This window comes from Lagenorhynchus albirostris, chromosome 10 (genome assembly GCF_949774975.1).
Source record: "Lagenorhynchus albirostris chromosome 10, mLagAlb1.1, whole genome shotgun sequence".
Classification (NCBI taxonomy): domain Eukaryota; kingdom Metazoa; phylum Chordata; class Mammalia; order Artiodactyla; family Delphinidae; genus Lagenorhynchus; species Lagenorhynchus albirostris.
In genome coordinates, this window is record NC_083104.1 from 70854704 (window position 1) to 71092871 (window position 238168).

The following is a 238168-nucleotide window of genomic DNA, read 5'->3' on the forward strand; positions in this document are numbered from 1 at the left end:
GTGACTGGACCCCCATTTCTGGAGCCTACTCTCTGAGTCAGCCCTCTTGTACCTCCACAGCCCCTGGCTCAGGGTGAGGCTTCCGGCCAGGTCTCCAGAAGCCCCTGTCCAGTACCATCTGCAGAGAGAAGAAGAATCTCCCAGGCAGCGGGGGTCCTCTCGCCTGGTAAGAGAGACGCTGACCACGGGCTCTAGACTCAGGCTCCGTTTGAAAAAGCCATCCATGCCTGTGGTAACCCCACTGCAGAGATGGAAGAGGAGGCCAGGCCCTTTATCCCATCAAAGTGGATGCTTTCAAAGGTGGTGTCCGGCTCCGTCTGGCTTAGGCCAAACCCCTGGTTGGTGATGGCCAAGCCCTGGATCTGCCCCGCCACAGGAGGAGAATGCCCCTGGGGGTGGCCCTCAGGAGGCCAGGGCCCTGCAGCTTCCCTCAGCAGGAAGGAGGCTCTACCCCCAGGACTCGGTGAGAATGCGAGTCCTGTGTGGCACAGAAGCGGTGGCCTCGGCGAGGAGTGTGTCCATGGAGGGCTCACAGAGCCGGAAGTGTGTGTACTTGAGCGTCAGGAACAGGCATGGAGGTCAGGACCCCGCTCCTTCCCTCTCTCTGCACTTCCACAGCACCCCATCTGGTCCCTGCAGTGACCTGAACCCCACCTTTTGGCTCCAACAGCTCCCTGTGGGCCTGACTTGGACTCTTATGCATGACTGCCCAATTTTCTTGACTCTTTAAGTATATCCCCCCCGGACTGGGGCTCCCCGAGGGCGGGGCCGCGTCTCCCCTCAGACGGGGGCTCCCTGAGGGAAGGGGTTATATCTCGCCCTCTGGGGCGGGCGGGGGCCCCATGGGGGCTGGGACAGGGTCTGTACTGAGTTGTTGGGGGGCGTGGAGACTGGCGAGCCTTCCGGGGAAAGTCTGCAAGGTGGCCCTTGGAGCCAGCGAGCTGGGTGGGGCCCGGGAACCCCTTGCTGGGTGATGCCCTTGTATAAGGAGGCCCTGAGGGCCCCAAGTGTCCTCGTTTGGGATGCCTGAGAGAGGGCAAGGGGCCACCAGGCCTCGCTACGTGTCGCAGGTCATCACCGAGCATCCCCTGTGCAGACCCGCTCAGCAAAGTGCCGTTCAAACCGAGGGTCTCATCCCATTAGCTGATGGTGAAGTCAATCTGGTAGATCCTGAAGAGGGCTCTTTTTTATTTTTATTTTTTTAATAAATTTATTTATTTTAGTTATTTATTTTTGGCTGTGTTGGGTCTTCGTTGCTGCATGCAGGCTTCCTCTAGTTGCGGCGAGCGGAGGCTACTCTTCGTAGCGGTGTGCAGGCTTCTCATTGCGGTGGCTTCTCTTGTTGTGGAGCATGGGCTCTAGGTGCGAGGGCTTCAGTAGTTGTGTCACGTGGGCTCAGTAGTTGTGGCTCGAGGGCTCTAGGGCGCAGGCTCAGTAGTTGTGGTGCACGGGCTTAGTTGCTCCGTGGCATGTGGGATCTTCCTGGACCAGGGCTCGAACCTGTGTCCCCTGCATTGGCAGGTGGATACTTAACCACTGCGCCACCAGGGAAGCCCAAGGGCTCTGTTTTAAATGCCACTGACTGGAATAGAATAAATCAGAGTGCCATTCAGACAACATGGCTACGCAGTGCTTGTGTGTGTGTGTGTCTGTGTGTGTGTGTCTGTATCTGTCTGTGTGTGTGTGTCTGTGTGTATGCATGTGTGTCCTGGCTCATGATGCAAGATGCTGAAAGGATCCCACGCTCACACTGTATGGGATGTACACATACAAACACACATACATATGCAGGGACGCACTTGCCCGTCTCCCTGCTCACATCCAGGCCGGGGCTGCGCACGAGCTCCGGCTCCCCCAGAGGCAGCTGTGTGTGTCTCCGCGTGTGCCCAGACACACCTTCCTCTAAGCTGGGCAACAAGGAAACTCTCCCATGATCCTCCTCCACCCTGTCCCTTGTCCTCCCCTTCCTTTCCCCCCTTCCCCCTCTTCCTCCACGTGGTCCTCCCTTCTCCTCTTTTTCCCTCCTCCTTCTTGCCTCCCTCCTTCTCCCTGCCCTCCTCCCTGCTTCCCCTCCCAACTGGCCATGTCCCTTCTAAGCCCTTGCTGAGAGGTAAGCCCAGGACCTCCTCTCAGTGCAGCATCTGGACCAGGGAAAGCCCCCTCCGTGCGACTGCATCTCCTAAGGCGGAAATGAGGACAAGGGGTCTGGCTTTAGCGTAAGACAGTCAACCTCAGGCCAGACTTGACTACCCTGTTCATGGGGTCACCCCATGGATCTGCACCGCCTCCCTCAATTTCTCCCCCAGAGAGAGTGGCTCACTTGACAGGAGGGGCTGGAAACTTCCAGAGACTCCCTGCTGTTCTTGACCAGTCTCCCCTTTAAGTCCCCAGACCTGTCCAAAGGGGCCAGCAACCCATGCTCCTGTGCCCCATGTCCTCCTGAGATCTTGCGGGGGCGAGGTGAGGGCAGCAGGGTGCTAGGCAGTCCATGGGGAGAGGTTATTTGGATGGAGCTGGCCTTGGCTACAGACCAGGTCCCCGTGGGTGGGGAGTGCTGGGGTTTGGGGATTGGGTAGCAGGAAGGGGAGTCCTGTGTCCCAGATTGAGGCATATCAAAGGCCAGAGAATCTAATCAGCAGGGCCTGGATAAGGAGCAGGAACTGAGTCTGTTCCAAAAGTCCCAAACCAAACACTGATAATGGATCCAGGAAGCGCCGTCACCTCTCCCATCCCACGGCCCCTAAGTGGGCCTCAGACAGACACGGTTATGGTCCCAGGACTGTGGAGCCAGAGCTGGCTCCAGCCCAGATCCCAGCCCATCTAGTTTGGGTTTTGGAGAGGTGGGCCCATGAGTGGCAGCGTGGAGCCTGCCTGGCCTTTCCCTCTGCTCAGGGCTCCTTGTGTGGGACACCTGGGGCAAGGAGGGGGCCAGGAATTCAGGACAGGGAGCTGGGGACAGGCAACCTCGGGCAGGTACCGGCAGCCACCCCAACTCTCCCCCACATCCTGGCATCTGGAGGGCTTGGCTCCGCATGGCCGCTGTACAGGGAAAGCCAAAACCTCAGGGGCTCCTCACGCACCCAGCAGGGATGGAGAAGAGGAAGGATCCGGAGGCCTGGACACTCCCCAAAGCCACCCCTATTGCATTCCTGGCTGAACATCCCCTTTTCCAGGTTCTGAGCGTGTTTGGAAGGGGTCTGGCTGACCGTGGCCCAGCTTCCTGCCAAGTCCAGGCATACTCCCCACACCCGGCCCAGATTGTAGGAAGCTGCGACCATGATCCAGAGACTCCAGGAGGATTTCTGAGGGTCTCACCTTTGTCCCTTTGTAGGATAAGGTGTCACCGCTGCTCAGTACTGGCCCCGGCCTCTAGTGGCTTGTCCTCCGGGCTCTGTCTGCCTACGTGGGCCACCCCCTGTGTGCTGAGATCCCCCAGGCCTGCTCTGGACAGTAGAGCCCCCGCCCACCTGCATCGTTGCAGCCTCACCTCCCGAAGTCCTGGGGGCGGGATGGGAGCTCAGCATCCAGCTCTCCCCTGGTCGCAGGTCTGGCAGAGAAAAGACACAGAATCAGAGGTGCGGGAGCAGCAAGGTGGGCCTCTGCAAGGCCTGGCCTGACCCCGGGGGCACGCACAGTGCAGCCCTCAGCTCTGAGTCATGGTGTCTGAGGACCCAACTTCTTAGCCTCTGGCCCCAGTGATGGGTCACTGTATCAAGGGGCGTTCTCGCAGGCCTCCCACTGAAATCTGTCCCTCCTCCCCCCCACATTCCTTTTCCATTCGGTAAAAGGCATCCCTCCCTGTAGGGCCTGGATAAGGAGCAGGTCCCAAACCCCAGAGACCTCGTTTCCCACACCTCGCCCCCTATCATTTCCCTTGTCCCATTGGGTCTACCTCAAAATATATCCCAAATCTGTCCTCTTCTCTGCTTTCCCACTGCCACCAATGGGCTCCCAGCCACTGTCATTTCTCCCCTAGATTACGGCAGTAGCCTCCTTTCAGGTCTCCCCACTTCGGCCCTTTCTACACGCCTCCCCTCCCCCCACCTCCACACCGCAGCCAGAGCCATCCTATTAGACCTCAAGTCAGTCTCTGCTCCCAACCCTCCAATAGCTAATCCAGTCGCCTCCCCTGGCCCATAGAACCCTGCGTGTCCTAGATCCGCCCCCTGATCCTTCCCCCTCCATCACCCCTCTCCAGGTGCACAGGCTTCCTTGGACCCTGTCACTTTTCCTGAGCCCCACAGGGCCTTCGTACTTGCTGTTCCCTTTGTCTGGATCTTCCTTCCCTTAGCTGTTCACTCAGCCTTCTTCAGGCCTCTGCCCCACTGTCACCTCCCCAGCGAGGTCTTCTCTGACATGTGGCCCATTCCTTCCACTCAATCACATTGTCCCTTCTGCAGTTTCTTCAAAGTTATGTCTTTGTTAATCGTCTCACCCTTAGTAGAATGTAAGTTCATGAGGGCAGGGCCTTATTTGTCCTTATGGCTGCCGTGTCCCCACCCACCTCCATGCCTGGCATATAACAGGCACTCAATAACTATCTGTTGAGTGAGTGGACAGGTGAATGCCCACACCTGGTCTGGTCGGAGCCCCACAGCTGCCCCCTCCAATCACATGTGGACACACGGCCTGCTGTTCCAAAGCCCGTCAAGTGCAGTCACCTCCGCCTCCTCCTTCCCTCACCATCTAGCTCCCGCCCCAGCCGCTCCTCTCCTCCCAGCCCCACGCCTCCAGCTTAATTGCTGGGGCCCACACTTCCAATTCCTTCCCCAAATCCTCCCCACCCTTCATGGTCCCCTTTTGGCCAGCTTCCCCACATCACTGGCTGTTGCTATGACAACCATAGCAGAGCAAAACTTGGGCTCTGTGTCAAGCGCCCACTGAGCGCTTTACGTGTATTTTCTTATCTACCACACAACAACATTGGGAGATAGGTGTTATTAGTTTCCCTTAATAAATGAGGAAGCAGGTTCAGAGAGGTTGAGTGATCTGTCTGAGGTCACACAGATTTCAAATGGCAGAGGCATGTGGTCTGTAATCCTGTCTTGTGTGAGCCTCGCTTCTCCAACTAGACAGTGAGATCTGGGGAGGTGGGGCTTCGTCAGGACTCAGCGCCCATGACCCAGATTTTGAAACTTGGACCCGCTATGTCTAACGATGGCTTAGGAAATCAAGGTCACTATACTTGCATGACCATGCATGGGGTACCCCACCCCAACCCTGATATAGCAATACATTGATAGATTCCCCAGGCCTTTTCATCCCAAGAGGAAAGGAGCTCAAAAGGAAAGATCTTGGCCAGCACCAGCCCATCTGGGCCAGAGAGGCAAGGTGCCTCAAAGAACACCTGGAAACTTCCCCACCCCCACTCAGCCCGATGCCCGCTACCCCTCCTTCCATGGCCACTCCCATCTCCCCGCAAGCCCTCCTCAGACACAGCTGCCCTACTCTCCCCAGCCCAGGCAGCACACAGTCAAGATTAGAGGTTTCATGGCTTTTACATTCCTCTTCCCCAGAGCCAGAGTCCCCAGTCCCCCATCTCCTCACCCCCAAGTTTTGTCCCAGCCACACTCTTTCTGGGATCTTCTCACCCAGAGGGGAGCCGTGCCAGGCTAAAGGAGGGGCAGGTGGAGGGAGGTGACGGGCCCCCCAAGGGGCCAGGCCTCCCCAGCTAAAAGAGCTGACCAGAAGGAGAAAAGACAGCTGAGGAAAGACCCCCGTTAATTAGCAGGCACCAGGTGGGGTTAAGGTGCTTCCTCCCCGCCCCACGCACTGCTCATTAGCTCGGTCATTATATTAATACTCCCTTAAGAATGAGCATAATGACAGAGCACAGCTGGAGCACGAGTGATACTCCCACTCGCCTGACTTCCCCAGCCCCAGTCCACAGGCAGCCACAGGGTCCCTGAGGCAGGAATGTCCATCCCCAGAGAGGCCAAGAGAGGGGTCCACATGGTGAGCAAGGTAAGTGGTAGAAAGGCTCCCTACCAACCATTAGCAGGCAGAGTGAAGCTTCCAGAAGACCTAGGCTGAGAACCCCACATGGCGCAGCGAGTCCTTGTGACCCACCAACCACAGAGAACTCCCTCCCAGCCCCATTTCTGTCTTCCTGTCACTTCCAGGTTCACCGCGAGGGCTGGTGCCTCTAGATTCCAGGACAGACCCAGACGAACAACAAGAAATGTCAGCTGAATGGATGGAGGGTTCAGACATTGATTTAACAAACCAAGAACTCCAACATCAGGTAGCCGCTGGGGGGCGAAGAATGCTGCAGATGTTTATGTGGAAAGTCCTAGTGGCATGCCAGCTCTAAGGTCCCAAGAGCAAGAAGGACCAGTGAAGTGAGTGCTATCTCAGGCAGAAGCATAACGTCTAGAGCGCAGGTCATGCTGGGAAGACATTCTCTTATTTGATCCTCACAATTTCTTTTTTATTTTTGGCCGCAACGTGTGGCTTGTGGGATCTTAGTTCCCTGACCGGGGATTGAACCCACGGCCTTGGCCGTGAAAGCATGGAGTCCCAACCACTGGACCGCCAGGGAATTCCCTGATCCTCACAATTTCAAGACGGAGGAACTGTTATTGCTCCTGTGTCACAGATGAAGAAACTGAAGCATGAAGAGGTCAAGTTGTTAGCAAGCGGTAATGCTAAGTTTCAAAGTTCAGCTCCCTTAGCAGAGAGACAGCGGTGTGTGGGTCCATGAGCAGAATTAGGACCCACTGAGGGAAAGTTTTAGGGGCATCCTAAGACCCAAGTGGAGGGAGTACTTGTGAGGTTGTGAGCTCCCTGTCTGGGGAGTGTGTGAGCAGAAACCTGATCAGCATCTCCAGGAATCCTGTTGAAGGGATCCCCGTATGGGTCCCAGCTTAGCTGACCTACAAGATTCCATCCTGGCCTCTGTGATTCCGTAGACACAGAGCCCTGAGGGGGCCACACAGGCCCTCTCACCCCTGCCTCAGCCTCCCATGGCCTTTCTGGGGTCTCGGGGGGTCCCTCATTATAAACCCTCCTCCACCTGTATGACTCCCCTTGAAAGTATTGTCAGAGAACCCGCCAGAGCTCAGGGCCTCTCGTGGGGCTGAGATGCCTGGAGGAGAAGGCAGCGGGAGCGGGCGAGGTCAGGCCCCCTCCGGCACACCCACCTACAAAGTGGGAGCCATTCCAAGGCATCGAAAGGGTCCGTGGGTGGGCACTGGGCAAGGCCCTGGCTTGGCATTCAAAGAGATTCCTGAGTGGGAACACTGGGGAATGTGGCCCTTGCTGACACCTGGCCCACTTCTGTCCAGGGCAGCACCCAACACGCTCGCTCTCCCCACAGCCCACCTGAGGGAACTAAGCCCCTTGAGGCCAGGCTGGGAGAAGTGCCTGGGAAAGCCACGACTGGCAGGCAGCCCCAGCTCAAGCCACTAATTCACTCCACCTCGTGACCTGCTTCCTCCTCTGCACTGTGGTGATAACAATCCAGCCCAGCGAGCAGAAAGAGATAAATGGTCCGTGAGGCCCCGTGGAAAGCCACCATGTTTATCCCCTTGTAAACTGCTATTATTACCCAGGGGTGGGCTCCGGGAGGGCCCCTCCTGGGCTGACCTGAAATGTCACTCCTGGACAGGATGCTGGCTCCTGTCCTTTCCTGAGGGCCGCCCAGGGGCTGGGTAGGGCCTGATTCTAACTAAGAGAACTGAGCAGTCAGCAAACATTCACCATGTTGGTGGGGATCATTGGACGATGATGGTGATGGAAACAGATTCTGTCCGCACACCACGCCCTGATGTTGGCAGGGCAGGCTCAGACACAGGAGGCTCGGTCGCCCTCCTGGGCATCACTCCCACCCGCCCCTTCCCGCCAGGAAAGCCGTCCGCTCATACCCTACCCGCTCCACCAGAGGAAAATTCCTAGAGTAGACCTTGTGGGTCAGAGGCAGTGACCTGGGGAGGGGACGGGGAAGGTTGGCGGCCACACTGGGCTGGAAGCCAATTCCTGGAACGTGTCCTGGACCCCCACCCAATGCCCCACAAATATGCAGGCTGAAGCGATTACAGCTTGCTCTGGGGGAACCGCCAGGCTCTGACCAAGACCTGGCAACCCCTGAGAGTGCGGCGGAACTGCTCTTCCTTGAGCTGTTCAGCGAAGGAGCAGCAATGAGCCTGAGGTCAGCCTCAGGGGCTGAAGAGTTGTGATGACCAGTGGTTTTTTCCGGGGGAGCAGCTGGGTTAAGACAGCTTGCCCACGTCGGTCTGCTTTCTAAAGTGGTACCACGTTCATCATCTCATTGGCTACTTCTCACAACTAGCTCCGTGTTTTCTAGGGGCAAAAGCCGAGGCCTATTTGGGGTGACCAAATGCTCAAGAGAGCAGAGATAATAGCCAAGTCAGCAGCAGAACCCGGCCTCTTGACTCAAGCCAAGCTCCTGACTCCCCCATGACAGGGTCCACAAATAAGGAGGGTCCAGAGCACACCCATGAGTCACTAGCCTAGCCAGGGGCCCTCGGCCTGGTCCTGGCACGACCATGCCTGCCCCCCATCTTGGTCATCCTGTTTGGAGAGTCCATTGCTCCTGACCGTGGAGGCCAAAAGGAGGAGCAGGGGTAGCGTGGGAGGATGTGGAGAAGGCAGAATTGAGCTGCCTGTCTGGGTGAGCTGCAGAGAGGGGACAGTACTGCCCTACCGCAGTGTGGGGAAAAGTGCATGAATCCAGCCTGCCGCAGGTGATTCCTCTGGTCCAGAGATCAAAAGCATGTAAAGGAGAGAAGGGTTTGGTGCCAGCTGTACCCTGGGACCCTACTGGGTCCAGGTGAAGGGCCTCTCACATCCTCTGTAGCCAGCCCTCTTCGCCCATTTCCTGAACAGAGTGACACCCAAGGTCGGGGGGGTCTGGAAGCCGGTTGGTCTAATCCCTGCCCAGGGGAAAGGGTGTTCCCAGAATTGAGGCCAGGCAGTGGTAAGACAGCAGGAGGAGAAGGGAATTGGGTGGGGTGGGGTGGGGTGGGGTGGGTGGGCCCCACCCTGGCCTGTTTCCTTGGTGTGGAGGACAGGTCTGCTCGCTCCACAGGGCAGGGACTGGGGTACAAAAGGTGACCAGAGATAAGAGTCCTACTCCTCACCAGGGCCCTGAGTGCCTCATCGCAGACACTGGATTTCCGGGAGATTAACCGTTCAGGGGTTTGAGACCTGGGGGTCTTGAGGCAGGGAGGCTGGTGGGAGGAGGGAGAGAAAAGAGGCAGCCTCCGGACAGGGAAGGGGAGCTTCCACAACCACAGCCCTGGGTGGGTGGTGTGTGCAGCCCCGTACAGACCCCGGGCTCCCAGGCAGGCGTTCAGATGTGGTGGCTCTGTCAGGGGACCACCCCTGCAGTAGGTCAGAGGGGCCCCAAAGAGGCCATTCCCGGGGAGTACTTCTCTGGGAAAGGCCCACTTTGTAAGTCAGATTATTCACTTACATATTACACTGTTTTTCCCCTTTTGTTTTTTGCTCTTCCTGGGCTTTTATTAAAGCCCTGTTTAAAGGTTCTAATCTTGACCTTGCCATGTTGACGGTGCCGAAAGAGGATCCAGGGCCCACCTTTGGACCAAGGTGGTACAGGAGAGCAGTTAAGTACCCAATGGGACCCACCTGGGGGCAGAAGGGAGACTCAGTGAGGGATTCCAGAGGTGAATCTGGTGTAGGCCCCCCCCACCCAATTTCCCCCACACATTGCCAACCTCAGAGAGTCAGGGTTTTATCTCATCAGGGTAGCCTTCCTTACAGCTCCCCTTTCTGCCTCTAGGACTCTAGCTGTCCTGTCACTTTACTTTGACAGAGCAGCTACCCCTGGCAACTTTCAGTCTGGGCCACAGCTTCTCAGAGGAGAAAAAGAAATGGTCATGACTTGTCACAAAAACCACAGTCACCCCAAATTTCCCAGAGTGAAACCCCTACCTCTGTTAGGCCTCCCCGACTCCCACCCCAGCACCATGCCAGGAAAGATTCCCTAAGAATTCGACATCATCCACCAAGTCAGAATTTAAAAATAATTATATTAATAATAAATATGTTAAATTACATTTAAAACAATAAATAGAAAAATAAACTGATAAATAAAATCAACAGGTACAAAATGTTTCCAAATTTCAACCAAAAAAACACACAGACGACAGACGAGACAGATGACATAACGAGAGGGTGCGAAATGCAATCACGGGGCCCTTCACAGTTTACGTCGCGGCTCCCTCCTCACCTGGTCACCCTCTACTGTCCCCCGACTCGGAGAGGAGACCGGGAGACTCAGTGGCTGATACCTTTGGGGACTCCGGCCAGTGCAGGCCCTTCTGCGAAGCAACCCCAACCCCGGGCGTGCGGGTTCGGAGCACAGGAGCGGGAGGCGGAGGCTGCCAGGCGGGTGGAGGGACGTCCCTACAGAGGCAGGTCGGTGCTGTTGTGCCGGGTTTTCCTGGCTGTGCCGTCGTCGCGGGGCAGAGCCCTCTGCAGGTTGGACATGGCCACGGTCTTTTTGAGGTCAATCACAGCATAGGAGTCTGAGCTGCGGGCAGGGTGCGTGGTGGGCACAGGGGCTCGGGGGGCTGAGGGGTTCTGGGACCCCTTGGGGCGGTCTCCACCCCAGCCCTTCAGCTCCACCTGGATGTAGTTGAGCTGCCTGGGGGGCTCGGGGCCCGGCCGGCGGAAATCAAAGTTGAAGACCCTCGGGGAGCCTCGGTGGCGGCTCAGCGGCACAGGAAAGCTGCCGTGGCTGCGGAGGGCAGCCCGGGTGCTGGTGGGCTTCTGCAGTGGGGTCTCGTCCTCCTCGCCTTCAGGGAAGCCGTTGGAGGAGGGTGTGAGCCCGTCCCTCGAGTCCCCGTCATCCCCGGCCTCCTCCCCCAGCTGCTGGGCCTGGCTCTCCCACACGGGGGGCAGGGAGGGCAGGTTCTCGTAGTGCAGCAGCGCGGCCCGGCGCTGGGCGAGGCCATTCCAGCCCGGCTCCTCCGGGCTCAGTCTCCAGCCTGCCCCCAGCCGCAGCCCCCCACTGACGTTCTCGTAGGTGCACTTGGGCCGGGCTGGGCACTCGGAAGGGCCCTCGTTGTTATTGTCGTGGTGGAGCGGGTGATGCAGGCTGGGGCAGAGGCCTTGGCACTTGGTCATGTGCCGCCGGGCCGGGGTGGGGCCCAACACGAACTTCACTTGGCCCGGCTGCAGGAACACCTGCGGGTCCCGCTGTTCGGGGCCCCGGGCCTGCGGGGCAAGGGGCGCCCGGCCCTCAGGCAGGGGCTGCAGGCAGTGCCGGCTCCTGCGGCGCTCATCTTCACTGGCTGGCGTGTTGACGTAGGTGTGGGACTGGGGGGAAGGAGTCCAAGGGCAGGAGGGTCCGAGGGCAGAGAGGAAGGAGAGAACAGGGGACAGGGTGAGAGAAGAGAAGCACAGGGAGAAGGAGCTGCAGTTTCCTCCTCTTCCTTGTCCTCCTAGCCTTCCAGGGAAGCTGCCTCCCTTTCTTGGGACAGGAAGGGACTCTATCAACTTTCTTCCCTCTCGCGATCCTCACTGGGAGGAGATGCCATATTTCCCGACCCCCAGCCCCACCCAGACCCACAGGAAGACGCCGGGCAGCCACGTGCTCACCTGCTCATCGGGAGCAATGAGGGCATGGGTGGCCTCCTCCCCAAACGAGGGGTGTTGCAGGCTGCTTGTCGAGGGGCGCCGGGGCACTGAGAATCGCAGACCCTCTCCCGGGCAGCCAGGGAAGCCATTGGAGAAGCTGGAGACGGTGTAGCCTAGAGCTGGGCACACAGGAGACAAGGGGGTCCTTAAACCACCTGGCAACTACCTGCAACCGTGTGTGTGGCATCCTGGGACTCCTCCAAGTGGAGGGGAGACACTCCCAAGGCCCCCAGGGGGTCAGCCCCGCTGAACTGGCAGTCCCCCATTATCTTCACCTTGTATCTGTTCTCCAAACCCTGCCCTTTCCCTCACAGCTCCGCCTGAACCCCACTTCCCCATCACAGCCTTATCTGAAACACTTAAGGCACAGCTTGTCGTCACTGGACCGACCCTTCACCTCATTCCAGCTCTGCCACTGAGCTCCAGGGAAGCCCCTCGAAATCAAGGACCGTGTTCCTATTTCTTCTGTCCCCCACGGGCCAGCCGATGGAGTGCCAGACACGGAGCAGGTGCTCAGTGTGATTCAGTGAATGAACAAGCAGAAATTGTGGGAACCTCTCCAGACAGCCGTGGGCAGAGGTGCCTGCATAAGCCGTCAGGAAAGGTATATGCGTATGATCCAGTAGCCAGAAGGAAGGAAGCAAAACAGCTCCAGACTGCCGTTTCCATGGAAACCCAATGTCCTCCTGTCTGTTCCCCGACCATCCATCAATACAAGGCCCTGGACTCCCCAGCCTCCGCTTGAGTCACCTGACTGGCCCAGGCCAGGACTTATCCATCCCTAGGAGTCGTCGGATGATGGATGGCGGTCCTGGAAGCCTGGCTCACCCAGCCATCCCCTCGCCTGCCTGCCTGACTCATGCCTACAAGACTGGTGCTTCCTGGGGCTATGCTCGTGCGTGCATGTGCGTGTGCACTGGGGTGCTGAGGCGGTGGGGGGGGTCTCCTCACCACTGGGAGGCTGGGGGGCCCGAGGGAGGTCGAGCTCAGCCGGGTGGCTGTTGCGGGTGATGATGACTGGCTCTTCCATCACATTGATGCTGTTGCACTGCATCAGATCCTGGAGGAGATTGAAGATTTCCTCGGCCCGGGAACACTTAAATGCAAATATCCCTGAAGAAGGAGAGGAAGAAATGAGGCTCCTCTGACCCTGTGTCCTAAAGGGAAGGACTAGAGAGGCTGAACAGATGCACAGAGCTCAGGACAAGTCCCTGACCTCCAGTCCCAGGCCTGCAGAGGGGTGGGAGAGGCCCTCACACTGGGCATTCTCCCCAGCACCCTCCAAAGTCTAAGAGCCACAGGAGGAGCTGGCCCCAGGCCCCCGCGGCCCACCCTAACACACTCTATCCATTACCACCATCTTAAGATCTAATACTTCAGCTACATTCCTCCGAGGTTAAATCCTTTTCATAAGGATGTGTGTGCACCAGGGTGAAGGGAAGCGAAGTAAAAAATCAAAGCAGAAGGGACAGTGTCAGATGAGTGACCACTCCACCTCACATGCTGCCCCCATCTTCCTCTGCCTGCCGCCCCTTACTCCCCAGAAAAATGAGCTCCGCCAGGGCACCAGCCCTCAGCTCTGTGCCCAACAGCCTCTAAGCTCTTTGAGGGTGGGAGGGTCTGTCCTCTTCACTGCTTATTCACTGCATACTTAGTCCAGTGCCAGGCCAGAGAGTGACTGTCTACTGTGTATAGGCCCCTGGCCTTATGGAGCGTGAAGTCTGGTGCAGAAAGGAAGGGTGGGCTGACTAGCTAAAGGACAAACATGGCAAGGCAACCATGTGGCTCCTCCATGCAGCCAGCCTTACAGCCCCTCAAACTCTAAGGCAGCAACTCACGGTCCTGGCACAGCAGGACTGGGCTGAGCACACACGACTCCGGGGATCCAAAGATGCTCTTGGGGTGTTGGGCCGGCCTGGGATTCTGCACTCCCCCTGTGTAACAGTGGGACCCAGGACTCAGGGGAAGCCACTTGGGATGTACATGGGCATGTTCCAAACAAAGACAAACTAGGTTGGGGTATGAGGTCTGCAGGAATGGGATTAGAAGAATAGAAAGGAGGGGAAGGAATAGGGCTATTCTTTCCTCATTCTATTCTATTTATTATAGCTCATTCCAAGATATGTCAAGAGCTTAGAAAAGGTTAGGAAAGCCTGGAGTTTTAGAAGAACCCTGTGTCGGGGCCTAGGGAGCTCTTCTGGGATCTCCAGTGTGGATTAATCACCACCGGGAGCAGAGAGGCCCCTTCCTCCCCTCTCTCTGCTCAGCCAGCGTTAACTGCTTCTGCCTCATGAGTTCCAAAGGTAAGGTGCACAGAGGGGAGGGCTCCCCCAGCCAGTACAACCTCAGAGACACACTGTTGTGTTGGTGGCCTCATCAGAGGAGCTTGCTCATTCCATCCCTGCAGTCACACCTCCACACTGCATTGAACACCATCCCTTGTGGGATTCCTTCTAGCAGAGCTTAGGCCTGTGTCCTCAGAGAAGGCCCAGACCATGTGACCCCTTCAAAGAGCCCCGGCTGGCCCCAGCCTTGACTTCATGGAGCAACCCACCCGTCCCTGACCTCTGGCTGCAGGGAGAAAGGGGAAGAAGGCAGAATACATCACACTGCATCACCCACAAGGGACAGGAGACAAAGATTAACCTCGTGAGGGTTACTCTGTATACCATGGACCTCCCCAAATCTATCATTCCCACGCCACACAGCCCCAAGGCAGCCAGAGCTCTTGCCTGACCTTTCATTATACACAGGAACCAGGGTATATGACTTGGGGCTCAGTTTGTTCCTACTTAGGGGGCAAGAGGGACCCTGAAACTAGAGTAAGAGAGGGAGAAGGAATCGCTTGCTTTCCCAGGTCTGGGAGCACTGGCTCCTTCCCATGGGCTGTGCAACAAATGACCTCACAGAGCCACCCAGGCCGGAGTTGCAATGATCGAAGACAAAAAGCACTGGCCTGGGAGTCCACTTAGTTCTGTGTGCTCTTGGCCACAATCCTTCCCTTCTCTGGGCAACACCTGCCAAGTGGACAGACTTCCCCACTGTCCCTCAAGCTACGACTTCCAGCCCCAATACCTGTCCCAGGCGCACAAGCCCCCATCCCAGCGTGAGGCAGGGGCTGGTACTCACCCTGGCCAGTCTGACACCGGCGGCCACTCTCAAAAGAGAAGAGGTTGGAGTCGTAGCCATAGCGCCGCAGGCAGAGGTAAGGCCAGCGGACAGCCTCGCGCCGATGCAGGTGCAGCACCAGCTCGCTCTGCGTCAGCTCCATCACTCCGGAGCCCAGCTCCACCCCCTCATCATCCACATTCGTCACCTGGCAGGGGCAGGGGACAGAAGGGTTAATGGGTGAGTCCAACAAGTGTGCCCAGGTCCGTGAGCCACTGGGAATGCCACACGATTACCGGGACACGGATGAAGCGGTGCCACTGACCCACTACAGTTCCCTAGGCCTTAGTTTTGTCATTTGGGCAGTGAGGGGAGGGGTGGCTAGTCGACCCCCAAGGTCAGATGGTTAGACGTGCAAAGTTAGATGACCCCAAATGGTCCATGACCCCAAATGGTCCAGATGTTAATGGGAGAAGAGGTTCTACTGTAAGTTCAAAATCTTAAGACCCTGGGAGAGTCAAACCCAAGCAGAACAAATATAAAGGCCTCCACCACCTCCCCAACTGCAGGACCTTGCTGAGGGTTCCCTCTCCTGGTGAGCAGGAGAAACCTGGGCCTCAAGATGCCGAGGTGGGGAGGGGGCGCCCCCTACAGGGAGGTGGAAGGAGCAAGGCGGGGGTGCACACAGGTCCACTGGGCCCGGCCTCAGCTTCCCAAAGCAAACAGCAAACACTAATACAGTGCTTAACATGTGTTAAGCACTGTTTGAAATACTTGACACGTTAATTCACAAATAAAGACTTTTGTTGTTTTCTCTGAAAAGTTATAATGTAAAGTTACAAAGATACACTGACAGGAGTGAACATTCTGAAAGCACAATCTCTGCTACTCTATTGCAGCATTTCTTCATTCTTAGTAATACCAAGAGCCACGAAAAAGGCAGTGGCCTGAGCCCGTTTTCCTTGGTGCTGCTCAGAGGTCCTGAGCTTGCGAAGCCCACAACCTCAGCCAGTCATTTCACCTTCTCTAGAGAGGCTGAACAACTCGACAGCTCGGGCCGGGCCCAGGAGGCCGTGCTGGGAATGTGGGAGAGGAGGGGGCTGTGGGTACCTTGAACTTGCTGGGGTGGTTGTCTGGGACGCTGTCTCTGTTCAGGCAGCTGCAGCAGCTCCCCATGGTGTCAGAGCAGCCGGCCCGCCCTAGGGAAAAACACAAGGGACAGGAAGGTCATCGAGGTCAGCTCCCAAAAGCCCTGCTCTGGGGAACACTGGCCGAACCACCTCGTTTTGATCACCTACTCTGTCTAAGACTCACAGTCCCTCCCTCAAGGAATTCACATTCTCAATCCAGGGCCAGACACACACTGGATAAACATTAATTCAAGTTAGGACGCGTTAAGGATTAATGCTGATGGGGGGATGGAGAGAGCTTCATAGGGGCAACTTTTGATCTGGACCTTGAGAAGTATGTAGGATTCTGACTGATGTAATGATAGGGAAGGGCAGCCTGGGCAGCAGGAAAAGCATGGTTAAAAGTAGGGACCCAGATGAAGTGACCTGCATCAGGAGTTGGGTGCCAGCCCAGTGCCCTCCTCCAGATTCAGTGAAGAAACTGTAGTTGGGAGTCCCAGACACTTTGGCCTGGACCCTTCTCCTTGTTCCTCCTTTTCCACCTCACTCCTCCCACATCATCCAAATCCTCTCTTTTCTTTCCTCACCACCATCCCAACATCCACCTCAAATTTATCTTTTTGATGTTCTCTTCAAATGAGATGTTACGTTATGGTCAAGAGATACACTCAGAAGACTGAACATTTAAAACAGAGCACTACTTTGATAACCTTGAGTTGGTATTTCTTCATTAAAAAAAGAAACGCTGGGTTTGCTCCCCTTTGTCCAAAGGGGAGAACAGAGGCCTTAATATCTGGATTGTTCCTCAAGGATGATGGCACTCAAATTAGAGGTCACAACAGTTGGGCCTGTGCCTAGGATGGAGGTGATACCACCAGGCTCCAGTGACCTAAGGGAGCAAGCAAACACATGGGCCGATTCCCAACCAGAAGTTATGGGTTTGCAACTTTCTGCAAGAAATGAATCAGCAGGATTAGATATCCTTCTAGAACGCCTGCTGAAAGTGTAAAGCCTTGAACAATGCTGACTTGCACCCTCTACTCCTCTCAACTTGGAAAACTCCAGAAAAGTGGCTCCTATACGCAGCTCTCACCTCACCCAGGCCATCGGGGAGCTGACCATGGGAGGGGCATGGGGAAGGACCCCCACTTTATTCCCCCTGTTCTTGGTGGGGTGTCATGGCAAGCAGTCTGCAGAGAAGTCACCTGGATCTCCCTGGGACACACCTGGGGCTCACCTAGCATAGGAGACAGAGACCACAGGTTAGTGGAAACCTTCCATTCTCACCCCCAATTGTTAATGAAACTGACTTGCCGTCAGTCCATCCCACCTGGATATCTGTTCCAGCCCTAATGGGATAGAAACACCAATGAAGGAAGTGAGATCAAGAGCAAAGGGACCACAAATTCTAAGCCCCAGAGGCCCTGAGAGGGACAGACTCCCCTCGCATCAGTGACTTTGAAGTCTGAGGCAGCCCAGGACATTTTAAGTCACCTCTAGACCCCACCTGAATCCTGTTAAAACCGATACCAAGATCACCACCTTACCTTTGCTGAGAACTTGAACTCTACAGAGAGCTTTCTCAAAAGGACACTAAGACGTATTAGAAAGAGCAATGGCTTAAGATTCAGGGAACCAGTAGTCTTTTTTATTGCTACTAAGTATCTGGGAGAGTCTGCCAAGTAGATTCTCCATCACCACCCCCAACTCCCACCCCAAGGCCTTAGTTTTGAAGGGGAACATCTGTCAACTGTGGAACTTCTAGCTTCAATAACCTTTAGAGGTAAGTTTGTAGGACAAACATAGCTAAATCAACATTTTCCTCTTCTAGGACAAGCTCCTTCAATCTCACACGTGGAAGCTTGATAGATTTTCTGTTCTCCAAACTCTGCAAGGCCTAACAGTTAACATAAATGCTAACCATCAATCACAATTTCAGGAATCTGAGCCCTACGTGGACAAGTCGACAAGCCAGTACCCTGGAGATCCTTGAAATCCCACCCTCCTGCTCTGGAAAAACAATGTCATTTCCCAGGGCCCCTGGTGCTCTGCATCCTTGGACACTTCCCAGGTAAAAGGACCCCTACCCTCTTGGTCTGGCTTACTCTCTGGAAGGGGGCAGCAGGATGAGGAAGGTATGCACAGCCTAAAGGCAGACAGCTGGGTAAATACTGGGGCTTGAGCCACCAACAGGGAGTCTGGGGGTGAAGCCAAGAACTACAGGGTGCAAGATGGGGGAGGGTGCTGCACCTCTTCCTGTCCCCTTCACTTCTCTTTAAGATACCAGGACATATCACGACAGCCCAATGAGGGGGGTTACATCGGGTGGGAGGAGGAGGGGTCGCTGGTCTGAGACAGGTGTGGATTGGGGGTGGGAGTTTGAGGTTATAGGGACTCAAAACGTATGAGAGGGATCAGGGAAATGTGGACAAATTTTTTGGACTTGAGCACGGTGCAAGGAGAATGGGGGGCATGAAGACTCAGAGGAATTTCAGGGCGGTGGAAGCATTTGGGGGCATCCAGGAGAGAATGGTGCTCTGTGAGCGTATCAGGGGAATTTGCAGGAGTGAGGGGTTCTGAGGGCTCCAGGACACATGAAGGTGTGTCCGGGGGTGGGGGTGGGGTGGTTCTGGGGGCTTAGAGACAGATTTAGGTAACAGGCGAATTTCTAGATACCGGGAAGGAATAGGGGAGGTCAGGGCCGCCCGTTGTCTCTGGATCCCCGCCCCCAGGCCCGGGTTTCCACCGCCCGCCCGCCCGGGGCTTCCTTGGGAGGGAGTGGAGACTGCGGCGCGGCGCGGTGCGGCCTCGGCGGAGCCGCCTCGCCCCCGCCCCGCCGCGCCCCGACTCACATCGCCCCGCGGCCCGGGCGGCGCCGGGCCCCGCTCCCGGGTCCCGCTGCAGCAGCCGCCGCCCGCCCGGAGCTAAGGCCTCCCCGCCCCGTGGCGGCGGGGTCAGAGGTCACCGGTAGCACAGACGAGACGCTGCGGGCGGGCGGACCCGATCGGGGGTGACCGGCGCGCAGCCTAGAAGGTCCCTTTGGAGGACTTTGCAGTAGGGCGCAGGGAGCATGCGCAGACGCCAGAGGGCGCTCAGGGCCAGTGACTGAGAGAGCCTGGCGGGGGCGGGGCGGAGCCTGGGGCGGGGGCGGGGCTAGGGGCGGGGCTGAGGGGGACCAGAGGTAGGACCAAAGGTTTCCACTCCCAGGATCAGAAAATGTACCCGAGCGGCGGGCGGGGCGGGGGAGAAACACGAAAGATTGGGGGAGGAGCCTGAAGGGATGGAAGGAAGAAGGGCAGGACTAGGGACTCCAGAAAGGGGCTGGGGACAAGGTGGAGGGAACTAGGTGGGGGTGGGGACACACAGAGAGGGGCGGGGCTAGGAGACCAGAAGGAAGGTCTGGGGGGACCTAAGGGCTCCGAAAGGCGTTCTGTTCCGCGAGTGCTTGAGGACCCGGCATAACGATGGCTCCCGAGGGTCTGCTCCGCGCCCGCCGGGACGCGGTCCCAGTGCTAAGCCCATGGGCACGGAGGCAGTGGAACCTGCACACTTTCCACCCGAGATCCCTCAAATGCTTTCCTTCAGTCGGCAGCTCTAGGCCCCGCCCCCCGTCCGGCTCTACCAGCCCCAGAGGGGCTGGCAGGGCCCGCGGGGGGCGTGGGAGCGGAAGGCGCGCTCCCGGGGCGGGCAGAGGCGGGTATCGAGACCTGAGAGTGGGAACTGGGTGAAGGGCCTGACGGCAGGGTCTGTCCAGAACTGCCCGGACAACAGCGCGCAGCGAGGGTGAGACCCCGGCGGAGTTCCTTCCCTTCCCCTAAACTCCCAGCAGCCAGACTGGGAACCCCAGGTGACTCGGGAGCCACACCGCTTCCCACTTCGGAGGTGGGCCCCACATGCCCAAGAAAAAACTGGGGATCTGTCGAGAGGGCACTTGGCGGGACCAGACACTTCTCTTCTCTTTCTTCCTCTCACTGTCCCGGGAAACCTTCCATCCCTTACACCCTCCCCCTCCCCCGCCACTTCCCAATCCCTAGACTCTGCCCTTCAGGGCAGGGGTGGGTTGGGAAGGTAGAACTCCTGAGACTGGTTACACCTGCGCGGGGGGCGGGGAGGGGGTTCAGTCTTGTCCCTTTTGTAAGGGGGGAGGGGAATTCTGGAAGGAATCCAGCACGTAAGTGGGGTCCAGTGCTAAGTGGACGTGGAGTTATGCCTCCCTGGGGGGATGAGGGTGAAGGGTGAAGACTGATTTCTGAGTGTTGTTCCTGTGTGGGATGACTTCATGCAAACTAGAACTAATCTGGAAGAGGGGTGCAAGTTTCCTCTGGGGACCCAGATACCCTGCTTCGATGCCCACCCCCTCCCCCAAGCATCTGTTGCCTCCTGGAGCCCCAGGGGAAGTGGCTACTCCTGGCCCTGGGTGTGAACAGCCCATCCTGGCTGCCTTCCACAGGAAACCTGATCTGAGGGACAGAACAGGAAGGAAGCAGATGGGTGTGGAGCCAGGAAGCAGGGAAGGGTGGCACAGGGCGGGGCTCCGGGCTGGGAAACACTATAATTGTCACAGTCCAAACCCTGTTCCCAGCCCCAAAGCTGGGTCTTATAGAGGCCAGGGATTTGGTGATGCCCTCCTGTGCCCAGCTGCCGTTAGAATCCAGCCCAGCTCTCAAAGGCAACCTCCTCCTCTAAAGCTTCCCTTAGCCTTCTAATGTGACCTCAGGCAAGTTTAACCTGTTTGTTTCAACCGTAAAATGGGATAATAGAAACTACCTCACAGGATTGTTGTGAAGATGGACTATATTATGTAACATGCTGGAAAAGTCCCTGGCACAGGGTAAACATTCTAGAAAAGTTTACTCTGTTTTTTTTTTCTTCCTAGGGTGCTGTGTATATCTGCCCAGAACCCTGGCCCCATCCTGCCTGGTTTCATCTGTGCCTTACCCAGTAGACTATGAGCTCCTTGAGGGCAGGGCCCATCCCTTTTCTACTTCAGTAGTCACCTCCTATCCCCAAGATACTGTGGCCATACCAGGGCTTGCCCAGAGGAGGGCTGAAGAGATGCACTTAGAATTATCCAATGAAGTTGCCACTAGAGATAGAAGATAGAAGCACAGGATTTTGTCTGTCCTGGAGGAGCTGATAGACTAGATGAGGAGCTGAGAGAGACACAGGGAGCAAAGAGAAACATTAGGTGCTAAATCTTGGGGCACCCACTGTACTTAATTCTGGAGCTCAGGGAAAGGAGAGTTGGTATAGGCTGGATAGGCTGAGAAGGGCCTCCCGGTTAAGTGCTCCTTTCACCCAGCCCAAGCCTACAGTGGGAGAAGCAGGGAGAGGTGAGGAAGTAGGTTCACTGGGTGCTGCTGAGTGCACAGTGAGAAGTGGTGGGAGCTATGGCAGGGGAGGTGGGGAACAAGGGGCCAGTCTACCCAAAGGCTCACCAGAAAGGCAAAATGCCCTCTCCTTCCACTATGGGCCTCCTGTTTCCTCCATCCCAATCTTGGGAGACCCCCGAGTTTGAGCTTCAGAAACTCTGGAGCTGAAAGGTTTGGCCTCAAGCTCTGGCTCTGCCATTTACTAGCTGTGTGACCTTGGGCAGACCATGTATGCCTTCCAAGCCTCAACTGGGCCATCTGTAAAATGGTGATAAGAATACCACCTGATTCACATAGCTGCTGGGAGGACTGAAGGAGATAATGCCCAGAAAGCATTTAGCCTGCCTAGCACACTGTCGTGGCCCAATAAATGGGAGGCGTCTTGTTTTCTGTGCAGACTTTGCCACCAATGTCACTGCTGAACTCTGGCTCGCCCCACCGAGGGGAGAGGCTGACCCCTCCGGAGCCAAATCCACCAGTCAACTCAGACAGCAACCCAGGTCACGTGCCAGAGGAGGACCCTGAGGAAACCTCTGCTCAGGTGGTAGGGGTCCTGCCCTTCCCTCTGAGACCAACATCCCCTCCATCCTTTGGACCTCTTCCCATTTCCACCAAGTGGGAGGTAGTTAGCCTTTGTGCCCAACTTCTTGCAGCCCTTTCTCTTTGCAGGAATCCCTGTCCCTACAGCCCTCTCAGGACACAGGGGTTCAACTTCTTTAAGCTTATCCACATGAATACATGAATACTCTCCTAGGGGGTCTGTGTTGTCAAAGCAGAACCTAGGGACTTTGCCCCTAAGGAGTGAAAGGGGTGATTTCAAGCATAAGAAGGAAGCTGTTTTGCAGTGTGCCCCCCCTGACCTGCCTCAATCACACCATAAACATGGGAGTGGATCAGTTGTCCTTGTGATCTTGAAGGAGGATCCTCCAACTGGAGGGGGGTGCTTGGATGTTGTTCCAGATTGGTGAAGAGGTGGCAATGAAGAGGGAAGGAAACAAGGGGAAGGAAGGAAAGGCCGAGCTCTGCTTCTCTCCTTTTGCTGCGTTTCCTCAGGATCCTGAAGTCCTGAGCTTGGGGAACCCTGGCCTGGACACCAACCAAGCCCCCAGCTGGCCTGGACTGCGGACCCTCCTGCAGCAGCTCCCTCCGCAGGACAGCGATGTGGGTCTCCCTCTCCCCAGCTTTCCTCTCTCTTGCCTCCCTTTCTTTACTTTACCGTGGGAAGAAGTTTGGTCCAAAAGGCAGGGGACACGCATTTAAGGCCTAGCTTTGCCACTAATTGGGGGAAGTCATCCCCCACCCCCAGCCTGAGCTTTCACAACTACATAATGGGTGCAGTAACATCTGCGCTGCCCACCACAATGCTTAGTTGAAGAGCAAATGAGAAAATGGACATGACCAGCTTTTGAAACTGATAATGGAATGTACAAATGTAGAGAGTATGGTGGTTAAGCATTTATTGAGGGCCTCTGTGTGCCCAGTCTAAAGGCTTCCAGTTCAGCTAGGGAGGCGAGGCAGGAGAATATGGAGTAAATAGGGAAAATACAGTGGGAAGTGATATTAAGCTACAGCTCATTGGGAGCCAGGATCTAAATATATGGAGATGGGCTAAGTACTGTAGGGCTGTCAGGACCTGAGCGATCACCATTCCTGGGGTGGGGGGAGTGAGACGGAGGTGGACTTATGCCAGTTCTTTCCCTCCTTCCCTCTCCTCAGTACCCTTCTGAGCTGTTATCTCCTGCACCTCCCTGAGGTTTCACAACCTTCCTTTGACCCAGCAGCTAAACCTCCCCTCTCCAGTCAAACTTCAACCTTGCCTGCTGGGGCTCTCCCGGTCACAGTGGACCTCTGTTTCTGCAGGAGCGCTATTGCCTGGCCCCTGGGGAGGAGGAGCTGGCTGAGCTGCGGCTCTTCTGTGCCCAGCGGAGGCGGGAGGCCCTGGGACAGGGGGTGGCCCGCCTAGTACCTCCCAAGCTTGAAGAATGCACCTGTGAAAAGGTATGTAGCACCCTCCCCTCAATATTCCCCTTCCTCCTCTTTGCCCTCTCACTTCTTCAGAAGGGGCTGGCTTCTGGGACTCTGGAGGGGGAAAAGGGGTTTGGGGATTGACAGTTTGGCAAAGCTTAGGAAAAAGGGAAACCAAATTTAGGGGTTCTTCGTGGAGCCTGCAGTGGAGGTGGGCTTGCCAGAATATGGGGAGAACAGTTAGGTTGAGGCTGGGATGGAAGAGCCAGGAGAGAAGGTAGGAGGGTGGTGTGGCCTCTGACCAGCGCAGCACCCGCACCCCGCAGTGCAGGGAGCGGCTGAGGCCAGGGGAGTACGGAGTGTTCACAGCTCGGGCAGGAGAGCAGCGCTGCTGGCACCGGGCTTGCTTTGCCTGCCAGGCCTGTGGCCAGGCCCTGATAAACCTCATGTACTTCTACCACGATGGGCGTCTCTACTGCGGCCGTCATCACGCAGAGCTGCTGCGGCCGCGCTGCCCGGCTTGTGACCAGGTACAGCCTCGAGGGGAGGGGCTGGAGGGGGTCTGCCCAGGGTCCAACGCGGCAGATGCAACGGGACACCTCTTCCGGTACCACGGAGTGGGGAACAGAGAACTAGGAACCAGCCTGGGAACTTTGTATTCCCTTTGCTCTGACTTGAGCTCTGGGCACCTGGGACTCGTTGCCTTTGTGCCCTCCCTCACCGCAAGCAGAGTCTCCCAAATTTTCTTGGACTGAGAGGATTTCTCCAGAGCAGGAACTCTTAGACAGACGTTCATCTCAGTACGTCGGGTGCCCAGTGCTGGGCCTGCTCCTGCGAGGAACTCCCTCAATGTCCGCACAAGAGGCTGCACGGAACCCTGGGTGGGGCGTCCAGGAGACCCAGGTCGCACTTCTTCAGGCTGTGCCACCTGCTAGCTGGGGGATCCTGGCTAAGCCAATCAGCCCTCCCCGCATCCGAGAGTGGTTGAGTAGATCAAATGGGAATGTCTGTAGACGTGCTTTAGCGTCAACTGGGTATAAGGCGTGGTTACTGGATGAATGAATGAGTGAATGAATGAATGAGCCGTTCCCCTCTCCCTCTCCCAGCTGATCTTCTCCCGCCGCTGCACCGAGGCCGAGGGACGGCGCTGGCACGAGAACCACTTCTGCTGCCAGGACTGCGCCGGGCCCTTGGGCGGGGGACGTTATGCCCTGCTGGGCGGCGGCCCCTGCTGCCCCAGCTGCTTTGAGAGACGCTATTCGGATGCCGGCTCGAGTCCGGCCCCGACAGTGGAAGGCAGGGCGTCCCCGGGTAAGGGAGGAGAAGGTGCAGATCAAAGGGGAAGGGGGCAGCGGCTTGGGCTGGGCTGAGGGGGGGTTCTCCCGGGCTGGGACCCTCGTCCCGGTCCCACGCCGTCCCGCCCCTCCAGCAGCGCCCCCGTCCCCCCCACCGCACCCCCAGACCCGAGCCTCGGGGCCCGCAGCTCTCACCGCGCGTCCCTGGCCGGAGCGCTCCGAGGGCCTCCAGAACCCACCCCGCGCCGCGGTTGAGGCTGCGGCGCGGGACTCGCTCCTGGGCTGGGGCCGCGGCCGCCCTCTGCTGGGCGGAGGCGGGGAGGGGCGAGGAGCCGGGAGAGGACTCACCGCGGCGGCGCGCAAGGCCCGGAGGCGGGGCGGGAGGCTGGGCCCCGACTGGGACTGGCTTCTGGCGGCCGCCCCGCCCGGATCTGGGAGAGGGAGACTCGCGGCTCTGAGATGGGCGTTTCTGACCCGGCCCGGAACAGGGGAGGCGGAGATCGGCGGATTTGAAGATGGGCACCGCGCCCCGCGGAATGCCGCGATCATCTCCCGGGCAGCCCTTCTCGCTACTGCTGCCAGCTCCAGTCTGGAAACCCACAGGGGGATGCTTGGCTCCAGCCCGGAGCAGGAGTGTAGAGCTGGGGACCAGGAGGAGACACCCAAAGGGCAAGAGCAGGGATGCCCAGAGACTCCCCTTGATCCCAAGGAGGACGCTTCCTGCCCCACCTGCTCCTCTTCCTCTGAGTCGGAACCCGAAGGCTTTTTCTTAGGCCAGCGCCTTCCCCGGCCCTGGGAGACCCCCGGCAATCTCCGAGCTGGGGACAGCGACACCTCCAGGAAGCATTGCACCATTTGCTAGTGGCGCGGCCCGGAGAAAGGGTGGCTGGGGAGGTAATCTGTACGGTGAGAGAGCAAAACTCTCCTCCCCCTATAAAAATCCTAGACTGAACACCATCAGGGCCCATGGCTGGGAGAGGCGGCGAAATGACAAATTTGGAGTGCTTCCTTTTAGCCCGCGCATTCTATGACTTTTCATGGAGACTCTTGGGGAGCCCCATTCCTTAAAGCTACGCATCCCCTGCTGAGTGAGACCCTACCCCACCCCCACAGGCTAGGCAGCCCCATCCTCAGCATCCTCCTCCTGAGCCAACGAAGTGATCACTCAGAGACCACCTGTGACTGGCGGTGGGCCAGCCGAAGGCCAGGAGGGAGCCGGAGGTGGAACCCGACCAGGCGAGGTTGGAGCTGGACGGCGCTCCTTGCCCGGCAGATGACGCGGACTCGCAGCCCGGGAGTTCTCGCTCCCGGCGTCTTACCAAGCTTAAGCCACTGCGCCCTCTGTCGGCGAGTAGCCAGCGGAAATGCGAGGCCGGAAGTTGCGTGATCTGCTGGCGCCGACAAGCGGCGTGGTGAGAGACCTTGCGGAGGGTTGGGGTGCTGCTATGGCTTCCAGTGGGGCCGGCGTGATCGCTGCGGGCTCGGCAAATGAAGCTCCCGAAATCCCAGACAACGTGGGAGACTGGCTTCGGGGCGTCTACCGCTTCGCCACCGATAGGAATGACTTCCGCAGGTAACCGAGGCGCGGGACCTTGGTCGCTCTCCTGCCCTTCGCGCACGTATACATACCTGCCAGGTTTCCTTCTTCGCCGAGGCTGGGCCCTCCGGATTATTTACACCGCCAATATCTCGGCCTTTTCGTGGCTCTGGCTGTGCTTTGCTGAGGTCCTTGACCGGGAGAGTTCCCGTGCGGCCAGAGCGCTCCTTTCAGTCACCGGGCTCTGTCTAGAGGATCTCACCCTGCCCGCGGAGACCCGGGGAGAGGAGGCGCCAACACGTAAACAGGCTTTTCGGCCCTGGACGAGTACTTAATTGGGTTTTGCATTTGACCCTACTCTTACTAGACGTAGAAACGAACCTTAAATAACCATGTGGGTCTTGGGCAACCTATTATGTAACGATCGATGCTCTTGCGATTCTAAAGTGTTTTTGCCTCGGGAGGGGGCGGTTTCCAGGGTGGTGATGGGAAGCTTCCCCCCACCCCCCAGCCCATCTTTTACTGACCAAAGACACGTGACTCAGTGACCACAGGGTTAAAGGGATGCATTTTTTCCAGGAACTTGATCCTCAATTTGGGACTCTTTGCTGCCGGAGTTTGGCTGGCCAGGAATTTGAGTGACATTGACCTAATGGCACCTCAGCCTGGGGTGTAGCCGTAAAGGTAAGCATTAACCAATGTTCTGCCTGTTTTAGGAGTCCTAGAGACTGGGATAAGAAATAATTTATATCAGCTATTCACAAAATAATAGATAAGAGACTTGATGTAAAACCCTTGGCTATTCCTAGTTAGATGTGTCTCCAGATGTTCCAAGGGATGAGTCTCTTACCAATTTCCCTCTAGTGATTTTACATTTCTAATGCCACGTGTTGTCTGACTGCAGACACTTGGAACCCGTGCTGTACTCGAACCTTCCAAAAACAGAGCCTCCGATCTGTGACCGTCACAAGACTTGCCCTGATGGCGGCTGAAGTTTGATTCAGATGGGCACCTTTCCTTCCCTGCTTGATTTCCTTTTCTTTGCTGAGTCCACTCAGAACACCCTTCTCTGGTCAGCAGGTAGGGTTCAGCTAAAGTGTTGTCCTGTGTTCTGTAAAGTTCTGTACATAGTTCCAAAGTTTCTGCAGGGGATGATCTTTGCTCTTGTCCTGAGGAATATTCTAATGGTATTTTAACAAATAAAGACTGTACACAAAGACAGCCATTTTATTCTTTTAATAAGAAACTTCGGCTTACAAAAACAAGGTGTAAAAAGTCAAGATTTACAAAAATCATAAAAACATGATTTATATTTCACACTTGAGAGAGACAGGAACAAGCCCCAAACATGGATTGTAACAGAGATGGTTTGCTTCATATTAAAAAAGAAAAGGAAACTGTAGCCACCGTTCATTGATGTTAGCATAGGATGAAGCATATTGTTGAGGAATTTCCATTTTTGAGCAGTACTAAGGGAAGAAGTCATTTGGTGTTGCATAGCATTTTAGTGCACTGGGTGGGTTTTCCAGGCACCAGGGAGGCATTGTTGCTGTAGTACAGTGGGATTTGAGGGCAGTGAGGTGCAGGTAGAGGCAAGGGGTAAGTAATCCTGGGCAGTGGGCACTGAAGTGACACTGCGTGAGGAAGCTGCTTCCTTCACAAGGAAATAGATTATTTTCTGACCCTAAAATTCATGGTAGTGCCACTGTCCAGGAGTGTGGGGTTCTTTGGAAATGGAATATGTAAGGAACTGGCATGGAAAGAATCACATAGGCTTAGCAAGATGTGGACATAGTGACAGGCTCCCCTTGGCAATTTTTCTAGTTGATTTGCTCTACTAGGCATTTAAAAAAAATACATACTACTTTTCCGTGCCGAGTCTCTTACGGAACTGGTATGGGATTAAAGGACATGAATTGGAAAGGAGGGTCAGTATAAATGCACCACAGTGGCCTAATTGTTAGTTGACAGGTGTTGTCTCTAGCAGTCTGTTCACTAAAGGTAAATAGAATAAAATGGTCCTTCTTGATCCTGCTGGCATAAATGTGGTTAAGAAAGCTGTTAGGGAATTAGATTTTTTATATGTTAAAGAAAAGCACCATTCTCTTATGAGCATTAATCAGGGAGGAGGTCCCATCTCTCAGGAGGAAGGAGTTTGAGCTTGTATGAATTCAGGCCTGTGGCTGGCTTAACATGAAGGCAGGATCCTTTAAGAGTCTACACGGGGACCACAGATGCTCTGACAAGTTCATATCTGATGAGGAAAGGTAACATACATGGAGCAAGGCTTAGGTTTAAAGACATCACCCCCGCAAATGGTGACCAGGAAGGAAACTTTTAAATCCCTTCAGCCTGCATCAGACCACTGCGATAAGACTAGAAATACCAGCACCTCCTGTTCTTTATAGGAGTGAAACGTACATCCTTGAAGTCTGCTACCTGATCTATTCATAATTGTGAACAGTTCTATTTGATAAAAATTTTCAAAGCTAAAAATCAAAATCTGGCCAAAATTAAAGACATGGCAGCTTCCAAAAGCATAATTCAAGTTTCACTTAAAATTTAATGTTTTAGCTTCAAGTAACAGTGCCACTGTTGGTTTATAAAGCCATAAAGCTGGTAAGGTAAAGTTTCATTTAAACCGCCTTAATTCCCGAAAGTGATAAGAATTTTGCAGATTAAAGCTACCAAATCTACAATTTCCTCAAATTCTGATGAATAATCATTCCATAAATGAAAGTGCTGGTTTTCATCATTTCAACACATTTCTCCTCAAGGGAATTCAGTTTCACATCCTGTCATACGGTGTTTAGCCCCGGCTAGTTAACACCGTGTGACAGGATGTAAACACATAACATAGTATGACAGTACTATGAAAATCTCTTACACAACCTAGTTAGATTTGAAATAGAAACATGCCAGCAGAATTCAGTATGGAGAAAGTCCACAAAAATGACCATTCACTTCAATGCTCTAGTGGCTATGGTGTACTTAGAGCAGTGTTTGGTTGAGTACACAGTGGTTAAAGTCAAAGCCCTAGACCAAGAAAATGGTGAATTTAAACGTGGAAGATATAAACTAAACTCACAGTCATATTCAGAAGGCGCTTTTCAGCTTTAGTGCTAACTTCAAAAAAGAATCTGAACCACCAGGGAGATTCATACTTACCTGGTAAAGAAACTAAGTGGCCATGGGAGGTTTTATTCCAAAGATACAACCCCCTCACCTAATTAGGCTGAGGGATCCAATTATTATATGTGCTTCGAGTGGTAAGCTTTTTAAACACCCTTTGGTGAAGTCTTGGAAACCTTAAGGTGGGAGTAAAAGGAACATGCTGTGTTTATAGCCCTGCAGGTGAGCAGGCTGGTTCTCTTCCCCTTCCACAGCCACTCAGCACCATCCCAGTCAGAAGCTGCCAGGGACTGGGGCTGGGGAGCTGGGACAGGTTCTTTGAGCCTTCTTTTTTGCATATTACACAGTGCACTGGCTTGCCTTACAATCTAAAGGTTCACATATAGGGGACTGTGTTCTACACTGCTTCCTGAAATTTTGTGCAAAAGAACTTCAGAACTAATGAAGGTACCACTTCAGGAGGAACCGTTTCTGTTTGACTTCTACCATACGTTGCCCAGCATTAGAAAAACTAAAAGACCTTCTTCTGAATATTTGTGCTCTCCCAACCAGCTGGAAAAGCAGCCCTTCCACTTATAAGATATACTCCCAGATAGGAATACAGTATATGTTTAGGAAGGGGTAGCCCTCGCAGCCTGATTTTAAAAAGGCCTGAGCTAATGATTGGAACATAAAAGGGGTGGTAAAAAAAAGAATGGGGTACATAGTCTGCCTTGAAAAGGAGACACTGATGAATAATCAAACACAAAGATTTTGGATATTACAATTAAAATTTCAGAACTTGCTGGTAAGAATAATTTGCTTTTACACACACAAGATATGAAATGCTTTTAAAAAGTCTTGACACCAAATGTCCTTTACACTATACAGATCCATTTGCCACTTGAAACGACAAGAAGGAATCCTTTCCCTTAATCTTTTCAATCCCATGCAAACCATAATTGGGTACAAGGCACCAAATTTTATGAACTGTATAAAATTAGTTCACAAAGCTTTATCAGTAAGTAAAACAAACTCCATTTCTCCCTCCCTGCCCACCCACATCCCAACCCCAAACACCCAACCAGGTTTTCATTCTGTACTACTGTTGACCTCTCTTGTGTTTACACTGGGACCTGGCTAGGGCCGTGCTCCACTGCCAGTCAACCCACCTCATTAGTTCTTGCACTCTGATGGAACTGTAAGCATAGCCTGAGCGGGGAACTCATACAATCATTGACTCTAGAAGCCTTGCCATTAAAAACAAAAATAAACTCTGCTATTGAGTCCATAGGACACATTAACACTTCTATAGTTTCCAATTTTATTCATGACATTGTAAGAGACATCTGGAAATTCTTTACAGTGTGGCACTGCCCCCATCAGCCTGAGAGGGACTGGATCAAAGCAGGCAAGAGGTCTGCCCACCTTTAAATAAGAGTTCAGTTCTTGGCCATTGAGGGCATTCCTAATCTTTTTTTTTTTTTTTAAAAAAAAAAACCAAACACTAGCATGGATGCTCTCAGAGGCAACCACAAGTATGAGGGTCAAGCTAGATTGAGGTAAAATCCTTTTTGAGGGGCCAGGGTGCATTCACCTTGGCTGGCTACAGCAAAAAGTAAACACACCAGCCAACTACAAAGGGTTCCTAGAACGGGACTCCAACTACTTGTCTGGGAAAGAAGCAGGCTCGTAAGGTTCAGTTAGGAGATCTTGGGTTTGATTTGGCAGCATCTAGTCAACTTCTACCCGGTTCTTATTTTCTTCTCTTTACAATGTTTCGACTTAAAGTAAGATGCAACTAAGAAATTCATCTACTTCCAGTATGTAAATAAATTAAAGGCAAAGCGACATTTCCCTCACAACAGCCATTGGCTTATGCAGCAGGAAACTCTTTTCTTTAATTAAAATCTCCATAAATACTAACTTCTCAACAGCGTCTAGTGCTGCTGCCTCTGGGTACCTGAGGTGTCTCACTGCAGGGGCACCTTCAAGTGTGTGCAGCTCATTGAGGTATTGGTTTCTATTCCAACTCATTTTAAATGATTTTGTTAATTTGATACAATGTGTGCTCAGCTAATTTAAGCACTTATTTTACAAAGTCCTTTGCTTAATAATCCTTAATACTTGGTATAAAACTATTTTTAAGAATTAAATTTGAAGATCTTTTAATTTTCTATTAGATGTTTATTTTTCTTGTTTTCCCCTGGACAGCCTGAGGGATGAAGTAGATGCTCTATTAGTACTTCTCCATTTGTAAGTTCTCTTTTTCTAGAATAATAAGTATAGCATTCAATGAAAGATGAGGCACAATTTATATTTTCCTTCCCTTTTTACTCTCCTTGGGTTTTTTTGAGTTAATGCGCTTTTCTCTTGCCACCAAAAGTCATCACCAATCATGCCAACTTAAAAATGTGGATCTAGAGGATACAGCCTCACATCAGAGCCTCTGACAGCATGGGCAGCTGTGACACTTTAAAACAGTGTCCAGGTGAGGGTAAGCCCGGGCCAAGCTTGTACAAAGAAGCCTGCAGTAGACAATATAAACCAAATAGCATAAAAAATGCCATACGCTATCGCTTCCAAATAAAAGCTAAATATTACAGAAACCTCACAGTGTTGGAAAAAGCAAGTTTAATTTAAAATATAGTCACTCCTCTTCCTTATCAGGGTGAGCCATTTTCTGTCTGATTTCCTCCAAGTCTCAGTGCTGTCTGGCAGGTCCTATGGGAGAATTCATCTCAAAAGAGGTCAACAGCAAATGCTACAGATCTGCTTGGGAAATGTGGTTCCTCAACATTGCTAAACCTTTGAATCTCATTCTTTAGCCTTTCTTTTCCCAACTTCCCATCCCTCCCCAAACTCCCTTCACATCCATCCTCTTCAGGTGGCAACTGTACTTCTACCTGAATTGAAATGTTAGTATGACATACTCAGTCAAAAGATGAGCATTCAGAGTGACAGGCTGAGGCGGGCTGCAGCACTCCCACAGTGAGAGTTACGGTTTGCATTCACTTTTACTAGTGAGTCTAAGCGAAGGACTGAGAAGGGAAATTCAGTGGTGCCTGATAGGGCAGAGAGTTTCCATCTGGGCAATTTCATGCCACTTAGAAACTGACCCAGTTTAAAAAAGAAAGATATAGTTTACTAGCACTGGAGTTAAGGACAGGGCACTCTTGCTTTTTTTTCTCTGATGGATTGAGTGTGGGTGGGTAAAGAAACAGTAGGGATTAGCAGATTTTGGAGGAAACAGGCCAGGACTGTCAACAATAAACTGTTCAGACATACAGGAGGAGGATTCCTAAGCCTTAGAAAAGCAAAAGCTCCCACATCTTGTGAACAGGAAATAAGCTGCAGGTTAAGAAAAGCTGCATGCTGCACCAGGGTGAAATGGCTGACGGGCATTTAGATAAGCCCTGGGCCACTGGCTATCCCCCACCCCCACCCCCAACTGAGTTCTGAGAAGGCCTCAGACAACTGACCCAAAGACCAATTTAAACCAAACTATGTGCTTGCCCTAGACCTGAACCAGGGATTTGCTACAGAACTAGGTAGCCAGGAGTGCCCTTAGGCTCAGTGTGCCACAAAGAACATGTCATGTACCAGTTTCTTGCTTCCCCATGTGAACTGCTCCTTCTTTAGAATGAAGGGATGTTCATGCCATCTCAGAAGATGTGGTATGATTAAATGACAGCAGCAGCCAGGGAGAGTATGACACATGAAAAACCTCCCATTTCACATGGAGAAATTTCCTCCATGCATCTCATTCCATTCTTCAACTGCTATCCCCTAAAAAAGGAAGTCTGCAGATTTTTAACCCTTGAGGGCTACTTCCTTTGTAGGAAAAAATCCTTAGACTTCACCTTCCGCCTTGGAACCAATCCTATCCAGCAAGCTGCCAGCCCAGGGCCCCTCCTTGCGTGCTCTGTCGAGGGCTGCTCACATCAGGAGGGTTCTTCTGGTGCTGCAAGAGTCCTGATTAGCAGGGGAATCATGTAATAGAAAGAACATGGCTGGATATGACCAATTTACTCCCTCTTTCCTCCACCCAGATCCCTCTATATTCAGAAGCAACTGATGAAAGAGTCTTCATAGAAGTTACTCCTTTTGATTTGTTTTAACGAAGGAGGGAATTTCTAAACCCATTTAAAAGAAAGTTGCTACAAATTTTATGATAGCACACGAGTCACCTGGCACCTTCTGCTCTAGACCCAGTGACGCAAACCTAGTAATCTGTTCCTGCAGTAAACCTTATTTCCTATACGAGGAAAGATGTATAGAAACCAAGAGTTTAAAAGCAAGCCAGTCCTCGATACGTGCCTCCCATTCAGGGGAAGGTCCGTGGTCTGCCCTCATCGTTGTTGCTGGACTGCACCTGAGTTTGGAGTTGGGTTTCTGAGATTCTTGCATTGCCCTGAACTGTTCTTTGAGTGTAAAAAAGGATGTAGGCTTGAGTTTTGCACACTTCCTCGACACTGCATACATTCAGCTTTGAGTCATTGCAGTGGACCCAAAAACCTAGGAAACCAAATGAAAGAAAGAGAGAAAATGACTACCCAACTTATATTTCAGTCACCAGGCAAACAAGGAGATGAGGAAAGGGACAGAGGAGCTCTGAATAGATCCAACCCTTGATTGTTCGTGGTGGACGAAGAGAAAAGTAAATGAAACCAACAGACTTCCCTGAAACCACTGGTTTTAACCCCGCAAGCCCCACCACAATACTGCTTGCAGTATCGACCGACTATAATTTTTGTCCTCATTTTATTTCATTCAGTCTTCTTCACTGCCCATTAGGGTTTTCTACAAAGACAGGAGACTGGGGGCTAAGAGATGGGAAAAGGAGGAGGAAGAGAGGGGGAGTGTAAATAGAGAGAAGTGATAAAGGAACACTTAGAAGGAATAAAAAGTTATTTTTTACAGGCTCCCTCTGGCTACCCCAAGGGCTGAGAGGTTCAGGATGGGTACACTACTGAAAACACATTCGCAGCCCACCTGCCTCAGCGCGGTAGCTGGGAGGCTCTGCTCTGAGGGCAAGGACTGAAGGCTCCTTGGGAAGGGCCTTTTTAGTAAGTGCTCAGTAAGTGTCCTCAGCTTTGTTATGAGCTGAGGCTAGTGAGATTCCATGAAGTTAGATGGGTCATATTATTTCTGCAAAACCAAGAATGAAACTGAAGTCTGCAGCAAAAGTATTAGTAACAACAATAACCTCTAACATTAACTGACCATTACATACTAGACACGGTGCTCAGCACTTTTACATGTTAGTTCCTGTCAATTCTTAGAACAATCAAATGTTGTTACTTAGTGATATATCCAAAATTTGAATCCATCTTTCGTAATTCTTTCCACTGGATTTTAATGTATGTAATATCCCCCTATAGATTAAATAAAAGGAATGAAATGTGGACAAACCAACCCTTTTTTGTGTCCCCCGCCCCACAGAGTAAAGCGCACGCACCTCCCTCTGTGTTGTAGCAATAGGCTGTGTAGTGTCCTGAGCCAAACCCTTTCCCGTGATGCATGACCACTGCGGAGAGATCATAGGCAAAGGTCTCTTTGTCAAGAGAGGAGAGCATATCCCTGCAGCAGTAAGGTTCCATGGTTAATACCTGGTCAAAGACGACATGGACCCCAATCTTCTCTCGGTGATTACGGCCAGACCACCTAGAACATGGATATAAACTTCTTACTAGTAAGAAATGGCATGTGTGATCAGAGGCAGAGGTAGGTAAAACAGGGAACGGAGAACATTTAACCTTCTGGATTTGCTTTTCTTTCACAACAAGACAGTGGTAATCAATGTTCACATATATTTCCTGTGAATATTGCATGTTCTCTGAAACTAGAAATCCCTGAACAAGCAATTCAGGCAATACTCCTTTTGTACTTTACCTCCTGCCCTCCTTTTCACAGATTATCTCTTACTTTATTCTGAAGATGAATCTATAAAAGCCCAAGCGAGGCTAGGAAATGTTCAAGCACAGACACCCAAGTGCAGGCTAGCTGATTAAATAGGACCATGAGAGCAGAAGCCCAGTCCTGGCCCCCGACATCAGCTTGCTTCACTGGGCATGAACCATACACTCCATGGAAAGCGTGAGGCCTCTAGGGAACAGGCTTCTCCTCCCAACACCAAAGAAGACATCTGCCTTCGCCAAAGCCTTTGAAGTAGCTATTCCCACAGCTCACAGCCACGTGGGATGCCCCAGAGCAAGCTCACCTGAATCTTTTAAGGTGCAGCCGGAGGACCTGAGGTAGTCTGTAGATCATTAACTGCTTTCTAGCTTCACTCAGAACAAGGGGTTTTGGATTGGATTTTCGTCGTTTGCCTATATGGTTTGGGAAGGCATAAGACATAGATTGTGAGGAGACTCATTCTTTCCGAGCTATGGCAGAGACAGTGACTTGCCACTCGATATGCATTCTTCTTATTTCTCAGTATTAAACCTCAATTATATTTGGGGCAGCAATGTGACCCTCTCTAAGACTGCATTTCCCAGCCTCGCATGCCTGCACGGAGTGGCCATGGAAGTTCTGGTTGAGATGAAAGGAGTGATTGTGTGGCACTCTTGGGATGGCTGCTTAAAGAAGGCTGACTCAGTTGTAAGGTGAATCCTTTGTCCTTCCCACTGTCTGAAAGGAATCTCAGTTTCCTTTCCTGTGAAATGGGGGATAATGCATATATTTCAGCCTTAGGGAAAAGGTAAGAGGACACAGGATTACTAAAGGACAGCGTGTTTAAACAGATTTTTCCCCCATGCTTGTGGCCTATACAAATATTTAGAAAAGAAACTGCTGGTTTTATATTTTTATTGTTTTTTTAAAAAATATTTATTTATTTATTTGACTGCACTGGGTCTTAGTTGTGGCATACACGTGGGATCTAGTTCCCTGACCAGGGATCGAACCTGGGCCCCCTGCATTGGGAGCATGGAGTCTTACCCACTGGACCACCAGGAAAGTCCCTGGTTTTATATTTTTATGCCATACCTATTTTCTGAAACATGTTTCTTGGTAACAGCACACTGCTAGACATGCAGGACAAGGCTGACAGGCTGGCCAAATACACCCAGTCCAAAGCAGAACCAGTGCTTGAGACTCCAATTTTGTTTCTAAAGATAGTGAATTGTGGGTGAAATGCATTTCTAAATTACAGCAAGCAAACAGTGGAAATGAAGTTCTCTTAATTTCCATCAGAAGCCTTCTCTATAACCATTTACTGATGACTGCTCTGTTACTATATTAATTAAATCGGTGAATGGATGGGAATATAAAATTAGTGGTCCACTGTGGTGCCTGCTGATTGTCTTTGAGCTGTTGAAATCATGGTCTCAGTGTCTGAAGAGCTTGGCATCTGATTTCGAAGTCCTGTCTGTACCACTCGTGAAAGGTAGCAAGTCACAGCCAGATGACGTATCCAGGAGCTTTCTGTGACAATACGATGTGGAGCTGTTGCTTCTCATAATAGACTGCAGCTTTTACTAGGGCTGGTAGTCATGATATGTGAGAGCATGAGCGGAAAGAGAATTCAAAGAGGGGCCTGGCCTTATTTTACATTCCTGTTCACCAGCAGATTTTTGAAAATTACTGCAGCTCTGCCTGGGAATCCTGGCAGTGACTGCTACTCTCAGCAGAGGGAGTAAGTGAGCTAAGATGAAGACAATAATAGAATATGGCTTTGTTTCCCTAAAATGAAATTCACAAAGAAAAAGATATTACTGATTCAATTGAGATTGATCAGTTCTGTCTCCCATTTGATTAAGCTGGCCACACAGAAAGGTGGAAGACTGAAAGTTTTGAAACTTTCACAAGCAACAGATCAATGCATCTCATCCCTTCACCATAGCTTTCCTTCCCTGCCATTTGAACCTGTCTATAGAAATACTGAAAAATGGGCACATATGGCAACTGGAAAAACAATCCTTTCTTGCAAAAATGAAAAAAAAGTACTTCTTGCATAATCTATCAAGTCCAAGAATGATCTAGTTAAGGCTGTTAACATCCTTCTGTTCCTTACAAGTACAAAGCTTTATGAATCACTATTTTAAAAAGAAAAAACAATGTGGCAACCAGAAAAACAATCCTTTCTTGCAAAAGTAAAAAAAAAGTATTTCTTGCATAATCTATCAAGTCCAAGAATGACAGTTAAGGCTGTTAACATCCTTCTGTTCCTTACAAGTATAAAGCTTTATGAATCACTATTTTAAAAAGAAAAAACAATGTTCTAGTAAGATAATTTAAGTCACTGCCTTTATATCTCAATATGGAACAGGATAGGTGAGTTTATGGTTAACCAAATACAGCACTTCAAATTTTGTTTTAAAATGGCAAAATGATAGCAGGTGTGACTTGATTTTTATCCTGATTCTTCACAGAGAACAGGTTTCCCACGGTGTACTACTTTAAAAAACCATGTGCAGAAGTATTAAAACGGCTACCGTAAAACTGTCATTCCCAAAACTTGTAGTCCAGACTATAGTATGGCTGCAAATTGATTTCAGATCTCTGAACAATCCATTCATCTTAGTTTCCAAATCTCTATATGCCAGAAACCCAAACATCAGCTTCAAAGTATTTGCTCTGCATTTCCTCTGTCCATGCTGGGTTAGCAAAAGCAGTAAGTGTTAGTGTGGTAAGACATGGGGGTGGGGATGGGGGGTGCATAAGATACTCACAGAGCCATATAGAAAAATTCCACTTTACAATTAAAGCCATGATAGAGAAATACTTCCTTATGACCCTTCTGAGATGTGAACCTTTCAGGCATGTGACAATAACTATGAAGCTGCCATAGAGCAATGCACCATATGACTTCCTTTCTTGGTTTCATTGTACTTTAAAGCTACAAATTCAGGACAAAAGCACACTTTTCTGATACTATAGCCTCAAACAGGCTATGCCACCTGAACTTTAAATAAGAAATGTCAGGGCTTCCCTGGTGGCACAGTGGTTGAGAGTCCGCCTGCCGATACAGGGGACACGGGTTCGTGCCCCGGTCCGGGAGGATCCCACATACCGCGGAGCAGCTGGGCCCGTGAGCCATGGCCGCTGAGCCTGCGCGTCCGGAGCCTGTGCTCCGCAACGGGAGAGGCCACAACAGTGAGAGGCCCGCGTACCGCAAAAAACAAAACAAAACAAAAAAACCCACTCAATATTACAGTGTTACTTTTGACTAAAGTGGCAAGTGAAACACCTTAAACTGATATTCCAGTTACACACACCCACCCCTACCCCCAGCACTCACTGTTACATTGGTCACAAGCGTAGATTCTCCCTTCCAGAGCCTCTGTCTCTGTGAACTTGGCCAGCATCTCGGTGAGCAGGCACTGAGTCTGATTCAAAGGGATAAACCCCTTTTCTATGCAGTGATAGCGTTCAGGGAATTCCAGGGACAGATCCCAAAAGGGCTCGATGGTATTGGATTTGTAATTGCATGATACACATGTGACCTAGAGTGAAAAGATTGGTTTACAGGTTATATAACTTCCATGCTTCCCACATACATTTTTGCTAGCACATAACAACCAAAACTAAGTGCATAGTTTTCCAAAAACATTTAACTGTAATATTAAAATAATAAACATAATTTTAAGAGAATTAGAGCATATTACTTCTGGTATGTATCTCTAACCATGACGCTAGCTGGAACTGGAAAACCACACAGCAGTTATTACTACCTACCCCTTTCTCTCTTCTCTCATAAAGCATGCTTTGCCATTCAATGCTGCAGTATTACAGATGGAAGTTACCATGGAGGCAAGGCATCATCAATCTGAGATGGAGAATTTGCAGATTCCTGTCTGCTTCTCTCATCCTCATACTCTTGTTCTCTCCAGACTTTGCTCCTTCCATCCAGTCCAACTTGCCTCTTTTTGCCCTGTTTCTTGCAGCATCCCTACACTGATCCCTTGTGATTAGACCTCCTCCCCCGCTCAAAGTACCTTGTGATCAGACCTCCTCCCCCGCTGTAACCTTCCCAGATGCACCTTTCTTCCTACAGACCCTCAGAGGGGTAGAGGAAGTGCTGAGAAACAGTCCCCTTTCACACGCTGAAAAATAAAAGCCTAAATAAACTTCCTCTTCCCATCCTACTCATACTCATCATTCTTTTAAAACCCTCAATACCCGGACACAAAACCTCAGTAAGATAGTGTAGAGGTTTTACCTGCATCTCTTTAAGTTGCCCACCTCTTTGCCTCTACAAATTCTTTCTGCATGTTCTCACAAAGCCTTATCTATGAGTCTTCACTCATGTCCTTAGATGGCTAAGGAAATGAAAGGTAATGGGGAACAGGAGGCAGACTTGCTTACCCTTTGGCATCCTCCGAGCCACCTCCCTCCCTTGTATGTAAAGAATGCCTTGGAAGGAAGAGTGCTCTTTCACAACAACCATGGAACCAAGGTTATAGGCAAACTTCAATTTCCTAAAACTGATCAAAGGATGGCATGCCAACAATGGGTACTTGATTATAACAATGGGAATATTATATTACCTGTATCATCATTAAAGATTAAAGACATTTACTGAAAGTGAAATGATATGGCAAGTTGAACTAAAAATCTGCCTGTTAAGACAGGAGGCAAATTCACCAACAAGGCCGTCGCACAGTATAGTAAAAGGTACAGTGGCCGCCCTCAGCTATGCATAGTTACAGCAAATGTTGGCTACCCTAGTTAGGCCAACAGCCTGGGGGAGCTACGCATGGGAAGCCTAACTACTACACCAACCCGTTTCCAGTGTGGTGGGCAGCTGGGGATGGGCTGGGCACACACCTACCTGGCTGAGTAGCTGCCCGTGAAATATGGTGTTCACCACCTTTAAGACCTGTTTGGTGAGCTTCCTCTGGGAGAAGGGGATGAGGATCCGGCGCTTGGTGCCCTCGGACTCGAGTTCCTGCTGCACTTTGTGCAACAACTCGCAGAGAAACTCCTGCGCGTCCTGTTGGTCGTAGCCGCGGAAGGCGGGGATCAGGCTCCACACCGAGTGAAGCATGGCGAAGGGCGACACCAGGGCCCACCTGCCGGACCACATGACGCGGAAGAGGGTGTGCAGTTCGTGGCAGAGGGAGATGTGCTTCGATCTGGGCTCCTTGTTCTGGATGAGTTCTAGGCTCCTGCTGAGGGAGGCCCCGCCATTCAAGCAGAGGCCCTCGCGCTCGCAGGCCTCGGCCCCGTGGCTCCTGGGCGACAGCTCGGTGGCTGAGCTGCCGGCCGGCCTGCCCGCGAGAGGGGCCTTGCCGTTGGCGGCCCTGGGAAACAGCTGCTCCGTCTTGGACGGGTCGAGGTTCAGGAAGCACTCACGGAACTTGCGCAGGTGGCTGAGCACCTGGAGGATGGAGTTCATGTAGCAGGTGTTGCCCAGGTTGCGCAGGCCCGTGACGCCCGGCGCCATGGCTGGCGCGCGGCGCGGCGCGGGGCGGGGCCCAGCGGGCGCGCGCGGCGCGGCGGCGCGCGGCGCGGCGGCGCGGGGCGCGTGCAGCAGGAGGCGCGCGCTCTTGCGCGGAGGGGAGCTGGCCAGCTCCTCCAGCAGCCGCCGCTTCACCTCGCGCCGCCGCTGCCGCGCCGCCTCCTTCTTGCGCTCCAGCGCCTCCTGCCGCCGCCGCTGCTCCAGCTTGGCCTGGCCCCGCGAGGTCTTCTCGAACCAGAGCCGCAGCGTCCGGGCCAGCAGGCGCTGGCGCCGATACCACAGAGCCGTGAGCATCTGCGGCTGTCCCTGAGGAGCGCGCTGCGGCGGGACGGCGTCCTCGCCCGAGGCCATGGACCGCAGCGTCCGCCCGCGCCTCAGCGGCAGGTCCTGCGTCTGGCCCCTGACCGCCAAGAGGGAGCTTCTCAGCAGCTTGAGGTCCCCTTCGGGGTTGTCGTTGAGCACGTAGTCCTTGCACAGGTAGCAGAACACGTAGAGGTCCCGGACCTCCATGGCTAGCGGGTGTCCAGTCTTTTCGAAGTGTTTGAGGGCGTGGTCTTCGATGTAGCGGCCGCAGGCCACGTGGGAGCACTTGAGACAAGCCCACACGGACTCGGTGGTGGCGCACTCCCGGCAGCACCACTTCTGCGGGTTCAGGATGGAGTGGTCCTGGGCTAGCCGCAACCGCCCTACATGTTTGCATCTATCCATGTCGTATGGAAGTCTTCACTCTTTCAACCTGTCACGATAAGGGCCCTCGAAGAGAGAGAGAGAGAGGAAGAGAAAGCTTTCAGCAAAATATTTTCCTAGAAAAAGGCTTGCAACCGGCATTTTCCACTCAGTATTCATTTGTTTTTAATTCAAAACTGGTTCTTTTGGAAGGAAGTTTAAAAAAAGAAAAAGAAAAGCAATTTTGGCATAGACTGGGTATAACAGAAAGACAGTTAAGTTCCTTAAAAAGAAAGAATCATAAAATACTAAACGACAGACCTTAGCCCTAATGTGTAAGTTTACATTTTCTAAGGCTGTTTTAATTCTTGAATATCAGCTAATTTTTACGTAAGGCTGATTTGGAAATGTCATTACCCTTATTTCACATTGCACCCAACTGGCCACCAGGGGAAAGAAACTTGTATTCTGAACCGTCTCTGAATTGATTATGTCCTGGAAGTGAAAGCCTCTCTGTCTCATACTGACAAGATCCTGGCTGCATGCAAAAAGGGACAGGGCAGAGGAAAGGAGAGGAGAGACATAGACAGCGTTTCACATACCAGTAGGAGAGATGAAGACTCTCAAATAAAAAGGCAATCTTAGGTCGGTTTCACTGTATTTTTCAAAGTAGAGATAAGAAGATAGGGTAAAAAAGATAAATGGTAAGAAAGAAATTCCTCTGCAGTACAAAGTATTATTTTTATTTTCTTGAGTCCAAAGATCTGGCTAAGTAGGTAGACTGAGCCTCAATCTAACATTTTGTCTTTTCTGGTCTGAATGTTTGCACCCCATTCATATGCTAAAATCTTAACCCTGAAAGGTGATGGTATTAGGAGGTAGGGCCTTTGGGAGGTGCTTAGGTCAAGAATGGGTTGACCCTCATGGGATGAGGCTTCAAGAATGGGATTAGTGCCTTTATAAAAGAGCTCCCTCACCCCTTCCTCCATGTGAGGACACCGTGAAAAGCCAGCCATATGGCTATGAACCAGTTACTCCTTACTAGATAGGGAATCTGGTGCCATGATCTTGGACTTCCCAGCCTCCAGAACTGTGAGAAATAAATGTTTGTTATTCATAAGCCACCTAGTCTATGGCATTTTTGTTACAGCAACCCTGAGGGACTAAGCCAAAGTGTCTTTTTGAAAAGAACATTTACATCTTGTAGAAAGGATGGGAAAACGTTTACCTTCCTTGCTGAAAGAATAGTTAAGTACAGAATGAGACAAATCTGACTTGTAGGACAAGAGGTGTAGTGGCTACTGGTATTACAGTATTTAACCAAACTACCGAGACAAAAGAAAAAAAAGCAAACCTTCTGGATGATATATGTAAAAATGCTTTTTATTTTTAAAAACAGTGGTAACATACTGAGCGTTTTCTTTTTTTTTGTCTTTCTAACATTGCTTCTTCAACACTGTTCACCAGAGAAGCCTAATAAGCCATTTTTCCAAGGGAAAGAGGCTATTTTAAAAGAAAACCTTTTATTCTTTGGAAACTTGACTCCCCCCCAATACCAGTATTTAAATTCCCTAAAGGCAGTTCCTCTTATAAACTGGATTTCCTTCACCCCATTTCTTGCCCACTTTCATTTCTGTGAGCAAATACAGTTCTATGACTATGGGGTCACCCAGAGAAGTTCTAAATCCAAAGCACTCTGAGTAGTGCCTTTAGTTGGTTTTCCAGATGCCTTTTTTGGCTTGGCCCTATTGCTAAAACCCACAAATATACCACAGGACCAAACCAGAGATCCTTCCCATTTTTAAATTGCCCATTCCAATGGGCAGGGGCCATGTCCCTATATAAGAAATCCTTAAATCATACAAAGGAAAGTAACCTAGATTATCTTCCATCAAGTCAGGTCATGCTTTTCCTTTGAGTACTATCAGGATTTAGTTTCTACTATATTTTTCTAATTATTGACTTGTTGCTAAGTGCCCTTTAAGTCATTTCTGTGGATGTATTTCTCCATTTCCTAACTAGCTATAATCTCCTTCAGAGAGGAGATCATGTGTTATATTTCTTTCTTTCCTTTTTTTTTTTTGCCACACTGTGTGGCTTGCGTGATTTTAGTTCCCTGACCAGGGATCCACGAACCCCGGCCCACAGCAGTGAAACCACTGTGTCCTAACCGCTGGACCGCCAGGGAATTCCCTATTTTTCTTTTAAAAAAGAAAATTTTCTTTATAATTCTTTATAATTTCAAGACTTGTGGGTGCTCAACTCTTGAGTGGTCAAAGGTGTTCTGTCAGAATTACCTCTCCACACACACCAGAACAGTATTGAAATAACCATTTCTGTTTACTTTTTGCAGGGCATAGCCAAATTAAAACAGACATACATTTAAAAGATAAAATGGTAAATAAATGAATTGTCTTTTTGCTACCTATTACCAATCAGGAATTTAAGTTGGATACACATGATGCTTACAACCAATTACTGGAGACACAAAAGAAAGTCAGTAATAAAAGAATGAAAAGGCGAAAAAAAATCAAAAGATTGGCAATTCCCAAGTTTGTCACTAACTTCATATTTTTCAAAATGTAGTCTCTGAACCGCCTACCAGCATCAGAATTCCTTAGGATACCTGTCATATGTACAGATTTCTGGTCATGACTCCAAATGTGATGAATCAGATTTTGGGAGAGGGGTCTAAAATCTCCATTTTAAACAAGCTCTACAGATGATTCATTTGTACATTAAAGCCTTAGAACCACTGTACTAATCCAGTAAATTATATAGGGCTGAAGAACTCCTCATAGAAATCAAAGAAATCAAGGAATCAAAAATTTTATTTCTCAAGATCTTTCACTTAGACATTGTTCAATAGAACTTTCTGCAACGATGGAAATATTCTTTATCTGCATTGTCCAATACTGTACTAACTAGCCACATGTGCCTCCTGAGTACTTGAAATGTGGCTAGTGAAACTGAGGGACTGACTTTTAATTTTATTTAAGTTTAATTAATTTAAATTTAAATAGCCACATGTGACTGGTGGCTGCAGTATTAGATAGCACAGATTTAAATACACCAGCACATACTATCTTTAGCTCACTTGGGTTTTCTTTTTGTTTTCTTCCCTTTGGAAGATTCACTACTCACTGAATCATGTCTGAATAGCCTCTTCTAACTCAAAACCTGACAAATCCCCATTTTAGCCAAAAGGAACCTTGATGTGTCTTCAGAAATTTAATTGCTACTGAGATCTTATCACATGAAACATAGCACAGCTTCAAATCCTACAAAGAGAGAATATTTCTATGAATAGGAATACAGCAACACAACACCCAAGACATTGATACCTTATGAAATCAACTTCTGTGCTAGAAAAAACATGCTGGAACAACCAAAAGCCAAAATAGAAAACCACTAAAAAACCATTCCACACCCTCTTCATGGAATACTGTCAAATGGAAAGGGCACTCTGGAAATTCTTTCTTCCAATTTCATTTTCTGATCTATAAATCTGCTGATCACGCACATCCTTTCCTGCACAGCCTTTTTCCCATTACAGATCTGTCGTGGCAACTCACTAACCTGCCATATGGCAGAGTAAATCCATTCAGGAAAACACAGGGCTACTCTGCACCTCACTACACTGATTTAACCTAGGCAGACTAGCTTCTCTAGAGGAAAAACATAGCTGATCATGCAATGGAAATCACTCAAAAGTGACACAAAAGTCAATGCACACAATAGAGAATAAAGAGAATACAATCTTGGGTATACTCAGTTCAAGAAAGACCGTGTATTTCACTCACCCCTCACACATCCTCTGACCATTTTATTTAAGAACAAGGCCTAACACTCACAGGCACAAAGAGGAAATCTATTTTACATTTTTCTGACATGGACCCCTTTTCCTTCATAATTGCTAAAGGTCATAAAAGTCCTAACACTTCCATTTAAAACATATATCATCCAGTGTGACAGGCACCCAGTATCCAAAAGAGAGAAACTTGCAGTGTAACTGGAAATGAACATGATGTGCCTTAATAGTTCTCCATCATTAAGTATATCAGTAACTGTAAAAAAATGTCCTGCTCACCCTGGATCAATCTGCATACAGGGAAAGCAAACCTGACAAAATATTAGCGTTTGCTTCTTTAAGTAATATAGTTTTAATTTAAAAATCAGAATCAACTTGAGCTAAAAACCATAATTAATATTTAAAAGGATTCTACTATAGTTAATATCACCAAATAGTAAAAGAAGGTAATGGAACCTGTTCAATGTTTGCCTTTTGTTCTGATGAGAAACTTCTAGATTTATCACATTATTTTTTAAAGGTCTCTGTATGAGAGAGATGACTGAGCATTACAAAAATCTTTCAAAAACCTATAGCTTGAAAACATGATTCATCTTTTAATTGGACTATTCCAATTATTCTCAAATAGCAGATTTCTTAGCCGATCTGAAATGGATAACAGCATCACCCGAAATAAAATTTCTGGGGAGAAGTTCAACAAAAACAAAATAGGAAAAATTTAAGAGAATCTACTTTAGGGAGATTTCCATTTCTTCTCTCTCATCGTATTGATTTCTTTTCAGTTCTTGACTAAGGATAGTGGAAAAATCCTGCCTGATCTTGGTGAGACCAAGCGGCATAAATTCCAGCTTCAGAGAGAGTAGACACTATGGTAACATGCTGACAGCCTTCATTTACATAAAAGAATACTAATTACGTGGTATCATCAACATCTGCGATTCTGCTCACCGCCATATGCGACAGAGCAGGGTATTTTAACCCTTCAACCTGCTACACATACCCTACATTACATGTCCCACAAAACCTGCAAAGGGTGCTTAAAGATACAATGAACACATTTTTACAAATAACAAGTGTTGAAAATGAATTTTATTTTCAGCTAACAGTTTATTTCTAAGAGATATGGGAAAATATAATTTAGTATCAATATCCAATTAAGACAAAGATTTTTTAAAACAAGGTAGAAATCGCATTAAGATACAGTTAATAACCCAAAAGGGAAAATGCTACATTTTAGAGTATTATTATATAGGGCTTTAAAAGGCTGTATTTTAAGTACAATGAAACTAGCCTTTTGAATTTTTGCATTATGGCTAAAATAAAACAAAGAAATAGATACAAAATAACAAAAACAAAAACTAGGAGCAGAGACTGAGAAGGGTGATGCTAACCCTTGGCTAAGGGCAGTGTGTAAGGGGGAGCACGCGGTGGGGTGGCGGGGCGGGGAGTGGCGGTGGGGGGGGGAAGATGGCTGAAGGGGTGGAGGGTCCTCACAGCTGCTGCACTTTCCCTTGTTCCCCTTCGTTTCCATTCTCCCTGAATGTGGGGGTGGGTCGGTGGATGGGGGACAGATAACCTGTAGGTCAGAGCGTCCGTCCCTCAGAGACTCCTGCAGAGGCTGAATTCTCTGGGACGAGGTTGGAAGCTCTAACCAAATGTGTTCTTGAGCTCTTAAACCCGAGAGCGGAACGGCCACTTAAGCAGCGGCTCTTGGCCACAGGCGATGGTACGCTAATGCGCTGGGTGCGCCGGGGCCTTGCGAGGTTGGCCATCACTCATCAGTAATCAAGCGCTGATGTTCGAGAATGAGCCTGTTTAATCACGAGTTACAGATTTAAGGTTATGTCTGCACAATAATGTCTCTCTCTCTTGCATTAGGATCTGCTTTCCTCAGTGAGAAAGCAGTAGAGTTCATGTAGAGAGCCAGCCAGCACACAACCGATTGCCACAGCGCAGGCAGATGACAAAGACAGAACGACCAGCACAGTACAGATGCTTTGCTCTGTGCCAAATACCAACTTATCTAACTGTATTAAGAGCCAGAATTGGGTGTAAGCCCTCTGCACCTTCAGTCTCTGCTCTCTTTTGTTTGCCTCCTTCCTCTCCAGCTGCAACATGCCCAAGTCTCTCCTGTCTAAAAAACACACAGACCCAACTTTGCCCTGCCTCTAGACTATCCTTGACACTATTTTTAGGCTCTTTCTCCTTCTGCCTACTTTATTTATGGCAAGAATAATGTGCAGCTTCATCTTTCTCACAACTCACTCCTTCGCACCTTCATTTCATAGCAACTGTTTTCTCAAAGGTCTCTGCAATTTCCTCAGTGCTGAGTTCATCAGCCCTTTCTCAGTCCCCATCCACATCTATTCTGCCCCTGACACTGAATACACACTCACTCCTGCATTTTAGGCTACTGTTCTCTTCCTACGTCTGTAAATACACCTTCTGTTTTCATGTGTGTCTCTCTTCCTTGAAATATAGACTCTCCTTAAGATTCTGTTCTCAACTCTCTTCTTGATGATTTCGTCTGTTCCTAGAACGTCAAGTATCATTTCTATTAATTAATGTATTTTAATTCTCACACTTTTAAAAAACCACTTTATTGAGATATAGTTGACATACCATAAAATTCACTCATTTAAACCACACAACTCAATAATTTTTAGTACACTCACAGAGTCCCATAAATACTTTTGCATGTAAAATTTGTCCATTTCCTTACAGAGGCTTGGTCTCAGGTTGGATCTTCACATTCTGATACCGCATTATGGTATACTACTGTTAATGCTATTTGCGGGATGAAGCTTCTGAATATGTTTTGCAATTGTTTGTTTGGTAGCAGTGATGTACTGAGCTATACACACTGAGATCATGTACTGAGTTATACATACTGTTTCATCCAAGGCTCCTGATGATCAAGACATGTAAGACGACAGACAGGGGGTTAAGGAAATGCCATCTGTGGAACAAAGCTAAGCTAGCTGGCCTTCAAAGGATCAGACTTTTTGATTCATTAACCTACTCTTGCCAAAGAGGTCTGTGCCTAAAACTTAACCCCTTTTCCAGGAGGATAGTGGACTGGGCGCAAGGGGGCCAAGGAAGACTGCTCATATAAAATTCAGAGAAATTCTGAATACACTGGGAGCCTGTGCACGCGCGTGTGCGTGCGCACACACACACACACACACACACAGAAATGTTACCTGTGACTGTGCGGAGAAGTGACAGCCGAGAGTGGAGATAACTAGTTTGGCTGTGTAAGGATTAAACAGATCTGCTTCAGAGCTTAGTAATTTGTGGCACTTCCAGATCAAACCTGCTGATGCTTTTAGTATGATCTCCCTGACAAGCTAGTGTTAAGGCAAGGTCCAAACTAAAGGCTCCCTCTTCTACTCCACTGCCACATGGAAAAATTCTATTGCTACCGCTGAGAGAATCAGGGTTTACCCTTTAAATATCTGACCGCAGGAATTATGGTTTGTCCCTGCAGTATGCCTCCAAAACACTGTTCTCTACAGCAGCTGGGCAGTCATCGTAAGTGTGTACATATGTGTATACATATGTCAAAGTGTACGTATATGTCAAATTTCTAGAATTGTGCCCTTTAAATACATGCAGTTTATTGCATGTAAATTACATCTCAATACATTTGTTTAAAATTGCATAGACAAACACGCACAGACACATATACACACACAAGTGAATAATATACCTCTAATGAAATAATGGATCTAGTCAGTAGCTCCAACCACTAGGTGAAAGCTGACAGGAAACTTTACAATGGGTGGATAAGGCTGACAGCACCTGACTCCAGTGATCAATTTCACATTGAAAATAGGACAACCAGACATTATATGCTTCCCTGCTATGATGCAATAAGAGGTTCACAGCAGCATCACCTATAAAGTACTCTTGCTAAAAGAACTGAACCTGAGCTTCCCTGGTGGCGCAGTGGTTAAGAATCCGCCTGCCAATGCAGGGAACACGGGTTCAGCCCTGGTCCAGGAAAATCCCACATGCCGCAGAGCAACTAAGCCCGTGCACCACAACTACTGAGCCTGTGCTCTAGAGCCCACGAGCCACAACTACTGAGCCCACATGCCACAACTACTGAAGCCTGTGCACCTAGGGCCTGTGCTACGCAACAAGAAAAGCCACCGCAATGAGAAGCCCGTGCACCGCAAAAAAGAGTAGCCCCTGCTCGCCACAACCAGAGAAAGCCCGCGTGCAGCAGCAAAGACCCAACGCAGCCCAAAATAAATAATAAATAAATTATTAAAAAAACCAAAACTGAACCTGAGTCCAATGAAGCCTTTGGATCTAACCAAGTTATAAGAAATGTGGGAGACAGGAACGTGCTACCACAAGGTTGCAATTAGCCAACGGACCAAATCAGAGTGTGGCAAATGCTACAGGATCAGTGATCTGGAGTCTTTAAGAAATAAATGACATGAAGAAAAAAGCGGGGGGATAGATTTGCTACAGATTATAAGAAACCTAAAAACATATCAACCAAATGCAATGTGTGGTTCTTATTTAGATCCTGATTTGAACAAACCAAATATAAAAATATATTTTTGAGAAAACTGGGAGAAATGTTTTAAAATACTGTTTGCCTCTAGCTATACCACTATATTTTTTAACAGTTTCGTTGAGGTAGAATTGACATACAGTGAACTGCACATATTTAAAGTGTACAACTTGATACATTTTGCATATACTTGTGAAATCAACACAACCAAAATAATGAACACATTGATCACCCCCAAAAGTTTCATGCCCCTTTGTAATCCTTTCCCCCAGCCTCCCTCCCTTAAACCCCCAGTCCAAAACTTGAGAAATTTAAACACAGACTAGGACTGCCCTGGTGGCACAGTGGTTAAGAATCTGCCTGCCAATGCAGGGGACACGGGTTCGATCCCTGGTCCGGGAAGATTCCACATGCCATGGAGCAACTAAGCCCGTGTGCCACAACTACTGAACCTATGTGCTGCAACTACTGAAGCCTGCACGCCTAGAGCCCGTGCTCCGCAACGATAAGCCACTGCAATGAGAAGCCTGAGCACCGCAACAAAGAGTAGCCCCTGCTCGCTGCAACTAGAGAAAGTCCACGCACAGCAACAAAGACCCAACGCAGCCAAAAAAATAAACACAGACTAAGCATTAGCTAATATTAATAATTATTAGTTTAACATGACAATAGTACTGTGGCTGTATTTTTTCAGTCTTCATATGTCAGAGACACCTCTGAAGTATTTATAGGTGAAATATTACAATGCATGGAATTTGCTTTAAAATACTCTAATGGCAGGAAGATAGATGAAACAAGATTGTCAAAACGTTCATAATTGTTGAAGGTGATTGATGGGCACATGGAGTTCATTATACTATTCCCTTTATTTTTGTGTATGCTTGAAAAGTTCCAAAAAAATTTTTTTAAAGACAAAAAGCAAACAATATACTCTCTGATAGCAAAAGAAAACCTTGAGATATGAACCATTCACAAATTAGACAAATTATGGGACACCTTTCATCTCTGTCATTTTACCATCATATCTAGTCTTACCTTGAGATGCACCCTCCCTACCCCTCAAGACACACCCAACCAAAGCAGTGCAGTTTTTCTTGGCAGTGTTAGTCACAGAGATTGCTTGCATAGTCCTTTGGTCTGGGCCTCAAGTACACCCTTTAGACTCAGGTAGCAACTTCTTTGCAGCCCCCCAAATTTTCTTTCAAAAACTTCACCAGAATTTTGCCCACAAAAATTTCCTGAGGATGTTTCTCTTTTGGGGGCACAAAGCCACTTTAGTTGATCTGTTGAAATGGTCGTGCTTAGTGTAATGTTTTCTCTCTTTCTGAAACTTCCTCCTTTATTGGGAAGGAAAATCTTTTTTTTTTTTTTGGCAATTCTGCTTCTTCCTCACTAACTCTGATTATCCAGGTGGCAAGGAGCTCATCCTATGCCTTTCTGAATTTCACTGTAGTCACAGCAAAAAACAGTAGCACAAAAATTATATTAAAAAAAAATTTCTGGGGCTTCCCTGGTGGCGCAGTGGTTGAGAGTCCGCCTGCCGATGCAGGGGACGTGGGTTCGTGACCCGGTCCAGGAGGATCCCACATGCTGTGGAGCGGCTGGGCCCGTGAGCCATGGCCGCTGAGCCTGCACGTCCGGAGCCTGTGCTCCGCAACGGGAGAGGCCACAACAGTGAGAGGGCCGCGTACCGCAAAAAAAAAAAAAAAAAAAAAAAATTTCTGTTTCTCTGACTCCAGTCAGATAAAGGTTACTCCCAGTCCATGTGATGTCTGGGGAAGCGAAATTTGGCCACAAAGATCCCATACAATATTCACAAACATCAACCAACAGGTTGTTTTCAGCTGAGACTTTGGAATATATTTTCTCATAGAAGCAATGCTACAAATAGCACTTGGTCCAGTTAAAAAGCTGTTGAGCCCATCATGTATCCTTGGTGTCGTACCAGAATACTAGTGCTACCACTACGGAAGCTAACTATCAAATGCATTATTCTGAGAAAATTAATGCAAAGTTTCAACTTAAAATGCCAAGAACTGCTTTCCCAGCTGCAGCCCAGGCAATGAAATTGGGAATCTCCCTCCTTCCGCTTTCCCCACATGGCTAAAGAGGGCTTTCCACACATGGCCATTTGTATGGAAGACACATATATATGTTAGGAACTGCCTGCAGAGGAAAAGAAGGAACAATTTCTGTGAACAGAAAATAAATCTGACTAGAATTTACAAATGGATCGTCAGGATTAGTTGGTGATTTCAGTGGCTGCTCTAAGGAAAGGAAACCCCATCTTCCTGATGTCCTGTTTCTTAAAAGGATAGTAGTATATTTAATCCTGTGCCTTCCCCAATAATATACCAAAGCACATCTGTCAGGATGGAGGTCCATCATATTTTGCATAAATGGAGACACAACTTTTAAAAAAATGTATGTATGTATTTATTTATTTTTGGCTGTGTTGGGTCTTTGATGCTGCGCCTGGGTTTTCTCTAGTTGCGGCGAGTGGGGGCTACTCTTCATCACGGGGCGCGGGCTTCTCATTGCAGTGGTTTCTCTTGTTGCGGAGCTCGGGCTCTAGGCGCACGGGCTTCGGTAGTTGTGGCATGCGGGCTCAGTAGTTGTGGCTCGCAGGCTCTAGAGCACAGGTTCAGCACAGGCTTAGTTGCTCTGCGGTATGTGGGATCTTCCCGGAGCAGGGCTTGAACCCATGTCCCCTGCATTGGCAGGTGGATCCTTAACCACTGCGCCACCAGGGAAGTCCCAAGACACAACTTTTCAGCACTTTATTTCAAGAGCAAAGAAGACAGATGTCCAAAGAGAAGGGGCCAAATACAAAGCGGTATTTGTTACATACATACAAAAGGAGAAAACCTGAAGCTACAAAGAAAACACTCAGGCACTTTAATTGAGAAAAGGTTAAATAAATTATAAATTGGCCATATAACTGAAACCACCTGTAGTTTTTTGTTTTGTTTTCTAAAGAGGCAGGCCTCTGTGTACAACAATTCAAAATACAGTATGTGAAAAAGAAAAGGGGTAGAATAGTGTATATAATATGCATCAAGACTAAAAAAACTACACATGCAGAATCTCTTTCTCATGTGCAATTAAGAAGATAAACAAGAAACGGGTAACACCACATGCCCTGTAGTGGCAAACGGGGTGGAGATGGAAATGAGAGAGTCATCAACATTTGTACCTTTTGGGGAAAAAAAATCATGTATTATCTACTTTCAAAAAGGATACAGCACTGAGGAAACTGTTTCAATAATCTTAAAAATTCAGGCATCAGCAAGATGGCTGAAGATAAGTGCAGGGCATATATGATTTACTATGCTTTTATTAGAAAATAAGATTTAGGGACAGGCAGTCTGATGATATTTATGGCATATGGAGAACCCAAGGAATTATATTCTAGTAGCACTAATCACTGCAAAAAGAACCTCCCACTTGTTTTTCCACAAGCTTATGACCAGCAAAGTGCAGACCTCTTTGGCTTATTGCAGAGGGGCCTACATAGCACAGCCTCAGTCGGTCGTGTCAATCATTTGAAATTTCATATCAGCCAAGGTACCAAGGTAATTTCTACTCTGCTTCCCCAGAGGCCACACCGAAAATTGTCAGTAGAAGGGAATCCTGTAAGCAGACCCTTCCAACTCTCAAGAGATCTTCATTTCCTTCATGGACAGCTCCTAACACTATTCCAGTGTACCGAGCAGCAAAATCTCTCTCTCAACACACAACCAACCTCTCTGAAGGAGCGTGGGTGTGAGAGTGTGGGTGTGTTTTGGGATGGTGAAGGCAATCAGCTGAATGATGGAGGACCCGCCCACACACAAATCATTCCAAGTATAAACGTATACTATAAGCCTCAGTTTCTCAAATCTATAAAACCGGAGAACAATAATACCTACACTTCAAAGAATTGTTCTGAGGGAGACTCAAATGAGATGGCCACGTAACTGCGTTCTGAAAGTGACTGACTCTAAACAAAGTACTGGCTGACTTGGCCACCTTGTCACTCATTCCCAAAAAGTTATTTTTGCTTCCACAGGGCTTAGAGTCAGGCTGGCTAATTGAGCAGCTTACAGTAACTGACTATCTGGTCTTGACTTTACCCAGAGAGTTTCATCTAATAAGGTCTTCATACTAAAATATTCTTAAATGAGAAATTAGAGGATACTTTTATATTAAAAATGAGAAAAATCACTATCTTTCCAAAACAAATTAAAAGGTTTTATTATTTATTATCTATTTTTCTTAGGTCTTTAAAAACTGTGTTTAATAGCAACACAGAGCAAGGCTAGTAAACGTCCAATTAAGATGCTAAAAACAAACCCAGAGCACCATAAAATGCTGTTGAATTAAAGAAGCAGAATCAGGCTCAGCTCACACTCACCAACAGGGGTATGCCCATTGAATACTTACAGGTCCAACAGAATGTGCTGCGTGGCAAAAATATAAAAGGGGCCTTCTTTCAAATAAGGCATAGAAGGCATTTCAAAGACGTGAACTGTGCATGAACCCTCATCTCTCCTTAAGAATAAAGCAGAAGTACTTCTGGGAACTCAACTATAGTGAGCTGGCACAAGAGAATAGAAGGCCAGTGCACACCCAGGCAGCGAACTTCATGTAGTTTAAATCCCACAAGTCCCAGCCACTTCTCCTATTTTAAAGATATCAGCCTCCTGGCCTGCCAGTGAGTCCCACCACTCGGATTAAGGGACTGACACTCTCATTAAAGACAAACAGAGAATCTTATAAGGGAAACACATAAAGCCAATCAACTGCTAATAATTAAGCGTAGATTAATTTACCATAGCAGGAAGCAGAAAGCTGGGTGCTAAGGGGCAGGATACTGCATAGCTAAATGCAGTGAGGAAGAAACTAAAGAGGGAAAGAAAAGTATGAATCACTGACTGAGACCCTGTAGAAGGGAGACTTGAGCCTTAAGGAGTATTGGACAGCAAGGAGGGAGATCCCTAAAAAATGGTATGAGAACAAAAAAATAAGCCTCACTGACTTCATCATTTTTTTCCTGCATCCTTCCCATGTTGCCTGTGGTAACTGTGCTGAACGTTGTCCATACCTATCAAGTTATAATATCAGTGAGGTATAATGAATCAAGGTAAATACGTGATTCATTACGTGTAGCTTTAAATACATATGAATAACTAGAAAAGTAATTATTCTAAAGTTAAACCTTTCGTTTCTGAACATGCGCTTCTGAGTCTGACATCTCAGTAAATTTCAGTTTGTTATTTTTAAGTTACTGGTCACTAACAGCCTATAGCCAATGGTAAAGTCCCCATCAAATCACCCAACTCCACTACAGCCAATTTATCAAAACATATACATTATCTCTATACCTATCACTCACACAAGAACTTACCAGAATTAATAAGAACTAAACTGCTTTGAAGGAACTATCAGGAAAAAAAATCATATCTAATATTGGCAGAAGCAAAATAATAAACATTACATATTCCAAGAGACCAATCAACAGACTTCTAAGGGACCACTTAATACTACTTATTCTAGGAGGCCAGCTTATGAGTCTGCCAGTAAAGGAAATATCTCATAGAATTGTTCCAGATATGACCTAGACTTTAGTGGAAAGTGGGGCAGAACCCATTAAGGTGCTGATGTCATTGAACAGGTTTAAGAAATAAGGAATCCTCACTTTGTGTCCGTACATGTCAATGACATAGAATGTCTCTAAAACTGCAGATGAGGCTTTATCTTCTGAGACTGAAGTTCAAAAGAAGAAAAATGTAGTGGACGCAATAATTCATCTGTTAAAAACACCAAAATCCTGAGGTCTGAGTGACTGCAGAGTTCTGGGGACCCCCAAACCCATTTATGAAAAGCGCATGGTTAACATCATACTCAATGATGAAAACTGAAAGCTTTTCCTCTAAGATCAGGAACAAGGCAAGGATGCCTGCTCTCACCACTTCCGTTTAACATAGTATTAAAAGTCCTAGCCAGAGCAAGTAGGCAAGAAAAAAATCAAAAGGCATCTAAACCAGAAAAGAAGAAGTAAAATGACCTCTGTTCATAGATGACATGATCTTATATGTAGAAAACTCTAAAGGTTACAAACACACACACACACACATACACACACACAACTAATAAATTCAGCAAAGTTGTAGTACACAAAAGCAACATACAAAAGTCAGTGTGTTCCTATACACTAACAATGAAATCTGAAAAGGAAATTAAGAAAACAATTCCATTTACAATGGAATAAAAAAGAATAAATACTTGGGAATAAACCTTACCAAGGAGGTAAAAGACTTGTATACTGAAAATTACAAAACATTGCTGAAAGAAATTACAGAAAACACAAATACATGAAAAGACATCTCATGTTCATGGATTGGAAAACTTAACGTTGTTAAGATGTCCATACTACCCAAAATGATCTACAGGTTCAGTGAAATCCCTATCAAAATTCCAACGGCATTTTTTGCAGAAATAGGAAAATACACCCTAAAATTCATATGGAATCTCAAGGGACTCCAAAGAACGAAAACAATTTTGAAAAAAAACACAGAAGAACACACTCATACTTTCCGATTTCAAAACCTACCACAAAGCTATAGTACAAAACAGTATGGTACTGGCATAAAGACAAATAGACAAATGGAATAGAACAGACAGTCCTGAAATAAACTCTTATGTATATGGTCAAATGAACTTTAGCAAGGGTGCCAAGACCACTCAGTGAAGAACTGTCTCTTCAACAAATGGTGTTAGGAAAACTGATATCCACATGTAAAGGAATGAAGCTGGACCCTTAACTTACACCATATACAAAAGTTAACCCAAAATGGATTAAAGACCTGACCATAAGACCTAAAACTATATAATTCCTAGAAGAAAACATAGGGGAAAATCTTCATGACATTGGACTTTGCAATGATTTCTTGGATATTATACCAAAAACACAGGCAACAAAAGCAAAAATAGAGAGGTAGACTACATCAAACTTAAAAACTTTTGTGCATCAAAGGACACAATCAACAGAGTGAAAGGCAACCTACAGAGTGGGAAAAAATGTTTTCAAATGTATCTCATAAGGGGTTAATATCCAGAATATATAAAGAACTTCTACAACTCAACAACAAAAAACTCAAATAACCCAATTAAAAAATGGGCAAAGGACCTGAACAGACATTTCTCCAAAGATGATATATAAAATGGCTAACATGCATTGAAAAGATGGTCAACATCACTAATCATCAGAGAAATGCTCATCAATGAATGAATAAACAAACTGGTATACACACACACACACACACACACACACACACACACACAATGGAATATTATTCAGCCTTAAAAAGGAAGGAATTCTGACACATGCTATAACATGGATGAACCTTAAGGACATTATGCTAAATGAAATATGCCAGTCACAAAAAAAGACAAACACTGTTATGATTCCATTTACATGAGGTATCTAAAATAGTCAAATTCCTAGAAACATAAAGTATAATGGTGGTTACCAGTAACTGGGGAGAGGAGAAAAAGGGTATAGAGTTTTAGATTTACAAGATGAAAAAGTTCTGGAGATCCGTTTTACAACAATGTCAATATACTCAACACTACTGAATTGTACACTTAAAAATGGTTAAAATGGTATTGTTTTTTACCACATTTTTACCAAAACTGGTTAAGATGTTAATTTTACATGTCTTTTCCTTTTTTTCTTTTTTTTTAAAGAAAAAGCATTAAAACATTTGTTCAGCACAAATGAGACCTGTGATCTCAGCATTTTCAATCTCACATGGAAGATGAGAAATAAACACAGAGAACCTGAGTAGGTAATGGCCTCTTATTAGGCTGCCAAAGCAAACACACTAAAAGCTCTACTAAGAAGCAAGGTAAACTACAGTTCAACTAGTATTTTCCTGAATGTGCTTCCAACTGATATGCCTGATGCAATCACTGGGGAGTTCATTCTATCCCAAGGTAATTCCTCCTAACCCAAACAGGATCTAAACCCACCAGTCCAGATGAAGGCATTCCCCAACTACTCTTCAGACCCATAATTCCACTGGCCAGGGTAAGATTCCTATCTGTTTTGTTCTTGGGAAACACTGTTCTTTGTTAAGATATTGTATCTCTCCATGTTCTTGGTGTTAAGTGCCCTTTCTCTTACGGCGATGATAACAGATAGTAGTTTGGGTTGGCATACATGTGTGCATGCAAGTGTGTATTTTGTTTTTGTTTTTTTTGCGGTATGCGGGCCTCTCACTGCTGTGGCCTCTCCCGTTACGGAGCACAGGCTCCAGACGCGCAGGCTCAGCGGCCATGGCTCACAGGCCCAGCCGCTCCGCGGCATGTGGGATCCTCCCGGACCGGGGCATGAACCCGTGTCCCCTGCATCGGCAGGCGGACTCTCAACCACTGCGCCACCAGGGAAGTCCTGCAAGTGTGTATTTTATAGATCTATGAAATTAAAAAAAAAAAAATCTGGGAACCACTGTTTTAGATAAAGTCCTCTTGGACCAAAGCTTTGGAGAGTCTTTTAACCTTATGAATCTATGATTCTAAAGGTCACAGTGCTCAGGACTTCCCTGGTGGCACAGTGGATAAGACTCCGTGCTCCCAGTGCAGGGGACCCGGGTTTGATCCCTCGTCAGGGAACCAGATCCCACATGCATCCTGCAACTAAGAGTTTGCATGCTGCAACTAAGAAGCCCATGTGCCACAACTAAGGAGCCCACGAGCCGCAAATAAGGAGTCTGCCTGCTGCAACTAAGACCTGGCTCAACCAAATAAATAGATAAATATTTTTAAAAAATAAAAATAAATGTCACAGTCCTCTAGAGAAGGGTTTCTCATGGTAACTGCCAACATTGGTGTTGGCTCTTGGCTACAGTTTTCTTTTGCATAGCATTATTTCCTTATTAAAAGTACTTTTATTATTTTATTTTCTGCTTCTTATAACTCTGTAAAATAGTTATGGTACATATTTTTAATGTGTCATTTAGAAATAAACTGAGAGGCAGTATAGCATAGTGTGATTAAAAGTTCAAGCCAAGCTGCTGGGTTTGGACTTCTAGCTCTGTCCTTACTAGTTATATATGGTCTTGGGAAAACAATCTCTCTGGGCCTCAGTTTCCTTATCTGTAATATGGGGACAATAACAGTTTTTACCTCATAGCGTTGTTGTGAAAATTAAATGAGTTAACGTATGTAAAACGCTTAGAGCAATGCCCGGCACAAGTCAGAGCTCAAGAAATGATAGTCATTATGTAAAGTGATCCTCAGACTTGCTCCACATCACACACTGACACTGCCAACAAAGTTAGGATTATGACGAGGATTATGCTCTCTGCTGAGATCCTTCAACCTGACCCCCACAAACTCTTCTTCCCATTGGTCCAATATTATAAAGGTAATGTACAGGTATTTTGGGGCAAATTATTGCTCTGGGCTCTTCTCAGTCACCTTACATTAGGTTCCTGGGCCCAATTCAACATGTGTGCGTATGGAGGCTTCCCCACACCAACAGGCAATTCCTGGACGCCATCAGGGTGCCTCAGAATTCAACTCAATTCTGACACTACCCAGAGATAGAATCAGATTCCACAGGCTCAGTCCTACAAAACCACCTCCGCTTCAGACACCAGTCGCAAGCCCAGTTTGTTACCTGTGCTTCTGACCAACTGGCTATAAACCAGAGGTTCCCATGACTCCCCCTTTGGGTTCAATTAATTTGCTAGAATGGCTCACAGAACTTAGGAAAACCTGTTTACTAACTAGATTACCAATTTATCACAAAGAATATGAATCAACAACCAGACAAAGAGATACATAGGGTGAGCTCCCGAACAAAGGGACCTCTGTTCCCATGGAGCTGGGGGCCCAGCACAGTGGCACATGGAAGCATTCTGGTTCCCCAACGTGGAAGCTCTCTGAACCTCATCCTTTTGGGTTTTTATGGAGGCTTCATTACATAGGCATAGTTGATTAAATCATTGACCACTGGGGGTTGATTCAACCTCCAGCCCTATTCCCAACCCCAGAGGTCAGGGGGCAAAACTGAAAGTTCCCACCCTCTAATCACATGGTTGGCTTCATTGGCAACCAGCTCCCATCCTTAGGTGCTTTCCAAAAGTCACCTCATTAACATAACCAAGGACACCTTTATCATTCAGTACTTAGGAAAGTCCATGGGTTTTGGAGGCTGTGAGCCAGGAACTGTGGACAAAGGCCAAATATATATGAGAAATATATTTTGGTCATCTGAATGATCAAATATTATTTCTTATAAAACACAATATGGCACACCTCTACAAGCAGAATCCGACTGTTGAGTCCCTCACAATCTGACCCTGCCATTTCAATGCTGCAGGTTTGTTTACAATCAAAAACTGTCTTCTTTCAGACATTTTTCAGATGGAAAACGTTTGCACAACTCGAAACTTGATGCACTTAACGCTTTAAGAACTTGTAATATTAATAAGCTCTACCACTTTCAGTAGCCTCTCTCTCAAGCATGCTTTCTGAAATGCTCAGCTTTGCATTCCCAAGTAGCTGCTGTGTGATGAGCTAAACAGAGATAAGCCAAGCGGAATAGGAAAAAGAAACACTTTGAAGACACACTAAAGCAAGACTTAAAATGATACAGCACCACTGGGGACTCAGAGAAATCACAGCGGCAGATAAACCTAGGGAGCATTGATGAGCACCTGGAGTATTTCTTTCTGAAGAGAGGATGGCAGGTGCACACAGTGCCAAACTCAGCACATGGAGGCTGCAGCTGCAAATCACAGGCCAGCGTGCACAGCTGGTGGGGACCCGCTGGCTAGGTGGTAATTATTGGTCAGTCATCTTCAGCTACAAAGGCTAAGGTGTAGCTCATTACATCTGTATTCTTCAACCGGTTATTTATCTCGGTGCTAAGGTGACAGCCTAGAGGCATGTTTACCCATCTGCCTAAAAAATAAAAATAGAAAGAATCATACACAAAGGGCTTAATAAAATTTGTATTGAGTCCTATGATAGATTGTCTCTTCCCAATCATCTTTGTACCTTACCATAGAAAAGTCCCTTAAAATCTGAGAGCAAAGTTAGATAAGTTTTTATGAAGTCTGAAAGTAGGGGCTGGTCTTTTTGTTTGTTTGCTTTTACCCTGAGCAGCCACTCTTCCTCGATAGGGCCATGTGCTTCGGGAGAAGCACTAGGTCCAGCGGTGGGTCCTGTGAGGTCTCAGCCAGTTTGTGCATGGCACCCCCTGGCAATGGTCACAAGCCCAGCAGTGGGCATGTGGCCTAGGCTTGCCAATCAAATCGAAGGGAAGGGATAATCCATGTGTAGGGGAGAGGTATTATCTTAGTGTTGGCATCTATTGGTTATCTTTTCCCCATTAGTTGAGTTTTCCTGTAGGTTGAATCATTTTGTACTGTATCCTGCACATTTTTAATATTACGAGATTATGAGTCTTGCTTAAATCCTAAGGAAAATGTTAATATTTGTTTTGACCAGCAATCAACCTGGTTGGATTCAAATCACAAGTCCCAACCAACCCTTCTGTGAGGTATGGTTTAAGTATCAGTTCCACAGTCAAGCCTTTGCAGAGGTATTAGGATCTGTCTGGCATGAGCGCTACCCAGTGGCCAGTCTAGGCCCCGGACAGAGATTTATCTCATAGTCGATTCTAATAGTTTTTGGTATGCTGTTCAGGATCAGATCCATGCATGTGCTGTTGAGGGTGGACCCAGGAGTTCACAAATAATTCTACGGGGTTGCTTTCCTGAGCTCCTCCTTCTCCACTGTCTCCCAGGTACTTTTCAGTTCCTTGGAGCTTCCCTTTCTGTCTTCTAGCCAGAAAGCTGAGGCTTTTATTATCCCATTCTATCACATATTTTGAGGGCTAGGCAACAGGAAGACAAAGAGAAAGAAAAAAACTGAGGGATCCTTTTTAGGACTATAGCTTCTCCAACTGGAGAGGAATGTTCCTCTCCCTTAAGAGTTTTAGGCATCTGTGGCTCTCTGCTGTTGTCACTGCCAGCACCAACATCACAAGATTGCCTGGCAGCTGGGGCCTGAGAGAAGGGAGGGAAATTTTTTAAAGGAGGAAGTTTCTATCCCTCTTTCTCTGAGTGTTAGAAGAGTGTTCTCCTCTCCCACTCAAGTCAAAACTGGAGGGTTTCTCCTGGAGCTCTCTCTGTCCATGCCTGGTGCCCACATCCAGGTGTGGGCTACACTCCGTCCAGGCCAAGGGACACTAATGGCGGTACTTCAAATCCTGGTCTTCTCTAATCCACCTGCTACTATTGACTTTTCAGAGTCCTCAAATTGCTGTTCCACGAGTTCTAACCAGGTTTTTAGCTGCATTCAGTGGGAGACACTGGGGCAAGTGTGCTTACTCTGTCTTATGCAGAAATGGAGCTCTCCAGAGGTAAATATTTTTGAACGTAGTAGTCATATATGATTATAATTGTGTCTTATAGAAGAATAGAAAATCCATGACTCCATAGATATTTTTTAGGGTGAGATTCAAGTAGGCTTTTAGGTTAAAAAAAAAAAAGTAATCTGGTTCACAGAAAAATATTAAGTAACTCTACAGGTGTTACTGGAATGTGGTAAAAATCATGCAGTGATATACAAATGTCAGAAGTTTGAGAAATACTTATCTACAGGATAGAAGCCACTTTATTTTTAGAACTACTTCTATATAGTTCTATTTTTATAATAGCATTATTATTTTTAATTATAAATAAATATAAACTACATATGAACCTGCTTATATTATTTGTTTTATTAACTGACCTTATAGTTTTGTCCTTCCGGCTATTATAGTCTACAGAATCCTGGGAAAGAACAAAGAAGGTCATTCAGGGACCTGTAAACAAAGCCTTCCTAGGGAAGATGGGTCTGAGGGATTCCCAAAGGACAGAAGGTAGAAGGGAGTGTTACACACAGATTAGGCAGTAAATGAAGAAGGCATGGATTCAGAAGTTACCTTCTTCTTTCAGAAGTTTGCCGAGGGAGCAGGTGTTGCTCCTAGCCTGGGTTTGGGCCCCAGGCCTCTTAGCCTAGATATTTGTACCTGAGCCCACCTGGCCAATGCTGTGGCCACCAGGATGTCTGGGCAATTCATGGGCATCAGGGAGGGCCATGGTGACAGATGACGGCAAGGAGCCATGCAATCTACCCCAACTCTTTCACAGCTTGACTGTACATTAATTCAACCTCCCTAACAAAGTCTTCCAAAATATGAATGGACTCTCCTGAGACCACATTCTCCTTCACTAATGTTTCACTTGACAAGGTCCTGCTAAGTGTTATCAGAAAATCTACCCAGTTTCACTATTACTATGACATCTGAGGCTGAAGAAAGTGATGAAACTGTCTAGACTATCCTCAAGCTTACATACAGTGAAAAGTACCCAGATGAGGCATCCCTCTAGGAAGTATTCTCCCAGAAAAATCTAGAAGATAATGATGTCTCAGACATTAAAAAGAATTATTAGCATTACAGGCAGAAGAAAACCTTGGTATAGTGATGATCTCTACTTTAGTGACAGCTGTGCAAGAAAAATCAAATGAAATGGCAGATCAAATAAAAACTATAAGAGAAGAAGAAAAGAAACAGAAAGAAAAAGAAGCAGAAGCAGGTGAAAAGCAATTATTTCATGGCACTCCTGTTACAATTGAGAATTCCTTAAGCTGGAAGGCCAAGTTTGATGTAGAACTCTTGGAAATTAAAAATGTTAAAATAATCTTTAGGGACAATTTTTGGCCATTCACATTTTGCATGTCAGTTTCTTTTCCCATTAATATTCTAATGGTATTCCCAATCGTCTGCGTTTGGAAATGGCTGAAGTTGTGAGTGATACAAGAGACACCCAGCCGCTGAGCAGGAGTCTGATGGCCACATTTGTTAACCTTCCAGCCATTATTAAATGACTCAATCTAATGAGCCAAGTAATCTCTTTCTGTATAAAAGTCTATTAAACAAATTATAGGGTCTTGGGTGCAACTCACCAGCCAATGAAAATCTCATGCATATAAGAACATTTTTCTTCAAATAATAAAAAACAATTAGAATAAATTTAACATCAGTTGGTATTGAATTGTTTTAAAAGTTAAAACTTTTTGACAAAAGTGGCACTAACTTTGAAAACAAAATAAGATTAAAACAACCACAACAAGGGTAACTGGATAGGCCCACCTTTATTGCTATATTGGGGTTCCAGGTAAGATTTGAAAAATCCCAGACCATTTGGTGCCCTTAAAAAAAAAAAATCACAAAACGTCAAGCAGTTTCCACTCTATCCTCAGCACTTAGCCATTGAGAGACAGCAGTCAGTGTTCAAGCTCCACAGCAGCTACGCTACCATGAACTCTGAGACTCCCCTGAAGAGGGAGCTGTGACTATGGCAAAAGACTCAAAGGCTGGGATGGAAGCTCTGTGAGGGTAGAGGTTTTTTTGCTTTCATTTTGTTCACTGACTTATTTCCAGCCCTAGCCCCTAGAACAGGATTGGAACATCATAGATGCTCAATTAATATTGAAAAATAAAAGGCTGTCCTGAAAGGTCCTTTTGGTCCTCCCAAAGTTGGGAGCAACCGATACAAAGAACATTCTGAATTTGGTATATATCAGTGGGGTCACTGATTGGCAAGGTTGGACAGTCTTCCTCCTTAAAATCAAACCCTCCTTTCACCTTTAAATGCATATTTCCATAGCTCCTTATAATCTGGAACATACCCTCTAGCACAATTAAGAAAAAGGAACAGAATATTCACTTTTCTAGACTGGGAGACAGCCGCAACCAATCAGGATGTCACTAGAACCTACAAGGAGGCGCTGTGTGGCAGGCACAGTCCGCCCAGTCACTAGAGAGAGAGCACCGTGACTTTCTGGCCCACGTTGGGGTCATTGTAATGTTCTAATGTAGAGATAAACCTCAGTAATTCTCATTGTAAATCTAATGAGAAGAGTGGCCTTATTCTACATTTTTACAAATCTTTTTAGTGTCTGGAATAAGGAAGAGAGTCTGAATTCAGTTGATTGTACATCATGAAGTCTTTGAAAAACTCCACTGCATACTCATACACAAGTATGTTTTAATATTGTTATGAAAATAGCTTTGACTCCCAAAAGGGTCTCAGGGGCTCCTGGGCCACAATTTAAGACATTGTTGTAAAAGACTTTGCCTTCCAATGTGGGTTCCATCCCTGGTCGGGAGCTAAGTTCCCACATGCCTCGCGGCCAACTCATGGTCAAAAAACCAAAACATAAAACAGAAGCAGTACTGTAATAAATTCAAAAAAGACTTTAAAAATGTTTCACATCAAAAAAAAAAGATATGTACACTAAGAGTACACTAATGTTCATAACTCTGATGAACATTCAGAAGGGATTCTCAAACAAGGAAAGAGAGTTCAAGAAGATGGAGAGAGGAAAACATAACTACCTGTAGCCACACTTTACAGTAAAGCTAAAACATTTTATCAGCATACTCGCTGTTACTTTAAATGATGCTTATTCTTTGTACTTTACCATATTTCAACAGGAAATGAACTGTTATTTGAAGAAAAGAAAAGCCAGTATTTCCCTCTGACAAGACAAACCCCAGAACAAAAACCATGCAGTATAACTCCTTCCAGTTGCTATATAAATGTCGATTGTTAATTTACATTTACTTTTTAGACCATCACTTGTGACATTCTAATTATAAGACCTGTAAGTCACCTTTCTCCTGCCTTTTCTTCTCTTCAACAACTTCCTGCTGACTGTCATTCAAACCAATCAGTTCCAACCTGCTGCACAGTTCAGTCTTCTGTCTGCATGTTTCTACCAATAGAAATTAAATGGTAATCTACAAATCAACTCAGTTCTAAAGATGTACTGTTCCTTAGCTAGATTCAGGTGATTTCTATCTACTACAAACAATTCATAAAGATGTAAAACAGTTGTATTCATTTAAGTATGGTCAAGAAAAAAATAATTATTTATGAATCTCACATCATCTCACATCATTATTTTTCCCAAATTTAAGAAGACACACAATTTCAAATTTTCCTTTCCACAAGCAAGCAGAAACAGTATTATGGTGACTTTTTCAGGCAATATTTGGCTTTATTATCTTATTATTTAAATCCACACCCACCTTAGCAAACCTAAGTTTACTACTAGGCCAGCACCCCACTGAACAACAGCACATGCTCTGGAGCAGAGGACCTGGGTTTGAATCCTGAAGCTGCACTTGCAACGTGACTGAGTAAGTTACTTAATCTGTGCCTCACTTTTCTCAGCTTTTAAAATGAAGATAATAACAGCATCTGCCTCATAAGTGGATGACAGGATTAAATGAGATAATGAATAAATGAGTAAAGCACTTAAAACTCTGCCTAACACATAATAAATACTCAATGTTAACTTCTGTTTTTGTATATTTGTCTTCTAAAATAGTCAGAGCAGGGACTTCCCTGGTGGTCCAGTGGTTATGAACCCACCTTCCAATGCAGGGGACGCAGGTTTGATCCCTGGTCGGAGTACTAAGATCCTACATGCCGCGGGGCAACTAAGCCCGTGTGCTGCAACTACAGAGCCCACGCGCTCTGGAGCCGGTGCACCACAACTAGAGAGAAGCCCGTGCACTGCAACAAAGAGCCCGTGTGCCACAACGAAAGATCCCGCGTGTTGCAACTAAGACCTGACGCAACCAAAAACGAATAAATGAATTTTTTTTTAAAAAAAGAAAGAAAAAAACGTCACAGCAGACAGAATAGTCCATAATAAAGAGCCCCAGAACAATACAGGAGGAAAATATTAAAAAGAGATGGCTGTTTTAGCATCCTTCCTTTTTTTAAAAAATAAATAAATTGGGGCTTCCCTGGTGGTGCAGTGGTTGAGAGTCTGCCTGCCGATGCAGGGGACACGGGTTTGTGCTCCGGTCCGGGAGGATCCCACATGCCGCAGAGCGACTGGGCCCGTGAGCCATGGCCGCTGAGCCTGCACGTCCGGAGCCTGTGCTCCGCAATGGGAGAGGCCACAACAGTGAGGGACCCGCATACCGCAAAAAAAATAAAAAATAAAATAAAAAATTTATTTATTTATGTCTGTGTTGGGTAGTTACTGTCCACAGGCTTTCTCTAGTTGCAGTGAGCGGGGGCTACTCTTCATTGCGGTGCGTGGGCTTCTCATTGTGGTGGCTTCTCTTGTTGTGGAGCATGGGCTCTATGTGCACGGGCTTCAGTAGTTGTGGCACGCAGGTTCAGTAGTTGTGGCTCTCGGGCTTAGTTGTTCCATGGCATGTGGGATCCTCCTGGACCAGGGCTCGAAACCACGTCCCCTGCATTGGCAGGCGGATTCTTAACCACTGAGCCACCAGGGAAGTCCCCTTCCTTCTTAAAATAGGTAGTTGTCTGTATTACCTAAGAAAGTGCTGACAAGTCATAGAAAAGATAGCAAAGACATTTTCAAAACTATTATGATTCTATGAAGGAAGAAAAAAAGAAACTCAAGAAGACTTGTCCTTCAAAATAAAGGAATCTTTACAGAAAATGTGACATCACTATCTAGAAACAAGAGAATTGTGCATCCTTTTTGACATAGATATACTTTTATGGGTAAGATGAAACTATCATAGTCCGAAGACAGCTGTTTATTCATACATACCTGTAAGCATCATTTACACCGTAAGATATGTAGTAAGAGTTGAAGGTGTATAACACTATTCTCACACATAGTCTAGCAGCATATTCTGAGAGAAATGAAGCTCAAAGCCAAAAAGAAAACATTCATGAAAAAATTTAAAAATCCTTGCCATCAGGGTTGACCTTATTCAAAATGGTTTAACTCTTGCAGTGTATCAGAAAAAAATTTCATCTGTGGAAGGTTGGTACATAAAAATGCTAACTGGGATACATAAGAAAATTATAGCTAACATTTACTGAACACTCACTATGCTCTGGGCATTATTCCAAGTTTTTATATAGATTAATTAATCTTCAACATCACTATGACATAGGCATTTTATTGTCCCCACTTATACCCAAGGAATTGAGGCACAGAGAAATTAACCTGCCCAAACGTCAAGTTAATAATGGCTAGTCAGGGACTTCCCTGGTGGCACAGTGGTTAAGAATCCGCCTGCCAATGCAGGGGACACAGGTTCGATCCCTGGTCCGGGAAGATTCCACATGCCGTGGAGCAACTAAGTCTTTGCGCCACAACTACTGAGCCTGCGCTCTAGAGCCCACGAGCCACAACTACTGAGCCCACGTGCCACAATTACTGAAGCCTGCTCGCCTAGAGCCCGTGCTCTGCAACAAGAGAAGCCACCGCAATGAGAAGCCTGTGCACCGCAACGAAGAGTAGCTCCCACTCGCTGCAACTAGAGAAAGCCCACGCACGCAGCAATGAAGACCCAACGCAGCCAAAAATAAATAAATATATTAAAAAAAGAAAAAAATAATGCCTAGTCAAAAACAGTCTGGCTCCTAAGCCCAAGTTTTTAACCAGCAGGCAAAGAAGACGACATAACATACACTTATATTATCTGGGAGGGGGGGCTAAGTTTCAGATAGGCTTTGGTTATCTATAATGTTTGAATTATTGACAATAAGCATGTATGGACTTATGTAATTTAAAATTTTTATATCTCGTAAATTTAGTTACACCTTTTATTGGATTTTCTGTGGAATTCTATTTGATTATCACCTGACACACAATCTGCACTTGGTTAAATGAACACGATCCCCAGGGTGAGCCTAACATCACAGCAGCTGGCAATATCTGGAGAGCGAGAAGGGGTTGCTAACACTCTTGAGAGGTCATGACAGACATAATCTCTATCCAACCACCAGTAAGCTTCAAGACCTACCCTAGACTTGTTTCAGTATAGGTGCTGGTCTCCAGGTCCCATCTTTTTCTTCAAATATAGCTGTGTCCCCTCTTAGCTTAAGTAATTCATAGCCCTCAGAAATTCACAAGGGTAAGAAAGGTGGTGAAAGCTCAGAAGGGCAATAAAACAAAGATAGTGACTGATCACTGATCACTCACTCTAATAGTATACCAACCTTGGCCACCTATTACAGACCGGTCATACATAATACTATCGTGAATAGTTTTCATGAATAACTTTTTATTATAGTTTTATTTCTTACTCATTAAACAAGTTTTTTCCATCTTCTTCCATATTATTCCACAGTCATTGGTTAGGTTTCCTCTTCTCTATTACCTACAGTGGAAAAAAATCTGTAAGGTCGGGCTGATATATAGTAAGAGAAAAGCAATTTCATGAATTTTATTTATAAATTCTAAAACAGGATCAGTGTATTACAATGCCATTTAGTGAAATCCCCACAAGTCCTCAAAATTGAGGTAAAAGAGTAAAAAAAAAAAAATAGCTGTGATCTTTTTTTCAGCTAAGAGCAACCAGACAGTCATTTATGAAGAGGCTGATGGAAGTACGAAAGGTTTACTTCCTGAGAAATGCACTTCTGCATTTGGTTTAGGTTTTAAAGATTATACGCTGTCTTTGCATATAACTTGAAACTGTCAGAAAAACCAAAACAAATTCATGGCAACAAAAATAATTGTGGTTCAAAAGCCAAAATTCTTTTTGTATAAGTGAAATATGTTAATAATGAAAGATGCCAGGAGGTGACATCTTTGTGTTAGACGGGTTCATGACTTTTAGGTAAGCAGCATGCATTCTATACACAAGGACACTGCATTAGTCAAAGTTATCTAGAATGTAGAATTTGGACAAATTACATGTATAATCAATTTTTAGGTTTCTGACACTTTATTGAGGAGGCAGGACTCAATAAGCTTGAGATTAATACACCGTCTGCCACCATGTAACAAGGTGAAAAACTCTATTTTGCTATCCTAATAACTAACACAAGAATTCCTCTTAGAAGAAGCCTTCTTTGTAAAAATATGTTCCCTCATAGGGTCCCCCACCACTCATGTTCCCTTGGGGTGGACGGTTCCCTGCAGAATGACTGTCAAGATCCCAGAATGACTGTCAAGAAAGGGAAATTACTTTACACTAGACAAGGGGAAGAACTTGTTATTTTATTTCTGAAAGAGAGAAGGATGATGAGGAGAGGGAAAGGAAGAGGAGAAAAGAATAGTTAGTACAGTGGAGCAAAGCTGGGGTTACGTGGGGGTGAAGTTCTCCAGTCAAGGGAAGTCTGGAACATTTTCAGAACAGGGATGCCTTAACAGAAGTTGTATTAATGCAATATAGGGCTTACCCACCTCTATTTTGCCTCCTTTCTTCAGTTAGGTGTACTAAAAACACAAATGCCCTCTATGAATAGGGCCTTTCTGAGAATCAGAGAAGGAGTCAAGTATCACATCTGAGGGCACCATGGTGCACATCAGAGGCACAAAGCAAGAAAAATAGGTGCCTAGGAGGCAGAAGCAATTGCAAGATGATAAAACCCAGGAAATGCACAAATATTTTCAGGAAGAGAAGAGCATATAACTTCCACATTCTAGGTTGGGGGTTTGAGGCAACCTCATCCAGGAAGCTAAGCTGACATTGCATGGATGGGTGTTTTACATCCATAAAATTTCCCTCTTTACCTTTTTTTTTGGGGGGGGGGCGCGCCACGTGGCTTGTGGGATCTTAGTTCCCAACCAGGGATTGAACCCGCACCCTCGGCAGTGAAAGCACAGAGTCCTAACCACTGGACCGCCAGGGAATACCCCATAAAATTTCCCTCTTTCCTATCCGAACAGCCTTACTTTCAATATGAGAACACCAAATCATTAAAAGTTAACTTAATTACTTTTAAATCCAAGTTATTTGAATTAATTCTGGATGTTCTCCAAAAGCTGACCAAAATAATCAGTTCTATACTGAGCACCTAGGATACATTAACTACACAGAAGTTAGGCTTAAAAGCCCTATGAAATAGCTATTAATTTGAAGAGTAATGACTTCAATAATTATGATGGTGATCTTGAAAACTGGGAAATTATAATAGGTCAGCTTAATTCTGTAAACTTAATAAGACTACACACATTCAAATATTTTCCATCTAGGTCCCACTTATATTATTTATACTACTGTAATATACTTTTGAATGGGGGGGATGGAAATTCAGATATATAAAACAAATCACTGCAGCAGGAACTAAAAATGTGGATGACATCCCTTTAAACCATCATTAGAAATAAAGTCCCTAACAAGCACATTCCAAGTGTACCTATCATGAGTGAAACTTGCTGAACTCTCAGGCTTTGTGGCATGTGCAATGCACGAGTATAGGATGTAGAGTAACAGAGACCAGTTACCATCACGGTGGCCATACCAGACCTTTTGCAAGTAATTTAACTTCTCTGAGTCTGTTTTCTCATCTACTTCAGAGCACTGGTGTAAGGATTAAATGAAAATGCAGGTAAAATGCTAGCATGCTGCCTGGCACGTAGCTGATGCCTAAAAAATGTTTAGTTTCCTTCCTTTATCTTTCTACCTTTAGTTTAGAGTAATTTTCAGGGATTGAGGAGAAAATCCATTCCTGAAAGCTTTACTCAACTTACTTTTATTCTGCCAAATAACAATGATGATGATGATGGCTGCTGATAACACTTATATAGCCTTTAATGTGAGCCAGACACTCATCTAAGCACTCTAACATATATTAACTCATTCAATTCTCACAATAACTGTGAGGTAGGTATTATCTTTATTCCCATTTCACAGACACCGAAACGGAGGTACAAATAAGTTTGACAGCTAATAAGTGGCAGAGCTAGGATTCAAACCCAGGTTTCTGCTCTTAGGAAATACTAGCATCGGGACTTCCCTGGTGGCACAGTGGTTAAGAATCTGCCTGCCAATGCAAGGGACACGGGTTTGAGCCCTGGCCCGAGAAGATCCCACATGCCGCGGAGCAACTAAGCCGGTGCGCTGCAACTACTGAACCCACATGCCACAACTACTGAAGCCTGCACGCTCTAGGGCCCGCCTGCTGCAACTACTGAACCCACATGCCTAGAGCCTGTGGTCCACAACGAGAAGCCACCACAATGAGAAGCCTGAGCATTGCAACGAAGAGTAGCCCCCGCTCACTGCAACTAGAGAAAGCCTGCGTGCAGCAACGAAGACCCATCTCAGCCCCTCCCCCTCAAAAAAGAAAATCTAGCATCAGCGACTAACATCAAGGGGACGGCAGCAATGCCCTTTCTTTAAGAGATCTCTAATATTAATGTAGTCAGGTAGGGAATGTTCAGATGACTTACCAAGTAGAAAAGATCCATATTTTACGTAATTAAGGTTATCTAAAATATATATATTTTATATATAGTTAAAATACAGATTTATATTATATATCTCAAAATATTTTAATATATTACATATTTCATAGTTTTAAAAGTTTAAAAAGTTGAACAAGAGAATATTAATAAATTTAAATCAGATAAAAATTTAACCAAGGGACATCCCTGGTGGTCCAGTGGTTAAGGCTCTGCACTTCTCTGCAGGGGGCACAGGTTCGATCCCTGGTCAGGGAACTAAGATCCCGCATGCCGCATGGCAAAAAAAAAATGAAATTAACCGAGACTTTTTCAGCAAGGTCAGCCATGTGGTACATTCCAAAATATAAACATTTATTATCCTTTGTTGTATCTTGTCTGTAACTGCCTTCCCCATAAGCTCCTGGAGGACAGCAGTAGCATCTTATCTAACTGTGAACAACAGTGATGTCTAAAAAAGTGCCTAGTGCTCACTAGGTGCTCAATATTGATGAAAGAATGAAAAGACTGGATATTAAACAAAGAAAAAGTTTTCAAGTCCATCTGTTATTTCCATTTACATTCTAAGGCACTAACACTCTAGGCTTATTTCCCACCACCCATTCACTCCTTAATTTTCCTACCAGCAAGTCCTTGCTGGATTTAAGTGTTTCCCTTGACTCAGTCACATCTTTGCTCATATTCCAATTTATGAGCTCATGTAACAAAATGTCTTATGACAAAAGGTCTCAAGTATACAATTAACCAGAAGACTCATGCATGAATGCATGCACGCAACATATTGTTATGGCACTTTATGGTTTTCAAAGTGCTTCCCCACATATCTCTCAGATGCCTCAAGACAACCCTGAGAGTAGACAAAGCAGGTGTGATAATCCAGGAAGCTACAGATAATGCTGATTGTTTTGGAGTGAAAACATATTCTCATTGTCTCTGCCAAACAGCCAGTGGCTCAGAACCTGAGTTAGATGCTTTCTCGGTAACTGGGCAGAAAGTCTATGAAATGACATATTTTTAAGTCATAATGTCATAAATAATTTTTTAAATCAAAAACGATCAGTCAGGGCTTCCCTGGTGACGCAGTGGTTGAGAGTCCGCCTGCCGACACAGGAGACACGGGTTCGTGCCCCGGTCCGGGAAGATCTCACATGCCGTGGAGCGGCTGGGCCCGTGAGCCATGGCTGCTGAGCCTGCGCGTCCGGAGCCTGTGCTCCGCAACAGGAGAGGCCACAGCAGTGAGAGGCCCACGTACCGCAAAAAAAAAAAAAAAAAAAAAAAAAAAAAAAAAAACGATCAGTCATATCTAATTAAAGGAAAAACAGGCCAAAAGGCTTGGAAAATACAAAGGCAGAGGAAACTCACACAACTAAATAAGGCAAAAGTTTACATGCATCCACAACTAAATAAAGAGACCTCATATCGAATTTTAAGAAGAACACAATTAAATCTCTCTTGGCCACTAAGTTACGAAGCTCAGCATAGACTGGTGGGAATAGAGAGAGTGAGATTAGGTAGCAGGAAGTCTGGGTCTCAGTCCACACTTTGCCACTGAAGAGCTATGTGATCTCCAGTCCCACTCAAATTTAAAATTCTAAAATTGTGTACATATCACCAGGGTAATAATGCAAAAAGAAACATAAAACATTGTGCAGTATGGACAGCACGAACAAGGGCTTAAGATCTGCTGACCTTACTGTTCTGAGATTCTAAGTTATTAGTTTGCCATGGGTTTTACCCATTAATGGCTCTGAATAATGTTTTAAATTCAAATTCAGGACCTCTGAACAGAAACTGCAAAACAGACAGATTTATGATTTTCTGTGAAACACAAAGGGTGCTAGGACTGCATTTATACACTTTGACCTTGGTTCAGAATAATCTAGGTGGTAAATTCTAAGTTCACTTGCCAAATGAATCTTATAAGCTATTTATTAAAATGCTTTTTCAAAAAAAAATGCTTTTTCAGCATTAGACAGAAATGTGGTCCATGGGTTTATTTTATTTTTTAAATATTTATTTATTTATTTGGTTGCGCTGGGTCTTAACTGTGGCAGACAGGCTCCTTAGTTGCTGCTCACCAGCTCCTTAGTTGCAGCATGTAGGCTCCTTAGTTGCAGCTCCAGGGCTCCTTAGTTGCAGCTCACCAGCTCCTTAGTTGCGGCAGGTGGGCTCCTTAGTTGCTGCTCGCCAGCTCCCTAGTTGCAGCTCACCAGCTCCCTAGTTGCAGCAAATGAGCTCCTTAGTTGTGGCTCACCAACTCCTTAGTTGTAGCAGGCAGGCTCCTTAGTTGCAGCTCGCTGGCTCCTTAGCTGTGGCATGTGAACTCTTAGTTGCGACATGCATGTGGGATCTAGTTTCCTGACCAGGGATTGAACCCGGGCCCCCTGCATTGGGAGCGCAGAGTCTTATCTACTGTGCCACCAGGTAAGTCTCGGTCCATGGGCTTATGAAGCTGTGTTTTACAAGTGTAAAAGTTCCCTATGTGATCCTCCCTCATGTCCCACCCCAGGTTAAACACTGTCCTGATTATTATCAAGAAAGTTAGAAATTTGCTTCTCTTTATTATGTTTCAAATAACATTCTGGTCTTAATTAACTACTTAATACAGAATAAAGAAAATACAACCTTAGCCAGATTGGGAATTCCTCCTCACCAAAAAATAAAATGACCTAAAAGCAATAGCATAATATGCTTACATTCTCACTTATCCACGATAAATATATACAAACAAAAGCAAGACCGAATCCCATTTAGTTTGTAGAGCAGCAGTGTCAGCCACAAAAATGACCTTCCATATAGCATGTGCTGGAGTTGCTATTTCATCACTGTGCTTAAATATAATCCTGTTTTTTATAATCTCCACATACGATTAATATTACTAATTGGTAGAGTTCAGTCTGCCAGCATTCATTCAAGCCATTTTTAAAGCATTAATTTGGTCATTACCAAGCACATTTTATAAATACCATACAACAATTTTATCAGCACAGAGCAGCAAATTATAATGGGAAGAGAACATTTACAAACATTTATAATACTTTTAGTAGATACCATGCTGTGTGAGGGGTTTTCATATATATTTGCTCAGTTAATTCTCACAATGAGGTAGACATCAGCAGCATTTTACAGATGAAGAATGGATACTCAAATGGTGATTAGATGACTAGTCCAGTATTATACAGCAAGAAAACAGCAGTGCCTAGGCCCAAGATAATCACTTTAAGTTGCCAGTAACTCCACATCAGCGGCAAACAACATGAGGTTTATTTAAGTAAAGTTTTGTGCCATGGTAAAACTTAGTTGGCAGATAGCAATATTCTAAGGCACTTTATATGCCTTGTTCAGGAGCTACTGAGCTGTAAATCTGTACTCCTTCTACAGAAACAGTATCTAATTTTAAAATTGAAACATAAAGACTTGTCACTACAGCTAGCTGTTTTTAGAGAAAACACTGTAAAGGAAACATTAATTCACTAAATAGAGTCAGTAACTGTTGTATAAAGAAGCTATCTCTTGGTGACCATATCTAAACAAGCGCCAAAAATTACTTGTGTCTTACAAACATAAAAGTATATTTTAAAAGAATTTTGAAATATTATATTAGAAAATGCTTCCTATAATCAAAGCTCTTCTTTTAAAAATTTAACTCTAAGTGAAATATCACTATTCATTACACTACAGATATAAGTGATATTATTGGTTTTCCCTGAAAATTCCCATAAAAAATAACATTTATAAAATAAACATTTTAGGAGTGCTCTGAAATGGACAATACTAAACATATAATAAGATTTAGATAACTTGATGGACTGTATATCTGTGTCAAGCAATGAGAAGATATTTGGTCAAGATCTAACGCCTGCAGAGCTTTCCAACTCTGTATTGTTCTACCTTGTGATCTGGTTAGAGTATTCAAAGATACAAAATAGATGCAGATATTAAAAATATAAAATTGCATCAAATAATAAGACAACACCCTAATTAGGTGTAGTTAAGAGAGCAGGTTTAGGACTCAGATTGGCTGGATTAGAATCCCAGTGGGACCAAACTCCTAGCTCCATGACTCAGTTTCCTCACCTATCTCATACAATTATTAGGGAGTTACAATGTGTACAGAGTTCAGAAAACTCAGTGGCGTGAGGTAGGTGATCAATAAATGTTACCTATTATTTTTCTAGTATTACGTTGTGTAAAACATAAAATATACGGGCTTCCCTGGTGGTACAGTGGTTAAGAATCCGCCTGCCAATGCAGGGGACATGGGTTCGAGCTCTGGTCTGGGAAGAACGCACATGCGGCGCAGCAACTAAGCCTGTGTGCCACAACTACTGAGCCTGCGCTCTAGAGCCCGTGAGCCACAAATACTGAGCCCGCGAGCCTAGAGCCTGTGTTCTGCAACAAGAGAAACCACCGCAATGAGAAGCCCACTCGCGGCAACTAGAGAAAGCCCGTGTGCAGCAATGAAGACCCAATGCAGCCAAAAAAATAAATTAATTAAAAAAAAAATATATATATATATATACACACATGTAAAAAGACTAAAGACCTTTCATTACTGGGCTATTTTTCAAGTTTAGAAATTTAAAACATAATAAAGAGAAGCAAATTCCTAACTTTCTTGATAATAGTCAGGACAGTGGTTAACCTGCGGTGGGACATGAGGGAGGATGATGTAGGGAACTTTTCCCCTTGTAGGATGTTACTCCAGCTTTTGTTTTACTAGTCTTTAAAATGTACATATGTTTTAAAATGTATTTCACGTATGTCATATTTCACAATTTTAAAAAATTGGAAAAGTAAAAGTTAATACATTTCTAAAGAATAATAATGAGAAAGCATTATTTAACCTTAGGAGAGGATGAGAGGAAAAAAACAACAACAACAAGAAAACAATGCTTTATCATTCTAAGTGTTCCAGGTACTTCAGATTATGTATGCAACAGTTTAGCTCAGTCAAGGAAAGATTTCCATTGGATTCCACTCAATCCTAAGAGACATTTTTCTCTGTGGGTCAGTTGTTTTAAAGGGTGTCATTGATTCACTAGGAGCACCTCCTTATAATCATGAAATCTGGAGAGTGTAAGGAAGCTCAGAGGGCTTCTATTCCAACATGTTCACTTTCCAGTTAAGGAAACATTAGACTCCTTAGCTTCCAAACAGGCTTTCCCCACTCTGCTCCCAGCTGTTATTACTAGTCACCAACGTGACACAAAGCAAGGGGCAAAGCCCATTCTTTCAATCGTCTCCTAATAGTGACTGGAGAAAAGGTGAGTTTTCCCAATCATCAGCACCTGTCAGTGTCCTAATGTGTACCCCAAAGATGCTGGGACCTACAGAGGAACCCAATGCCTCAAAGAAGGCACTCCATAAATATGTGTAGAAGTGAATTTATTCAAAAGTATAAAGCAGGGTTTCTGCCCCCAAGAATTTTACATATAAATAAAAATCACCAAAGAATCCTAGTCAACATACAACGAATTCGGTAGTGTTCTGGGGCAAACGGTGCAAAGTACAAAATATAGGAGGGAAAGAGAAATAAGACAAAAGATTTATGTCATGGGGTAAAATGCAGGAAGGGGTCCTGGACGAGGAGAATTGAGAATTGAGTTTTGAAAAATTGATAGAGAAAGCATTCTAGGATTTCTCCAAAGAAACTTGACATTTTTACAAGAGTTTCCTTTTTCCACATTATTTAAACATTTTAACAGGGATATTAATTTGTTCTAAATAATTTTATCTGCTATAATTACATTCAGGAAAGAGTTTCTGCCCTCCCTGACAAAGAAATTTTGGAGGCCACTGAAAAGTGAATAGTAGGAAGAAAAAAGAAACCTTTTAAATGCTCAATATAAATTCTTCAAAACAGAAACATCTTTAAAAGGTTAAGACACAACTTTTCTTGAGTTTTAAAGTTCACCCCAATAAAACCAGACCCCAATCTTTAACAGGAAGAAGAACATTAAAAAAAAAAAATTCCATGACTGCAACCTAAAGCCCACACTAAACTAACAGGACATTTGGGTGATATAAGCCATGATAAAGGGCTCCTATTTCCAGCTACTTTGATGAGAGAAGACAGAACCACATTGGCAAGGAAAAGAACACTGGGGAAGAGACTCAGTTCTAGTTCAGGACAGATAAGTGACCATAGGTAAGCCACCTCTGCTCTCTGGGTCTCAGTTTCCACATCTGAAAAAGGAATATTTAAGTTACTTAATGACCTTAATTTCTATTACACTATCTGCAAACTTCCCGAAGTCATTTAGATGTCATTCTCTTATAGCAAGCTATAGGCTAGGCATTAATCCAAAGGGGTAGCAAAGACCAAATGAATTTATATCTTGTACAATTCTGTTACTGTAGCAAAATTTTTCAACTGCTATAAACCATCTACCTATTAAGTAGTGTTGAAACAGGGCATCAAAGAAATAAATTTGGATCTTCAATGAAAATTGATGCATTGAACATTCATTTACCTGCATTCATTTACCTCTGCTCTGCATTCATGCATTCATTTACCTCTGCTCTCTACCTAACTCCACTAAAATGGCATTAAAAACATGAAATTCATAAGGACAAAGACTAGGAAAGGAAACGACTACAACAAAGTTTTTGGAAGCTGAAAAGCAGATTGATTAGCTATTTGATTTAGCACAGTAAAGAAAGCAAAAACTAAGAGCATGTTAAGGGGAAGCTCAGAGCAAACTGAATTGTGCTGGGAAACACCAGAAAAGCTCAGAATGATCTGAAAGTGGGAACAGCAGGCAGGGCTGAATAAAGGAGCACAGGGTGAAAGTTCTACTCCAAGGTTCCCACCCTGACTCCAAGCAGCCACTGGTCAGAGGAAGGGAATTTACTCTCTGGAAACTAAAGAGACTCTGGACTTGGGCACAACTAGGGGCAGGCTGACCAGTCTAAAAAGATGGGAATTCAAGGAAGGCTGAGATCCTGAAAGGTAGATATCCCCAGCTCCTTCCCCACTCAGCTCCCCAGATGTTGAAGGCAGGTGTGTAAGCCAATGATTGGAGCATTCTCTCTGGGGAAAACCTGGCTAAGAGAAAAGAAAAACACCTACAAATACTGACTGGTGGAGGTGACATCCCCCCCCCGCCCTCCCACACACCAAAGTGGGTTCCTGGCTAATCAACTTATAATGAAGACCACCATTTAACTTTTAGAAGCCCCCACTCAGGCAAATTCAGCTTTCAGTTTTTCAGTAGCTCATTCTGGAAAATGAGTAAGATGGCCAAGGCCATACATTTAAGGAAATTCCCTAAAAGAAAGACCGAAACAAGTGATCAAGTAAAGGTACTTTAAGGAAAACAGAGATGATACTGGAGGCTGCAGAAAACTTTTAAAAATTGTAACTAATATAAACAGAGAAGAGTTATTCCATCCATGAAACAAAAGTAGAAAACAATAAAAAGCAGCATTCAGAGAAAAACCTCTTGAAAATTAAAAATGATAGAGAAAATATAAAATTAGAAGAGTCTGAAGATGAAGTTCAAAACACATCCCAGAAAGTAGAACAGAGACCAAAAAAATGAGAAATAGAAAAGATGGTAAAATTAAAGGACTCATTAGTCCACAAGTTTCAAACACAAATAAGTGTTCCAGAGAGAAAGAATAGGAAAACGGGGGGCAAGGGGGAGGTTGGTTATAATTTAAGAATTCAAGGGACTTGCCTGGTGGTCAAGTGGTAAAGAATTCACCTTGCAATGCAGGGGACACGGGTTCGAGCCCTGGTCAGGGCAACTAAGCCTGCGTGCCACAACTACTGAGCTGGCGCGCCTCAACAAGAGAACCCGCGTGCCGCAAAGTACAGAGCCCATGTGCCCTGGAGCCCGTGTGCCACAACTAGAAAGAGAAAACCCGCATGCCACAACTAGAGAGAAGCCCATGCGCTGCAACGAAGAGCCCATGCCACAAGGAAAAGATCCCGCATGCTGCAACTAAGACCCGACGCAGCCAAAAGAAAAAGAAAAAGAAAAAAGAATTCAAGGAAATCTCCCAGAACTGAAAAAAAATCTGTTTCCAAACTGAAAAGCCTCTCAGTGTGCCCGGCACAACAGATAAAACAAGTGAGGCAGATTATCACAAAATTTTAGAACATCAGGGACAAAGATCAGATCCTAAAACCAACCAAGGAGGGGGAAAAAAAACAAGAATCAGAACACCACCAGCCTTCTCATAGCAATAATAGAAGCTAGAAATCAATACAGCAATGCCTCTTAAACTCAGAGAAAATATTCTCCAATCTAGAATTCTAGAGCCAGGTAAACTATAAATCAAGTATGAGAGAAAATGAAGACATTTTCATACATGCAGATTTACATCCCATGCACCCTTTTCTTAGAAAACTTCTGGAGGAATTGCTTAATTAAAATATAAACAATGAAGGGGGAAGATATGGGGTCCAGGAAACAGGGAGTTCCAACATAGGGAGGTGAAGAAAATACCTAGGCTATTCAGGAAGGCAGATCCCATGATGAGAGCTGTTCAGGTCTAGAGAAAACCCTATACAGATTTTTAAAAACAGCAGCTTAACCTACTGTTTAGAAAAAATGGCATTAAATACCAAAAGAACTGCTGGAGGAGTAGAAAATGGAGGTCTCTGGAGAGGCAGAATGTTGGGGAGGAGAAAAGCAGGTAGTACACTTTTTATGCTATATTCAGACTTAGCATTGATAAATATTAAATTTTAAAAGATTCTTGAAAAGGTTAAAAAGAACGTTTTAAAATCACATCTAAAAATATAATTTTCCAAGCAAGATTTCTGAGGAAAAAAATAATGAAAGAAAAACAGTAATTTTCAAGGCAGAGCAAAATCAAAGTACTTGGGAAACTCTACATCTTAGCATACAGTGTGGCTTAGTTTGAAAAAAATTAAGAGCAGGAAAAAATGTTTTGCTGATAGAAACTTACTCAAAAGACATAACCACAAAACCAGCAAAAAGAGAAAAAGGAGTAATTTGTTTTAACATATTATGGTATTATTGGGAAAAGTTCATGGTTTATGGCTACGTCAATCATGTCACAAATTAAAATTCCTTTTCCACTCAGTCAGGCAGATGCTAAACCAAAGTCAACATAACGATTTGATTGTATCACATCTTGGTCAGAAATGAAAACACTTAAAAACTGCATTGCTTCCTCAGGAAAGGAAAGTACAAATACTGCTAACCTGTTTGAACAAGGAAAGGGCATTTTATATCAGTCACTCCTCCTTTCCTGAGACCTGAAATTAACAGGAGTGAGATTCACATGGAAATCTGAAACGGCTGCCCAACTTTCTAGAAGACCCTGAGAAGTGGCATCTCAATTAGGAAATATGCTGTTCTCTATCCACAAACACTTTAAAAACCAAAACATCCATATTTTCTATTGCCCTTTCATAGAAAAATGAGGAGTATAATATGGGAGTATTATGAGGAGTATAATATAAAAATATAAAAATGAGGAGTATAATATAATTAGTTCATCATTTTTGATATTATCTGCTTATATTCAGTAAGTGCTAAGACGGTTCTCCTCGATCAAGTGCTGGGCTCTTCATGGAAAGGCAAGTTAGAGAAGGTGCTGTCTGCTATTTACCAGTTTCCTGACATCTAGGGAGACTATAAACAGGGAGAAGCAGCTGGATCTGATTTTTTTGATAATCGTGTACTAGTTTTTGACCAGGGGAGACTTTCTTTTTTTAACTAACACAATGAAGCACTTTCCCACCGACTCTACTCTGGCACACACACTTGCTCTCAATGTTTAGCATACACGAAGGCACTGCGAATAGATCAGTAAGATGCTTTAACTGTAGCATACTTTATAGCTTTTAAGTTGAATACTTAGAAAAAAGTTTGTTTCATCATCTCTTGGGATCAGGAAGAAAAACAATACTTTAAGATTCTGCATAAGGATGATATTCTTCCCTTTTTGAAGCTTGAGAAAATATACTAATATCTTACAAAATACAATGCATAACCGAAAGTTCCTCCAGCTTGAAAAAAGTTAATAAAATACTACGTTCAATCTTTCATGCTTATTTCACAGAAGGGAAATTGCTAACTTGAATATGAAGAAATGCTCAAACTTACTAGTAATTAGAAAATACAAATTAAAATGAGACATTATTAAATGGCCAAAATTAGAAATGTGAACAATACCATGCATTGGGGAGGTGGGGAATGCAACGCCTGTGGGGTGTAAAGTGATACAACCATTCAGCAGCCTGACAATACTTATGCCACAATGCCACTCCTGAGTCTGTATCCCAAAGAAATTCGCAAACGTGTCCATAATGGACATGGACAAGACTGTCTATTGATAGCATTGTTTGCGGTAGCCTAGGCATCCATCACTATGGGAATGATACACACCACAGAATACCATGCTGAAGTTAGGAGCAATTAGCTAAAAGTACATCCCAACACGCACAAACAGATCTTAAAGCAGTGCTGACCAAGAAAGTAAAACCTAGAGTAAGATCTACAGCATTTTTACAGGGAGAATTCTATAGCCAAATTCTACGCCAGCGTGGTATAATGAGCAATTTCAGAATTAAAGATACACACACACAAACACACACAAATCACTAAGTATCTTATAAAGATGCATATAGTATCAAGGACATATGACAAACACATTTGAGAGGGTGCTTGTGGGGTGGGAGAGGAAAATGGGCATGAAAACGGGAGCTGAACAGAAGGCCTTTATACAGCAATGCTAGGCTGTGCCCAAATCACAGAGTATAAAGTCCAAATTCAGAATATTTTTCATTCATGCATACATTAATTTATTCAATAAAAACTTATTGAACACCTCTTAAGTGCCAAGTGCTGTGCTTAAATATAAACTTTTGTTATTTCAGCTGAAGATTTTTTTAAAAAACAACAAAAAGATATGTTTTAAGATACGTTTTAACTGAAAGTGGAAGGGGAAAATAATTTACATTAGAATATATACTATAAAATGAGAAATTCACCATTCTTAAAACAGTTTTATCAATATTTTTCATCAAATGTAAATATACCTTGAAGTTCTTTAAATAACAAACTTAAATGAAAAATCGAAATACGAAAAGAACTCACTTTAAAGCCGTAAAAAATTATGTCGTCACATCTTAGCCCACAGGTAAAACAACTTTTCTCGTGGTTCGCAGTAGTGAAACAATTTCTTTTTGGTAGAAAATTTTCTTCTACTTTATTTTCCCCCCAAAGATATTTCCACTGCTCAGGAATACTTCTCGCCAGATTTCTGTTTTCTAAAAGATTTCACAAGCAGACTGCTGGCTGCCAATGAAGGTGCTGTAGCTAATATGCTCATTACATTGCATTGCTAACAAAAACTGATTAACACATTCGGTGCAAAGTGACATATTTATTCCATATCCCATGGGCACAGAAAATGATGTTTCCCCCCCAAATTACCTGTTCCCCTCTTTTTACAAGCCCCAAATGTTAGCTAGTATACATGCTAATATTGGTAAACAAACCCAATAGCAACTGGTAGGACATCATATGTCTAAAGCTCTAAAATTGTATTCAGATTTCAGTTTTCAGATTTTGATACTAAGTGTTAGTAGGTGGGAGGATCAAAGGTGAAGACTAGGAATGGTTAGGCCAACCACCAATACTACTGGAAAAAAACCCAAACTACATGTCTGTCAGTGGGGTTAGCAGAATCATCACCACACACAATAAAAGACAACGCATTAATTTATTCTGGCTTACAAAAGATAATGTATTTTCACTCAATAATAATAGCTAACATTGAGCACTTACTATGTGTCACTGTTCTAAATATTTTATATGCATTATTTACTTCAGTCCTCACAATAACCCAGTGGACTAGGTATTATTATCATCTCCATTTTATAGATCATTTTTCAAATCAAATGCAAGCTCTTTATCACTGCCTTTAAAATCTCCACCAAATGTTCTCAACTTCCACTATATCCCCTCTTCTTGCCATTCCAGTCCTCATTTCTTACTTAAAAACTTGACTGATATATCTCATATATCCTTTCTCATATGAAATGAGCAGTTTTCTTCTCTAGCCAGCTTCTTTCTCCTCCCTTACTACCACGGAAGTTTCCTTCATGAAAATGTTCTCACTTAACCCCTTCCTCACATGCTTATTAAAAGTGACCACTATAGAAGTACACAGAGTAAAAAGTGAGTACTTACCCCCAAAAAGGGAACACCTCAACAGCACTCCTTAACATTTTACAAAAATACGAATATTCTATATTTATTGTCCTATAACGTGACTTTAAAAAAAGTTAACAATGGACATCTTTCTACATCAGCAAATAAAGATTCATTGCATTCCTAATAGCTTAATGGTATTCCGTTGTATGGACCCACCATACATTACTTAACCAGTCCCTAACTGACAGACATCATTTTTTTGCAGGAACAAACAATGCTATAAAGAAAAACTTTGTACTCATATTTTTCATGCACGTGTATAAATATATCTATAGGTCAAATTTCTAGAAGTGGAATCTCTGGGTCACTGGGTATGCACATTTAAAATTCCAACAGACACTGCAAATTTACCTTCAAGGGAACTTACGTTCCCATCAGTAGTGTGTGAGAATTCCAATTTCCCCACATCCTCATCACTACTAGCTATCATCAACTTGTTTAATCTCTTCATCTAATAGGTAAAAAAGTGGTACTTATGCTTTATGTTATGTTTATTTAAATGAGTAGAATTAGAATTTATAGCTTAAATAGGTTTGGAACTTATTATTAGCTGTAGGCTAAGCTGAATGGCCTATGGAGAAAAAATATAATTCAAGAAGCACATTAACAGTATAACTAGGGAAACTAGTAATGTTTAACCAATTTGGGATTTTAGCATGGAGTGGACAATGACGCCATCACAAATGAGTTTGATCTCTTCACTAAAGCACGATCCTTACCTTTCACTTGAAATTCACTGCTATCAGTTCTTCACATTATGCCATATATTTTTGAAATGTTTCTTTTAAAAGAGTATATTCAACTTCCTAGTCATACATTCACTTTCTTATTTTTACTTTCTCACAACACCCCTGTGTGATCAGGCCACTTTGATATTTTACTTTTTCATATGTTGTTTATTAATCTGACCTTTGACCTCTTTTAGATGTTAAAGCACAAGAGTGTAATCAATACCTAACCATGAACATCCAATATAATTAAGACAATTGATACAGGTGGTTAGAACATAGAAAAAGGAGAGTAAAAAAAGTAAATGTTAGCAATGGCCAACCATAGAAACATTCTACATTCTAGATTATGAAAACAAAACACTAACAGAGCCCCACATACTCAGTGAACGCTAACATAAATGAGATGCCCTCTGTTCATGAACGCTGATTCACTGTCAAAGGCTACATGTCTATGATTACAATGCTACTAGCAACGATGGTTGAACTGAGCTATTCACACATTTTCTCACCTGATTTTCTTTGTGGCCACCTCCAGGTAACAATTTTTGTCAGGGAGACTCTAATTAGCTCTAACAGGGATTTTGACCTTATTATCCCGATAAATTAGTATCCATAACTGAAAAAATAAGTACCACAAATTATCTAGCATTCTAGAAAGGTTTTGGCTCAGAACTGATAAATCAGTAAACCCCGCTCTGCCCTTCAATTCTCAATTTAAATTTATATTCTTCACAGAACAAACTGATACTTAAGACTTTATTTCAAAGTCAAAAGCTCTTGCTACATTAACATGCCCACATGGCCTATCTGAGTGAACACATGACAGATACTACACATCATCTTTTCCATGTCAGAGACTGAAAGACAGAGACAGAGTGGGGGCAGGAAAGAGCAGAACACCAATGTGACAAAGTGCTAAAGGCAAGCTGTAAATTGTCTTTTGGTCACTCAGGCTGCATTTTGAAAAAGCTGACGGAAAAGTAGGGCCTATCTTTCCTTTGGAGAGAATCAACTGTCATATAAAAGCATCTTCCTAACTCACTAGCAACAGTGCTGCCCTCCCACCCCTCACATAACTTGCCCAGCTAGAGAAGCACTGCTGGTTTCTAAAGACAATGACAAAAAGCTCTGTATTCTGTCGATGGGAGGGAGCAGTGAAGACCAGCTTCCTGGGCTCTAAACTATGCCAGACTGCCCTGCTAATCCCCCCTAAATCCCACAGTGTTGGGGTGGGGGTGGGGGTGAGGGTGGGAGACAGAATAGAAAACAATCCAAAGTTGAATCAAGGGCAGTAGCTCTGGATTATAAGAGGTCATAACATTTGTTTGAATGAGGGAGGGAGCGGGGGATGGTGTGGCAGGGGAAGGGCAGATACAAAAGCCTGTATGTTTATAAAAATACAACACAAAAATAAATTTTATCCCTGATCCTTCTGATATGCTAACCAACATCTGTCCCTGATCATTTGCCAGCCCAGGCTGCATAGAAGGCACAGAGTAGCAGGCATTTTCACACAGAGAGGCTGAAAGAGATGTTACTAGAGTGTAAATTACTAATTAGCTCAATAGAAGAAGAGAGAGAAAATACCTGTCACAGAATGCTGTTTACAACTTGACACATAATAAAAACAACCCTGAAAATTTCAGAAGAGTATCTTACTTTTCAGACTTCTATTAACATGTAAATGGCAAAGGAACAGTATTATAGTCTTTAAAAACTGCCCATGTCTCAGGAACAATAACACACGACTGGAAAGAATGCTTTCCAAATAATCTGTAATTTTCTCATCCTATGAGAGCAAAGTGTTTTTCATTATTACAATCAGCTTTAATACAGAGCAATATTTCATAGCTTTGATGATCACCTAACGGAGAAGGGGAGGTGGCTTCAACTGCTGTATTTTACATTTGTCGGAATCCAGTTAATAATCCTTTCACTGAAATCAGACAGGCCTCATTCTGCAGGTCATGCCTTTATCAAACAGACAGGCCACCATTTTAATAAAGACCGAGGATGAGCTGGAGGGGCAATGGGAATGGGGGTCAGTGAAATCTCCTTATATCACGACAACTGAAAAGACTCCACAAATTTCTGTTAATTTTGGGGGGAGGTAACAGAATGTTAAGATATTTATATTCGTCTCCTTACCATAAGGCAAACCTACTTGTATTAATTGCAAGCAATATTCCTCAGGCAGTCTACTTTACACTTAGATCTTTTCCAGTTCCTTGAAGCAACATAAGGATCTTTAGGTAAAATATGTATTTTACCTACATATGTCTCAGTCATGGTGTTGAACAGCGCTGTGGCTCCTGTTTTCACATAATAATCACCCATACATCATCAAGAACTAGCATATACTGAGGACCCACTGTGTGTGACCACATCATGCCAGGCGCTAAGGAGGTCCCCTACAAAAGGGCAGACCACGACAGTTTTTGCTAATGAGGGATGTTTTTCAAAATACAGTGAAGACAACAAACCATAAAATGACAAAATCCACTCCAAATCCAACCTCGAGATTCCTTTGCTTCACATGCTTGACTAAAACCAAACATATACCAACTTGCTGATATACTCAAAACAGTCTTCCCTTTTCTTTTTAAAAGTAAGGCCTTGATATCCATTTTTTTTCAAATTTACTTGTTTAAATATATGCACATGAGAGAAAATGATAAAGTAAATGGGGCAAAATAAAAAGCAATTCGTGAATTTGAAGAAGGGTATATAGAAGTTCCTTGTATCATTTTTGCAACTTTTCTATAAGGTTTGAAACATTGTAAAAAAATCCAAAGTCAGAAAAAAATTGAGTAGTAACAAAAAAGCTTTCTGCTAGGGTTGTTTTGAGTTTCAAACAATTTACCTACTTAGCTCATGCTGGGCACTTAGAAACCCTAATTATTAGTTATTTTGAAAAATGAGTGGGTTGGGGCTTCTTTGGTGGCACAGTGGTTAAGAACCCACCTGCCAATGCAGGTGAGACGGGTTCAAGCCCTGGTACAGGAAGATCCCACATGTCGTGGAGCAACTAAGCCCGTGCGCCACAACTACTGAGCCTGCGTGCCACAACTACGGACGCCCGCGCACCTAGAGCCTGTGCTCCGCAACGAGAAGCCACCGCAATGAGAAGCCCGCACACCGCAACGAAGAGTAGCCCCCACTCTCCGCAACTAGAGAAAGCTTGCGCGCAGCAAAGACGACCCAATGCAGCCAAAAATAAATACATTAAAAAAAAAAAAAAAAAAAGAGTAGGTCAATTGTAACAAATGAACCACTTCGATGAGGGATGTTGATAACGGGGCGGGGGGAGGCTATGCATGTGTTGGGGCAGGGAAATCTCTGTACCTTCCCTTCAATTTTACTGTGAACCTAAAACTGCTCTAAAAAAATTAAAGTCTTAAAAAAAAAGTGAATCAATTATTTAAGCAAATTAAAGCATGAATAAATAGTATTTAGTATGTTGCTTGCATAGGCACACATAAAGAGAAGATAGAAAAAATCAGCAAGAGTCTGAACAGATTTTGCCTATGGATAGCCACACTGAAATCTGAGTTCCATTTTTTCCTCAATGGGCAATAATCTCTCATCTGCAAACCTGTATGGACTTGTTATATATCATACAGGTTTGCAGATGAGAGACTGTTGCCCACTGAGGAAAAGTCCAGGGCCTTTTTCTAGCTAAAAAGGTAATTCATTAAACTGTGATGCAATTAGGCATTTTATTGATTTGGGGTTGTTTTGTTTTATAAATACAATTTTGCAACAAAAAATTACAAGCATGTAAGAACCGTGATGTAATCTTTGCATGAAATATGGCCCTTATTGGTATCTGTCCCAGGTTCCAATCTAGGAAGGAACTGAGAAACAGTTAATAACAGAACCATAGGGCTAATTTAAGGATTGGCAAACAAAACTGGTTAGGGTTAAAATAATGCGGAGAAAAGCATGGTGGGGGATCATTTCACAACAGTCAAGCAGAGGTAATACAGAAGCAGACTGCCCACAAAATGCCAAGGTTCAAATCCCATCCCCACCTTATTCTACTTTATAAACTAAAAAGAAAGATTAAATGTATCATTTAGTTACTACTTGACAAAAAAAAACAGCATTATCTGTACTATAAGATTATCAACTATCAAACAAGTAGCTGTAGAAAGGTCTGAATATAACCCCGGGCAAGTCATTTAATCTCAAGGAGCCTGTATTTCAACACATGTAAAATGGGAACAGTAATAGTGCTGGCCTCATTGGATTGCTGTAAGAAGTAAGTGAGTTACAATCTGCAAAGAGCTTACAACAGCGTCTGGCACAAAAGCACTATACATGGGTAGCTACTATTACTGAGTTTACAAAGAAATAGGGTCTTCTTAATACTATAGTAAGCAGGTATTTTTACTCAAAAATCGAGAATGGGGCAAGAGAGAACAAACAAATATTGTACTGTGTTCTGCTTAGACAGAAGACACTGTCCTTATAGAGAAAATAATTAAATGCTGGAAAACAGTACCTACAAAGGTTGCCACATTACCTGTGAAGATTTACACAAATAGGATACATTTTTATCTACCTGGAATGATTTAAGTGGGATACTGACTGAAGTTGAAGGATAAACTAGAGGTCCTTTCAAGGTCTCTTCCCATCCAAAGAATCTACAATTAACCAGAAAAACATTTAATTATGTACAACCTACTTGTTGAATATATAAACTTAAAAGTTTTTGGCTTAGGGACTTCTCTGGTGGCACAGTGGTTGAGAATCTGCCTGCCAACGCAGGGGACACAGGTTCAATCCCTGGTCCCAGAAGATCCCACATGCCGCAGAGCAACTAAGCCCGTGCGCCACAACTACTGAGCCTGCATGCCACAACTAGTGAAGCCTACGAGCCTTAGGGCTCACATACCGCAACTACTGAGCCTGCATGCTGCAACTACTGAAGCCCATGCACCTAGAGCCCGTGCTCCGCAACAAGAGAAGCCACCGCAATGAGAAGCCCGCGCACCACAACAAAGAGTAGCCCCCGCTCGCCACAACTTGGGAAAGCCCACGGTCAGCAACGAGGACCCAATGCAGTCAAAGAAAAGTTTTCTGCTTAGCAAATAAGATTGTAGTCAAAATAAAGTAAATTGAGTAGAATTCTACTTGATGAACAAATGAAGATAAAGCTTAAATTTATCACTGGATTCCTTATTGATAAATAGTATTATTTGTACTAAAAGATTGTCCATTTTCAATTTTAGAAATATCAACTGAGGGACTTCCCTGGTGGTGCAGTGGTTAAGACTCCACGCTCCCGGGGCTTCCCTGGTGGCGCAGTGGTTAAGAATCCGCCTGCAAATGCAGGGGATACAGGTTTGAGCCCTGGTCTGGAAAGATCCCACATGCCACGGAGCAAGTGAGCCCGCGCGCCACAGCTACTGAGCCTGCACTCTAGAGCCCGCGTGCCACAACTACTGAAGCCCACATGCCTAGAGCCCGTGCTCCGCAACAAGAGAAGCCACCGCAATGAGAAGCCCACACACCACAACGAAAAGTAGCCCCCACTCACTGCAACTAGAGAAAGCCCACGTGCAGCAACGAAGACCCAACGCAGCCAAAAGTAAATAAATAAAATAAATAAATTTATATATATATATAAAAAGACTCCACGCTCCCAATGCAGGGGACCCAGGTTCAATCCCTGGTCAGGGAACTAGATCCCACATGCACACTGCAACTAAGGAGCCCATGAGCCACAACTAAGGAGCCCACCTGCCGCAACTAAAGACCCAGCCCAACAAAATAAATAAATACATGAATAAATAAATTTTTTTTAAAAAGAAATATCAACTTAGAAATAACCACTCACAACAAGAAGTGGTGATTTAACACACTATGGCAGCATACAGAAACAATAGATAAGACCCAAATGGACTTTCCCTTTGTTTAGCTTATAGTTTATATTTTCTTCTTCATCATTATCAAATAAGTCTAAAATAATTTATGTAAAGATATCAGGTACAAAACAATTACATTATAAAAATGGCGGGACTTCTCTGGTGGTCCAGTGGGTAAGACTCCACGCTCGCAGTGCAGAGGGTCCAGGTTCAATTCCTGGTTGGGGAACTAGATCCCACATGCATGCCACAACTAAGAAGCCTGCATGCCACAACTAAGAGTCTGCATGCTGCAACAAAGACCCGGTGCAGCCAAAATAAATAAATAAATATTTATAAATAAATAAATATGGCAATACCACACACAGAGCACAACCTACTAGCAATGCCAGACATACCTAAAAATGAAGGGAACATGCGCACACATCTCACAGAAACAGGTGCCTCATAGCAAAGTTACTCTTCAGCTTGAGAGTTAACATTTCAGACTAATCCTCTTGAAACTTAGAAGGAAAAATAGTAATTTTTTAAAATCCTGTTAAACTGCTAAATCAATCTAGTCACCCTGAACACCTCTCAACAGAATCTAGAATCGATGAACATAGCAGCTGCATCCAGAAAGATTTAAGATCCTAAATTATTAAAATACATTAATAACCAATGTCTCTGATATCCACTAATCAAAATCTAATCTTTGCTAACTATCACAGATGCTATCAACCATTTGATCTTTGCCGTTTATACAAATACCCACAAAACAGCAGCAATCCAAAATTTACACAACTTTGAAGAAAAACCATCTTTGTGTAACTGAATGTACACTAACGAAATAACCTCAAATAAGTCTCGAGAATAGTTTGCATTTTTTTCTTAAGTACATTATATGCTATCTTTGCCACCATCAAATGCAAATAATCATTCATATTCTTAGCTAAATGTAAAAGCTTCAGGATAAAAATCATCAAAACAAAATACTTGGTTAAGAATAACCTAAATTTTGTCCCAAATTTCTTATCTTCCTTTTAATTTCCAAAAGTGTCTTAAAAATCAAAAGCTTCTTCTAGAAAATATTAATCTTTTTCATTCACAACTACAAAACAGAAGAGGCAGTGGAGCTGTCCAAGGCTCCAGCTTGCATTATCTTAGAGGTTTTTTCATGATAAAAATTACCCATAAACCCATTATTTAACCTAAAAGGTAAGTCCCACTCTAAAATCCTCTACTATTCTAAACCTCCCTTTCTTTATTCTATTTTTGTTAAATGGGTGAGTTCCCTACTACAGTATAAAGAGTCCCACACAAAGCTAAAGGTAGCTTAGGAACTAGGTGTCCTCACTGCCCCGATTTAAATGTCATCCCCGGCAAACTTCCCTGGTTGGCTATTCGCCTTTCTCTGAAATGATTTCTCAATATTCTCCAGCCACCAAAAACAATTAGGCAGAAATCTGGTTGATCAAACAAAACAAAAAGATTTTCATCTTTCTCTATCTCAACAACAGTGTGTTCCCCATTGAAAATGAAAAGGCTATCGATAAAGCACTGCCCAGTGCTTGTCATTTATCACACTGCTACAACACAACACTGTCACACCAGACAGGCACAACCACACTGGAAATACAACCCATTTCCCCATTATCACAACACTGGTGAAATGCAGAGCTTCTCGGCACCCAGTTGATGCTTCATCATTCATACATGAACAAAATCAAATCAAAATGGGTCTCATCTTTTCAAAGTGGACATGAAAAGTCGATTTAAAAAGCCATGAAAGGTGGAAGCAGATTCAAGATTCCCTGAAGAGAGAAAGAGGTTTCTGGAATATCCTACTTTCATGGACAAAAGGACTCACAGTTTCAACACACTCACAGTTCTCTTCTCAACAAAGAATTCCTTTCCTTCACCCCCTACCTCCACTGTTACTTTTTGGTTTTTGCTCCTATCTCTAGGTCTCTTTGCACTCACCATGGTTCCTCCTCTTCTGCACCAAAGGCTCCCTACACTTGATCCTTCACTACAGCGTCTCTGCCCTGATCCACGAGGACCTTCTGGAGCATCTCCCCCAACTGCGCACTTAATTCCCACCCCTGTGCAGTCTACCCCAGCTCTACATCCATCAGGCTTCCCCAAGCTGCCCTTAACCCTGTTCTCTTCCCTCACTCCCCATCTCATCCTTTAAATCCTGGGGCCCACCTCTTCCTTGCTCCTCTGCTGGTCCGCTTTACACCCTGTCTCTTAACCTCCCTGTTTGTACCTTGGATCTTGCTGAACCTCGTCAGTTAACACAATTCCCCAGTTATCCTGTCCCAGACCGTCATCACTTCTCACACCCTCACCCTCTTCTCCTTTCAGCTTTCTGGTCCCCGAACTGTCCTACAAACGCCCCATCTCTCATCTCTATTTCCTTTCACCCTTCCACTCCCACCGCACTTAATCCTAACTCCACCTGGTTCTAGCCCAGTGTCTCATTCCCCCTCCCTCACTTTCAAGAATTTACACCCACTGCCCACCCACTAACCCATACCTTTCTCAGAACCTCGCAGTTCCCACCCACCGCCGGTCCTAGACCTTCAGCTCATCTCGCTCTGCACTAGTTCACACCCTTGTCACGTCTGGCTCTTAATCACTCTCTCTCCTCTACTCCCAACTACTACCCCAGCTCTGCCCCTCCTTGCCTTCCACTTGCAACACTTACCCCAGTAACCCTCACCCCACTACCATCCCCTTCAGAGCTTTCCCCTCCAAACCCCTTCTCTCACACCTAAGCCGAGGAGCCGTCTTCCTAGGCTCTGTCTTCCTAACCTCACTCCCGGCCCGGCTTCCTTATCACCCACCCTGGGTTTTGCCTCCTTCCAACCTCCTTGGCTGGCTTTTTCTCACTCCTCTCCCTGCCTTCTAACCCTTTCTCCCCTTAATCCTCCTCGTCTCATTCACAGACCCGTTCCCCCCAACCGTTCCCAAGCCTTCCTTCCCTTCTCCCCTCAAAGCTTTTACCCCAAACCCAGCGGTCGCCCACCCCGCCAAAATAAAGGGCCGACCCTCCCGGACAGTCGGCTCTCGCCTCCCGCCGGCCCTCGCCCCAGGCGCCCCCAGCTCGCCGGCGCCGCGGTCCCGCCCCCTGCCGCCGCTCCTCCCGCCCGTGAGGCGCGCGCCGCCTTTGTCGCCCCTCACCCGGTGTGTGAGGTTTTGCTTCTTTAAAGGGGAGGGCCAGTGTGCCGGAGACTCCTGTCCCCGCCTCCGAGTCTCAGAATGGGCTCCCTGGCCGTCGCGCCCTCCCCGGTCCTCGTCCCCCCACCCCCTGGAGCTATCCCCTTTGCTGCCTCCCCACCTCCTCCGCCCCCTCCCCTGACCCCCCTCTATTTACCGCCATCATCAGCACGCGCGAGCTGTCACCAGGGCGCGAGACAACCGAACACGGCCCCGCCCCCTGCCCACCCATTGGCCCGCCCGCCGGAGCCCCGCCCCCGAGCCCCGCATTGCGCCAACGGCGCAGCGCTGGGCCCTGACCCGACACAGACATCCCCTCCGAGGGTTCGCGCCGCGGCTGCCAAGTTTAGGGTTAGCCACCGACGCGCGGCCGATTTGAGCCTGCCGTAAGGGGCGGCGGCGTAGAGGGGCGTTGTGAATCGCGGGTCGAAGTTTGGTTGAAGCACAGGAGGGTAAATAAGGAGGTTTCCAGACAAAGAGACTCTTAAAGGTACAGAGTCTTACGCCTGTCCCTCCTCCTTAAAGGGCCAGAGACTCACCCGAGCCCATCTCCGCCCCCTTCTCCCCAGCCCATTAGCCCGCGGGAACAGTAAAGGAATTTTACGATAGCTCCCCGCACTCCTTTTGGATGGAGCGTCTTTGACATCGCTTCCCAATGCCAAGGGGAAAAGCCTTTCTCATTATCCCGTCTAGGTTTTTGTTTTGTTCTGGTAAAAGACTATTATTTTTCAGTGTCCGAAGGATGCAGCTTCCGAACTGTGGGGTTTCCTGAGGCAGCTTTTGCAAAAGTTACTATTGGCTCCCAGGCGAGTGAGCACGTGTCTGACTTTTGCCACTGATGACCCAGTCGGAATTCAGATGTTTTATGGAAATCCCCCTAAGAGTTTCGCTGCTGTAAACTGAAGTTCGGCAGATCGTGGGGATGGAGACCCCAGGTAAATAGAACAGCGGTTATTTCTACAAATCTTCTCAGTCTAAGAAAAGGCTTCCTTCCCGAGCAGCCTCTTGGGTGCATTGCCCTGACACAGCTTGGGATGGGGGGGCTTCCTCCAAATAAGACCAACAGTTACATCACCCAACGCAAGGCTAACAAAACAGGTAAAGGCTTACGTTTAAGTACAAGGGCAAGGAAAAGAAATAAACATATGTGTTACCACCTACACTGGCTCAAAGCTACACACCTGTAAATATGAAATAGAGAAGCAACAAAAGCCAAAGAACAACAAATAAAATAAGAAGGGGGAAACAGCATGTGCACGTGTAAGCAAGAATCTACAATGCCCGGAGCCAAACCTGTGAAAACATTTCCAAACTTAGGCTTTTAAGACTTGACGAAAGGAGAAGACCTAGTGGTTGACTGACTGATTTGGTGAGATTTGCCACGTGGTTCAAGAGCTCAGAGTTAGACCTAAAATTTAGCATTCCCTTTGCTGTCTAACACCTTTAACATAATTTTCTTTAAGGAATTCTTACCTTACATTATAACTCATCTATTTTCTCCTCTTACTCCCCAGCCCCTCGAGAAAATTCTTGGAGAATAAAGATTGGATCTTATTCAATGTTATTTCCCTAACAAAGTACGTGACACCATTATAGGTGCTTTTTTGAGTGAAGTATTTTGGAGCCACTTAAGACTTCTGAAGGAAGGGGTGCTCTCAAAATAGCAATGGGGGTGGTGATTCTCAGTGCTGTGAGTATGTATTAGACCAGTGGTTCTCAAAAGTGTGGCCTGCGGAGCCCTGGTAGCTACAGACTTTTTTCAGGAGGGTCCCTGAAATCAAAACTATTTTCATAGTAATAAGATATTACTTGCCTTTGTCACTGTGATGACATTTGCACTAATGATACAAAAGTCACAATGGGTAAAATTGCTGCTGCCTTATCACAAATCAAGCCAATGGCACTAAATTGTACTAGCAGTCAAGGTATTCTTCACTGCCACCCATTCACAGGAAAAAAATAATATCTGTGTCACTTTAAGGAAGTCCTTGATGAAGCACTAAAATAAAAACTATTTGTTTTATGTAAGAACAAATTTTTTCAATAATACTCCTCTATGTGATTAAGTGGATGTAGGCATAAAGCACTTTTGTTCCTTACAATGTTTTTCTTGAGGAAAAGAACTTGTGCAATTTCTCTGAATTTTGAGCTGAAGTAGCAATTCATGCAATACCATTTTTACTTGGAAGAACAGCTAACAGATAAATTACAGTCATTCAGCCTTGGGTATCCGAAAGATACGTTCTCAAAAATAAACAAATGGAGCCTGACAGCATTGATCAAACTCAAGCTCTCAGGCAAAACTTAGAATTTTCGAAAACATATCTGCCACTGTGGGCTTAACAGCTTCCCAAGACTTTTCTGATGAGATTGGTGGTGATATTAATAGATATGATTGTTTGATATTGCAAAATGAAATGTGTCAACATTTAAAAGATCTGCAGTATTTCCAAGATGACCAATGCATGATGCTACAAAATTGTGTATGGGTAAAAGATCCCTTCAAAGTGCAAAATAAACCAATGAATGTTAATATAATAGAGTACAAAAAGTTCACTGATAGAATTTGAGATTCCACATTGCAACTAACCTTCAGCGGAGCTGTGATGTAGTATCAAAAAACATCCACAATTATCGGAAGACGGTATCACTATACTTCTCCCTTTTTCCAACTACACATCTGTGTGAGGTTGGATTTTCTTCATATTCTTCAACCAAACAACAAATTTCAACACACTGACTGCAGAAGCAGATATTAGAAGCCACTGTCTTCTATTATGTCAGACATTCAAGAGATTTGCAAAAATATAAAACAATGCCACTCTTCTAAATTTTTTCTTTGAAAAAAAAGTTATTTTTCATTAAAATATTTTCCTTATGTTAACATGTGATGTGTTTATTGTTACTTTTAAGTGAATTAATACTTTCATTTTTCATTATAAATGAGTTTTAATAAGGTAAGTACCAATAGATATAACCTACATAAACAAAAGCTCTCTGGGGTACTCAGTAATTTTTAAGAGCATCAAGGAACCCTGATACCAAAAAGTTTGAGAATTGTGTATCAGATGGAAGCAGAAAGAATAAGAAGCCTATTTTAGATAATTCAAATATGAAAAGGCTGTGCAAGATAGCTAACAAAAAGGTTTTATTGTAGCTTCAGAGTTAAGAGCTTAGGTGGTTCATCAATGAGGAATGGAAAATAGAATCAGGAACACTGAACTTTCTTTAGACACAACTTTCTTCAGTCACCATACACACTGGCACCCAAAAAGCAGTTCAGAAGCAGGCACAACTAAGGCTTAGGGGTTGAGGGGAAACAGAGATGGATGTGTTACACAAAGAAAATATAGTCATTTCTACCCCACTCTTGTTTTTTTTTTTTTTTAAAGCTCAGCTTCTTTTCCGTTAGGTTGTAGGAGAACAAGTAAAATCCCAACACTATGAGTAAATATTAAAAATATATTTCCATGCTCTAGAAATGGTCCCTACAACTGTGCTCACTGATCTCACTGATGACAAAAATACACCTGTATGATAGATACTTTCTCTGGACTCTCTCTCCACATTGCTTCTTCTCTATTACAACTATTTCCTTTGCACTGGAGGAGAATTTTAACCTGCTACCAAGCAGTAATAACCCTATAGCTTCCCATCTCAAACATCCTAACTATACACAATACCTTTAGCACCATTAAAAAGAAGCAAGAGCAGAGACAGCATCACCTTGCCTCCAAAGCACTCTTTACATCTATTCTCCCTTGAGCCTCTCAACAAGCTTATGAAGTACAGAAAGAGGGCATCATTACTCCCACTACACAGATGAGATCCAGAAAGGCCAACGTGATTGAAGTTACCTGGCAAGTTAGGGACAGTACTATGGCTAGCACCCAGACATCTGTCTCCTAAAGCAGTGTTCTCTTCCATTTAGTAGGCTGCCTCGAAACACCTGTCACCTCCACATTCCTAGCCTTGCCTTTCCCACACAACAGATGTCCAATATTGACTTCTGCCTTTGGGACAATCTAGGATATACAAATGTGGTCCCTAAATTCTTTTTTAAAGCCTCCAAAGAAAACTCAGTAGAATTCAGATTAACCTTAAAAACAGGTCTATGCCATCTGATGGGACAGGGATATGTTAGGGAATAAAAGAGACCACAAGAGAATTAGGAATCTTTGCCCCGATAGTTCCAAGAATCCTTTTTTTTAACTTGCTAATTTCATCACAGAGGCAAGGAACTATTTCTCTGCCTCATCAATCACACCATCCTGAAAAATGAAAACACGCTCATTAAGCAAAATGCCACTACAACAGGATAATTTTCAGATCCCATGGAGTGTGTCATAATGGAAGAGTAACTCCTGGGGCACAAAAGAGTAGTATAAAGATTGCTTCACACATATTTGCTCCTACTCATTTCTGAGAGGTTGTGTGTATGTATATGTAGTGACAAGATGAGAAGCAGGAACCTATAGGAAAGAAAAGAGCAGGAACACAGTTCAGCTTCCCAGAAACTGACTGAAAGGCCTGAAGACCTATAAAATGAAGGAGGGAAATCCCGAGATGGGACCCGAGGTGAGGATTCAGAAGTCAGTGGAAGGTCTCGCTTGCAGTAAGTCAGCCGGATGTATGTCACACCTGATTTATCTTTGTCTTCCTGCTCTTTCCCTTCACAATGTACTCCCTTTAGAGATTCTTTTTTTGGGACCACAGATCTTTGAAATACTCTAATGAACCCTATAAATCCTATTCCCAGAAAACTGCACGTATACACAAAGCCGTGTCCACTTTCAAGGCATCTTAGGCCTCCTGAAGCTCCCCTAAGGGGCTGAGAACCCACAGTGCATTGAAGAGTCATGGCTTGCTCATACTATAGCCCTAACTAATGGTCTGCTCCCTCATTAAGTACCACACAGTCTCCACAACCTGCAAGGGAAAGGACAGGTATGCTTTGCTTTGCTTTTTGTCTCAGAGGTAATGACAAAAATGAAATACACGGAGAACAGAGTTCCCTAGATGAGGCCAAGTTAATGCGGCATGATCTCTGGGAGGGAAGGTGTAAAGATGTGAATACTGAATGATGGTCAAACTGTGTGACCTCAAAGGTCCCTTCTAACCCAAGAGACTGATTTTGGAGTGCTCTACACAATGGCAGAGTTCTCACCTTAGGGGAAAATCCCCTCCACAAGTGACTGAAGGCCAAAAACAGCAACTCCCCAGGAGAGGACCAAACTTGTAACCCAGCCGGTCGCCATTCCGCACAGCAACTGTGACCGGGGACTGCTGCCCAAGGTTCCCAGACAGCAGCAGATATGGAGAGGGAGGCTGTGGTGAGGGAAAGGCCACACATCATCCTGCCTGGCTCTAAATCCACTGTGAATGTCCTCAAAATGTTCAGCCTAGAGCCCTTCCCATATTTTAAGTCTCAACTTTTGACAGCTGGAGGACACGCTTCTGCTCCCCGCACCCTCCCTCCAGGATTCGGAGAGAAAACTTTTCACTCATCCTGAAGCCTGAGGAATGAACACTGGACACAGCGGGTTGGGGCAGAACTGGTGGTGGGGAGGAGTGGCCAGTCCCTAGGTATTCCCTCAGTGGAGCAGTGACACCAATACACAGTGGGGGACATGTGACAACTTGGTATTCAAGACCTGAGGAAGGCAAGCGGGAGGCAGCGTGGAAACAGGTACAGAGAATCAGAACAGCACAGGAGGAAAGAGCAGGAACTATCAATGGATACACAAAGTGGACGAAACTCAGTGTCTCCCCAAATTCTAGCATCCTCCTTCCTCCTCCAGATTTTGCCTTTTGCAGGTATCACCTGCACTATAACTTAACAGTTCCCTTTAAGTGGACTCTTCTTAAAAACCTTATTTACCCTCATCCTAAGACATGAAGTGCCAGTTATACTTTGCTCTGATGTACATTAGAATACGGCATAAGTACGGAAACAAAAATGTATTCCACATTCCACCTAAGATCACCTGGCACCACACAGAGGTCCAGGCGCCACCCTCTGTCACACGCTGGGAGCCACAAGTCCTGAGTCTGAAGTTTGGTCCTGACTCCAGCCTCACCTCTCAGCATGACCCCCCTGGGAGCCACCGCCTCCCCATCTTACAGTGAAGGAGAACCAGGTAAACTCCAAAGCTGCCCTGCATGGTTCTGACAGTCAAGGTTGGCAGGTTTCTATGTGACTCTGACAAAGGTACCCACCAAGGTGACATGTTAGCAGAATCCCAGAAGTGTCCTGGTTTCTGTTCTTTTGGGGTAGCTACAGACAGGGAGAGGGGTAAGGCATCCGGAAGCAAAGGAAGGAGTGACAGGAAGACAGTCTAGTGTAAAAGGAGGAATGTCAGATTTGAACCCAAAATACAACATCTCCATTTACTAGCTGAGTTTAAATTTTTTTCATTTTTAGAATGAGGATAACCATGCCTCTTTTCCCTTTATACAAATGCTCCTCAACTTTCATTCAACCTGAACTTTCAAAAACTATACACCGACAACCCTAAACTACTCTTGAAAGCCCCATTCAGACTTACATACAAAAGCTGGATGACATTTGGGCCCTTCCCACTAGTTACCAGTTCAGTTTTGGCAACTTTGCTAGTGGAGTTGAATTTGCTAATTAAAAAATGTATTGCATTACCCGCCTTTTTTAGCAATAAGTTTTCTTTAACTGACGCAAAGGACAAAGATGGACAAAAAGTGGCAATTCTTAAAGCCTGATCTGGTGTTTACTGGACTTAAATCTTGGTCAAATGTGTGCTCAAAATAAGGGAAAAGAACAAAAGTGAAGTATGCTGGAAATTTATGAGTCAAGATTATGTCTAAAAGGCACAGATAGTTAGGGAGTTTATACTACTTTTTTAGTTTTTAAGGAACCCCTCTTTATAATGCATAAGTCTGGGGTTATATTTACCACACTCAATTTCTATATATTTTCGGGAACACATTATGTTCAAAATGCTATCTCATCTCATAGAAAATTTGAGGCAGCCTACAGAAAAATACAAATAGATTAATCTAGACAAAAGCAAACATAAATCAGAAGGCCAAAAACATAAAAAAATCTCTGCATTTTATTATGTGTAAATAATATCTAAAACATACCTCCATTCAAAAAAGTAAAAACAAAGCAAAGAAACAAACAAGAAGCCAGGGGAAGGTGAGAACAAGAAACACAAATGACAGGTCCTACAGTTAGAAAGTTGAATTGAGCTTCCTGCCAGCCAAAGCTAAAAGGGAAACATGACCACTGCATGATTCTTGTTACAGAGGCTTTAGATCTGAGCACTTAGATCTGAAAACAATTTCTCTTTAGGTGCCTTCAATGAGGGACAGTATCCTTGAGGACAATACTGCAGTATGTACATTAATACATTTCCTAAGACCATCTCTGTGTATCTCAATGCTAGCTGGACTGAACATTTCTGCAGCAGGAGTGGGGTAGGGAGACAACGTAGGTCAAATGAGCAGCTTGGAGGCTCAAATGAGATGAGGAGAAAGAGCTCAGGAAAGCATGAAGCACAGTGTGAGTACGAGGTCAACTGTCTAACCCTAAGCTCTGGGCGCATGAGAACTGGAGAGGTCTTGATGCTGAGACTTAGGCAGGGGGTGTGGAAGTGACTTCCCATGTGACTAATCCAGCTAAAGTGGCTCTCGCATCAGCCCTATCACAGTCCAACTCATAAACGAATGGCTTGCTTACAGGGGTACTCTCTGCAAAGTAACAGCCAAGAACATTCCTGGGCACATCCATTGAGCTCCGTGTAACAGAGGCTACTAACTGGGTCCCCACATCCATTTTCTCCTTCGTCTTTTAGTCACAGAACCCCCAGCATTTTAACTGGGCACAAGACCACCCAAGTAAGAGGCTCTATGTCCCAGAGTTCCTTTCAGCAAGATGTGGCCAGAGTGATTTAAGCAACTCCAGGTCATGTCCTTTAAAAAAGAAACTGCTTTCTCTCTCTCTTTCCCCAGTGGAATGTGGACATGGAGCCAATGTCTACTTTGACTCACCCAAGGACAACACCCTAGGGGTGGCTAAACAAGACAGAAGGAAACCAAGTTCCTGATGACCCTGTGGAGTTCAATCTGCCCTGGACCATTTGATTACCTCTGTACTATTAGAAAAGAGAAAAATAAACTTCTAAGAGCCACTGTACTTTAGGTTCTCCTTGTTACAGCACCTTAGCCTGTGCCTTAATATAATTCACAACAGAATGGAAAGATGTCCAGAGGAAGACTTCAAAGGACTCAGGCAACACCCTAGAAAAGTGAACTCACAATTCACTTCAGCAAACAGGTCAGAAAATGATAACCATCATGTAAGCTGTGCCTCTTACTCCTTTTCCAGGAGGGGCCCAGCCACATCCTTTGAGCAGAGGGAGAAGCCTTTATTACAGCCCAACCCAAACACAACCTGCAGCCTGTCCACTGTGGGCCTGGACCAAATCCCCAGTAGTTAGCAATACAGACTGCCTTCCCCACCCTCACGAGGCAGGGACACCCCCATCCTATCTTTTCCCCTAAAGCAGGAAAGTTCCAAACTTCTCCACTCTTCGTAATTACTGTTCTTGAGGACAGGCCAAGTCCAGCTGAAACACCTGTCGGGGGGCTGTGTGTGAGGGTCAGGGGAGGGGAGTCCAGAGCCCCAGAACAGAAGCCACAGCTGGGAACTAGAGAGGGAGGAAAACCTTCCCGTTTGCCCTGGGTTTCTGGGGTCCAGAGACCTGAGGGTGCAGCACCTGCTCCTCCTGTGGAGTCCCCCTGGCGACAGCTCAGCCGGGCAGCTGCCAGTCACTAACGGATCCCCGCCACCGGCACCTGCTGCTGCTTGCGGATCTTGTTGAAGAGTTCCATGTACTGGACCATGGTGTCTGCTGGGCTGTAGACAGCGTCGTGCCTGTTCCCAAACACAGTGGGAGCCCCTGGGGTGTGGCTGCCTAGAAAGCTCTGCAGGAACTCGAGCAGTAGGCTCCAGCAGTCGCTAGCTACCACACAGGGGCCATACTCCACCTGGGGACCAGAAGAACAGAGACGGAGGGTAAGCGAGGGCCAGGACAGGTCGTCTGCTTCTCGTGCGCCTCTTGCCCCCCGTGCCCCTCTTTCCCAACCCTGAGGCAAAGACACACACCTTCTAGCACAGGGCTGCCCCGCAGGAAATATCCAACCCAAACACCAGGGATTCGACACACCCAGCATAGTTCCCTTTAGGCTCAGATAGTCTCATCTTGGGGTTATCAACCCACAGTCCTATGCACAAGACCCAGAAGCAGATTTAGGACCCTTTGAATTATCTCAGAACTATATAGTCCCAGCTATGCTGGATGCAGATTCATGGAGAGCTCAGGAAAATTCTGAGAGAGAAAATGAAGAGCAGGAGACAGAGTGAGTGTGTATGAGTGTGTGTGTGTGTGTGTGTGTGTGTGTGTGTGTGCGCGCGCGCGCGCGCTGGGGGGATCAGTAGGGGGTAAAGTAGACACATGTGCTCATAAGTCACTTCAAGACCAAACAATACTCCCTAAGCAGATAAAACCTGGGCTCTGACCCTAAGAAATAATTTCCCAACCCATGTGACAGGGGCCAAAGGACACATATCTTAGCCTTTCTCAGTTTCCTCTCCTAATTTTTCACTGGAGAGATGGCCGGGGAAATTACTGGTAACCATAAGGAGAAACAAGTAAAGAAACAGCCAGGCTGTGTTTGTACTCAAAAGTTGGAAACGTGAAGGATAAACAGACTGGGTTTCCAGTGGGTCTTGGCAAATGCAAGGTGTATCACAAATGAAAAGGGTCAGGAAATCTTGGCTCTAGAGGTCCCTGGAGTGTCATAGCAGTAATGACCACTAACGCCCTTTTCTTCACTTGGGGTGCTCCTTAGGGCTGACCTATCCCCGGTTTCTATATTTTAAGTCCCTCCTTAAATGCTACTCCTGCAGGAGGCATCACAATCCCCAAGGTCAGCAGTGTTCTCTTTGGCCTGAACTCCCAGAGCAATCTGTGCCTCTTTTATGGCATTTCTTATAGACTAACTTCAAAAACAGTTTGTGTGTTTGGGCCTTGCTCTTTTACTAAATCGTCAATTTTCAAAAGGCAGGCCCTGTAGCTTACTTATTATTTTGGGGGGGACCATGGTAGATTGCAGACTCTCACTGGTCCCAAAGCCAGCTACTGACACACTCCGCTGACACACTCCGTCTTTGTCATTTTCAGTGTATACGTCAAAGATGAAGTCATCCCACACACCATGAGAGTAGACAGCATGTCAAAGGGAAAGGCACATCTTTGCTTCACAACTTTTTTGGCCGTGGCGGCTTGTGGGATCTTAGTTCCCTGACCAGGGATTGAACCCAGGCCCCAGCAGTAAAAGCACCAAGTCCTAACCACTCGACCACCAGGGAATTCCCATGCTGCACAACTTTTCCACCTCCCAAAAGTTAACTGCACTGAAAGTTGCCCTGGTCTGCTCCAGTCCTTGTGATGGGTGACTGGTCCCTCCACATCAGAATTCACCTGCTCCCACCGCACTCTCCGACCATCCCTCCCCTTCTCCAGCAAGTCAGCCTTCCTAAGCTCTCTACCTGCTGAGAACCCAGCTTGGGTTAGAGAGTCCCTGAGTGATTAAAGAAAGGGTAGAAGACGCAGGGAGAGGAAGCACAGTGGCTCTGTGGACAGGAATCAGGTAGGTAGAAACATCTGTTTGCTCAGGGGCCGTGGAAATCTGCAGAGCCAGCCCCTTCAGCACATATGCTCCTATTTCACCGAGGTCTTACCTCCACGGAGATGCCTCGGGCACTGGGCCCCATTGTAACCGTGCCCACCTTCACTAGGAAGTCACAGTACTGGTAGCGGGTGCCCCGGGTCTCAATCTTGCTGGCCTTGGCACTCTGGAAAAAGCCCTTGAGCTTCACCATGAGCACATCAAAGTTGGTGTCAGCAACAAGGCAAGGGCCGTTCTCAAAGAGGGCGAAGCAGCTCAAAGGGTACTCGGAATTGTGCATCACATACATCAGCTTCCCGGCCTGACCTGCGAGGGACGGAGATGCTAGTCAGTATCAAGACCTTCGTCAGCAAACCGCGGAGTAGAGTCCAATGCGCTGAACAAAGCCAGGTGGCAATCGAGCATCACCTCAACCGTCCTGGCGGGCAGTGGAGGGAAGCCCCTCGCCAACAGCCATTTCCAGAGAGGAAGGGAGAGGAAAAGGTGGCATGTGGTATAACCCACTGCTCTACAGAAAAAGGTGAGGGGCAAACGGGGAACTTCGACAGTGGATAATGGTTTAATTCTTAAGTTGAGTAATGGGCTCACAGATGGATGATTAAGGATGATGACTAATAACACAGAGGATTTACATATGGTCTTTCGTACAGACAGGTATCACATATTAAGGAAAATAAAAGTAATAGCATTTGAGCACACCAAACGAAGCAGCTGCTCTCTTTTCTGTCCATCCCTACCTTCCTTGGCCTCCTCCCTCTTTGAAACATAGGAAGTGGCCCCACAGAAGAGTATCTGAGCACGAGGCTGGAAAGGGAGGTCAGAGCCTTCTCTTCCATGCCCAAGTTCATTTAAAAAAAATTTTTTTAAAACATTTAAAAAAATATATTTATTTGGGGCTTCCCTGGTGGCACAGTGGTTGAGAGTCCGCCTGCCGATGCAGGGGACACGGGTTCGTGCCCCGGTCCGGGAGGATCCCGCATGCCGTGGAGCGGCTGGGCCCGTGAGACATGGCCGCTGAGGCTGCGCTCCACAGCGGGAGAGGCCACAACAGTTAGAGGCCTGCGTACTGCAAAAAAAAAAAAAATATATATATATATATTTGTTCTTATTTATTTATTTATTTATTTAGGCCGTGCTGGGTCTTAGTTGAGGCACACGGGATCCAGGATGCGGACTTCTTAGTTGCAGCATGTGGGATCTAGTTCCCCAACCAGGGATCCAACCCACAGCCCCTGCATTGGAAGTCAAAGTCTCAACCACTGGACTGCCAGGGAAGGCCCTGTGCCCAAGTTCAGACTTCACCCTGAAGGCAACGGGGAGCCTTTGGAGTATTTAAGACATCTAGCCGGCTTGGGAAGCAAGCAGCACAACTACAGCACAAAGAACTCAGGATCTAGAATCACAAGATCCAGTTTCAAATCCCAGCTCACCCATTCCAGTTTCTGAGAAATGAGTTTTCTCACTGATTACTATAGGTTTCCTGCAAGAAGGAAGGAAAGCTGTATAGATTTTTAGTTAAGTAGAAAATGGAAGAAGGCAAAAAATGGGAAGCAAGGTTTGTTCACTACAAGAGTTAATGGACAGACTGCCACAACCCCAAATATTTATTAAGTACTTAAACTATCCCCAACACTGTGCCAAGGTTTAAGAGGCACACAAGCAGAGGGCTTGGCCCCTGGCCTCAAGAAGCTGACAATCTCACTAAAGATAGGTGGAAAACTCTTTAGAAGACCATAAAACGAAAGTGCTTGCCTGGGAGAGACCAGAAGTCTTGAGAAGGAAGGAAAGACTTCAGGGAAGGAAGTGATCAAAGTGGGCAAGAGTCACCAGGAAAAACTTTCATGGAAAAACCAGGTTATGAAGAGAGAGAGGGTGGGATTCAGGCAGGGATGAGAGCGCAGCGATGGGAAAGAGTGAGGAGACAGGTGGGGGGCGCTGTGACCTCCACACAGGCCTCCACTGTGCTGCCACTTCCTGAACACACCAGGCTCCACACCAGCCTCCCCCCACGCCCTCCCCACTGCCTGCTGCAAATTCACACCTTTCATCTGAGAAATCCAGTTCAAAACATTTCAACCCTCCAGTAAAAAGACATCCAAAGCCAATCTGGCATTCTGTTCCTGTGCAGACTCACTGTGATTACATGCTTAGTTCATACTACGGGAGTCTGCAGGTGTTCTTACTGTCTCGAAAACAGTCGAAAGGCAACTAAAGATTTGGGTCCCAGATCAGCAGCACCAACCACCACTTGGGAACCTGTTAGAAATGCAAATTCTCCGCCCCACCCCCTACCTACTGGGTCAGAAACTCGTGAGGGGTGGGGGGGGGTCGATCTGAGGGCCTTCCCACCCTCCAGGTGATGCTAACGCTAGTCAATGTGAGAACTTCTGACCTAAAGACACGGAACCAGTAAAGCAGCAGAACCGGAACTCCAATCCAGGCCTTCTGAGCTCCTTCCATTCTACCCCACTGCCTGCTGAGAATGTGCTGTTTTTCCACCTAGACTGTAGTTCCTTGAAAGTAAAGGTCTGATGAGGAAAACAGAGCCCAGGCTAAAGAGCTTCTCAGAAGTAGCATGCTATCTTATGTCTATATACAAGTGTTTTGTTTTCCAAATGCTTTCATAACCGTTCTCTCTTTTGATTCCTTGTATTCTTCCTATTGCAGTCAAAACAAATGTTAACACTGCAATTTTACTGATGATGAAATTCAGTTCAGTTCTTAGCTACCATTTACTAGACATTTATTCCATGACAACCTTTGTTCTAAGTGCTTTGCATGTATTAACTTATTTAACTAGCACAACAACACTAGGAGGTAAATACTGTGATTATCTTCATTTTGCAGATAAGAGAACTGTATTGGGAAGGGTGCAAAAAACATAGCCCCCACCAGACAGTTTCATTAGAGGGGATTTAATACAGGGAATGAAGTACAGGGGTTGGAATAACTGAAAAATCGAATGGAATGGTGAAGCCACCCAAAGATTAGCAACACAGGGAGCCACTACCATCCCTAAGGCTGGAAGAAAAAAGAGAAGATGTGCTGTTACGAGAGCCAGGAACAAGGGCTGCTGAACAGGAGCTAGAACCAAGGAAGAAACAACAGCCAGAGACACAGCCCAAGGCAGAGGGAGAGGGAGAGAGAGACTGTGGACTCTCTTTCTTCCATCCTCGAATCTTCCCCCGTGCCTCTCACTGGCCAAAGATAACTTACAGGAGGCCTTGCAAATGTAGTTTGCAGGAGAAGTGCAGGGAATGGATCCCTGGGGAAACAGGCAAGTGACCAGCATAAGAACAGTCACAGGTTGCGGGAATAACCTAAAGTTGCAGTTAGTTGTGGCAGAGCCAGGACTCAGCTGTCCGGTTCCATGACCTAGGCTCTTAGTCACTGTGCTATGGAACCGTCCAAAATCAAGTTACTACAGAGCCAAGACTAAGAGAACCCAGGTTCCCTAATTCCTATCCAAAAATCCTCTTTACCTCCCTAACATCACCAACCACAGCCCATCTCACCTTGAAATGCATTTAAAACAAAAGCTGTTTCACTGATCAAGGTTATGCTAAGGAGGTAGCCAAGGCCACTGGCTAGGTGTGGGAAACAGGAAGGCTTTCTACAAAAGTTCCCAAAACTCTAAAGCTCCAAGAGAATCATATGCAAAGCCTTCTGAGCCTCAAAGGAGTCTTTCTCAATTTTAAGGGTGCATGAAGACCATCTGTGGGGCTTATTATAATGTAGATTATGACTGATTACCAGTCAGTCGGTAAGCGGGGGTGGGGTGGGGTGGGGTGGGGGGGTGCGCCAGGAACCTGCACCTTTAACAAGTAACCCAGAGGATTCTGAGGCAATTCGTCGGTGACCAACACTCTCAGAAACACTGTTTTAAAAGTGCAAAGTGCAAAAAGACTACAACACAGGCCCAGTCTAAGAGATGAAGCCAAAAATTAATGAATTCAGAAACTCATCTGCCACATGTCCACGAATACCACCCTCAGCAGAAGAGCAGAAAGGTTTCAATGAACATGAATGTCTATTAACTCCACACCAGGTTCCAGCCATCCCATAGACCAATCTCTCACTGACCTTGGCTGCCAAGGGTAGAGGCAGCCGTGTGGTAGGTCTCACAGTCCACACAAAATGTTCCTTGCTTCTCTGCTCCAAGCATCTCCAATTTCCGGGTGAGGAGCTCCACGGTCTGCTGGACACTCTTGCCCTCGGCCACGGGCATCTGGGACACACTGGAAGGGAGAGGACCAAAATCATCATGCACGTGTACTCATTGAGTCACTCACTCACCCGCAGAATCACAGCTCATCAGGGCCAGTAGTTACCTTAGTCACCATCAACCCAGACCTCCTCATTTTAAAGACAGGGAAACAGAGGCCCACAGTCCCTGAGAGCTTTGCTAAGAACCAGAGCAGGTCTCAGGACTCAGGTCTATGGCAACAGCATTTCCCGAGTGTGGTATGTGTGTCAATGTTCAAGAGAAGATTTTAGGTGGCATACAGACTGAGCATGCAGTAACACTGAATTATACGATGAGAAAGGGATTTCCTCTGCGTTTCTTTCAGCTCTGACTACATCAAAGACAAAGCCTCAACTTGGGGTTATTATGTTTTTACCAACTCTCTAACACTTTGCACGTGGGCTGTCCAGCACAGTAGCCACAAGCCACATGCAGCTATTTACACTTAAGCGAATAAAACAAAGTAAAACTTCAACTCCTCAGCTGCACACTACCCACATTTCAAGGGTTCGACAGCCACACATGACTGGGGGCTAGTGTACTGGGTAGTGCTGACACAGAACATTTCCATTGATGCGGAAAGTTCTAAGGATCCTGGGATCAAAGAGAAAGCAAGCCTCAAGTTTCTAATCTTTGGGAGTGAGAGGCAACAGTACGTACAAGAATTTAACCAAAACAATGAAACAAAAAGTTATTTCCAAGATTTCCTTCTATGGTGAGTGAAACTAGCTTCCCCTTCAGAGCGGTAGGAAACGATCACCAAGCACCAACTATGTGCCAGGCAGTGTCCAAAGGTCTTTAGATAAATTAACTCTTTGAATCTTCACATCAACCTTATAAGATATAATATTATTATCTCTTCATTGTCAATGAGGAAACTGAAGTACAGAGGGGTTGAATAACTCACACAAGGTCACAAAGCTTAGTGTGGGGTGGCGTGACCAAATTTCAAAGCCAGGCGAGCTGGCTCCATATCTGTGCTCTTAACCAGTCTACCAGAATGCTTCCCCAGGAATACAGTTGTCTGTTAAAATACTTCTAAGGAAAAGAAACAGAATCCAAATAAGACATTAATAAATAATAGTTCAGGGGACTTCCCTGGTGGCACAGTGGTTAAGAATCCGTCTGTCAATGCAGGGGACACGGGTTCGAGTCCTAGTCCGGGCAGATCCCACATGCTGTGGAGCAACTAAGCCCGTGCGCCACAACTACTGAGCCTGCGCTCTAGAGCCTGAGAGCCACAACTACTGAAGCCCGCGTGCCTACTGACGCCCACGTGCCTAGAGCCCGTGCTCTGCAACAAGAGAAGCCACCACAATGAGAAGCCCGCACAAGGCAATGAAGAGCAGCCCCCGCTCACGGCAACTAGCGAAACCCCACGCGCAGCAACGAAGACCCAACGCAGCCAAAAAATAAATTAAATAAACAAATAAATAATAGTTCAAGTGCTACATGACTAAATAAAAATCATAAATACAGTCATACGTGGCTGAATTTGGGGAGACACTGCATTGCTTTATGATCAATCATAATCAACTAAATGAAGCTATAAAAACAGAGTCCTACTGTTGCTAAAAAATTGTCACTACTCTCCATCAGAAAAAGCACTAACAAGCAATGATGATGATGCTTATGTGCCTGATTTTGAAATAAAAGAGAACCCCTGGGACTTCCCTGGCAGTCCAATGGTTAAGAATCTGCACTTCCAATGCAGGGGGCGAGGGTTCGATCTTAGTTCTTAGGGGAACTAAGATCCCACATTGGCACAGCGGAGGCCAAAAAAAAAAAAGAATCCCTAAGGTAATGCTACCGGGGTCAGAAGTCCTAGAAGGCTGAAAAACTTGAGAAGCATCCCAACCGACAGAGAGCCCTTTCCCTCTGTCTGCCTTCTGCACTGAAAGAACAGGGTTCCATGCCTCTGTGCAGCAAACTTTTTTTTTTGGCTGCGCCCCGCGGCATACCAGATCTTAGTTCCGCGAACGTTCCGCAAACAGGGAGGCGCGGAACTCTTAGTTTCCTGCAGTGGAAGCGTGGAGTCTTAACCACTGGACCGCCAGGGAAGTCTTCAGCAAACTTTTCATTCACGTTCCTCACATCCTTCTTACACTAAAGGACTTCGAAGGAAACTCATGATGTCAACTGCAGGAAGCAAATGTGCAGTCCCTGACAAATCTGCAAGACCTGGGCTACCAGGAGGACGAGTTCCCACAGGCTCTTATATGAAAAGCCTAGAGCCACTGACTTCAGATACCCTGGCCTCTAGCCCTCTCTGACCAGAAGGATGCTCAAGATATATATATATATATTTTTTAAAGCCCTGAAATCTAGCATTTTGGAACTAATGCCTCCAAGAAAATTAGGCCCATATCTTTCCCTGCCACACTGACTTATAACATGTTAGAGATAATAAGTCCATAGAAACTAAACCAACCATGGAATTAAACATAGTAAGAAACTGGTCCTGAAGAGGTGATGTGCCTGGAATCCCAATCTCCTAATTCCCAATAGCTTCTTTTTTTCCTCTAGACCCAAGATCTTAAAATGGCCAAACTAGGACCATACACAGGCTGGTGTAACCGCATTTAGTGGCTGTAGGGAGGGGCAGGCGAAAACCTTAAAAAGATACTGTCTGCCTGTTGCCTATCCCCCACCATCCAGCCCTGCCTGCAAATGGGTCCTAGTCCCGATATCCTACTTCCGACCCTAAAGTTCCACCCCGGGCAGTACTATGGCCTCACGGGCAGCAAAACGTACCAAGAAAAAGGGAAGGAGGTACACGACAATTGATGGGTTCTTAAGATAAAACCTTTTACCTGCCGCCTTCCAGGAGGAAGGGGCGCATCTCCGAGGGAAAAGTCCCGCAGATTCCGCAGCCCTCACGGTGGCCCCCTCACCCACACAACACGAGGACATCTTGCTCAGCTCCCGGGGGGTGGCGGACCCCGGTCCCGATCCTCCTCCCGCGTACACTGGAGGTTCCGAGGGCCTTCAAGACCGCAAGCCCCGCCCCCACAAAATCCCTTGAAGTCCTACCAAGTCACTCCCATGGTGTCGGGCCAGGATGATGGGAGGATCAAACAACTGAAATGCAGTACTCTCCGGCAGCCCACACGAGGTGAAGCCGCCCAACTAACGCAAGCTCCAGAGCAGGGAGACGCTCCGGAAATAACGTAAAAACAGAACGCCCAGTCGTCTAGCTCACGAGGAAAAGGGGCGTGTCTAGGCGCCCCAGTGACGTCACTGCCTGACACCACCACCACACACCCCCCCCCCGACTTCCCGTTCGGGGAATTTCCGTTCGACTGGGAACACTGGGCCTAGATCCATGAAGCTAGGAAAGCGTGGCTCGGACTGCCACCACTTAGAGAAGCCAACATTAAATGCAATGAGTTTATTCGGGAATCCAGCTCCAGGACCCGTGAGCTCTTTTAGGCGATAGGGCGGCGCTGGTGGCAGTCCCGGCCTCCCAACGCGAGGGGGCGCTGTGAGCTCCGTGTGGCATCTTGGGCGCTGGGAGGTTACTGCGCAAGCGCATTCAGGGCTTTTTCCTCCATCCACACGTGTGAAACTTCCCGGCAAGGCTCTCGAGAAAAATGCCCAAATTGAAAGCGGCTCGCGGGGCCGGGGGTCAGGAAAAGCATGCGCCCCTGGCCGAGCAAATCCTGGCTAGGGACGCGGTGCGGGCAGGGGCCCGGGAAAAGCGACGGGGTCGTGGAACCGGAGAAGAGGAGGAAGAGTACGTGGGGCCCCGGCTGACCCGACGGATTTTGCAGCAAGCGCGGCAACAGCAAGAGGAGCTCGAGGCCGAGCATGGGACCGGGGGCAGGCCCGCGGCGCCGCGGGAGCGCACCACGCGGCTGGGTGAGTGGCCGGGGTGGGTACGAGGAAGAGGGTGGGTAGCTGAAAGGTTCCTGAAGGGGAATAGCTTGGAATAGAAAAACAGGGGGCCGTATTACACTCTTGCAAAGGTAATGGAATGGGACACCCAGCCCTGAGGCGGAATGAGGGTGGCCAGTGTCCTCCACTCCCACTCCTAGTTTTAGGCACTCGCTTTTAGGCACCCCCAAGGTTAGGCCAACAGGATGTGGTTGCTCACGCCACTAAGTTCTGCTAGTATTTATCCATTTGTTCTGTAAATACTTATGGGATGTCTAGTATGTACATTCCACTGTGCTAGGAGTTTAGATGGTATAGGTAAAAAAGTAAACAAGATAGACGAATACCTGACTTCAGGATCTTACAATCTAGCCCAGAAGAGAGACGATGAAATGGACAATTAGAATAATGCACTCCGTGATAAAGTGTAGTTTCTCTGATAACAATTGCATTAGTCTTGGGGTTCAGGCTTCCCAGATTGCTTGGCCTTTGTGCTAAGACCTGAAAAGTGGGGAGTGCTCTGAGCACAAAGAACAATATTGATTAGGGGCTAAAGAGGGAGAGAGATTAATTAAAAGGTGGTCAATTTTTTTCTTATTAGGCTGGGAGTGTTGACCTCCAAGTTGCTTAATCTGTTTCTCAGCTCTCATCTTTCATTTGTCCTGTGAGCAGTATTCGCAATGGAACACTAGCCTCCTGACTACAGTATCTTTACTTGACTTCTAAGACATCACATACCTGTTTTACAACTTCCTCACCTCTCAGTAGCCTTTGCAGGCTCCTCTTTTGCCACCAACCTCTTGCAGTGGCATAGGGTTCCATCCTTGGACCTCTTGTCTTCACTTCTGTTCACTGCTCTGGTGCTATCATCAGTTTCCAGGTTTAAATACCATGTATTTGGTAACTGCTTCCCAGTTCATATTCTAGCCCTGATCTTTTCCATGAAACCCAGATTCTTATATTTCAGCTACCTCTTCAGCCTCTCCAGTTTGAAGTCTGAGACATCTCAAATTTCACATGTCCAGAACAGAAATCCTGACCATCTTGCCAAACCTCCACCCACAGTCTCCTTCGTCTCAGTTAATGGCATGATGTCCTTCCATTTGCTCCAGACAGAAACCTTGGACTGCTCTCTTCCTCACTCCACGTCTGATCTATTGGGAAGTCCTGTTGACTCTACCTTAAAAATATATCCAGAATCAGATCACTTCTCACCATCTGGGAACAGCATCCTGTTCAAACCACCATGATCTCTCACCTGGATGGTTGCAGTAGCCTGCTAATTAGTATCCCATACCCGCTACAGTCCACTCAGCTCCACAGCTCGAGGATTACAGTGGTCTACAAAGACCTGTGTGATCTACACCTTTTGTCAGTCTGACCTTTTCTGCTTCCCCTAGGCCTGCTCTGAGCACTCCATTAAAAATTGCAACACCCCCACCCGTCTCCACACTCCAGCTTCTCTCTTCTGCTACGTTTCTTTTGTCGTGGCATTTGTCTTTTTTAAACGTAATATATGTCATATTAGTTCATCGTCTGTTTCCACCATTAGAATGTAAGCTCTATAAGGGCAGAATGTTTTTGTTTCTCTTGTTCACTTATATTCCAGCACCCAGAACAGTGCCTCACTTACAGCAGGCACTCGTTTGCTGAATGAATGATGGTGAGGTAGGTCAGAGCGAGAGCTACAAATGACTTGTAGGCTGCCCTGAAGACAATGGGGAGCTATTGGAGACTATGGGGACCAGTTAGGGGATTGTCGAATTAATCCAGGCAACAGGTGATAACTGACCTAGGCTTTGATGGGGGCATGAAGGCTTTAAGAGGGATTCTGTGAGGTACAATGGAATAGGACTTGGTAATTGATTGGATGTTTTGAGTGAGGGCAGGGGACAAGGCAGGCCTGCTGCCCAGGCTCTGGCTTAGTATTGGCTGGATGGTGGTGCTATTTACTTAGATGTGGAACACAGTGAGTAGTGTAGACCTAGGAGGGAAAGGGAGTGAGTGTGGTTGATGACAGGTGAAGGTTGAAGTGCCTGTGGGTCATCCATGACCCAGCTCTGCAGGAGTCAGCTGGAGTTAGGGTCTGGAGCAAAGGGAGGTCCACCTACAGGTACAGATTTGGGAGTTAGCATGTGGAGACAAAAGATCTAGTACGTGTTCCCCTCCTTCCTTATTTAGCTTTTATCACACAGTCTCTGTTCTTAATGACCTGTTCATGTGTGGCGTTTTATCTCCCCACTTAGATTATTACCTCCCTTTTCAGACGCCCAGCCAGCTGTAGTCTTCCAATAATCGGTTATTCAGATGGGTTGGTCTGTTGAAATCTGAACTCACTGCCCGGCCTCACTTTACCCATCTAGCCTTATTTCTTGCAACTGTCTACACTCTTGGGTTTTTTTTTTTTAAACCATTGATTATACACTTTTAAAGTTTTGTTTATTTATTTATTGGCCGCACCGTGCAGCTTGCAAGATCTTAGTTCCCCGATCAGGGATTGAACCCTCGCCCTCGGCAGTGAGAGCGCAGAGTGCTAACCACTGGACCACCAGGGAATTCCCAACAGACACTCTTGTAACGAAGCCCTCTTGCCAGTGTTGTTACCCAGGTCTGGAAAACACGCCTTCATTTCCCATATTGCCTATCCAGAGCCTAACCATCCTCTGCACTCATCATCTTCTGGGTGCCTGTGGTATATACCATTTCTGCCACTCATTTTGGCACATAATCAAGCCCTACCATGCGTGTAAAAGAGGTGAAGAATGCACAGTCTAGACCTAGATCGCCTGCCTTAGGCAAGTCACTTACCTTTCCTGCGCTTCAGCATCCCCATCTGAAACTGGGTATAATCATAGTCCCTATTTCTTGGGTTTATGATGGTTACGTACAGTGTTTAGAAGAGTTTGTGCTATATAACTGAGTATAGTGTGTTAACTGTTATTTACTACTATCACTGTCTCATTGGTTCATATGTGTACATTTTGTTTCTCAAGCAAGATTGTGCGCCCCCCAGGGACTGGAAGGTAGCATTTGCATCACCTGTTTCACTTTGCGCGTCTGTGTCTATTACAAGCCAGCCCTGGACCATATACATGATGGTTAACCTCTGAATTCCTAAGCCATCGCTTACCTTGCTCACCCATTTCATCTCCCCTCTTCTGAGTCCAGGAGTGCCACAGGATGGATCAGATGACGAGGAGTGGCCCACTCTGGAGAAGGCTGCCACCATGACAGGGCCAGACTACCACGCGGAGGTGGTTGTGGACCCCGAGGATGAGCGGGCCATTGAGATGTTCATGAACAAGAACCCTCCTGCCAGGTAGGGCTGGCACGGCCTGGGATTTGGGAGAGTGGGTCCTGGTAGCAACTTTATAGAGAAGAAACTTCATATGCAGAGAAGCGTGTGTCCTGGCAGTGTTTTGATTCCGCTCCTTTGGGAAGGGCCTGAGCATTGCGAGTTGTGGGGAACCGCCTTGACAAAAGTGGCCCATCCTCAAAGGACTGTTCTTAATGAGAATGACCCAGACTCAAAATACCTCCTCCCCCCTCTGTCTGCCTGCCTTAGAACTGCCTGGATTACCTGGGCAAACAGTTGCAGGCCTTGTTCTCTCTCTGGGTGATCTGTCCCATTGCATTTGGTCTTGGTATGCTCAGTTTTCTTAGTGGTGAGCTCAGTTTCCTTGGCCACATCTTTTTCATACCCTAAGCTTCATTTTATCCAGGGTTTTCCAGCCCCAGCACTTCTGCATTTTGGGCTGGATAATTCTCTTCTGTGGAGGCTGTCCTGTGCAATTTAGGATGTCTAGCAGCGTCCCTGACTTGTATCCACTAGATACCAGTAGTGACCGTCCCCCCAGCTGTAATGACCAAAAATTGTCTCCAGACGTTGCCAGATGTCCCCCAGGGGGCACCCCACAGTTAGAACCACTAACTCATTCTCATCTGTAGTAAATGCTAGGTCCAAAACATGCAGGCTTTCAAGCTCCTGTGTTCAAACTCTGGAGCCCGTGGATTTTGGCCCAGGAGAGGGGAGTCTAGGATAAGGGCCCTCGACCAGTTCATTCTGACCATGTGATGTTAATGTGACATTGTTCTTGGTTCTTCAGGCTCTTGGGTTCATGCATGTCTCATTGCTAGTAATACTGTGGGAAGGCAGGGAGGCTGAATGACAAGTTCCATGGCCGTGTATTTGAGAGGCAGGATGAAGCCGTGAGCCCCTTTCCCAGTGTGATGCGCAGCAGCTGAGGTGGATGTTACAAAGTGCGTGCTGGTCCCACCAGAGAGCCTCTCAGGTTCCCACCCAGCGGCTGTAACTCCTCTTTCGCAGCCCATTCTGACAAGCTTGGCAAGATGGTTTTCCAGCTTGTTGTCAACAGAAAAGTAAAGCTACTAGGAACAGGGGCTCCTGACAGTCTTGAGGGGTGACAGCTGGCATCTTCAGAGAGCAGGCTAGATCCACGTGAGCTCAGCAGTCAGAGGCCATTTAGTTTGGGGGCACATATGTACTGTAAGGTGCCTGACCTTCAGAACCTGAAAGACCAGGCTTTGACTCTTTCCCCTACTCGTGAGCTGTGAGACCTTGGGTGAGTTACTAACCCCTCTGCATATCGGTTCCCATGTCTGAGTAATGGGAATAACAATACCTCGCGTGGGTGTCACACAGACAGTGTGAGGGCACATCTGGGAAGTCCTGCCCTGGGAAGACAGGAGCCATGTTTGTTTTGTTTTAATTAATTTTTATTGGAGTATAGTTGCTTTACAAGGTTGTGTTAATTTCTACTGTACAGCAAAGTGAATCAGCTATATGTGTACATATATCCCCTCTTTTTTGCATTTCCTTCCCATTTAGGTCACCACAGAGCATTGAGTAGAGTTCCGTGTGCTATACAGTAGGTTCTCATTAGTTATCTTTTTTTTTTTTTTTTGCGGTACACGGGCCTCTCACTGCTGTGGCCTCTCCTGTTGCGGAGCACAGGCTCCGGACGTGCAGGCTCAGCGGCCATGGCTCACGGGCCCAGCCGCTCCGCGGCATCTGGGATCTTCCCGGACCGGGGCACGAACCCGTGTCCCCTGCATTGGCAGGCAGACTCTCAACCACTGTGCCACCAGGGAAGCCCTAGTTATCTATTTTACGGAGCCATTTTAAATAGACTTCAGCAGACCCTGGAGACACCTTTATTGCACCAAAGCCCAATGTAATGATAATTCTGAATCATCACGGTCTGATTGTGCTTAAGGAGGCTGGGAAAAAAAGATCTTTCATCTTGGACCTCTTTCCATAAACTTTAATAAATTAAAAGGGGGGTAAGTGTGTGCCATCGTCTCTCCCTAATGGTCCCAGCTACCAGAAATCTTGGTATATAATTGAGGTGTGTCTGGTACTCTGGAGAGGTCAGACCAGGGTTTTATAACTGGAGAGTCCTCAGCACACTGGCAGCATGTGATGGATGTGTTTGAAATAGGAACACTTGTCACAAACTTATTACTACTATCACTGATAGTTCCAGGTAGAGTACATACGCTAACTTTTTTTACTCCTCATGTTAACTTTATGAGAGTAGGTACTGTTATTATCCCTGTTTTACAGGGGAGGGAGCTGAGGCATAGAGAGGCAGAGTAGCATGCCCAGCGTCATGCAGGGAGCAGAGGAGCCAGGACCTGAACCCAGGCAGGTTGACTTCAGAGGCTAGGTTCCTCGCCTCCACACACGACTGTCAGCTCCATCCTGAGCTGAATGACTGACTGCCAGGTCTTCTGTGCTGGGTTGTTGGGCCCAGAGGGGACTGAGGTCACGTGTCCCAACAAGATTGCAAGTTTATCGGGGCTCTCAAGGGACCGCGTGGGGAGTCAAGAGCTTCCTGGACTGAGAGCACGGCACTCCCACCCATTCCCTCCCTTTCTCCCAGACGCACCCTAGCTGACATCATCATGGAGAAGTTAACTGAGAAGCAGACGGAAGTCGAGACGGTCATGTCCGAGGTGTCAGGCTTCCCTGTGCCCCAGCTGGACCCCCGGGTCCTGGAGGTCTACAGAGGGGTCCGGGAGGTAAGAGCTGAGAGGAGAGCTGTGATGGGACTCCCTCACAGGGGCTTTGGGTGCCCACATCTCTCGTAGAAATAAGGCCTGGTGGCTGAGAGCGGGCTCAGGGGTCAGAGTGCACAGCTCCAGGGTCCTGCTCTCCTGCTTACGTGACTCTCTGGTCTCAGTTTCCCCACTGGAAAATGAGGATGATAATAGCACCTCCTCACAGGGTGGTTGTGAGGATTAAGTGAGTTAATGTATGAAAGGCACCCAGACAAGTGCCTGGCACCCGGCACCTGGTAAACATCGTGTATGTTAATGACGATGATGATTTTGTTCTCTCATCATCAGGTGTTGTCTAAGTACCGCAGTGGGAAACTGCCCAAGGCATTTAAGATCATCCCTGCCCTCTCCAACTGGGAGCAAATCCTCTACATCACAGAGCCTGAGGCCTGGACCGCTGCTGCCATGTACCAAGCCACGAGGTAGAGCAGATGGGGGTCAGGGCTGCTTTGGGTCTGTAGGGAAGGGCTGGGTGTGGGAAGGGCAGGCTTCCATTCCCTTTGCCATTACATCCTAGCTTTGCCCCCACAGCGCTGTCTTATGCTTCTTTATGTCATCATTTTCCCAGCTCTTTCTGTTTCCTGTTTTGGAGCCGAGACCCTGTTAAGAATACCCTGTGATGAGTTTCCAGGGGAGAGGCTCAAAACTACCAGGATACAACCCTAGGGTGTCAGGGTGGCCTCAGAAGTCTGTGGCTCCCCAGGCATGCACACGTCCCTGGTGACAGCAGGACAGAGGGGACCCATGATGGAGAGGGGATGGTGAACAGCTGGGTACCTGTCTGCCTGGGAGAGCCCTGGCTCACCCCAAACACAGACAGTGTTCACCCTGTTTGGGTACATCTCGTAGCCCCTCCTGTTCCCTCTCTCATCTGACCTGGGTGTTGCATGCACCCAGCTCGCTTCACACACCCTCCGATCTCTTGCATGTACCATCCACATTGATATTTAAAAGGCGAGCTCCAGACTATCAGGTGACCTGGGATCTCCCCCCTTTCCTCCAAAAACACTAGGATTTTCGCCTCTAACCTAAAGGAACGTATGGCCCAGCGCTTCTATAACCTGGTCCTGCTCCCCCGGGTGCGAGATGACATTGCTGAGTACAAGCGACTCAACTTCCACCTCTACATGGCACTGAAGAAGGCTCTATTCAAGCCTGGAGCCTGGTTTAAAGGTGGGAACCCAGGAGGCACTTACGAAAGGGAGGGGCTGGAGCTCCTGCAGTACCTCCTTTCTCTCACTCTGGGCTTAGAGTGACTGCCCCTCTGCCCCTCCCCAGGCATCCTGATCCCGCTGTGCGAGTCGGGCACCTGTACCCTCCGGGAAGCCATCATCGTGGGCAGCATCATCACCAAGTGCTCCATCCCTGTGTTGCACTCCAGGTAGTGTCGGTGGGGGTGGAGGACCACTGGTTGGCGGATCTCCGCACGGCAGAGTCCCAGGACTGGGGATGGGGGGGGGCAGAGTGGGGAAGGAGCTAAGCATAGCCCTGGGTTTGCAGCTCATTTAAGCCAGTGGGTGTATCGTTACTCCACAAGAATGTCAGTCCCGCAGGAACAAGGTCCCAGGGCCTGGCACATGGTAGGTGCTCAGTAAATAGTTGAATGAATGAAAGAATGGGGAACATGGGAAGAAAGTAAGTTAGGGGTGGAGATCTCAGGACATTAGGACCTATTCTAGTTGAATACTGAGACAAGCAGTCTGAGCCAGACGTGGGGATTTGGCGTGAGTCAGCGTAGTGCTGGTAACTGGAGTCCAGGGAGTGAGATAGGGGAGGTGAAAAGAATGCTGGAGATTCCCCCTTTAGGGATAGCACAGTGTAAGGGCCAGAAAAGGAGAAGCCTTCCTCCAGCGTTTCCCTACCTCCCTTCCCCACTAGTGCAGCCATGCTGAAAATCGCAGAGATGGAGTACAGCGGTGCCACCAGCATCTTCCTGAGGCTGCTGCTGGATAAGAAGTACGCGTTGCCCTACCGGGTGCTGGACGCCTTGGTCTTCCACTTCCTGGGTTTCCGGACGGAGAAGCGTGAGCTGCCCGTGCTCTGGCACCAGTGCCTCCTGACTTTGGTCCAGCGCTACAAGGCTGACCTGGCCACAGAGCAGAAGGAGGCCCTCCTGGAACTGCTTCGGCTGCAGCCCCATCCCCTGCTGTCCCCCGAGATCAGGCGTGAGCTTCAGAGTGCCATCCCCCGAGATGTAGAAGACGTTCCCATCACCATGGAGTGACGGAGCAGTGCTCGTCCTGGTCTGCAGGGCATGGGAGGACACCAGGATCCCTGCTGCTGACTAAAGGTGACACTGAGCCTTTATAGCCGAAGACCCAGTTCAGGGCCACGAGAGGTCACGGGCCTCTGATTCCCCAGTTCCTGACAGGGAGAACTGAGTCTGGCCGGCTCTCTCTTCCATTCTAGGCCTGCATCCCTGCTCAGTTCTGGGACCTGACTTGAAACTCCACAGCCTAACAGTCCCACTTCCCAGCTGGGGGTTGGAGTGGGTACTTTCTCTCAGGCTGTTGTGTCAGTTCACTGGGAGGTAGATAAAAACAAAAGGCAGGTATTTATTGAACTTCAGTGTTTTGATGTGGTGGATGGAGATCTTTCTGCTTTCCCTCTTTTGTGGAGGTGGGCACTGCATCCCTGCTCCTGTGTAGCAGTGGTTTCTTCCCCGGTTTACATGGGAGCCGTGCCCCCCTCAGACAAGTTTGTTTCTCGAGGCTGTACCCACCCTGCCAGCCCCTAGAGGGCACAGCCTTTGCCTTCCCCTGACACAGGCTACTTTGGGAGAATGCCAGCAACCAGGAGGTTGTTCACAAGATGGTCTCAGCTGTGGTTGGAAGAGCTAGGAGAAAGCACCTAGAGGAAAGTGGAGATACAGAGGCGAGAAAGGTCAAGCTCGGGGTCACCGCCAGACCAGTGCCCTAACTTTCTTAGCTAATGAAAGCTTTAGACCAAGGGTTGGCAAACCAGGGTCAAATGCCTGTTTCCTTATGGCCCGTGAGCTAAGAAGTTTTACATTTTTGAATGGCTAGGGAAAAAATTGAAAGAAGGGTATTTTGTGATAGGTGAAGATTATATGAAATTCAGATTTCAGTGTCCATAAATAAAGTTTTATTAAGATGCAGCCACACCCATCCATTTCCAGGTTCTCTCTGGCTGCTTTCATGCCACAGCAGCAGAGGCGAGTACAGTCTGGCTAGAACCCTTGTTACGTGTTTTGGAGAATGTGAATTCGTTCCAGCCTAATTACTGTATTTGGGAGGAATTTGATCATAAAGCAAATTTCACATTTATATGCAGTTTTGTCTTTGAGAAACACTAGGTGAAAGCAGAAAACTGTACCCGGCTGAGCTGAGCCAGATGATACACGGAACGCACATACCTCAGACATGTGCGAGCGACACCAGTTCACCTTGCGGGTTGGTACCACACCCACATCTGGTGTTACAACCCGCCTTCCACATCCTTCCGACCTCCACTTCCACAGCAGACTTCAGGTGTTGTTTGTTTTTCAAGATAAAGGGCCATGTTTATTGCAGTATGTGTTTTTAACCATTTAATGGGTAAAAGCACTATCTTTCCTTTTTTTAAAAGACAAGTCTCCCTCATTAAGTATGAGTATAGTGCCTCAAGCCCCATTTTCCCCATAAGCCCTGTGGTTTTTATTGTGCAATTCTGCATGGTGCGGTGGTTTTTAGGAATGCATAGATCACATTATGAAGCAAAACTGACTGTATGTGGGGCAGAGACCATATGGCCCACAAAACCTAAAGTATTTACTCTGGTCCTTCACAGAAAAGGCTTGGCGACCCCTACTTGAGACAACTGATTTCCACCCTCTAGATATAGGCTTTTGCCCACACTGCCATCCAATCCAAGAAGCCAAAGAGAGTTTTATTTCAGAATCTTTATTAAGGTAGCATGATGGTCCTGGGCCACCAGCCTGGACCTTGTGGCCTCGGGAAAGACCTGTGTCAACAGGGCTTGCCTCCCTCTCCAGACAGGGGGCTTGGTCACCTCCAGGTCATCGCTACTTCATCCCCCAGCCTTGCAGGATGGAGCAGAGGGCCAGAGGGAGAGGAGGGCGTGGCCCCACCCCAGGCTGTAGCAGCTCCTCGGCCATGAAGATCCTCTCGCGGTAGGATAGGGGAGGAATGCAGCAACCACCAGGGTCACCACCACTCAGGGTAGATGGGCCCCACCACACCCTCTTACAGCTGTACTCAAAGCAATTAATAAATTAAAACAACCTCTTCCTTCAGCACTGCCCCTCCACCCCCCAATCACACAGGAGAAGCTGAGCAGAAAGCAAAGCGAGGAGGTTGGTTCCTGCCCCTCAGACAGAGGCCAGGGCCCCTCCCTCTAGGAGCAGCTGAGAGCATGGATTATGCAGGGGCCTCCAAGTGCATTGAGAGGAGATGTCCACTCTTTCTTCTCACATGTGTCTAGAACATGTGAGGATTCTTCAGAAAGACCCCAATCCAAATGCAGTAACTAGGGAATGCCCTGGCAGTCCAGTGGTTAGGACTCCGCGCTTTCACTGCCGAGGGCCCGGGTTCAACTTTGGCAGTTGAGAACACGAGAGCCCCAGAGATAAGGGGGCCCCCAAAAGGAATGCTGGCACATGTATTCTACAGACTTCAATTTCATCTCTGGCCAGCCTGGCCCGCCCCCAGCTAGGACCGGGATGGGGGCTGAGCTGGTCAGATGCAGGGAGGAGGAGGAGCCTGACTGGCCACCCGCCGCAGCTGGCCAGGCCCCTTAGTGCACACTGCAGGGACAGGTAGGACCCGACCCCTTCGGCTTGCGACAGGCAAGTAGGAAGGAGCCCCCTCGGGCTTCAGCTGTGGCATGGTTCGTTCCTGCAGGCAGGGAGGGGGGTGGCAGTGTCCCCTCCTCTGCTGTCGGTGGCCACTCGAGGGGGCCTCGCCAGGGCTACAGGTGGATGGCTGTGACATCTGTGGGAGTGCTGGTCTGGCTGGGCCCCTGGCTGCTGGAGCCCCTGGGGGCTTTGGGCGCTGGACTGGGGGAGGTCTGGGCGGCTTCCCTGAGGCTCTCCCTGAGGGCAGCTTCAATCTGCTCCTGACAGGCCCGCAGGCAGTCCTGGGAACAAGGGGGAACGGTGAGGAAGGTCCACGTCCCTCCCCCCATAGCATGTGGCAGCAGGTGCTGGAGGACACCTCCCAGCACACAGGGAAGTCTGGGGAGGTTAGGCCACAGCCCAACCCCAGGAATCAGCTTTCAATTCTCAGAAACTGGCAAGAGGATGTGGCAAGAGGGTGTGAGAGCAGCCCAGCATCTGACACCAAATCCCCCACCCCCACTCCTGCACACCGTTTGGCAAGAAAAGGGTACCCAGGGACAGTGCCCTTCAGCCCGCCCAAGACACTTGCTCTTCTCCAGACCAAGGAAGGAGATAAAAGGCCACGGAAGCCCCAAAAGCAGGGCACTCAAAACCAGGAGTGGAGACGGGGCCGGGGGTGGGGGGGCGACAGCTCCCTCTGCTGGAGGCTCAGGGAATATAGCGCTGCCTCGTGAACTGAGGCCACTTGCCCAGCTGCCCAGCACTCACCACTTCAGTGCCTGTGATCCCTGCCAGCAGCTCTGTGAGCTCATCCCCAGATGTGGAGCAGGCACCCAGGCCTTGTACTGCAGCTCCAATGCTTCCCGTGGCAATCATGGATGGCGGGTACATGGCAAAGGTGTAATCTTGGAAAGAGAGGGGACCATGAGGCAAGGGTGGTTTCAAGGATAACAACCAGCACGCACCTTCTATTACCCAGAAGGTGCCAGGCCGTATGAACAGAGCAGGGGTCTTCTTGAAAACCCCAGCAGCGAGTGGTGTCAGATAGCAGGGGAGAAAGGCAGGAAAGGGGCTCTTTACTGGAGAGGGTCAGGTCCAGGGTGGTCTGTAAGTGATCCTGGCCAGGGACCAGGGAGTGAATGAGTCTCTTCCTGGTGTGGACACAAAATCAGGGTTAAGAGACCTGGTTTCTGCTCGCAACTTAGTCACTGTAAGACCCTGGGCAAGTCACTTCTCTCTAAGCTCTCAGTGACCCACCTACATACTTGGGGGGTGGGGGGGTGGTCTCTTGAGATCCCATACAGCTCTGCTGCTTTTCTGTATTGAGACTGGGGGCTCAGAGGGAACAGAATTTTCACAAATAAATTTTGAGAAGAAATTTAAGAAACCAGAAATCTGTTCCAATATTTCAGTTCAAGAAACCAGAATCTCCTGGTTACCGCTCACCCTTCCAAGTCTTCTGATTTCCCCGGCTTGGTAAAAATGTGTTTAGGACCCTTACCTGTAGCACAGAGGGCCAGAAAAGTCTGGGCGTGCTTCTTGACCAAGGCCTGTCGGTCACGGGGCAGAGAGAGCCGGTGCAGAATCAGGGCCAGGAAATCATGGGCAATCACGGCAGCCAGGTCCCACTTGAGCTTCCCCAGGACCAGCACCTCCCAGTCCTGGAGGTTGAGGAAGAGGGTAGGGTCAGTGGCTAAAGAAAGGAAGAGGAGGGAGTAAAGCAGAGGTCTCACAGGGAGGGAAGCCCATCACACTTGAAGGTCAGGACCCCAGTTCTGCTTTTGAATGTAAGGACTGGCACTGTGGCAGGGAAGAGGCGGGGGCACTTGCTTTGAGCCCTATTGATCATTTCCTAGATGCCAGAACTACATGCTTTACAAGAATTATCTCTTTTAATCCTGCTGGGTTATCTTTGGGATCCAGTAATCCAGGCCTCCTCCTGACTTCCTGCAAGGCTCTGAGCACTTCTCCAGCCAGGGTTGAAAGAAAAGACTGCAGCAGCAGATCACCGCCCCCATCACCATGAACTTGAGGCTCCTCTGGCACGAAGCAGAAAGATTCTCCATAATCCCAAGGATCTGTGAAAGGGGAGCTCACTAGCCTGCCCCCAACTCAGCATCCCATCCAAGTCCACACCTCTTTGAAGCAACTGGGGTGAGCATGAGGCCACACCTCCTGTGACACAGCTGCTGAGCCAACCCTGAGGTTCCTCAAAGTGGAGGTTGCCCAACCCAACCCACATCCCCTTGGTGGGACATTGGGGTGTAGGGCTGAGATAGAGCACCCCACTCTACCTCTCTGGCTGGAACCCATAGTGCCTAGTGCCATTTGAGTCTTAGGAAGAGAAGTGGAGGCCAAACCAAACAGGATGGGTCCAGATGATCCCTGCGGGATCAAACCATCTCTCTGCCTGCCCTAGCCTCTATACCACTGCTAAGTCCTGGAGGGAGGCTGGGAGCCCCACCCCAATCCACTCATCTGGGGTTCCCAGCCCTGGCCCCACTTCTGAGTTGCACACATGAGGATTTCTTCATTGTGTTATCTCAGGAAGGAACTCATGGGTTTGACCCCTTACTGAGGTAGAAATGGCAACCCCATCCAACCTCTTTTAGGCCCCCAGTCACACTGTCCCTCTCCTGGCCCCCACCTAGGTGTCATCCTCTTGAACCTCTCACAGAGCCCCACAGAAAACAGCCCAGCCTGGAGCGGGAAGAAGTTGGGCAGAGAAGCTAGCATTCTACTCCCGGTGCTTGTCCCAGTGGTCAAACTCCTAACTCAGAAGTGAACAGAGGGACTTGCCTGCTGGCGCAGTGATTAAGAATCTGCCTGCCAGTGCCGGGGACACAGGTTTGAGCCCTGGTCCGGGAAGATCCCACATGCCGCGGAGCAACTAAGCCCATGCACCACAACGACTGAGCCTGTGCTCTAGAGCCTGTGAGCCACAACTACTGACCCCGCGTGCCTAGAGCCCGTGCTTCGCACCAAGAGAAGCCACCGCAATGAGAAGCCTGTGCACCACAAGGAAGAGTATAACTCCTGCTCGCTGCAACCAGAGAAAGCCCACATGTGGCAACGAAGACCCAATGCAGCCTAATTAATTTTTTTAAAAAAAAGAAACCTTTAGGGGAAAAAAAGAAGTGAACAGAAAGCACCTAGCATCCAAGGAAACATCTAGAAGGCAACTTGGAGTGGGGCTTTCCCTGTGGGGAGGCATAGGGTCCCGCGTGAGGGAGGGCAGCCACCTTACCCTGTATCAGGGCAGCCCCTGAGAATCTCAGCCCTCACTTGGCCAAGAACACACCCCTGGCAGCTTCCATCACGTCCCTAACCTCTAAGGCCACCTGAGTGCTAGAACATCCAAATTCTCCTCAACCTCAGTGCAATGCTGAGGCAGGACCTTTCTTTCCTTCCTTCTCTGGCCCCCAACCTTCTCTGTGGCATGAGGATTTGGACTGACTGGAGCTCTCTGAGGTCCCTTCCAACTCTGACCTTCTAGGAAGTCATTGATCGGCATACTCCACCCCCCAGCTCAGGCATGGGGAGGACTTTTGGCCTGTTCTGAAAAACTCTCCTCACATAAAGGCACACACGCCATCCTAATCTTTTCACAAAAAGGAAGTCCCCTTCTACCTTCTAGCCTAAACCCCTCCAAACACATCTTGCTCATTAGCCCTGAAAACCAGCTCCACTGGTTTGCCAAAAACTACCAAAAACTAGACTTGCCAAAAACTACCAGATTCATCACAAAGAGCTGTGGGGCCTCCCGGATTCCCAACTCCGGCCTCCTACTCCCATCTCCGAGAGCTACTTGGCAGGAAGAGGAATCCCGTTCCTCGACAAGCAGCACTCGGGGGCCCCAGTACCCTGGCTTCTTGGCCAGCCAATCACAGCAGCCTGCACGCTGCCCTCCTCCCCGGGAGATGGGGCCCAGAGACTCCTCTCCGGGTCAAGAGAAGACTGGGCCGCTGTAGAGCAAGGTGGAGGAAGGTGCCAGCTCACCCGTCTCCCCCCACCCCCGCCCCTCGGGAGACGATCTGCACGCCCTAAATAACCTCTTCCAGATCCAAGCAGCTCCCCCACCTCCTCTCCAGGCTCAGTGGGGAAAGAGAACCGGTGTCTCCCCTGTCCTGCCTCGGGAAGAGCCCAGCCCAAGTTCCCAGCAAGAGGCCCAGGGAGCCACTTCCCAAACCACAGGAGTGACAGCAGCTCCCCACAGTGTTATGAAAGACCTTGGTCAGAGTGGGTGGGCCAGGGGACAGGGCATCATTATCACATCGGAAGCAGCTGCAGCTCAGCCCCAGTCTGTGCCTCAGCTCTGGCCTTTGGCTAAAGAGGAAAAGAAGAGATGATTCCACAGGCCTGAAGCAGCTGCTCAAGTTTCCCAGAGTGAGGCTAGCGAATGGAGAATTAGGAAGGAGCTGTTTCTCCTGGGATATAAAAGGAAGGAAAGAAGGTGGGATGAAACGCCTTGGCCCTTCCTTACAGCAACCCTGGCTATAATCTGCTCTGGGAGGCTTTTCAATCACAAAGTCCACACACTGGGATAAAGACTCAACCAGGGCGGCCCCCCTCCCCCACATGAAGCACATTCCACTCCCCCACTCCAGGGGGGGTGCGTAGGCATGTCCTGCTGCTGCCAATAAATAACTCATGGTGGCTGTGTAAACCCAGAGGCAAAGTACTAGTGAGTGTAGACATGCAGTTTGACTTGTTGCTATCTGGGGGAAAGACCAGGAAGGAGTGGCACCCACTGGAGGTCAGGAGAAGGGGTTTGGTTCACGCTGGCAGTGCAAGCCTGGGCTTGGGGCTACCCTGACTATCACACCACACTGTCCCATCTCTTATCAAAAAAAAAAAAAAAAAAAGCCTCTGCTACCCTCCCCAGGGACAGAAAGCCTCTTGAGGGTCTTAGCTTTCCTTTTCCTGGTAAATGAGGAGGCAGTGTGTGTTGGGGGTGGGGAGGATTATGCACGCACCCGCAGCTGGCGGGGAGAGACAGAGTGGTCGGTGTAGATGCAGAGTTTTTCGATGGTCAGGGGCGTAGTCTCGCGCAGCTTGGAGGCCAGCAGCATGCAGACCGCACCCAGGAGCTGCAACTGCGCCTTGCGGGTGGGGACGCAGGACAGGTAGCGATCCAGGTAGTTCATGGCCAGGGGGAAGACTTCCTCCTCACAGCGCTGCTCCTCACACACCTGGGGGAGGGCGCACTGTCACTTCTGGGGCAGAGGCAAAGGAAACGCAGCAGCACTAAAGGGGGGGGCGGTGCGCTGAAGGGAAGTGGAATAGGGAGCAAGAATCGGGAGGGGGTAGGTGTACTTACAGTGACAAGGACTAATACACAGGATGCGCCTTCCCCAAGGTGTCGTCCCCCCTCCACTTCCTCTGCGGTGCCTCCTTCCCCCCGGGGGTGGGGGGAAGCGGGGTACGCCAGAGGCTTCCTCCCTTAAGGATTCCAAACTGAGACTGCCCCCCCCCACCAATACCGAGGGTGAGAGGGGACGGAAGAGTCACCCACGGGAGCCAGAGAACTGGGACCTTAAACCCCATTACCGCCACCCAGTGCACACACCCAAAGGGAAGGGAGGAGACGCCAGCGGCTGCCTCCCGCACTTTTCATTTCCCTGACTGCCGGAACAGCGCGCCACCCCACCGCCTTCCCCGCCAGAACCCCGCGACACACAGGAACCGGCTCTGCGGCGGGGGCGGCCGAGCCCAGGGTTTTCCAGGCGCGCTCTCCCTAGAAGACCGGGCGGGGGAGCGAGGCGGGAGACGCTGAAAGAAGCCGGAGGGGAGAGGGTGGCCCTTGTCCCGCTTTTCCGGCCCGAAGAGAGGGTTACTTGGGGTGCCAAACAACTGGCAGTCAAAGTCAGGGTTGGAGAAGGGAAAGAAAGGGACACCAGGGAGGCAGCCGGGTAGGGTGCACGAGTGAAAGGAGTGAAAGGCCAGGCCCCGAGGATCTGCGCCACAGAAACATCTTGCTGATTGTTGTTGGGACCAGGATGTCCCAAGCCGGGGACGCCGGGGTGGCGGGGGAGGGGAGACCCTCCGGGCGGTACCTCCAGCATCCAGTACGCCAGCATCTTCCGCATGTGCGGCTTGATCTCCCTCTGCACACACTGGAAGTAAGAGGCGCGGGGCACGTAGCGCTCTTCCAGGCGGAGCAAGCTCTGCAGGACACGCTGGTCCCCCAGCAGCCGCGGGTCCGGCCCGGCCCGGGGCGCGTGCCGGGTGCCCTCGCAGCACAGCAGCTCCATACTCGGGCAGCGCACGGGCAGGGCGGGAGTGCGGGCTCGCGAGCCAGAACGCAGGCGGCGGGCCGGAGAGCGCGGGGCGCGGGTCTAGTGCTGGCGCTGGCACTGCGCGGCGGAGCCTCAGCCCGCCCCCGCCGCCGAGCGCGCCGCTTCCCTGACAGGCGCCCCGCCCCTCGCGACCGAGTAGCAACCGTGGAATGCTCGGACGTCGCGACGTTCCAGGGGGCGGGGCCTCCGGCGCCCAGACGGAAAGGGCTGGCGGGCGCTCCCCCTCCCCCCGGGCGGCCGCATTGGTCCCCGGGGCGCGGGCCGGCCGGCTTCCGGGCGCTCCGGGTCCTTCTGACCACCCGGTGGAGAGAAGTTCTTTCGAGGTGGGCCTCTTCCCCACCTCCGAGCCCTCCCATTTTGCTTCTCTGACTCCAGTCGCCCAGGAAGGACTCCAAAGTTTATTCATTCGTCAAACCGTGCTTCGCCCTTGGCTGCTTGCTCTAGGGAATATAAATAATAATAAAACAGCTAGTTCTTAGTGAAGAGTGTTCTAAGCACTTATTAAATCTTCACGAAAAAGCTATGAGTTAAGTCATACTGATTCTGCGGTTGAGAAAACTGAAGTACAGTAACTATGATAATAGTTTGTCTGCAGCAGAGCTAGGATTGGGAAGCTGACGATCTGGCTCTAGAATCTGTGCTCTACACCATTGCTACTTAACTGATCCCCAGACCAGCAACATCTTCATCGCCTGAGGGCTGGTTAGAAATGCAGACCCTCAGGCCCATCCCTGACCTGCTGGATCAAAATCTGCATTTCAACAAGATCCCTGGTGATTCCTGTGCAAATTAAAGTGTGAGAAGAGATAGTCTAAATCAGTACATTTTAGAAATACAACAGGGCGGAAAGGCCATGGCTTCAAGGCCTCACCTTGTCATTAAATTGGCCGTGTGGCCTTGGACAAACCCTGAAGTCGGCCTTAGTTTCTGTTTGAGGAAAACATGGGCAGAGAAACTAGCTCCTTTTTTTTTCAATCAATATATATATATATATTTTTTTTACCAGTTTCTTTTTTAAAAAATAAATTTATCTATTTTTGGCTGCGTTGGATCTTCGTTGCTGTGCACGGGCTTTCTCTAGTAGCAGCGAGAGGGGGCTGGCTTCTCACTGTGGTGGCTTCTCTTGTTGCGGAGCACAGGCTCTAGGCATGTGGGCTCAGTAGTTGTGGCTCGCGGGCTTAGTTGCTCCCCAGCACGTGGGATCTTCCTGGACCAGGGCTCGAACCTGTGTCCCCTGCATGGGCAGGTGGATTCTTAATAACTGCGCCACCATGGAAGTCCAAAACTAGCTCCTTTTTGGAGGAGTTTCTTGCTCAGACTCTATATAAAATCTTCCAGTTGCCATTTCTTCTACCTCCCAAACTTTGGGACTTTGCAGTTTGTCCAAAGCTGGATTCCACATGACCAGGAGGCAAACCACAAGCCTCCAGTAATGCCCCAAATGGGAGGAGGCCTTGGGGATCCCTACCTCTCCTGGGGTCCTCCAAGGAGAGGAGACGCTAAGGAAGCGAGTTACTAGAGCAATGACACCCTATATAAGAGGCAAGCTCTGCGTTAAGCATTTTCTCAATGAATTGTTCTTTTTTATATAATAATTTTTTGTTGTTTTCATATCATGGAAATATTCATCTTGCATTGTAGAAAACAGAAAATACTGATAAGTCACACAAAAAAGGAAATGATAATTACTCACAATTGCACCATCCAGATAACCCTTTAAAATGTCAATGTTTATTTTTCTAAAATTATTCTCTGAATAAACACATATATTTTTAAAAATGAGATCATTCTGCAAAGTTTTGTAAGCTGTTTTTTTTCACTAAAAAGTATACTGTCAACACATTTTCCATCTCATTAAATATTCTTCAACATATTTTTAATGACTTCCTAGTATGCCATTGAGTGAACAGATCATAATGTATTTCACCAAACCTGTATTGTTGGCAATTTAGATAGTTTCTAGTTCTTCTCTATTAGAAATAATACTGTAAAATATTTTTGTGGTAATATCTTTGTGCACACTCATGATTATTTCTAGAAGTGAATTAATTTCTAGAAGTGGAATTTCTCAATCAGAGGTTATGAAACATTCTAAGGCTTTTGATACAGTTCTTATTACCAAATTTCCCTGCTGAAAGGCTGAACCAATCTAATGAACAAACATTAGATATCTACTTAAAAAAAAAAAAAGCACCTCTACCAACTGGCGAGATGAAAAATGGTTTATTAGTAATCTGCATAAATTTTTAAATTCAACAGCTCTTGTTGTGTCAGCGTGAATGTGTGCTGTGTACCTTGTCTGATCTTGCAAGTCGTCTACTCTCTTCAAAAATACAAACAAGAAGTTCCTTTAGTTAACTAATCATTGCATTGCACTCTTTTGTTAAGGAGAACAATGAATCTAAAATTATAAAGATTAGATATGAAGTTATGGGGAGGCAAAGATGTTGAAGTGTAAAGGGCTTTTAGGGGGATGAAAAAATGTAGCTTTTGAAGTTAAATACATAACCAGAAACCAGATCTGTCCTGAAGGAAGATGTTTCTTTACTTTCAGAATTATTGAGTAGGACTGTTCAGTTAAGAAGATTGTGCATCTTTGATGAGACAGTAAATCACCAGTATTTTTTACTTTTTTCAGAAGTATATTATTATTTCCCCACATTTTACAGAAAGGGAAACCTGTACTCAGAGTGGCTAAATAATTTGCCCAAGGTCACAAAGCTAGTAAGTGGTAGAGGCATGATTCAACCTAGGGAGTCGGCCTGCAGAATTCATGCTCTTAACTACTTTATCCTACTGCCTCTTGTGCTCCTTCATGAGTGCGAATTGACTTATTAGTTGTTGGTTTACTGAGGAAGAGGAACACCTGCACCCTGTGGAAGGTGGCTCCTGGTGAGCAGGGCCTTTTGAAGGATACCTCTGCCTCGCCCCTAGCTGGGACTGCCATGCCCAGAGCAGAGTCATCCTGGGCCTCCAGGCCAAGGTCAGCTACAAGCCGGCTGTCCTACAAGGAGGTAGGTGAGCTCAACACAGCGCCAAGGCAGAAGAGTTTCTGGAGGGCTGGCTGATCTGCTTGGGAACTTCACCAAGCACCTCCACCTCAAAGAAATAGGGGCTCCCCTTGTATTTTTCATAAAAGAAGAAATAAAAAGACAAAGCACTGACCAGGGCCAATATGGGGAGGAGTTTCTGCCCAGGTGCATTCAATTAGAAAAAGTTGCTCAATGAAATGGCAAATTAGAGGGTTGGGAATGGAATGTCACAGGCCAGATGAAAAGCCCCAAGGAGGAAGGATGCAATGCTTTCTTCCTCTTCTTCCTTCTCCCACTCCTCCTCCTCTTCAGCATTGAAATGTCCCCATTTGAGAACTGAGGGGGTGGACAAGGTGATGGGTGAGGCCCATCACCCCACAGGCTACATTCTATAGCTGTTACCTTCAGACCCATTGAGATGACAGGTAGAGGCAAGGCAGCCTGGGTGGGGGGCTGGGGCAATGCTGCGGGGTCAGGCTGCTTGTGTTCAAAGCCTGGCTCCACCGTTTGCTCTTTGGTCCAATGAAGATAATAATAGTTTTACCCCGCACAGGGGTTCTGAGGACTAACTAGGCAGAAAGCATCTTGCCCGTGCCTGGCCCATATGAGCATTCAAAGATGGTAGTTTTGCTGTTGTCGTTGTTCCCTCTTTCAAGGACTACCCTTTCTCCTATGAACATACACCCGGAACCCCTCAGAGAAAAGCGAAATTTGAGGACCAGAAGCCCTCCTTCTGGAATGGCAGCTCCAACAGACTTAGATGACCCAGATCACAGTGTGAAGTACATGGTCAGGGGGTTGGTGGTGAACACTGCAGGGCCCGGGGACACACTGCTCTGTCACTCCACCCTCCCTGGCTGTGTGACTTTGGGCAAATTATACCACCTCTCTGTGCCTCAGTTTCCTTTTCTGAAAATGAGAATGATAGTAATGAAACCGTGCTTATGTTGCAGGGTTTTGTTGCTAAGCAAGGCTGCTCGGTTTTGCAACCCTGCTTTCTTAAGTGATTATTAACTTACAGGGGTCTCCCATACTTTTTTCTTTACTTACAATCCCCTAGTGGAATTAACTATCAGTAATACCTCCCCTAAGTGTGGTTGGGAGGATGAAATGCACTCATTCATGTCAAACACACAGAACAGTGCCTGGCATATGGTGAGCCATTAAAAAAAAAAGTTCATCGTGATTGTGGAATTTACAGGCACAAATTTCTTTATCTATAGGGACTATTTATGATAATAAATGTAATATGATGGACGTGGAGGCACCTGGAAAATATAAAATGCCAGGGATTACTGTAGTGGTAGGAAAGATTTGGCAAATTCTTTGCTTCAGAAGGGATGAAGACGACAAGTGTTCTGGTCAATGAAACAATCCAGTATATGAAAAGCGGTCTAACATGCCTTTATCGGATTCCTAGTTTTCCGAGAACTGGAGAAACTTATATGAATACTATTTCCCCCCAAAGTTTTACTTGGAAATATTTCAAAACTACAGGAAAGCTACAAGAATAGCACAGTGACCACTAACACACCCTTCACCTAAATTCCTACGTGTATTTTGCTGAACTATTTGAGACCTAATTACAGACATCATGACTCCTTACCCCTACGTTTTTCAGCCTGTGTCTCCTAAGAATGCAACAGTCTCCCAGTAACCATGAAACAATGATCCCAATTAGAAATTGCATACTAATACAATACCACAGACAATCTACATACAAAGGTCCCCAGTTGTTCCAGTAATAGCCTTTCATAGCTTTTTGCTTTCTCAACCCAAGATCCATTCGAGGATTGTGTTTGCATTGTTACCCCTTTAATCTCCTTTACTCTAGAACAGTTCCTCACCCTTTTTTAAAGTCTTTGATGGACTTCCCTGGTGGTCCAATGGTTAAGACTCTGTGTTTCCACTGCAGGGGGCACGGGTTTGATCCCTGATGAGGGAACTAAGATCCCACATGCCATGCGCTGTGGCCAAAAAAAAAAAAAAAGTCTCTGATAACACTGGTATTTTGGAAAGCCAATTGTTTTAATTAAGCCTTAAACCAAACTGAACAACATTTTTTTTTTTTAGGACTCAGGAGACACTTCAGGGCTTACAGTAATCCAGGTCACTATTTTCAGCATCTGTTTTAAAATATTTCAGATCAGTAATCTCCAAAAGTTTTTGTTCATCCATTCCTCAGTAAAAACTAAGCATACTCTTCCAACGGATACAGAATACTTCATTTATAAACTATGTCCAAACCTGCTACTCTAACATATTATGTACATTACAGAACATACAAAGAAAATGTAAAGAGTAAGACAAAAATACATAGAGTAGAATTTTTCACATTTTCTTCCCACTCTACAGTGGAATGTCTTACACCCAGTGTTCGCCATTATTTGTCTATCCAGCTCCCAAGACAGGTTTCACTATTGATCAAGAAACTCTTTCCCACTGAGCCTGAATGGGTCTTAAAAATTTTAACACCGGGGACCTCCCTGGTGGTGAAGTGGTTAAGAATCCGCCTGCCAATGCAGGGGACACAGGTTCGAGCCCTGGTTCGGGAAGATCCCACATGCCACGGAGCAACTAAGCCCGTGCGCCACAACGACTGAGCCTGTGCTTTAGAGCCTGCGAGCCACAACTTCTGAGCCTACGTGCTGCAACTACTGAAGCCCATGCGCCTAGAGCCCGTGTTCTGCAACAAGAGAAGCCACCGCAATGAGAAGCCCACGCACCGCAACAAAGAGTGGTCCCCGCTGGACGCAGCCAGAGAAAACCCGCGCGCAGCAACAAAGACCCAACGCAGCCAAAAATAAATAAACAAATAAATAAATTTATTTTTTTTAAAAAAAGTGTTAACACCGGGACTTCCCTGGTGGTGCAGTGGTTAAGACTCAGCGCTCCAATGCGTGGGGCTCAGGTTTGATCCCTGGCTGGGAACTGGATCCCACATGCATGCCGCAGCTAAGGAGCCGTATGTGGCAACTAAGGAGCCCGCCTGCCGCAACTAAGACCCAGTGCAACCAAATAAATAAATAAATAATTTTAAAAATAATTTTTTAAAAATGTCAACACAGCACTCTGGACAGGGCTACCAAATCAAAGCAGGCACGTGAGTTGACCTGTTTTCTGTTTCTGTTTTACACAGGAGGCTGCCTTCTCGGCAACTCCACACAGATGTCCAATAGGCAGACTCAACTTCTCCAAAACGGATATCCTAAGCTTTCCCTCAACAAACCTGCTCCTCGCACCAGCTTCCCCTTATCAGCACATGGCAACTCCATCCTTCCAACTGCTCAGGCCAAAACACTCGGTGTCATTCTTGACTCTGTTCTTTCAAATCCCACATCCATCCATCGGCAGGGCATGGATCATCTACTTTCAAAATAGCTCCAGAATCCACCCTCTTTTCTTCTCTTCCTCTGCTACCTCCCTGGTCCAAATTCAATTCTTTGTCCTAACTGGTCTCCCACATCCAACACATCACCCATTTCTGATTGGTTCTATGTCCAAAACACATCTCCAATCTTTGCCTTTTCTCTATTTCTACGGCTACCACCCTGGCCTCAGCGGCATCATCTGTTGCTTGGATTGGGGTGGTGGCCTCCTGACGGGCATCACTGGTCCACCCTTGCCCCATCCAGTCTAGTCTCAACCCCCCAGGGCTCTCCATTCACTCGTGTGATTATCTCTCACTCACTCTGCTCTGGCCACACTGGTCTCCTTGTTACTCTGGGAACATACCAGGTGTACATGTCCCCTTTGTATTTGCTGTTCCATCTGCCTGCAGTGTTCTGCCCCTTGATGTCCCCAAAGCCCCTCCCTCACTGCCTTTGGGCTTTAACTCAGTCACATTTCTCATATAGCCTTTTCTGGCCATCCTAGCCCAACCCTGATTCTCCCTGGGCCCTTTCACCGCTTTATTTTTCTGCTTACCACTAACCACTAACATACACTATACTCTACCTTCATGTTCTGTTTATAGTTTGTCCATTCCCTCACCACCCCACCGAAACCAAATGGTGCCTGGTACACAGTAAGTGTTCAAAACATCTTTTTTGCATGAATGAATGAATGCATGAATGAGACAAGCTGGACGTGAGAAAAACACCAGCACAAGTTGCATAATAAATGGCAACTCACTCGTGGTCAGTGAGGAGCTCTAGAGCACAGGGTCAGTGGGGAGGGGTGGGGCTGGGCACAGTGGACAGCATGTGTTCCCCCCACAAAGCCAGGAGGCTTTGCTTAGCCCCAGCCTTTTGCTACACCGTGGTAAGGAGCCATCCAATTCCTTTAGTTTCCAAGGCACACACATGCTCTATGGGCTGGATCTGATGGGCAGGGAGCAGTTTGCAATCTCTAGTCCATACGTTGCTTGTGAAATGAAACCTCAGTACTGGCCTGAACCCGTCAAGTCTCTCCTTATCATAAAATGAGAAGACAACCTATATATTCACACATGTGCTTTTTCTCCCTTGTTCTGGCTGCCAGGGTTCTGAATAAATGAGACCTTCCTGTTTGATATTCCTGTTCCACAGCTAAGGGTGAGGTGAGATCTGGGCCTCAGGTTTGGATGGGTAACTTGCTACAGCAAAATACCTGGCAAAGAGAGACTGGTCTTTGGACTTTCAGCTGGGAAGCAAGGAAGCCAGTATTCTTCATTCTAGGCACGAGATAGCCCTGCACCAGCTTAGCATCACGAAAAGTAAGAGAGGCTCTGGAGTTAGGTTGCTGTTTGCCGGTCGTGTGATCTTGGCCAGGTTACTTGACTTCTCTGTCCTAGGCTTCTCATCTGCAAAATGGGGATAGTAATAGTACATACCTCATAGGATGGGTGCAAGGATTAATGCAGAGAAAGTACCGACAACAGCCCCAGGCTCATAGTAAGTGCTCAATAAAGGTAGCAGTGACGGTTAACAATCCACACTTACTGGAACGTGCTGGACCCGAGTCAGAGATGAGAAGCCTCCGTTTTAAGAGCTTCCTGTCTGGACTGGATGACTATGGTGACCCTGCATCATGGAGAATCGCAAGATGTCATTAGGACAGAAGACTTATTTACCTGGGCATCTGCAACTCCCATCAGAGGCAGGCAGCGTGATCTGTGTGTGATGGGCAGGGTGGGCTGCAGTGGGAGTGGTAGGGGTGGGGTGATCCTGGGCACCTGAATTCCATGAGGCAGTCTACAGTGGAAGAAGTGGGACTGGAGGAGCTCAGAGGGTAGGTGGGGGCATCAGAGGGGAGAGGCAAGAAGGGGGCACCCAGAGAAAGTTTAGCTCCCAACTGTGGGGCACCTACCCACAGTTGGGAATTTTAGGTAGTAATAATAGTAGTACATCCCCCTTACTAAGCACTTTCTCTTAGCCAGGCACTGAGAGCTTTACCAATTCACTCTAAGAGGCACAGGTGCTCTTATTACCCTCCTATAACAGATGGGAACAGAGAGACACAGGGAAGTTAGGTAACACCCAACACCAGACAGTGAGCAAGTGGTTGTCTTAGTTTGGGCTCCTCAGAAGCCGACTCTGAGACAAGGATTCAAGTGAAGTAATGTACCTGGGAGGTGATTCCAGGAAGCACCTGAAAGAGTGGGGAAATGAGACCCGAGAGGAAGGAAGCCGGTAAAGAATGCATCATTGGGTCAGTTAACGCTGTGGGGTAGTGGCACTCAGTCCTTTTGGGAATTCTGGTAGATGGTGAAAAGCCCCATGCCTTGGGGGACCTGCTCCTGAGGGGCAGGGCGAGGGAACAGGGACACCTGTCCATCAACTCCTAACAGCCATGGTTGAGGGTTGCTGGGGATGGAGGTGGGTCTGGAATTAACCAGCACTTCCAGCTTTCCTGGGTGGTGGTGGGTATGGCAAGGGGGCCGACAGCCAGAACAGCCATCAGGCAAAGTTGCAAGGCTGGGGCTTGGAAGGGGGCTGCTGCACCCTAAAATGTGAGGTCCACGGGCATCTGGGTAGAGAGTGTGTGCTACCTCGTCAGAGGTGGGATTCGAACGCAGGCGCCAGGGCAGGAGTTCTAATCCTGAATAAAAATATTTTTAACAGTTTTGCGCTCATTCAAAAGTTGTATGTGTACCAGAACGTCAAACCTGGGGCTTTACCACGCTTCCTTTTTTATTTTTTTAAATTTATTTATGTTATTTATTTGTTTTTGGCTGTGTTCAGTCTTCGCTGCTGTGCGCGGGCTTTCTCTAGCTGCGGCGAGTGGGGGCTACTCTTCGTTGCGGTGCACAGGCTTCTCATTGCAGTGGTTTCTCTTGTTGCCAAGCATGGGCGCCAGCGCGCGGGCTTCTGTAGTTGCAGCACGTGGGCTCAGTAGTTGTGGCACATGGGCTCAGTAGTTGTGGCTCGCAGGCTTTAGAGCGCAGGCTCAGTGGTTGTGGCGCACAGGTTTAGTTGCTCCGTGGCATGTGGGATCTTCCCGTACCAGGGCTCGAACCCGTGTCCCCCGCATTGGCAGGTGGATTCTTAACCAGTGCTCCACCAGGGAAGTCCTATCAAGCTTCCTTTTAAGATACATTATTTAATGAAAAACTTAATTTTGAAAATATGAAGTAGACAATAGCAGAGGAGGCCCATGGATGTGGCAGCTGTGAGGACAGCATGTAAATGACAGACAGTTGGGAATTCGTGGAAGAGGAATAAAAGGGCAGAGTTTGGGGAATTCCCTGGCGGTCCCGTGGTTAGGACTCCATGCTTCCACTGCAGAGGGCATGCGTTTGATCCCTGGTCAGGGACTAAGATCATGCATGCCTCGTGATGTGGCTAAAAAAACCCCCAAAAGGCAGAGTTTTGAATCTGAAGACCTCAATTTAAGTCCCAGGACCCAGCTCTGTACCAGCTATAAACACAGAACCAAGCAAGCACCTCAACTCTGGGAGCCTGTTTCCCCATCTATAAAAGAGGATAACAAGAGGCCAAACTGCTTAGAGAATGTTTCTGAGACCAGATGTGATAATGCATGAGTTAAAAAGCATGAAGTAAACTGTGAAGTGCTAGGCAAATCTGAGGAGTGATTCCAAGGAATACTGTGGACAACAGTAGGGATGGGGAATCCTACTCTGCCCCTCTTTGTGCCACGCGCAAAGTCCCCACTGTCACCACCCCAACTTCGGCCTCGCAAACAGAACCCAGATTTTGTTGTGGTATCAGATGGTTGTTTCAGGGGAGGCCCGACACTCCCCTGTCTCAGAGGGTGAACCTAAATTCTTCCAAACCAAATCATGATAATTCCACAGCTGGTTTAGGAATGGGCAGTTGTCATATTCTGGCCATAAGGTGTGAAGTAAGTCTAATAAGGGGGCTTCAGTAAGTGGGGTGCAAGAGAAAAATAGATTCATTTCTGCCTCAGGTGAGAATGGAGTAAGATGTGCGAATATTTATTGGATGCTTACTATGTGCACTATTCTAAGAGTTTAAAAAACTAATTCATTTAATCCATATAACATTAAACTTCTGAGGTAAAGCACTACTATCATTCCATCTGACGGAGAGGTTAAGCGATTTACCCAATGTCAGATAGCTATGGGATCTGAAACCAGGTTTGGCTACAGAACCCATACTCTTAACCATGTTGCTGTGATGCCCAAGGTAGCTGCACCCATCTTGCAATAATGAGAGAGGAGCTGACACCTGAAAATGACAGCTGAACGATCAGAACAAATTTCCCTCCCTGATGTTGTTGAGCGGCTGAATTAACCAATCCTGGAACCACCTACCTCTGGGCTTTTTGTGATGTGTGAGATAGTATATTTTCCTTATTGCTTTAAGCTACTTTCACTCCCCAAATAAAAGTTCCTTTCTCTACTATCCCACGTGATAGGACAGCCTTTGATAGCAAACAGGCAAAGAACTCCACCAGACATTCAAGAAAACAGTAATTTCAATCTTATACAAACTCTTGCAGAGAATGTAAGAAGAGGGTTCACATCTCAACTCATTTTTAGTGTAACTTTGATTCCAAAACCCAACGAGTACAAAATGAGAAAAGAAAATTACACGTATGAACATGAATGTAAAATCCTAAGCAAGATATTAGCAAACTGACTCCAGCAATATATAAAAAGGGCAATATGTTATTGACTTTATACCAAAAATGCATGGTAGGGGCTTCCCTCGTGGTGCAGTGGTTGAGAATCCGCCTGCCAATGCAGGGGACACGGGTTCTATCCCTGGTCCGGGAAGATCCCACATGCCGCGGAGCAACTAAGCCCGTGCGCCACAACTACTGAGCCTACGCTCTAGAGCCTGCGAGCCACAGCCACTGAGCCCATGAGCTGCAGCTACTGAAGGCAGCGCGCCTACAGCCCGTGCTCCACAACAAGAGAAGCCACCACGATGAGAAGCCTGCGCACCTCGACGAAGAGTAGTCCCCACTCGCCGCAACTAGAGAAAGCCCTTGTGCAGCAACGAAGACCCAACACAGCCAAACTAAATAAATAAGGTAAATAAACAAATAGAAAAAAAATTTTTTTAATGCATGGTAGTTTATTTTGAAAACATCGATATAATTCATCACACTAAAAGATTAAAGGGGAAAAAAATCATATGATCACATCAACAGAAGCCAAAAAAGTTTTTGATAAAATTCAACATCCATTTACAATATGAAAAAACTCTTGTCAAAGAAGGGATAGATGGAAACTTTCTTAGTCTGATATAGGGCATCTAATAAGATCCTACAGTAAACATCTTATTTAGTAGTGATACACTAAAAATAAACCAGGCAAAGTGCCAAGCATGCCAGGCCACTGGACAGAGCTTTGAGGGCCTTAGCAAAGGCAGGGAAAGACCAAGGGTTACTGCTTCCTCCTCCATGGCCATCCTAACCAGTCCTTTGTTCTCAAGGCCACCTGTGCCCAATGCTCTCAAGGCCACCTGTGCCCAATGTTCTCAAGGCAGACCATCATTTCCCACCCCTCTCTTAACTTGTACATTTTTTAATGAATAGCATCACCTTTCTTCAGAGTCCTCAGATTTTAAGCCATCTTGGATTTCTTCCTTTCTTGGGTTTCCTATATCCAATTAGTTACCTGGCCCAACAAAACCATTCTCTGAAGCTCACTTAGATCCCACTCTTCCTATCCCTCCAGTAGGCTTTTAACAAATTTCTCAAAATTTTCCACCAAAGTAAACCCCCTTGACAGCAGAGAGAATTCATCTCTCTGAGGAATCTGGTTGCATAATCTAAAATTGCCTTCTGCAAACCTGAAAGTCTAATATTCTGCCTTAAAAATGTATATACATTTCGCATGTGGTCCATCATACAGCCATAACTGTTATAAAAATAATGGTTTAAATTACTTATGGTTAGGAAAATGAAACTCCATGGAACCCATGTGTATCATAAAACTAACCGAAGGAGTCTCAAACCCTCTTTTGAAAGGCTGGGCCTACATTACTATTGCAGAAGCCTCCCTGAGAGGCCCTAGGTCTTCACCCTGCTTCCACACAGATCCAGGATCCGTGGCCCAGAACCATCAGATTAATCTCTCACAGACATGCCTTTCATCTCCAGTCCAAGGACCTGCTTATCAGGTCAAATTTAGAAGTCAACCAGCCTGGCTTTTAAAGTTCTCCTTCAAGAGGGCCAAGGCACCCCATCCCATTTTATCTTAGCTGGAGCACTCCAGCCCACCTCAGGACCTTATCACCCACCACTGGCATCCTTTCTCCAAATCTAGCTCCTTCCTTCAAGGCCTAGCTCCTGGCCCACCAATTCCAGGAAACTTGCAGTGTTGTAAGATTGAAAGACTCAGGGAAATTTTAAGACAAAAGGATTGTTGATGCCCAAAGAGGGGAACTGACTTACCCAAGGGCACACAACCAGTGAAAGGTTGTTACAGACTGTTTTCATTGTTTCCCCAAAAACTGGAAACTCCTGGGGGTGGGTACCACATCTTTTTATTCCCCAAATTTGTTAACCTCCTGTAGGATAAAGACATGGCTGTGGTTCTGGACTCCCTGCTCAGGCAACTCCCCTGCTTGGAAGGCCTTTCCTCCACCTCTGTTCAGTCATTCACACTTGCAAAATCCAGTTTAAGATCCCTCTAATTGTAGGTTATTCACTTTTTCCTTTTTAAATTGTCATTAGTGTTGTTAAAACACTGAGCAAAAAAATACATTTTTAGAAAAGATCCATATTTCCCCCAAACTCACAAATCCAAGCCAGGTGACTTTTTCTTTTTTTTTTTTAACATTCCCTCCAAGAGTGTTTGAATCATTAATTCTCTCATTCATTTATTCCACAGATCTTCATTGACATGCTATCAAATGCCAAGATCCTCCTGGGGCCATGAATACAAGGACAAATAAGACAGCTCTTTTCTCTTAAAGAAAATACAGTCTCCTGGGGGAAACAAAATGTACTTTGCTTTCCTTTTTTCTTTTTCTTTTTCTTTTTTTTTTGCTTTCCTTCTTAATAATTTACCTTTGCTTGATTCTTCAATTGACTCAAGTATGTGGGTTTTGGGGCTTTGACTCATCCTGTGGCCAGAAAGTTCCCTGAAATCAGGAATTGAATCTTCTAATCTTTTTGTATCTAAGTAGAATATGTTCCAGTTAGTACTGGTTGTCCTGATATAATTATTAATGGTGCACCCTTTCACTCTCAAAAGTGCCCAGTTTGGAATAACAAGTGTTGGTGAGGATGTGGAGAAATTGGAGCCCTCCTACACTGCTGATGGGAATGTAAAATGGTGCGGCCACTTTGGAAAACAATTCGGCAGTTCCTCCAAATGTTAAACAGAGCGACTTCCCCGATGGCGCAGTGGTTAAGAATCCACCTGCCAATGCAGGGGATACGGGTTCGATCCCTGGTCCGAGAAGATCCCACATGCTGCGGAGCAACGAAGCCTGTGCACCGCAACTACTGAGCCTGCGCTCTAGAGCCCGTGAGTCACAACTACTGAGCCTGTGTGCCACAACTACTGAAGCCCACACGCCTAGAGCCTGTGCTCCCCAACAAGAGAAGCAAGGCAGTGAGAAGCCCGCGCACCTCAAAGAAGAGTAGCCCCAGCTCACCGCAACTGGAGAAAGCCCACGCGCAGCAATGAAGACCCAATGCAGCCAAAAGTAAATAAATAAATTTTAAAAAGCATTCCAGATTGGATTAATAAATTATATGATCACCTTTTACCTAGGGTGGCCTTAGCATGAATGATTGACAGCATAAGGGCTTTTGAGTTAAACTTGGGCTGAATCCCACCTCTGCCACTGACTTCTTGTGTGACCTGGGAGAAATGATCTGATTCCTCGTCTGCAAAATAGGGTAGTAATATCTGCCTCAGAGGCCTGTTGTAATGTAAGTAAGCTTATGCGTGAAAAGTGCTGGGAGCCCCCCAATCCCATATTCAAAGTACTCAACTTTTAGTAGATATTTACACTGGAAAAGTCTGATCCAGAACAGATGGATGGACCAATGGATGGAGCAAGCCCGAACTCAAGATTCAGGGAACAGGTTATACCCACTCCACAAAACGATATGTTCTCCTTAAAAAGGTACTCAAGGAGAAGCAGCAGACCAAGTTCCCCGCTGTCATCCATTCTGCTTGGTCATTCAGCACCCACATCCGGTGCCCTACAGGGTGCAAAGCCCTAGGCTGAGCTTCCTGGAGAATAATGGGGAGAGATCAGGATACCCACTTTCAGAAGTTTCCCCTCAACAGCGGGAGGCTGGGCGTGTGCAGAGGAAGAAGGCAGCCGGCACAAAGGCCACGTAAACAAGTCCAGGCTGACCGGAAGCACCCCTGGTCTGAGTGCCTCTGAGCAGATAACCCCGACTAGGTCAACCGTGTGCTCTCCCTGAGATGTGCCCTCCATCACCTACCATCGAATGCTGAGGTGTGTCAAATAGTCCCAGTGATGCCTTAATCAAAACCCTCATCCACAGCTCCCCTCGCTCCTCCAGACTCCATCTGCCTCTAGAACTACAAAAACATCTTCCAGGGCTTAAGCCCAGGCCCTGGTTTTCTCTTCTCACTTACACCTCTGAGACCTCACCCTATTCCTTCAGCCTCAGCTTTCATGTTTCTCCAGCTCTAACCTTCATCCCGAACTCCCAGCCCACACCCCCACCTGGATGTCACACAGACACCTCGAACACAAGATGCTCGAAACCTATCTCTCCTTTTTTTTTGCATTCTGTGTTGGTTAACCATGATCCACTGGGTCACCCAAGATGAAAACGTGGACATTAGTCTTTCTCAGCTCCTCTGGATCCGAGTTTCCACATCAATCTATAAGCAGATCCTGTCACCTCTACTTCCAAAATGTCTCTGGAATCTGGCCCCTCCATTCAAGGCTCCGGTACTCCCAGCTAAGCCTAGCACTGCTGCAATACTCTCTTCCCATGGTCTCTCTACCTCCATTCACCCTCTCCAGCCTGTGTTCCCCAGGATTGCCCAACCACTCTTTCAAAACTTCAGGAATGCACACGTGCTCCCTTTGCTTCTTTAAACCTTAAAATCTCTGTGTCTACAGGGCAAAATCCAGACCACTTATCCGAAATGGACGTGCAAAGTCGGCCATTAAAAAAAAAGGCTGCCATGATCTACCCTAAATTCTCCCTCCAGCTTTATCTCCCCTCCAATCCCCCCACCCCTTCCGACCTATACTCCAGGGCCACTGAGTGTCCAACACGGATGTTCCTACTCAGCCCACACGCTGCTTTCTGCCTAAACCCCACATCCCCACCGCTCTTCAAATGCTCCATGTCCTTCAAGGCCAGCTCATATATCACTTCTGCAGAGACGCGTGCCTCAGTTTCTCTGCTGAAGTCTGAAGGGAGCTGTGGGGTGAGATACAGGGTCCACAGAGGCCACCCTGACTACTGACCAGGCAGGAGGAGTGTGCCTTTGCGGAGTCATCATAATTCAGGGTCGGGTCCTCAGCTTTGCAGGAGAAAGTGTGTTTCTTGAGGCTGCCTGTGGAGTAGACACAATCTAATTGTCTCCAATAAAGGCCGTGGAAAGAAACGGAGAGACAAAACAGAAAAACAGAGCCACAGGTGAACCTCAATCCCAGCTGATCCGCCCATGCTGTCATTGACACGGGAAGTCAAAGTCCAACCAGAGTGTGGCATGGTGAACAGAGCAGCCTGTCCTCAGCCAAGGCGCCCACTGTTCCCACAAAAGACTGTGTAGGGACTTCCCTGGTGGCGCAGTGGTTAAGACTCCGCGCTCCCAATGCAGGGGGCCTGGGTTCGATCCCTGGTCAGGGAACTAGATCCCACATGCATGCTGCAACTAAGAATTTGCATGCCATAACTAAGACCTAGCACAAATAAATAAATAAATAAAAAGACCGTGTAGAGCAACGGTCGACATTGTGAGTCAAGAGTTACAGAACTGGCTGGGGGCTTCCTGGTGGCGCAGTGGTTGAGAGTCCGCCTGCCGATGCAGGGGACACGGGTTCGTGCCCCAGTGCGGGAAGATCCCACATGCCGCGGAGCAGCTGGGCCCGTGAGCCATGGCCGCTGAGCCTGCGCGTCCGGAGCCTGTGCTCTGCAACGAGAGAGGCCACAGCAGTGAAAGGCCCGCGTACCGCAAAAAAAAAAAAAAAAAAAAAAAAAAGAGTTACAGAACTGGGGTTTCAAACCCAGCGTGGCCACTTACTCTGTGACTTTGGATGACTTAACCTAGACTCTTGCCTTCCTCATCTGTCAAATGGGGCTAGTGATTCCCTTTGTCCTGGCTATTCCATCTGCCTGGACCACTCTTCCCCTAGATTCCCACACAGCACCCTTCCCCCTTCTCTCATGCCTCTGCTCACTGGTCACCTTCTCAGAGAGGCTTTCCTGACCTTTTTAGATAAAATGGGAGCCACTTCCCCTACCTCTAGAATTCCCATCCTCCTAACCCTGCCACATCCCCAGTGCCTGGACCAGGGCTTGAGGGAAGTGTTCAACAAATGCAGCAGAATGGATGAGTGAAGCAAACGGATCCCACAGAGGTGTGAGGCTGTAAACTGTACAGAACTGTGCATGGCCCACCCCATGCAATGTTATACTTTATTAGGAGAGCCTCCTGCTCTCAGAGATGCCAGGCACCCAGAGATGCCCAAGGGGAGCTGGGGGCTCAGAGTCCTGTTGGAAAAACAGATAGAAACCTCGGGAGAAGGGCACCTGCTCCAGGCTCTGTGTGTGTGTGTGTGTGTGTGTGTGTGTGTGGTTTTTCTCCTAGTGAAGACTTAGTGAGGCTTAGTGAGGTGCAAGGACCAGGAATATTTGGTGCGTGGTCCAGCACTGCCAGCAGGTAGGGCGCAAGACAGGATGGTGGCAAGAACGGAGGCCGGACAGAAGGCAGGGCAGATCATGAAGGCCTTTGTGGCTGCAGCAGAATCTGAGCTATGCCCCCAAGGCAATGGAGAGCTGCTAAAGGGTTTTCATCTGCACCAGAACCTGAGTACATACGCATCTGGAGTTTCAGGAAGAGTAAACTAAGTGAGCAGTTACGAGGTTCTTGTAATAACTTAGAGAGAAATTCCAAAGGCAGCTTATGATAATAGAAGAAATGCAGGAGACAGAATCACTGGAACTCGGTGGCCGTCTGGATGGTGGTGGGGAGAAGAGTCCAGGCCGACTCTCGGGAGTCTGGCTTCGGCAATTTGGAGGAAGGTGTTTCTGTTTCCTAGGATTAGGAATCTAAGTGGAAGAACAGATTTAGGGGAAAAGATTCTCTGTTTCACAGGTTGCCGTTGAAGTGTCCACATTCAAGTGAAGTCCCACACCGGCCAGACATAATAAATAGGTGTCATTTATAGAGTCCTTACCGTGCGCTTGGAATGCCGAGTCTATTTTCATTCTCACAACAATCATCTAAGGTAGGCATTACTATCCCATTTCACAGGTAAAGAGACTGAGACTAAAAAAATAACCTTTAAGGTCCACAGCCAACATGGGCCCCGCTGGAGTGTGAGCTCTGGCCCTGGCTGCAGACACCCTCCCCTCTCTCCGACCTTGACCTGGATGCCTTGAGCCTGGACGACAGGGGTATGCATGCACCTCTGAAGTCCTCAGCACAGGCAACCCAGCCCCGGACTGGATGCTGCCACCTAGGAAATGTGGGAGAGCAGAATACAGAGATCACCCACATCCAAGGGGTAAGTGGAGAAAGAGGGGCCTCGGGAGGGAACAACAGCCCGAGAGGTGGGGAGAGAAAGGAGAAAGCTGAAGCAAACAGCTGATGTCAGATCACGATGCCGCCAGAGGTCAGCAGCGCCAGGACCCCTCTCTCAGCCCAAGCACCCCCTAGCCCCACTGACGCATTGTTTCTTCAGATACGTTAACAGAGGCCAAGGGTTAAGGTCGAGCCCTCCTTGGCTCTAGAAGCCTCTGTGTCTCTTTAGATCCGTTTGCCTATTTTTACTCTGACCCATTATGTATCGATTTTATAGTTTACCTCAGAGCAGAGGATCTTAATTTCAATTTCTGGGAAGTTTCTTCCAGGCTGACCTCCTGCAGTGTGGAATGTAACAAAAATGTTATCTATTAGGCCTGTAGACTCAGATCTAGATTAAAATACAGGCTCTGCTGTGTGACCTTGACCCTCAGTCTTCTCACCTATAAAATGGGGATCATATAAGCTGCTTGTAGGGGTGGTTCTGAGGGAGAGAAATGCACCTCCAACATCCAGTTTATGGTATGTGTTGTAATTATTACGTTGTCTCCATTTACTGCTTGGCTTCATTCCTGATCACTTGGTGAACTGGTGAAGAATCCTTTTTTTTTCAGCGGCGCCACGTGGCTTTCGGGTTCTCAGTTCCCCAACCAGGGATTGAACCCGGGCCATGGCAGTGAAAGCCTGGAATCTTGACCACTAGGCCCACTAGGCTACCAGGGAACCGCCGAGCTTATGAAGAATTCTGATGCCCCTACTCCACTCCCAGACCGGGAGACCAGAATCTCCAGGCCTGGGGCCCAGGTTCTGTATGTTTATCCCCAGGTGGTTATGAAACATGTCCAGGGCTGAGCCACAAGTCCCACTCCAGCAAGGAATTACTCCCTCCTCCCTATATATCTTCATGCTGAATTTCTCAGTCTATCCGTAAACTACCTCTTAGAAGGAAGGTCTGTCTCTCCTAGGATCGTACATTCTCAGAGGGCCACCCCCTCCCAGGATGAATGTGGTTATTCCCAAACCAACAATCTATTGAGTCATGCCTCCTATCCATTTACAAGAATTTCATTGTCAAAGGGCAACCGGGAGCTTTCTAATTTATTCATATATTCCCTCATTTGCAGTTGCCCCTTGAAGCTCTCTGCAACATGGATAATTGAGAATTCACACACATTCTGGAGTGAGGTTGGAACAAATGGAAAGAGAAGAAGTTTAGCACAAGTTCATCCAAGTCTCCTCCAGGTATGAATATCTGCTTCATAATTAATGATAACAAGAACAACAGAAACAGTTATATGTTCTGTGTGTCAGGCATGGTTCTAAATGTGTTACATAAATTAATTATTTTAATCCTCAAATTTATTGTTATCCCCGCTTTACAGAGGAGGAAACTGAGAGGTCCAGGATCTGGATTTAATGATTTAAGGACAAGCTAAGGAGACATGGACTGGGCAAGCCCCCAGCGGCCTCAAACCAGAGACCACTGAAGAAGAAAAACTGACCTTGTCCCCAGGCCTGGGGAGGTTGCAGGAGGAGGAGGGCTGAGTCCCAGGAAACCAGACTTGGGGTCACAGCTGACCACAGGCCAAAGGCTTCCTGGATTCCCTAGCAGAGGAATGAGACACATGAAAGGGAAATTCCTCCAGGAAAAGACAGCATTTTTGAGGGTTTTTTGCCCTCATCTCTGATTTCAGACCCATGGTTTCTTTGCTGAGTCATGGAGGACATTTTGAAAGGGGTGGGGCGGTGGCAGAGTATCAAGTCCCGGCTCCCAAGGCCGGACTCGCTGGGGGCCTCCTGGGCAGCCCAGCTCCCTGCCCCTGGAAGGCTGACACCACCCAGCACCTGTTCTAAAAATAGTTCCCCAGGAGGAAGTATATTCTACTCTCTTCTTCCTCATCTTCCCCTGAGTCTCTTCAGTGAATAAATTAAAACACGAATGAATGCTTGAATGAATAATCAAGTCAGTAAGTGATGGGACAAACATTTACTGATCCCCTACTGAAGGCTTTGGAATCAGATACCCCTTGGATTCCAGCTCTGCCACTCATGACACTAGGCAGGCGACGGAGCCTCAGTTTCTTCACGTGCAAAATGGGGGTATTTGTTTCAGTCTACAAGCTTGAGGGGAGGGCCAAGGGAGGTAAGAGAGGCAAAACTCTTGGCACCCGGTAGCATTCCATAAATGGTACCTCCTGTGTGCCAGGCACCGAGAGGGGTTGGATATCAAAGAGGAATACACCTGGTTCTCTAGTTCACAGCCCAGTGGGAGGGGAAATAGAGATACAATGAATCAACACAATGGATGAGTGCTAGACGACAGGCCAGGTCCCAAGGCAAAGGACACAGAAGGGAAAAAGACCAGCTTCCAAGTTGGGATGGGGCACATATGGCAGTTTCTGCTAAAGTCTCTGGTCCAGGGCTTCTCAGACAATCACCTGCACAGAACCACCCAGGACTTTGTGAAAATGCAGACTACGATTCAGCGGTTCTGGGTGGGGCCTGAGATTCTGCACTTCTAACTAGCTCCCCCAGCAATTCTGAACCAGGGATCACACTTTGAGTCCACAGCAAGGCAGCTGTCAGCTGTCCTCACACCCACAAATTTCTCTATTACTCTTTGTATCCATTTTAGGACAGCTGCTCAAAGTGACTTGCAGAACCTGGTAACTGGGCAGCTACCTGAGCCCCTCCCCAGATCCCAGAATCAAAGTCACAGATACACCCTGGTGACTCTGTTGCCCACTAAGGTTCATGTCCTTGAAGGTGGTTATTTATTTGCTTCCTCCAGCCTTCCCCTTTCTAGGCCAGATCATCCGAATGCTTCAAATATTTTCACATCCGGTATTTTGTAATGAATTCCCTTTAAAAGGTCATATATTTAGGAGAAAGGAGTTTAATTATGAGTCTTTTATTAATGTAAACCATCTTCATTCCATATCAAGGGGTAGGAGAGGGGAAACCATTGGAAAAGATTAGAATTTTTTGCTGATTTTGATAAAACAGTGGTTATCAACAAAGATAACATTTAGCTGACAGCAAACAGGGTAAGATGTGTCACCAATTCAAAGATTATTTTAGATAAATCACTGCACCAGAAAACAGATCTTGCCCTAAAATCTTATGGTTCACATATGGCAGGAACTTTGATGGAGTTTTCCCCAAATTTGACAACTATCCTAATATTTATATGATATCACCAGTCACTTGTGAAGCTGGAATAAACTTTTCTAAACCATCGATAATTTAAAAAACCTCCAATCAACATGCTAGATAACACTGGGTTATCTTTTTTATTTTCTCTGTGGAAACTGTCATAAGCAGATACAAAGAGGATGCAGCCAAAAGATGTAGGAAAAAAGTATTATAGAGGAGAATCAAGTAGATAACACAAATATTCTGTTATTTTTCTGGATTTGGTGACATTTGTGATATTTTTCATGTTTAACATTTTTCTAATATGTTGTGATTTCATTTCAAAATCTAAATAAGTATTCACTTTTGTACCTTTTATATTTGGGATTTTGCAGTGTTTTTCTTAAAGAGGGCCTCCCAAAATTGCCTAAGCTTTAGACCCAACAAAATCCGAATCTATCCTGGGGCAGAGTGGAAAGCTCATGGGCTTTGGTGTCAGTCCTGGGCTGAAATCACAGATATATCCCTTGCTGGCTGTGTGCTGTGTGGCCCTAGACAAGTAACTTAACTTCCTCTGAACCACAGTTTTCTCCTTTATCTAAAATGGGATGTAATATCTAGCTCACAGGCTTGTCTCAAGGATTAAACAAGATGCTGCATGTAAAGTGGCTATTATGTGGCCATCTCAATGACCTTGTGGTAAAGAGAGAATTGAGACAGTGAGAGGTTCATCTGAGGTCACACAGCTGAGGACACGTACTTTAGAAAAAGAAGTCTGGATTTCAAGTTTATATTAACAATCCTCCTTCCTCTCTATCTCCCCCACCCCTTTCAAGACAGGAAGTAAAAAGCAATCCCATGTTATCCGTGAGCCCAACTAACTCTAACCCATTCCTCTTCACCAAAGAGAGGTCACAGAGCCATTTCCCACCGCCAGCACAACCCGCCTCCACGTGGGGAATATGAAACGAGTACCCACCCCGACAGCGCCTGTGAGAAATCATGAATCAGATGAAATTAAGAAATACTTGGCCTTTTGTTGAAATCATATATTTGGTTACCAGTTTTATGTTCTCTTTTTTCCACCAACTCAGACAACCCCAAGTTTCTTCTCTTCTTTCCACAAACTTGCGCCAGTTTCTTTACAAGCATTATCTCATTTCTTTCTTACCGTGGCTCCACACGATAAGTAGTTATTACCCCCATTTTGTGGATAAAGAAACTGAGGCTCAGAGAGGTGAAGCACCTTGCCTGGATACGAATCCCAGTCTGTCTAATGGCAGAGGCCAGGCTCCTAATCATCAGACAACATTGTCTTCCTGCCAACTGCCCCCTCCTGTGTGTCTCAGGACAGTGGAACTGGAACTCAAGTGTGTGCTGGAGTCAAGAGTGGACAGTGAGAGGACCCTTGTGCCTCCATAGCTCCCCTGAACCCCAGCATTACCCAGCGGTGCCACACTACTCCTACCTCCCCTCAACTTGCCTACTGACACATCCTTTGGCTCCCAATCCTCCCTGCAGAGTAGAGCTAAGAGCTGCCTGCCTCTGGAGGAGCTATGGGGTGGGCATCAGAAGACTCTGGTTCTAATCTGGTTGGGCCACCATCTCACCCTTAGGCAAGTTGGTGGATCTCTCTAGACCTCATTTGCCACAATTTAAAAATAAGTTAGGGGGGCTTCCCTGGTGGCGCAGTGGTTGAGAGTCCGCCTGCCGATGCAGGGGACATGGGTTCGTGCCCCGGTCCAGGAAGATCCCACATGCCGCGGAGCGGCTGGGCCTGTGAGCCGTGGCCGCTGAGCCTGTGTGTCCGGAGCCTGTGCTCTGCAACGGGAGAGGCCACAGCAGTGAGAGGCCCGTGTACCGCAAAAACAAACAAACAAACAAAAATAAATAAAAATAAGTTAGGAAAACAGACTCCCAGGATCCTTGGCAGTTCTGACATTCTCCAAGTGAGCCCACCTGGAGTACATATATGCAGGTTATTGAACGTGTTCTTGCTGATTTTCTGAAGATTGCCCCCACCCAGAGCTAGAGTGTTCTCTGTTTATAGTGCATCATGAAGGCTGCAAGGTAGATATGGTGGTTAACACGAGGTGGCTGTGGAGTTTAGATTAGCCTTGGCTCTGAATCCTGGCTCGCCCAGACCCTGGCTACATGGTCTTGGGCAAGTCCTTAACCTCCTGAAGTTTCCTTTTCCTCCTCTACAAAATGGTGGTCTCATAGTGATCCCCATCCCATAAAGCTGTTGTGAGGATAAGAGAAAGCACTTAGTGCCAGGCTGAGGACTCAACCAAGAAGGCCATTTACGATCATTACCATGTGTGATGTCCTCAGGCTTCCTTGTCTATTTTTTTGCGGGGGGGCTGCAATGGGTCTTTGTTGCTGCGGGCGGCCTTTCTCTAGTTGCGGCGAGCGGGGGCTACTCTTCGTTGTGGTGCGCAGTGGCTTCTCTTGTTGAGCAGCACAGGCTCTAGGCACGCGGGCTTCAGTAGTTGTGGCACGCGGGCTCAGTAGTTGTAGCTCAAGGGCTCTAGAGCGCAGGCTCAGTAGTTGTGGCGCACGGGCTTAGTTGCTCCACGGCATGTGGTCTCTTCCTGAACCAGGGCTCGAACCCGTGTCCCCTGCATTGGCAGGCGGATTCTTAACCACTGTGCCACCAGGGAAGCCCTCCTTGTCTATTTTTGACCTGGTATATAGACACTGAAAGGGGTACCCTGGAAGGAAGACTGAGATGCAGAGGTGCAGAAGAAGCAAGAGACATGGGATGGACAGATGGTGCAACTCCGGATGGCTGCACCTGGCTGATCTGGGAAAGAGAAGGGCCTCACCCTCTGTCCAGCCCCACCCACGTGTGTCTGGGCAACGTCAATGAGATGTTGGGCTGGAAAATGCTGGAGAACATGAAAATATCCAAAGTGGGAATGACAGATATTTCTGAAATGCATTCCAAATTTTCTATCTCAGCAGGCAATGCCAAATCTCTGGGCTCAAGCATAGAATCTGTTCTTTCCTTCTCTCCACATTGGCACCATTCCTAATCAGAATTTCATTCTCCATTCAAGCAGTCAGCTCGAAGCCTCCAACTCTTCCAGCCTCAGAGAGCTCAGCCCATCTGCTCTAAATCCTTTAAAACAAACAAATAAACTGGTAAAACAAACAACATTCCTACCATTTCTCTCTCTTCAAAAAAAAAAAAATCTTGGCATTTATTTAAAATACTAAAAAATGGAAACAACCTAAATGTCCAACAATAGAGGATTCATTAAATAAATTATAACCTTAAAAAATTTTTTAAAAATTAAAAAAAATAAATTATAACCTTACAATAAAATATTATACTATAATAGAATATTATACTATATTATATATTATGGTTGAATACCATAATATCAACCATGGATATAGAATAGAGTGGTAGTTATCAGTGTGACCCCTGGAGGTGGACTGACCCCATGTCTGCCACGTACCAGCTGTGTGGCCTTGACAAGTCTCTTTCTGCCGTAGGTGTGCATCCGAAACATGACAATAATAATAAAAAGAGCTCTAGACTCTGCAGTCAGACTTCCTGCCTGGTTTAAATCCCAATTCTGTCACGTTCTAATAGCTGTACAATCTTGGACAGGTGAATTAAGCCTTCTGTGCCTCAGTTTCTTCTACTGTAAATGAAATCTACCACGGGGATTTTGGGAGGTGCGAATTCAATGAGCTAACACATGTAAAACCCTTAGAACAGCTAATCTGATATTATCTTTCCCCACCGCCACCCTGCCTCTAACCCCCCTCCCCCGCAAGTGATTTCTAAATATAAATGCACATCCAAGTCACTTAGAACGCACCACCTCGAAAAGGAACACCTGAGCTACTCCAGCTGTGCCTGCATCCAGCTCAGGTGGGCGCCTTGGCAGGGGCGTCCGTCATCCGTAAGAGCTGGCTGAGCAGGCGCTAACCCTCGTCCCTTCCCCTCTAACGCGAGTAGCTGGGGGTGGCTGGGGCCCACTTTGGTCTGGAAAAACAACAGTCCGAGCTCAGGGTCTGGTGAGCCACGTGATGGGGCGCACTGCCCTCGAGCTGAACTGGAAGCTCGATGGCTGTCTGCAGCGGGCTCCTGATGGGGGGTCCCAAGCGCCCTTGTCACCCTCAACAACAGCCCAACTCGGCCGGCCGGGGTCACAGGGAGGCAGCCACCTGCTGAACCACAGCACGGTTCAGTTGCCACCTTGGCTCTTCCTCTGCGTAAACCCGGGCCCTGTCATCAATTTAACCCTGAAAAGGGGGTGGGGGGTGGGGGCCAATCTGCTATTTCTCTTGAGCTTAACTGTCTATTCCCCACGGTTCTGGGCTCCCAGCAGAATGACGGTAATTCATAAGGCATATTATACTTTTTCAGAGTTTACACACACATGATCCCATTTTAAAATGATCGTCGTTTACGTCTGTACAGTGCTTAACCATGTTAGAAAGTGCTTTCTCCTCCACTAACTGATTTCACCCTTTTTTTTTTTTTCCGGCCGTGCAGCTTGGCTTAGGGAATCTTAGTTCCTCCACCAGGGATCCAACCCGTACCCCCTGCAGTGGAAGCGCAGAGTCTTAACCACTGGACCGCCAGGGAAGTCTTGATTTCATCTTCACAGGAACACTGGGAGCTGAACTGGAGAAACTAGAGCGGGGGAAGGGACAGGGCATCGCCTGGGGAGGTGGCTTCAGGGCCACCCGGGCAGCGTGACCTTAGCGAAGGCACCTCATGCCAGACCTACCTCCTCAGCCTCTAAAATCTGACCCGCCAACATGTTCAGAGGGGCCCCCACTCCTGGGGGGACTCCAGGTAACCAGCACCCTAAGACAGCTGCGCACCCCATACAGCCAAGTATTAACCGACAGTGCGAGACACAGCTGCTGAGTGGACAGGACAGAGGCACCCAGGGGCCTCCAGTCAGCACATTCTCTCCCAGTAGGCCCTTCCCCAGGAGGGACCAGAGGGGAATCAGAAGGGGGCTAGGTGGGTATGGGGTTGAACTAAGGGAGGGGCCACAGGGTTCCAGTGCTGGGGGCACAGCCCGAGTGGTGACTCTTTTCACAATAGGGAATAATCACTAGGTCAGGCCCCCTCTCCACTCAGTGACCTCTTTCCTCTTTTAAAAAGTATCCAGGGCTGGGAATTCCCTGGCAGTCCAGTGGTTAGGGCTCTGTGTTTTCAGTGCTGCCCCGGGTTCGATCCCCGGTCAGGGAACTAAGATCCCACAAGCTGCGCAGCATGACCAAAAATAAAAGTATCCAGGGCTAACAGACCTTTCTTAGAAAGTAGATGGATATGTTAGTTTCCTGGTCCAATGACAATTAGGCCTTGTTGGTCTGGAAGCCATTCTAGTAACTCTGCACCCCTGTGCTCCATCCATTCTCTTTTGACCCCACGTCTACCGCTCAGAGTCTGATTCTGCTTTCCAGCTCTGGATGGAGGTGAGGGAAGCAGGGAGAGATACATCACTGAAGCTGTTAGATTGTATTATTATTCCTCTTATTCTGATTTTATATATGAGGAAACTGAGGCTCTGAGAAGTTGTGAAAACAAAGCTGTCTTCTGCACGTGAAAGATATCAGACTATCAGCTCCTTGGGGTGGAGATCCTACTGGACTGACCTGGACAACACCTCCTGGCACCGCAGCACAGCACAGCACAGAGCCTCCCCGCCAGAAGCCTTCCTCTTCCACTTGCCAGTTCAAATGCGAGGCTGTGTGCGGCTGTTCCTTGCTCAGGGGCCACAGGGCAGCTGTCCCTAAAATAGACTGACTCTCTGCCAGGAGGGTATATTCGAGGAACTAGATGACAGTTGTAGTGGCAGAGCTGTGTGGCTCCAATCACATCTTTACCCAATCCCCCCATCTCAAAGCTCACATTTGCAGAATGACTCACTGACATGAGGGGTCCAGCCTGGGCCCTGAAATGAGAGAATCTTAGGGTCAGAAGGGGAGTCAGGGGCACCTCATTGAGCCTAACCAAATTATTCACTTTCCCCACAACTCTAGTTCCCAGAAATTTACATTTCAGAGACCAATAAAATTTCCCCCAAAATTTTGGAGACCAAAAAGTAAGACTGTTGTCAAGTAAGGTTATCAGGGAAAAAACCTAGTCTATATATACCGTATTTCATAAAATAAAGAATACCTGAACACCAAACCCTTTGAGAGGGCTCAGAATAAAGGACAACACCTTTAATGGAATGAATCTAGTTATGTAAAAAACCCAGTACACCCTCTGATGAAAACTAGTTTGCAGTCACAGTCCTGTACCCGCCCCCTTATGATCTATGCAGCACTTGTGGGAACTTCTTCAATGATGGGAACTCACAATTTCTGAGACAGCCCAATCTATTTTCAAAAAAACTTTAACGGACTTCCCTGGTGGCGCAGTGGTTGAGTCTGCCTGCCGATGCAGGGGACACGGGTTCGTGCCCCTGTCTGGGAAGATCCCACATGTCGCGGAGCGGCTGGGCGCATGAGCCATGGCCGCTGAGCCTGCGCGTCCGAAAACTTTAACTACTAAGATTGCCTTAAACTGTATAATGTACAAATATATTCTTATAAAAATTATATTCTTGGGACTTCCCTGGTGGTGCAGTGGTTGACAATCCACCTGCCAATGCAAGGGACATGGGTTCGATCCCTGGTCCAGGAGGATCCCACATGCCGCGGAGCAACTAAGCCTGTGTGCCACAGTTACTGAAGCCCGAGCACCTAGAGCCCGTGCTCTGCAACAAGAGAAGCCACCGCAATGAGAAGCCTGCACACTGCGATGAAGAGTAGCCCCCGCTCGCTGCAACTAGAGAAAGCCTGCACGCAGCAATGAAGACACAACGTGGCCAAAAAATAAATTTAAAAAGTTTTTAAAAAAGTGTAAAGAAGAATTAGATCTAAACTATTAGGAATAATGCTTCCATAACCTTTGTCCACCCACTCCACTCCAATACATACTCTGCACCCACCTTCAGCCCCAATTCCACGGAGGCCAGGTCCCTGGGAGTAACAAGAATAATAGCTAATATATTGAGTGCCTACTATGAGCTGAACACTGCTCTCTCTAAGTGGCTAATACATATTCACTCAATTACTTCCTAGAACAACTTTATGTGGTAGGAGGTACAATTGTTATTCCTATTTACAGATTATAAAAAAGCACAGAGAATAATTTGCCCAAGTAAGTGGCCAAGTTCAGATTCAAACCCCAGCAGCCTGGCCCCAGGGCCCATCCTCTTAACCAGGACACTCGTTTGTGGTAAGGCTTCCTATGTATCCAATTCAAAGGCAAAAAAATACATTTTCCACTTCCCTCCTCTTCCCATGGCCCCTGCCCCAGTTCATCCTCTCCTATCCCTACCTCCATTATCTCCATCCAAAATACTCCTCCAATCCTGGACACGTTTAAGTTGTTAGTTTAAACTTATTCTCACTATAAAATTAGTTATGTTCAATTAAAGAAAACTGGAAAATATAAAGAAGTAGAAAGAAAAGGAAAGAAAACCAATCTATTTATAGTCTTACCAACCACTGAAACCATCTCTATTAAACATTTTGATAATCTTCCTTCCAGTTTCTTTTTTTTTTCATACATGAGCCTTTTGTTTTCAGACATGAGATTAAAAAAAAAAAAAAACTTGGCTCTAATCATCCTATACCTAAAATTTTAGTGAAAATTATCTCACGGGCATTTTTCATCTTGTTAAACATAGAATTGTCAGTGTAAAGTTAAGCTCTGATCCTATCAGTTATTGCTCAAACATTTCCAATAGTTCCCCCCATGCCTATCAAATAAGTTTCAAATTCCTTAGTTTGGCATTCAAGGCCCTCTATGATCTATTGCAGTGTGTTTTATCTCCTATTTCTTCCATACCCTGGACCCTGCCCCAACACATATTCTTGCCTTTGGGGATCTCCATTGCTTGAACACTTCCCGCACTTTTTCATACCCCCTGGGTCTTTGCTGACACACACGTTCTAGATTTTAGAGGACACTACTCAATGTTGATTGGTCTATGCTTAAATTCAACTCTTTGTTTTGTTTTCGGCTTATAACAATACACATTTATTATCTCATAGTTTCAAGTGAGTCAGGAGTTTAGCTGGGCTTTCTGCTCAGGGTTTCACAAAACTGCAGCCAAGGTTTTGGCTGGGCTGCATTCTCATGTGGAGACTCCACTGGGGAAGAATTTGCTTCCAAGCTCATTCAAGTTGGCAGGATTCATGTCTTTGGTGATGTATTAGGCCCTGGCTTCTTACTGGCTGTTGGTTAAACTCAAGTCTTATTTTCCTCCCAAACTTATTTCCACTCCCTACCCCAAACCCAGCTCCACATCATCTGCTCAGGACAAAACTCTTGGAGTCATCTTTGACTTTTCTCTTTCTCACATGTCACATCTAGTCCATCAGCAACTCCAAAGGGCTTTGCCTTGGAATATCTGCTGGGAATCCTGACACTTTTCAGTACCTGCCCCATGACATCTCAAATCCAAGCTGCCTGTATCTGTCACCCATGCTAATGTAATAGCCTATATCTAGACCTTTCTGCTGTACTCTGGCCACCATGCAGACTGTTTCCAATGCAGCAGCCAAACTGTCTTTTAAAAAAGTAAATTAAAGCAAACCATTTCTGGCCTTAAAAGTCACCAATGGCTTTCCATCACATTTAGAATAAAATCCAAAATGCTAGGCCCTGACTATCTCTTGGACCTCATCTATTACCACTCCCCCCATCCTCTACTCCCCTCCAGCCACACCTGCCTCCTAGTTGCACCTCAGACTCAAGAGTTTTTCGGGTCTTTTGCTCATAAAGCTCTTCCTCTGTGCTGGCTGATACGGTGGCCACAAGTTTCTACTGAGCACTTGCAATGAGGTTGGTCTAAACTGAGATGCGCTTCTGAATGTAAAATACACACCGGATCTCAAAGACTTAGTACAAAAGATGTAAAATATCACACTAATCATGTTTTATATTGGTTACATGATGAAATAATATTTTCGATGTATTAGATAAATTAAAATTATTAAAATTAATGTCACCTGTTTCTTTTTATTTCTTAAATGAAGCTACTAGAATTTTTTAAATTATATATGTGGTTTGAAATGCATTTCTATTGGGCAGAGCTTCCCTAAACCACTGGTTCTCTACCCTAGCTGCACGTTGGAATCACCCAAGGAACTTAAAAAATACTGGTGCCTGGGTTCCATCTCCAGAGATTCATGTTCAGATGGCCTGGAGTGTGGACTGGGATTCTTTTTTTAAACCGCTCCCAGGTGATTTTATGTCCAGCCAGGACTGAGACTCAGAACGGCTCTAGATTTTCCTATAGTTCCTCACTCAGGTCTCAACTTTAATGTTACTGCCCTCCCTGACCAGCCCAATTCAAATGGCACCAACATGCCCAGGAAGGCACTCTCCATGTCCAGACCCTGTTTTCTTTTTCTTAATTCTTTCACTGTCAGACATATTACATATTCATTTGTTTAGATGCTTATGGTCTGACTGCCCCATCAGAATGTAAGCTCTCTAAGGGCCGGAAGTTTGCCTTCTCCATGCAGTATGTTCAGCGCCTAGAACAATGCAGAGCAAGAGAAGGCGCTCAATCATATTTGTTGAATGAATAAATGAATGTTCAAGCCACGGACCCATAAAGCTGAGGGCGCCAACCTGCTGGAAGGAGCCACCAGCCATCAAGCTGGCCACGTCTCAGCAAAGTCACCATGAATAATGGCCATGTGCTTTCTCCCTCCCTCCTTCCCTCTCCCACTCCCTCCCCGCTAAAATATTACCTTTAGAGTGTAAACTTGATATGTTTCTGGAAGACAGTTGGACAATAAGTACCAAACTTTTTTTTTTTTTTTTAGTTGCACCATGTGGCTTGTGGGATCTTACTTCCCCGACCAGGGATCGAACCCAGGCCCTTGGCAATGAAAGTTCCGAGTCTTAACCACCAGACCGCCAGGGAATTCCCCAAGATATCTTTAAAACACTCATATGCTTCTAGGAATTTGGTCTAAGAAAGCCAGAGAAGGATATAAATATTTACATATACTTGGATAATCATCCCAAGATTATGCAGAATTTTTAAAGATATGGAAAAATATTCACTATATTAAGTCAGAAAAAAAATTGAGTAAAGAACGAATGTTAAGATGGTTAAAAACAAGAACGAATAAACAAACTTGGCTAGAGAAGATGATTCTGACTATACTGAAGTATCAATGCATGATTTGCGGGGGAACTGACATGTTCTATCTCTTGATCTGGTGCACTGTGCTTGTCACATGACATCTGTGATTTGTGCTCCTGTTTTATGCCCAGAGAGGAACATTCTAAAACATTACTATTGGGACTTCCCAGGTGGCACAGTGGTTAAGAATCCACCTGCCGATGCAGGGGACTCGGGTTCAATCCCTGGTCCGGGAAGATCCCACATGCCGTGGAGCAGAGCAACTAAGCCCGTGAGCCACAACTACTGAAGCCCTTGCGCCTAGAGCCCATGATCTGCAACAAGAGAAGCCACCGCAATGAGAAGCCTGTGCACCGAAAGGAAGAGTAGCCCCCGCTCGCTGCAACTAGAGAAAGCCCGCGCACAGCAACAAAGACCCAAGACGCAGCCAAAAAGAAATAAAATTAAAACATTACTATTGGTCATCTCTACATAGTGGAATTATGGGTGATCTAAATTTTTTCCTTTAAAAATGTTCTTTATTGTCTACAGTAACATGCTCTGTTTCTTTACTTTAAAAAAATGAAAAAAAAAATTAAACCTCACTCCAGTTAGAAATGATCACCCCTTATTACAGGTCTTTTAGAAAGCAGTTTATCAATAGGTATCAAGGTCTTTCAAAATATTCAAACCAGGCATAGAAAATGTTTGGAAAAATCCACAGCAAGAAATTAATAGTGATCACTTCTGTGGAGTCTTTCTGGTGAAGGGGGTTGTTGGGAAACTTTTACTTCTTTATTTGGTCTATTTCTATCCAGTTTATTTATTTAACAATGAGCATGTACTACTTTCAGAATCACACACACACACACACACACATACACACACACACACACACACACGCATCAAACCCATGACCAGGAATCCTACCTTTAGAAATATATCCTTAAAAAAATTACTAAAGGACAATCTAAATAGGCCTATGTATATTAAAGAAACCAAATCAATAACAAATAACCTTCCAAAACAGAACATATCAAGCCCAGATGGGTGTTAATTTCTTCTTTCTACCACTTAAAGAAGAAATTAAATTCTCTACAATCTCTTTCAGAAGACAGATACAGAAGGAGTATGTCCTAACTTATTCTGTGAGGCCAGTATTACCCTAATACCAAAACCAGACAAAAGCATTATAAGAAAAGAAAAGCACAGCCCAACTCTCTCATGAAGATAGATGCAAAAATCCTCAACAAAATATTAGCAAATTGAATCCAATAATACAGAATTATACAAAAATTATACACCACGACCAAGTGAGATTTATCACAGGTATGCAAGGCTGGTTCAACATTCAAAAATCAATTAATATAATCCATCCCATCAACAGGCTAAAGAAGAAAAATCACATAATAATATCAATAGATGCAGAAAAAGCATTTGACAAAATCCAAAACCCATTCATGATTTTAAAAAATCTCTCAGTAAACTAGGGATAGAGGGGAACTTGATAAAGAACATCTACCAAAAACCTACAGCCAACATCATATTTCATGGTAAGAAGCTTGAAGTTTTCCCACTAAGATCAGGAAGAAGGCAAGGATGTCCCCTCTGATCACTGTTTTCAACATTGTATTGGAAGTCCTAGCTAATGAAACAAAACAAGAAAATAAAATAAAAGCTATACAGATTGAGAAAGAAGAAATAAAACTGTATTTGTTCACAGATGACATAATTGTCTATATAGAAAATCTGAACGTGTCAACAACAACAGCAAAAACCTCTGGAACTAATAAGTGATTATAGCAAGGCTTCAAGATACAAGGTTAACATACCAAAGCCAACTCCTTTCCTATAAACTAGCAATGAACAAATGGAATTTGAAATTACCATTTACATTAGCACCCCCCCAAAAAAATATTTATTTATTTTGTTAGATGTATACCTAAGTACAAATCTAAATGAGGAAAACTACAAAACTCTGATGAAAGATATCGAAGAAGAACTAAATAGCCAGAGAGATATTCCATGTTTATGGACAGGAATACTCAAGATTATCAAGATGTCTGTTCTTCCCAACTTGACCTAAAGATTGAACACAATTCCAATAAAAATCCCAGCAACTTATTTTGTGGATATTGACAAACTGCTTCTAAAGTTTATATGAAGAGACAAAAGACCCCAAATTGTCAATTCAATATTAAGGAGAAGAACAAAGTCAGAGGACTGAAACTACCCAACTTCAAGACACTGTGGTATTCACAAAAGAATAGACAAATAGGTCAATGGAACAGAACAGAGAGCCCAGAAGTAGACTCAGCATAAATATAATCAACTGATTTGTGACAAAAAAGGAAAGGCAATGCAATGGAGCAAAGATACTCTTTTCAATAAATGGTGCTGGTACAAATGGACATCCATATGCAAATCAATCAATCTAGACATAGACCTACACCCTTCACAAAAATTAACTCAAAATGGATCATAGACCTAAATGTAAAACACAAAACTATAAAACTCCTAGAAGAGAATATAGGAGAGGGACTTCCCTGGTGGCGCGGTGGTTAAGAATCCGCCTGCCAATGCAGGTGACACGGGTTTGAGCCCCGGTCCGGTAAGATCCCACATGCCGCGGAGCAACTAAGCCGGTGCGCCACAACTACTGAGCCTGAGCCTGCACTCTAGAGCCCACGAGCCACAACTACTGAGCCCATGTGCTGCAACTACTGAAACCCGCGAGCCTAGAGCCCATGCTCCACAAGAGAAGCCCCCACTTGCCGCAACTAGAGAAAGCCTGCATGCAGCAACAAAGACCCAATGCAGCCAAAAATAAAATTAATTAATTTAAAAAAAAATAAAAAGAGGGACTTCCCTGGTGGTTAAGAATCTGCCTGCCAATGCAGGGGACACGGGCTCAATACCTGGTCCAAGAAGGTCCCACATGCCATGGAGCAACTAAGCCCATGTGCCACAACTACTGAGTCTCTGCTCTAGAGCCCATGTACCACAACTACTGAGCCCATGTGCCTAGAGACTGTGCTCCGCAACAAGAGAAGCCACCACAATGAGAAGCCTGCGCACCACAATGAAGAGTAGTCCCCGCTCGCCACAACTAGAGAATGCCCATGCACAGCAATGAAGACCCAATGCAGCCAAAAATAAATAAATAAATTTATTTTAAAAAATTTTTTAAAAAAGAGAGAATATAGGAGAAAACCTAAATGATCTTGGGTATGGTGATGTCTTTGTAGATACAACACCAAAAGCATGATCCATGAAAGAAATGATTAATAAGCTAGACTTCTTTAAAATTAAAACTTCTGCTCTGTGAAAGACAATATGAAGAGAATGAGAAGACAATCTACAGACTGAGAAAATATTTGCAAAAGATACATCTGATAAAGGACTGTTATCCAAAGTATACAAAGAACTCTTAAAACTCAACAATATGAAAGTTAACAATTTGATTAAAAAGTGGGCAAAAGTCCTGAACAGATACCTTACCATGAGAAGACATACAGACGGCATATAAATATGTGAAAAGATGCCCAACATCGTGTGTCCTTAGGGAATGCAAATTACAACAAAAATGAGATACTACTTGTATAAGAAAAACCTTACAGTCCTCCTCCTGTATGTCCTTCTCCTTTACTCTCACACTATTACCACACCACAACACTTCTGACATGAGATGTGTGTGGTTTTTTTCCCCTAACCCAAGCAATTCTCTGACACCAACTCGGTGTCCTACAATTCAACTCAATTCTGACACTATCTACCTGGAGGTAGCGTCAGATCCCACAGATTAAGGGCTCAGTCTCACAAGACTGCCCCACACTTAAATGCCAATTGCAAGTAGTAGGTCTCCAGGTTACCCACAACTTCTGTCCAACGTGGCTACAAATCAGAGGTTCCCATGACCTCCTCCCTCCTTGGATTCAATTCATTCACTAGAGCAGCTCACAGAACCCAGGGAAACATTTACTTAAGTTTACCAGTTTATTAAAGGATATGATAAAGGATAACAAATGAACAGCCAGATGAAGAGATACATAGGGTAAGGTCTGGGAGGGTCCCAAGTGGAGGTGGTGTGCATCACCTTCCTGGTACGTGAACATGTTCACCCTCCTGGAAGCTCCCCGCCCCATGCTATTGAGATTTTTAACGGGGGTTTTCTCATGTAGGCATGATCAATTATTAACTGATTTCCAGCCACTCTCTCCTCTCTAGAGGATGGGGGAACGGGGCTGAAAATTCCAAGCTTCTAATCATGGCGTGATCTTTCTGGTGGCCAACCCATATCCTGAGGCCATCCAGGAGCCCACCCAGAGTTGCCTTATTAGAACAAAAGACTCTCCTATCACCCAGGAAATTCCAAGGGATTTAGGAGCCCTGCATCAGGAACTAGAGTCAAAGACCAAATATTAGAACAAAAGATGCTCCTAGTGCTCTTATCACTTAGGAAATTACAAGGGTTTCCTCTGTGCCAGGAACCCAGGGCAGAAACCAATGTACATTTTTTCTGTTATTTCACACCCTATATACCTATTGGACATCCAGAACACTAACAACACCAAATGCTGGTGAGGATGTGAAGCAACAGGAACTCTCATTCATTGCTGTTGGAAATGCAAAATGGTACAGCTACACTGAGGACAGTTTGGTGGTTTCTTACAAAACTAAACATACTCTTACCATATGATCTAGCAATTGTGCTCCTTGGTATTTACCTAAATGAAATGAAAACTTATGTCCACATAAAAGTCTGCACATGGATGTGTACAGCAGCTTTATTCATAATTGCCCAAACCTAAAACCAACCAAGATGTCCTTCAGTAGGTGGATAGATAAATAAACTGTGGTACATGCAGACAATGGAATATTATTCAGTGCAAAAAAAAAAAAAAGGAATTATCAAGCCATGGAAAGACATTGAGGAATCTTAGATGCATATTACTAAGTGAAAGAAGCCAATCTGAAAAGGCTACATACTGTGTAATTCCAACTATATGACACCTTGGAAAATGCAAAACTATGGGGACAGTAAAAAGATCAGTGGTCGCCAGGGTTCAGCAGGGAGCAAGGGATGAATAGGCAGAGCACGGAGAACTTTCAGAGCAGTGAAACTACTCTGTATGACACTACAGAGGTGGACACATGTCAAAACCTACAGAATGTACAACACCAAGAGTGAACCCTAAGGTAAACTGGACTTTGGGTGAAAATGATGTGACACTGTAGGTTCACTGATGATGACAAATGTACCCTCTGGGGGGTGATGTCAAGAGTGGGGTCGGTAGTGGAGGAGGTTGTATACGTGTGAGGACAGGGGTTATACGAGAACTCTGTGCACTTTCCGTTCAGCCTTGCCGTCAACCTAAAAAATAAAGTTTATTGGGCTTCCCTGGTGGCGCAGTGGTCGAGAGTCCTCCTGCCGATGCAGGGGACACGGGATCGTGCCCCGGTCCGGGAAGATCCCACATGCCGCAGAGCGGCTGGGCCCGTGAGCCATGGCCGCTGAGCCTGCGCATCCGGAGCCTATGCTCCGCAACAGGAGAGGCCACAACAGTGAGTGGCCCGCGTACCGCAAAAAATAATAATAATAATAAAGTTTATTGATTTAAAAAAAGGACTCATGCATAGGAATGTACAAGGGCTATTTAGAATAGCAAATTTTTGTAAACAAGCTTACAGTCCAATGGAAGGAAATGACCATATGAATTATATCCACAATCACTCAGTTATATTTACGAAGCATTTATAACAGCAGGGCAAATGCTGAGAAGTTGAAAAGAGCAGGTATATATCATTGTATGAATGGAATGAAAAAATTGTATATGGCAAATAACTAAGAGGATAACACACTGAAAGGTGAGCCTGCGTTGTGTTTGGGTTTTAATTTTTTTTGTTTTATGAATGTATATTTTTAAATTGTAAAACTCATGATAGAAAACTTAAAAATACAGAAATGTAGGGCAAACAAAAATCACCTATAACCCCATTATCTGGAGATAACAGAGGTCCCCTTGAATAGTGAGACCGGGGATGATTTTCTTTTCTTTCTGTGCTCTAGTATTTGTAGATTTTCTAGCACTGGTAAAAAATTAAATATACTTTAAAAAAATCCTCTTCATGACTCCATTCTAAGGCTACCATCAGCCTTTTCATGGAATCATCAGGAACCTCCAGTTTGAATGGATCTCTCATCCTTGTCTATACTCTGATTTGTATCTGTGTTAGCATGTGACATAGTTTACTTTGTATGCTTATTAAATGGGTACTTGCATTTGCCTCACTCCTGGAAGGCAGGGACAAGTCTAACCCATTTTTATATCCTGCCCCACCCACTCCAGCACCTATCTCTGTGTCTAGAAATCTTGATTAAAGGTCCCTACCATGTTCCCCTGCCAGGTCTCTGCCAGTATCTTCATCTATCCCCTCCCCAGCCAACAGGATGGAAGCTCGGAGAGGATGTCTTCTTTCAGGGAAGGTTGATGGCCTTAAATCTCTCCAACTTCCCAGCTGGAAAGCTGTCCCACCTCTCCCTCCCACCAACCAGGACACAAAGGGTGGGGCATTTTCTCGAGAAGGGCCCCAGTCATAATACACCTTTGTATGAAGCAGCAACCTTTGCACCATCCCCAGTGAGTACTTTCAGAGCAATCCTTTTATCAGATTAACTAGTTGGCACTGATGTGCACAATGCGATCCTGGGACAGAGATCCAGCAGAACTAAGACGGGGTGGTGAGGGGGTGGCTGAGGGAAGATCTGGGTGGTGGGGAAGAGTGTGAGTGTTCTGGGGTAGAAAAGGCAGACTGGGGGCAAAACAGGCAAGGCGGGGCAGGGATTGGGCTGGGGCAGCCTGGACTTAGGAAGCCATTAAAATAAATGTCACCTACTTTACCAAATAGCTTAGAGCCATGGTGTGAGCTGAAAACCAGAGGCAGCACAAGAATCCAGCTGGACACCAAGAATCACCCACGGTGCTGGGGATTAGACACAGTCCCTGCTAAGGGCCCTTCCAGTCTATCATTTTAGGATTTCTTACGACCACTTCTCTTCTGTCCCTAATGATGACAACATCCACAATTACATAGCGCTTACATGGGGCCAGTCACTGGTCTATGCTTTTTATTACATTAACCTGCTTAATCTAAAAACCAGGGGAGGTAGGTATTATTATCTTCATAGCACAGATGAGGAAACTGGCACAAAAAGATTAAGTAACTTGTCCAGGGTCCCACGGATAGAGGTGGCCAACTAGACTGTGAAGTCAGAGTCTGTGCTTGGCCACGCCCTGCGGGCTCCCAAGTGCCAAGAGGGCACAGTGAAAGCTTCCCTTCCAGCTCCAGTCCCTTGGGGCCTCTGCTCAGCCTCGTCACTTTTCCTTTCTGATTCTACGGAAGGAAGCAGCCACGCTGGAAAGCCTCTAGCACTGAGTTGTTTTCATTTGCCTTCAGGAGCAGTTCAGCTGTGACCAGTAAACAACCTCTTAAAAAAAAAAAAAAAAAAAAAAAAAAAAAAAGGAGGTCCTCCCAGCCCTGATTATGAAGCATTCAAAAGCTCCCTCCTCCTTCCCCTCCCCTGTCCCCCTCACCCCCTCACTCCCTCTCTCTCTCCCTCTCTCTCTCTCTCTCTCTCTCTCTCTCTCTGTCTCTCTCTTAGCCCACCCAAGTGCTCAATTTAATTTACACTTTTAAGTAACCTCCAAGCAATTCCTAGAGCTGAGAGAATTCACACATTTAAAAAATACTTCTTGTATACCTACTATGTGCCAAACACTGGTCCGGGTGCCAAAATAACTTTTTCTCAGCTGGAAGGATTACTGAAGTGTACAAGACGGCAGAAAAAAAGTTGTGGGTCTTATCAAGCTGGGACTGAACACCTGGGATTACTGAGGTGATGGCCCTCTGCTCTGTGGCCCAGGCTTTCACAAGAGCAGCAAATGGAGCAAGTCAGGAGAGGCTGCTGTCAAAGATGTCTCTGAGGCAGCTATGGCTAAGACCGGTTAGAAGCCCACCAATCCCTTTTCCTCTTCCTGGGTACACAGGGAAACTACAATTCCCAGCTTCCCATGCAGTTAGGCTGCAGCCAGCCACTGGGTCTGACCAATTAATGTGGGCAGTGATGATGATGCCTCTTCAGGCACATAGCACACCTAGCACAGCCCTCACTCTCTCATTTAGAGTAGGATGCAGAAGAAGCTAATAAAGGACTTCTAGAACATGAACCCTGTGTCATCAAAAGAAGTAAGAGCCTGGATGCCTGAGTCACTGATTGGAAGTTATGAAATGAAAAGAGCTGTTTAATTTTATGAAAACCAGTCTGTTATATGTTGGCAGAATGATAGACAATGGTTCTGGTGTGTTTGGTGGAAATGGGGAAATGGGCTTCCCCTGGTCTGGGAAGCTTTCCCCGACTTGGCCACCCTTGTCCCCAAAGGGCTCATCTCTTCTGTAGAGTCTCCTGAAGCACTTTGTATGGATTTCTACAATGGCATTTCTAGCGAATGTTTTAGGGTCAGTCTTCTATTAGGTGGTGAGCTCTTGAAGGATAGGGTTTGACATAAACCCATCACTTTGGTGCTCAAGAAGCTGAGATGATTTGGTGGGGATAAAGGATGGAGAATTTAGCTTTAGACAGAATGCTTCAAAAACACAGGTTTGAGCCCTGGTCCGGGAAGATCCCACATGCCGTGGAGCAACTAAGCCCGTGTGCCGCAACTACTGAGCCTGCACTCTAGAGCCCTCGAGCCACAACTACTGAGTCCACATGCCACAACTACTGAAGCCCGTGTGCCTAGAGCCTGTGTTCCACAACAAGAGAAGCCACCGCAATGAGAAGCCTGCGTACCGCAACGAAGAGTAGCCCCTGCTCACTGCAACTAGAGAAAAGCCCGCATGCCCAGCAACGAAGGCCCAACACAGCCAAAAATTAGTTAATTAATTAAAAAAAAAAAAGAACTCTAATAGCAGAAGAGATCCTCAAGATCACGGTAACCAGGCACAGTGCCAAGCTCTTTTCATCATCATTTTACCTCATTCTCAGAACAACACTATGAAGTAGTTATTATTATTCTAGCTTCAAAGATGAGGAAGCTGAGGCTTAGAGAGGTTAAGGAATTTGCGTATGGTCATACACTGGTAAGTTGAGGAGCTAGAATTCAGGTAAAAGCAAAAGCAACATCATAATCAAAAACATAAAAATATTGAGTTACTATTTATTGAACACTCACTATGCCCCACATAATTTAGTACTTTTAATACATTTAATCTTTTTTTGAATTTTATTTTTTTATGCAGTAGGTTCTTATTAGTTATTTTATACATATTAATGTATACATGTCAATCCCAATCTCCCAATTCATCCCACCACTACCACCACCACCCCAATACATTTAATCTTGCAACTGCCCTATGAAATAGTATTTGCAAATGCAAAAGCATGACTCTGTTAACCAGCTAAGCTCTTAACCACTATGGCTTTAAGCAAGCTTTTGAGGACGCTCATTGTTAGGTGGCTAGGACAATAATTTGCAGAATACTTTAAAGTTTGCCAAGTGATTTCACATATCTTATCTCATTTGAATCTCACAACACTGGTGAAGGGGAGTGTGCAATGCAAGTATTCTTACACCCAACTGAACGATGAAACTAGAACAGAGGTCTTCTGATTTCTAATCTAGGCCTCATTAAAAGCATTGATAGAAAAGAAATAATATAGAGAGAGGCTGAAAGTTAAATGATGGAAAAAATATACTAAATAAATACTAACTGAAAGGAAGCTGATGCCAAGTAGTAACATGAGATAAAATAGGTGCTAAGGCAAAAAGCATTGTAAGAGATAGTCACTATAGGGTGACTTGAAAATTTGCTACGATAATATTGTTTACTAGAATGATACATAATAATTCTAAATCTGTACATCCCCAATAACAAAGGTTCAAAATATATAAAGCCAAATTTGACAAAGCTATAAGGAGAAATTGATAAATCCACCATTTATCAATTGGGGTAGGAGATTTTAATATCGATACATCTTTTTTAGTAATTGATAGATCAGACAGACAAAAATCAGAAAGGATTTGGAAGATTTGAACAATGCCATTAACAAGCTTGAGACCTATATCTGTATGTATGTATCTATATATTTGTATATCTATTTATATATGTGTATGTGTGTGTGTATATTATCAAACTTGTTAAATAAATGTATATATGTGTATATGTGTGAATTGAAAAATACATATTCTTTTCTTTTAATAGGTATTTATTTATTTGCACTGGGTCTTAGTTGTGGCACACTGGATCTTCATTGTGGCATGCAGGATCTTTAGTTGCAGTGTGCGGGCTCTTAGTTACAGCATGCAAACTCTTAGTTGTGGCATGTGGGCTCTTAGTTGCAGCATGCATGTGGGATCTAGTTCCCTGATCAGTGATCAAACCCAGGCCCCCTGCATTGGGACCGTGGAGCCTTAACCAGTGGACCACCAGGGAAGTTCCCATATTCTTTTTAAGCACTGAAATTTACAACATAAGTCATAAAGCAAGTCTCAAAACACTTCAAAAAATGAGTGTTATAAATGCAAAATGCAATTAAGTTAGAAGTCATCATCAACAACAAAAAGTCCCACACGTGGAAACTTAAAAACACACTTCCAAATAACTTAAAAGTCAAAGAAAAAATCTTAATGGAAACTTGTTAAGAACCAGAACTAAATGATAATGAAAATATCACACGGTAGAACTTATGGGATGCCTACACTAAGACTCAGCTTCTCTACTTGTAGGTACCTACCCAAGAGAAAGGAAAGCTTTCTCAGATGAGGGAAATATCCTAGATCTTGATCTGGATCATTGTAACGTGCGTGTTTACTGTGCCCAAACTCATAAAACTGTATACTTAAGATCTGTGCATTTTCTGACAAGTATGGTTAATAAAGAAAAAAACTTACAGGATACAACTTAACACTTATAGGGAAATATATAGCCTTAAGTGCATATATTAGAAAAGAAAAAAGAATTCAAAATTGATAAATCAAGGACAGAAGTTAGGAAGTTAAACAAAGAGTAGCAGAATAAATCCTAAGATTTACTAGCCCAGGCAAACCAGAATGCATATGGTTACTTTACATATAGCCATAAACAAAATTTGAATCAGTACTTTAAGATCTTCCTACAACCCAGAAGGTTTTATAGGAAAGCTCTACCAAACACTGAAAAAAAACGATTCCAATTTTATACCACCTTTTCTTAGAAATTTAAAAAGGAAGAGATATTTTCAACTTATTCAGTGAGGTTAGTAAAACCTTAATTCCAAGCTAGACAAATATAATATGAGAAAGAAAAATTACAGCTTAATATCACGTATGAGCATAGATGCGGATACCTTGTTCAAAATATAAGCAAATCAAACCCAGCGGTATATAAAAAAGATAATATATCATGTTCTGATTGAATTTATCCTGGAAATGCAAAGAAAGTTTAACATAAAAATATTAATGTAATTTATAGCATTTATGATGAAAAAGAAAGCCCATAAGATCATTTCAACAGATGTACAAAAAGCATTTCATAAAAACTTTTTTTAAAATTTATTTATTTTTGGCTGCATTGGGTCTTCGTTGCTGCGCGCGAGCTTTCTCTCGTTGTGGCTAGTGGGGGCTCCTCTTCGTTACGGTGCGCAGGATTCCCATGGCGGTGGCTTCTCTTGTGGAGCGTGGACTCTAGGCACGCAGGCTTCAGTAGTTGCATTACGCAGGCTCAGTAGTTGTAGCTCGCGGGCTCTACAGGGCAGACTCAGTAGTTGTGGTGCACAGGCTTAGTTGCTCCATGGCCATGTGGGATCTTCCCGGACCAGGCCTCAAACCATGTCCCAGGCGTTGGCAGGCGGATTCTTAACCACTGCGCCACCAGGGAAGCCCTCATAAAATTTAACAATAAACTAGAGATAAAAAGAAACTTCCTTAATCTGTTTAAGAGCATCTGCCAAAAACCTACAGCAATCCTTATTATTAGTGGGAAAACATTAGAAGCATTTCCTTTCAATTCAGGAAGAAGTCAAGGATGTCTGCTATTCCTGCTTCTAGTTGACAGTGAATTGGATGTCCTAGCAAAAGCAGACACCAAAGGAAAATAAAGGTATAGGATTGGAAGGAAACAATGTTATTGTAGATAGATGATACGTTTGTCTAGCTATAACCCCTTCAAATTTACAACTTATTAAAATTAATTAGGAGAATGATAAAATAAACAAAATTTGGAGTATCTCAGTGGGGTTTGTTAGACAGATTATGCAAAAAGGGGGACACAGGAAGCATTCATGGAATTGGTGATGCTGTATTTCTGCTTTATAATTTATATATATACACACACATATTCATATATATGCATTCATGTTCTTTCAAATCATATAATTCATAATTCAATTTAGAAATTTAAAATGTATTTTTACTTTCTATATTACTCATTTATTAGTGATGTTATTATTTTTACAATGAAAATGTAAAAATGTCTGTATGTGAAAGAAAAAAAGATTAAAGAAAGAAAAAAAACAGGGCTTCCCTGGTGGCGCAGTCCGCCTGCCGATGCAGGGGACACGGGTTCGTGCCCCGGTCCGGGAGGATCCCACATGCCGCAGAGCGACTGGGCCCGTGAGCCATGGCCGCTAAGCCTGCGCGTGCGGAGCCTGTGCTCCGCAACAGGAGAGGCCACAACAGTGAGAGGCCCGCGTACCGCAAAAAAAAAAAAAAAGAAAAAAACAAAAGCCAATGAAGGGACGCTGGAATTTCACGAAGGGTTTGATGGATGGGCTGGTGGGTGGCAGTGAGGATGGTTAACAAGGCCAAGTTCAATTAAAGTCAGGACAAGGACTTAGTCAAGGACTGAGAAGAGGCTGGTAGATCTGGAGGGAAGACTGACAGCAGTGACCTTTAAGAGGGCAGTTTTTATAGGCTGGCAGGAGGCGGGGCCCAAAAGAAGGGGGTTAAATCATGAATGAATAAATAGCAAAAAACTGGAAACCACCCAAAGGCCTAACAATCAGGGCCTGGTTAAACAACCATAGTACCATTCAGAGAAGATGGTGCTGTGCCCATACACAGACAGGCTTACAAAATTAGGTGACGTAAAACAATTTCAGGACACAAAATAGCATTTGTGCAGATTACAATGATGAAAGGACATGCGGGTGCAGTGAGAAGCAGATAGGACTGGACCAGATCGAGTCCTGTTTGTGGACGCTGTTTTAAGGCTATGAGATTTTTTTTTTTCTTCTTTGGAATGCTGGCCATCGGCAAACAAAAACATGTAATGTTTCTTTAAAATCAAAAGAATGGCTCTTGAAGAAATGGAGGCAGCAAGTGCAGGCCACTCAGTGGAGAAATCTGACGGTGACAGGAAGGAATGAGACGGCACAGCAGCTGGAGGAGTGTGGAGGGCTTGGGGCAGCAGCTGGCGTAGGCGAGCCAGGGGCTGCCAGAAAAAGGGTGGAGGAGAAGGGGAGGCCATCTATTTCCTTTAATGCCTATGTTTCCTTTTTTAATTAAAAAACTAATAATCCTCCTTTTAACAAATTCAAACAGTCCAGTGTGTGTTTGCGTGTGCAGTGAAAGACCCCTCAGCCCTACCTCCTACTTCCTACTGTTAATAGTTCATAGTACAGCTTTCCAGAGCTGTGCCATTGTCTATTATTTGCAGTTCACTGGCTTTTGAAAAAATATTTTAATGTGATTGGAGTATAGTTGATTTACAATGTTGTGTTAGTTTCAGGTGTACAGCCAAGTGATTCAGTTATACATATACATATATCCGTTCTTTTTTAGATTTTCTCATATAGGTTATCACAGCATATTGGGTAGAGTTCCCTGTGCTATACAGTAGGTCACTGGCTTTAAATTAGAGTGAGATAGGCTTGTTAAAATACAGGATTAGAGAACATAAACAGTGAGATCTCCCATGTTCCTGAGCTAATTTCTGTTGGCCGTCTGGAAAGGGTCCTTCCAGACTTTATTTTTGTCTGAATGCCTGTAAATACTTATGTATATATTCATTTATAATTTTATGGTAGGTGGTTTTTTACAAAAGCCGGAATATTTTCTACCTAGAGTTGAGCAGTTTCACTCTACACTAACGATGTCATGGTAGATCACTCCTACGTCATCACATAGAGATTAAATTCATGATTTGAACAGCTGCCTGATATCCCATAGCAGATAGTTGAAGGGTAAGCTTCAGAGAACACAGGGGCATCTCTTTCCCTACAATTGGCAGGGAAGAGGATATGGGAACAAAAGATCCAAGATGGCAGGAGGCATCACTTAGAAGGGGACTGGCCATGGGAGTGAGGAGAAGGCAGACAGACAGGGTCTTCTTTCTGTCCTCTTCTCTTAAGCCACAGTCCCATCCAAATTGAGCTAAATCACACAGAACTGCAAGGGGGGAGGGTTGTGATTTGAGCTTCAGTGATGAGGCCACCGCTGGGGGCCCAACTTCCCTGAGTGACCTGTTCTCCCAGCGGTGGCTAGGCAGAGCTCATTTATCAGAAATCTTAAGGGGAGCCCTAGAACACTGGTTCTCTAAGTGCGGTCCCTGAGCCGGCAGGAGCAGCACCAACTGGGAAACAAATCAGAAATGCAAATTCTCCGGCCCCATCTCAGTCCTGCTGAATCATAATCTCAGTTTAACTAGCCTTCCAGGGGATGTGGATGTACACTCAACTTCAAGTACCTTTGTTCTAGAATGTGGACATGAGTCTGATTCCCCATCACTACCAGTCTCATTCTTTTAGGAGACAGAGAAGAGTCTGCCCTGAAGGGAACAGGTTGGCCAACTTCAAAATCAGGCTTCTTCAACGCCTTAGAGGCCATAGGTAAAGTCAGCAACCCAGGCCCGGGAACAGCCCTCCCCTCCTTTCCTAAGACACCACTTCCCTCTCTCCACCTTGCCTTCTTAAAAAGACAAAACAAAACCCACCAGAACAGAAAGGGAGGTGGCAGTGCAAACCTACTGCTTTCCACTTTCCCTTAACCATGTCCCCTGCCAGTTAAAGCAACCGCTCCCCAGGGGTTGCTGCCCTTTGATGTATGGAGGGTGGATGCGTAGGGGGAGAAAAGCTTTTGAATGTTGGGGAGGAAACTGGATGTGGCTTCAGGGTGGCTGCGTTGGAGGAGGGAGTTGGAGGGAGAGGAGAAAGGAAAGGAGAGGAAGGCTGTCCTCATTTCACCCAGCTGCTTCTGCCTGCACCTGTTCAGCTAAGGCCAGAGGAAAGACACCAGTAAATGAAACACAGCCCCACCCCATCTAGAGGGGCCCCTTCCCACACTGCCCTGCGGCCGGGTTAACTGACAGGAAAACTGTGAATGGGTTCAGGTGGCTGAACAGAGGGGCGAGGAAACAGCTGGGCTCCTCTGGGGGTGTGGAGCAACTGTCTCCTGTTACCCCCAGGCTCTTACAGTTTTGGGCAAGGGGTCGGGTGGGGTGGGGTGGGGGGTGGTGGTGTTGGAACCAGGTCAGGGACCTGCCGATTTCCCTCTGATTCTGATGGGACATGCTGCAGAGAGGGAAGTTTGAGTAGAAATAGTCCCTGCCCACCATACACTCTGTTTTTCAGTCCTACAACATTCCACAACATTCTTTAGTTACTCTGTGGGCAATAACGTTCATTAAAAAAAAAAAAAAAAAGAATAGACTTTATTTTTAGAGTAGTTTTAGGTGACAGAAAAATAGATCTGTGAAAATTGGCAGGAAAATCTTAAACTTTCCTCTTGGTCTGTGCCCCATAGAAACACACCTCCGCTGTTCATCCAAGCAGTCAATGGGTCAGTCAATCCATCATTTTATAATCATCTGATGAGGGCTTTCAACAGCAATTCTCAAACTTGTAAGAATCACTGGGAAGTTTATTAAAGAGGCAGGCTCTGGGTCTCCCCACCAAAGATTTTGATTCAGGAGATCTGGAGAGGGGTCCTGGCTTGTGTATTTTTCACACACCCCACAGATGTTGATAAATTTCGTACAATTTCACACACTGGGCCCCACTCTGAGAAACTCAGGCTTGTTTAAGGTACAAGGGGCCAGAGGCTCCGGTGGGAAGGGAGGAAACAGAGGCTCCGGTGGGAAGGGAGGAAACAGTGAACATAAAAGACCCGAATCCCATCCCCCAGCCCCACCAGAGAACTGAGGACCCACAGTATGGATCAGTAATATACTGAGGCGGTGGGGGAAGATGGGCACTCTCAGGCCCTGACCATCTCAGAGAGGGAGGCCACTACCTACCTATCAAAAACATTGACGTCATGAAAGACAAAGAAAAATTAAGGAACCATTTCAGGTTAAAGGAAACTTACAGAGACATGACAACTGAATACAACATGTGATCTGGGACTTTTTTCTTTTTCGGCTATAAGCTTATCATTGAGACCCTTGTGACATTTGAATAAGGTCTGTAGATTAGATACTAGTATTGTATCAGTGTTACTTTCCTGGATTTTATCATTCCATTCAGGTTATGTAAGAGAAGACCTTGTTTTAAGAATACACACTAAAGTGTTTAGGAGTAAAGGGACATTATGTCTTCAGTTTACAGTCAATGCATGTGTATGTGTGTGTGTGTGTGTGTGTGTATGAGTTAGAGAGATAGAATGACAAAACAAATGTAATAAAATGTTAACATCTGGGGAATCTCAGTGGACTATATGAGGATCTTCTGTACAATTCTTGCAACTTTTCTTTATCTGAAATTATCAAAATAAAATGGTGAGGGGGGAAAAGTCCACTGACCAGCCCAAGGCCTTCCTGTTGAACTTTTTTTTTTTTTTAAACCCTCCGAAGCTTCTGGAGCCCAGATCTGGACACCAAACTAAAGTGATGAGTGAAAGAGTTTTTGGAACTTCTGATTCCTGCATGTTGAGATTCTACTTATGCCCTTGGTGGTTGTTGGCTATTGTGGAAATAATATGTGGCTGATGTGGAATTCTCTATGTTACAAGTTATATGCAGACAATCCTTTCTTCTTCTCATGGACAGTATGACCTGGAACTTGAAGGAGCCATATAGATTAAATCCAAGCTTCTACCAGATTCGTTATATCCTCATATATATCCTGAGACAGGTGGATCCAGGCTCTTTTTGAACATTTTTGGAAAATGGACTCTCATCCTCTCTCACAGCCCATTCCATTACTGGTCAGTTCGGATCACTAGAAAATTCCTCAACCTGCTGAGTTGAAACCTACCCTCTGGAACCTCTACCCACTGATTCTGGTCCTGTCTTCTGGATGGTATTATAGCACCTCTACTCTCACCCCTCCATGATCTTAGCTATTCTACCCTGAATAAGTTCACGTTTGTCAGTGTCCTACTAGAATATAAATGCAACACTCCAGTTCCGGCTTGACAATCAGAAGCAGGGGGAACACAACCTCTCCAGTGCTGGGCATTCTGTTCACACAGCCGCAGATGGAATTAGGCTTTCTGGCAACTGCATCGCACAGTTGACTCAATGAATTTAGATTCAACTTAAACCACAGTTCTCTTGTGAACCATGGTTCACTGCTCTTGGTTTCAGCAGCCACCCAGTATCACATTACGTCTCTGAGTTTGCTCAGTGTCAGTCTCTACCCACTAGATTGTAAGCTTCATGAAGGCAGGGGCTTTGGCTTGTTCTGAATCCCCAACACCTAGGACAAGTCCAGGCCCACAGTGGACATTCAATAAATACATGCTGAATAAATGAGTATTTATAACATATAAGCCATATCTCACTTATCCTGTACTTGTGTAATTTATCCGTCACACCCAGTCTACTAACGAGAGGGATCTGAGATAACTTGCTTTGCAGAGGCCTTTTTAACCTCAGAGCCAACTTTGTTTTTGTTTATATTTTATTAAATTTGTATCATTAGTTACAGCCTGTTGAGATCTAATTCCTGGCTCTGGAAACCAACATATTGGTTATCCCTCCCAGTGTCCCGCCATTCATTCAAGAATGACCCGTCACTGTGGCCACACTGGTCTTACTATTCCTCAAACACTCTAAGAGGCTCCAGTGCCGGGGTCTTTGCTTTGGCTGTTCCCTCTGCTGTTATACGCCCTCCCCCACCCCAGATAGCTACATTGCCAGTTCTTCACCTTCAAGTCACTGTCTGTTTTTTTGTTTTGTTTAGCTTTTGGCCATGCCACTCGGCATGCAGGATCTTAGTTCCCTGATCAGGGATTGGAACCTTGCCCCCTGCAGTGGAAGCGTGGAGTCTTAAGCACTGGACCGCCAGGGAAGTCCCTTCAATTACTGTTTGAACGCTTCCTTCTCAGTGAGACTGATGCTGTCATCCTATATAAAACTGCAAAATGTCCCCCTCTCTAATACTATCCTCCTTACCCAGCTCCATATTTTTGTTTTGTCCATAATGCTTATCACCTTTTAATGAGCTTTGTAATCTAGCTTATTTATTGCATGTACTGCTTGCTGTCGGCCCTACCAGTCCCACCCCTTGCTATACAAGGGAAGGAATTCTGGCCCGTTTTATTCACTGATGTATCCCAAGTACACAGAACAATGCCTGGCACATAATGGACACGTAATAAATATGTGTGGAATGAATGAATGGACAACTGCTCTGGACCCAGGAATGTATGTGACACCAAGATGAATAAGACACAAAGAGGTCAGCTGATCACATGCCACCTGTGTTATCTCCCAAGTCACTGGTGAAAATATGCAATGGGACAGACCTCCCTTCCTCCAGAACAGTATCAATTTATTAATTAACCTCCTCAGTGCATCGTCTTTCCATCAGTAAAACAAAATGAAACAAAATACCATTAATAACCCTATTTCAAAAAATATTTTAATGGCATTTAGAAATGCTCATCTTATATACAATCAGGTCAGTGGAGAATATAGTATAGCACGTGGTCAGTAATATAGCCCATGGTTCTAATTATAGGAGGATAGCCGTCTACATAGAAACAAGACTGAGGGACTTCCCTGGCGGTCCAGTGGTTAAGAATCCGCCTTCCAATGCAGGGGACGCAGGTTCCATTCCTGGTCGGGGAACTAAGCTCCCACATGCCGAGGGGCAGCTAAGCCGGCACGCTCTAGAGCCCTCGCGCCACAATTAGAGAGCCCACGCACCACAACTAGAGAGAAGCCCGTGCACCACGATGCAAGATCCTGCATGCCGCAACTAAGACCCGATGCAGCCAAATAAATAAATAAATTGATTGATTAATTTTTAGAAAAAGAAACAAGACTGAGAAGAAATATACCAAAATGTTAACAGTGATTATTTGTGAGTAGTGGGATCATGGTTCATTTTCATTTTTTCCTTATATTTTTCAAAGTTTCTACAATAAACAAGTAGTACTTCTTTTTTTTTTTTGCGGTACACGGGCCTCTCACTGCTGTGGCCTCTCTCGTTGCGGAGCACGGGCTCCGGACGCGCAGCCTCAGCGGCCATGGCTCACGGGCCCAGCCGCTCTGCGGCATGTGGGATCTTCCCGGACTGGGGCACGAAGCCGTGTCCCCTGCATCGGCAGGTGGACTCTCAACCACTGCGCCACCAGGGAAGCCCAGCAAGTACTTCTTTTATCGGGAGAAGAATACTGACATACGGCTACCTGTTGTCCTTGTTGTCGTACCATTATCTGGACTACTCAGCCACTCGTATCCTCATCAAGGCAGTGAGAACACAGGTGACACCTTCCTGAAATTGACCTAGCCCTCAGAAAGTTTCCAGTCTAGTTAATATCAGTACACACACACACACACACACACACACACACACACACGGTACCATTATCATTTCCATATTATAGATGAAGAAACCGTGGATCAGAGAGATTAAAGTGACTTGCTCAATGTCACTTACTGGAGTCCGGTCATGGATCTGAGCCTAGATTTTGAACCCACGCAGTCCAGCTCCAGAATGGATGTTCTTAACCACTCTACCATGTTCTATAAACTCAAACTAGCACCAAGGAATGATGGTACAGAATGATAGTGCCGAAGGCTCTAATGGGGAGGGTGGGAGTCAACATTCATTGAATGTACCAGGTGTTTGATACACATTACCTCATTTCGTTCTTGCAGCGACTCTGGGAAAAAGATATTATTTTCATCTCCGTGTTATAAAGGAGGACACTGAGACTCAGACAGGGTGTGAATTTCTGCTGTGACACTTCGAGCTTATTAACCCCTTTGGCCTTCAGTTTCTTCCTCTACTCCATGGGGATAATAATCCCCACCTCACTGACTGTTGGCAAGTATTAAATGGGAAAATAGATTCAAAACACTCATCACAGTGCTCATTACTGTTAAATGCTTCATACATGGCAGCTACTGCTGCTATGATTCTTGATTCCAAAGTTCACACTCTTTCCACTGCAACAGGCTGACTTGCTAAATGAGCAAAGGAGAGGAATCCATTCTGAGCGCTGTCATCAGGAAATGTGTGATGAATGAATGAAGACAGAGGAGATGCCGTCTGAAGGGGCCTTGACGGAGCAGGGTCTCGCCAAGGGGAGGAGGGCAGGGGCACGCCCTGGAAGCACAGAGGGGCACGGTTTGTTCGTTCCTGTCCTTCGCCCTGGCTCTCCCCTGCCCTGCACCCTCTCCTCTCTGGCGTCCTTCCTTCCAGTTCTCCCTCCCCCTCTGCTCTGGGTCCCTTGCCTCAGCTGTTTCCATAATCAGGGCCCTGCAGCCTCTGCAGCAGGGAGTGGGAGCCCCTGGCCCTGGGATGGCCCCTGATAAACAGCTGAAGCCCTTGTTTGCAGAATCTGTCGTGTCCAAGGGAAAAGTAGGAAGAAACCACCGGGGCTGGGAGGATGGCTGATAATAAGTCACGTCACTGCTGGGGCCCCTCCACTCTGTCCTCCAGCCTCTGCATCTGGGACCTCCCACTCGTCCTTCAAGACCCAGTGTAGCCATGTCTCTTCTCCACAAAGCCTTCCTTGACTGCAGCCCCAGCCCCGCACCTCTTGCAAGCTTCTATTGCAAGCAGCACAGAATCCAGTCCAGCCACGTATTCAGTAAGTGGAAACTGCTCAGGTATTAGGGACCCAACCAGCCTGGGAGCTCCAGAGGGCAGACAGTTTGTCTCATGGGCCTAGCACAGAACTTAGGAAAGGTCTGCGAGAATTCTACGAAGACTGAGTAAAATATGGGTGAACGGTTACACAGTATTCAAAAATTTACATATTGACATAGAAAAAACTGTTTCGTAAAATGGTACGTAGGTGGAAGTCAAGGTCTGGGAATTTTTAATTTTTCCAAAATAATAATTTATGTTTTATATTTTAGCCATAAAATGTTCACTTGAGAGGCCATTTTCATTTCACTTGAGAGATTTTAGAATAATAACTTTTTCCTTTAGTTTTATATACCCAAAACAAAATTTAAAAGGCAGCTCCCCTTCCTTTTATTTATTTATTTTTTCCTGGCCACACCGCCTGGCACGCAGGATCCTAATTCCCTGACCAGGGATCGAACCCGCGCCCCCTACATTGGAAGTGCAGAGTCTTAACCACTGTACCACCAGGGAAATTCCTCCCCTTCCTTTTAAAAAATAGTTTAACTAGATATAAATGTTAAGTTTTAAAAATCATTTTGGGGAATTCCCTGGCAGTCCAGTGGTTAGGACTCCGCACTTTCATTACGCAGGGCCCGGGTTCAATCCCTAGTGGGTGAACTAACATCCCACAAGCCTCGTGGTGCGGCCAAAACAAAACAAAACAACAACAAAAAAATCATTTTGATTAATCAATGGGATATTTCAGCCATGTTCTAAAATGTACAAATTAGATATTCCTGTGTTTTCAGGCAAACTACTCCATATTTTCAAACAGTTGTAAATTACAATCTATAACTGTATCATAGGTAATGCATTAAATAGTATGGATTCATTTTGCATAATGTCAGATACTTACGTAAATTTAGATAGCATTAAAAAATGCTGTTATAAAAAGGATATGCAACATTGGGCATGCAAAATTACCTTAACTTTGTAAAAAGAAAAATAATTACATATGAACAGTATTCTATGATCTTATTTTAAAAGAATAAAATTGAGTGTATATGCACAGAAAAAAAGGTTCAAAAGGACACATACCAGCTCTTAACACTGGTTTTCTCCGGGAGGATGGGGCAGAATTTGCACCTTTATTTTCTTCCCGTCTACAATACGTTTTTACAATGACAAAGTTTGTTTTACTTTCATAATTACATTTCTTACTATTCAATTGAATGAATTTCCCTTAAAAGTTAAATATAAAAATGAACAATTATTTAAATAGCTGCTTAAATAATTGCATGATAATTATTTAAATAATAAAGAGAGAAGGCTAGAAGGAGACACACAGAATGTAAACTAAGGCTGTCTTTGGGTGGTAAGAATTATGAACGATTTTTCTAGCTTTTTCCTGTTTTTCTATATTGTCCAAATTTCCTATATTGAGCAAGTATTCATTTTATAATTTTTTTAAGCCTTAAAAATAAAGGTTGAATGAATGAATGCATGGCTTTCCCAAGCCCTGCTCTGTGCCTGTATCTGACCCAACATGCAGGAGACGTGGCTGTTTCTCTGTCCTCCTTTGCTTCATTACATGGATCAGGTCCTCAGAAGGACCTTGTCCACAGATGTGCATGGTTCAAGCCTCTATCCTCACTGCCCTCCCCAGATCTGGACATCTGCATGATCGTGAGGGCCTGGAGCAAGAATCCCGGGCTCAGGTCAAGATGCTCCTGCCCTGCCCTTGCCTCCATCTCCCAACCCTCCAAACTCTACCTGTTCCCTCCAGAGACTGCTCAGCTCTTCCGGAAGCCCTCCCCTCACCCCCAGCCTTCCCTGGTCTCCCTCACCTCCGAATGCCCACAGCATAGAGAACTTGTACCCCAAGACTTCATTTGTTGGACCAGCATTTATCGAGAAGGTATCGTATGCAGGGATGGGTACCATTAGAGGAACAAAGACAGGAGCCCAGAGTCATCAGGCACAGCACCCTTCATATGGGCTAAATGAATGAATGAAAGAAGACGGAAGCCAACTAAGATGCAGACCCTGCCCTCAAGGAGCTCATGGTCTAGTAAGGACAAGAAGCTGCACCCATCCACACCCAACATACACTAGGATGTGCTACCCAGGAGGTGGGATATGTGGCAGGAGCAGCTGAGTGGATTTAAACCGGGCCTTAAAGAATGGCCAAGTTTGGACAGGCAGGGGTGGATGAGAGGAGGACAAAGTACATCCCAAGAAAGGGGGACAGTATGAGCCAAGTGATGGAAGCAGGGACACCCAGGATGTATCAGCACTCCTGTTGGCAGGAATAGAGTGATAGAGGTTGATTGTGGGTAAAAAGGCTGGAAGGGTGGGCTGAGCCCAGATGCTAGGAGAACCAGAGAACCATGACAAGTCGAATGTGATTTCACAGGGCCTGGGAAGGAAGCCTCTAATGGTCTTTGAGCAGTGATGTCATGGAAACACCCAGTAATCCAGGCAAGTCTCACGGAGGCCTGGGGTAGGCAGGCAGCCACAGGAGCAGAGAAGAGGCACACTGGGGAGATTGCAACCCTTGTTCCCGAGTGGAGAGCATGTCCTTAAAGGAAGAAAGTCACACCCACAAGCCAAAGGGCCCTTTCCCCACCTCACTTTCTTCTACACTGTCTTTTACATTTGCTAGCCTCTGGCACTATGTTGCTTCAGTACACACCGGAATGAGTGAATGAAGAAAGGGATGAACAAATGACTGGATCCCAGGCTGGCAAAGAATGCCTCTGGGCACACATTAAAAGGGTGGAGGTGGGGAAGGGATGGGAGTGTAAATGGAACATAAAACAAACAATCGTTTTGTTACCACTTCCTCTGGGGCCGGGCCATGGTTTTTAACGGTGTGCAGCACACAGTCTGGCACGCGCACATCCACACAGACACACAAAGAGCTATTAATTTACTTCCTTTGTGAGGAGTAAATAAAGATCAGGCCAAAACAGGCTCCCCCAAACCGCCAGGGGGTCTCCCCCAGGTGTTGGTGCAGCACTTGACTTAGAGGAGTCACAGGTGGCTGCCTGCTCGTGTCACCCCACCTCCCTTTATGCACGTGTGGGTCTGGTTCACCAGGGAGGCCTCATGTGCAGTGAGGAAGTAGCGGAAGGGGGAGGGTGGCAAGGCAAGGCTTCCTCACCCCTCCTCCAGTGCAGGCCAGGGCAGCAAAATTCACCCACCCACCCAAGAGAGGCAGCAGTGGTACAGCACGGACGCTGGAGGGCCGTGCTGGGCCCAGCAGCCCAGCCTTAGATGCTGAATGCTGCGGGAGAGGGCTGGGCCCGGGGGCATCAGGTATATACCAACCTGTGTGGAGGTACAGTCATCCTCATTATTCATGGATTCTCTATTTGTGAATTTGCCTACTCACTAACATTTTTCTGGAACTCCCAAATCAACGCTCCTGCCGCTTTTGCGGTCATTCGAGGACATGCACAGAGCTGTGAAAAATTCAAGTCACCTGACGTGCATGTTCTCAGCTGAGGTCGAACAAGGCGACGCTCTGCCCTCTTGTTTCAGCTCTTGTGCAGTAAACAAGTGTCTTTTTCAGTCTATTCAGTGCCACCTTTTCAGCATGTTTGGCCTTTTTGTTGATTTCACTGTTTAAAATGGCCCCCAAACAGTGCTGATGTGCCAATGATCCTGAGTGCAAGAAGGCTGTGATGTGCATTAGCTAAGCTAACTTCAGGTGTGAGCTATCGTGCCCTGGGCTGTGAGTTCAAGTCAACAACAGATATTAAATAAGGTGTCTTTAAACAGAAACACACATAAAACAAGTACACTGGTTGGCTGATTTAAATGTTGGGACCACAGGCTGGAAGGAACCCAACCCTGTGTTCCCCTAGGAGCAATGGCTCAGGATTCACTAATTCAGTATTCACGGCGACTTTATAGAACATAACTATATGAATAATGGAAATTGACTGTATTTCAATATTACGATAATCGGGCAGCCATATCTCTGGCTTCCTGTGAATGCCAGTCTGCATCTACTCATCCATTCACCACCCACCACCTACTGAACACCTGCTAAGTGCAAATCTTACATTAAAAGCCAAAAATATATTGGGGCTTCCCTGGTGGCACAGTGGTTGAGAGTCCGCCTGCCGATGCAGGGGACACGAGTTCGTGCCCCGGTCCGGGAAGATCCCACATGCCGCGGAGCGGCTGGGCCCGTGAGCCATGGCCGCTGAGCCTGCGCGTCCGGAGCCTGTGCTCCGCAACGGGAGAGGCCACAACAGTGAGAGGCCCGCGTACGGCAAAAAAAAAAAAAAAAAAAAAAAAAAAAAAGCCAAAAATATGGAATGTAGACAGAACCCCTGTCCTCCTACTGACCATCTTAACTGCAGAGATGGGGGCATGTGACTCTGAAGGTTTTATTTATTTATTTGGCCTAAATCCCTAGGTTTATATACCGGTGTTGGGGTCTCAAACTTTTGCCAAGTAGTAAGCGTGCATGAAGGGACACTGGGAGTCCACTCAGGGTCCAGGCAGGGCCTGAGCAAGGCCATGTCTTAGGGAATAAAATGAGAGAGGCCAACGTGAGCAGGCGGACGGCAGGTCTGGGATGCACTAGGAGAGGAAGCAGCGGGCCAGCCAGCCCTCTGCAGAGGCGAGGGCCTGCGGCCTCTCTTCCTGGACTAGCCGGAAGGACTGCAGGGCCAAGGGGGCCCAGAGAGGAGCTCAGAGACCAAAGGCCCCAGAGAGGAAGTGTCCCCACATAGATTTCCACTTCCCACGCCACCCTCTTTCCTGGGATCATAGGTAATGGGAGGAAGGATCCCACCCAAACTGGAGCACTGGAGGAGGGGCTGAGAGGAGACACGTGCCCCAGGCACAGGAAGAGAAGTCACCAACCTCACCAACTGAGAAAAAGCAATCCCACACCTAGAATGTGAGAGGGAAGTGGAACCGCCACTCCAATGCCTGCTCTGCCCCCATCCAGCCCCCGCCCAGCTGCCCCAGGACGGCCCCCAGGTGAGGCCTGTCATGTGCTTCCAGGGGCTCCCTTTGGGCCTGTCGAGCTCTGAGCCACAAGGGTGGCTCTCAGAGCTGCAATGGCCTGGCCTGGCCTCTATGGGGAGGCAGAAAGGGGACAGGGAACACGGAGGGCTTGTAAGCTCCATGAGGCCAGAGGCTTTGCCTGTCTTGTGCTTTTCTCTTTCACCTGCACTGAACACAGCGCCTGGGGCATTCGAGGCAGGCGCTCACTACAGAGACACTGAATGATGAACGAATGAATGAATGAGCAAGCAAACAATGGGCCCAGAAAACTGTCCGTCAGCATCTAGAGATTCACATCTCCAGAGAGGAGAACCATTTCCCTTGTTTTGGACAAAGCTCAACCTCCTGCCTCAACTCTGTGTACTTTCTGTCTCAGAGGCTGAAACATGGCCCTGAGAGCCGTGTAACTCTCCATCTCCTGAGGCTTAAGACGGTCACATCTGATCACTGAGGTGAGGGGACATGATGCTTTTCTACCCCATCTGAGAACAGCAGGGCCACCCAAAGGGGCAAGAGTCGTGTCCTTCAATGAGCCTCACCCCATCCTACAGTGCACCTGGGACAAGGGCTCTGAGGACATCCAGGGGGCTTCTGGTCAGGGCGAAGGAGAGTCAAACCCTCTACCTTTGACTAGAGATAAGGCGGGGGTGCTGGCCCCTCTGCCCTAGGCCTCCCCCAGAGAGAAGTCCATCTTAGAACATTTCTCGCACAGGTTCCCTGTAGAAAAGCCATCCTCACACATGTGACACAGGCTCTCTTGGTCCCTGCCTATCTAGATCCTGGGGCAAAGGTTCCTAATTGTCCCGCAGCACCCATTTCCCCTTCTTATACCTTTCATACCAGAAGCTCCACTATGTATGATCCCCAGACTCCCTTGCAGCTAAATGTGGTGGGGGACCAACTTTTGGCTAAAGGGATAAGGGATCTGGCAACTTGGGTGTCATGTCCTGAAAAGGAAGGGTCCGTGCCCCCTCCTTCCCCTCTCTCCCTTCCCACTGGCTGGGTCATGGACCCAGGGGATGCAGTGGTGCGCTGTCTTCAACATCAAAGGGCCTGGACAAGCAACAGCCTGGGACGAGTGTGGGTCCCCAACACACAAGGGGTCCGATCGCCTACCAAGGCTTAGTAGTGAGAAATTTCCATTTTATTTAGGCGCCTGGTTTGGGGGGTCTCTATTACAGCAGTCTAACCTCTCCCAATGCCTATCACAGTCCCTTCGTTGGTGCCAGGTGCCAATGGGTAAAATGTGTAAGAGGGACTTTCCTCATCAGCATCTTCAGCTCCGCATCACCTCACTCCATCAAGTCTGCTTTCCCAAGTGTCAGAGAGGACCTTCCAGGTAGACAGGACACCTCCTGGAATGCCACCCCAGCTAACACAAAGGAGGTGAATGTCTCCCTCACTCACAATACATAATTCATTCCTCCCGCGGACTGACCACTTCTCAAACTCTCTCCTTGGTGAGAAAAGACTCTTCTATGCTCAGGGACCACTGTACCTTATCAGGCCAACTCCGTCCTACGGGGAAGGCAATGAGGAAGGGCAGCAAATCTATGTAACCTTGGACAAATCTCTTAGCCCCTCTGAGCCTCGGTTTCTTCCTTTATAAAATGTGGATAATAATCATTGTTTACAGGTCTGTGGAGAGAATTCAAGTTTATATATCTATAAAGTGCCTGGCAGCGTGGCTGACACAGAGTGGGTGCTCACTAAACCACGGCTGTTACTGCTATGGCGCTAAATATTGAGGACACAGCTGGAGGAGAGCCCTGAGTGACCTCCCCAGTGGAGGGTGGCTGGAAAGGGAGTGAAAGAGAGAGTTGGGGAGAAGAGACCACGGCCGTAAAGAGGAAGAGAGAGGCAGAGGTGGAGGTGCTATCAGCGGAGAGGAGGGGAAAGGGCTCAGTGATGCCCACATTGGACGAGAGGGTGGAGGCCACAGCTGTGGTGTCTATCAGCTGCCTCTAGCTCACACAACCCCTGGGCCCATCTCACACGGTCTCTACCCAGCACTTCTGTCTGGGTTGGCCACCCTCACTGCCACTGCCATTGTTGCCGCACTGTCAGCTGCTGCGTCTTGCCTCATCTTCCTTCCTGTCCCTGATAGGACAGAAGAAGGGGACGGGAAGCAGCTGCCTTGCCCAGCAACCACTCAAGCCCTGTGGGCTGGAGCGGCCCAGGGTGGTTAAGAGCCAAGGCTCCGCAGACAGACAGGCTGGATTCTGTCCCCCACTCTAGCCCCTAAGAGCTGATGACCTCAGCAAGTTATGTGGCTTGTCTAATCCTTCAATTTCCTCGTCTGCACAAAAGGGATAATAGGGCTGCTGAGAGGAAGGAATGAGATCATGCGTGGTGAGCACCCAGCACAGGGTCTGGCACCATAGCAAGTGTTTAATGAATGGCAGCGACCCTCAGGCATGTAACCCACGCAGACACACAGAGCCCTGCGCTCAGAAAGGTTCCACCCTTGGTTTAATGCTCTCTTGCCACCATCTTGAAATTCTTAATAATTTTTGAACAAGGGGCTCTGAAAATTATGTAGTGGGTCCTGGCTAGTATATACACTGAGTTGGCTGGCTGTGGGTGACTATGCAAGGGGGGGGGTTGCCCATCAATCTGCTGGAGATGTGGGACATTAGAGGGCTTTGGTGACCTCAAGGGAGTCATTTAAGTGGAGTGATGTGGGACTCTGCCAGGTTGCCTGCAGTTAAGGACTGAGAGGGTGGTGCAACCCCCATGCACACCCTCCCTGGGCATTGTGGTGGGTAGGGGTGCCCTCCCCTCAGGCAGCCAGGCCAATGGGCAGCCTGGGGTGCCCCCCACTACCTTCCTCTTTCAATCATCCTCCCACCAAGTGCAAAGGTGCCCGATGAACGTCAGGGCCAACACCCACCCATCTGCCCCCCTTGGTTTTATCCTTCGTAGGGGAGGACAGAGGCCACGTACAAGCTCAGGAGGATAGGAGTTATGTCCAGAGTCCCTGCATCTTTGGGACATGGAAGTACTACGTGGTGGGAACCAGCGCTAGCCTGAAGCCCCTCAGCGCCCAGGTCCAGCTGAGTCTCACTGTGCAGGTTGGAACTGGAATGGGGGTGACATAGAAGAAGGGCGTTGATGACTCCTGGTGGCCCGAGGGGTTAGCCCAGCCCCAGGAGAGAGAAATATCTGCTCCTTCTAGCTCCTTGATTTTAAATCCCAGGTTAGCACATCTATCAAGTGGTCTGGGGTAGTAACTTGAAACCTCAGGAGACAGGGAGACTTGCAGGGGGTTCTGTGGAGCTGGGGGTCCTCCTGGGCACTATGGTGAGGAATGACCCCCTCAGGCGGCACATCTTGTACTTGCTGTCTGTCTCCCCTACTGCACTGTGAGCTCCTGGAGGGTCGGGCTCACCCACAGTGAGAACCAGATGTTGCAGACCCGGCCATCAGGACCACTGCATGCCCTCCTCCCATCCACCCCACGCTGCCTCAGGTCCTGCCTCAGCTTCCCCAGACTCGCCACCACTACCACCACCACCCTCTTCTGCTCCTGGGCCTTCCTGGAGTAGCCCACGTGTGAGTCTGAGGGTGGCCCAGTCTGGCAGGTGGAGCCCGGCCCTGGATGAGGCCTCTCTTCATCCGCCTCCGGCCACCTGTCCGGGGCACTCACTCCCTTCCAGACAGCTGGAGAGCGGCCCTGGAGCCTCTGGTTAAGGGAGGGGAGTGAGTGTGGGAAGTTCTAAGGGACCTGAGCCAAGGCTGCGGGGAGGCCCTTCTAGCCTATGGGGATGCTGAGTGTGCATGTGTGGGGTGGGGTGGGCGAAGGCACTCGGGAGAAGTGAGAATCGGGGGTGGGGTCAGAGAATGGAATGTGGAGTTCATTCTCCTGGGGGCACAGCTGTGTATTTTGATCTTCTCTGTCAGCTGCAGCATATTCCTTATCTTGGGGCTCAATCCAGACTCCACCTCCTTCTCTGTTGCTGAGCTGCAGAAGGCAGATACTGTGGGATACAGCCGGCACCCTGCTCACTACCTTAGCTCCCCGCTGCTCCAAGCTGCTAAAAGGGACAAGGAGCGAGCAGCACCCCCACCCCAAAGAAAGACCTGCTGCCTACTTCAGATCCATCCTGTGCCCGTCCATGGGTAAGTGGATCTTGAAAGTCAGTCATCTCACATTAAGACCCACCCCCAAATGCCATGGCAACCCAAGTTGTCACCCCAGAGTTGCCTGGATATTTCAGCTTTATAGGTGCCATAGAACTTGAAGGGTCGGCAGATAGCGCCGCTCAGCTGGGAACCTGAAGCAGAGGCAGCTGTCACCTCCCAGGCCATACCAGGCCGTCCTCCGGGCCATCACACTGCATTCCTTGTGCCAACTTTTTACGTGGCACCTAATGTCTCCAATGAGATGCTGTGAAAATAATAAGACTGATTTTCTATATACTTATGGAAACACAACTCATGACTTTTTTTGCATTTCTCTTGTTATTGCGGAACTGGAACATTTAGAAAAGGGGAAAAAGTAGAAAAGAAATCACCCATAGTTCTACTGCCCTCAAAAAACAACTGCTGTTCACATTTTGGTATATTTTCTTCCAGTCTTTTCTCTATGTGTGTATATGTGTGTATGTGTGTAAAAAATACAGTTGTAAATGTATTGTATGTACGCTTTCGCATACTGATTTTTTTCCTTAACATTAACATATAGGTAATTTCTGTGATACCACATGTTTTTGCAATTGGACGTTTTTAATGGCTACCTAATATTCCATTTACTGGATATAGTATACCTTGCTTAACCATGCTCTATTGGGAGGCATTTCAGTTGTTCCAATTTTTTGTCACTGTACATAATAACACCCTGATGAAAATCATCATGGACAAAATTTTTTCCTACATTTAGAATTACTTAAATTAGGATAGAGCCTGGAAAGTAGGATTTCTAAAGCAGAGGGTCAGAATATTCTGGAAGCATTTGATTTGATACCTTTAGCCAAACTGCTTTCTGAAGGGAGAATTTACCACATGGCAAGGTCACCAACAGGCAAGAACACAGCCATTTAGATCTACCATCGTGTAGGGCCACCACTCACTGTTAGGTATCTTTTTATGTGCCTAAGTCGTGCTCCCTTTTGTGGACTATTCTTTTCTGGCTGCTAAATACACGGTCCCCTTTCCAACAGCACTGTCACTTCCTTTCAGGAGGTTACCTCTCCCCTAGTGCAAATCCAGGAGCCAGCCCGCCTGACCTGCAGCTCAGAAACTGGAGCGGCCGGCCCGTCCATTCCCACCATGCTGTCCATCCTTCTGCCCAGCCCTCAGGCACTTTGTCATTTTCTGCTCATTTCCAGTTTTCCAGCCTTTCTGGTGAGTCTATGGGTTCCCAACCTTCTTCCAATAAATTCCCTTTGCCTTACATTGGACAATCTGTTTGTGTTGCTAACAGAACCTTGAAAATACTGATACTTGGCCAACTTAGCGTTTTTCAAATTGCAAGTTAGGATGCTTTACTGGGTCATGAAGTCATAAATCTAATCTTGACCAGCATTTTAAAAAAATGAAACAACAGAATAAAAAAGAAAATATCAAAAAGTACATCCTCTGAAGTGAGGGGAAGTATTGCTTAGTGAATGAAACTTGTTTTACGCATGTGTGTTTGTGTGCAATCGTATGAAATAGGTTAAAATGAAGACATTTCTAATTTTGAAAAACACTGCCCTAATTGAACTTGAGTTACTTGCGAATAAAGAACAATCAAGACCAATCTGTCCTAGATGTTTTTTATATTTCTCCCCAAATCTTTAGTACCTAGGAAAATGGACTTCTTTGCCAAGAGAACAGTATATTTGAAGGTCCACCCACTATTTTCTCTCTATTAATAGCCTGACATCTCCTCCCACCCTTTACTTGATGATACTTAATGATAATGGACATCTTTTCCTCTTGGTCTTTAAATTTCTCTTAATAGCACCAATATTCTGCCAGCCCCGCAGGCTGAAATATCCTGGGGTAGTCCTTGAATTCGCCTCCATTCATTTACTCACCACCTACTGTAGCCCAGTAGGAGAGAAGGCGAGCTAGCAGTAAACTGCAACACACGGCAACATACTTCATCTTAGAAGTACACATGGTAGCTAACAGGGGAAGGGCAGGGCCATTTCACAGGGCGGATGACTCTTCATACCTTCCTACCAAATAATTACTAAGTTCTGTTGCTTCTACTTTCAAAATATTTTGCCAAATCGCCCCCTTGTTTCCATTTCTACTGCGTCACCCTAGTTTCAATCTTTTTTATTTTATGTAGACTCTCTCTTGCCTACTGCCCTAGAAATCAGTCCTGATCATGTCGCTTCTTTGCTCAAAAGTCTTCAATGGCTCCCACTACCTCCTAAATAAATCCAAACTCCCCAACCCAACACTGTTGATTTGGCTCCTCCACCATCGCCCCGAAATTTCTTTCCAGCTCCATGTCCCACTATGCCCCTGGAACAGGTCCACAAGGTCCTCTCTTCCCAATCACCTATCTGTGTGAGGCCCGATTTTCTTCATATAAATTGACCAAAACAACATATTGCAACAGACTGAAGTAGAAGCAGATAGGAGAATCCAGCTGTCTTCTATTAGGCCAAGCATTAAAGAGATTTGTGAAAAATGTAAAACAATGCCACACTTCGATTTTCTTTTCTTTTTTGGAAAATATAGTTATTATCTTATAAAATATATGCTGCTGTGTTACCATGCAATGATTATTTTATTGTTACTTTAAAGGAATTAATAAATATGTTTAAAATTACTCATTTAACATATTTTTATTAGAAATCAAATGTCAATAGCTACAACTTTGAAAAGTAGAAGCTCTTTGGGATCCTCAATAATTTTTAAGGATGTAAAGTGTTCCTGAGACTAGAAAGTTTGAGAACTACTGCCTGAGATCTAACATGTCAGTTAAAGCAGACACACGGTCTCTGAAATGCCCCTGCCCTCTCCCCTTTCTCATGTTTTACTTCCCTGCCCCAGTGTGTTGCTGGCGATTTTAAACCATTAAAGAAACAAGAAGTGGTCATATGAAGAATAATTATTCTTTTTTTTTGCGGTACGAGGGCCTCTCACTGTTGTGGCCTCTCCCGTTGCGGAGCACAGGCTCCGGACGCGCAGGCTCAGCGGCCATGGCTCACGGGCCCAGCCGCTCCGCGGCATGTGGGATCTTCCCGGACCGGGGCACGAACCCGTGTCCCCTGCATCGGCAGGCGGACCCTCAACCACTGCGACACCAGGGAAGCCCAAGAATAATTATTCTTATAGAAATAACAGTGATTATAGAAACAGCCGCTAGTTATTTTAGAATAATAATAATATAAAGAAGAAATAAACCTAGGGAAATCCCTGGCGTTCCAGTGGTTAAGACTCCACGCTTCCACTGCAGGGGGCACGGGTTCAATCCCTGGTTGGGGAGCTAAGATCCCACAAGCCATGCAGCACGGCCAAAAAAAAAAAAAACCAGAATAAATAAGCCAAATAATTGCCATAGAATTAAGAATAGAAGAATGATTACATCTATACGATGGCTTTCAGTAAAAAACCAAACCCTCAGATATTCAGAAAAGTAAAAGGATGCAAAAACAACCACCATTTAAAATTGCTCCTGAATATTCTCCCATCAAATCCACTCCTTTTTCATTTTCTCAAATGGCACCTCCAGGACTTTCCTGGTGGCGCAGTGGTTAAGAATCTGCTTGCCAGGGGCTTCCCTGGGGGTGCAGTGGTTGAGAGTCCGCCTGCCGATGCAGGGGACACGGGTTCGTGCCCCGGTCTGGGAAGATCCCACATGCCGCGGAGTGGTTGGGCCTGTGAGCCATGGCCGCTGAGCCTGCGCGTCCGGAGCCTGTGCTCCGCAACGGGAGAGGCCACAACAGTGAGAGGCCCGCCTACCCCCCCAAAAAAAAAAGAATCCGCCTAACAATGCAGGGGACATAGGTTCAATCCCTGGTCTGGGAAGATCCCACATGCCGCGGAGCAACTGAGCCCGTGTGCCACAACTACTGAGCCTGCGCTCTAGAGTCTGCAAGCCACAACTACTGAGCCCACGCACCGTAACTCCTGAAGCCCACGTACCCTAGAGCTGGTGCTCCATAACAAGAGAAGCCACCGCACCGCAATGAAGAGTAGCCCCTGCTCACCACAACTAGAGAAAGCCCACGTGCAGCAACGAAGACACAACTCGGCCATTAAATAAGTAAAAATGGCATCTCTGAGGAGAAATTCCTGGTTCCATCCACAAGCAACCGTTCCTTCCTCCAGATTCCCACAGTACTGTCACTCAAACCTCTCTTGCAACCCAGGGAGTCCATAAGAGCCCATAAGCGAATGCATACTGAATTCCTAAATGTGCACATTTAACTACAACAAATCCAGTATTAACTACTGGAGGAGATACCAACCAGCCTCAGAAACTCACGTATTGTTCATACAATGTGGGCCCTTCCCCAAGCTCAGCATAATCTTCCACCAAAGACTCTGCCACCTGTCCCAATGAAAACTGGCTGTGCTGGAGATCCTTAGAGATGGGAGAGAATGCCCAAGCCATGCATACTGTGTTTTAGGAGCAGTTTAAGGAGACTTAAATAGTAATGTTGACACGTATTTTGTTTTTACACTGACTGTGAACCCAACACAGCATAAAATGTGGCTCTACTGTAAATGAGGAATGGACAAGACCTCTGAGGCTTATAGATGCTGTTGGAGGGATATGCCAGGTGGGTGAACTCACGAGTCCTGCATCTACACAGTCCTGTCCTCTGGGCAGGGTATGTGGCCTCCACCCCGGGCTGGAGCTGCTGCCCATTTTGGGATGGAGTATCTAGAAGGTAAAGGTTGCAGGCCCAGCACCAGGACCCAGCTTAACCACCAACTCCAGAGGTGTGCCCGCAGCCACTGTCCTGGTGGCACACCCCTGCCAAGGAAAGAAAGGAAAGGAAAATGAGCATGGAGGGGGGAGGGGAGGGAGCTGGAGGAAAAGCTTGTTTGCACCATGTTGCAGTTAAGGCAGCTGTGGTCGGGCTGATTCATCCAGGGTGCCCCAGAAAGGTCAGGGCCCCAGCCCCACCTAGCAGAGCTCACATCGCCACCACCCACTCCTGCTTCCTGGGTAGTGTGCAACACCTGACCTGCCTGCTGGGGCAGGGCAGGGCCCTCCCTGCTCCTTCCCTGCCGTCTTGATTGGCTTAGGAGACAAGCCTGCAGCTCCAGCCAGGAGCACTGAGGGATAGAGGAGGCCCCGGGCTTGCCTGGGGGATGCGTATCCACACCATCACACCTCCACACAGATGTGCAGACCATACACAAACACACTGTCACACACAGGCAGTTCTGGGGCCTACCAGCCTGCTCTCCCCGGTCCTGATGCTGTGTTCAGGACATCTCAACAGGGAACTTGGGGTCCCCTCACACTCCCCCTGGTGGGTGGGCACTCCTAAGTGCACGCGCACACACATACACACACACACATGCACACACACACAGAGTGCGCATGAAAAGTCTGACTCCAGTCAGGGTTCTTTCAGCACTGGGCTCTCAACACTGGCTGTATGACCTTGGGCAAGTTACTTAACCTCTTTGCCTCAGTTTCTCCATCTGCAAAGTGAGGAAACCTCGGAGGATTCTTGTGAGGAGTAAATGAGAAATGAGTTAATAAATATGCATATTTATTATAAACTTATTTACACGTGGTATATATTATACGTAGGCACTTTCCACAGTCACCGGCACATGGAAGTACTGTGCAAACATATGCGCTTATTACCCCCAACGTCTTCACTGCCACCTGCCTGTGAAGAAATGAGGGTTCGGAGAAAATCCACACAATAGATTCCTACAAGGAATACCAAAAACGACTCCTAGAAGCTGCGATAGAGGAGAAGCAGGGGAGATGCAAGACTTTTGAGGACCACCCAGGAAGCACCAAGCTCATGTCCAATGGTTGGAAAGAGTTTTGAGTTAGAACCCAAGAGGCTGGGCCCCGGGCAGAAAAAGACTTGGAGACCAAGAGACCCAAGAGGAAAAACTCAGCCTGGTCCTAAAGGTAGAATTCTAAGAAAAGGTGGTGGCTGCCCCTAAGACCAGCAGGTACCAGCTGACTGGAAAGAAAAAGAGAGAGGGCCTGGGAAAACTACTCAAATGTTCTACCTCCTGGCCTACGCTCAGCCATCTAGTACATCTGAGAGTTTGTAACCCCAAGATCCTTACTCACTGGGATGAAAATAGATTCCACCTCTGAACAGTCTCCAAGTTTGTGGTTCTGTAGTAGATACTGCTTAGAGAAAAGGGAATAGGGCTGGAAGGAAAGGAAAAAGCAGCCCTGACTCTCAGAGGCCTGGTGTTGGGAGGAAACAGCACTCTTCCCCTCCATAATCCAAAGACAGCTTGTGATATCCACTTGCCAGAGAAGAGTAAATCCTCCCCGGCGTCTTATTCCAAGCTGATTCCTCAGCACCCAGCAGAGTGAGCTTAATAAACCAGAGCTCAGGAAGAAGAGTCTGTGAAGGACAGACAGGGGAAGGCAGCCTCGGGGCCTTCTGTGCCCCATCCTCCCGTCCCCCGGCCAGTCCTCTCCTCCTCCCACAGCCTCTAACACCTCCAGCTGGAGCCCAAGTTGGAGCCCAAGGTCTGCATCTGTCAGAGGCCCTGCTCCGGCTTCCTTTCCCAGAGCTCGGGGCCCCCAGAGGAGGGGCCAGGAGACGCAGCCTGGAGGGAAGAGAACAGAGAACAGAAGGCAGGACGAGCTGCAGCAGACGGCACTGGGGCCAGAACTGGGAGTTTCTGTCCCAATTTCAACTGTTCTGTCCAATTGTCTGACCACAGGCCAGAACTGGTGGGTCGATTTTTATTCTAGAAAAGAGGATGAGATGAAGTCATTGGTGGGATGGTGAGGAAAGAAACCAGGGCTGCCCCCTTGTTTTTGGATAGCCCTCCATGCCCAGCCCCAGGAACTCAGTCTGCGAGATGATCGTGATGGTGATATGATGGCGACAGAGGTATCACGTATAAGGGTCTATGACCTGTTTGGCACTTGGCAGGGCTTTGAGTGTATTAACTCCTAAGCCTGGTGCAGAGCGTGGGCCCTGAAGCCTCGCCCCCTTACCCTGTGTATCCACTCTGTGCCTCAGCTTCCTTGTCTGTAGAGACCTAATGATAGTACCTCTCTCACAGAGCTGCTGTGAGGACACAAAAATTTCACACCTGGCAAGGGAATCCCCTGGCAGAGTCCAATGGTTGGGACTCCACGCTTTCATTGCCGAGGGTACGGGTTCAATCCCTGGTCAGGGAACTAAGATCCCACAAGCCACACGGTGCAGCCAAAAAAAAAAAAGAAAAAAAAAATTCTACAGTGAAAAAAGATCACACCTGGCATATTGGAAGCACTCGACGAATATCAGTACGATTAATCCTCACAACGAGCCAGTGAGGTAGGGACTACAGCTACACCCACTTGACAGGTAAGGAAACCGAGTTTCACACAGCCAGGAAGAAGCCAAGCTAGGACTCAAACCTGGGTGGTTTCTGCACAGAGCACAGGCCCTCTGAGCCACTCCATGAGAGAAAGCACGGATTAGTGGTCATGTGTACAAACTTTACAGCCAAATGGCCACGTCAGACTTCCAGTTCGGCCACTGTCCTTCTGTGTACATGGAAGCCACCTGCTTAACCCTCGGTGCCTTGGTTTGCTCTTCTATAAAACGGGCCTCCTGCCTGACAGGGTTGTTTTTGGCGGGTGGTGGGTAGTGAGTTCCTAAGTGCTTGAAACATGCTGGTTATGGCCTTGCTCTCTGGGCCTGGCCTCTATGGCGCCCTCTGGCCACAGGGCTTGGAACTGCACTCTCTGTCCTGGCACATGCAGGGCCCTGCCTGCTGTGCCCCTGGGGCCCCAATGGCCCTGGGCCTTTCTAAGGGGCGGCGACGGTTGGAGGGGGGCAGAGAACAGCAAGCAGATCTGAGTCAACAAACGAGGCACCAGGCAAGCCCTCTGCTGCCCCTCCTTCCTAGGGACAACGTCTAGGCCCCTGCTGTCTCTCCTTAGGAGTGGCTGTCCTGGGGTTGTTTAAGCAGGGTGGGAGAACTGGTCAGGCCGCCGAGGGCAAATAGTTTCCGAGAGGTGCGGCTTTCGAGTATCTTAAAAGAGATGACATGACATGGGTGTCATGCCCTCGAATGCTAGGAAAGGCCATGCCCATGAGGGCTGCGGGTCTTACCCTCTGCTCCTGACACGGATCCTTCTATTTCAGAGCAAAGGAAGGTCAAGGAGGGGGAAGCGAAGGAAGGGAGGGAGGGGAACCCTTGACCTGGGGAAGGGAGACTGCCCCAGGGGCGGAGGCCTGCTTGTTCTGGCCTGAGCCCAGAGGAAACCTGAGAGCGCATTTTACAGGGGCTGTGCTGGGTCAAAAGTGGCTCTCTGGCCCCTGGCGTGTAGATTGCTGAGGAAGGGGTGGGGGATAGGCCCCAGGAAACCAGCTGGTGGCTGAAGGACCAGGTGGCGCTCTTCACCCCATCCAGCAGCCCTGGAGCCACACATTGGGCAACAGCTCCACCTGGTGGACAGATGGGGAGGGAAGCCGGTCAATAATCACATGGGAGGCTTAGAGGTGGAAGGGGCTCTGAGGCCTTACTTGTTCACAGAAGCCCCTCCCAGGCATGTGCTCTAGACTCCCCTAGATGAGGAATTCACTTCTGCAGAAGGGGATTAGGCAATTATTTGTTAGAAAGTGCTTATGTTTTTTGGAAATCTGTCTCCACCAGTCCCCTAATTGGGGGCTACCAAAGGCAACCTTTCAAATGTTTGAACACAGCTACAGTATCCCTCCCAAATCTTCTCCCCATTTGCTTCAAAATTCCAGTTTGGCCTTAACCTTTCACCCACTACATCTTCCTTTCCCTTGGGTATCTTTTTTTTAATATATTAACTTCCAGAGACTCTCTCTTCCAATTCTATACCCAAACCACTCCCCACACACACTAGTAGCACCATTTTAAAACATCTTTGGATCTCAACCTCCTATTGTGCAGGGTCTGATATGTTAGGGAAGTTGATGCTCTAATTTGAGAATTAAATAGATGTCAAGAGCACAGCCTCTGAAGTCAGATAGACCAGTGTTCAAATCTGGGCTCTGCCACTTACTAGCTGTGTGACCTCAGGCAAGCTTCTAAGCCTTTCTGAGCTTCAGTTTCCTCATCTATAAATTGGGAATAGAGGCATTTACTACCTGGAGTTACGGTGAATATCAAATGAGATAAGGCAGGTAGAACACTTAGGACAGCTCCTGGCAACATCATTCAGCTCCTACGTGGCCATTATAACCACATTTTTCTCGTGTTTGGGGCTGTAGGGAGCGCTTTGGGGAAGAGTAAGGTGAAAGGGCAGAGAGGAGAAAAGAAGACTTTGTGGAGTTAGCCTTTCCCATCTAGCACAAATCCCAGGTGAAATCCAACAAATGAGTACCTTGTTGCAATCCCATTTCCAGGGGTGTCTGACCACCTCCACACCCTCACCGACCCACACATAAACACACACACACACACACACACACACACACACGCATAAACACGGGCGGGCGGGCCTTGACAGTTCTTTGACACTCAGAGGGTTTAAAATTTAAATGTCTTTGAAGGCAAGAGAAACACACCAAAATAAACACACCTCCAGCTCAGCAGAGAAAGGGAAACTTGGCAGGGGCCCCAGAACTTTCCCCACCCCCAGCCCTCCCTAAACTTCCTCTTGTGGTTTCTCAAGAGTACAACCTGTTCTCAACCTAGAGAACAGCGCCTGGGGCAGGGGGCTGGGGCTTGCTGAGGCTTCCATCGCACCCCACCCTATGATGAGAAGGAAGGAGGGTGTCTGTGTAGAGGAGTGGCCTAGAGGTCCACATAGTTCTGACCTTCACATCCTGCTTACCAGTGATATCGGTGTGGCTGCCCTCTACCCTCAACTCCCAGCATCAACACCCATCCCCCAACCCACACCCCTCCCTCAAAGGCAGAGGCTAGAGGTAGTCTGACTGCAGGCAGAGAAGGACAGCCTCTGGGCCTCCCCAGATCTGTTTAGAGGGCTAATGTGAGAAATCTAGAGTTTCAGAAAAGTAGTGGAAAAATGGCTGGAATCCATGGAACCTCTGCCCTGTGGCCCGGCTGGCATCATGGGCAAGTCCCAGTCTGCCTGGAGGGATGGGGTCAGATGCGTGGATGCAGCTTTGGGATGCAGCTTTGGGATGCAACAGCTGTGAGGAAGTAAGGTGTGCATCTTAAGATTGCTTCTACTCCCTGACCATCTTCCTTACTCAGCTACAAAGCTGGATTGTTCCCCTTGGAATCTAGAATATGAGGGTCTCTGCTCTTAAAGATTCCCAGCAAAAGACGTATCTTGGTTTCCCATCTCCCAGATTCTGGCACATCACCTCCATGCATCTTTCTTGCATGAAACCTTGGTTTGTTCCTCTTGGTGACTGAGGCTTACTCAGGAGAAAACACACACACACACACACACACACACACACACACACACACACACACACACACACACACACACACACACACACACACACACACACACACACACACGGCCATTAGGAAAGGATACCAGCTCTGTGTAGTCTCCACAACTCCAGGCCTGCTGGGGCTCTCTGTAAACAGCACCAGTGCCCACACTCAGCTAACAGATTGCTCTCCTCTGTATCTCCCGAGACACAGGACCATAGCCTCCCTTTTGGAAATTCCTAAGCCCCTGGCTCAAGGGCACATTCCATGTGGTCAGTCAAGGAGGCAGGCTAGCCAAATGGTTAAGAACAGGGTCTCCCAAGTCAAGTGACCCGGGTTTAAATCCCAACCCTGTCCTCTTTAGGAAAATTATCTCCTCCATGCCTGAGTTTCCTCATCTATAAGATGGAGATAAGCCTAGTGCTTACCTCATAGAACTGTTCGGAGGATTAAATGAGACATTACACCTAAAACATTTAGAAGAGTACCTGACAGTGCTATATAAGCCTTAGCTAGTATTCTGAACCTTTGAAGGAAGGAAATGGGAAAGAAAAGACACTTGGGATCATGGAGATCATGGTCTCAAGGACGGATCCTGCTGGAATTCTCAGATATGCTTTTGCTCCTAAATTCCAGGGGGGCAGAAGCTCTGACTTGTTTGCCATTATACCCCCAATATTTAGCCTGTGCAGACAGTGCAGCCACAGCAAACAGGCGGTGAAAGAATTCACCGTGTCAGCCATCTCTCAAATGAGCCTGGGAATTGAAAGAGCAGAAGAATCTTCAGGAAAGCAATGGTAGATCCAGTTCTTTTCACGCATGTCTAGTTCCAAAGAGAATTGAGGTGGGGGGGCAGAGAGCAAGGATTTGTTAGAAGAAGCAGTCCTAGCAACCAGGGATGGGGGGCGGTGCCCCAGGATTGTATGACTGTTACATCACCCTGGGGTAGACTCTCCCAGCTGCACCTAGCTGGGAATTTCTGGGGTCTTGGGGACCAGCCCAGAAACATGCCTTTCCCTGAATTCATCCAGTTCATTCCTATCTCTTCTTCAGGTCTAGACAGTGGGTTAAAGAGAGCAAGAGCTGTTTCTGGGTCCCTATTGTTTCCCAACTCCCAACACCACAGTCAGGGTTCAGTCCAGCTCTGCAGAATGAGTAAGTTCCCACAAAGACTTCCCCCCACTTCTCTGCCTGGTGACTATTCATCATTCAGAACCAACTCAAATGTCCTCTTCTCTCTGAAGTCTTCCCAGCCATCGCAACGTGACACTTCGTCTCTGTTGTTCTATGACTCAGGCGAGATCACTGTGGTGAATAACATCACTGCACGCTCAGCATCCCATCCAATCCCACACACAGTAGGTGCTCAATGTTTGCACATGAATACATTAAGGCTCCCTCAGTAACAGCAACCAATTTCTTCAGTTATTCCTCTTGTTGACACATTAAAAGACACAGAAGAGGGTAAGGCCGTCAATTGCGTACCCATCAGACACCAGAGGGACCGCCACTGAGAGGTCCCTCTTTCCAGTCCTGTCCTCTGGCCTCCTCCCTCGGCCCTGGCTGGCAGGATGACCCCAAGGCTCCCTGCCCACACGGCTTCTGCCCTCCTTCCGCCTCCCACCCCATCTCTGAGGTATGAAGAACGACAACAGACAGCCCAGTGAGGTCACTGGGCTTCCAGATCAGCTTGGAGAGTGGCTGTGCAGACACAGACAAAGCTCAAGGCTTTGGGGGGCTTCCCCGCCCTTCAGCCACGTGCAACTCAGAAAGAAACTGACCCGAGCTTTGAGAGACAACCGGGAGGTGATGAGGACACCATGACCTCCTTAACCCCCCCACCTCAGACCCCCCGCCCAGGTGTCCAGCCTCAGCTTGGAGGCCCCAGCGAAGAGGGCAGACGCTGACACCCATCTGTCTTGGCTTCTCCAGCCCTCGAGCCTACCTCCTCGGCAGGTGAGCCCCCCGGAGCACCGACTGTGGCTGCACACACTCTCTCCCGCCGCCTCTCGCTTCTGTCTTTGGGGACATGGGGAGGGGGTCGCCACCTCCAGCCACGGCGAGGGGCGTGCACCCCTCCCCCAGGCGCCCAAACAAAACCAGTTTCCACCGCCGCAGGCGCGGCGTGTTTACAAAGTCGCCGCCGCGCCGCCAATCCCGAGTTTAAAGCTGGGCAGGAAGTGGGGAAGAGGGGGCGGGGGAGACAAAGGGGCTGGGTGCTCCGCTCAGCTAAGGTTTGGGCCCCGACTCCTCCCGGCGGCTCAGCCTGCGCAGCGACCCCAGCCCGCACATCCCGCTGCACGTTCCCCCGGTGAGGGGCGGGGGTGCCCCCCAGCCGCAGGTGCGCCCCGCGGGCAGGCGCGGCGCAGTTTTCCAGACATCTGCCTGTGAGCGTTTTCCACTCATCCACTCGCCTCTCAGGAAATAAATAACATTAGGCGCTGCTTCTTGACCTCTTACTCTCCGTCTGCACAGTGATAGACCCTTTGAGTGTATTAGCTCATTTTACCCCCTGCTATCCATCCCATCCCAGTTTCGCAAAAGACGAAACCGAGGCACAGTGAGATTAGGTAATGTGCCCGAAATCCCACAGCTGCCGAGTGCTGGGATTCAAACCCAGCTTCTGCGTCCTGCCAGACACCCGCAAACGGAGACGAATGAGGCGTGGTGCACGAAGGACTCCCATCCGGAGAGGCTGACCCGCGAGTGAACCGCAGAAAACCACATGCACCACGTTGACGCAACGGCCTGGGAATAAGGCGGGCAAGGGACAGCCTCTTGCCGCCGGCGCTTCCCGGCTCGCCCGGCAAATACCTACGGATTAATACACGGCGAGAAGGCAGCGGGATGCGTTGGAACACCTGGATTGGGTGGCTGTTGGGATCTAGTTCCAAGTGGGCTGAGGGGCCGCCAGCACAAAACAAGGTTTCCTCAAATTTCCCGCTCAGAAGAATCACCTGGAGGTTTTAAGAATACAGAATCTCAGACCCCTCCCCTAGAGAGTAAATGATGGGGACCCAGCGGGACCCAGGCAGAGGTTGCTATCAGGCACCTTTGGAGTGTTCCAGGGATGTGCTTTTTACGAAAAGCGACTTCATTTCAAAATAGGTGTAAAACCGAGAGCTCATTTTCCTGGCCACTTCCGGGGCTTACTGAACGCACCGCTCACAGAAGGCCAAGTGAGCGGGGTCACCCAACACACCCTCCCGACCCCGCTGGGCCTAGGAAAGCCCAGAGGGGCGCGTGTCGCCCCGCCCTCTAGCCGCTCCTCCCCGCCCGGTGACTACAAGCCCCATCCTGCCCTGCGCTCATGCCCATTACGCCAGAGCAAGATGGCCGACGCGGTGGCCACTGCCGGGGCTGGCAGCTCCGGAACGGTAAGGGCGGGAGGCGCGAGGCCGAAGCCGAGAGAGTCGGGGCATTCTGTAACTTTCCCCTAGCCTGGGCTACAATCTTATACCCAGAAATCCAGCCCCACCATGAGCTCTGAGTGGAGGAGGGTCTTTTAGGTCGTACGTGACCCCCTTCTCGAGACTCGGCGGTTGCCTCCTGAGTTGGTGGACTTGTATACTGATTGGCCCGTTCTCTGTTGGGGGTTGGGAGCCCGGAACACCTCCTGATTGGTGCAACGAGGCCGCTTTCGCCTTCTTATTGGCTCGCCAAAGTTGGGAGGGATTCCCGTTTCAAAATACTTCCTACTTGTAGGTCCTCTACTTAGCATCATGTGTTGTTTGTTGTTTTAATTTTCCTCGTTAGCAAAGTGGTGTGGAGGTGGAAGGAACAAGAGAGAGGTCACTTTTTTTCTGGGAGATGGATATGAGTTCAATCCCATCGTGCGTGTTTCTTCAGCTATATATTCTGATAATCTGCTAAAATAGAAAGTAGAAAACAGCCGTTTTGTTATTGGAATTGTAAGTATTAGGTAGGCAGAAAGGCTGTCTCCGAATTTAGAGCTCCCGGGGTGCTCAGTTATTACTCATTTGGCCAAGAGCTCTAAGTCTAAACATCAGGGACTACCACATCTTATTAAGCACTAATAAATAAGTATTTAGCAAAAGAACCTTTGCTTGCCGTTGGCAGTATGTGAACTCTGTGATTGCATCCTTGTCCTCTGGATGAAAACGTTTTCTCTTTCTGGGCTGCTGATTCACAGAGATCAGGAAGTAAACAGTCCACTAACCCTGCTGATAACTACCATCTGGCCCGAAGGCGAACCCTGCAAGTGGTTGTGAGCTCCCTGCTGACAGAGGCAGGGTTTGAGAGTGCTGAGAAAGCATCTGTGGAAACATTGACAGAGATGCTGCAGAGCTGTAAGTACCAGGAAACAATAGGCTTTCCTCGAGTCAACCAAACATCTGTTCTGTGTCCTGCATTGTGATAGTGTTAGAGAGAATTTAAGAAAAAGAAGAACATTGTTAAGTGACTTACAGGCTTTAGAATCAGATAGACCTGGGTGTAGGTCATCACTCTGCCACCTAATAGCTTGGGTTAACCACTCAACCTCCGGAACCTCAATTGCCTCCTTTGTGAAAAGGAGTCATAATTTGTACCTCCTGGAGTTTTGAGTATAAGTGAGATGTATATGTAAAACAGTCAAAGCTGGGAACGTTGTAAGCTCTCGATGACTTGTAGGTGCTGTTATTATTGCTGTTTGTTCTCTATGCTCAAAGAACTTACAGTTTCATTGGAGAGTCAGGATTAATTCCCGTGAAATAGATGCTGCACATTATATAATCAAATGCTATATTATGTGATACAAAGAGTGAGGGTGAATAAGTTTTAGAAAACGGAAAAAAGAAAAAAACACCCTTTTAGAAGGAAGTATCTTGAGGTTTAGGAGCCTGGAACGGTCTCACATAGGCTTGTGCATGTACACTGTATTTCCCTCTTTGGGCCTTTGGAGGGGAGGGGAGGATGGAATGAGGGTTGTGGGTGTTTAAGGTGTTTGAGGGCAGAATCAACCCTATGAATGGAAGTGAGAGAAAGGTTTAAGCAGAGAGAGAAGTTGAGCTGCAGTACAGGCCAAACAAAGAATTGGCCAACTCAGTGGGGTGCTCTGGAGCAACTATTGCCCATCAGAGTATCTGACATCAGTCCCCCAAAGCGCTGCCTTTGTAGTCTGGTTGATCAGTCACTAGATGTGGGCTGCCCCGGGAAGGCTGTGATCTGGGTTGAGGTGACGCTCTGCAGCTGTTGTTTCAAGATACCAAATGCTTCAAGATACCAAATGTTTTCCTAAAGCAGCCATCCCAAACCCCATTAGACTCTTAAATATTGAGGACCCCAAGGAATTTTATATACATGGGCTCTATATATAGAGATTTTTGTCACGTTAGAAAATAAAACTGAGAACATTTTAAAACATAAGAATGCACAAGCACACATTCCATTATCCAGCAGAGCCACGATGTCATCATAGGTGACATAGCCTCCGGAAAACTGCATGAGAGAATGAGACTAAAAAAGTCAAAGGATGTCTCATTTTATTATGAAAATGGTTTTGACCTGTGGACCCATCCCAGAAAAAGTCTCTTTTGTATGTAAAATTCACAATTTCAGAATTTTCCTGGAGCTGCCCATCCACCTCTGAAACCCACTCATGGAGCCCAGCTTCATGCTTCCCCTTTCCCCTGAAGGAGTTTAGCATGGCTGAAAAGAGGTTCAGCTTCAGGTAGAAGAAACAAAAACTTGACAACCAGATAATAAGACCTTTTTTTTTTTGTGGTGGCACAATGTACATATCATAAAATTACCATTTTAATTATTTTTCAGTGTACAATTCAGTAGTGTTAAATATACTCACAATGTTGTACAACCATCAGCATTATCCATTTCCAGAACTTTTTCATCATTCTAAACAGAAACTGTATCCATAAACAGTAACTCCCCATTCCTCGTTCCTCCCAACTCCTGGTAACTCCTAATCAATTTTTTTGTCTCTATGAATTTTTTTTAAAATAAATTTTATTTATTTAGCTGCATTGGGTCTTTGTTTCTGTGCGAGGGCTTTCTCTAGTTGCAGCAAGCGGGGGCCACTCTTCATCGCGGTGCGCGGGGCTCTCACTGTCGTGGCCTCTCCTGTTGCGGAGCACAGGCTCCAGATGCGCAGGCTCAGTAGTTGTGGCTCACGGGCCCAGTTGCTCCGCGGCATGTGGGATCTTCCCAGACCAGGGCTTGAACCCCTGTCCCCTGCATTGGCAGGCAGATTCTCAACCACTGCACCACCAGGGAAGCCCTGAATTTTTTTTTTCTAGATACCTCATATAAGTGGAATCTTAAAATATTTGACTGTCTGGCTTATTTCATTAGCATGATGTTTTCAACGTTTATTCATGTTGTAGCTTGTATCAGAATGTCATTCCTTTTGAAGGCTGAATAATATTCCATTATATGGATAGACCACATTTTATGTTTCCATTCATCTATGGATGGACACTGGGTTATTTCTACCTTTTGTCTACTGTGAATAGTGCTGCTATGAACATGGATGCACAAGTAGTGCTGCTATGAACATCATGCACTCTGTTTGAGTCCCTGTTTTCCCTTCACTTGGGTGGATATCTAGGAGTGGAATTGCTGGCTCATATGGCAATTCTGTGTTTAACTGTTTGGGAACTGAGAGTAAGACTTTCTGCCTTTGATCCTTTCCTAGACATTTCAGAAATTGGGAGGAGTGCCAAGTCTTACTGTGAGCACACAGCCAGGACGCAGCCCACACTGTCAGATATTGTGGTCACACTTGTCGAGATGGGTGAGTACACCTCCAGTTTCCGTTTCTTCAGTGCAGCTGAGTTGGAGGCATGAGAGAGAGAGGGAGAGGAGTCCCCAGGAGGCAGCCCCCTCTGCTGAGCGTTCTTAAATCCCCTCATGAGTCTCCTGGTTTGCTTTTAGCTTGAGAGAGTTATCAAAAGAGGGTTCCTCTGAACCCCTTTAAGAGGCCTCCTAACTCCCTCTTTGGGAATTCTGCTGGAGCTTCTTTTGAGTGTCAGCAAAGCTCTTGTGTTGGGAATTTAAACTATTTCACCACAGTATTACTTCCCCTTCCATGTTCAGTATCCAGTGGTCTGGGCAGTGATTTTTGTTCTCCTGTTTCTTAGGTTTCAATGTGGACACTCTCCCTGCTTATGCAAAACGGTCTCAGAGGATGGTCATCACTGCCCGTAAGTGACTCTGAACTGAGGTACTCAGGAGTGCTCAGTTAATGCTGGTGGAATGAATTCGTTGACTAGGGCAGGGATTGGTGTGTAGCTACTGCCTCGTTGCAGGCTCCCTTCCATTATTTGGGGCTTACCTACCATGTAATCGTTATTTGGGCTAGTCAGATTAGGATGTGAAGTTCAGTCACCAGAAAGGTAAACCATCTCGATGCTACTTGAAAAATGTGAGAATGCTTGTTCTTCCTTAGATCCAGGGTCAGTAAACTATGGCCTATAGGCCTAACGTGGTCCACCTCCTGTTTTGTAAATAAACTTTTGTTGGTACACAGCCATGTTTACTTATTATCTATGGTTGTTTTCATGCAATAATGGCAGAGTTAAGTAGTTGTGACAGGCTGCACAGCTTGCAAAACCTAAAATATTTACCTCCTGTCCCTTTATACAAAAAGTCTGATGATCTCTGCCTTAGATGCACTGAGTGCCATAAACTGAGTTGATTGGAGTAACTAGTTTGGGTTTGCAGGACCTCGGGAGAATTCACTAGATTTTTTTTTCCATCACCCCTTTCAGGCTGGCATCTTTTCTTTTTTGGCTGTGTTGGGTCTTTGTTATTGTGCACGGGCTTTCTCTAGTTGCGGCGAGCGGGGGCTACTCTTCGTTGTGTTGCACGGGCTTCTCATTGCGGTGGCTTCTCTTGCTGCGGAGCACGGGTTCTACGCGCGCGCGGGCTTCAATAGTTGCAGCACGACACAGGCTCAGTCGTGGCTCGCGGGCTCTAGAGCGCAGGCTCAGTAGTTGTGGTGCCCGGGCTTAGTTGCTCCGCGGCATGTGGGATATTCCCGGACCAGGGATAGAACCTGCATCCCCTGCATTGGCAGGTGGATTCTTAACCACTGCACCACCAGGGAAGCCCAGCTGACATCGTTTTAAGATGCTCCTCTCAAAGTGGCAGTGAAAGGTGCCATTTTCAACCCCTCTTGCTCTCGTTGGCCCTCGCTTAACTTACCCTGGCTCCATGTCTGTCTTTGTTACCTGGGTTCTTGAAAGTAGTTAGCAGCCCACCTAACTTCCTTAGGTCCTCAGCCTGCTCTTTATGTAGTTAGCTTGTCTCTGCCCCGCACTCCCCGCCCTAAGAGGCATGCAGTCAGGATTGTTGTAGATGGGAATGTCACCCCAGGTCATGCCGTGCCGGGCGTTGTTGGGGGGCGGAGGTACCTTTTCAGGTCCTCAGGCCATTAGAGGCCTTTTATTGGTAGAATTACAAAGTGCCTGTCGCATAGAACATTGAGGTCCAGGATTTACTTTGAGAAAAGGAGGGTGTGGGTAGAGACGCGAGGCCTTGGGTGGAAGAGTAACCGCCGGTGACTCTGTTGCAGCTCCAGTGACCAATCAGCCGGTGACCCCCAAGGCCCTCACTGCAGGACAGAACCGGCCCCACCCGCCACACATCCCCAGCCATTTTCCCGAGTTCCCCGACCCCCACACCTACATCAAAACTCCGGTGAGTGACAAGGCCACCCTGGGGGCTGTGACTGACGCAAAAGCAGACTCCATTTTCCTGGCTGTCAGGCTGGAGTCCAGAAGTTTGTTGGTCACAGGGTAGTTCAGAACTCACAATGTCGTTCCTCACTGGAAAACAGTTTGGCAAAGGAGAATTATCTTCTCCAGTTTGCTGGCGAAAATATAGTTAATAAATGAACTGAAAGTGGCACCGTTTCGCCTGTCCCACAGAGGAACCTAGCCACGTAGAGAAGAGACACATTCCACAAAATGCTGGTAGTAATTCATGGTGGGATTATAGGTAACTGTTGTTTTGTGTGTGCTTTTCTGGGTTTCCCAAATTTTCCATAATAGCTAAGAGTTATTTTTGAAATCAGGGAAAGAGTTACTTAAAACATACTTGGGGGAATTCCCTGGCAGTCCAGTGGTTAGGACTCCGTGCTTTCACTGCTGAGGGCCTGGGTTCAATCCCTGGTCTGGGAACTAAGATCCCACAAGCTGCATGGTGTGGCCCCCCAAAAAAAAACAAAAAATAAAACTTGTAATATGAAATGGAACTTATCATAACTGTGAGCTCTGGGTCTGTGTGGGACAAGTCTAGTTGTCCTGCTTAGTTCAGATGTCCTCTGAACATGTCCTCCGTGTTCCAATTTGCCTTCTAGCGATTTCACCTTCCTTTGGGAAGGTACAGTGTGCATAGGAGTCCCCAGAGGCTCTTCTACCCGCTTCCTGTGTCCCCGCCTCCACACTGCGTCCCGGTGCAAATATGGCCACGATGCAGGGTTGGGGCAAGTCCTCCAGGAGATTTTTCCACACCTCAGGATACGGGGCAAAGGAGCAGGTGGTCAGCCACCATTGCAGCGCAGCCATGCTCTTGACCAGGATTTTCTGTATTAGTGTCCTAGGGCTGCTGTAAAGTGCCACACACTCGGTGCCTTAGAGCAACAGAAGTGTATTATCTTGTAGTTCCAGAGGCTGGAAGTCCAAAATCAAGGTGTCGGCAGGCTCCCTGTGAAACCTTCGCCCAGCCTCAGGTGGTTTCTAGGCAGTTCGTGGCGCCCCTTGGCCTGTAGATGCGTCACTCCAGTCTTCCTCTTCACACGGCCCTCTCTCTGTATCTCCGTCTTCACGTGGCCATTTCTTATAAGGACACCAGTCATATCGGAGTCTTACCACCCTACTCATATGACCTCATGTTAACTGATTACATCTTGCAATGACTCTATTTCCAAATGAGATCATATTCTGGGGTCCTGGGGGTTAGGCCTTCCACACATCTTTTTTTTAGGGGGCTATAATTCAACCCACAGCAGTCTCTAACTCTTTTGTAGCATATGTCTGTCAGTACAGTATTAAGCACATGCTTCAGTATTTGTTTGCTCATTTACGTGAATGTTATAATGTAACACAGTACTAAAACAATGTACGTTGAAAGATCATCTGACCCTTATTAAAGGTTCAGGAAACTGGTGCTCCTTTTTAGTGGCAGCCACGTTATAGCCTCAGCTTTTGTACTTTTTGAAATCTTGGTTTAATACCTGGTGGAATATGAAGCAGGAGGTCTGGTGCTAAGTTCAGTTTATTTTGATACTTTAACAGTTCTCATAGTTGAAAAAGGTACAGTACAAAGATAGGTGGGATCTTAGACTGCCCTTAATAAATCATAAAACTAATTTTTTTCATTCTCATCTACCAATTATTTGAAGACTTATGTTAAAATTTCCCTATTAAATTTCCAACTTTTTAAATGTCAAACGGTTATCTTAAAAATAATTGTAAGATCTTGCATTTTAATGTTTTTAACCAGCGTGTTCAAAATCCTGTTAAATTCTTCATCTTGGGAAGACTTTAAACATGTCAGAAAGTTCTGTTGTCATGTTACACTGAGGGCCCCTGGGTGGTCCCCGGCAGGGCTTCCCTGGCAGGGCTTCCCCGGCAGGTGTGTGGGGCTGAGAATTGCCACTCTCCCTTCAGGATGTGTCTCTTATGCCTGAGTCCAGCTGTTGCTGGAGCTAAATGAAGGCCCGGGATCACGTAAATGTAAATGTTTGTATATTTCTTAACTTTTAAGATTCAAAGTAAATGTTAATCATAGTTATATTGTTTCTTTCTGCCCTTCCTCTGCCCTTGGGGATCTCTGCTCTCAGTGACGGTAGGGGTCATTTAAAGGGTGGGAGGACAGAGCAACAGCAAGGCAGGAACCTGAGGAGGGCAGTGTAGTCATTGGTATTTCTCTAGTGTCTTTGCTGTTCTCCCTTTAGACGTACCGTGAGCCTGTGTCGGACTACCAGGTCCTGCGGGAGAAGGCCGCGTCCCAGAGACGAGACGTGGAGCGGGCACTCACCCGTTTTATGGCCAAGACCGGGGAGACCCAGAGTCTTTTCAAAGATGACGTCAGCACGTTTCCCTGTGAGTGTCTCCCCTCTGTGGACCCTGGCTTGTCCTTTGAGATCATCGCCCCATCTTCCCTCTCTCTCAGTGTCATTGGAAAAAATGAATAAGCTTTGTCCTTGTCTTGTGGAACTTGTTCTTCATTTCTGGCTCCTTTTTCTAGGTCTTAAGGGCCTGTCCCTAACTGATGACTCCAAAACAGTAATGGCCTCTGTTGGGATTGGGCACTTGAGGTGCATTGAGTTGAGGTTACCTCGAGGGTGACTGAGCCCCAGGCATCAGAGAGGCTCATTTAGCAGAAGGGGCAGCCCTGGTGGTAGAAGGACCCTGTTGGCAGGGTCAGGACTGTTAAAGAACCTCTGCCAGACTTTGCCTTCACTACGTCTTCTCACAGGACTCACCATATAATTTCTCATCTCAGCACTATCGTTTCACTGTGTGACCAAGTGTCTTCCTCTCCTCAGGCCTCAGGGGAGTGAGGGAGATTGGTTTAGATGATTCATTCAGTCAGCAAGCTCCTGTTGGATTCTCGCTGTGTGCCTTGGCCCGGAACCACAGCGGCTAAGTTATTAAGTCCAGACACTGTGCTACTCACCTTCCCTACGTTATCTCATGAACTCCTCGAGTGAGCCTCTGAGTTAGGAACTGTTACTTCCACCATTCCAGGAGCCAAGGCTTAGAGAAAAGAGAAATGAAGTAATTTGCCCAAGGTCACACGGAGAGTAGATAGCATTTAAACCTAGCTCTTTCTGTCTGCAGGACTCCACATCTGAGCCATGTTAAAAATAATCTTAGAGTGTCTCCTGATAATGACATTCTACCATGGAAGTATGCACAGAGACTTTCTTTTTATTATTTATTTATTTATTTACTTACTTATTTACTTATTTATTTACTTGCTTACTTTTTATTTGTTTATTTATTTAATGATTTCGCCTACTCAGCCTCGGTGCTTTTTGGAGGAATTGGGTCCCTCGTGTACCTGAAGTGCCCGCTAGCTCAGTGGATATACTTCCACACAGAGAGTTCTCAAGTCCGCTGTCGGGACCTGAGTCCTTCAGGTTGAAGGGACCCATATCCCTGCTCTAGTAATGAGGCTGGGGGTTAACTGACCTTGGGTATAAGATCACTAAGCTGATGCTTTGCTAGGATTCAGCCCCAGTTCTCTCTGATTTCAGTGGTACTTGGTAAAAGTAGGCTGTGCAGTCATATTGCCCGAGTTCAAATTCCACTCCACCACTTCCGGTGTGCTTGAGGAGGTCACGTAACCTCTCCGGGCCTCAGGTTCCCCATCTGTAAAATGGGGTTGGTAATTGTACTTACTTAATAGGGTGGAGGCGAGAATTAAAGATAACATGTGAAGCCTGTAGGACACTGCCTGGCCTGTGCTAAGCGCTCGAGCGTGTTAGCCATCACTGTCATTCGCTGCTGCTCGCTGATCTGTCATAAGGCTCTCGGCCTCTCTTCCAACCCCCCAGTGATTGCTGCCAGGCCTTTCACCATCCCCTACCTGACCGCTCTTCTTCCGTCTGAGCTGGAGATGCAACAAATGGAGGAGACGGATTCCTCGGAGCAGGACGAGCAGACAGACACAGAGAACCTCCCTCTTCACATCAGCACGGTGGGTCCTGCCTTCTGCCCGCTTCAGCACGCCCCCCGCAGTAGCCCGTGCTGCTCTCTGCCTATCACCCTGGGGATTGGACAGGACCTACCTCAGGTCTCTGGCCCCATGTTAGGGACTTGCATGATGGGCCTGCGGTGATCCAATTGCGGCACGATCTCTAGCTCGAGGGATAAGTCTGTGTCCTGGGGATCCATTCATATTGAATGAGCACCTGCCAGAGTCAGGCAGGTGCCAGGTGCTAGGGAATTAGCAGGAGGCAAGATAGACAAAATGTCCTTCCCTAAAGGAGCTAAGGAAAAGTGAGAAATTAGGAGATGGGAGTAGGTACGGGCCTGGGGGATGTGGTATTAGATTGGGTGACTGAGAAGATGACAGGTGAGTAAAGACCTGAAGGGAACAAGGCTCGCACGTATCTGGGAGTAGAGCGTTCCCCACAGAGGGAACAGCAGATGCGAAGGCCCTGAGGTGGGTGCTGTTGTGCTGAGGAATGGCAAGGCCATCAGGGTGGCCAGTGTGGCATGAGCAGAATGGGGGGAGGAGAGCAGGGGATGAGGTCAGAGAGCTCCTGGGGAAGTCAGGTCTTAACGGTACCTAAGCACTTGGGCTTCTTGTCAGTACAATGGGAGCCCCTGGACATACGGAGCAGAGGAGGGTCTCAGGATCGGTGAGGTTGCTGGGTCGAGGGTGGACTACAGAGGGTGAGGGCAGAAGCAGACCGGTCGGGAGGCTGGTGCAAGAAGCTGAGAGATGGTGGTAGAGGTGAAGACACAGGTAGATTATTTGGTCAGATTCTAGATTATTTTCGGAGCAGAAGCGACTGATGGAGTGGATGTGAGAGAAAGAGAGTCAAAGATAAATGCAAGGTTTTTTTCCTGAACGACAGGCAATATGGAAGTTCCCTCAGCCAAGACAGGCGAGACGGTTGGGTGGAACAGGTGTAGGGGGGGAAACCAGGAGCAGAGGTTTACACGAGGTAAGATTGAGATGCTTATTAGACATACGGGTGGTGGGGTCAGGTAAGAAGGTGGATAGGCACATTGGAGTTCAAGGAGCTTTTGGGCTCAGGAGATGCAAACCTGGGAGTCCTCGGCGTGTAGATAGTGTTTAAACCACGAGACCAGGTGAGTGCCTAGGGGGCGAGTGAGGATAAAATAGAGAAGAGGTGCCAGGACTGAGCCCTGGGGCTCTGCGCTGTTCAGAGGGTGAGGAGATGAGGAACCGGCCAAGAAGATGGAGAAGGCACAGCGGGAAAGGTGGTGGAACCGGGGAGGGGGTGTGTGGGGGGGTGCTGCGGCATCCCGGAGGCCAAGGGAAGAAAGTGTTTCAGGGAGAAGAGGGTGATCAGCTGTGTCTGAAGCTGCAGTTAGTTCCAGTCATCTGAGGACTGAGATGTTGCCCATTAGATTTGGCAACGGGCATGCAGTTTGTGACCTTGACAATGGCAATTTCAGGAAGAATGAGAGCAAGTGAATTCAAAGAGAAAGAGAAGAGAGGAACTGGAGTCGGTGAGTGTGGATTTGTGTTGTCCGTTACAGTGGCCAGTAGCCACATGTGACTATTTAAGTCTAAATTGATGTAAATTAAATAAAACAAAAAAATTCAGTTCCTTGGTCACACCAGCCACATTTCAGTGGCCACCTGTGGCTCGTGGCTACCCACTGGGCAGCACAGATATGAACAGTTAAATCATCACAGAAAGTTCCATTAATGTAGACCATGGTAGACCATTGGTAGACCAATGTAGACCATGGTTTCAAGGAATTTTGCTGTGAAGGGAAGGAGAGAAAATGGAGCGGTAACTAAAGGGGAAGAATTAAGGAGGTCAGAGAGGTGTTCTGTTTTTTATCTTTATTTTTAAATTTTATGTACTGATTTTTTTAGCCGCACCTTGCAGCTTGGGGGATCTTAGTTCCCCAACCAGGCATCAAACGTGGACCCCTCACGGTGGAAACGTGGAGTCCTCACCACCGGACTGCCAGGGATGTCCCTTATTTGTTTTTTTAAAATAAAAGAAATAACAGGATGTTTGTATGCTGATGAAAATGATCTGGTAAAGTTGATGCAGGAGAGAAAGAAACATTTTGGAATGATGATCTTTGGTGAGGGAGAGGGCATGGGATTCAGTGCCCAAAAGGAGGGGTTAGCCTTATTGTGGACATATCAGAGCCAGGATAGGAGATAAAATGTGTGGGCACAGAAACAAAGGTCGGCGGGGAGGTGTGCTTGTTGAAACTGGTGGGTGTTCTTTTCTGGTTACGCTGTATTGTACTCGACAAGTAAGAGGATAAGACCCACTCTTGTTCATGCATCAGGGGAGAAAGTGCCAAGTAGAGTCACAGACCTGCTGAAGCTCTAATGCCTTTAAAGCTTCCAGGACCCTAAGAGTCAGGTTACCACATTCATCCATCCTTTAAGGTTGGCCCTGGCTTTTAAGCAAGGGATGGCTCAGTGATTGTAGCTGGACTGAGGGTTCCTCGTGTTCTCTGAGGTGTGAGGCCCCAGGATGCAGGTGCAGAGTGCCAGTGCTGACTCTAGTATTTGCTGAAGGTCTCCCGAGCCTGAACACACATTCCTTTAATGTTGAATTATTCCTTTCAGATTAGGGCTGGGAGCCCATGGCTCTACATAGAGCAGAGGAGCTTTGTTATTCTACACTTCTGTTTTGGACTCAGTTAATTTGGTCTGAGATATGGTGATTGTGGCACGGACTAAGATGAGGCTCACCTTATGAGAAGGTGGAGTCTTCTGAACAAACATCACTGTTCCTTTTTAAGTACAAAGCAGCTAAAGGGCTTGCAGGTGTGTTATCTAAAACTCCGGGTAATGTAATGACATAGGTGAGGTCATGGCGGTGAGTGAACCGAGGCTGAAAGGAGGCCAGGAACTGCCTGAGGCCAAGCCAGACAGGAAGAGTAGAAAGATCTGAGCCTCAGAGTCAGACTGGCCTGGCCGCACATCCAGACCAGGGTACTTTCCAGCTCATGACCCAGCATCTGAGTCTGTTTCCTCGCAAATGCAAATAGGAGTAGGAACACCTACCTCAAGGGGAAGTGAGGAGCCTGAGATAAAATGAGCTCATCCGTATCAGGTGCCTGGCACATGGCCGCTCATGGTACCCACTGCCCCCCTCCCCCTGCCCCTGCTGTATGACCACATGCTCTTCTGTACAAAATAAATAAATAAAAAGACTTCAGGAAAAGGATTCCAGCAACAATTTATGACAGTCAGTTGGGCTTGTTATTTCGTTGGACTGGCAAATACAATCATGTTTAAGACTCAGAATGTACGAAAAGATGTATGGTGACAGTCTTTCACCTGTCCTTGTTCCCTGTCATCCATTTTCCCTCCTACAAAGCAACCAGTGTCACCAGTCTCTTGTGAATCCTTCTAGAGATGTTTTTTAATTGTTATTTTAAGCACAAACAGTGCTTTCCCCTTGCTTGCTTTCTTTGTGGCGATATCTCGGTGGTCGTTGCACGCTGTATGTGAGGAGCTGCTTCATCCCTCCGCATAGCTTCCTCCTGTTGCATTGTGTGGACTTAGTGAGCCAGTCCCCTGTGGATGTTTACGTTGTTTTCTGTCATTAGCATTTACAGACATTGTTACGGGAAGTTCAATAACTGGTGTTTTAAATTGTTCTTTTATCTATCAAGGTCACAGCTGTCAAGGACTGTTGCTAGGTAGTTACTTTGTTTAACTTGGTTCTGGTTACTCCATCTAGGAACATGAAGGGGCTATTCATTTTGTTTATTTATTTATTGGCCACACTGCGCAGCACGTGGGATCTTAGTTCCCTGACCAAGGATCAAACCTGCGCCCTCGGCAGTGGAAGCGTGGAGTCTTAACCACTGGACCGCCGGGGAAGTCCCAGGGCTATTCATTTTTAATTGGTGTATCAGAGGATTCTTGTCTGATACATTTCAACGAGCTGCCTTCTGCAGGCAATCCCAGTGTCTCAACTTTTACTCTTTTCTGAACAATGCACCATTCATGTCCTCAGCAAGTGTTTGTTTAGTACCTGGTAAGTGCCAGATACTGTTCTGAGTGCTTGGGACACATCAGTGACCAGAACAAAGACTACAGCTGCATCTCGGGAGCCTGTGTGTTGGCAGTGGGGGAATGACCACAGACGTAATACATAAATGCATCACTATATAGTATGTAAAAGATGAAAGTGCTACGGGGGGAAAACTGAGTGGGGGAGGATCCAGGGTAAAGGGTGGAGGTTTCAGTTTTAAATAGGGTGCTCAGGGTACACATCACAGAGAAGGTGACGTCTGAGCAGAGTCTTGAAGGAGGTGAGAGAGTGAGCCATGTGGATATCTGGGGAAGAGTGCCCTGGAAAGGGAACAGCCAGTGCAAAGGCCCTGGGGAATAGCACAAAGGAGAGTAGAGGTGTGACTGAGGAAGGTGGGGCCGGGGGAGAGGAGGGAGAGGTTAGATTAGGCGGGGCCTTGTGAGCAGTTTTAAGAACTGTCTTTTCATTGGATGAAGTGGGAGTCCTGGGAGGGTGTGGAGCAGAGGAGAGGCAGGTCTGAACTTCTCCAAGGAGCACTGGCTGCGCTGGTGAGAATGGGACAGGCAGAGGAGGGACTGTGGCGGGAGGCCAGTTAGGAGGCTGTTGTCCATCCGGGTAAGAGACACTGGTAGGTCCTACCAGGGGGGTCGCGGAAGAGATAGTGGAAGTGGTCAGATTCTGCCTGTATTTGGAAGATAAGGCCAAGAAGTTTTCCCAACAGATTGGCTGTGGGATGCCAGAGAAAGAAAGCAAGCAGGAGTGACTGCAGAGTTTTGGGCTTGGACAGCTGGGAGGACAGGACGGGAAGACAGTGGGAGAAGCTGTTTGTGCTCGCGGTTTAGTTTTAGGCACGTTGAATTTGAGATGCCTGCTTGCCCGCCACATGGAGATGGCGGGTGGTTGAGCGACAGTGGCCGTGCAGGCCTGGAGGTCAAGGGAGATGTGAGGGCTGGGGAGATTCAAGTGGAGGATGCTGCCGTGGAAGTGGTGGTAGAAGCTGTGAGGCTGGATGCAGTCACCCAGGGCGCATGGGGTGCATGAGGAGCGTGCCCTGAGTCTGGCCTTCCCGGCCCAGGTCGCTCCTGACAGACCTTTCCACTCCCATCTTTTTTTACAAATCTCAGTCGTTTTAGTACTTTACTTCTTTTGTGTACTCCTCCTGTCCCTCCCCATCTCAAGGCTCCCTGTCCCCAAAGACAGCAAAGAAAGTGGCATTTCCAGAAGCTCTCCTTGGGCGTAGAGAAGCCTGTTGTCCCATGACTCGTGCCCCAAGTCCTGGCCTCATGAGGCATAGCGAGCTGAGTGGGAGGAGCCTCCAGCAGTGATCCCAGGGCACCCCTGACTGGGTCTCCTCCACCCTAATCATCTCAGGAAGCACTTAAGGCACAGTTGAACTTCCAGTAACTTTGAAGGTTGGGCGTTTCCTGTAGAGAGATGAGAGGAGGGAGGTAGGGGTGAGCTACTAAACCGAGCTGTTAAGAACTTCAGAAAGGTCAGAGCCTGGTATCCAAGGCAGGTCTGGGTGTGGTCAGACGTGTCCGGCACCTAGTCTGGCACGAGCCAGCCAGGCTGATCTTGGGGTACTCGCTTTCAAGAGAGCCTCCGGGAGGTCCACAGTGACTCTGGTGCCACCGGACTGGGTGTTGGAGAGGGAAGGCACAGGGGCCCTGGATGAACTGGGCCTCTGGGGAGAACAGGGCTGATGGGCAGTGAGAGGGCACGCAGCCGAACCTCAAAGTCATTACTTTCTTCAGTCTCATTGAGCCCAGACTGGCGCCGCCGTCCTAGGCCAGTGGTCCCTATGGGAGAACCTTCCATCTGTCCACTGTCCCGCTGTCTTCTGACAGCATAATCTCCTGGTTGAGGTCAAGTCCTCTTTTGCCTCAAGTTACAGAACGGGAATCCCAGTGACAGAACCACTGGTCTGTCACCAGGGGGCGCAGCCCAACCAGCTGCTTCTGGTCCCTTATAGCCCCTTGGACCTGAGCTGATTCGTGTGATTTTTATCCCCTTCGCCTGCAGCTTCTGCTCATTTTAAAGAACTTGGAAAATAGAAGAGTGTAAAAAAGGAAAGGAGAATCAATCACCCATATTTCCAGAAGCCGTTTGTAAAACTTCAACATATTACGGTTTTCTATGTCTACATCCCATTGTGATTTTTAAAAACTCTTTAACTGAGATCATATTGAATATATTCAAACTTACAAGCTTTTCTCCAAAATCACTTTCCTCAAAAAACACACAGCAAAAGGCCTGATCCCGGGGCTGCGGGTGGAGGTTTGGGATGATGCTTCCATGTGGGTGTCCGCACATGCCCTTTGCCCTCATGGGAGCTCGCAGGGCTTGAGCAGTTTCTGGCCTCTGCTGGGATATGATCATTTGTACCATGTTGCAAGTACCAGATATTTGAGAATTTGCGGGAAAACCGATTATGATTTACGTGAGTTTTGGTCCGGGGGTGCCCTGTGCACATGATTTGTTTCAGTCCTGAACCTCTCAGTCCTGCAGGGCATCGGGAGCCACTTCTCTTTTTCTTTGACTCCGCACAGGCTGGGCTTCCTCCCTGAAGCGTCTAAATTGTAGCCCCTGACTCTGCCCCTCCCAGTTCTCTGTTCCTTGTAAGTCCTGTCCCTGCCTCTGAAGAGGTTCAGGGTCTGGTGTTCTGTGCTCCACTGTGTCGAAGCTGGTGCTCTCGCCTTCCTCTGATAGCAGCCGCTGCCTGGCCTCCTTTCGTCTGGGGCAGAGAGAGGCACATTAGCCAAAAGGTGGTGCTTGGGCTTCTAATTTCTCAACGAAAGGGATGCTAACAGTAGTTCTTACCGTGGGCATGATCTCTTTCCTTATGCCATTTGGTATTTTGCTTTATTTCGGCTTTTGCTCAAAGGATGATTCTGGAGCCGAGAAGGAGAACACCTCTGTCCTGCAGCAGAACCCTTCCTTGTCGGGGAGCCGGAACGGGGAGGAGAACATCATCGATAACCCCTATCTGCGGCCTGTGAAGAAACCCAAGATCCGCAGGAAGAAGTGAGTTGGAGGCCAGGGTGCAGAGAGGCCTCCCTGGCCAACCGCGGTGGCCTTCTCTGCTCCTTGGCAGAAAAGAGAGGCTCACCGGTGGTTCTGAACCTTGGGGAGAGCTACTCTGGTGAGAGGGGAATGTTTTCCCCTTTCCTCTCCGTCCTCATCTCCCGCATGTACCTTTTGTTGCATGGAGGTTGAGCATCCTGCAGCCCAGGGACCAACCCTCACAGCCCAGCAGTTGTTCCCCCGCAAGAAGGAGAGCAGCTGGGGCCCCCACCAGGCGGGCTGCATGGATTCCTCTTCTTTCTAGGTCCCTCTCATGAGCTGAGAAGGAAGCCTGCCTTGTAGAGAGACGCGGATGCCACCCTCCTGGGGGAGTTAAAGCCACTCGAGGGAAGAAGAGGGTGGCCGCCTCGGGGACAAGCCGAGGCTCTAGGGTGTGACCGGGCATGATTTTAATAGCAAACTCTCTATTAAGATTACCTGTTTTCACTGGATGTTTGGGTTGACGAAGATACGATGGTAACAATGAGGCTTTTTAAATCAGCCGGGCCATACCGTGGGACACAGGGGCAGCCAGTGACTTCGTTTATAGTCATGGAACTTGATTCCTTGAAACCTGGGAGACCAGGGAAGGTGGCAGGAAAGAAACGTCTCTTTGCCTGCTTTGCTCACTGCCGGAAAGACTTTGCTTAGTTTGTATTTCAGGATATCTTGACCCCTTTTATTGACTGACAGTTTGTGGCGCCTATTTTATCATCCTAGAACCTCCTTACTTCTCACCTCACCTGGGCTCCACGTGCCCTGTAGAGCTGATCGAAGGTGACTTTCCCTCCTTTAACATGTTGGAAACAGGAGGCCCACCCGTCGCAACCTCAGTCTGGGGCCGGCAGGAGTCAGGAGGCATAAGCAGGTGCGTGTGGAGTAGAATGAAAGGCAGTACTGACTCTCATCAGCATCTGATGAAAGCTCCCTAAAGCAGGGCAGCACCCTCTCCTGAGGGGTTTATCCTTTACTGTCCCTCTGTGGACCATGTGCTTGGGAACAGCCAAGTTCTGCCCCATCCTGGGAAAAGAGATTTTCTTTGACAAGAGCCTACATCAGTGGATATGTTACACTGTGATTTGATGGAGGAATCACTGGTTTTATGCAGTAGGAAAAGGATTTGCTGGGGGGTGGGAGGTGGCGGGGATGAGATTTTGAAGGCCGGGCTTAGCCTCATGTTCTGAAAGCTGAGAAACCTGTTCGGTCTGCTGGAAGTTGGCATGGGTGGAAGGCCACGTGCCCACCTTATGGCAGAAGTGGGCCAAGAAGAGCCTGCAGGTCTGAATCTGTCCAGCCTCTTTGCCTCTTTATCCTTGATGTGCCCTACAAACCAAAAAAGAAAGATGCTGGGCAAGCTGGTACCTTTTGACTGTTCTCCAGAGGAAGAGGTTTTAAAACCAATTTGGAGGAAGAGAAATGCCAGTGACACCTGGAGGTTAACACAGGGTAAAGGAGGAAAATCCTGGGTCAGTGTCCTAAGGTCCATACTGAGCTCTTCTGCTACTCGGCTTCCACAGTCATCTCTTAACCTTCCGTCCTCTTGGTGAATTTGAAAACTCGAAAAACCTGGTGACTTGACAGCAGGCTCCACGCTCCTCTGGCCTCACTGTTCTCTCAGCATTTCATCCCACTGGCTGGAAGGAAAGTGCTGCTCGTCAGCACCTGAAGAGAGGATACTGAGTGAGAAAATCGGATTCCCCAGCTCTGCACCAAATAAGAGTTTTTCCGGTTTGTAGTGACCTGAAACTCCTCCAGTTGAAAGTAGTCAGATCGGGCCTCTGCTGACCCCCTCTGAGCTTGTCAGTTGGCTCTTGGTGATTCTTGGCCTGTTGAGTTTAAATATAGCTCCAGGTTTGAGCCATGCCACGTGCAGGGCTGAAACTTTCCCGGCTTGCTGTTCTCACCCGCTCCCGGGAGCAGCAATTCCTCCTGCTACTGTCCCAAACAAGCACCTGTTGAGTGCTGTAACACTAAGGAATGAGGTGGGATTTGGAAAAGAATTTCCTTCTGCTGTTGAGATTTCAGAGGCCTTGCTGCTGTAATTCAGTTCTGCGTGAGACACTGGGAGATGGTCGGACAACCTGAAACATTGACCTGACTATCGTGTAAAAACTGTGCATAATCCTCAATGGATATTTATAAGTTTTTATTTTTTATAACTTTGGGGGAATCATGGAGGGAAAAAGTAGTCAACAGAACCAGATTAAGCATGTGATTTATGAGCTCTTGATAAAAGGTCATAATAAAAACTTTGTAAATGAAACAGAATTATAAGCTTTGAACTTAATTTGTATGCAAATGTTATAGCAGTGAGTAAAGCTGTATACCAATAAGTAAGGCTTAGCCCTTATGTTGGACAGAGTACCCTTTTCAACTGTCTAAAACTTTTTTTATTTGGGAAGTCTGCAAACACAAAACTAGGGAGGAAAGTATATATACTTTCCCTATGTATTCTTCACCCAACTTCAACACCTATCAACATCTTTTCTGTTTCATCTGTTTCTTCTACTTTTTTCTTTTATTTTTTATTCCTAGAGTATATTTTAAAACAAATCTAAGAGCTATGTCATGTAATCTGTAAATATGTTTTTATGCATCTGATAGACTTTTTAAAGGTTTTTTTGAGGTAATTATAGATTGAGGATGTTGCCCAAAAAAAAAATGTTCAGGAAGGTCCCATGTACCCTTCACCCAGTTCCTTCATTGGTAGCATCTTGAATAACTGTAGTATAATACCAAAGCCAGGAAAACGACATTGGTACAATCCACAGGGCTTATTCAGATTCCACCATTTCGTGTGTGTGTGTGTGTGTGTGTGTGTGTGTGTGTGTGTGTGTAGCTCTATGCAATTTTGTCATGTGTAGATTCACAATCAAGGTATAGAACATTGTGAGGGGCAGGGATAAATTGGGAGATTGAGACATATACACACTATACTATATATAAAATAGGTAACTAATTAAGGCCTACTGTATATAGCATAGGGAAGTCTACTCAATATGCTGTAATGACCTATATGGGAAAAGAATCTTAAAAAGAGTGGATATATGTATATGTATAACTGATTCATTTTACAGCAGAAACTAACACAACATTGTAGGGACTTCCCTGGTGATCCAGTGGTTAAGAATCCGCCTTCCAATGCAGGGGATGCGGGTTTGATCCCTGGTCGGGAAACTAGGATCACACACGCTGCAGGGCAACTAAGCGCGCACGCCACAACTACTGAGCTCACATGCCTCAACAAGAGAGCCTGCGTGCCGCAAACTACAGAGCCCATGCACCCTGGAGCCTGCACGCCACAACTAGAGAGAAGCCTGCACACCACAATGAAGAGCCCGCACCGCAATGAAAGATCCCATGTGCAGCAACTAAGACCCGACGCGGTCAAAAAAATAAAGAAAATAAATATTTTTATAAAAGAACAATGTAGCAGATAAACTTATTTAAAAAAACTAACAACATTGTAACTATACTCCAATAAAAATTAAAATATATATAGAACATTTCCATAACCACAAGGTTCCTTCATGCTGTCTCCTTATAACCACATCCACCTCTCACCTCTTCCCCATCCCTACCCCCTGGCAGCCACTGCTCTGTTCTCCATCTCTATAATTTTATTTAAAAAATATTATATAAATGGAATCAAAGTTTGTGACCTTTTGAAGTTGGCTTTTTTCACTTAGCATAAGCGAGTGAGAGCCATCCAGGTGGTTGTGTGTGTCAGTAGTTCCTTTCTTTTTATTGCTGAGTAGTATCCCAAGTATGGATGTACCATGTCTGTTTAACCATTCACACAAGGAGGGACATCTAGGCTGTTTCCAGTTTGGGGCTATTACGAATAAAGCAGCTATAGACATCTGTGTATAGGTTTTTATGTAAACATAAGTTTTCATTTCTCTGGAATAAATGCCCAAGAATGCAACTGCTGGGTCCTGTGGTAACTGTATGTTTCATTTTAAAAGAAACTGAAACTCTTTTCCAGAGTGGCTGTACCAGTTTGCGTTCCTGCTAGCAGTGTACGAGTGAGCCAGTTTCTCCACGTCTTCGCCAACGTTTGGTGTTACCTTTTTTTTTATTTTTTTAATTTTAGCCATGCTGATAGGTGTGCGGCAATACTCATTGTGATCTTAATTTGCGTTTCCCTAATGGCTAGATGTTAAACATCTTTTTTTCTTGGCTGTGTTGGGTTTTTGTTGCCACACGCGGGCTTTCTCTAATTGCAGCGAGCGGGGGCTACTCTTCCTTGAGGTGCGTGGGCTTCTCATTGTAGTGGCTTCTCATTGCGGTGGCTTCTCGTTGCGGAGCATGGGCCCTAGAGCACACAGGCTTCAGTAGTTGCGGCACGCAGGCTCAGTAGTTGTGGCACACAGGCTTAGTTGCTCTGCAGCATGTGGGATCTTCCTCAGCCAGGGATCAAACCCATGTCCCTTGCACTGGCAGGCAGATTCTTAACCACTGCACCACCAGTGAAGTCCCTAGATGTTGAACTTCTTTTCATGTGCTTTTTTGCTGTCTGTGTATCCTCTTTGGTTAATTATCCATTTAAATCTTTTGTCCATTTTCTAACTGGCTTGCTTCTTTGTTTTTAGATTTCTTTATATATTCTGGATACAAGAACTTTGTCAGACGTGTGGTTTGCAAATACTTTCTCTACAAGCTGGTCTTTTCATTATCTTCACAGGGATCTTTTGCAGAGCAATAGTTTCTAACTTTGATGAAATCCAATTTATTTTTTCTTTTATGGACTGTGTTTTTGGGTTGACCCCTGCGTCCTGCAGATCTTTCTCTGTATTTTTTCTAATATTTTTATAGATGTATGTTTTATGTTTTAGGCCTTGATCTAGTTTGAGTAATTTTTTTTTAAGGTTTTTGGGGTTTTTTTGTTTGTTTGGTTTGGTTTGGTTTTTTTTTGGCCAAGCTGCTTGAGGGATCTTAGTTCCCTGACTAAGGATCAAACCCGGGCCCCTGCAGTGGAAGCATGGAGTCCAGGACCACCAGGGAATTCCCTTGAGTAAATTTTTTTATAAGGTTGGGGTTTAGGTTGAGTTCACTATTTTGCCTGAGGATGTCCAATTGATCCAGCACCCTTGATCAAAAGTTACCCTTCTTCCATTGAACGATGTTTGTACCTTTGTCAAAAATTAGGTTTTTGTATGGGGGGCATATTTATGTGGGTTGATTAAGACTTTCTTTTTTTAACATAATCACCATATCAATATCACACTTAACAAATGAACAGTGATTTTATAACATCCCCTAGTATCCAGTTCATATTCGGATTTTTCCAGTTGTCCCAAAGATGTTTTTATTTTATTTTTTAATAATTGGCTGGTTTGAATCAGGATCAAAATAAGATCCACACATTGCACTGGGTTTTCACATCTCCTAAGTGTACAGCAGTCCCTCCCAGCTCCAGCCTGGGGATGAGGATGCCCCTTTCCTTTGTTTCTAACCACGAGGCAGTTAAAAGGTGATGAGTGCAGTTAACTGAAACACCAGTAACGAAGTGGCCTGGCTTTGGGGGCCGGGGGCTGGGGTGGGGGACAAGTGTAAAAGGAACTGGCTTTCCTGGGCTTTGTTTTTGTGGAATCCTGAAGTCGCTCAACTTAGAGGCATGTGGTTCAATAAAACAAGACTCGGTGACATTGGTACTTACGGCCCGACCACAACCTACCAGCTGTGAGATCTAGGGCAAATCCCTAAGCGTCCAAACCAGTTTCCATAAAATGAATACTGATGATACTCATCAGGAGGATTTAATGAGAACGTCTGTACCTGTGCCTTATAAACGACAACGTTATTCCATTGCCAGACTTCTCTTTTTTCTTTTCTGTTGTCTTTAAAATCATACACAAGCTAATACTAATTGAGAACTTAACGCTTGCCAGTCACTGTTCTAAGCGTCTTACACACATTGACTCATTTAATCCTCACGATTACCTCAATGTTCTTACTGTCCCCACTTGCAGTTGAGGACCTGCAGGCCCAGGAGTTCAGAAACACCTCGGTCCGCTTAGCTGCTGAGGAGCAGAGCTGCGGTCCTGCCCCCAGGCATCCTGCTCACGTCCACGCCTTTTACCTTTCACACTCTTGCTTCGAGACCGCATGATTCTGTTCCTCGAAGGCACTGACACTACTGTGTGCAGAGTGGCTTCCACCGCACACCCACACGGTCTCTGGGAAGGGAGCTAGAAACGGAACCAGTTACGGAGAGAGTGATGGTGAGGCTGCTAATCACTGTTATTCATTCCTTGAAGAGTTTTGCGTGGTTTATGAATAATGACTCTGTAACAATGGCTCATCTTCCTATAAGCTCCACCTTTGTCCCCCGACCCCCAGCCCCGCACTAAGACTTGTAGTTCATTCCTACTGCTCTCCATGCAACTTCCAAACTGCCCAACCCGGCTTTCCAGGTCCTCTACCAATTCACTGTTTCTTTTAGATAACTCATATCTTTCCTTCATCTGACAGGTATGGATCTAGTGCCTTCTATGTATGTCAGGAACAGTGCCAAGCTCTAAGGATACCATAGTGAAAAAGACAGACATGGCCCCTGCCCCCAGGGAATCCATTCTAGTCGGAAGACACACAAAGAAAACATAGACCAAAATCACCAGACCGTGAAGCGCTAAGAAGGACAGAAACAGAGGTTTTTATGCCTTGAGGGTAGGCGGCATCCTCATCACCACTGCCTCCTGTGCCTTCATTTGTGTGCTTCCTCCCCATCGCCTCCTAAACTCTTGCCTGTCCTTCCAGCCTCTACATCCTCTCTCCAGATGACCTCAATCCCTCCCTTCTTCATTCACTCATTCGACAAATACTTATTGAGCTACTGTGCGCAGGCGCTGAGTCAGACGTTGGGCTGCAGCAGAGAATAACTAAGCCACTACATTCTCTGACCTTCTGGTCTCTTTGGGGGCCAGACAGCTCACAAACCATAGGCATGTAATGGGTGGTGAATTGGGGGCCTGAAAGAAAAGCCACGGTATATCCAAGCTGGGTAATGTGAGGAAAATTTAATAAAAGGGTCACCTCCAAGGGTGTGGGCCAGGTATAGGGGAGCACAGCATAGGTAGCCAGACCTGGGTGAGTGAGAGGGAGGGGAGGGAGCAGTTACTAGAACCTGGAGAGAAGCCGAGCTAAGAGCTGCTAAGAGCTGAGGCTGAGAGCCATTGAGGGGCCAGTGGGCGGCAGCCACCCTGCAGGGAGAGAGCCAGTCCGGGGATTAATGCCTTGGCCTCCTGCCCCCTCCCACCTTCCGGGATCCTGCCTGTTCTCTGCTGAACGGAAGCCAGAGGGCGTGGGGCCTGTCCCTGCAGGCAGAGCGGCCAGCCTCCCAGGGCCCTGCGCAAGGTAGAGAAGTGGTAAGTGGGCGGATCTGGAGGGGCAGGTGAAAGGGGCTGGGTACTGACAGGGTGCCATTTTAGAAAGGGTGGGGAAGGAGAGCTGTTGGAGCAGGGCCCCGCGTGCATCGCGTGCATCGATGGGACCAGCTGCGTGGAAGAGCATTCCAGGGAGAGGGAAGGGCCAGCACAGGAGCTCTGAGGCAGGGTGTGGGCTCCTCGACCCTGGAGAGCGGGGGGAGAGGGGGCCGGGGAGGAGCAGGGCCCAGTCAGTGCAGAGCCTCCTGGGCCTGAGTCAGGGCTTTAGGTGCTCTTCAGAGAGAGATGGGTAGCCAGGGAGTGACAGCAGTTGACTTAGCTTATCAAAGGGTCATCCGGGCTCCTGGGTGGCATTCTGGCCGGAGGGACACCATTTCTCTTCAGTAATTTTCACGTAGTCTGGCACTTAGCAAACATGATGGAACTGGGGGGAAGTGAGTCTCCTCAGTGAGTTGGAACTGGGGGGAAGTGAGTTTCCTCCTCTCCCCACAGGAGAGCCAACAAGGCCGAGAGTGACTACTCCCTGCAGACTGAGCCCTGTGTCAGTACCAAGGGGAGAGGAGGAAACACAAACACACGGATAACTCCCTCCCCCTGGGGTGTTCGTCAGGGAGACAGATAAACACTGGAACCTGTTTAACACCACTTACCAAGACAGAGGAACCACTGTCAATAGAGGGTCGAGTTGAGGACTTGAGGACTTGAGGGATAAAGGCTGTGCTGAGGTCTGAATGGGGAGTGCTGAGCAAGTGAAGCTTCTGAAACAGGTGAGTAAGGACAGGGGAGGGCGGAGATGGCTTGAGGGAAGGCGGGAGGGCAGGTGGCCCAGGACTGCCCCAGCACAGCCCCTGAGGCCCCCGTGCCCTCCCGTTGCGGTCTGGTCTTCTCTTGTGAGGCTACTTTGGTGTCACCGGTCACCAGCCTTCTCCTTTGAAAGATGGTGGAAGCCCCCTCCGTGGTATCAGCCCTCAGATTGAACCCCCGCTGGGCAGGTTGGGTTTTGGAGCGCGTCTGCCGGCTCTGTACCAGGGTTGCCCCAGGAAAGGGGTCATTTGAACTGGTGGGGTCCAGGGCTGAAAGGGGCCCTGGCCCAGCTCCTTTACCCAGGTGAGTTGCTGATGATCTGAGAAGCTTTTAAATAGAAGGGCCGGGATCCTCAGAGGCTCTTAGAAGTGTTTGCATGGGGACAAGAGGAATGACCCGAGCCTTGTCAGTTATTTGTCATCACGAAAGAGCCCTGGGGCCCCAAATTTTAGTGGTATTTCTTTTGGATTTTGTTAGGCGTTCATTTATGAATTGTCTTCAGCCACTGATAGTGGGGTCTATCATTTTTTGGTTTTACCCAGGCTCGTACTGAAACAAGTGTCTAATTCTCTGAACATCACCTGACAGTGCCTGGGTACAAGTGGGGAGCAGCTGGCCTGAGGGTAAAGATTTCCCATGGGCACTCTCACTCCTGGAATCAAGTTCAAGGTATTTTTCTTCCTCTTGGAGCAGGGGGCTCACCGTCATCTCCATTTTATTACGGTTTTTTTTTTCCTACTTTACGAAAAAGTTATTTAATTTTGGGCTTCCCTGGTGGCACAGTGGTTGAGAGTCCGCCCGCCGATGCAGGGGACACGGGTTCGTGCCCCGGTCCGGGAAGATCCCACATGCCGCGGAGCGGCTGGGCCTGTGAGCCACGGCCCCTGAGCCTGCGCATCCGGAGCCTGTGCTCTGCAACGGGAGAGGCCACAACAGTGAGAGGCCCGCGTACCACACAAAAAAAAAGTTATTTAATTTTGAATAGATAATATATGTACACAGTATAACATTTAAAAGACAGAAAAAGACATAAGTAATAACTAAGCATCCCCTCTCTCCCAGACTCTCAGTTCTCCTCCTTGGAGGCCTCCAGTATGTTGATATCAATATTATCTTATGTATTTTCCCAGAAATAGTCTATGCATTAAACACAAATGCCCGTATATACTTTCTTCCCTTTTTATATAATGGTAGATACTATCCATGTATAAACTATCCATGTTTTTTATTTCCCACTTCTCAGAGTATATTTGGTGATAGTTCCATGCTAATAATAAGAAGCTTCTTCTGTTTTATGGCTGCATCGTGTCCCATTGTATGGCTTTACTGTAGCTTATTTATTTAACCTGCTCCTGGTGGATGGACACTTAGGTAGTGTCCAGCCTTCTGTTCTTTCAAGTGTCGATGCGATGAGTGACTTTGTGCCTCTGTGATTTCACTGCACGTGCCTACTAACTGGACAGATGTGCAAGCAGGTGTGCCTTCCACAGCCTCTTTCTACCCCCATGCTCAGACATCTCTGACCACCTTCACCAAAGCCTGCTCCCTAGTAGTCATCACGCTGGGAGTCCTTCAAAGTAAAAGCAGCTGAGGGACCAGGCGCTAAAGCCAGATTACAGGGTTTCTCAGCCTCAGGACTACTGACATTTTGGGCTGGCTTTGCTTGTTGTAGGACATTTGGTAGTAATTGTGACCTCCACCTGCTAAAAGCCCTTAGGAGCCTCCCAGGTCTGACAAAAAAATGTCTCCAGACATTGCCAAAGGTCCCCCCCCCATAAGAACCACTGAGTTAAAATTAGGCACCAGGGCTGCGTGTTCAGGCACCAGTGAGAGGCCTGTGGAAAAGAATTGGGAATAGTAGAGATTATTTTTCCCTCTCAAATCAGAATATATCTTCTTCAACTGTTTCCTTTGTTTAATTTCTTCACGGCTAGACCACAGGAATGTTCTAGAAGACAGTGTGTGTAACACTTCAGAGCTTGCATAGGAATCCTGGCTGTGCAGCTTGCTAGCTCTGTGACCTTGGGCAAGTTACTTAGCCTTTCCCTCTGTTTTCTCATCCATAAACTGGGGATAATAAAAATACCTGCATCCTGGGTTGTTGGGAGGGTTCCTTGAAATTATACGCGTGAATGCTCGGAACAGTGCCTGGTGCAGAACAAGCTGTGGCAGGAGGGGTTCCCAGGAGACTGAGATTTGTGTGCAGGACGTGTCTGGGGAGAGCCTTCAGGACGCACACCTGCGGGGTAAGGAGGGGAGGCGGCGGGACAGAGTGAGAAGCTGGGCCGCACTGGGGAGCCCTGGAGCTATGAGGCATCTTCAGAGCTGTCCTGAGTTGGAAGGAGGGACCGTCGGCGGATGTGGGCCACCCCCAGGGAGCAGGCGTGACCTTGGGTGAGCTGGCTGTCTCATGGAAAGAGCAGCTGCATGGGGCGGGGCGGGGGGGGGGATGAATTGGGAGATTGGGATTGACATGTATACACTAATATGTATAAAATGGACAACTAATAAGAACCTGCTGTGTAAAAAAATAAAATTCAAAAAAAAAGCAGTTGCATGCAAAGGACGGTCCAGGAAAGGACCCAGGTGAGCGCAGTCAGCCGCTGCGGGAGCCACACCTTCAGTCCTGAAAAGGGAGGGGTGTCAGGGCAGCAGCACGGCGTCCACGGTGTGAGCGCTCATTGGCCAGTATTGTGAGGCTAGATTCCGATAGAAGCAATAGTGCTTCTACACTGCGGACACCAGGAGTGACAGCCAGCCTAGCAGCACCCCGTGCCTCCTCTCAGTACCCTGCTTAGCCCACCCTGCTCGCTCCTCTTACTGCCCTCGCAGGAGAGGGGCTCATAGCCACCCCAGCCACCGTGCCCTTGAGGCAGAGGGCAGAACAGCCCGTGCTGGTTGGCTCTTCCCCATTCTCCAGCTCTGTGGCCTAGGCCAAATCGCTTGGCCTGTCGGGAATGTAGCTTCTTCACTGGTACCTGGATGCTGCCTGCCCAGAGCGGGTGGGGTGATTAAATGGGATACTGCACAGCAGCAGTTCTCAAAGTTCGGTCCTTGAGTCATCAGGACTGGCAGCCGCATCTGGGGACTTGTTAGAAATGTGAGTTCTGAGGACCCACTGCGAACTCACTGAATCAGGAGCTCTGGGAACGAGGCCCAGGGATCTGTGTTTTCAAAAAAGTCCTCCAGTGTTTCTGATGCACGCTCTATTCTGAGAAATACTGGCAGGCGGGGAAACACTTAGCTCCGCGCCAGGATCCTAAGGGGACCCCTGTCAACCTCAGTAGAATCTGAACCTGAACTCCACCTCCTGGGCTTGAGGTCAGGCACCTGTGAGTAGAGTGCCACCTGCTGGTTACAACCTGTCTCGCGTGCACACACGAGATTCACACAAGGGATTCAGGCTAGACCCATGGGGCAAGGACAGCAGTGCTCGACACCAAGGCAAGTGACACAGACGTCCTTTCCTCACTCTCCTCCACTCTCCCTGGAGAAATCAGGTTAAAGTGAATGTCAAGGGCAGATTTAAATGGCCAAGAGGTCACCAAAGACATCAGCAGTGTGTGTGTTTGTGTCAGCAATAACAGGTACCCTTTCCCAAGGGTTTGAGTGTCAGACACTGTAGGAGAAACAGGCAAACAGACAGCAGCCCCCCTTCCTCTGCACGCTTGTGCATGCACTCCCTCTGGGGTCACAGCGCTCAGGGCAGCCTTGATGACCTGGTCACAGGCCAGCAAGGAGGGCCAACCACAGTGCTGAGCCAACAAACGGTGTGTCCCATGTGGTCACCTGCTCTGTTTGACCACCCGGCTCCCGTGGGTGAGAGAGCTTTGAATTCTCCTGCCTTATATTCCAGTTACATGTGTGTGTGTGTGTGTGTGTGTGTGTGTGTGTGTGTGTGTGTGTGTGTGTGTGTGTGTGTGTGTGTGTGTGTGTGTCTCCTGCACTTGACTGTGAGCCTCTTGCCTGGCTCCTGGCCTTGCACTGGGTGCCCCCCACCTCACTGAACTGTGGGATTGAATTGATAGAGGTTTGTGCTACCTCAGATATTTGGAACAAATTCTGGAAAGTTTTGAGCCGAAGGGCAGGAAGATCACAGATAGGGTAGGAAAGAGAGAGACAGACAGAGAAAGGAAGCAGGAGACTACCAAACCCTCTCTGAGTGGCTCAGGAAACAAATGACAGTGACAAGAAGTGGCAGGAGATCGACCGCTGCTGTGAGGAAATCTTAAAGGAGACCGGAGGCTCAGTCTGGAGAAGACAAGATTGAAGAAATACAGTTTTCAGGAATGAGAAGGGAGCATCCTGCAGTTCGGGTGCCAGTGGCATCCCACCCCTGAGAGCAGCACTGAATGCGTGCTCCCACACTAAAGTGGGAGAAATTAAAAACAGCAAGTCTGCTGGGTCCCCACTCCGTGCATAGATCCCTCCTAGGCCCTGAGAACCCTGTGCAGGGAGCTCGCTGTTTAACAACAACAACAAAAACCCCAGGGACTTCCCTGGTGGCGCAGTGGTTAAGAATCCACCTGCCAATGCAGGGGACACGGGTTCGAGCCCTGGTCTGGGAAGATCCCACATGCCGCAGAGCAACTCAGCCCGTGCACCACAACTACTGAGCCTGAGCCTGTGCTGTAGAGCCTGTGAGCCACAACTACTGAGCCCGTGTGCCACAACTACTGAGGCCTGAGTGCCTAGAGCCCGTGCTGCGCAACAAGAGAAGCCACTGCAATGAGAAGCCAGCACACCACAACGGAGTAGCCCCCGCTCTGCAAAACTAGAGAAAGCCTGTGGGCAGCAACAAAGACCCAATGCAGCCAAAAAAAAATAATTAATTAATTTAAAAAACCCCTAGAACCATAAGGCTTTCTCCTGAGGGAGGGCTCTCCAGGTGGGCGGGACAGTGAACAGGTTGGTCCTAACTGGCTTCTGCCACCCTGGCCCCCAGCGGTGCTGTTCCTTCTCGTTGTGCGCTCCACATTTGACAGAAACATTTCCAGTGGCCCCAGTAGCACAGGAACAGGCTGGAGAGCCCAAGCAGGGTGCTGAGGATGGAAGGAGATCAGAAGAGGAGCAAATGTGGAGTGCAGGTCGCTGGGCTGTCTGGCACTGGCAGCTCCGGGTGGCACGGGGGGAAGTGGACCTGACCTGATGATACGAGGGCTGCCCGAGGCCCCCATGCCTAGTCCTGTAAGGACCAGATGGGCCGCACCTGGTACCATCACTGCGCAGCTCCTTGTGTCTCCCGTTATTATCTTTTTTTGGCCGCACTGAATGGCTTACGGGATCTTAGTTCCCTGACCAGGGATTGAATCCGGGTCTACACCAGTGATAGCACTGAGTCCAAACCACTGGACCTCCAGGGAAGCCCCTCGTGTCTCCCCTAGAGGACATCGAGTCTCAGCCCATCAGGCAGGAGCCTCTTCAAGGCATCTTGACGCCTTTATGATGAAATGCAAGAGGCCCATCCCTAAAACCGTAACTCTGTGTCACACAGGAACCTCAGCATTAGATCAGGTCACACACCTCTAGAAACAAGAGGGTTATGTGGTCACGCGTCCAAGGGAGACATGGCCTTTGCCCTCAAGGAACTTAAAGAGTGCGTGACAGCATTTGATTAAATACTAACAGGTGGTCATTCAGCAAACACATATTAGTACCTGCTGGTGCCAGAAGCAGCTCTAGAGGCTGGGGATACTGTGATGAATAAGACAGGCAGCCCATGAGTTGTGGCGCATACAAGCTGCTGAGGGAGGGAGATGTGGAGCAAGTAACACCACGCGAGGGGGACTGGGGGCCTTCAACAGGAGCTGATGTGGCAGAGGGGGTGAGGGACGTCCGGCTGCGCCTGAAGGATGAGAAAGAGCCAGCCGCGGTAAGTGGCTGCAGCTCTGTGCAGGAGGGAGGGGTCTCCAAGCAGCTCAGGGCTGGGGTGGGCTTCCCGCAGGAGCTGATTTATGTTGGGCTTGAAGAGCGAGTCAGCCTTGAGGAAGCAGAGGGGGCAGAGGAGTGAGGCCATCAGTCTGGCTGCTCTGGCCTCAGGATCCTGTGAGAGGGAAGTAAGGGGAGCGGCGAGGCTGAATCTGAGTGGCTGGCAGGGATCCACGTGGAAATGGCCGGGAGGGCACTTTCAAGTTAGAAATGGGGAGCTCAGGTACAGGTGAGACGGGGGTGAAACTCAGTCTCCTGAAAAGGAAACTATGGAGAAGGAAGACTGGGCGGAGAAAGGGAGCCAGGCTGGAGGACAGGAGACATCAGAGCACGTTCTGTAGAAGCTCAGAGAATGGTTCTCAAGGAGGGGAGGGAGGGTGGCTCTTCTGTGCCAAGTGTTAGTGAAGCTTCTAGAGCTCTGAGAATTGGGCAGGGAGCACAGGATCATCCAGGTAAGAGGGAGCATTCGCAATGCGTTGCCCTGGTCACCGCCCCTCTCCCAGAAGCTTACCGTTTCTCACCTTCCTGGCCAAAACCATCCCCCGAGGCCCCAACAGCGGGTCTGCAGCAGCCGGCCATCCCTGTGCCGTCAGAGGGAAGAAGCCCAGCTCCTCTGCCTGGAATCAGTGGCCGCCCATCCTGGGCAACTGACTCATGGTGCAAAGCCAGCATCGCCTTCGAGCTGCAGAGATGAAAGCGGCCACAGCCACTGAGGGTAGGCAGGTGGTGGGTGAGCAGGCAGGGGCAGGCCCGCCTGACATCTGAGCACTTAGGAAGCTCCTCCCTTAGGCCTCCCAGGTGGAAGGCACCTCTCCCATGCAGCTTCCTGCAGGAGTGGGAGGAAGCCTCTCTGTTTCAATGAAGCCCAGCCCTGGAGAAAGCTGTGCTCCTTTTGGGAGAAGAGGACCCTTCAAGTATTGCTGACTGCAGGCCCCAGGACCTGCCCCCGCTGCTGCTTTGGGCTGGGCCTCAGAGAGGGGTTCTAGCCACTGGGGCTTGGGCCACGTCCAGGGAGCAGTGAGGACGCTCCAGAAACCAAGGTGCAACCAACTTGATCCAGGAATACCTGTGCCACCTACACCCATTAACTTTTTGTGTTAGCGTTTCCCTCCTCAGGCCTTCCTGCAGCCCTGCCCTGATAGAAAGGTATAAAGTTCAGGGGCAGTGTGATTGGGAGAGGAATGAATGGGTGGGAATGGATACAGCTAGAAGGGAGGCAGCTGTGAGGAAGCAGAGTTTGGAGTCAGGTGGGCTATTCTGAGCAACTCACCTTTCTTCCTGGAGCCTTAATTTTCTCATCAGCAACATGGAATTAAGAGTATCACAAGGCCAGCACATTTCAGAGGACTGTCATGAGTAAACGAGGGAAGGAACGAACTTTCCAAACTGTCAAAATTAAGCGTTGGTGGTTACCATGACCGCCGTTGCATCAGGAGTGCTCAGTGTGAAGTCCACGGAGCCCAGTTTGGGGGGGGGGGGTCTGTGGAGTGCCTGAAATAATGTGTAAAAATGCATGTGGGGTATCTTTCTGGGGTGAGGATCCATAGCTCTCGTCAGCTTTTTTTTTTTTTTTCCAGTACGCAGGCCTCTCACTGTTGTGGCCTCTCCCGTTGCGGAACACAGGCTCCAGACGCGCAGGCTCAGCGGCCATGGCTCACAGGCCCAGCCGCTCCGCAGCATGTGGGATCCTCCCGGACCGGGGCACGAACCCGTGTCCCCTGCATCGGCAGGCGGACTCTCAACCACTGCGCCACCAGGGAAGCCCTCCCCATCACTTTTGAGATGAATTAGCCAAGACCAAGGTCACAGAGCTTGTCAGAGGCAAGGCCAGATGTGGGACCCTGATGCCCCAACCCTCTGCTCCCGCTGCCCCTTCCTTGTCAGGCGAGGGGAAAGAAGAGTTAGGAGGGAACAGGGGTAGGGCTGGGGGCGGAGGAGCAGCCAGAGGCAGGGCCCCTGTCCTCACTGTTACCAGATGAGGGCCTCGCAGTACAGGGCAGGGGACGCTGAGAGACAGAACAGGGAGCCCCAGGATGGGAGAGGGAGGCCCCTCCTGGAAGCACAAGTTGCTGAATAAGTGAGTAGTCCTCCCAGCCTCCCTTTCCCAACAACCCCCCACAAAAGGCTCAGACACAGGAAACACAAGGAACACACTCTCTCCCTCACACTGTCTTGAGATGACCTCTGGTTCTCAGTTTCCTCTTCTGGGAAATTTAAAGATGCCACGTCAAAGCTTTACGGAAAACTGTGAAGAGCCACATGCAAACATAAGGTAGTCATCACCCAAAGATGCAGTTTCCTGAGCGACTCCTGAGTACCAGACACGTGCTGGCTGCTCGGCCTAAATCGGCATAAACATCACCCCTTCAAGAAGCCTCCCCTGACCAGCCAGTCAAAGTAAATCCACCTCTCTCCCACCCTCTAGTTATTCTCATAGTGTC

At 47.0% G+C, this 238168-nt stretch overlaps 8 protein-coding genes and 1 long non-coding RNA gene across 23 annotated transcripts; 5 read left to right on the top strand and 4 right to left on the bottom strand.

Moving 5' to 3' along the window:
- Positions 1 to 10072: 10072 nt before the first annotated feature.
- Positions 10073 to 18824, bottom strand: FRS3 (fibroblast growth factor receptor substrate 3). 3 transcript variants are annotated; one of them, XM_060164187.1, is made up of 7 exons: positions 18716 to 18824; positions 16957 to 17100; positions 15844 to 15932; positions 14755 to 14941; positions 12577 to 12738; positions 11587 to 11744; positions 10073 to 11304 (listed from the first exon to the last, which is right to left on the bottom strand). In XM_060164187.1, exons 3-7 carry the CDS (start codon positions 15907 to 15909, stop codon positions 10390 to 10392), a joined length of 1488 nt encoding a protein of 495 aa, XP_060020170.1. In that variant the 5' UTR covers positions 15910 to 15932; positions 16957 to 17100; positions 18716 to 18824; the 3' UTR covers positions 10073 to 10389. The 3 variants fall into 3 exon arrangements, with proteins under 3 accessions (XP_060020170.1, XP_060020172.1, XP_060020171.1); XM_060164189.1 differs by lacking the exon at positions 16957 to 17100 and having other exon boundaries at positions 18716 to 18768; XM_060164188.1 differs by lacking the exon at positions 18716 to 18824 and having other exon boundaries at positions 16957 to 17475.
- Positions 18825 to 19324: 500 nt separating this feature from the next.
- PRICKLE4 (prickle planar cell polarity protein 4) lies at positions 19325 to 25357 on the top strand. 8 transcript variants are annotated; one of them, XM_060162870.1, is made up of 8 exons: positions 19325 to 19646; positions 20740 to 21196; positions 21633 to 21779; positions 22289 to 22396; positions 23096 to 23233; positions 23527 to 23730; positions 24307 to 24511; positions 24984 to 25357. In XM_060162870.1, the coding sequence occupies exons 3-8, from the start codon at positions 21645 to 21647 to the stop codon at positions 25355 to 25357; spliced, it is 1164 nt and encodes a 387-aa protein (XP_060018853.1). In that variant the 5' UTR covers positions 19325 to 19646; positions 20740 to 21196; positions 21633 to 21644. The 8 variants fall into 8 exon arrangements, with proteins under 8 accessions (XP_060018853.1, XP_060018854.1, XP_060018856.1 ...); XM_060162871.1 differs by having other exon boundaries at positions 20740 to 21051; XM_060162873.1 differs by lacking the exon at positions 20740 to 21196 and having other exon boundaries at positions 19325 to 19745.
- A 69-nt stretch (positions 25358 to 25426) lies between these two features.
- TOMM6 (translocase of outer mitochondrial membrane 6) lies at positions 25427 to 27249 on the top strand. Its single transcript, XM_060162876.1, has 3 exons — positions 25427 to 26068; positions 26612 to 26716; positions 26937 to 27249. Exons 1-2 carry the CDS (start codon positions 25860 to 25862, stop codon positions 26706 to 26708), a joined length of 306 nt encoding a protein of 101 aa, XP_060018859.1. The 5' UTR covers positions 25427 to 25859; the 3' UTR covers positions 26709 to 26716; positions 26937 to 27249.
- A 2979-nt stretch (positions 27250 to 30228) lies between these two features.
- USP49 (ubiquitin specific peptidase 49) lies at positions 30229 to 108777 on the bottom strand. The gene is made up of 7 exons (XM_060162878.1): positions 108641 to 108777; positions 68704 to 68777; positions 39924 to 41306; positions 38391 to 38595; positions 35367 to 35475; positions 34605 to 34810; positions 30229 to 33661 (listed from the first exon to the last, which is right to left on the bottom strand). Exons 3-7 carry the CDS (start codon positions 41259 to 41261, stop codon positions 33471 to 33473), a joined length of 2049 nt encoding a protein of 682 aa, XP_060018861.1. The 5' UTR covers positions 41262 to 41306; positions 68704 to 68777; positions 108641 to 108777; the 3' UTR covers positions 30229 to 33470.
- On the top strand, positions 61867 to 66160 carry LOC132528150 (uncharacterized). The gene is made up of 3 exons (XR_009543129.1): positions 61867 to 61982; positions 64565 to 64649; positions 65106 to 66160. It is a non-coding gene; the product is annotated as an uncharacterized LOC132528150 (long non-coding RNA).
- MED20 (mediator complex subunit 20) lies at positions 68690 to 111962 on the bottom strand. Of its 2 annotated transcripts, XR_009542949.1 has the most exons (5): positions 111837 to 111962; positions 108641 to 108795; positions 104610 to 104863; positions 102583 to 102853; positions 68690 to 68777 (listed from the first exon to the last, which is right to left on the bottom strand). XR_009542949.1 is itself a non-coding variant. In XM_060162877.1 (4 exons), exons 1-4 carry the CDS (start codon positions 111848 to 111850, stop codon positions 102638 to 102640), a joined length of 639 nt encoding a protein of 212 aa, XP_060018860.1. In that variant the 5' UTR covers positions 111851 to 111962; the 3' UTR covers positions 100897 to 102637. The 2 variants fall into 2 exon arrangements, 1 of the variants encoding a protein (XP_060018860.1); XM_060162877.1 differs by lacking the exon at positions 68690 to 68777 and having other exon boundaries at positions 100897 to 102853.
- A 360-nt stretch (positions 111963 to 112322) lies between these two features.
- Positions 112323 to 122050, top strand: BYSL (bystin like). 2 transcript variants are annotated; one of them, XM_060162884.1, is made up of 7 exons: positions 112323 to 112664; positions 115848 to 115998; positions 118586 to 118724; positions 119052 to 119185; positions 119776 to 119936; positions 120042 to 120144; positions 120642 to 122050. In XM_060162884.1, the coding sequence occupies exons 1-7, from the start codon at positions 112397 to 112399 to the stop codon at positions 120985 to 120987; spliced, it is 1302 nt and encodes a 433-aa protein (XP_060018867.1). In that variant the 5' UTR covers positions 112323 to 112396; the 3' UTR covers positions 120988 to 122050. The 2 variants fall into 2 exon arrangements, with proteins under 2 accessions (XP_060018867.1, XP_060018868.1); XM_060162885.1 differs by having other exon boundaries at positions 112546 to 112664; positions 115843 to 115998.
- Positions 122051 to 122645: 595 nt separating this feature from the next.
- CCND3 (cyclin D3) lies at positions 122646 to 204001 on the bottom strand. Of its 2 annotated transcripts, none has more exons than XM_060162887.1 (5): positions 203800 to 204001; positions 128538 to 128753; positions 125063 to 125222; positions 124330 to 124466; positions 122646 to 123860 (listed from the first exon to the last, which is right to left on the bottom strand). In XM_060162887.1, the coding sequence occupies exons 2-5, from the start codon at positions 128706 to 128708 to the stop codon at positions 123693 to 123695; spliced, it is 636 nt and encodes a 211-aa protein (XP_060018870.1). In that variant the 5' UTR covers positions 128709 to 128753; positions 203800 to 204001; the 3' UTR covers positions 122646 to 123692. The 2 variants fall into 2 exon arrangements, with proteins under 2 accessions (XP_060018870.1, XP_060018869.1); XM_060162886.1 differs by lacking the exon at positions 203800 to 204001 and adding an exon at positions 129618 to 130170.
- Positions 204002 to 205129: 1128 nt separating this feature from the next.
- TAF8 (TATA-box binding protein associated factor 8) lies at positions 205130 to 223875 on the top strand. 3 transcript variants are annotated; one of them, XM_060162880.1, is made up of 9 exons: positions 205130 to 205231; positions 206008 to 206164; positions 208507 to 208605; positions 208952 to 209014; positions 210388 to 210512; positions 212773 to 212920; positions 214381 to 214523; positions 221429 to 221568; positions 221873 to 223875. In XM_060162880.1, the coding sequence occupies exons 1-9, from the start codon at positions 205187 to 205189 to the stop codon at positions 221883 to 221885; spliced, it is 933 nt and encodes a 310-aa protein (XP_060018863.1). In that variant the 5' UTR covers positions 205130 to 205186; the 3' UTR covers positions 221886 to 223875. The 3 variants fall into 3 exon arrangements, with proteins under 3 accessions (XP_060018863.1, XP_060018862.1, XP_060018864.1); XM_060162879.1 differs by having other exon boundaries at positions 222328 to 223875; XM_060162881.1 differs by lacking the exons at positions 221429 to 221568; positions 221873 to 223875 and adding an exon at positions 216408 to 218920.
- Positions 223876 to 238168: the final 14293 nt, after the last annotated feature.

Coding starts and splice junctions, on each gene's coding strand:
- FRS3 (XM_060164187.1), bottom strand. CDS start 15,909: ATGGGGAGCTGCTGCAGCTGCCTGAACAGAGACAGCGTCCCAGACAAC. Junction 11,745..12,576: donor GGCCCCCCAGCCTCCCAGTG/GTGAGGAGACCC, acceptor CTGTGTGCCCAG/CTCTAGGCTACACCGTCTCC. Junction 11,305..11,586: donor TCATTGCTCCCGATGAGCAG/GTGAGCACGTGG, acceptor CCTTCCCCCCAG/TCCCACACCTACGTCAACAC.
- PRICKLE4 (XM_060162868.1), top strand. CDS start 21,606: ATGGGAGGCGTCTTGTTTTCTGTGCAGACTTTGCCACCAATGTCACTG. Junction 22,397..23,095: donor TCCCTCCGCAGGACAGCGAT/GTGGGTCTCCCT, acceptor CTGTTTCTGCAG/GAGCGCTATTGCCTGGCCCC. Junction 23,731..24,306: donor GCTGCCCGGCTTGTGACCAG/GTACAGCCTCGA, acceptor TCCCTCTCCCAG/CTGATCTTCTCCCGCCGCTG.
- CCND3 (XM_060162886.1), bottom strand. CDS start 129,815: ATGGAGCTGCTGTGCTGCGAGGGCACCCGGCACGCGCCCCGGGCCGGG. Junction 125,223..128,537: donor TCTCTCCCCGCCAGCTGCGG/GTGCGTGCATAA, acceptor CTCAACCTCCAG/GACTGGGAGGTGCTGGTCCT. Junction 123,861..124,329: donor GGATCACAGGCACTGAAGTG/GTGAGTGCTGGG, acceptor CCTTGTTCCCAG/GACTGCCTGCGGGCCTGTCA.
- TOMM6 (XM_060162876.1), top strand. CDS start 25,860: ATGCGAGGCCGGAAGTTGCGTGATCTGCTGGCGCCGACAAGCGGCGTG. Junction 26,069..26,611: donor GATAGGAATGACTTCCGCAG/GTAACCGAGGCG, acceptor CATTTTTTCCAG/GAACTTGATCCTCAATTTGG.
- TAF8 (XM_060162879.1), top strand. CDS start 205,187: ATGGCCGACGCGGTGGCCACTGCCGGGGCTGGCAGCTCCGGAACG. Junction 206,165..208,506: donor GACAGAGATGCTGCAGAGCT/GTAAGTACCAGG, acceptor ATCCTTTCCTAG/ACATTTCAGAAATTGGGAGG. Junction 210,513..212,772: donor ACACCTACATCAAAACTCCG/GTGAGTGACAAG, acceptor TTCTCCCTTTAG/ACGTACCGTGAGCCTGTGTC.
- USP49 (XM_060162878.1), bottom strand. CDS start 41,261: ATGGATAGATGCAAACATGTAGGGCGGTTGCGGCTAGCCCAGGACCAC. Junction 38,596..39,923: donor ACGGGCAGCTACTCAGCCAG/GTAGGTGTGTGC, acceptor TTTTCACTCTAG/GTCACATGTGTATCATGCAA. Junction 34,811..35,366: donor CTGCACCTTAAAAGATTCAG/GTGAGCTTGCTC, acceptor TCCATGTTCTAG/GTGGTCTGGCCGTAATCACC.
- BYSL (XM_060162884.1), top strand. CDS start 112,397: ATGCCCAAATTGAAAGCGGCTCGCGGGGCCGGGGGTCAGGAAAAGCAT. Junction 112,665..115,847: donor GGAGCGCACCACGCGGCTGG/GTGAGTGGCCGG, acceptor TTCTGAGTCCAG/GAGTGCCACAGGATGGATCA. Junction 119,186..119,775: donor GCCATGTACCAAGCCACGAG/GTAGAGCAGATG, acceptor CAAAAACACTAG/GATTTTCGCCTCTAACCTAA.
- MED20 (XM_060162877.1), bottom strand. Junction 104,864..108,640: donor CTCTACCCTTGGCAGCCAAG/GTCAGTGAGAGA, acceptor CGTCCCTCGCAG/GTCAGGCCGGGAAGCTGATG. Junction 102,854..104,609: donor CCCGAGGCATCTCCGTGGAG/GTAAGACCTCGG, acceptor TCTGGTCCCCAG/GTGGAGTATGGCCCCTGTGT.